This window comes from Camarhynchus parvulus, chromosome 1 (assembly GCF_901933205.1).
Source record: "Camarhynchus parvulus chromosome 1, STF_HiC, whole genome shotgun sequence".
NCBI classification, from domain to species: Eukaryota; Metazoa; Chordata; class Aves; order Passeriformes; family Thraupidae; genus Camarhynchus; species Camarhynchus parvulus.
The window spans coordinates 2,279,599-2,497,551 of record NC_044571.1 but is presented as its reverse complement, the minus strand read 5'-3'; the positions used below and the strand labels follow the sequence as shown (position 1 = coordinate 2,497,551).

Genomic DNA, 217,953 nt, shown 5'->3' with positions numbered 1-217,953 from the left:
TACCCTTTTGTCACTCCTCTAATCCCATTCCAGACATTGAAGTATTGACTTCAATCTTTTTATTTTTTCTGTGTATTTTCCACCCTTTTTTGCTTCCTGAGAGAGCAATTCCATCTGGAATTGCACCTGACACAGCGTGAAGGCCAGGTTTGGGATCATCTGATGGAAGGGTTCATTCAGTGCCCAAATCCCTTCAGGATCAAGGAAAACTCCTGGAAAACGCCCTGAGAAAACACAAATTAAAGGATGCAAACTTTGGGCAAAGACTGGATGAATTTCATTTCTCTGCAGGCCCCGCAGTTATGGGGGGCTGTATGAAAATGAACTTCAATTATCATTTTTTATACAAGAGGAATGGGAATTGTTTGTTCCAGGAGAACTTGCAGGGGTGAAACTCAATTTTGCCTTTTCTGTCTCTGCTGCTTCAGAGACATCCTGGGGACCTTTCCTTCAACTTGGGAGCAAAATCAAACCAGGCAATAGTGGGGTTTTGGGGGCTAAAATATGGATTTTGGGGAGTTGGGGATCCACAGGTCTTGCCTGTGACTGTGATGAGAAGATACACGGCTCTGCAAAGAGGAGAGGAGGTTTTTAATGTAGATTTATTTAAATTTTGCTTCAGGTGTTGAGGAAAAAAAAAAAATCCCCCACATGATTGAACAGCAGTGCCTTTCTTTACAAAACATCCCTGGATATCAGCTGTCCAATCTTCTCAGAGGCTGAGGGGAAACTAAGAAAATAAAAGGCAAAAAACCCCAAATTTACCCTCATTTTCACCCTTCTGCCTTCCTGGTGGCACAACCGGTAGAGTTCAACCCATTGCATTGTCCCTGCTGGGATAAAACCAGGGATGAAAATTGAGTTTTGAACTAAATTTCATTTAAATGCATCTTTTTGGGCTCTCCTGCAGGTTTTATCCTGTTGGGGAGGGATGAGGGAAGGGAAGGGAATTTCAAGGAAAGGAAAGGGAATTTGAAGGAAAGGAAATTTCAAGGAAAGGAAAGGTCACCATGAAATAATGGAGGTGCCTGGGTTCCCATGGAATGGGGCTGTGCCAAAGGAGAGAGTGGAGCTGGGGTTGCCAAGTTTGTGTCTCTCTCTCCTTTCCATCTTGGCAGGAAAGGGAAGGATGATAAAAACACGGACTGTGAGGATGCTCCAAGGGCTGGAGCAGCTCTGCTGGCAGGAAAGGCTGGCACAGCTGGCATTGTTCACCTGCACAGGAGAAGCTTTGGCCTGAGCTCAGGGTGGCCTTGCAGGGCCTGCAGGAGCCCCAGGAAAGCTGGAGAGAGACAATTTCCAGGGGATGCAGGGACAGCACCCAGGGAATGGCTGCCAGTGCCAGAGGGCAGGGCTGGATGGGATCTTGGCAATGAGGAATTGTTCCCTGGCAGGGTGGGCAGGGGCTGGGATGGAATTCCATCCCTGGATCCCTGGCAGTGCCCAAGGCCAGGCTGGACATTGGGGCTGGGAGCAGCCTGGGACAGTGGGAGGTGTCCCTGCCATGGGATGAGATTTAAGGTCCCTCCCAACCCAAACCATTCCATGATTTCCCTTGAGTTAACCAAATCAACTTTTGCTGTTCTCTAAAGCATTGTCCAGAGCATCCCAAAATTATTTCATAATTCCTTATTCCATAAGGAATTCTGTCAGCTCCACTGGATCATCTCAAACCCCCTGTGGTTGGGAAGGGGGAGAACAGGAGCAAGGACAACCCAAGAGGCCCTGATATAAAATAAAAAGCTCTAATATTAATATTAAGTGTTCATCTTGGGACACATCTGTGCTAGGGGTCTATAAACAAAAAGCTCTAATATTAATATTAAATGTTCATCTTGGGACACATCTGTGCTAGGGGGTTTATCAACATTAAAAATGCAACAAGTTTCTCTGAACTTCAGCTTCATTTGTGGGTGGAAATCATAACATGTTTCTGCCTTACAAACAAAATGTTTGGTCTTTTGTAGATATATTTTGTTCACCTCTCTCGTGGGCCTGAGTTGGTGAAATGTTTCATTTTAAGGGTCCTGTTGAATTCCCAGTCAGCTTTCACCCAGCTGGGATGAATGGGGGGTTTTGTATCTCTCCATTCAGGGACTTTTTCCTTTTCTGAGGAGAAAGTTTTGGAAGGATTCAGTTTTCTTCTGCCAGCTCCCTTCCAGAGCGGTTGCCAAAGTCAGTTTTGTTGGGATGCTGTGCTATGGATGGAAAGCAGCTGAGAGATGAAGGCAGTGCAGAATAAATAACATAAAAAAGGAACAAACAACAATACAAATAGGAATAAATAACAATAAATAGGAAATGTTTCAGTGAATTGGCTGGATTTTGTCTCTGCAGCTCAGAAAGCTGCACTTGGTAATGCTGCCTTTGCTCAGTTCTGCTCTGTTGTCATTCTCCCTGTATAAATGCAATTTTGAGGGGAAAAAATTCTATGGTAGTTCTTTTCCTCCTAATCCAAATGAATCCTGCATCATATTTAGAAAAAACACATTTCTGTGGCATGCAAGGATGCTTCCCTTGGATATTTGTATCCTTCAGAGTGTGTCTTAAAAGCTCCTGGAAGCAGCATTCAAGGCTACTGTATGAAAATCAATTTTAATTATCATTTTTCATACAAGAGGAATCTGAAATTGCAGAGGTTTTCTGCAGGCACCCTTGTACCAGGGACCAGCAACAAAAAAATTGCTTTTTGCTGCCAATTATTTTTAGGATTTTTCATACAAGAAGAATCTGAAATTGCAGAGGTTTTGTGGAGGCATCCCTGTAGCAGGGAACAACAAGTTGCTTTTTGCTGCCATCATTTTTTGGGTTTTTAATCTAAGAGGAATCTGAAATTGTAGGGATTTTGTGGAGGCATCTCTCACCAGGGAATTAAAAACTGCTTTCTGCTGCCATCATTTTTAGAATTTTTCATGTAAGAGAAATCTGAAATTGCAGAGGTTTTGTGGAGGCACCAATTATTTTTAGGGCTTTTCAATTAAGAGGAATCTGAAATTGCAGATGTTTTGTTGAGGCACCCCTGTACCAGGACCAGCAACAAAAAGTTGCTTTTTGCTGCCAATTATTTTTAGGATTTTTCATCCAAGAGGAATCTGAAATTGCAGAGGTGTTCTGGAGGCACCCCTGTACCAGGCAATAAATCCCCTGCTTGTTGCTGCCATCATTTTAAGGAATGGAAAATGAAAGCAGCACTGACTGGAAATGTTGCGGCCGTTGAATTCCCAAGGGAAGGATTTTTTGGCCCAGGGATCTGAGCCAAGAATTCCATCTGCTGCCAGCCCTGCCCTTGAAGTGCTGAACTCACCCAAACCCCTTCTGGGGAGGCTTTGTCACCTTGTTCCTGTAAATGATGGATGGCGCTCAGGTCACTGTGCCTCTGCAGGGCGGGATTGCAGATGAGGTAAAAAAGCAGAAATGGGAACTGAAGTAAAAAATCAGAAGTGGGAACTGAAAGTTCCCTGCAGCTGAATGCCAGAGCTGCTGCACCAGTTCACTTTGGGGCTTCTCTTAATTATTAACCTGCTGGGAAGGGACCTCAGTGCCTTTTTGGGTCATCACAGAACACTGAAATCATCCTGGGTGCTCTTCTGTTTGCTTCTGCTACAGACCAAATAACAAGGAAGCTGGAGCATTAGTAAATAAAAATAAATACTTACTATTTTAATATTATTTTAATTTATATATTTTTCATTATTATAAATATTAAAAAATAATATTTTAATACTATTTAAATTAATTTTTATTATTTTAAATATTTTTAAATATTTATAAAGAAATAGTAAATGAAATAATATTAAAATAAAATAAAAATTAAATTAAAATAAAATAAATTAAAATTTAAAAAATAAATAAAAATAATTAAATAAAATTTTAAAATTTTTTTTAAAAAAATTGTTTTAGGATATCTTGTGAAATACCTTAAATTATCTGTGTTTTAGTGCCGTGTGTTTGGAAGTGGAGAAGTGGAAATTAATCTAAAAGCTGAATTTTCCTTTGTCACTCTGGGGTTTCAATTCCAACTCATTGTAGTGACAGAATGTTGTCTTCTGGTGTAAATTTAATTAATCATCCTCTTTTGAGCGTGCAAGTGGAGATGTTACAAAAACCCTTCATTCTAATTGGTTTATTCATGTGGAATCCTAATTTTTCCAGACTTCAAATGTGTGACACTCCTTTGTTTGCCAGCACCTGACTGAGGGAGGAGCTGGAGCACAAACTCCAGCGCTTCTGAAAACTCTCTGACCTCATCTCACAAGCACCAGAGGTGCAGGAAAGGTCCAAAATCTGAAATTCTGCATTTGCTTTGTCTCATGGCAGTTTTGGTTGGAGTTAAGGAACATTAAAATAAAAAATTTAAGCATAGTGAGGGCAAATGTTTAATCCTTGAGGTATTTAGAGGTGCTGGTAGCAGGGCAAGTGCTGAGAAACTCTCTGAGCATGAAAAACATTGTGGGGAAGGTGCCACAAAATGCAAGTTCTAATGTGGTATTAAATTGTGGGGTTTAATCAAGGCTGACCTTTCTTTTTTCTGGCTGGCAAAAGATTACAGGGGTGAAAATCTGATAAGAAGAGAATGGCAGAAGCCCAGAAAATATCAGAAATGTTGGGCAGAACCCCAGAAAATATCACAAATGTCGGGCAGAACCTGTGGCTTGTACTGGAAATGGTGAGGCCAGCTGGGCATTCAGCATCTCCACACTGCTCTCTGTAATCTATCTCACACTTTTGTGCATTCCAGTCTGTCCTGGAGCTTAGGAAACTTTCTCCATGGATGAGGGTCAGAGTCAGTGCTGCCCTGGGGGTCAGGGCACCCCAGAGCAGACACAGAAATATTCCCAGTGCCCTGGGTTTGCACATCGTCTCTATGGCACTTGTCCTCTGTTCAGTGGGCAGTTTTTCCTTATCTCTTCCACAATCACTCCTCCCTTTGGGGGACCTCTGCTGATAACAGACTATTGAATGTCACTGCATGGGTGATAAGAACTGCAGCATCCCACTGGGAGATGGGAGCCCAGAGGGAGGAGCCAAGCATTCCTACCTGGATATAATCTGGAGATTCTGGAACACCAGCACAGCTTCTGCACTGGATTCCCCAGAGGAACAGCAGCTGCCTCTTCCCCTGGATCTCCAGAGGCAGAGACTGCACCTTTCTCCAGGATCCCTCTTGGGTTCTGAGTTGTTGGAATGGCTCCCGAGGTATTAAAGAGTCTTTTTTCCCAGCCCCGTGAGCAAAGAAGTAGAGATTCCTCAGTTCTGCTTTTCAAGGTTGTTTATTTTCTCTTATCTATCACATTCTTTCTCTGACCTGCTGAGGTCAGTCTGGCAGGTCAGTTTGTGGCACAGTCCCTGCCCTTGGGGTGGTGTTATCTTTTTATACTAAAAATTACGTGTACTTTATTTACAATAATTTTCCAATCCCTATCACCTATGTTAGACAGTCTGTCTCTACTCCAAACCAATCAAAAAGTGTTACCATCACAGCAGAAGATGGAGGACAAGAAGAAGGAGAAGGACAGGACACACCCAGATTCCTCCGTCTTGCTCTTGAGTCCCCATTCGAAATCCCCAAAATTCTACTTTTCCACGCTGTGACAAATTAACCGTCATTCTACTCAAACCCTTGTGGCTTGTAACTCTTCACACACAGTTGGTGATTGTTTCCATGGGCTAAAATCAAAGGCACAGGTGTCTGTGACTCCATGCCAGGGTGTCTGAGCCCCCTGCCAGGGTCTGGAGTCACCCAGGGCAGCCAGAGGAACGTCCTGGGTTCTGACATCTCCCTGCTCCAGCAGAACCACCCCTGACACTGCAGGAGGACTGCAGCCACAATTCCAATGGGACTGCTGCCAGCACCCTGACCCACAGGGTGTCAGGCTGGGTTCTGACTCTGGCAGTGTTGTTTTGGTTTACTGCATTGTTTATTTTTATCCTTTTAGTTTTCTTCCCTGTGGTGTGGTATGTTCTGGGTCCCCCATCGGAGGAGGAAATGATGAATCTGACTCCACGTTCTCAGAAGGCTAATTTATTATTTTATAGTATTATATTATATTAAAGAATGCTATACTAAACTATGCTAAAGAACACAGAGAGGATACAGACAGAAGGCTAAAAGATAATAATGAAAACTCGTGACTCTCGCCAGAGTCTCAACACAGCTGGACCATGATTGGTCATTAAGTCAAAACAATTCACATGAAACCAATAAAACAACCACCTGTTGGATAAACAACCTCCAAACCACATTCCAAAGCAGCAATACACAGGAGAAGCAAACGAGATAATTATTGTTTTACTTTTTCTCTGAGGCTTCTCAGCTTCCCAGGAGAAAAATCCTGGCAAAGGAATTTTTCAGAAAATAAGATGGTGACACTTCCCTAATGCAGAACTGTTATTCCTGCTCCCATATCTTTGCCTGAGAGCCCCTTAATTTAAAATTTATAGCAATTTGGAGGGGGGGGTTTACATTTTCCATTTCAGGGGAGGCTCCTGCCTTCCTCAGCAGACACCTGGCTTTCCAAACCAAGACAAGTTCCAAGGTAGGATGGGCTCACACCTTGCAGGCTGTTCCAGGGACAGCAATCCCAGGGAAATGGGGGTTTTGTTTTTAGCAAATCCCACGGGATAGAACATATTTATCCAATTTATCTTTCTGGTGCTGTTTTGCTGAATGTGAATTTACAGAATTCTCAGGATTATTGCAGAATCAGGATTTGCTCTTTATTAAATACTTTCTGTAAATGAACTTCTTGCATGTCCTGGGAGAACTCATCCACATCCTGTCCTAAAAAAAAAGTCCAAGTTCACATTAAACTTTCTTCCCAGAGAAGGAAAAATAATTTTATTTACTGACCACAGATTATTTAATTGAATTGGGCACCTGCAGTCTAAATCTATTCCCTGCCATGTTTAAATAGCTTGTGATATCTGTGAATTGTAAAGAAATCAATAGTGCCCTATTACAATTAAAGAATATGTGCACAGTCTCCACCCCTTTGAACATTTCTGTACCAAAATCAGTACAATTAACAGAACAAAGAACACAGTGAATAATATTAAAAATCCCAAAGTATTTGTTAAATAACAGCACAGGTCCTGAGGAAAAATGGCAAACTTCTTAAGCGTCCTGCAGTGTAATTAAATATCTTGCTAAATTACAGGCTGACCTCCACATATTTAATTTCAGCAGCTCAGTTTTGCTTAGTCCTGATTTAACTTGAGAGTTGAAAGGGAAGTTTGTATGGGAGCACTGATACCTGTGATCCTGCAATCAGATCTGGATGCGAGGAAAATTGATTTATTCCTCTGCCAGCATGGATATTAGTGCAGGACTGGAGCCTAAACTGCTGGAATGTAACACCCCAGAAGGTGCAAGGTTATTCTCAATTACATCTCTTGGTAAAGCCCTGCAAGACCAAATTTATTACAGAATTATTGAAAACAAAACTTTGGTGATGAAGCTGCAATGTCATCAAATATAATTACTTGTAAAAAAAAAAGGTAATATTCCATTATAGGACTAATCAAACAAACCACACAACTTTAATTAGCATTGTTGTGGAAATCATTAATTGAAGTCAGGTTCCTTTTTGCAGTAATTTTAATGTAAGGTGCTTGATTTTGATATTTGGTGAAGAACACAGAATCAGAAAAGTTTTCCAAGAAGTCGGGGAAATTATTCAGATCTCTGACATTACCTGGGAATAACTTTGACACATTCAACTTCTACAGAAAGATGAGCCCTGTGCTAATTGCTTTGTGTTAATTAAAAGAGGGTTTTATCTTTGTGAGAAATGGGTTTTATGCGGTTTTCCCATGAAGGCAATTGTGCGTTTGCAAGAATAAAGGCCAATTAATAAATTAATATCAACATAAATTGGTATATTTGGGGAACTGGACACCTCTACAGCATTTATAGTTCTGAACAATATCTGATATTAAACAAAAAAACCACAGACACTGACAGCAGGCAGAGCTCCTCCCAGAGAAATCCTTGGGAAAGCTTTTAAGGAGCAGAAGGAGAAGGAACCAAAACACAGCAAAGCTTCAAAATATTCCTGTAAAGTCAAAAAGAGGAGCTCAGCTACTCCAAGGTTACTCAGGGGAGCTGGGAGCTTTGAGGGCTGAGGTTACTCCCTGTTTTTTCCAAGGTTTCCTTCCACCCTCCGTAAAGAGGAGCTGACTGACATGGTTACTTTATTTTAGTTTAGAAAACCTATTTTAGTAAATCCCCTGGTGCATGCAAGGCCTTGGTTTAATAATAAAAATAATAACAACAGCAGATTGTTTTCCCAAACTAAAGTTCTGAACTTTTTGGTCAAAGCTTGTGATAAAAATCTGAACCTTTTGGTCAAAGCTTGTCTAAAATTCTAAACTTTTTAGTAAAAGCTTGTCTAAAATTCTGAACTTTTAAATTAAATCTTGTGATAAAATTCTGAACTTTTTAGTAAAATCTTTTCATAAAAATCTGAACCTTTTAGTCAAAGCTTGTAATAAAATTCTGAGCTTTTTGGTCACAGCTTGTGATAAAATTCTGAACTCTTTGGTCAAAGCTTATCATCACTAAGTCCAAGTTACAATATTACAGAAACTAGAAAACCTCCAGCAGCTTCACAGCTTGAAATTAATTCTGTACTAACACGGGCAGGAGCTTGTCTTGACACAAGGACTGGTTTTGCCTGTTCTGCTTTAGATTCCCTTGCTTGGTGGGGCTTTAATTCAGTTTTCTCATTTCCTCATGAACTTTTCCAGGGTAGGGGAACCTCATAAATGGTGAAAAAAGCCTATTTTATGATTGGCTTTTTGCAAATATTAAAATGAATATTATATGTGTTATGTTAGAAAGTTATGCTGTATTCTTTTTCTTAAGTAGTTTGTTGAATATAGTTTTAGGTTATAACAAAATGTTCAAATAGAAACTGTGCTATGTAAGATACGTTTTTTAAAAGAGAGGAATGAGGTACTCCCACCGAGATAGCAGCCACAGGACACCTGAATCTTTCAGAGAAAGAGAATTTATTGCTCCATTATCAGAAGAAACGAACTTCTTCCTGCCTTGCTCAGCCGTTAGGATTCAGAGGAAGAAGCTGACACTGATCAGACAGAATCCTGTGTTTGAATGGAATTTATGCACCATGTATGAGGTGTATGAATGTGCAACAGGTTATTCTTTTAAGGGTTAATCTCCTGTAAACATGGAGATTTCTTTCTCTCTGTGCAGGGCAGGATATGGCAGCAGCACAAGGTTGGTGTTTATGAAGCTTGAGATGAAGAATTATTTAAAATATTTGGCCTCGCATCCGAAAGTGTAATCTCTTTGTGCCATGAGTTGTGGAAATATTATGTCCCATCCATGGAGGAGCTCAAGGCCACAATCACAGAATCCCCAGGGCTGGAAGAGCCCTTTAGGGTGATCCAGTGCCACCAGCATCACCCCAATCCCTGTCCCCAAGGGCCACAGCCAGACTCCTCTGGGACAATTCCAGGGACTCCAAACCTCCCTGGGCAGCTCAAGGCCTGATCATTCTGCCAGGGAAAAAACATTTCATGAATGTGAAAAACAACAATCACTTGGTTTTAGATTTTTTTAAAGTTTCATAATAAGAAAATGATTCTAAAAGTAGTAATATAATGAGAGTAATAATAATTTGGACAATTGGGATTAGGACAATATGAGACAATAAAAACAAAGAGTTAAGGACGGTCTGGGTACCTCTTTCTGGGCAAAATAAACCCAAAAAGGACCCACGATAACAGAGGATTAACCCTTAAAAACAACAGCCTGTTGCATATTCATACATCTCATGCATGATGTATAAATTCCATTCAAACACAGGATTCTGTCTGGTCAGTGTCAGCTTCTTCCTCTGAATCCTGACAGCGCCTTCGACGTGGGAAGAAGTTCATTTCTTCTGATAATGGAGCAATAAATTCTCTTTCTGTGAAAGATTCAGGTGTCCTGTGGCTGCTATCTCGCTGTGAGTCCTTTCTTTTGAAAAAACGTATCTTACACAGCATCGTTTCTATTTTAACATTATGTTATAACCCAAAACTATATTTAACACACTACTTAAGAAAATGAATACAGCATAACTTTCTAACATAACACATCTAATATTCATTTGAATATTTGCGAAAAGCCAATCATAAAATATGAATTTTTCACACTGAACATCACCTGGCACAACTTAAAACCATTTCCTCTCCTCCTTTCACTTGAAATGTGAGAGCAGAGCCAATTTGTTCCTTGTTTATCTAGTGCTAGAGATACGCTTAGGGATACAATTGTTATTTTAAAATACCCGTTGCACTGAATTTCCAAGTGCAGGACAAGACCTTGAGTTCAGAATAATAAAAAAACAAAGGTTGTGGTTTCTTGTGCAACTTGTTCAGGAAACAAGTGTCATGTATCTGTCAATGCAGGTGTTGGCTTCTTTCTCGTGGCCTTGCATTTTGCATCTTTTTTAATCTTCTCTTTTCCCTCACACACCAAGTATCTGCTAGGATCAGACCGATCCACCCCTTCCTTTCCCAGAGCTGTTGTTGTGATTCCTTTCCCTAGAAAATACAGAAAGTATTTGATAACTTTAGTGCATAAATATACTGGAGGAGTTAAGGATAACTTGTTGTCTGTTGTGCGTCCTGGAGGAGCAATTTGTGTTTGCAGCACACAGGGCAGGTGCAAATCCTGCAGTTTGAGTCCCTGCCAGGCTGCTCCCCACTCTGATGTCACTTGGTGAGTCCAATGAATTGGATTTCAACGCACTCCTGGCTGGAATGAAATGCATCCATTTGTGGCTTTGGTGGCTGCAGGAATGGGAACTGGGGACAGGTGGCTTCTCCTGGTCCTGTGTGGGACACAAAAGGGAATACTGTGCCTGTAGGGCACCCGCAATCTGGGAATAAGGCCAGGTAGCAGTGTCATGTCATCTCTGAGGAAGATGAGATCCTTTTGTACGATTGGCTTTTCGCAAATATTGAAATGAATATCATATGTGTTATGTCAGAAAGTGATGCTGTATTAATTTTCTTAAGTAGTGTGTTGAATATAGTTTTAGGTTATAACATAAGGTTGGAGTGGAGACTACGCTGTGTGGGATACTGTTTTTCTAAAGAAAGGACTCACACCGAGATAGCAGCCACAGGACACCTGAATCTTTCAGAGAAAGAAAATTTATTGCCCCATTATCAGAAGAAATGAACTTCTTCCTGCCTCGCTCAGCCATGAAGATGTCGTCAGGATTCAGAGGAAGAAGCTGACACTGCCCAGACAGAATCCTGTGTTTGAATGGAATTTATGCATCATGGATGAGGTGTATGAATATGCAACAGGCTGTTGTTTTTAAGGGTTAATCCTCTGTTAACATGGGTCCTTTTTAGGCTTATTTTGCCCAGAAAAGGTGCCTGGACGTAACTCTTTGTTTTTATTGTCTCATATTGTCCTAATCCCAATTGTCCAAATTATTATTACTCTCATTATATTACTATTTTTATAACCATTTTATTACTATTAAATTTTTAAAATTAAAAAAAACCCAAGTTATTGGCGTTTTTCACACTTTCCTGCTGTCCATCAGGACAGTCTGAGCTATGGAGAAGCAGAAGATTTATCCTGGGCTCCATCACAACTGGTGGGAGCAGAGGTGAGGGGAGAATTCTGTCCCTGTGTCCCCACAGGTGATTTCCCGCTGCAGAGCTGCCCCAGCGCAGGGAGGAGCTGGAGCTGCTGCAGAGAGCCCAGAGGAGGCTCCAGGATGAGCAGAGGGATGGAGCAGCTCTGCTGGCAGGAAAGGCTGGCACAGCTGGCATTGTTCACCTGCACAGGAGAAGCTTTGGCCTGAGCTCAGGGTGGCCTTGCAGGGCCTGCAGGAGCCCCAGGAAAGCTGGAGAGAGACAATTTCCAGGGGATGCAGGGACAGCACCCAGGGAATGGCTTCACGCCGAAAATTTACAAGTTTAGGTGGGATATTAGGAAAAAATACTTCCCTGGCAGGGTGGGCAGGCCCTGGCACAGGTGAAGCTGGGGCTGCCCCTGGATCCCTGGCAGTGCCCAAGGCCAGGTTGGACACTGGGGCTTGGAGCAGCCTAGCACAGTGAAAGGTTTCCCTGCCATGGCAGGGGGTGGAGCTGGATGAGCTTTAAGTCCCTTTTCACCAAAACCATTCTGCCATTCCCAGAAAAGCCGAGTCGTGGCGCCAGCGACGAGAAGACCTCGCCGGCTCCTCCTCCTCTTCCTCCTCCAGAGCACGCCTACAACTAACCCACGCCCCGAGCCGCTTTGAACAATTTTGAGCGCTCTTTATTCCTTTTCACTCCTCCTTCCACCGCAGAACTCCGCGCTCCCCTCCTCAGCGTGAGGAGCAGGCGGCGCCCTCACGGCCGAGCGCTGAGGGGAGGAGGAGGGGAGAGACGCGGCGCTGCCAAAGGGGCGGGGCGCCGCGCCCGCCCTCTCCCGCCAGCCAATCAGCGCCGTGACCGCCACCCGCCCTCCCTGACGCACGGCGCTGCCATTGGCCGGGGCGGGCGGCGGGGGGCGTGGCCGCGCGCCCGCCATGCTGATCACGCTGTGCTACCTGTACCTGTGGGCGCGCTGGGGGCCGCGCTCGGCCGCGCTCGTCCGCAGCACCGTGCGGAGGCTGCACCGCTCCCGCTGCTCCTTCACCTTCTGCGCCCGCCAGCCGCACCCCGACGAGCGCGTCTGCCTCCGCGTCGGCGGCAAGGTGTTCTGCACCGGCGAGGCGCAGGTAGAGCCGCGGCGATGCGCGGGGATGCGCGGCGGTTGCCGCGGTAACGGGGATGCGGCGGGGGGGCGCGGTTGCCGCGGTAACGGGGATGAGCATCCCGGCCCCGCGGGGATGGGGTTGTGTTTGGTTCTGGGCATTGGTGGCAGGCAGGGGTTTGGGATTGGGAAAAGCAACGCGCGGAGGGAATTCCCACGTGGTGTCAGAGCCGGGGGAAGGAGGAGGGGACAGCCGGGTGGTCGCTTTGGTGGGAAATGTTAGTTCAGTTGTGGTTCCCTCTCCTCGCGGCTTGCCGGAGCTTGCTGGAATAGGAAATGGGTTGAGGCGTGCTCTGTGTGCTACGAATATGCATTTGTGTATGTATATATGTATATATATGTAGGTATGTATATGTCTATCTATATATATAGAAAATAGGAAATATATATAGAGGAATGTGTATATATATGTATATATAGGAAATGTTTATATAGAGGAATAGGAAGTGGGCTGAGAGATGCTCTGTGTGCTATAAATGTGTATTTGTATGTGTGTGTGTATATATATATGTGTATATATAGGAAATATATAAATATATATATAGGAAATAGGAAATATATATATAATGTATATATATATATATAGGAAATATATATATATAGGAATAGGAAATGGGCTGAGGGATGCTCTGTGTGCTACAAATGTGTATATGTATGTATATATAATATATATGTATAGGAAATAGGAAATATATATAGGAATGTATATATATATAGGAAATAGGAAATATATCTCTATAGGAAAGTGTATATATAAAGGAAATGTATCTATATAGGAATAGTAAATGGGCTGAGAGATGCTCTGTGTGCTACCACTGTATATTTGTATGTGTGTGTGTATATATATATACATATATATAGGAAATATATATATAGGAATGTATATATATAGATAGTAAATAGGAAATATATAGGAATAGGAAATGGGCTGAGGGATGCTCTGTGTGCTACCAATGTGTATTTGTATGTGTGTATATATATATGTGTGTGTATTTATGTGTATTAAGTGCAGCTTTGCAGGTGCAGCAGTGGTTCTAGGAAAGCTTGGCTGGGAGAGCTTGAAAGAAATTCATAAAACCACAGAATGGTTTGGGTTGGAAGGGACCTTGAAGATCATCCTGTTCCAACCCCCTGCCACGGACTCCATGCCCTGTCCAAGCTGACCTTGGACACTTCCAGCAGCCCCAGCTTGTCCGGGCACCCTGTGCCAGGGCCTCCCCTCCCTCCCAGGGAAGATTTCCCTCCTAAAATCCCATCCAAACCTGCTCACTTTCAGTTTAAGGACATTCCTCCTCGTCCTGTCCCTGGGAAAAACCTCTTTCTATTTTAGCAACATATTTGGAGAACATGTAAGGCTTTAGTCTAAAAATATGTGTTTGTGCCTTCAGGATTCGTGTCAGGGCTTTAAAACACTGCTGGGTCTGCCTTGGAATGTGAACTGGAGAGAGAGCTGGCTGCTTCTCCCCATTCGAAATGTGGTTCTAAGTGAGGAAAATGAGGTGAAAAATGAAATTCAGAAACGAGCAGGGCTGGGGGAGGCTGTGGCAGCCCATGAGAGTGGAAAAACCCTGTGCCTGAACCAGCTCCACTTGGCACTGCTGGGAGCAAAACTGAAAGCGAGCTTGCTTGGCTCTCAGGATTAGGAGTGGAGCTGGCACTGCCCCCAGCTAGTCTGAATTATTTAAAATAAATGGTGGATTTCTCTGAATTTGGCACTAAATGCCAGAATTGGTCTGGGTGAGGCTCTTCTTGGTCTGTGTGTGCTTTTTGCTGCTGTTGATGTGTGAGTGGCTGGGGATTATTTCAGTTGTTGCAGGGATTTGTGGAGTGTGTCAGTGCCTAAGTGCTCTTCAGGAAGCAGAGGAGCTTTCTGTAAGTTCAGCGGGTAAAAAGAACATTTGCAGTGAGGGAAAACAAGATTAGAAATACTGATGGAGTTGGTTCTATTTAAAACAATTTTTTTTGCTATTTAATGAACAGATTATTTCACACGCAAGAGCGATGGTGGCAGTCTCAGAATCTTTCTCAGCCAAGTGAAATAACAAATTCACATTCCAATAAAGCCCTCAAAACCAAAACAAAGCTGTGTTTGGAGGAGTTCTGCCTCACTTGCCCTGGATTATTGTTCTGTGAAGAGGATTTCAGTTGATTTCTGCTCTTTGCTCCACTCCTGCTCATTTCTGAAACAGCTTCTCCTCAGCCCTTGCACTGCCAGCACATTTCTTTCTGTCTGCAGTGCTGTTCATGCAGACTGATTTTATAATCTGCTCAGTTTATTGGTGTTTATTGGGAGCTGGGAAGCCCTCTGGGGAATTGCAGCCTGGCCTGGAGTTTGGCACAGACTCAGGGGTGTTATTCAATATATTTTTGTCTCTTTAAAATACGCGGTGACAGCATTTGAGAATCCCTGGGGCAGGTCCTGTTGTGCTGCAACTCCGTGTGAGAGCTCTGGCTCTGCATCACTGGGGAGCTCTTCACATCATCTCTGAAGAGACAAAAGGTTGAATTCTGAATTTTTTTGGCGTCTGGGCAGCCAGCAAAGCTCCTTTGCTCTCTCGGTAGCTTGGACTGTGACCAGTAGCTTGCTTAAGACGCTGCAAGTCATAAATCATAACCTGTAAAGGGATTTTTTTTTGGTTTGATCTTTAGCCAGATGGGATGTTTAAGGTACTTTAAAGCTTCCTGAGCTCAGTTCACTTCCCTGTGGGAGAAATCAGCGTTTGTTTGTGCAGCTTCTGTGCTCACCAGGGCGGCTGGGACAGTGAGCTGCCCCCTCAGTATTCTGTGCTTTCATTTGGGGTGTGCAGGATGAACACATTTAGTGCTGGAATTCAGAGCCACAGGGAAATTCTTTCTGCTTCCACATGGAATTAGGTGTGTGCTCGTGGTGTGGCAGAAGGGAAATGTGGGAAATAGTGAAGGTAAGAGGATTTTTAGGAAGTTGACAAGACTACTAAAATATGTTCTTTGAGCTTTATTACATCACATTACGTTAAGACAATTAAAAGATAACAGCTCACATCTTACTAACAACAACCAATTTCTTTGTTATAGAACATTTAAAAAACTTTTTAACCATTAACATATTACTAAAACCTACAAATAATTATTCTAGCTAATCACTAAAACCACACCTACTTCAAACAATACTTACTTATATACTTCCTATTAACAATACACAATTATTAAACTTCAGACTTTCTCCTATCTTACTAAACATCTTTTTCTACAGTCTTAAAATCTATCTTAGCCAAACCTAAAACTCAAACTGAGTTGTCTCAATTGTTTCATGTTTCGAGTTCTCTCATCGTTTCATGTCCTTGCTTACTGTACTATTGTAACTTTTCTACTTTCAGACTTTACAGCTAAGTTCTCTGCTCTTTCTGTTTCTAAAGTCTGCTTTCACAACTTTCTAAAAATCTTCTTACCTTTACTATTTCCCACAGCAAAACAGTTGTTTCTAATGTTTGCCATTTTTAAAAATATGGCAGACAAATGAAGTTCAATGCAAAATCGATGTAAAAATTAAAAATGGATGTAATATTTTCCTGAGAAGCTGTGAGGTGTCTCAAATGTGTTTCTTGGTCTGCTCATTCCAGGTTTTGAGCTTTATTTGTTCCTTGCTGAGGGCAAGAGAGGGAATCTTTGGTAATTTAATGAAGAAAACTTTTGTGCAATGATCTGCTGAGTGGTGGATAGAACAACTTATGGAAAAATTGATTCAGAATGAATTATTCTTTATATTCTGTGAGGTTCACAATGAATGAGGAATTTTGATGCAGAGGCATGAGGATGCAGTGTTCAGTGTGGGTGGGAGGGGAGGAAAGGGGAATGAGGGATGCTGCCAGTGGCAAATGTCCCACCAGGGTCACAGTGCCAGGGGTTTTGTGTTCCACCCTCTCTTCCTGTAAAGCTGGAGTTGGAGTTGGCTTAACAAACCTGCCCTGTCACTTTCAGTTTTACTTTTAGTGTGCCTCTGTAACGGTTCAGAACTTTATCCCTTCCTTTGTCTCCTGGGGAAAGTGAAATAATCATCACCCTCCCTGTAAGGCTGGAGGGTCGGATTGGAATTTAAGCTGGGCATAATTTAAAAAGGACTTCTTCAATCAGCTGCTTCCTGTACAGACTTATTCTCCTTTCCCCTTTTCTTTCAGTTCCTTGATGACTTAAACAGGTGGAGTGGGCTTCTGGTTTCTCCCTTCCCTCACCCCGAGAAGCTGCTGCCAGCAGAGCACATTGCTTTTGTGACAGAAAGCATTTCTGCTCACTCAGAGGACTTGCAGGAAGAACCTGACTCTTCCAAGGAGGTCAGAAAATACCTTTGTTTCCTGCATAGAAAAGGGGTTCAGATATTCAATATTCTTGCATAGAAAGGGGGACAGATATTCAATATTCTTGTATAGAAAAGGGTACAGAAATTCAATATTCTTGTATAGAAAGGGGTACAGATATTCAATATTCTTGCATAGAAAGGGGTTCAGTCATTCAATATTCTTGCATAGAAAGGGGTACAGAAATTCAATATTCTTGTATTGAAAAGGGGTACAGAAATTCAATATTCTTGTATAGAAAGGGGTTCAGTTATTCAATATTCTTGCCTAGAAGGGGGTACAGAAATTCAATATTCTTGTACAGAAAGGGAGACAGATATTCAGTATTATTGTATAGAAAAGGGTACAAATATTCAATATTCATGTATAGAGAGGGGGACAGATATTAAATATTGTTGCATAGAAAGGGGTAGAGATATTCAATATTCTCATATAGAAAGGGGTACAGATATTGAATATTCTTGTATAGAAAGGGGTCAGTTATTGCATATTCTTGCTAGGGGGTACAGATATTCAATATTCTTGTATAGAAAGGGATACAAATATTCAGTATTCTTGTATAGAAAGAGGTACAGAAATTCAATATTCTTGCATAGAAAGGGGTACAGAAATTCAATATTCTTGCATAGAAAGAGGTACAGATATTCAATATTCTTGCATAGAAAAGGGGTACAGAAATTCAATATTCTTGCATAGAAAGGGGTTCAGTTATTCAATATTCTTGCATAGAAAGGGGTACAGAAATTCAATATTCTTGTATAGAAAGGGGTACAAATATTCAATATTCTTGTATAGAAAGGGGGACAGATATTCAATATTCTTGTATAGAAAAGGGGTACAAATATTCAATATTCTTGTATAGAAAAGGGTACAGAAATTCAATATTCTTGCATAGAAAGGGGTGCAGAAATTCAATATTCCTGCATAGAAAGGGGTACAGAAATTCAATATTCTTGTATAGAAAGGGGTACAGGTATTCAATATTCTTGTATAGAAAGAGGTACAGAAATTCAATATTCTTGCATAGAAAGGGGTACAAATATTCAATATTCTTGCATAGAAAGAGGTACAAATATTCAATATTCTTGTATAGAAAGGGGTACAGAAATTCAATATTCTTGCATGGAAAGGGGGACAGATATTCAATATTCTTGCATAGAAAGGGGTTCAGTTATTCAATATTCTTGCATCGAAAGGGGTACAGAAATTCAATATTCTTGTACAGAAAGGGGTACAGAAATTCAATATTCTTGCACAGAAAGAGGTACAGAAATTCAATATTCTTGTATAGAAAAGGGGTACAAATATTTAATATTCTTGTATAGAAAGGGGGACAGATATTCAATATTCTTGCATGGAAAGGGGGACAGATATTCAATATTCTTGTATAGATAAGGGGTACAGAAATTCAATATTCTTGTATAGATGAGGGGTACAAATATTCAATATTCTTACATAGAAAAGGGGACAGACATTCAATATTCTTGCATAGAAAGAGGTACAGAAATTCAATATTCTTGCATAGGAAGGGGTGCAGAAATTCAATATTACTGTGTAGAAAGGGGTACAGAAATTCAATATTCTTGCATAGAAAGAGGTACTGAAATTCAATATTCTTGTATAGAAAGGGGTACAGAAATTCAATATTCTTGTATAGAAAGGGGTACAGAAATTCAATATTCTTGTATAGATGAGGGGTACAGAAATTCAATATTCTTGTATAGAAAGGGGTTCAGTTATTCAATATTCTTGTATAGAAAGAGGTACAGAAATTCAATATTCTTGCATAGAAAGGGGTACAAATATTCAATATTCTTGTATAGAAAGGGGGACAGATATTCAATATTACTGTGTAGAAAGGGGTACAGAAATTCAATATTCTTGAATAGAAAGGGGTACAGATATTCAATATTCCTGCATAGAAAGAGAGAGAGATATTAAATATTCTTGTATAGAAAGGGAGACAGATACTCAGTATTATTGTATAGAAAAGGGGGACAGATACTCAATATTCTTACATAGAAAGAGGTACAAATATTCAATATTCTTGTATAGAAAGGGATACAGAAATTCAATATTCTTGCATAGAAAGGGGTACAGAAATTCAATATTCTTGCATAGAAAGGGGTACAGAAATTCAATATTCTTGCATAGAAAGGAGGTACAATTGGTTGTGATGTTATGGAGAATAAAAAGGGAATTGCTTCATTCAGATCGCTCAACAATGAAGCTCCATTTTGTGTTTCAAACAGACCCAGAGATATTTTGTTGAGATTTTCAGGAGCATTTTTCTCTGGCTGTGGGTGGGAATTGCCCCTTTGCTGTGGAGCCAGGCTGGGAGAAGTTGGGGTTGTTCAGCCTGGGGAAGAAAAGGCTCCAGGGAGAGCTCAGAGCCTAAAGGGGCTCCAGGAGAGCAGCTCTGGGCAAGGAATGGAGTGACAGGACACAGGGAATTATTAGATTTGTTTGGTGCCCTGATGAAGGGAGGAATGATGAATCTGACTCCATGTTCTCAGAAGGCTAATTTATTATTTTATGATACTCTATTATATTAAAGAATGCTAAACTATACTAAAGAATACAGAAAGGATACTTACAGAAGGCTAAAAAGATAATAATGAAAACTCGTGACTCTCTCCAGAGTCCTGACACAGCTTGGCCCTGATTGGCCAAAGAGTGAAAACAACTCACAGCAGAATCCAATGGAACAATCACCTGTGGGTAAACAATCTCCAAACACATTGCACATGAGCACAACACAGGAGAAGCAAATCAGATAATTATTGTTTTCCTTTTTCTCAGAGTCTTCTCAGCTTCCCAGGAGAAAAATCCTGGGTGAAGGGATTTTTCAGAAAATGTGAATGTGACAGGGAACGGCTTCCCGCTGGGAAAGGGGAGATTTGGGTGGGATATGGGGAAGGAATTCCTGGCTGGGAGGGGTTGGGATGGAATTCCCAGAGCAGCTGTGGCTGCCCCTGGGTCCCTGGCAGTGCCCAAGGCCAGGCTGGACACTGGGGCTGGAGCAGCCTGGGACAGTGGAAAATCCTTGCTGGAATCCCAGAGCTCTCCATGAACCAGACTGGGATCACGCCTGGAGCCAGGGATAAGTTTGGGAAATGGATTTGCAGAGAATTTTTAAAGCAGCATTAAGAGGGCTTAATTTCATTTGAAACCTTAATTTTAATTTCAACCCTAAAGTCATCATTTCTCCTCTCAAAGTTTACATGCAGAACCTTCTGTCAAACTTCAAGAAATCTCCACAAATCCACTTCCCACCCTGTCCTGGGTGTCCCTGAAGGGCCTCCTGTCACCCTTATATTTCCTGCAGTCAGGAAATTTCAGGCTCCTCCTTGGGGTTCCAGGAGATCACATCTGCAGGTGCTTATGGCCTGGCTGCTTCCCTGGGTGAGGATCTGTGTAAAAGAATGTTTTACTCTTCAAGTTGTTGCTTATTTTTCATCTTATCAGAAGTTCTACACTGGACTTAGCGCACAAAGAGAAGGCAGCAAAAAAAGTCACAAAATGTACACTTTCAAGGTCTTTTGAAGCTTCTTTATCTAATTAACTCTTAAAATGTGCTTTGTTTCTACTTTTCTACCAATAACTAATTATTTGTCTGCCACACAACATCTGTACTACAACTCTCCCTAACTAATCACTCTGTGCCACCAACACAATAGAAAATAAAGCAGATAAAGAAGATGATCAAATAACATCCAAAATCCTCTATTTTCTCTTCTATCCACCTCCATAGTAAAAACCCAAAACTCCAAACTTTTCACCCTGTGATGAACTATACTACCATCTATTTCCTTGGGGAAAACCTGCATGAGCTGCTTTGGGAATGGTTTTATTGCCTTTGGCAGGTGGAATCCATCCAGGTGGGCTCTGCTTCAGGAGATAAATGAGCTGTGCCCTCCCTCCTGTACACCTGGGCCAGCTCAGGTGGAAGATTTTTATTTTATTTTTACTTTTTGTAGCAGGAAGATCCATAAAAACATCTGCATTGAAGCTCTGATTATCTATTCTTTTGGGGTTTATTGGGTTTTTTAAAATACTCTTGGGTTTGCTTTTGTTTTCTTTAGGATGGAAAATTTTGCATCCTTATGTGAACATTAATAATTAATTTGATATGGAATGCTCAGAAGAGATAGTCCAGGCAAAAAATCAAAACTAAAGAGGAAAAGGACTGCTGGTTTATTTTGTTTATTGTTCTTCTGTGTGAACACAGTAAAGTGCTCTGAATTTTGGTACCTCTGGCTGTCACCACATCCAGGGGCTGTGGGAACACATTGCTCTTGGGGGAATTTCTGGCCAAAAAAGCCATTTTTGTGGGACTATCAGTGACCTGTGGCTGGTGAGAACGAGGGGGGACTCAGAAAACAGGAGTTTGAATAATGCCTCATCCCTTGCTAAGAATTCTGACAGACTTTTGATTTGGAATTGCTATCCAAATTTGGGTTTGGATAGCAGGAAAGCTGGAAAATACTCCCCGAGGGTTTTTGCTCTGCTCTGAGCCAATGGATTGTTGCCTGATTTCAGGGTCACAGGTTTTGGCAAGAGCTGCTTCTGTGGGTTCACTTTGTTTGCGCTGTGCCGCAATAATTACATTTTCCATCTGAGATTTCACTTGGAGAAGAAACATCAAGAGCATCAACAGATCTTCCTGACAGCCTGCAGGTGTGGGCGTTACTTGTGCCTGTTCTTTGGGTAAGAAAGGATGTTTAAATGCTCTGTAAATCCTTCACCCTCCAGCACGGGCAGTCCCATTGAAGCTGGGGCACCTCTGGTGTCACAGAGCGGGGGTTTCACCCTGTCGTGGTTTGGAAAGACAGGAGTCTGCTAAGGAAGGCAGGAGCCTCCCCTGAAATGGAGAATGTAAACCCTCCCCACCCCTCCGAATTGCTATAAATTTAAATTAAGGGGCTCTCAGGCAAAAATATGGGAGCAGGAAATAACAGTTCTTTAATAGGGAAGAAAAAAAAGAATAAAATAAACAATGCAGTGCACTAGAACAACACTGACAGAGTCAGAACCCAACCTGACACCCTGTGGGTCAGGGTGTTGGTGGCAGTCCCATTGAAAATGTGGCTGCAGCCCTCTGAAGTATCAGGGATGGTTCTGTTGGAGCAAGGAGGATCTGTAGAGAAGGATGTGTTCTTCTTCTGGAGATCCAGGGGAGGAAGAGGCAGCTGCTGTTCCTCTGGGGAATCCCGTGCAGAAAAGCCGTGCTGGAGTTCCAGAATCTCAGAGTATATCGGGGCAGCAATGCTTGGCTCCTCCCTCTGGGCGGAGCAGCTCCCAATGGGATGTTACAGTTCTTATCAGCCATGCAGGGACATTCAATAGTCTGTTATCAGCAGAGGTCCCCTCCCGAGGGAGGTGTGAATGTGGTCACTCAAAGAGAGAGATAAGGCAAACTGCTCACTTGGCAAGGTAATCTGCCATACAGATGGGAATGGAAAACATCTTGTGTGCAATCTTCACACACCCCCAAGTTCAAGGTGATAAAACCCCACACTCTGCTCCCCTTTTCCTCTTGGAAAGGGAATTTTCCACTAAGGATTAGCAGAAATCATAGATCAGAAGATACCCAGCCAGGTTTCTTGTTAGATATCCAAATGCCAGAAATATAAATATGGATTGGGAGCCCGCCTGCAGAGCTGGGCCCAGCGCAGGGAGGAGCTGGAGCTGCTGCAGAGAGCCCAGAGGAGGCTCCAGGATGAGCAGAGGGATGGAGCAGCTCTGCTGGCAGGAAAGGCTGGCACAGCTGGCATTGTTCACCTGCACAGGAGAAGCTTTGGCCTGAGCTCAGGGTGGCCTTGCAGGGCCTGCAGGAGCCCCAGGAAAGCTGGAGAGAGACAATTTCCAGGGGATGCAGGGACAGCACCCAGGGAATGGCTTCACACTGAAAAATTACAGGTTTAGATCAGATATTACGAACATTTTTCTCCCTGTGAGGGTGGAGAGGTCCTGGAATAGAATTCCCAGAGCAGCTGTGGCTGCCCCTGGATCCCTGGCAGTGCCCAAGGCCAGGCTGGAGCAGCCTGGGACAGTGGAAGGTGTCCCTGCCATGGCTGGGTAGGAATGAGATGATTTTTACGGTTCCTCCAACCCAAACCATTCTGGGATTCTATGGCTGAATGGTCTCATTTGGGTTTGCTGATTGCTAACCAGAAATTGTCTCTGAGAATGACTTAGCCAGGAGACAGAACCATTGAGGTTCTTTGTTCTGTCCTCTTGTTCCCTTGGGAAACACCACAACGTCAGAAGCTGGGGCTGGATTCTCTTGGATGGTGTGTAAACCATTTATTGAATTGCAGTAAATAGAAAGGTAAATTTAGCTGCTGGTCTAACTATGAACAAGTAGAATAACTGACAGCTCACCCTCAGCTTGTGCACCCAAAATAAGTTTTTTCCTTCCTTCAGTCAGTGTTTTACATCTGGTGTGTGGGGGTGAAAAGCTGAACCTCATGGAAGTGTCCGAGTGCTGCAGCTGCTCTGAGGGAGTTGCACTTTGTCTCCCCGTGTTTTGGAACATGGCAAAGGCTGATTTTTTGGTTTTTTTAGGTCATGAAGGCAGGTCTCTAAAAATTCTTTCACGGGAGAAGAAGGGGTTTGTGTATCCAGTTGTGTCTCCTACTTGTGCAATGTTTCTTTCCTGGCAAAAGGAATTTTTGATGTAGATAAACGTCTCGAACCCTCGTGGTTTAGTTAAAGCTTCTAATTTTAATTTTGAATTTTTATAATTTTATAAATAATTTTTATAAATTATTTTTATAAATTTTATTAATTTTATAAATAATTTTTATAAATAATTTTAGAAATAGATATAATTGTATGAATATTTTCAATTAAAATTAGGAGTTTAAGATTTGAGGAGTTTAAGATTTGAGGCCTGTGAGATTTCCCCACATTTGGTTGCCCACCCTGAGCTCTTTGTCCCTCACCATGACCTCTCAAATGGCCGAAGAGTTTTTGAATTTCTTGTAAAAAATGCACCATCCTCACACGTGTTGAAAGCAGGATGCTGAGTGTGGTCATTAATTAACTAGTTAATTTATGATACAATGAATTTTTAAAATATATCTGCCCACTTTCACCGCTGCTGCACGTAAATGTCCCTTCTGCAGAGCTTAACTTTAATTTTTTACCCAATCTACCTGCAGCCTTGATTCCAGATGCACTCAGAACTGACTTGGGGATGAAGAATTCCCTGGGAATGGCACAGGAAGAAATTCATTCCAGCTGCCTGCACCAGCCTGTGGATGCACCTTGTAGTTAAACCCTTGTAGTTTAATTTTGTTCTTTTTATCAGCATTCTTCATGGAGTTGGTGATGAAGGAAACAAATCCAAATATAATTTTTCTTACAGCTCTGCTGCCTTTTTTTTTTTTTCTGCTTGGAACTTTTAGAGCCTTGATCTTTGGGAAGGATTCCTTGGTGTGGATATTTTTCTCTTCCATCAGGGCTCAATCTTTGCTGCCTAAACCAAACCCCCCCCCTCAGTAAATTCTTCAATTCTCCTGCCCTTCCTCTTCCAAACTCACAATATTGTTGCTGCTTGAGCATTCCTCCATCATTTCCCCGACTGAAAGCCATCCGTGTGCTCTGTTCTAGATTGTCAAGTGGTCAGACTTTTGTTCACCCTTGGCCTATAAACCTGGTGAACCTTTGCAGTTAATTGCTGAAGCCAGTGTAGATAATTTCAGTAGCCTGGGAATAGCCTTCCTGGAAGACAGGCTGCACATGGAGAACGGGATGGTGCCACACAGGATTGTTTGTAAGTACCCTCCTGATCATTTCTCATGCCACAACATTCTTGATTTATGCTTGTTTTACGACTTTGTGCATAGTTTTTTTGTATCTATCTAAAAAAATTGCCTTTTTTTTTTTTTTTGGCAGTGTTTTCTTCCTGTTGGGATTCCAGGTTGATCCCTCTGTAGCTCTGCTTTAATTTTGGAGGATTTGGAATGGCTTGGGTTGGAAGAAACCTTAAAAATTATCCATTCCCAGCCCCTGCTGTGGGCTGGGATCCTTCCACTATCCCAGAGTGCTCCAAACCAGAAGTTAGAAAATACTTTCTTTAAATCTTGTCTCTTAGATTAACAAATCTATTAAAAAAAAATCTGAAGCTGAAAGTTTTTAGGCAAATGTTCTTTCTTTTTTTTTTTCATATTTGAAATTAAAGCATATTCAGAGCTGAACATGGATTGGGAACAATTTGGGGTGGGATTTTTTAGGCTTTTTCATGAGGTTTGTTTTTGCTTTGCTGTTTTATTTGATGTAGATCACGGTGCACAGGCAGAAATGAAGGAATGACAAAATCAACAACACTCAGCTGAAGTGCAAGAGGACAGGAATATTCTCCCAAAAGAATCTGATGGGAAATTCTGTCTCTCTTGGTGCTGTTCTGCATAAACATTCCCCCAAGGAAGGGTGGAAGCTGAGAGTGTCCCAGTCAGTCCCTTTTTAAGAGGTTTTCTGCCTCCTTTTGCTTCCAGTGCTGTGTGGAAGCTGCTCCAGAGCAGGCTGGGGGAGCCTCTGGATGGAGTAACAGAGGTTGGGAGCTCTGAAATTCCCTTGGCATATCAAAAAAAAGAAGAAATCTTGCTCAAATCTTGCTTCAAATCTGCTCCAAGGGGGATGTAGTTTCATAATAAGGAAAGGGATTGAGGTTGGATCAACAAAATTTTGTTCATCAGGTTTCTCCCTGGATTTAAAAGCACAATAAATTGGTTTGGTTGTGTGTGAGGGGGGGAGGATTCAGTGAAATGTTTCAGATTTTGCCTTGAAGCCCTCCCTTGTGATGAGTAGTTTTTCTCTCCCTTTTGCTCTGCACATTTCTTGCTGGCAATAATCACCTTTGCTCTTCTCTTCTCACTTGTATTTGCTCTGACTTCTCTTCGCATTCCTGTCATTTTCAGGGGAAAAGGGGAATTTTTAACAGTTCTTCATCTTTTCTTGTTTTCCCTTGGATTCTGAGCTCCCGAATCTTGCTGTGCTGGATCTCTCTGCCTTTCTGCAGGCTGAAATCTGTTCAAATCTCTTTTTACTCCCTTTTCTCATGCCAAGCCTTTATCTGCAGCCTTCAGCAGTGCAAGGGACGTGGTTCAATATCTGTCTTACCCAACACCATCACTTTATTAGCTTATTTCAAAACAGCTTATTTCAAAACAGCAGCACTTTTAAACCCTGCCCTCCTTATTTTTCCAGAGGTATTTTCTTTTCTTCATTTTGTCTTTAGATTTATGGTATGAATGCAAATCTCTGTTGTCCTGGGGGGAAATAGGATTTGTTGTGTCAAATAAGTGAAATTCTTGCTGTTACAGGGAATTTGTGCTGAAATTGAATTCTGCTGTTAATGATATTTATCCTAACCCTTTTAATCTCATTTTTTTAACCCTTTTTTTGGTATCTTTACCTTTTCCAGCTGTCCATTTAGAGGAATCAGCTCTGAAGGAGTTGGCAAAGGAGAGAAAAGAGGAAGAGAAAAGCACGGGCATGGATGCAGTAACTCCTGCTGGGAAATCAGGATTAGCACAAGCTGAGGAGGGCAAATCCAAGCTGGAAGAGGAAAGGGAAAAGGAGGAAACAGGAGGTGGGGAACACCACCACTTGCACCTCTCCAGCTGCCACGAGTGCCTGCAGCTGGAGAGCAGCACCATCGAGTCGGTGAAATTTGCCTCTGCAGAAAACATCGCGAGCTGCCCCAGGACTGCGGCGGCACAGGGCGGGAGAAGGAGCTCCAAAGTCTGCAAAAAGGAATCAAAAGGATGAACCTGGCTGGGAAACCCCCGAATGTCCTGATTTACCTGGGCTCCGAGGCTGCCGAAGGGAGGTTGGAGCAGGTGAAGGCGGTGCTGAGGGAGTGCCTCAGTGCTGAGAGCTACACCCTGTACCCGCTGCGCCAGGAGCAAGTGCTCAGAGAGCCCTGGGTTGAAAACTCCCTGCTGCTGCTCATTGCCACAGAGGAGCCCATCCCCGAGGGCGTCCACAGGCAGTTCATGAGATTCCTCTCCAAAGGGGGCAAGATTCTTGGCCTTTCTTCGTCCTTCACCTTCGGGGGCGTGCAGATAAAGCACAAGAACAAACTGAGGAGGGTGGTGCACGAGCTGGTGGTGTCCAAAAAGGACAGCACGGAGGTGAAGCTCAGCCTGCTGCTCAGTGGCTGTGTTTTTGAGGAGGGGATGAAGGGAGATGGCAGCACAGTGAAGGTGTTGAGCCGACTGAGCAATGCTGCTGAGGATTCAGTGATTGTGCACCTGACCCATGGGAGCCGTGGAGGGGAAGCCATCCTGTCCCAGGTACTGTGAGCATTCGTTCCCTCGTTGCTGCTTGGTGTGCAATCCTAAACAGTTGTTCCCATTGCGTGGTCTTGGGGGTTCCTGTCAAGGGCAGGTGTGGAATCATGGAGTGGTTTGTGTTGGGAGGGGAATGAGAGATCATTTTGTGCCACCCCTCATGGCAGGGACACCTCCCACTGTCCCAGGCTGCTCCAAGCCCCAGTGTCCAACCTGGCCTTGGGCACTGCCAGGGATCCAGGGGCAGCCACAGCTGCTCTGGGCATCCCCACCCTGCCAGGGAAGGATTTTTCCCCAAGATCCCATCCAGCCCTGCCCTCTGGCACTGGGAGCCATCCCCTGGGTCCTGGCACTGCCAAAGGGACAGGGACTGAGGCAAAATCCAGGTCTCCAAGGGATTTTTCCAAGTTCACAGGACAATGCACCAGGCCAGGAATGGGATGGGCCAAAACCACAACAGCCATGGCACGAGGTTTGCCTGCTGTGAGGATTGGGCAAAGGATGGGAAAAGTGCTCAGAGGGGAGAAGGAATCACAGGTTCAAACAGAAAAGCAGCCAGAGAATCCCGGAATCCCAGAATGGTTTGGGTTGGGAGGGGTTTTAGGGATCACCCAGTGCCACCCCTGCCATGGCAGCGACACCTCCCACTGTCCCAGGCTGGTCCAGCCCCAGTGTCCAACCTGGCCTTGGGCACTGCCAGGGATCCAGGGGCTTCACAGCTTCACTGGGAATTCCATCCCAGCCCCTGCCCCCCTCCCAACCAGGAATTCCTTCCCCATATCCCACCCAAATCTCCCCTTTCCCAGTGGGAGCCATTCCCAGGTGTAAATGGATGTCCTGGATGTGCAGGGCGGGTTTCACTTGATGTTAAAGAAGGGGAATGTCACTGCTGGGAAAACATTTTTTTATTTTCACCGTGGATCATGCAAGGTAAAACAAAGTTTTGTGTAGGAAGCAGGAATTTTACTCATTAATATGAGGAAATATCTCCAAGGGGTGTCAGAGGATGGTGCCAGACCTCCCAGGGGAGCCCAGCGGCAGCACAGGCAGCAGTGGCCACCAGCCAAACCCAGAAAGTTCCATCTGCACTCCAGGAGGAATTTCCTTCCATGGAGGGAGCAGAGCCCTGGAACAGCTGCCCAGGGAGGTGATGGAGTCTCCCTTTTTGGGGACATTCCAGACCCACCTGGACCCTTCCCTGTGTCACCTGCTCCAGGTGAGCCTGCCTGAGCAGGGGGTTCAGTGGGTCACCTCCAGAGGTCCCTTCCAGCCCCAATTATTCTGGGATTTTCTCATTTTCCAGAGCAGAGCTTCCCCTTTCTGCCTGCTGGAGGTGCTACAGGAATACAGCTTGAGCAGATTTGGGGAGGTGGGAAATAAATCCCACCAAATCCTTACAAGAATAGGAATTCTGGCAGAGCAAGAAGTGCAGAATAAACTCTGCTGGAAACTTTTTTTTTGTTCCCTGAATCATTATTCAGGCTTTAAAGGTTTAAATGTTTAATATCCTGCAGCTATCAAATAGCTCAGAGAATCTGGGGGGTGGAATTGGGGTAGTCTAGGATGAGCCAAAATCATTAATTTCATTTAAAAATAATATCCCAGGAGGTAGGTGCCTCTCCAATGTCATGGTATTGTGATCTCTGGTCAAAAAACCATCAAAACAGCCCAAAACCCTCAAAGAAACAACAACAACAACAAAACAACAAAACAAACAAACAAAAAACCCCAAAACCAAAAAAAAACCAAAAAAACCCCAAAAAACCCAATAAAAACCAAAAAATCAAACAAAAGAAAAAACCCAACCAAACAACAACAACAGAAAATCATTTAAAAAAAAACCCCAAAAAAACCAAACAAAAGACCAACCAAACCAAAAAAAACCCCAAAAAAACAACAACAACAAAAAAAACACCAAAAAAAACCCCACCCCAAAAAAACCAAACACATAAGGTCAAGTGTTCATAATATTTTTTTTCTTATTTTTTTTCTTCATTTTACCTTCTGGATAATGGGTGAGGAAGCTTCCATGGGAAGGTAAATGTTGGTCACTGATGATGGAAATTATTTAAATATTCCCTGCTAAAGTTTTGGGTGATGGAAAAGCTGATAAGAGGGACCACGAAGTTTAGGGAATAGATCATTGAGAAAAGCAAAGCAAGATTTGTTTCCCAGGATTAAGTTAGGGAATATAAAAGATGAGCCAGCTTTATGGAAGGTTCTATTTTTTATCAATATTTTAGGTAGGGAACTTTCTCAGGAGCCCAGAGCACTGAAATTTAACTGCTCAGGGATCAGGTAGCAAGACTCTTGCAGCAGTCACAGAGCTCAGAAATATTCAGGGGGTTCTTAGAAGTGTTTTTGTCTTTTATCAGCTTAAATCTGCTGGGTTTTTGGGAGCTCTGTGAGACATTGGAGGATATTTGTTGCTTTTTTTGTAGGCAGCTCTGCCACCCAGAAAATGGATTTGATTGTGTCCCTGCAGGTTGTGCTTTGCTGCGCCCTTTCAATTGATCCTCCTGCTGCAGTAAAACTTAAACACTCCAGAGGTTTTCCCCAGGAAAAAGAGAAGAGCATCAGAGCACAGCTTCAAAAATCAGATTAAAAGGATTAGTGGGATATTTTATAATTCTGAATGACTTCCAGCCTGTTTTTGAAAAGCCGTTATTGTTTCCAGGCAGTGACATCAGCCAGGAAATATTCTGGCAGATTTGTTTCTCTTTTTTCTCTACTCCTCTGGTGGGTGGGTGTGTCCTGCCTCCTTTTAAATGTATTTTTTTTTTACAGTCATGGAATGGTTTGGGATGGAAAGGATCTTAAAATTATCTCATCCCACCCCAGCCATGGCAGGGACACCTCCCACTGCCCCAGGCTGCTCCAGCCCCAGTGTCCAGCCTGGCCTTGGGCACTGCCAGGGATGCAGGGGCAGCCACACTCAATGATTTCCCTGAATGTCACTGAAAATATGTAAAACACAAAGGACATAATGAAATTTTGCAAAATGGAAGAAATGAACAAAAATAAGGGCTTTATTTAATAGCAGTAAATGAATCTGCAGAGAGTACAAGTGTGGATTCTTTGGGAATTTTTTGCCAAGGTCGGGATGAAATGTGTGAGAGGGTTATTTCTTGTTGGGACGCAGATGTTTATCAGTTCTTATCTCTGTCACAGTCTCACAAACCCTGAGTTCTGCAGCACTTCACTCCAACAAACTAAAAATGGAGCCCTGTCTCTCTCTACAAGGCCTTTGAAGGATAAACTGTCCAATTAAGAAATGACACCTCAATTATTTTCACTTTTAACCCAATAACCAACCACCTGTGCCTGCAATGGGGACTTTTTTATCCAATGACACAAAACCACCCAAACCCATGGAGAAGAAGGTGAAGAAGAAGGAGCAGCCTCCACCCTAAAACCTCCATCTTGCTTTCTATCCATTCCTGTGTTCTAAACCCTTCAACTCTGAGTTTCCCACCCTGTGATATCACACACTTCTATCCAAACTCCACATCTTTAATCTCAGTTTTATTCTTGAATTTTGGAAGCTTCTCCAGGGCCTCAGGTCAGTGCAGTGTTCTCCTGGGGGTCAGTGCCTGGCAGCACAGAAAGTCTGGAATTCTCAAGTCTCAAATTCAGGGTTCCAGCTTACAATGGCTTTGAAATATCTTGGAAAAGCAGAAAAAAAGAGCCAAAAAGGAGTTTATGAAGGATTTTTTTCCCTCTTGCATTTAATTTCAACTTCTAAGCATCTGCTTCAACCATGAGGAGTGATTTTCTAGCAGGTGAAAAAGTAACTTTTTAGGCAGAAGGATTTCTTTATCTGCACTGATTTCCACTAAATTCATGGGAATTGCTTGAGTTCTCCTTACCTTGTACAACTTCTAAAAAGCTCTTCCAATTTTAATATGATTTTAATGGAATTTCAGTTGTAATGGAGTTTCACTTTTAATGGAATTTCACTTTTAATGGAGTTTCAGTTGTAATGGAATTTCACTTTTAATGGAATTTCACTTTTAATGGAATTTCAGTCATAATGCCATTTTAATTGTGATGGAATTCCGTTCATGTACAAAATATAAAATTACCAACCTTGCTGCTGGTTCTGGCAGACCTGAAAAGCAGAAAGTTAAATTTAAGTTGGTAAATACAAATTTGATCAACTCCTCCAGAAAAAGTTGATTAAGAGGGGAAATTTTGGGTAGGTTTCAGGGGAAATTGTGGTGTATTGATGGCTGTGATCCCTGAATTAGAAACTGATTTTCTTTTTTTATTCATCCTGCCAGGCCCATTTGGAGCTGGACAGCAATTCCATGGATGTGCAGACTGAAGAGGATTTTAATTTGCTCAAAATGAGCAATTCCAAGAGATACGAAGTTCTCAGGGAGATCCTGACCTGCCTGGGGCTGAGCTGTGAATCCAGTGCAATTCCTGAGTTAACCCCCATTTACCTGCTCTCTCCTGATGAGGTAAGCTGGGATTTACCCTGCCGGGGAAATTCAGTGTTCTCTTAAAGCCTGGTGGTTTTGTTTGGAGAGTTTTCAACAGATGTTTCAGGTAAGCAAAAAGTTCCATTTTTAATCCATCAGTTTTGGTTCCTGCCAGAAGGAATTCTGAATTTCACCACAGGGGAATTGTGCAGGGTTAATTTCATTCTATTTCTATATTTCTGTTAAGAACTTTTTAATGCTGTTGCATTTGAAGGCTGTAGAGAGCTACAGAAAGAACTGCTTTAAAAGACAGGATTTATTATTTTTTAAATGTAAAATCAAGATAAAAAATGAATCTCTTGATATTAAATCAAGATAAAAAATTCTGCACAGGCTGGCAACAAAAGAGGAAATGGGAATGGTGAAGAGCGGGGAATGGGAAGGGGCTGATGGCACAGGGAAATCAATCCCTGATTCCTGAGGGTGTTGCAATATTTCCTGGGAATATTTGAAATTGAAATGTCAGCTCTCAGTGCTGCTCTCATCCATGTGAGACACTGCTCGGAGCAGTTGTCAGGAATGTATAAAACAGGGACTTTCACTCGTTTTTCTTTAAAATATAACCTCAAAATCCTGTGTGGACTGGTTCTCCATTTGTGTGGCAATGTGGAAACAACACTAAAACCCATTTAACCCTTTTGGCTTGTATTTAATGTGCTCCAGACACAAGGCTTGTTTATTGAACTCTTCCTATTTTTGTTCTCCTCTTTCACTAATTTTTTTTCATGATTGTTTCTATCCAATGCCTTTGGACTTCTCAAACATGTCATAAATTAAAATTCAGCTAATTTCTATCCAAACTTGCCATCTAGTGGCATATTCCAGGGTTGCAGACCATCAAGTAAAGATATTTTAACTGTACATTCTTCAGTTAAAGTTTATACCACGATTAATTTTTAAAATTTAAATCACAAATTCTACTAATACATTATTTTATTCCTAAACTTTATTAATTTTAATGGGGTTCCATATGATTTTAATTGTTTTATTCACATATTTTAATGGCAGTTTTCCTGTGTGTAGTCATTGTTTTGATGTCTTTCCCTTTAACCTTGATAAAATTCCAGAATCTTGTGTAAAAGGAAATTGCAACTTGTAACAACAACAGTTCCTAATGAAGAGAGAGCCCATTAAAATAAATAATGAATGTGTCAGAGTTTAGCTTTCTCACAAATTATTTATTTTTCCTCATCCATCCATTATTTCTTTTTCTCCATAGGCTTCCTTGCTTTCCCAGAGAGCCAGGAGATACCAAAAATGTGAATTTTTGGAGGAAATCCTTAATTTTATTGCCAGCAGGTGGTTTTGGGATGATTTTCTTAGACCTCCCTGTAATAAAAATACCACAATTAGTCAATTAATGATTAAGCAAGTTCAAGGTCCTGTTATCAAAACCAAAAATAATGAGAAATACTTTTATATTGCTGAGACTTGGCATTTCAGGAATGATTCCTCATCCCCAAACTGGAGTTTCTGTTGTGTTTGAAATCTCCTGGTTCCCCTCACCTGCTCAGATTTTCTAATTAATTTCAGGAACCCCAAGCTCCTTTTGCTTATGATGAAAAAAAAAATAATAATTGGGTTTGCTCTGCATTTTTTACCCCATTAAGAAGAAGTCAAACTGAGGGGTTTTTTGGGTAATTTTAAAATTCTTTCAGTTTTAAGTGCTGGTTTTGGGGGTTTTTCAATTTAGAGCAGAGCTGTAAATTCTGTGGGATTCCCTTGGTGCCTCTTCCATCTTTTATCAGAATTCTCACCAGACCTGTTTCCTGCTACCTTTTGGGCATCAAATAGAATTCTAAACTTTATCCTGTGAACAAATAGCTTCTCCTGACTTTGCTGAGATTCCTGGAAAATCTGGTTTTTTCTGCATCATTGTTGAGATGCTGTTAATAATCCCGTCAAACCTCTGCTGCTGATTGATAGAAATGTGATTATTAAGAATTTAAGATGTTCCTCTCCACTCTGCGGGTCTTTGTGCCTTTTGCAGTGGAATTTGAAGCTGTTCCTGAGGGGTGGATTGGAATTTTTTTTTTACTTTTCCTCCTCAGAATTCACATTTTGAAGCTTTAATTTCCAATTCACGGACCTTAAAACCGCAGTCCTGCTGCATGGATCAAAAAAAAAGCCAACAAAACCCAAACAGAACTGGAATTATTATATTTTAAATCCAAATGAAAGCTCTGCTGTGTGAGTAATGGCTGGTCATGTCCATCTTTAAGGATTTTAGATCTTAGCAGGGAGAATTCTGCTACAACAACAACAATTGAAGAACAATTAAACGAAGAACAATTAAAATGCTGGTGAAAAGCTTGATTAAATCTGCACAATTTGATGCTGAATGTAATTTTAGAGGCCAGTATTGATAGCAAAACCCAGCATCTTTGTTTTTTTCTGCTTTTCTCGCTGGGCTGCAGAGCAAATGGAGAGGGAAATTCAGTGTTCTGTGGGGAGGGGAACTCCAGTGTCTGGCACCCACATGTGCAGGGGCAGCTCCAAGCATAGAGATCTGATTTTTTCTGCAGCTTTGCCCTTAAACTCTCAAATATTTGCTCTTTCAGCCATCTCCAAGGATAATTTTTCAGGCGCAAATGCCAGGATTGTGTTTTATTGCAGGGAGTTTTTCAGAGAAGGTTTCAAACCAAGGATTTACTCCTTGAAGAATGAGATTTGTCCCAGTGGTGAGTGCTCCCATTAGGTGCACCCATACATTTGCTCATCTGAAAACTTGAGTAAAAACTCCTCAGGCTGAATTTTTTTTTTGGTGTATTTGAGTAATTCAGTAGCTGGGGCAGAGTCAGCTCAGAGCAGATTTCCATGTCTTGATTCTGGGGTGGCATAGTCTGCTTTTAGATTCCAGGTCCATTAAGTCAGCCCAGAAAATGTGCAGTTACTTTATCCTGAATAAATCTTCCTTTGAGGATGGGAAATCTGAACTCTCAGCTAACACTCTAATGAACCCTGATTTCAGGGTACATTTGGAGACAATTGTTTCTGAAATATTTCCATGCATATTCATGGCTGTTGCAGGACTTGAGATTCAACCTCAGGTTTTTTTTTTAATTTCCAGTGCTAAAATCAGGGGTTGTTACACTGAAACTCCAGAGTTTTTATTACTGCCCAGGTTTTTGGTTTATAAGTGAACCAAAAATGTATAATCTACCAAATGGGAGATTTGCTTGTTTTCTCTTATCCTCAAAGCCATGAGCATCATCCCTGCCTTACAGACAGTAGAACAAAAACCCAAGAGCTCCTTGGAATTATTTATTCCAGAAAGGAAATTTGCTCTTTTCTGTGGCTCAGAAATTAAATAAGAGCTGAGAAAAATATTAAATGACCAACAGATAGTGAGAGACTTAAATAAATTACTGATAAATCATTTGTGTCCAACATTTTTTACTTTTTTAAATTTGTTATGTGTATTATTTGAAACGAGCAAAAACCTTTGTACTTGAAGGCTTTTCCCAGTTTGTTTCTTGGCTAGATATGAAAATATCTTTCAGGGCAAAGTAGCAAAAAAAAAAAGAGATAAAGCAATGTAAATGCATCTGTACCAATAAAAATGGGTATTTGCTGAAGCACCTTACTGGTTTTGGGAATGGATTTAATATATCTTATTTAAAACTAATATATCTATTTAAAACTTCACCTAAGGACTGATAGCTGTGCTATCAATTAAGAATATTTGGAATTTAACTTCATCATTTTTTCCATCATTTTTTACATAGTTTTTTCCAATAAATCCAGAGGAATTTGTTGGGCTGCAAGGCTTTGAGTTGCCTGTGTGTGGAGGGAGGGTGAGTTTGCATTCGCTGGTTTTGTGTTCTTCCCTCTCCCCTCCTCAAATTCACTTCTGTTTCTTTACAACAAAAACCTGCAAACCCAGAAGGGCCACACGAATCATAAAACAAACTTTTTTCAGCGTTGGCGTTCACGGGAAGTGTCAGTGTCTGGATTCTAATCCTAATTCCTGCTGCTTGCTGGTGTTGGAGTGTGGTTCTGAAGGGAATTGTTCTCCAGGAATACGGTTTTTGACAGTCTGTGACTCATTGTTTTCCTCTTTTTGCTTCATTAGCACTCAGAATAATGAAATTATGCAGGGACTGTGTCCAAATTCAGCAGTTCAGAGCTGCTCTGGTCTGGTTTTTGTATCAGGGATATCTCCTCTTGTACCCAAGTGAACATTTGTAACTCTTGTCACACAGTCCCGTGGTGGAATACATTCTTTGTGTTTTAGCATCTTTTTATTCTTTCTCCCCAGTCTTCTATTACTCTGCACACTTTTATTCATGTGTTTATTAATTTATTTATGATGGAACTGTTGGTCCTTGAGTTAAATTTGTAAACTTTTGGGTTCCACTTATTTGGTAGAGGTAAAAGCTTAAATTAAGCTGAGTTTGTGGAGCAGATTTTGCAGCAGTCCTGATGCCTCAGGTTTTAGATTTGTATTTTCACATTCTGTGCTGCTTTAGTGTGTGGATCTGGGCTTCACATTATGGGATGGTGAGCTCTGTGCACAGAGCAGGGAGACAAAACAATTCCTGCTCCAGCTGGGCACCAAGGACAAATGATCCAAATCTCAGCCCAGGAGCACAAACACCGTGGGCTGCAGAGAGAAAAACAAGCAGGGTGGGACTGCCTGGGCTAAAGCTGGAATGGGACAATGAACTGCAAGGTGCAAATGGAGCAGAACTGATCCCAGGGACAGACCCCGTGCCCGGCCGTGCATTTTGGGGCCATTTTGGTTCATCTTGGGTGCAGCCCTGGCTGGGCTCTGGTGCTGCCCAAGGTGCATCCATGGAGGAGATGCTTTGAATAAATCCCTGCTTTATTCTTTAGCTCTGCCCAGCCTCTGCTCTGGGGCAGCCTGCACAAGGCATCAGTCCAGGGCAGGATGATTTTCACAGGTACTTCTGTGCCAAGGCAGCCCTGGCAGTGAAAAATGAGAGTCACAGCATTCCAGAATTATCAAGGCTGGGAAAACCCTTCAGGATCACCCAGTGCCACCCCAGCCCCAGCAGCACCACCCCAATCCCTGTCCCCAAGGCCACATCCAGACTGCTCTGGGACAATTCCAGGGACTCCAAACCTCCCTGGGCAGCTCAGCCCAAGGCCTGACCACTCTGCCAGGGAAATTTTCTGTGCCAGTCTCCAACCTGAGCCTGCCCTGGTGCCATTTGAGGCCATTTCCTCTCCTCCTTTCCCTGCCCCTCCTGGCAGGAGCTGTGCAGAGCACTGAGGTCCCCCCTGAGCCTCCTTTGCTCCAGGCTGAGCCCCTTTCCCAGCTCCCTCAGGGATTCTCCAGCCCCTTCCCAGCTCCATTGCCTGCCCTGGACACTCTCCAGCCCCTCAAGGCCCTGTTTGAGGTTTTCCTTTTCATGGCTCTCTTCACATGCAAAGAACTTGCTTGGATCACTGAGGGACATTAAATTAACACCTCGCCTTGAAAAATTGTTTTGTTCTCAAACAAAACACAAAAAAAAAAACCAAAAAAACAACCAACCCTTTTGCCTGTGTCCAGAGAGGAGAATGGAGCTGAGAAGGGTTTGGAAAACAAATCCTGTGAGGAGCAGCTCAGGGGGCTCAGCCTGGAGCAAAGGAGGCTCAGGGGGGACCTCAGTGCTCTGCACAGCTCCTGACAGGAGGGGCAGGGAAAGGAGGAGAGGAAATGGCCTCAAATGGCACCAGAGGGAGGTTCAGGTTGGAGATTGGCACAGAAAATTTCCCTGGCAGAGTGGTCAGGCCTTGGGCTGAGCTGCCCAGGGAGGTTTGGAGTCCCTGGGATTGTCCCAGAGCAGTCTGGATGTGGCCTTGGGGACAGGGATTGGGGTGGTGCTGGTGGGGCTGGGGTGGCACTGGGTGATCCTGGGGTCCCTTCCCACCTTGATAATTCCATGATATCAGGAATAGTAACAGTGACTGCAGGTGGAAGGCATGGAGAAGAAGATGATGGAGACTAATGACACAGTCACAGGAAAAATTTTCAAGAAAATTTTCTGGCTCTTTGTTCAGAGGCAACTTTTTGAAGCAACCCTATAGTGCAGCATGGCTGTGAAACTACAAAAAGGCTTTTTACTGATTTATGAGAAAAAATCCAACTGGTCCATTGAGAGATTGTTTATCCTGGTGGGAACAGGATTTTAGTGACAAATGAGCTTTTTTCTTGGTGCCTCCTGTAAAAGTGGCTTTGAGGTGAAGGAGGGCAGGGCTCGGATGGGATCTTGGCAATGAGGAATTGTTCCCTGGCAGGGTGGGCAGGGCTGGGATGGAATTCCATCCCTGGATCCCTGGCAGTGCCCAAGGCCAGGCTGGACACTGGGGGCAGTGGGAGGTGTCCCTGCCATGGCAGGGGTGGCACTGGTTGGGCTTTGAGGTCCCTTCCAACCCAAACCATTCTGGAATTCTCTGATTATTAGAATGCTGGATTACCTCCTAATTTGTTCACTCTCTAAATTTCCTTCAGCCTTTTCCTGGAGCTGTTTTCGAGGGAGCCCTGGGGTGCTGCAGGTGTTCCCAGAGCACTCCCCAGCCCTGAGCAGTGTCCCTGCCCAGCTGAGCCGCATTGGGGTTGTCGCTCTGTTCAAGTCACAGGAATTTCTGCTGCTCCCAAAGCTGGATGCAGCTGAGGCTTTCCCTCCACCTCCTGCAGTCAGGGGAAGGTGTTTGCCAGCAGGGGACACCTCTGAGCTGCATTTCGAGGGGAAAACCAGGGAAGGGATGGAAAGCATTTTATGCGCAGTGTGTTGTAGATGGATTTGCATGAAAATGTCTTTGCATGTTTGCAGCAACTGCCCCGGTATACTATTTCCTCAGTTTGAAAGCAGCCTTTGAAATTCCACAAGGAATCGATGGCGTGTTGTGTCAGGATACAGTAAAACATTTCCAATTAAGAAATCTTGATGGGAGGTGAAGGGAATTCCAAATGTGGAGCCGAGTAATTCCAGGTGGTGGTTAAAGATACCTTTTCCTTTTGTGCTGTTTATCTTCAGGGAATATTTGCCGTGTATTTAGGGGAGAGGGGAAGGGGAATCTGGCAAACATTGCCTTTATTTTACACTTCTCTACTTCAGATTTTGTTTTGCTTCTTGCAGGATGGCAGCGAACATGCTGTTCCTGTTAAACAGGCATGAGGCACATTTGTAGGCACATAATAATGAACAGCATTCTCCCTTTGCATTATGGTTTGTAAACAACTTTTTGTCTATTGATTCAATGAATGTTTTTGAGGATCATTTGGAAAATGCAGGAAGCTTTGAGGAGTGAAAGCGAGTATGCTGTTTATAGCAATCTCCATAAAAAGGGGCTTTATGCTGCTGTGAGAACTACAAGTTAATGCCTTTTGTACCGAGTAGCATTTAATCTTTGTGTGGAGCTAACTCTGATGTGAAGTTATGATGTGCTGGCATCTGACCAAAGTGCCACTCATGGAATTGGACTCTCTCATGTTTCAAGGCTGGCTTCGAGTCAGTGTGCATGATACTTCACAACCACTTTCTTCAGCAGGCATGTTCCTTCTGTACTGGAGAGAATGGAAAATTTCATTATCCCCCCAGAATGGCTTATGTAATATATATTTAAAACATTTGTGATCTCAGGCTGCTGCTGACTTCTCACTCTTGAGATGACAGAGAGCAGCAGCAGGCCTGAGCGTTTCTGGAGTACCAGTTACTCAGCAGAGTGCTGAGGCTGACTTCTCTTAATTTCAGTTTTATCTCCGAGTTTGGGATGGGGATCTCAATTTAAAAAGTCGAATGTGGTGGCAGATGGACCCAAATTCAGGTGTCCCATTCTGCCTTGCTGGGAGGGCTGTGGTTCAAGTGCCTGGGTGTGGATTTTGTTTCAGCACTCCTGAGAAAGCCTTTGGAGTCAGGGCTGCCCTGGAGCAGATGGGGCATTTTGGAGAGCAGCAATCCCTGCCCTGGGACGAGCACCCCGCATTTGGCACCGCTCTGACCTCGCTGCTGAGGATCTGACAAAAGTGGAGGATTTCCAAACATTAAAAAAAAACCCCAAAAAAACCCTCAAGATTCCCTGATGTCCATGGGGCCTGCAGCTAATTTATGGAAGTGAGACTGGGAAAATGAGAGCAGGCTTGGCATCAGCTGGAGCCTGGTGAGATCCTCTCGAGTTACCATTGCTCAGAAGTGACGCCTCCTTCCCACAATGGGAAATTGTTGTGGGGCTTGTCTGACACTTCCATTAGGGCTCCTTTTGTAGCTTCACTTCTGAGCACATTATGGCCAGAATGTATATTTAATTAACGTATAATTTAATTAAAGGGGCAAGTTGGATAAATACAGGGATAAATAAATGTATAGAAGTGTCCTGTTAAATCGCTCTCAAAAATATAAAAACTTCAGCTGCTTTTGGAACACTGCATTTGTAACATTCAGGTCTTCTGCATTTGTATTTTATTCCTTTGAATAAAAACCTGCAACATTCAGGTTTTCTGAATTTGTATTTGATTCCTTTGAAAAAATGCATTGGCAGCATTGAGGTCTTCTGAATTTATATTTTATTCCTTTGAATAAAAACCTGCAATATTCAGGTTTTCTGAATTTGTATTTGATTCCTTTGAAGCATTGCATTGGCAGCATTCAGGTCTTCTGAATTTATATTTTACTCCTTTGAATAAAAACCTGCAACATTCAGGTTTTCTGAATTTGTATTTTATTCCTTTCAAACACAGCACTTGCAATATCCAGGTTTTCTGAATTTGTATTTGATTCCTTTGAAACATTGCATTGGCAGCATTCAGGTCTTCTGAATTTGTATTTTACTCCTTTGAATAAAAACCTGCAACATTCAGGTTTTCTGAATTTGTATTTTATTCCTTTCAAACACTGCATTTGCAGCATTCAGGTCTTCTGAATATATATTTTATTCCTTTGACAATCCAGTTGTCCAGTAATGGGCAGGAAAAAAAACTTGTTATACAACACAGAGTTTATTATTGAAGTTTATCCAGCTGGTTTTATTCTGGAGAATTAAGATGGGAGTTTAGCTGGGGTTATTGATTTAAAAGACACCGTGGTGTTCTCAGAGTTTGTCACTGGGCAGAGACTCCAAAAAATCCATTGTCAGCTGTGACTCGTGCAGCAGTTGGTGGGCAAGGGGCAGCCTCAGAGGTTTTTGGGTTCATCCTCTGACAGTTCATTTCCAGCCATGGTTCCTGACATGTTGAGGAAATCAGGAAATTCCAGGTGCAGGGGCAGTGGAATTTGGCATGTGCCTGTCTGCCTGACACGATGCAGTTCTTGGAGTGAAAAGCTGATTAAAGAGCAGCTGTTAGCTGAAATCACAAAGTTTGCTGTAGTTCCTACTCTTTTTTTTGGGGGGTTGCAGTGGGTGTTCCCAAAAAGCAGAACATGTTTGACTTGCATAAACCACTGAAATCACTTGGACTGGTGACGTGGATGACAAAGGATTTACAGGAAAATCGAGGCAAGGTTTTCTCAGAAGGGAAAAAATAATCAGAATACATCTTGTGCCTGGCTGTTTTCCTGGTACTTGGATTTTTCTTCTCCCAGGAAAAGTTTCCTGTGTAAAGTATCAGGGCAACCTGTATTTTACAGTTAGATCATGCAGAGCTGTTCTTCACAGGATGAGGTGATTTAATTTTGGGAATTTCAGCTGGTCACAGTTTTATCTGTGCCAGCATTTCCTAGAGGATCCACAGCAGGGATGAAGTTTGCTCCTGCACCTGTATGATTCCATAATTCTATATACAGTTTTGTGTATGCGTGTGCCAATACGTGTAAAAATACGTGATTATTGAAATCTCTGTAAGATTTTATTGTATTAGTCACATTGGCCACCTCAAGTTGCAGAAATTACCTCCTTTCTTTACCCATTCCTTACTAAACACACAAGATATAATAAATAATAAAAGTGAGTCAGGTGCCAGAGGCCCGGAGCTGCAGCCCTGAGAAAAGCTGGGATGAGAGTTCTCCGTGGAGTGTGTAAATCAGAGCATGCTCCTTGACTGATGAGGATAAGAACTTTTTTTTTTTTTTTTTTTGGAGAGAAAAAATGCAGGAGGAAGAGCTGGTGGATCTGGTTTGATAGCAGATGAAAAAGCAGAGGCTGTGTGGGAGGAGGAGGAGAGAGGGGAATGGGGCAGCAGCTGAAGAGCAGAGGTAAGGAGTAAGGCTTGAACATGGAGGAAATAACTTTATTGCTGCATTTTCCAGCATTCCCTACAGCTGCTGGTTGTTATGTACATCTCTCATAATTTTAGCTATAAAAACGGTGCTGCTTGGCGCTGATGGTTTCACTAAAATGTGGGACAAGGTTGGATTTTTACAGCTTGTTTTATTGAGAATCACTTTCCTGCTCCAGTGTGGGTTGTTTCTCATTTGTTTCTCAAGCCTGTGCTAAATTGTGCTGCTGAATTTATCTAAGAAGTGTTTCAAGAACTGCTTCAAGAAACATTTCAGAATATACTTCTTGATTTGTAAAAGAAACCGATAAATGTAGAATTAAAATAATAGTAAAAGCCAGGCAACATCAGGATCAGTATTGAGGAGATTTTAACATGGAAAGGAATATTTTCTTCAGTGTGAGAGTATCAATTGTAATAAATTCACGATTTTTGCATGTGGTGAGAACTCAAATTTGGAGTTTAGATCATTTGGAAACTGAAGTCTTTTGAAGTGGGGTCACAGATTGCTGAGTCTCAAAACATTTGCTGGACAAACAGCCCACATGTAAATTTGTAGTCAGCTTTTTTCCCTTGAATACAGATTTACTTACAGAATTCCATGCCTTAACAACTTCAGACAGAGAAATTAAATAAAAATAAAGCTGTTTTCATTTGCTGAGAGAAAAAAAGAGAGATTATGGATATATATGGATATTAATTTGGATTATTGAACCACTCGCTTATGGCTCTTTTTTTTGGGGATTGTTTTTTGATGTTACACTTGGACCAAAGAAATTAATCACAATTTCTTTTGTAATTTAGCATTCAGCTGATGAACAGGCCATAACAGAAGTACAAAAAGTTACATTGGTCTCATTGTTAAAATAATTTCGAGGAAGAGTAGCATTCAGCTGGAGAAAGTGTCTCATGTTAAGAGCTGTGCCTGGATGTTCCCTGCTTGTGGAATAAAGTCAAGTTTTAGGAATTAAAAAAAAAAATCTTAAAATCCTCAGGGGTTTTAAAAGCGTATTTTGTGAGAGCATGTTTCAGCATTTCCATGGAGTCAGAATCGATGCAAATCAATTCCAGGAGGTATTTTTGAAATTCTTCTGCAAGAGAAGGAACAATAATTCTGTTTTGATGCACGATTGTCAAGATCTAAATAAAAAATTGCATCTGGCATGTTTTGATTTTAGGACTTATTACATGAAGTGAGCAATTACCCCTGCATTTTTCTGGTCTGGAAGATATTTCTTCTTTCCAAGATGGAATTGTTGGGTTTAGGACTAGTGAGTGTACCACAGCTCCCTGTCAGGAGCTTTTATCTGGTTATTTTCCATTTTTTAAACTGTGTTTTAGGTGTTGGCATCTCACTACAATTATTTGCTGATGGAAAAGAAAATACAATAGCTGAAAACAAATGGTAATTCTTAATTTTTTTGCTTCCTTGGAGAGAGGGGGCACTTTCCCAAAGTTACCATGAGCAGTATGAGCTGCAAATTAAAATCAATATTTGAATTTCCAAGGTTTTTGTTAGAAATACCTGGAAACATTTTTAACTGTCCTTCTGTCTTTAGAATATTTCTGTCATTATTTTAAATGAATGTACTTGAGAGCTTTTTGCAATTATGGGAGGTTTTTCCTTATTTTCCTTTTTTTTCCTTGTTTTAGCCTCTTTTTATCTTCCTGTTTTAGCATGTTTTCCTTTTTCTTCCTGTTTTAGCCATATTGCTATTAATAGCACATACTGATATTAACAGATATTGATAATAAATCGTTTTGCTATTAAAACACGTGTGAGAGGGTGTTGGATTTGGTGTTTCGGTCCAGTGGTATTTCTGAATATCCAGAAAAGATAAGGGTTTGGTTTTCGTATCTCTGCAGCGCTTCTGGAGGTGGAAATGGACTTTTCTCCAAATATTTCCAAGCTTTTTTCTATCCTGCACAATCCACTCTGTTTAATTAGCGGCCCAGGATTAGCAGATTGGGCATTTTTAAACTGCATTAAACTTTATTATAATTATTGCTGCCCTTATTGCTGCATAGATAAAAAATTCTCCATCTGTTCAAGGACATTTTTCCTCTTAGAAACATTTGATGATTTGCTCATATTTGATCATTTTGCTGGTGGAATTTAACTTTCACAGCCACTCTCCCAATCCTCTTTTTTTTCCCCCCACTGGTTTGGCAAACTGAAAGCACATATCAAACTTGAAACTCAACATTAAATAATCATTGTTTTGTTCCCAGTCTCCTCTTTCCCCAGCAATTACATTCAAAAACTTCCTTATTTAACCAAGGATAAATTAATTAATCACTAAATTAATTAATCATGTATTGATAGAGATTTTGTCTGGTTTGAGTGCATTAGTTTGTGTGCTGCTATGCTGGAAGTGCATTTTAAACTCCTTTTTTTGCATTTTAGTGCTGATTTAAGTAATCCCTGAAACTTTTTCCTTTAAGGACATTTTTAGAAGTTACCCTTTCAGTTTGGGACTATTTATTATAATATAATGATTTTCTACAAAGTTGGTTTGTATTTACTCAGTTAAAAGTTTATTTTTGGAGTGGATTTGTGGTAGAATTAAAAATTTTGGATCCTTTGTGACACTAAAAAGAAAAACAGCCAAGGTCAGGACAGGCCTACAAAAGCAAGGACTGAAACCAAAACCCTTCTGAAGTGGAGAACCTGGACAGAATGAAGTGAAGCAAATCCTTGGATTAATACAAAATTTTAGTGTGAAAAATCATCTTTTTCAGGTGGCAATTCAGACAAATCGTAAAAACCAGAAGTGAGAGGTGTTTGCAGGTGCTGTGGTTTGATTTTAGTCAGTTTTGAGTTCTCTTTGGGCTGGGTTGCACTTTGGATTAAAACTCCTGCTCACAGTGTGGAGCACAAATATCTGCAGGGGCAGGGACAGGTGGTTCTGCTCAGAAAAAACCACCCAGGAAAATCCCAAATCCTGCAGGATAAAGAATGTGCCATGGTCAGAAATGCTCCTCCCTGCCTGTGTTTGGGTCTGCAGGACAATTCTCATGCCCTGCCTCAGCTTGGGTCTGTCTTTGTCTCATTCTTTGAGGGAATTTCCCCAAAATCCTGAATTTCGGTGCTGAGATTTCCCTTGGGACCTGGAGATCCAAATGTGCCCTTGTGGAGTAGGAGCTCGTGGTGTGTTGGACTTGAGGCAAACCCTGGGTTTGTTCCATAAAATTGGACCTCATTTTGTAAGATTTAAATGAGTTTTAGGTCCAGCTTTAAAGGAGAAATTAAATTTGAGTTGTTTCTTTCCCCATTTCTCCCTTTCAGCTCCCTATGGAGGTTTTGGAGCTCGTTCCTGGATCCTTAAATCCAAGGTGCAGCCCAGGGTTGGATTCCATCTCCCTGGGTTTCCTCTGGGGGAAAAATATTATTCCTTTTACTCTGAACAAGGTTCAATCCCAGCAGGAAAAGTGTTACATCTGAAAAAGGAGACAATAATTAAAACTGGGAGAGCTGTAAATGGAATTTTTATCATCCATTCTCACAACTGAGCATTGTGTGAATACTGTGTTTAAATATTGTATTTTCAGCCATGTTTTTTAAGAAAAAATTACTAATTTCTGATAAACTGGACATTAGTGAGGCTTCCTTCAAGGTTCAGTAGTTGCTATCCAAGTTTTACATTGCTGTGTATGTATAAAATGTATTTTTGAAGCAAGAAGCTTCAATGATACTCTGCTAAATAAAAAGTAGATTTACTTTCTAAATATTTTTTTACTTTCTTTTTTCTTAAAAAAAAATAATCCCATGCTCTCATGTTAATTTTTTAAAATATATTTAATTAGCGAAGAAATCTTGAATGAAAATGAGTTAGTGGTAGCTTAATACTGGGTTTTGGAGCAGGACAACAGACCAAGCATATTCTTGCCATTTTGGTGTAATATTCCCAAGAAATTCTTCCTTTCCAAGGTGTTCCTTTTGGAATTTGGAGACCACTCTGCCAACCTGACTGTGTTTTGGAAAGGAATATAAAATCCATGGTCCATGCTGAACATCAGCCCTGCAGTTTTGGGGCTGTGCTGGAATCCCCGAGCCGTGGTACTTTCAAAATTTTTTTTTACTTTCTTATTTTTCTTTACTTAAAAAAAAACCAATGCTGTCATGTTATTTTTTTTTTCTTTTTAACATATTTGATTAGCAAAGAAATCTGAAATGAAAATTAGTGAGTGGTAGCTTAATACTGGGTTTTGGACCAGGAAAACAGACCAAGCGTATTCTTGACATTAAAGTGTAAAATTCCCAAGAAACTCTTCCTTTCCAAGATGTTTTTTGGAAACCACTCTGCCAACCTGACTGTGTTTTAGAAAGGAATATAAAATAGTTTTAGAAAGGAATATAAAATCCATAGTCCATGTTAAACATCAGCTGTGGGGCTGTGCTGGAATCTCCGAGTCATGGTACTTTATGAATTTTTTTTACTTTCTTTTATTTTCTACTTTAAAGAAATAATCCCATGCTGTCATGTCCATTTTTTAAAATATCTTTGATTAGCAAAGAGATCTTAAATGAAAATTAGTGGTAGCTTAATACTGGGTTTTGTCTTTGGAGCAGGATAACAAACCAAGCGTATTCTTGTATTGTAGGATAAAATTCCCAAGAAATTCTTCCTTTCCAAGATGTTTTTGGGAAACCACTCTGCCAACCTGACTGTGTTTTAGTGGTGAGAACTTAAATTTGGAGTTTAGATCATTTAGAAACCAAAGTCTTTTGCAGTGGGGTCACAGATTGCCGAGTCTCAAAACATTTTCCATGCAGTTTTGGGGCTGTGCTGGAATCCCTGAGTTGGGGTACTTCTTCAACATTTTTTATTTTCTACTTTCTTCTACTTTGATCAAAAATAATCCCATGCTGTCATGTTCATTTTTTTTTTAGAATATCTTTGATTAGCAAAGAGATCTTAAATGAAAATTAGTTAATGGTAGCTTAATACTGGGTTTTGTCTTTATAGCAGGAAAACACACCAAGCGTATTCTTGCCATTAAAGTGTATAATTCCCAAGAAATTCTTCCTTTCCACGATGTTTTTGGGAAACCACTCTGCCAACCTTGACTGTGTTTTAGAAAGCAATATAAAATCCATGGTCCATTTCTGCACATGGGGAGAACTTAAATTTGGAGTTTAGATCATTTAGAAACCGAAGTCTTTTGCAGTGGGGCCACAGATTGCTGAGTCTCAAAACATTTTCCATGCAGTTTTGGGGCCGTGCTGGAATCCCTGAATTGTGGTACTTTTTAAGCATTTTTCTTTTTACTTTCTTCTGCTTAAAAAAAAAAAATCCCATGCTGTCATGTTCATTTTTTAGAAATATCTTTGATTAGTGAAGAGATCTTATATGAAAATTCGTGATAGCATAATACTGGGTTTTGTCTTTGGAGCTTGATAACAAACCAAGCATATTCTTGCCGTTACAGCGTATCATTCCCAAGGAATTCTTCCTTTCCAAGATGTTTTTGGGAGGCCACACTGCCAACCTGACTGTGTTTTAGAAAAGAATATAAAATCAGTCCATGCTGAATATCAGCCCTGCCTTTTTGGGGCTGTGCTGGAATCCCTGAGTCGTCATAGATTTATTAATTTTTTTTAACTTTCTTTATTTTCTACTTCAAAAAAATAATCCCATGCTGTCATGTTCATTTTTTTAACAGTATCTTTGATTAGTAAAGAGATCTTAAACGAAAATTAGTTAATGGTAGCTTAATACTGGGTTTTGTCTTTGGAGCAGGATAACAGACCAAGTGTATTCTTGCCATTGTAGCGTAAAACTCCCAAGAAATTCTTTCTTTCCAAGAAGTTCCTTTTGGAATTTGGAGACCACTCTGCCAACCTGACTGTGTTTTAGAAAGCAATATAAAATCCATGGTCCATTTTTGCACGTGGTGAGAACTTAAATTTGGAGTTTAGATCATTTAGAAACCGAAGTCTTTTGCAGTGGGGCCACAGATTGCTGAGTCTCAAAACATTTTCCATGCAGTTTTGGGGCCGTGCTGGAATCCCTGAATTGTGGTACTTTTTAAGCATTTTTCTTTTTACTTTCTTCTACTTAAAAAAATTAAAAAAAATCCCATGCTGTCATGTTCATTTTTTAGAAATATCTTTGATTAGTGAAGAGATCTTATATGAAAATTCGTGATAGCATAATACTGGGTTTTGTCTTTGGAGCTTGATAACAAACCAAGCATATTCTTGCCGTTACGCTATCATTCCCAAGGAATTCTTCCTTTCCAAGATGTTTTCTGCCAACTGACGTGTTTGAAAAGAATATAAAATCAGTCATGCTGATAACTGGAACCGTACTTATAATGATTTTTTTTTTGAAAAAATAAGTTAAAATAGTGTATAATACAATTTGAACAAAACCAAGTGTATTTTTGAAAGAAATTCTCCTTCCAAGTGTTTTTTGGAATTTGGAGACCACCTGCCAACCTGACTGTGTTTTAGAAAAGAATATAAAATACAGTCCATGCTGAACATCAGCTGTGCCGTTTTTGGGGTCGTGCTGGATCTCCGAGTCGTGGTATTTTATTATGTTTTTTAACTTCCTTTTTTTCTTTAAAAATAATCCCCTTCATGCCCATTTTTAAAAAATAAACAATAAATGAAAATTAGTGGTAGTCTGGGTTTTTTGGGAAAAAACCAAGAGTGTCGCACATAGCGTAAAACCCAAAATTCTTCCCAAGATGTTTTTGGGAAACCACTCTGCCAACCTGACTGTTTTAGAAAGGAATACAAAATCCACAGTCCGTGCTGAACATCAGGCCTGCAGTTTTGGGGCTGTGCTGGAATCCCCGAGTCATGGTGTTTTTAAAACTTTTTTTTTTTTTAAAAAACCAAACCCTCTAAAAAATATTTTGATTAGTGAAACTAAAAAAATACGTTAGTGTAGCAACGTTTTGGAGCAGGATAACAAAAGTATTTGCATACCCAAATCTTCCTCAAGTTCCTTTTGGAATTTGGAAACCTCTCTGGCAGCCTGACTGTGTTTTAGGAAGGAATATAAAATATCCACAGTCCATGTTGAACATCAGCTGTTCAGGATTGGGGCTGTGCTGGAATCCCTGAGTCGTCTTACTTTTATTAATGTTTTTTTACTTTCTTTTTTTTTTCTGCTTTAAAAAAATAAATCCCATGCTGTCATGTTAATTTTTTAAAAATATCTTTGATTAGTGAAGAGGTCTTAAATGAAAATTAGTGGTAGCTTAATACAAGGTTTTGTCTTTGGAGCCGGACAACAGACCAAGTGTATTCTTGCCATTGTAGCGTATCAATCCCAAGAAATTCTTCCTTTCCAAGGTGTTCCTTTTGGAATTTGAAGACCACTCTGCCAACCTGACTGTGTTTTAGGAAGGAATATAAAATCCTGGTCCATGTTTAGCATCAGCTGTGCTGGAATCCCTGAGCCTGGTCCATGTGGAAATGCGTTGTGGTTTCACCTTAACATTTCCCAGACATTTCTGCAGCTCCCAAACCCCTCCAGTGTGAGACAGTGGGGAGGGTTTTTTTTTCCCTCAAAAAAGGCAAAAATGAGGTCCAGCTGAAAGCTTGTGGGAGTTTAAAGTGTGTTTATAGTGCTAAGAGGAGAATCTTTGGCTCCTGTGCTGCTATTTCATATTCATGAACACTAAATTCATTCACATTTGATGTGTGTAACCCCGCTGAAAGGCAAAATAAACCTGCTGGAAAACCCTCAGCTAAGAATTGGGTATTATCAGGGAGAAGAAAAAATATTTGCTTAGGTTTTATTTACTTTAATCATTCTGCTGCTAATTCCAAGATTTTCAACAAACAATTTTGTTGTTAAAAAAAAAAAAAAAGGTTTGGTACCAAATAAAAATAGTATTATGTGATAGCTGTTGAAGAGAGCCAGTTTTAGCTGCTGAATATATTGCATCTAATTTATTGCCCTATTAGCTGAGAACAAAATTCTTCTGTATTTTTTTTTTCCTTAGTCCATACAGAATACTTTTGAGAGTAATTTAATATATATGTGTACAGCATTTGGGGTTTAGATTTATATCTTAATTTATGCTTCCAAACATGACTTGGATTATATAATTTAAAAAAAGAAAAATCAACCCGCTTTAATATGCATCATGCTCAGATTTTTATGCAAAAGTGGAATGTCTTTTCCTTTCTGCCTAGGCTTATTTTTAGCCCAGTTGCACATAGGTTTAATTTACTGTAGACGTTTCCTTCAGAAAAATAAGAATTTTATTACAAACTAGGTGTCACGAAGAATTAAACGCCCGCCCCGTAATTTCTCACACCTTTTTTTCTGGTAGGATAAATCACCACCTGGCAGAAATCTGATTTATCAGCCTTTGGGTGAAGTGTTTGCTGGTGATGTTGTGTCAAAGGTGGACCTTGTTCCTCTGGGTCCTTTCCCCTCAAAAGCAGATTTATGGGCTGGGGCAGCAAGCGTGTCCCAATTACTGGTGTGGGACCGGTTCCCCTCTCAGAGCTGCTCGTGCACTCTTGAATTTCTGAGATTCAAAGCTGCTTGTAAATGACATTTTGCCCCGTGATTTTTAGTATCCTGTGCTTTAAAATAAAATTTGATCATTTACTGATACTGGGCCTGAACTTGGATTTTTGTGTAATATGTCAGCGGTGTGTTTGTGATAAATTAGAGACGTGCTTCTTTTATTGTTGTGCATGTGGAGCTGACTTAGCACTGATAAAACATTTTAAATATTTGAACACAACTCTGTTTTGCTCTTTCTCACCATGAGGAGACACAGCCTGAGCTGTAAATTCTGCCTTTAGCAGAAACCTCGAGCAGGCCTCAAAATCAGCCACGAGAAACGAGCTCAGTGTCCTAAAACTCCATCAAATGAAGGAATTTTTGTTTCAGTGGACTGTTGGCCTTTCAGATGGAATATGGTTCCCTTCCCAATGTCATGGACTTTTTTTTCCACATGCATGGACGGCCCCAGGATTTTTTTTTTTAGGTTTTTTTTTGTTTTTTTTTTCCAGCTACGCTTTCAGCTCTGGATGACGTTTAGCCTTTGACCCAGGCACTTTCTTACAATAAACAGTTTGTTGATGAGAGCAGCTGCTGGGAAGATTGTTTCCAGACTGTTCTGCTGCAGCTGAGGAGGGAGAGGAAGCAAAATCTGGGATGCACCTTACAGGCTCCTCCTTGTTTCTCCCCTCAGAGCAGGTTTGTGCTCAGCAAACCTCCAGCACCTCTGCCCATCCCTCTCCTGGCACCCCAATTCCCAGGTGGAATGCTCTGCTGAAAGCAGGGGAGATGCAGATAAATCAAAATTGCTGTGAAGACCGTAATTAATTTCTTTCTGTATTTTTTAACCCATTTACCTCTTCCTATCCTTCTCCTGGCATCCCAGTTCCCATGTAAAGCACTCTGCTGAAGCCAGGGGAGATGCATACAAAACCAGCTTGCTGTGAAGACCATAATTAATTTCTTTTTGTATTATTTTTAACCTATTTACCTATTCCCATCCATCTGGCATCCCAATTCCCAATTAAAGCACTCTGCTAAAGCCAGGTGAGGTGTACATAAAACAAAATTGCTGTGAAGACCACAATTAATTTCTTTATGTATTTTTTTTAACCCATTTACCTCTTCCCATCCTTCTCCTGGCATCCCAATTCCCAAGTAGAGCACTCTGATGAAGCCAGGGGAGATGCAGGTAAAACAAACTTGCTGTGAAGACCATAATTAATTTCTTTATGTATTTTTTAACCTCTTTGCCTATTCCTATCCTTCTGGCACCCCAGTTCCCAAGTGGAACTCTCTACTGAAGCCAGGGGAGATGCATACAAAACAAACTTGCTGTGAAGACCATAATTAATTTCTTTATGTACTATTTTCCTATTTATATTTCTATCCTTCCGGCACCCCAGTTCCCAATTGGAACTCTCTGCTGAAGCCAGGGGAGATGCAGACAAAACAAACTTGCTGTGAAGACCATAAAGACCATAAATAATTTCTTTATGTATTATTTTTAACCATTTACCTATTCCCATCCTTCCTTATGTATTATTTTTAACCTATTGTATATATTACTTTTAACCTTATGTATTGTTTTTTATGTATTATTTTTATGTATTATTTATGTATTATTTTAACCCATTTTGCTCTTCCCATCCTTCTCCTGGCACCCCAGTTCCCAAGTAAAGCACTCTGCTGAAGCCAGGGGAGATGCAGACAAAACAAACTTCGCTGGGAAGACCATAAATAATTTCTTTTTGTATTATTTTTAACCTATTTGCCTATTCCCTCTTTCTTCTGGCATCCCAATCCCCAAGTGAAATGCTCTGCTGAAAGCAGGGGAGATGCAGATACATCAAACTTGCTGTGAAGACCATAAATAGTTTTGTTATTATTTTTAACCTATTTACCTATTCCCGTCCTTCTTCTGGCATCCCAGTTCCCAAGTGGAGCACTCTGATAAAGCCAGGGGAGATGCAGACAAAACAAACTTGCTGTAAAAACCATAATTAATTTCTTTATGTGTTATTTTTAACCCATTTGCCTCTTCCCATCCTTCTTCTGGCATCCCAATTCCCAAGTGGAGCTCTCTCCTAAAGCCAGGAGAGATGCAGTTAAAGACCATAAATAGTTTTGTTATTATTTTTAACCTATTTACCTATTCCTATCCTTCTCCTGGCATCCTAATTCCCAAGTAGAGCACTCTGCTGAAGGCAGGGGAGATGCAGACAAAACAAACTTGCTGTGAAGACCATAATTAATTTCTTTATGTGTTATTTTTAACCTATTTGCCTCTTCCCTCTTTCTTCCTGGCATCCCAATCCCCAAGTAAAGCACTCTGTTGAAGCCAGGGGAGATGCAGACAAATCAAACTTGCTGTAAAGTCCGTAATTAATTTCTTTATGTATTAATTTTAACCTGTTTACCTATTCCCATCCTTCTGGCATCCCAGTTCCCAAGTGGAGCACTCTGCTAAAGCCAGGAGAGGTGCACATAAAACAAAATTGCTGTGAAGACCATAATTAATTTCTTTATCTATTATTTTTAACCTATTTACCTATTGCTATCCTTCTCCTGGCATCCCAGTTCCCAAGTGGAGCACTCTGCTGAAGGCAGGGGAGATGCAGATGAAACAAACTTGCTGTAAAGACCATAATTAATTTCTTTATGTATTACTTTTAACCTATTTACTCTCATTTTTCATTATTTTTCTCTACAAAAAGTAACATCCTGACCCATTTTTCACCAGCCACTGAGTCCTGCCCTGGGCCCTGCTGCCTGTTCCCCAGGATGGGCTGCTGCCCATTGGATAAATGAATTTTCTGCCTACACACGGTGCTTTTTAAAGCTAAATTTAATTTTGGATTGAGATTTGGGCAGGGATTTATGAGCAGTTGCTGGATGTGGAGTCCAGGAACGGGTTGAAATCTAAGATGCTTCGTGTTCAAAGGGATGGGGTTGCAATAAAGAGGAGAAGGATACCTTGCAGCGCTTTGTTAAAAATCTTTCCCTTTTTTGGATGAAGTATTCCACATATCAGTCGGGAAAATGGACCCACTGTGTTTATGTAATGCAATACTTGTTTTTAAAAACCCTCTGAAGAGTGGAGACGAAAATGAGGCACTTGACTGAGTGTCTGGAACGATCTTTCAGAAATGATGAGCTTTTTCTGCCTCTCTTCAGCTAAATATCCCCCCAAACCCAAAGCAACCTCTGGAGGCTCCTAAAAAATCAGGGTGGTTGGGAATTCCACAAGTGGCCAACCCTGCCATCTTTCTGAATGTTCTTCTGTGCTTTGTGCAGTCCAAATCTGCCGCTTTTGCACCGTGTGTCTCGCTTTAGGAAATATAAAAATATTATTAAGAAAGTGAAACAGATTTCCAGGCCGTGCAGAATCCTGGGAATGCGCAGCAAGTACCGGCCAAGGAACTGCAGCTCATGAGAACATGAAATGAAAATGTGCCTCACTTGTAGGACAATAAAATCTTTATGAAGTTCTTCAGGCTGTGGGGGAAGGAGGGAGTGCAGAAATGGGGATTTAAAAGGTTTTTACTCAGTGAACAAAAACACCACCGGTGTTTTTGTATAAAAATAATGGCCTGAAATGAATTGTAAACAGTTAATATTAAAGGAGTTTTCTAAAAACCTCCTAAAAACTGGATTAATTCGAGTGCTTTGTGTATTTCCAGATTCTGAATGTGTTTTTGTGTTTAAAAGTTCTGTTTGTTCCCTTTGTTCCAGTCCTTAGAAAATCCATCTCCAAGCTGGCACTTCCTGAAGCCTGGGAGTGAATGTGCAGTTTGGCAATGGTATTCAATATTAATGACATCAGCATCAATATTATTCTTATTCTTATTCTTATTCTTATTCTTATTCTTATTCTTATTCTTATTCTTATTCTTATTCTTATTATACTTTATTTTATTTTCAGTTTTAATTTATTTTTATTTTAATGTTTCTTTTTATTTACATTATTTTAATTGTTCTTTATTATTATTATCCAATGATATCTAATACCCATTCTTCATCCTTTTCCACTTTCCCTGTGATCACCAAGAGATGATTTTCCTCATTTCTCTGTATCAAATTTTTGCATCTTTTTTTTTTTTCCCCTCTCATTTCTTCAAGCTTTTCCTACAGCAAAAGTCGTTGTACTTTGCTTTTGAGAGAAAACAATGCATTTTAAAGAAAGATTGAGGTAGTAAACTTAATATATGGCATTTTACAAAACCTCATTGAAAGGTGGGGTTTGAAATGAATAATAAGGACAGTAGATAACATCATTTTCCCTGCATATTGGGTGTATTTGCAGCAAGTAAATATATTTATATGGTGATATATTAATATATATAAAATATATAAATATATAAAAATATATTTATATATATATGTTGAGATATATATATATATATATATATATATATATATATATATTGAAATATTTATATATTTTTGGTCATGTTAAATAGTGTTTCTATTGGATGCAAGAGATGCTGTGGGAGCTCTCCAGTGATTAATTAATTAATAAATTAATTAGAATTTAGCACCTTCAAGGCTGCTGAGCAAAGCTGTGTAAGACAAGGAGCACAAGGAGATATTTTTTGTCTGTGTGTGTGTGAATTTTTATATTTCAAGTTGAACTCAAAGGACGACCCTCCATTAAAATATTTCCTTTCCTATCAGTGCTACCAGAGAATTTATAGGGATGAAATACAGACATTTGAGATCCTGTTTGAATTGTATAATGCTCCTTTGGGAGCAGGCAATTCTAGGGGAAAAAAAAAGCAGATTTTAGTCCTACTGGAGGTGTGATGTCTGGTTTTGCTTCTGACAGGCTCCTCTAAAAATTGGGTGCTTTGTGCCTGTGTAATCCTCGCTTGCTTGTGGTTAATAAAAGCATAAATATAAGTATGTAAAATATATTAAATGTATAAATGTTAAATTATAAATAAATAAATAAATAAATATGGTTTGTGTGTGTGTATATATATATATACACATATATATACATATATATATATATATATATATATAAAAGAGGTTTAATCACTCCATCAGCTGATAAAACATGAATCAGTGCATCAACTGGAAACTTCTCAAAATTAAAGATAGTTAATTGAAAATCGTAAGATTTTATACAAATGAAGGCAAAAAAAAAAAGGTTTTAAATCATGTTCTGTCTTCAGAAAGTGAATATTTGGCCTCGCTTCGCAAGCACAGCTAAAGTACAATATTTTAATCTTAATATTGAGTGTACAGGTACAGTGTTTTATTCCCAATATTGAGTGTACAGGTACAATATTTTAATCCCAATATTGAGTGTTCAATTACAGTATTTTAATCCCAATACTGAGTGTTCAGGTACAATATTTTATAACCAATATTGAGTGTTCAGGTACAATATTTTAATCCCCATATTGAATGTTCAATTACAATATTTTAATCCAAATATTGAGTGTACAATATTTTAATCCCAATATGAATGTACAGGTACAATATTTTATCCTCAATATTGAGTGTTCAGGTACAATATTTTAATCCCAACATTGAGTGTTCAGTTACAATATTTTAATCCCAGTATTAAGTGTACAATATTTTAATCCCAATATTGAGTGTACAGGTACAATATTTTAATCCAAATATTGAGTGTACAATTACAATATTTTAATCCCAGTATTGAGGGTACAGGTACAATATTTTATCCTCGATATTGAGTGTTCAGGTACAATATTTTAATCCCAATATTGAGTGTTCAATTACAACATTTTAATCCCAATAGTGAGTGTACAGGTACAGTATTTTTATCCCAATATTGAGTGTTCAGGTACAATATTTTAATCCCAATATGGAGTGTTCAATTACAATATTTTAATCCCAGCATTGAGTGTATAGGTACAATATTTTAATCCAAATATTGAGTGTACAATATTTTAATCCCAATATGAACGTACAGGTACAATATTTTATCCTCAATATTGAGTGTTCAGGTACAATATTTTAATCCCCATATTGAGTGTTCAGTTACAATATTTTAATCCCAGTATTAAGTGTACAATATTTTAATCCCAATATTGAGTGTACAATATTTTAATCCCAATATTGAGTGTACAGTTACAAGATTTTAATCCAATATTGAGTGTACAAGTACAATATTTTAATCCAAATATTGAGTGTACAATTACAATATTTTAATCCCAGTATTGAGTGTACAGGTACAATATTTTATCCTCGATATTGAGTGTTCAGGTACAATATTTTAATCCCAATATTGAGTGTTCAGGTGCAGTATTTTAATCCCAATATTGAGTGTTCAGGTGCAGTATTTTTGTTCAAATATTGTGTTCAGGTACTTTTTTTAATCCCAATATGGGTGTATATATTTAATCAGTATTGAGTGTATATGTTTTTTATGTTTTAGTGTCTATATTTTAACCCCAATATTATTGTACAGACAATATTTTAACCAATATTGTGTATTTAATATACAATATGAATGTTATTTTAGGTGTTGGGTCAATTTTTTTAACCCCATGAGTGTTGGTCTATTTAAGCCCAGGATGGTAAAATATACCCAAATTGAGTGTACAAATTAATCTTTGTGTGAACAGGTGCAAGATTAAAAATAAATGTACAATCATCCCAGTATTAGGTATAGAACAATAAATAAGTCGAGTTTTTTTATCCCATATTGGGTGTGTCAGGTGCAGATTTTAGTTGAAGAGTGCAGTTACAATATTTACCCCATATGAGTGTACAGGTAATTTTTTTTATTAATATAGAACCATATTGGGGTACAGGTCATTTTTCCCATATTCCAGGAATTTTTATCCCAATATGAGTACTGGGGAAAGATTTTAATCAGATATTGAGTGTACAATTAAATATTTTAAACAGGAACAGGTACAATATTTATCCTCGTATTAGTGTTCAGGTCATTCAATATTAGTGTTAGTACAAAATTTAAATTCAGGAAGGTCATTGATGTGAAATTAAAGTGTTAAAGGTGCAGTATTTTTCCCATATTGAGTGTTAGGTGGAGATATGGTTCAAAGTTCGTTTTTCAGAGAGGAGGGAGCTGATGGAAAATGTTTGTTTTTGTGTTTTTAGCTTTCCTTTCGTTTCACCTCCATGCTTTTAATAGGAACCAAATCCGAATGGAATTTAATAGGAACCAAATGAATTTAGGCTATGGGTGAATTTTTTCTCAACAAAGAATTCCATTGATGGGGAGCTTCATGCCCATGATAGGGAAAAGCAGCTCCCAAATCTGCCCAGCTAAATTGCATTTATCTGTGTACACGAACATGCAGATAAAAATAAAAAAACCCCACATCCAAATCCCATCTATATAAACAGATTGTAAGAATAAAGTCTTGGATTTGGGTTTCTTTTTAACCATTGTAACTGGGTAGTTTGTGTTCAGTGCGGTGCACTCATTGTTTGACAGAGCCCAGGTGCCAATAAAATCTTCTCCATCAGGAGCTGTAATTTTGTGTTATTTTATACTACAGCAGAGAAGGCTCCAGATGCAGCTGGTTTTTGTCTCCTTTTTCCCTCCTTGTTGTTCAGTCTCTAAGTGAGCACTGGGGAAAAGTGAAACTTAATGATTATGAAATTAAAAAGAATTTCAAACAGCAAAAGCAAACTTCTGTTACGGAGCATTTCTGCACACACCTGACCAGAATCTTAAAATCACAGGAAGCAGATGTGAAAATAAATAAAATGCAGCTTTTGCTCTTCCTTCTTTGTGTTACAATGAGCACAGTTTGTGCTGATGAGTGGAGGGGCTGAGGGTCTGGAGGGTGCAGCAGCTGAACTTTGTATTTCTGGGAATTTTGGGAATTGCTGTCCTCTGCATCTCCCTTCTTGCTCAGAGCTCTTCATTCAGTGCCACTCTGGGTGTGACAAATCAGAATTCTCCTGCTGTGTCCCTGGGGAATTCCCAGTTTTTCCTTGCTTCTCTTTAAAAGATTTCAATTGAGCGTTGGAGTGTGAGGAATTTATTAATGAGAGGTGTTGGGTAGTTTGTGTTGGTGCAGTGTTTTTCTGCCTTTGGTGACTTTTCTTTTAGAATGCATTAAAACATTAAATTTACATTAAATTACATTAAAATTACACTATAATTTTTTTACCATTTAAAATATAGGTAGAAACATTTTCTTCCTATAAATATTAAACTTGTAGATGAGCTTAATATTTATATTAATAAATAATTATTAACAAAATAATGTTACAATGAGCACAATTTGTGTTGATGAGTGGAGGGGCTGAGGGTCTGGAGGGTGCAGCAGCTGAACTTTGTATTTCTGGGAATTTTGGGAATTGCTGTCCTCTGCATCTCCCTTCTTGCTCAGAGCTCTTCATTCAGTGCCACTCTCGGTGTGACAAATCAGAATTCTCCTGCTGTGTCCCTGGGTACAGGATCAGTGCTTGGAAATTCCCAATCTCTCCTTGGTTCTCTTTAGAAGATTTCAATTGAGCTTTGGAGTGTGAGGAATTTATTGATGAGAGGTGTTGGGTAGTTTGTGTTGGTGCAGTGTTTTTCTGCTTTTGGTGACTTTTCTTTTAGAATACATTAAAAATCCATTTTTTTACCAGCTCCTCTCGTGGCAGTGGCCACCAGAGGCTGCTGCAGAACGGCAGATGCTGCTGGACCAGGAGAACTTGGGAATTCCAGCTGGATCCTGGGCTGAGATCCCACAGTTCTGACAGGATTGTGTTCCTGATCAGTGGACTGGGAGCAGAAATTAACCCTGACTTCACATATAAGTTCATTTCATTATACAGTAATGTCATTTTTTCTGTGCCAGCTGTGGGATGTTCAGCATCCCTGTTCCTGGAACGTTGTGTGAAGGAAGTTCTTACAGGAAAAATTAATTTTTCCACTGTGACCAGTACTTGAAACTTTGTTAAACACCTAAACCCATATTTTCTTAGAATTTGTTGGGAATTTTCTTAGGAATTTGTTTCCGTATTTTCTTAGGAATTTGTTTCCATATTTTCTTAGGAATTTGTAAAAAAACCCCTCCTTGATGATGTGTTTGTATTTTTGATCAGCTCACTAAGCACATGGACATTATGGGGGAAATTAGCTTGAGACTTATACACATTTCACAATTCTTAAATGCTTCAGGATGTGGTGGAAGCAGGGAAAACAAGGAGTTTGCCTAAAAATCTGTGAGGAAAAACCGCTTGAAATAATTCACTCAGGAGAGTAAATGGTTGGAATTGTGGGGCATATTTGTAATAATGGAACAGCACACAGAAATAGGTGCTGTTTTGTTCTTTCCAGAAAATATTCTGTGGCAAAAACACATCAGAATTTCTGACACAGCCTCAAGCACTTTCATTATTTATTTACAGTGTCATCACACTTTAATCACCTTTATTTTGTAGCTTAATTTCTGTCAGACTGTAAACCCAGCCTTAGAGGAGTTAATTCTTGGTGAGTTAAACCCAGTTTTAACTTTGGGCGAGTTAAAATCCTGTTTCTGTAAAATTCTGTAATTTTTAGAGAAATTAAATCAATTTTTAGGAGATTAAATGACTTAATTTCTGTCAGACTGTAAACCCAGCCTTAGAGGAGTTAATTCTTGGTGAGTTAACTCCAGTTTTTACTTTGGGTGAGTTAAAATTCTGTTTCTGTCTGTAGGACTTTCACATCCAGTGCTGCTGAGTGAATTTCTGTGTTTGGAAAGCAATAGGGAAACACTCTCTGATTAAGCACAGTTTTTCCATGTTCTCCCTGACAGAAATGAAAGCTGCAATTTTTCTAAATATCACTTACAGCCAATCAGTTACTGTGGGTATGTAAAACAAGTGGGATAATGTGTAAGGAATTTATTTATTCTGTCAAAGCTCTGAGTGAAGGTGCAAGTCAAAGAAATGCTGACAAAACCTTTAATCATCATCACATCATCATTTATGATGCAGAGCAAAAAAAAAACCAAAAAGGGGGTGGGGGAAAGGAAATATTTAAAGATATTTTATCCAAGAGTTTGGACAGAAAATATTCAGAGGGAGCTTTAGGAAAGCAAGATATGAGGAGTAATTTCCCTGTAATTAAAATTTAGCTGCTGAGTCTCTCTTAGTCTTGGGGCTTGACAGAATTTGGGAAAAAATATTCTTTTCTTTGTGTCCTGCTGTGGTGCTGCAGGGCTGGCAGCACAGGCTGTGAAATTTGAGAGCAGGTCATTTCTGGGGTCGGAAATCCGGGGGAAGGTGTTGGGAGCAGGAGCACTTCTCTCATTCCTGCTCCAGGTAGAGCAGTGGGATGTGGAAAGGAGGAGTCATTCTTGCATAGATAACTGTTTATGGGGAGTTTGCTCTCAGTTGGTGGTTTGTGGGTTTCGAGGAGTTGGGCTGGAGCTCAGGCACATCTTCGAGGGCAGGAGAGTTCAGTCCTGCCTTCAGCACCCACACAGGAAATGTATTCCAGTTCCCAGATAGAGCAGTGGTGGGAATGAGGGGTGTGGGTTTGGTTTGGACCTTTTTGTTTAAAAATCAGATCTCTTCCTCTTGGAAATTTGAGGGCAAGTATCACTAGTGCCTTATTTCCAGTCCAATCGAAGCCACACTTTTTTGTGGTTTAATTTATCGCATAGAAGACAACTTCAACTGTCTGAAATTTAAGCTGCACACTGAGCAGAAAGTCCCAGAATCTGTGTTTGTGGCTGTTCCTAAAGTTGTGGCAAACATGTCATAACAAACCTCTCAAAGCAGAGTTTATCTCCAGAAAGGGTGAATGTGGAGCAGTTGGTGCAGGGTGTCACCACAGGGGTACTCGCAGTAGTAAATCATCCCTCGGCTGAAGGTGTGACCTGCTTTAGCAGATCCTCCACTGAGAAATCAGCAAATGGTTTTTTGAACTGCTGGTTTAGCCTTCAAACTGAGTCTTAGTTGTGGGAAATGGATTTGTGGGGAATTTTTAAAGCTTGACAGAAGGCTCACACAGTGTGTGCATCTGTGTACAGACCTTGAGACAAGAAATGTTGAACTAGAAATGCCCTGGGATAGGACGGGCATTGCTGAGAGAGAAATGGAGCTGGAAACAAGTTTCAAAGGATGGTTTTGTAAATAAGACTGGATACTTTGGAGAAATAGAACTGTGAAAGATGAATTGTGGGACCCATGAAGGGTAATTTTAGATAATTGGCTTTAAGGCATTTCCAGCATGGTGTGGCTAAAGCTGATAGGCCAAGAAATACTTAGAGAGTATTGTAATTAGGAAACAATTGGCTTCTGATTGTGATGGAGTGAATTATAACATCTGTATTGTCTCACCCTTCTCATGAGACTGAAAATGGAATAAAAGTTTTTCAAACACTTCTCAGCTGCCCCATCTCTGGGTCAGAAAAAGGTTTAATCCAACACTTAGTGCTGGACTAAAGGGTTTCCTTCCTCCAGCAGAGGATCTCAGCACAGTGAGAAGCCTGCAAGATGCAGATGAATGTGTGCACTCCATGCTTCAGTGTGTAGGAAGAGCACTGCGCACCCTGCTACAGAGAAAAATTAAACTTAATTAATCCTCAAAGGAGCGTGGTCTCAACTCTAGAACAGCGTCAAGTGCAAGCAGCAGAACTTTGTTTTTGAAGAGGAAAAAATTTCCCTGTTTTGAAGTAGAAGATTGCTTGAATGAAAACACATTGGGAGGAATGTTGGTGTGTCCTCACATGGGGTGATCTGTCTTTCTCTTGTTGTTGCCCTCGCCCACAGGAAATCCATCTTGCTTTCCTGAAATGGCTGGAGGGGAACGTGGATGCTGAGGGGCTGCGGGCATCCAGCAAGGTGTCCCTGAAGTTTGTTTCATCCTGTGAGTCCAAGGTGGAGGTGACTCCATCCCTGGTGCCCGTGATCACGGAGATGGGGAGCTTCTCCTCAGAGCATTTCAGCCTCCAGACCTACCAGCAGCATCTCCACACCAAGAAGCTGGGGAAGATCCTTCTCTTCACTGAGGTGACCACGACAACCATGAATCTTCTGGACGGGTAAGATGGGGACCCAGGGCATCCTGAGTTAATTTTCTGATTGGGAATTGTTAATTGTGGTGACACACAGTGTTCAGAGAGAGACTGGACGCGAAGTAAAGAACTTTGGAATTTGTAATTGTGGTAACACGCAATGCTCAGAGAGAAGCTGGACATGAAGTGGAGAGCTTTATGTTCATGGAGTATTGATTGATAATACATAAAATACTGAGCCATAAAGGGTGGGGAAAGCTGGAAACTGGACATGAAACGGAGAACTTTGTGTTCACAGGATATTAATTGATAATATATAAAATACTGAGCCATAAAGGGTGGGGAAAGCTGGAAACTGAATATGAAATGGAGAACTTTGTGTTCACAGGATATTAATTATAAAATATAAAAAAATGAAGCCATAAAGGGTGGGGAAAGCTGGAAACTGAATATGAAATGGAGAACTTTGTGTTCACAGGATATTAATTGATGATATATAAAATACTGAGCCATAAAGGGTGGGGAAAGCTGGAAACTGAATATGAAATGGAGAACTTTGTGTTCACAGGATATTAATTGATGATATATAAAATACTGAGCCATAAAGGGTGGGGAAAGCTGGAAACTGGATATTAAGTGGAGAACTTTGTGTTCACAGGCTATGAATTGATAATATATAAAATACTGAGCCATAAAGGGTGGAGAAAGTTGAGTGGGACAACTTATTGCTTGGTAGTGGAGTTTAATCTTTATTCCTCTGAACATCACCGTAAGAAAATTTGATTTAATAAATATTCATATTTAGGAGATTAAATACATTCTGTAGTGCAAATTATTATCTCAGCCTTTAACTTGAGAGGGCTGACACCAAGCAGGTTGTGCCCCTAATTTTAACCTTCCTGTTTTCTCTCATTTCTTTTGCTGAATGTTTCCCTAAAATGCTCTTTAGTGCTTGGTTTGTGTTTTTAAAACATGGATTAGGGCTCTGCTAGAGGTTCTTCCATCATCACACAGATGACCCTTGTGAATGAGCTGTGGGATACCTTAGAGAAGGTTCTTCATTAGAGTTTAAATGGGATTAAGTGATAGGAAAATCACAGTTACTAAATCTCAGCCTGCACTCTGTGTACAAAGGCTGTACTGTCGTGTTTAGTGGAAATTTGGTGGAAAAAATCCGTCCTGGGGAAGTTGTTGCTCTTCGGGACAGAAACTCCAAGCCTGCAGCTGTAAATTCTTGTGGCAGCTAGTTTTGAATATCAGGGTTCATTTACCTGAAGAAATTGCAGATGAATTTTACAGGTGAAAAACAACCTCAGGAATTTTGTTTGGGATTTTTTTCTTTAATCTAATTTAAATTGTCTTGAGTGTTGTTGTCACTGAAGAGTTAACCAACAATAATGGCTTCAGTCCTCAGCCTGAGAGCCTAAATTGCAATTTATGGACAAATACAAATTTCAATTCCAAACCATTCCTTGTGTGTTCAAACATCCACACATTAAACAAAAAGTTGCTGTCTAACTTTGCCAATCCTCTCCTCCAGATTGAATCCTGCAGCTGATTTTGCAGAGATAGAGACTTGCCAGTTTGATAAGAGGCCATGGAGAGTTATCTTATAGAAATTCAGTTATTTGTAGCATTTACTGCTTCATTTTTAGAGCTCACAGCATGTTCAGCCCACAGGGTTGGAAGGAGGACTGTGAAGAAATGGGTGATAATTGAATAAATCAAGAGGTTTCTTGCCTCCGTTTGTTTTGGTTCGCAGTAACTTTGTTCCAACATCTCAGTAAAATGAAGTGTTTAATTCAGAGTTTTGGGATTTGATTTGGATCAAGCTAAATAGAATTTGTGAATGATTAATTATCAAGGCAAGGGAGATGAGAGAAGTGGTCTTGATTTTTCAGGTATGTTTAAAAGTTGCTATTTTATATTAAGTAATCCAGATACAATGAAGTGCTCACAGATGTAGGTCTTCAAGATTTCCCCCATCATGATGAGGCTTAAATAGTTAATTTTCAGGTAAGTTGTGAACTACAAATACTGACTCTACATATCTGAGGCTTAAATAGTTAATTTTCAGGTAAGTTGTAAACTACGAGTTACATATCTACATATCTTATGCTAGGAAGATGGTCCTAGGCAGATCATAATTTGCATTATTAATTTATTAATAATCAATCTTAAATTTCTCTTACAAAAATACTTCTATTAAGTTAAAATAATTGTCTTAAGTACTATGGTTGATGTTGTAGATACTCTGTGGTCATGGATAGTGGAATAATGTAATCCTTGTGATTTGCAGTTCAGTGAAGAACCCTGAGATTTAAATGATAATATTTCATAAATCCCTAGAAATTGGTGCAAAAATCAGGTAATTTTTATTGAGGGAAAAAGTTTTCAGGTTTTTAAGGTGCTTCCAAAGGAACCACCTTAAGGTGTTTGTGTCTAATTGCCAGTTCTGAATGAAAGGAAAATACATCTCGGGAAAAATAATTCTCTTTGCTTGAAGAAAAATTAGTTACTTATTGATCCTTCAGGATTCCCAGAAAAATATTGCAACACTTTATCTAATCAGGCATTGCATGCTCTGGTAGGGTCTCCCAAATTTGTCTCAAATTTTACCAAGTTTTGATGGTTATAAATAAACATGCACCTCAAGAACTTAATGAATAGCATTTGTTATAAATTGTTTAATTAGTAAATTATCAAAAAATTTCAGCATTTAACTTCTGTCTCTTTGGATTTTCTCATACCTCTCCCACCAACTGGATGCCAAACTTTCATCTCCCTTTTCCAAATTAGGGTCTCCCAAATTTATCTCAAATTTTACCAAGTTTTGTTGGTTAAAAATATACAGACACCTCAAGACCTTAATGAATTGGATTTGTTGTAGTAGATTATCCAAAAAAGTCAGCATTTAACTTCTGCCGCTTCGCATTTTCTCATACCTCTCCCACCAACTGGATGCCAAATTTTTATTTTCCTTTGCCAAATTAGGGTCTCTCAAATTTTACCAAGTTTTGATAGTTAAAAATAAACATGCACCTCAAGAACTTAATGAATAGCATTTGTTATAAATTGTTGAATTAGTAAATTATCCAAAAAAGTCAGCATTTAACTTCTGCCGCTTCGCATTTTCTCATACCTCTCCCACCAATTGGATGCCAAACTTTTATTTCCCTTTGCCAAATTAGGGTCTCTCAAATTTTACCAAGTTTTGTTGGGTTAAAAATATAAAGACACCTCAAGAACTTAATGAATAGGATTTGTTGTAAATTGTTTAATTAGTAGAGTATCCAAAAAGTTCAGCATTTAACTTCTGCTGCTTTGGATTTTCTCATACTGGATGCCAAACTTTTATTTCCCTTTTCCAAATTAGGGTCTCCCAAATTTATCTCAAATTTTACCAAGTTTTGTTGGTTAAAAATATACAGATATCGTAACAACTTAATGAATTGGATTTGTTGTAGTAGATTATCCAAAAAATTCAGCATTTAACTTCTGCCGCTTTGCATTTTCTCATACCTCTCCCACCAACTGGATGCCAAACTTTTATTTCCCTTTTCCAGATTTGTCTCAAACGTTACCAAGTTTTTATGGGTAAAAATATACAGACACCCCAAGAACTTAATGAATAGGATTTGTTGTAAATTGTTTAATTAGTAGAGTATCCAAAAAATTCAGCATTTAACTTCTGCTGCTTCTAATTTTCTCATACTGGATGCCAAACTTCTATTTCCCGTTTCCAAATTAGGGTCTCTCAAATTTTACCAAGTTTTGTTTGATTAAAAATATACAGACACCTGAAGAACTTAATAAATGGGATTTGTTGTAGTAGATTATCCAAAAAAGTGAGCATTTAACTTCTGTCACTTCGCATTTTCTCATACCTCTCCCACCAACTGGATGCCAAACTTCTATTTTCCCTTCGCCAAATTAGGGTCTCTCAAATTTTACCAAGTTTTGTTTGATTAAAAATGTACAGATACCTCAAGAACGTAATGAATGGGATTTGTTGTAAATTGTTGAATTAGTAAATTATCCAAAAAATTGAGCATTTAACTTCTGTCGCCCGCATTTTCACATACCTCTCCCACCAACTGGATGCCAAACTTCCATCTCCCTTTTCTGCCTCCCCAAATTTCCATAACCCCCAAAAAATGAAGAGATGGAAAGGGGGAAAGGGGGCTGGAATTAATTTAATGGCTGAGCAAGCTCACAGTGGAGAAACAGCCGGAGCCTAATAGGGGCCTTTGTCTGCATTTCCACCCTGGCTGGGAACGTGCCAGTCAAAAGTCAGGCAGGAGGAACAGGTGGGAACTATTAGACCTGTCATAAAGTTTGAAAAATTGATTCTGGAGGCTGAGGGAATAGATTGGACTTGACAGTGTTGTCCTAAAGATTCTAAGGGAAAGTTGTGTTGTTTAATTTGGGATCCCTTGATTGTTCATTAGCTCTCCAGATGGTGGCTGGGGAGTTTGGTGCTCACTGTACTGTCCCTGGCCTGTATTTGTGTGTCCTGAGGTCACAGCAAAGTGGGAATTCACCTGTAGGTGCCCAAAGTTTAATGGCGTTGGCCTAGTTGTCAAATAAAAATTCCTAAAAACGTCATATGTTGTTCTAAATGATCAATATTCATTCTGTGATTTCATGTTGAAAGTCCTTTCAGGCTATTTTTTAAAGCACTGCAACTTTTATTTCTCAAACTGAAATTTCAAATCCTCCCCAAACATTGTTTTTTTCTCTAGTCGGAAATTCTTTCTGTGAGTTTCAGAAACCTTTTCTTCCCAGATGTTTTTCCTAATGCCACCTGAGCAGGTTAGCCCTGCCAGAAACAGTTCCACCTTCCGTGGCTCCTCAGAGCATCCCTGGGAGTGCAGGTTTTAAAATGAAACCACTGTTTTTGAGGCTGCATCTGGTGTAGTGATACAAGTGTTACATTATAGACTTAAAATGTATATATATATATATATATATATAGTGTATATATACATTATACACTTACTACACTCATAAGGGTTGAGATTAACAAAGAAATATTTCTATTTCTGATATTTCTACGCACTCTAATTGGCTGGAATGGTTTCACGAGTATTTCACTAAAATTAAATTAATGAGATAGAAATTTCAGTTTTGTTCTTTGTCTTAGATCCTGTTTCAGTGTTTTAGTTGGCAGAAAATATGATTTACACGTGACTAAGCCAGCATGGGATATATTCTGTAAGACATGCCATCGTGGATCCCTTTTCCTCAATATTTAAGAAGCACAAAGTGCCATTGTTAGGGAAAGTTTGACACAAAAGTGGTGAATTTTAGTGGAAGTGAAATGTGGGCTGAGGTTCCTTTCATAACTGCTGAATAGGATATTTAAATAAAATGTCAGTTGAGAATAAACAATTTCCAAACAGCTACAAGCTTTGCAGAAGAAAGTCCTTTCTGTCATTGGTGTCCTTTTACTTTTCTGGATTCATACTGCTGAATTTTGAAAAGCTGAACTGCAGCTCTAATTTTGGGAAGTGGGCATGAAGACTTATTTTATTTGAAAACTCTTGGTTTGTTTGGATTGAAATGTGGATGATGAAGATGCAGGTCTGAGTTAAGGAAAACCAGTGTGTAATTGAAGGAGATGGGAATGGCACTTCAGGGGCAAACAAGCTGAGATTGACAAACTGTGTTAGGGACTGGGGGATTTTTAATTTGATTTTCAAGTCCTTGTGATGTTTTACTCTGTGTTTAGTTATTCCTTGCACCTTGATGATGCCCCTTACTCTCCATTCAAACTGTATTTTTAAAAAACTGAGTGACTGTTACGAGCTTTAAGACCTCTTCCCACCCAAACCATTCCATGGTTCCATGATAATCTTTGTGTTTTAGCATGGTGAGACTCTCCCAGTACATTTTTAGCCTGCTAAAAATGAGTGTTTTGTCACAAACATTAACAGTTTTATAAATTAACCTCCTCCACCCTCATCCCTCAGGAATTTTGGCTGGGGAGTTGGAGAATACCATGGTGTGCAGGAAGGATTCTTCCTTGCAGGAAAGGTGCCTTTCTCTCAGGAAATTGGAAATTTAAATAGGAAATTATAAAACCATGTGCTGTTCAGTAGATTAGATGCATTTTAACACTGTGTATCTCCTATACTCAATCTTTTCTGCAGCTACACAACCCAAAAATATTTTGTCAGTTTGGATATCGAGGTCACAATAGTTCATATTGCCTTTAAAAACTCAGATCCCTTGATTTTGTGAAACTGTAGGATGGGATAGGAATGCTTTACTTGATTAATGTCTTACTTATAATCCAAAGTTTGGTACTAAGGGCATTAGATCTGCTCTTTATATTCCTAGATATAGGAGTATATATACATGTATGTATATCATATTGCTTCATTATTTACATCACTTTTATTACTAACTTTTAAGCTTCCATTTCTTAATTTATTGAAATGGTTGAAGGATTTTTTTATCCTCAAAACAAAAAACGTTGATGCATTAAATAGCTGCTGCTGTGCTTTTCTTCCTTAAGGGTGTTTTTTTATAGGCAGTATTTTGTGCCTTCCTTTGGTGCTAAAGGCCAGCTCAAATAGCAGAGTAAAGTTTGTTTCTCTTAAATCAAATCAAATTAAGTTCAATTCAGTAGGGTTTTTTTGCTAATTTAGTTTTAAATGTATAATATTTCATACTTTATTGTGCCATTCATTTACGGGCAGCGCTTTGCACCAGCCGGTGCTGGAGGAAGCTCAGCCTGATAACCAAAGATCACGCAGGAATTTTGGAATTTTTGTGACACAGCCACGAGTCTGTTCCTTCCCTGGAAGAACTGGGAAGTTTTTGGCACTGATTTGGTCCTGTGCCATTCCCAGACTCTTCCCTGCCGTACCATTTTCCACGACACGCTTGCTGAAGGATTTCTCTATTGGGATTTGGCGTCTCCTTTGCGTCACTTTCCCCTGATTTTCTCTCCACCTGTCGTGCACCATTCCTGAGGGCACCGAACAATCAGGTCCCTATTTTCCTGTCACGCACCTTGTGTGCCCGATTTTCCATGGAACTGAAGGCAAAATGTGCCCTTCTTTCTTTTTTTTTTTTTTTTTTGTTGTGTAAGATCAGTGGATTTTCTTCCTGTTAAAGGAGTGGGCCCCCTGCTTGCAGTGCAGAGGGAGGTTTGGCATTCCCAGAGGGAATTGAGTCATAAAATAAAGATTCCCGTTTGGCAGAGCAATTAACCCGTGCTGAACTCCGATGGGAGATTGGGTTTCCCTGCTGCTGGAAGTTCCTGAACAATGCCCATTATCACAGGGACACCAACACAGCCCCAGCAGCCTGCAATCTGAGGGGAAAATGTTCTTTAAATCTGGGGGAATTGTTCCTTAAATCTGGGGGAATTGCTCTTGAAATCTGGGGGGAAATGTTCTTTGAATCTGAGGGGAAATGTTCCTTAAATCTGAGGGGAATTGTTCCTTAAATCTGAGGGAAAATCTTCTTTAAATCTGGGGGAATTGTTCCTTAAATCTGAGGGGAAATGTTCTTTAAATCTGGGGGTGAATGTTCTTTAAATCTGAGGAGAATAATTCCTTAAACCTGAGGGGAATTGTTCTTTCAATCTGGGGGGAAATGTTCCTTAAATCTGGGGGAATTGTTCCTTAAATCTGGGGGGAAATGTTCTTTAAATCTCAGGGGAGTCATTCCTTAAATCTGAGTGGAATTCCTCCTTAAATCTGAAGGGAATCGTTCTTTAAATCTGAGGGGAATTGCTCTTTAAATCTGGGGGGAAATATTCTTTAAATCTGGAGGGAATTGTTCTTCAAATCTGAGGGGAATCATTCCTTAAATTTAAGGGGAATCATTCCTTGGAATCTGAGGGGAATTGTTCCTTAAATTTAAGGGGAATCTTTCTTTAAATCTGAGGGGAATAATTCCTTAAATCTGGGGGGAATGGTTTTTTAAATCTGTGCGGAATTGTTCTTTAAATCTGAGGTGAATCGTTCCTTAAATCTGAGCGGAATTGTTCTTTAAATCTGAGGGGGATAATTTCTTAAATTTGAGGGGAATCATTCTTTAAATCTGAGAGAAACAGTAATTAAATTTAAGGAGAATTACTCCTTAAATATGAGGTGAATCTTTCTTTAAATCTGACGGGGAATGATTTCTTTAATTTGAGGGGAATCATTCTTTAAATCAGAGGGAAATAATTGCTTAAATCTGAGTGGAATGATTCTTTAAATCTGGGGGAATTGTTCCTTAAATCTGAGGGGAATTGTTTTTTAAATCTGGGGGGAGTCTTTCCTTAAATCTGAGGGGAATCCTTCCTAAATTTGAGGTGAGTTGTTCTTTAAATTCGAGGGGAATCATTCCTTGAATCTTGAGGGGAATCCTTCTTTAAATCTGAGGGGAATCATTCCTTTAATCTGAGCAGAATAATTCCTTAAATCTGAGGGGAATTGTTCTTTAAATCTGAGGGGAACAATTTATTAAATCTGAGAGGAATAATTCCTTAAATCTTGGGGGAATCGTTCCTTAAATCTGAGGGAAACCCTGGCAGGCTGCACAGCTAAAACAAGAGTGAAGGAATGGTCATGGCAGGGTTTCAGTCACATTTTGCTGGTTTGTTTTACACGGTGCTGTTTTCATGCCTGCATTTGAAACCAGGAATTTGGTAATAAAGTGAAAAAAATGAATGCTGAAGTTTCAAATCATGGCAGCTTTTTGAAGAGGAGGATTAGCTTGAAGCATATGATCCACGTAGCTGAATACAATATGCCATAATACATATGATATCTTGTTATAAGTAATATTAAATGCAACATATTATGTGTATATTATTGCTGTTGGTTTGCAAATTCCATGGCTGTCAATTTTGCTCTTGAATTGTAACTTTTATTTTGGAAAAGGAAATGCTGCCTAAGCTTAAACTGCCCAGAAGTACTCAGGGATTAATATTTGTACTTCATTGAGAAAGATATCATTCTCTCCTTCAAATAGCCAACTTTGCCTTTTCACATGAACTCAGATCAGAATATAGTCTTAAATGAAGTCATGTGCTTCTAAAAATAACTTTAAAACCTCAAACCCAGTCATAAATCAGTCTAGGACAGTGTATGGACTTAAAAAGGGGAGGGTATGGCATAGAAAAACTAGGTATGTTATTAATCATGGAGTCATGGGTGGTTTACGTTGGAAAGGGACCCTAAAGCCCATCCAGTGCCACCCCTGCCATGGCCTTGGGCACTGCCCGGGATCCAGGGGCAGCCCCAGCTGCTCTGGGCACCCTGTGCCAGGGCCTGCCCGCTAATAATAGGATCAGAGGAATCAACTTCCTCACTCCCTGAGTAACCTCATGGAGTAGCCTGAACCTTGGAAAAATCCTGGATTTGTTTTTCCCCCCAAACTTCTCCATTAGAGTTGTTCTAATCATCAGACTAATGAAGGAATGTATTGCCAGTGTTGGATTCAGATAAAACAGAATAACACTTAGGCATCCAAGTGATTTGATAATGGGTTTGATTAATAGATTGCTGCCCATATGGTGGACTGGGACATTTCACAAGGGGTGGAGGGACAGGACAAGGGAGAATGGCCTTCAACTGAAGGAGGGCAGGGTTAGGTGGGATATTGGGAGTTAGGAATTGTTCCCTGGCAGGGTGGGCAGGGCTGGGATGGAATTCCATCCCTGGATCCCTGGCAGTGCCCAAGGCCAGGCTGGACACTGGGGCTGGAGCAGCCTGGGACAGTGGGAGGTGTCCCTGCCATGGCAGGGGTGGCACTGAGTGGGATTTGAGGTCCCTTCTACCCCAAACCATTCTGGGATTCCATGAAAGATCCAAAGGCTGAACTACAACCACAAAGGCAGAATGATTCTCTGGAGATTTCAGTGAAAAGAGCAGGAGTAAATTTATTAGGAGCTCAAAGTTTGATCACAGTTTTCCATTTTGCACATCTCCATCTCCTTCCTTTTGTAAGGGAAAAAAAAAAAGAAAAATTAAGAAAAAGAAGGTGGATTACCTATGGAAACAAAGTAGGAGCTGGGAAGCAAAGCATGGCTGCTTGGGGAAGTTCACACAGCACCTGTTCTGGTGTGGTTAAGAATAAATACACTGATTTTTGTTTATTCTTATGCTGCCAGTCAGAAGAGAGTGATTTGATTTTAGAATTAATTTCAAGTGCTTGTTTTACAAAGCCAAAAGCTTTGAAATCTTGTGTAATTTCCAACTTAAGCAGTAGACATAGAAAATCCCACAGAATCTGAATTCTTGCCCTAAATCCCGCTGGCCTAATTTATTTTCACTTATAGTCCTAGTTAAAATATTTTAAGAATCTGTTTGTATTCAAACGAGGTCCTGCATTTATCACACCTCATATCATTGAGCCTGAAATGTCACAGCCTGGAGAATGGTGTGTAAAAAAAAAAGTGAGGTTCCCCCACTGCAGCTTTGTGATCCCCAGGATTGCTATAAAATCCTGTACCTCATGTTGCTCTGCAGAAATTTACTGGCATTGTTCTTTTTGCTGAACTCTTAAACGTAGATGAACGTCCAGAGTTTTTTTGTAAACTTGAACTGACACTATTTTTGCACTTTTTTTTTACTGATGATATTATCTTACATCAAAAAAAAAAGAAAAAAACCCTTAAGTGTTTTACAGGATTTTTTGCAAACACAAAGCTCTCGTGGCTCGTTGCATTAAGGAGTTGTGGGATGCAGCTATGAAGTGTCCCATGGACATTTTAAATTGGATTTTTATTCAAATGGATCATCAGGCTGAAGAAGATGAAGAGGGAAAAGCAGATAAGGAAGTAAAGGAGGGAGATGGAGCTGACACAGGAAGAAGGAAATAAAAATTCAAGGGAAACAGATTTTTACTGGTTATTCTTAAGCAAATACTCCAAGCTTAATGGAAAATAAATGGGATGTAGGGAGATTGCAGCATTAATTGGAGGACAATCATTGTCAAAGCACTTATCAAACAATTAATGATCACAAGCCCGAGACTCCCTTGATCCATTGGCAGATTGTCAACTGAAATCTAATCAGCTCAGTGCTGAGGTTGGGTTTTTCTGGTTTTTCTGAAGTTAAAGACTGGTAAGAATTCCAGTTAAGCACATGGTGTTTTGTTGGAATTGGGGAGTGAGAGGGAAGAGGAGCACCTTTATTTTGTTTTCACTAAATAATAACTTTGCTTGAGGTCATAACTGAATCTGCAAATGCTGATGCCCTGCTCTGCTGGTTTATTTTTAATCATCCTTTCAGTCTTTCCTTCAGTTATAATAACATTTAAATACCTAATCTGATTCCCACACATTACTTATATTTCCTGCTTTTAAAAATGCAGTTTACAACACATTACCTTGCACTTTTTGGATTTAAAAATACTCACTATATTGCATCTGTTAAGTGTCAATAGAAAAACTTCAGAGTTCAGATGATCTTGAAGGCCCTTCCAACCCAAACCATTCCACGATTCTATGATTTTATGATTTATTAGCAGCAGATAATGTGTAAACTCTGCATGGAGAGTGGTGCCAGATGTGGGAGATGAAAGGAATTGCTGGTGACCACCTGCTTTAATGCTCAATTCAGCTCTGCTGTGGTGGTTGATGGCATGAAGGGTTCGTGGGCTGCATTCAGAGTCAGCAGAGCGTGGCAGGTTAGCAAGGAGTGATGCTTGTGGAATGCTGGAGAATCCATCTCTTGGAAAAACAGAACCATCACCTCCTGCCAAGGTCTTGAGGAGCAGCTGTGAGGGGATATTTGGGTTTTTCTTGTGGGTGGGAAGCGCCAGAGACCTTTGAGTGTGGAGGTGTTGGAAATTCAGGGCAGTGCTGGGACTGCTGCTGGTTTGCCTGGCTTGTTCTGATCTTAATATTTCTGTCTTTATATCAGCATTGTGCTACCACTAAGTTTAGACTTGGAATCATAGAAAGACAGAATTATTAAATTACAGAATGGTTTGGGTTGGAAGGGACCTTAAAACCCACCCAGTGCCACCCCTGCCATGGCAGGGACACCTCCCACTGTCCCAGGCTGCTCCAGTCTGGCCTTGAACACTTCCAGGGATGGGACAAATCTGGTTTTTAATTTCTATTCTATACAAAGCTTGCAAATTGAAGTTTGGAAAGTTTGCAAATTCGCTTTCTGGGGGCAATAAAAAAGAAGTTTTATGTTCATAATATATATATTTCTATTCCCAGTATTTTCCTCACATATTTCCATTTTTTCCTGCAATAAGTAATTTTTATTTCATTTCTTCTTGTTGTTCTTTTTTGTTATTTGGGGGTTTTATTTGTTTGATTTCATGTTTGAGATGGATAAAGTATAACTTCCTCTTGCTGCAGCTTACATAATTAGTACGAATTATTAAAACTAGAAATTGCAGAACTCAAATCTTTCCACAAAAACCCAGATATTTTCTTGTTGAAATAATCCTGATAGTGGCTTTCTGATAGGTAGAAACCAATAAATTAGAAGAAATCAATCTTATTTCTATTAGAAACTCAAATCTTGGCTTTCTTTACACTAGAAAAAAACCTTTTTCTCAGCTATGGGTTGCAGAAATAGCAATTTATGGGGTTTTTTCCCCTTGTGTTTTATACAGAAATAGGAGTAGCCAAGAAGAGGTACAGAAATGCCTTTTTGGGGTGTCTTCAAGAAGAGCTGTAAAACATTGCACACTTAGTGCTGATTGACTCACCAGAAACCAGAGAGTAAAAGGAGCAGAGAAGCCATTGACTCTGAAGAGTTTTAGACCAATTTTGGGGAGAAGGATGGAAGGAAAAGGGAAGAATATGGGAGAAAAATCGGCATTTTCTTATTTTACAGAGTCCAGGTCGGTCACTAATGTTGGAATCTGAAATGCAGGGAACTCTCAGAGCTTTGGGCCTGGAAGCCAAAGCTTAGAGTTAAACCCAGGATTTGATCTGAGACCCTGGGAAAGGCTCCCAAACTGAGGTGCTGGAAAGGAAAATGTGGATTTGTAGTTTAAAGCAGAGACACGTTAAGCTAAGGAAAGGGAAGTTTAGAGTTTTAGAGTTTAAGATAAAGAAAAAATAAAGTAGTTCCAGAGGTTGATGCCTTGTGAACCTGCCCCAGAGCAGAGGCTGGGCAGAGCTAAAGAATAAAGCAGGGATTTATTCAAAGCATCTCCTCCATGGATGCACCTTGGGCAGCACCAGAGCCCAGCCAGGGCTGCACCCAAGATGAACCAAAATGGCCCCAAAATGCACGGCCGGGCACGGGGTCTGTCCCTGGGATCAGTTCTGCTCCATTTGCACCTTGCAGTTCATTGTCCCATTCCAGCTTTAGCCCAGGCAGTCCCACCCTGCTTGTTTTTCTCTCTGCAGCCCACGGTGTTTGTGCTCCTGGGCTGAGATTTGGATCATTTGTCCTTGGTGCCCAGCTGGAGCAGGAATTGTTTTGTCTCCCTGCTCTGTGCACAGAGCTCACCATCCCATAATATGAAGCTCAGACCCACACACTAAAGCAGCACAGAATGTAAAAAATAGAAAAGCTCAAACCTGAGCCATCAAGGTAAACAAGGAGTTCAGGATGCAGCACTGCAGGTTTGTGTGTCAGAACATGGTTGGCTGAGAAAGCTCACACTGTAACATGGGTCCATGAAACAAAATATTAAAGAATTGGGTCAAAAACATAAATATCCTTGTTGGCAGTGTTTTATTGCTTAATAAATCCTTAAAAGATCTTATAACTAAGGGTCTTGGGACCTTCTGAACGATGCAGTGAAGATGTGAGCTGAACTCACCCTTCCTGCCTATGTAGAAGATAAGAAAAAGAAACCACATCATCAAAAATAAATCAGAAGTCCCATCTCCAGTTCCTTCCAAAACTCCCCACAATGAATTATCACACACTAAGCAGATCCTGTTCCACTCAGGATGCCTGCAGGTTCTTCCTCAGACTCCTCTGGTTTTTATTCCAACATGGCATGGACAGGGAATGTTCAGTAGGAGAGTTTGGGAGTGCAGGTAATTGAAATATTAAGATCCTACCAAATATCCTGTTATTTGTCTAATGCACTGTTGGGGAGTTCAGCACTCAGTGGTCATCAGAACAGATAAAATTATTCATTGATTAATTATATTTCATTAGGAATTGGGGAATAACTGGATAGAAACTGGATCCCTTTCCCTGGGAGGAAAAAGGGAATATTCTCCAGTTGGCTGGGGCTGTAGCAGGGGGTGTTGATGACAACAGAATTATATTGGTTTGGAGGGAAAATGGGAATTTGCTGTGAGTCCTGAGCTTAATAAACTGGTGTGTGCCAACAGCAGAGGTTAAGAGGGGTGAAAAAGTTCTGTTTTGATGCTTTGCCAAGCTAAGCAGTGAAATACTGTGAGCATGAACCAAGTGAGATGGAATGTGTGGGATTTGGAACCAAAATCCCAGAGAGTGACAATTCCTAAGGGCTGGAGTGTAGATGGGTTTGGAGTGTAGATTCCTTCCTTCCTTCCTTCCTTCCTTCCTTCCTTCCTTCCTTCCTTCCTTCCTTCCTTCCTTCCTTCCTTCCTTCCTTCCTTCCTTCCTTCCTTCCTTCCTTCCTTCCTTCCTTCCTTCCTTCCTTCCTTCCTTCCTTCCTTCCTTCCTTCCTTCCTTCCTTCCTTCCTTCCTTCCTTCCTTCCTTCCTTCCTTCCTTCCTTCCTTCCTTCCTTCCTTCCTTCCTTCCTTCCTTCCTTCCTTCCTTCCTTCCTTCCTTCCTCCCTCTCTTTCCCCGTTTTATCTCACATCTCTAAAGACAGATGTGCCGCATGCAGTTTAGCCATGGCTCATAAACTGTAATAACCCAAGATTTCCCAACATTTTAATGTAAATTTTCCATTTATTTTATTTATTTCTTCTATTTTATTTCCTTTATATGTTCTCTAACTCATGTCAGGAAGGCTTTCTACAAAGAGTGCTTATAGCTTTTTTTATATTTAAATCTTAATTCTTCCATCATTCTTCCAGTGTTTAAGCACACACTTCATCCAGTTCTTTACAAAAATACCTGCAAATTGTGTTAAAAAAAGAAATGTGAACTTGGGGGTTGCATTCAGTGGATCCAGAACCTAGATCTCTTCGTTACTTGGCTACATCTGCATTTCTCTAATATCCAGCAAAACCTTCTTGGAAATAGGGATTATTTTTTTACAGGGATGGTTGCTATACAAGGAAAGCCTAAGCTAAATTTAGATTACAAAGGATTAGATCAGAGTTGAGTAAAATATATATAAAAAATAACACCAAGAGTCCAGCTGTGCTCTAATTTCTTCTGCATTTTTCTTGTGCTGTGAGATGATTCAGATGAGTTTTTTATTCCCGTGTTTATCTGATGGATGCTGGCACGGGAGACTTTGGTTGGAGACAAAATGGGGGTGTTTTTGTGTCCCACAGTGCCCCAGGCTCCCTGCTGGGGGCTGGCAGAGGAGATTCCAGGCAGTTTTGTGGAGCAGCCTGCTGGGAATGCTCATCCATCCTGGCTGTCACCTCCAGCACAGGGCTGGGGACACAGCTGAGCTGCTCTCCGAAAAACCAAGGTGTTTCCTTCCTCTATTTAATAAAATTAATCACCAAATTAAAAAAATAAATCAAGTTTTGGCTTGATTGATCTGTACGAGCTACAACCACATAGTTATTAAAAAGCTTCATTAAGGTTGTGTATTATGGAATATCCCCCTTTTTTTAATCACAGACAAATTGTTTTGTTTTCAATCTGTCCTGTTCTCCAGTTTTTCTGAAGGTCTTTTTTAGCTCTGGGATATTAAGGTCACCCGGGGAAGGTGCTGTGAGGCTGAAGGTTTTGTCTTTTCTGTGTTTGCAGTTTTATGTGTCCTGGTAAAGCTGAGGTGCCTCGTTCTGCCTTTCAGGTTTCAAAAAACACATTCACTATCTCCATCTCCATCCAGTGGCTCATCCCCACCTCATTCCAAGAGGAATCTGATCCCTGGATGTGGTTTTCCCTCAGTGGGGTGTGTGCATGTCAGGGTTTGAAAAGCCAGGTGTCTGCTAAGGAAGGCAGGAGCCTCCCTTGAAATGGAAAATGCAAACCCCCTCCTTCCAAATTATTATCATTTTGAAATTAAGGGGCTCTAAGGAAAAGATATGGGAGTAGGAATAACAGTTCTTTATTAGGGAAAAATAAAATAAAAATGCAGTAATACAAAACAACACTGACAGAGTGAGAATAGGACCTGACACGCTGTGGGTCAGGGTGTTGGTAGCAGAGCTTCAAGGTTGAAGATAGAAAGAACTTCCTACAAGTTTTACACTTTCATCTCTGTTATACTGAATTTATTTTTAATAATTTCAACTGGGAATCACTACTGAAAGTAGAAGGTGCTGTTTAGTGTTTATTTCCTAAGATGTGTTTTCTTTAAAAAAATTTTCTTTCAATCCATCGATTCCATGGGGGCTCAGCCCTCCTGCAGTGCCAGCTGTGCTGCTGCTGCAGCAGGGATCCTGCACAAGGGGGGAGTTTTCCTCTGCAGCTCCAGGGCTGCTGCAGATGGGCCTGGGCTCCCTCTGGCAATGCAGGGCAGCAGAAAGCTGCTCCTCTGGCAATGCAGGGGGCAAAGGCTGCTGTGCTGTGCCAGGCTCAGATTGGATCCAGGTAGGAATGCTTGGCTCCTCCCCTGGGCGCAGCATCTCCCCATGGGATGCTGGAATTGGATCAGCCCTGCAGGGACACTCAGTGGCCATGGACAGCAGAGATCTCCTGGAGGGAGGGTTGGCTGTGGCAGAGATAAAGAAAAAACTGCCCCATGGACAGCAGAGAGCTGCCCCAGCTCTGACAGATGGGGACAGAACACACAGCCCCAGTTACATCTTGTAACCCAGCTCGCCTCACTGGGGTTTGGGGCTGCCTGGCTCTAACCCTGTTCAAGTGCTGCTCCCTGAGGGAGCTTCCTTGGCTGGGTTTGGCAGGTGTGAGATACCAGCTTCACTCTTTGAAACTTTTAAATATTTGCTAAAAAGAGCTAAAAGGGATGATAGACAGCGCTGGGTGTGTAGCATTAGTTACAGGCACGCAAATATAACAATTTTTAAATATACTTTTTTATTGTATTGTTCAGATACATATTTATAAAGATTATGCATATTCAGACATTCTTTTTGTATTTATTTACATGTTTCAGGAATTCTTTAGCTTGGTTCGATTCTTGACTCACGTAGAAATTGGGGAAATTTTTTTTGAGGGTTGTGTGTCATCTCTTTTCAACAGTTTTTTTGGTTTTGTGGTTTCACTAGTTGATGGTTATTGATCACACCTTTTAATCATACAGATTGCATTAGTTATTTTATAAATACATTAGAGTTGTTTTTATTGTCAGTTAGTTGCAAAAACAAAAGCATTCGTTATTATTTGACAGTTGCAGCTACTTCTGCAAAAGTTAAATGTACAAAACATATTTTAATATTAGCCAGAACTATAATAGATTTATCACATTGTCTATAAATTAAAATATCATCTATAAATGATTTTCTGAGAATATTAGACAGCGCCCAGAGCACTGGCTACAAAAGTGGGCAAACTGTACTGTATGAACAGCTGTTAAAAGTGATTATAAACTGTACTATATAAAATAGTTGTGATAAATAATTTGTAAAAGTTAATTTATGATAATGAAAGCCCATCAATTAGTTATTTATAACAGTAGGAATGCAACATTTCCTTCCTAGGCTCTGCTGCTCCTGGCAGATAATTCAAAGGTTGTTGTGTGGCAGCTCTTGTTTATTTAATATGACTTGAACAGTGTCCTTTCTTAGGAATCAATGTCACATGTCAGGACCACCATTTTGAAGCACTTTCCATAATAAAAAAAATTAAAAAAATGTCCAAGGGAATCACCAGTGTGATTCTCTGAAAAAAGGCAGTTAACTGAGCAGAAAATCTTCTTGATGTCAGGCACAGCCAGTGTGCCTTTTTGTGGGCAAACACACAGAACTGATGGTGCTGAGTTCTGTCTGAGCAAATTCTGCGAATTTCAGCTTGCCCTGCCGTAGGAGAAGGTCAGACATTTCAAATTAAAACTGTTTTTATCCTCATGGATGAAATGTATTGCTCGGGAAAAGCTGGTTTCTGTTTGGAAGATGCTGCAGATTCTTCCTCAGCGGAGATTCCTGGGCTGTATTTTCACCTCAGTTGTTTGAGCAGTCACAGGTAGGATGTGATGACCCTGGAGAGGTTTTTTTCCAGCCCTAAGGACCCCGAGATTCTGTCTTTGCAGGAGATTCTGAACCTGGGTGCCTGCCTGGAGGCGCCTGATGGTTCAGAGAATTTCAGTGCTTTGATTTCAGGCAGCATCAGCAAGAGTGAAACTTTCAGCTGAGGTGAGCTCAGTTTTCTTGTTCTCACATGGGTTTGTCCAGGGAAATTTGAACTTAATTGGAACACAAATGAAGCTGAGAGTGAAGGACTCTGTGCCCTACAGGGACAGGAGAATGAGGGGGAAAGAGCCTGATCTTCCTTTTTCCTTTTCTTCCATCATCCTCAAATGTCTGTGATTTTTCAGGCATTGCAGTTTTAGCTGCTGTTTGTCTCTCCCATGTGTGTGAGGTGGTGCAGAGGTTTGAGGACAAGAGGACACAGCCTCCAGCTGCACCAAGGGAAATACAGGTTGGAGAGCAGGGAAAAGGTTTTTCCAGCAAGGGTGAGAAAGTTCTGGAATGGCTGCCCGGGGAGGTGGTGCAGTCCCCATCCCTGGGTGTGTTTAACAAAGCCTGGATGTGGCACTGGGGGCCAGGGCTCAGTTGAGCTGTTGGGGCTGGGCTGGACTCGATGGGCTTGAAGGTCTCTTCCAACCCAGTGATTCTGGGAATTCTGTGAATTCTGTGATCCTGTGAATGGGGATTTTGCTGTTCCACACTGCTGACCTGACTCAGATCTCCACGTTTTACATCTCCATGGGATCCTTGCTAAATCCCAAGCAACCTAACAGAGGTCTGCTCGTGGGGCAGCATCCCCTGGCTCCTGATGGTTTCCTGAGGCGTGTTTAACCTCCAGGGTGGGAAAGAGAAATAAAATTTGATGTGGTCTCTTTGAAAACTTCCCAAGGCCTTAGACAGGACAAGGGGGAATGGCTTCAAGCTGACAGAAAGTAGGGTTAGATGGGATATCAGGGAGAAATCCTTCCAAGGGATGGAATTCCCAGAGCAGCTGGGGCTGCCCCTGGATCCCTGGCAGTGCCCAAGGCCAGGTTGGACACTGGGACTGGAGCAGCCTGGGACAGTGGGAGGTGTCCCTGCCATGGCAGGGGTGGCACTGGATGGTCTCTAAGTCTTTTCCAAGCCAAACCATCCTGTGCTTGTAAGTCCCAGTAGGAATTTGCCTTACTTGCATTAGTTCCAGATAACTCCTCGTTGTGAAGTTTTATTCAAGAAGCTGCCACTCTTACAACCATGTAATTACCAGAGGAGCAGAGCTGTCCAGATGATTTCTTTGACTTGGACTGGAGCCATGCTGTTTTCAAATGGTAAAAATAATAAAAGTCAGTAACGTTTTCACTCCACGCCTCAGTAAGCTGCATGAAACCTGGTGCCTGTGTGGGTGACAGCCCTGGACAGCTTCATTGAAAAATTCAGGCATTTATTTCAAGAATTTGAGGCAGAGCAAATCTGTGTTACGGCTTTATGATGAACCCTCTGATTTAAAATTTCTTGATTTAGTTCCTATTAGATGTGTGCTGATGCAAATGGTGCCTTGCTGAGAGGAGAGAAGGGGGGAAAACATCCACGTGTAGAACAGCGAGAGAAGAGCAAATAAAAAGATTCCTCATCAAAAATGCCAACATGAGGAAATCATTTATCTGCCTGGTCAGTTCTGCCAAGGATATATTTCTGTCTCATCTTTAAGCATAGTTTTCCTCAAGTGGAACCTAACAGTACATTAATTATAACACTGAATGTCCAATCACCCTTCCTCAGAACTGGGGGGTGAATGTGTGTGGAGATGGAGAGGGGGAAATAATCCCTCAGTTTCACTGGGTTAGGCCCTGGTTTAACTTTGTAAATCCCACTTAGGAATGCAGTTCCCAGCTGCAGAAGATAAGAGTGGAGTAGCAGAGCCCAAAAGATGGGAGGTTTGAGCTGTGCAGAGTGGTGGCGTGTCCTCTGTGGTGTTTATACAACACTTGTGAAAACAAGAGGTTACACAAATATTTGAGTTTTCAAAGATCTGCTGCAGCCTGTGTTAGAACTCAGTGTTTTCTGATCCAAACTGGTGTGTGATATCTTGTTTCGGGAGTGGTGCAGAGTATGGAAATGGCAGAAATGTGGATTTGTCACATCAGTAGTCATGGCTCTCTCTTGTTTCTTCCTTGGTAAACCCGGCCTTGCCAGATGATTCCTTGGGCTGTGCAAATGGTTCCAAAACAAACCCTCTCTGTAGTTACATTATCCTTCAGTGCAAGGAACATGCTTGGCTTCCTTATTGCTGACATCTGCCAAGTATTTCTTCACCAAGTGCTTAGTGTAATTTGCAGTGAGCTGGTGAATACTTAATGGTCTTTGTAGAACTTCATCTTTTATGTCCTCCTAGGCTGAAGCAAATCCTTTCATCATCAGAGTTACCTTTGTGCTGTATTTTTGTTATTTTTCTGGGGAGATCCTTGCATTTCCCACACCCAGTTTCTCTGGGATTTCTGGGATTTGATTTGGAAGTAAATGCTTTTTTTTTTTTTTTTAATTTTTTTTTTTTATTAACTGGTACTGACTAATATCCAAGGAATACAAGTGGTGTAAGGAAGGGACACGTTTTTCATTTAACTCCTAATAAAATGTAAGGACTTTTCCTCCTCTGGCATCCTGATTTAAGCTGCATAAGTGAAGTGGAATCAGGATTTAAATGGGGAATTTTAAAAGCTGGTGGAAGTGGTAATGATAGTTTTACTTCCCTCCTAAGTCCTTATGTGTAGGTGCTCCTGGTTCTGTTTTCATGATGAAATATTACTCCTTTCCCTCTCTTCTTACTTTTTCAGGCAAGAAAAATACCCAGATCAGTGCAGTAAAAGCAGGTTTGACCAACAAAATCAGTTTTGTGCCATAAAGGGTCTGAATTCTGAGGGGAAGGTTGGAGATGGGGTAATTTATGTCACCAATCTTTTCTCTTTCTGGTTCTGAATGGACCTGGAGTCTGGAATTGCCACAATGGTGGCAATTCTAGGTTTTTAAAAGCAAAGAGTAATGTTGATTCTACTACCTGTTCAATCTCAATTAATGATGTTCTGCTCAGCTAAGCTTAACTTGACAATAAAACCCACATAAATCAGGAAGTTTCGTTTACAGATTATCCATGATAATCTCCAGACTCCTCAGCCGTACAAAATGAAGCCACCAACCTCCTTCACAAGAAATAAAGAAATCCACAGTCCGGTCAGACTCTTGCAGTTGCTGGCTGAAGGAGAAATGGCTTGGAAAGAAAATGTCATAAAGCCATTGAAAATATCCTTTTTAGTGAGAGGGAAGATGGAGAGGGTGGTGAGTTTTTAAAGCAGGCAATATTGGGCCAAGCTGGGTGAGGCCAGCTCTTTATTGATGGGATGTTTTCTGCAAGCTCTGGTGTTTGATTTCAGATTTTGCTGTTGTTTGGCCAAGGAGGACTCCTATTCCTCATTCAGATCTGCGTGAACACAGCTTCAAGGTCACACATAGAAAGAACTTCTCACAACTTCTACACTTTCATCTCTGTTACACCAAGTTTATTTTTAATAATTTCACCTGGGAATCATTACTGATAGTAGAAGGTGTTTAGTGCTGTTCAGTGTTTATTTCCTAAGATCTGTTTTCTTTAAAATGTGCAGCAAATTGCTTAAAGTAGAATTTTTCCACATTTGGTGCGAGCCACAATATTCTGAAGCTGTAGAATCATTCATTTCCTTGTAGTGAATTTCTAACAGGTAGTAATAGATTCATAAATTAGTAGTTCTTAAATTGCTCATAAATATGTTTTTCCACAATCATTAATTTTGATTTTTAATAGATCAGCATTTGCCATCACATTTATGGACTTTATCGTAGAGATGAAGGCTGGGATTTTAATCCTGTGATTTTCTCCACATCAGAGCATTTTTCCTTCAGCTTTTCATAAGTATGTTCTGTATGTTGGAATCGCTCAGGCTTGTGTTACAAAGAGTTTTTTCCATGTATAACTGACACAGTTCCAGGTGGGACACAGGTTCCTGGCAGTGCAAAGGAAGCGGTTCAGGAATGTCTTGAGCTGCAGGTTGCTCACAGTTGGGCCCTTGCACAGAGGGGCAGATCTGGTTTGATGCAGAGTCACAAAATCAGGGAATGCTTTGGGCTGGAAGGGACCTCAGAGGATTCATCAGCATCATTAAATAAATCCCAGAGTGGTTTGGGTTGGAAGGAACTTCAAGATCATCCCATTCCAACCCTGACACCTCCCACTGTCCCAGGGTGCTCCAGGCCCTGTCCAGCCTGGCCTTGGGCACTTTTCAGGGTGGATTCTCCATCCACCCTCCTTTATTCAAGTTGTAGCTCAAGACAGCAGCTCCACTGCATCACTTCCTGAAGAAGCAGTGCTGAAAACTCCAGCTCAGGTTGGTATTCCTGGTTTTTGGAATGCTGATTAAAATCTGCAGCAGAAGCTTGGCAGGTCCTGAGAGCTCTTGCTGGGTCCAGCATCAGGGGATCTTCCCTGGAGCAGTTCCTCAGAAATTTGTTCCTGGGTGGTTCCAGTTTGAGGAAGGCTGATGGAGAGTGATTTAAACTGCCAGAGGGCAGGGCTGGATGGGATCTTGGCAATGAGGAATTGTTCCCTGGCAGGGTGGGCAGGGGCTGGGATGGAATTCCATCCCTGGATCCCTGGCAGTGCCCAAGGCCAGGTTGGACACTGGGGCTGGACCAGCCTGGGACAGTGGGAGGTGTCCCTGCCATGGCAGGGGTGGCACTGGGTGATCCCTAAAACCCCTCCCAACCCAAACCATTCTGGGATTCCGGGATTCTCTGGCTGCTTTTCTGTTTGAAGCTGTGATTCCTTCTCCCCTCTGAGCACTTTTCCCATCCTTTGCCCAATCCTCACAGCAGGCAAACCTCGTGCCATGGCTGTTGTGGTTTTGGCCCATCCCATTCCTGGCCTGGTGCATTGTCCTGTGAACTTGGAAAAATCCCTTGGAGACCTGGATTTTGCCTCAGTCCCTGTCCCTTTGGCAGTGCCAGGACCCAGGGGATGGCTCCCAGTGCCAGAGGGCAGGGCTGGATGGGATATTGGGGAAAAATCCTTCCCTGGCAGGGTGGGGATGCCCAGAGCAGCTGTGGCTGCCCCTGGATCCCTGGCAGTGCCCAAGGCCAGGTTGGACACTGGGGACAGTGGGAGGTGTCCCTGCCATGGCAGGGGTGGCACTGGGTGAGTTTCAGGATATTCCTCTGCTGGCAGGAAAGGCTGGCACAGCTGGCATTGTTCACCTGCACAGGAGAAGCTTTGGCCTGAGCTCAGGGTGGCCTTGCAGGGCCTGCAGGAGCCCCAGGAAAGCTGGAGAGAGACAATTTCCAGGGGATGCAGGGACAGCGCACAGGGAATGGCTTCAGACTGAAAAATTACAGGTTTAGATTGGATATTAGGAAAAATTTCCTCCCTGTGAGGGTGGGCAGGCCCTGGAATAGAATTCCCAGAGCAGCTGGGGCTGCCCCTGGATCCCTGGCAGTGCCCAAGGCCAGGCTGGAGCAGCCTGGGACAGTGGAAGGTGTCCCTGCCATGGCACTGGATGGGCTTTGAGGTCCCTTCCAGCCCAAAGCATTCCATGATTTCCAGTGTTGCAGCCCTGCTGAACATCTGTGTTTTGTTCTGACACTTGAAAGAATAATTTTCCTCTCATAACCGTGCGTTGTAATCAAAACTCATTTTTCTTTGGTTCAACAACTGAAGATTTCCTATCAAGATCCATAATTGGTGTTTAAAAGTAAAATCAATCATTTCTGTGTAATTGCCCAATTTCTAACCCTTCCTTTACCTCACAGAACCGTGGCAGTGTGCTGTAGGTAGAGAGGAAAAAGAGGAAGGAAAATGGGTTATTTGGTGAAGCACAAGGCCTGCGATTGTTGTTTGTTGTTGTATGAAATCACAATCAAAATTGACACAAGTTGCTATTAAACTCTATTTCCTGTGTTAAAAAAAGTCAGTATTAGCTAAAAAGAAACCTGCAGCAGTAGATTTGCACATAGACCTTAATGAGCCCAATTGACCTTCTGTGCTGTATTTACAATTGCCTTCAAATTGTAAGCAGATGTTTGAAAAACTTTTGTTAATAGGTCCCTAACATCTGTTCCACCAGGGATATTGCCCACCAAAGCAGCTGTAATTAGTAGAGCACCTCGTGCAGGCATCTTTTTTCTTACTGGTGCAGATGATCAGGTTTCTCCCGGGGGTATTAAAGCAAAATCTTATTGGCACTTTTGTTTTCATAAATTCTACAACATCTCTTTTGTGAGGGGGAAAGTTTTTCCACCGAAGGTAAGAGGTTTTCTTTCCCTGTGAAGTCTTAAAAACAAATAAAAAGCTTTGCAGAACTGATACATCACCAAATAATATGAAATACTGAGTGCAGCTGAAGCTTTTGATGGGGTTTGTCCATTTGTGCTGCTCAGGTTCATGATAAAATGTGCGTTCCGAGTGGAAAAAAAGGCAGAAAGGAGGAAAATCTCAAACCCTGCTGCTGCTGCAAAAAAAAAAAAAAAAAGAAAATCCAGTGTCATTTGCCCATTAAAGTTCTTTTATAGGACATAGTTTCCATTTGTTGGGAACACAAAAACCTGTCTGCTTGCTGAGTTTACACAGCCCTGCTTGGAGGGGATTGTTCTGACAGGGGCTCAGGAGGGCTGCCAGCCTCCGGAGCTGTTCCTTTCAAACAAACTGTTGTGCACTTTGGGAGCTCTTCTCTGCCTCCTGCTTTCCAAAATGGAATTGTGGAAAATGCAGCTGGAGCGGGGAGGCTTGGGCAGAGCCTCCAGTGAAGTTTCCACTGGGTTTCCAAGCGGATTTCTCTGGAGATGAGTGAGTGACAGAGGAGCAGCCCCTTTTCCAGAGGGAGGAATCCTCTCTGAAATGTTCTGCCTGATCCCAGAGCTCTCCAAAGCCCAGCAGCTTTCCACCATAATCCATTTTATGTCCTTTCAAAGCTGGGCAGAGGAGCAGCCCCCTTTCCAGAGGGAGGAATCCTTTTGGGAATGTTCTGCCTGATCCCAGAGCTCTCCAAAGCCCAGCAGCTTTCCACAGTCACCCCTTTTGTGTCCCTTCAAACTGGGAGGTGACCACTGTGTCAGAGTTTGTGTAAATAAATGGATTTTAGCTCCATCCTTTGGGCAGTGCCATAGGAATTGCTTCCAAGAGGGAGGAATTTTGGGAGAAAGGGGGTCCTGCTGGTGCTGCAGTTAAACTGTGGAATAAATCTCTGTTATTGAGACATTTGCCACCTGAAATGTTAAATTTCTGCTTGGATTGATGTTATCAAACTCTGCAGAGCACGGGTCTGACTCACATTTCAGGGAATCAGGGAATGCTTGGGGTTGGAGGGGATCTTAAAAATCATCTCATCCACCCCTGCCATGGCAGGGACACCGCCCACTGTCCCAGGCTGCTCCAGCCCCAGTGTCCAGCCTGGCCTTGGGCACTGCCAGGGATCCAGGGGCAACCCCAGCTGCTCTGGGAATTCAATCCCAGGTTAGAAAAGTCTGGGATTGCCTTTTCCACCCAAGGGCCACCAATTATCAGTCCTTCACTTCGCCACTTGGGTTTCTGGGTTGAAAAAAGGGAATTAAAGGAACTTTTTGCATCCTCCCTTCCCTGAAGTCTTTGTCCCTGTAGCAAATTAGGATGAGAATTGAAAAATTTGTTATTTATTGTCAGGAATGTTCTGCTGTGTGTTGTTTTTTACAGACGTTCATTTTTCACAGAAACATTTTCCAAGGTCAGTTGCTGTAATGATGTAATCTGTTGTGCAGATGAACCACTGCTTCTATAAAAAACCTGAATAATCTCTCAAGTCCCCTTTTCCTTCCAAGCCCAAAACACAAACCAGCTTATTTCCTATTCTTTATGAAATCACGTGGGTAGAAATGAAAAAGGTTTTCTCTAAAGATGCCAAAAAGAAATAGATTTGATTTATTGCAAGGGAGGCATTTTTTCATTACTTCTATAGACAAATGTAAAAAATACAGAATATCATTGTGGAAAGCAGCTGATACAGGGGCTCTTTTTTTACTTCTTTAAGTCATTTCCAGTGTCTCTCCTTCCTAATTAAAATATCTTTTCAGAGGAGACAGGTTAGTACTCTCTAGGAAAATATGTGCAGTTCGGCTTTTAAACCAATTTTTTTTTTCATTGTTTCATTGGAAAAAGCCACATTGTTTTTTACTTGCTGGGTTTTTCAGCCTTCTGGTTTGTACTGGGCAAATCTAAATTTAATCCAAATTGTCAAGTAAATCATGCTTATACCTCAAATAAGACTGGAAATATTTCTGTTGTGAAATGTCCAAGGATTTTTTTAAAAGTCTGAGTTCAGTGTGGTTTTGCAAAGTGCTGCTTCACTTTTAGTTGGAGCTTTTTCTGGGGGACAAATCAGGAAATTCAGATTCACTCCCAGGAATTATTGGGTTGATATTTTGAATTTTAAGCGAATTTGACACCTGTGAATTCGTGATGAAATTCGTTTGAAGTGTCAGTTTTCTGTGAAGATCATCAGATTTTAAAGCAGGGGACAGCACACAGAAATATCCTTTGGAATTGCACAAAGATTTATCCAATGTTTCCTTGCTGGGTGTGCACAAAGCCATCGAGAGATGGAAACTTGGGCTGTGCTAATGCCAAAGGGAAACATTTACAGAGTAAATTCCTCTTTTCTTTGGGGTTTTTTTTCCTATTTTTTCCTTTTTAAGGGAATTTATTTCTGATTATTGAACTCCTTTGATAAACACCATCAACAAATGATCACACTCTGAGGATGAGCCAAATTCTAATTCAGCAATTTCACTTTTTTTTTAAATATAAAACATCATAAATCTCCTTTAGATCAAATAATTATCCACTCACCTTCTCCTCCATTAATCCTGAAAGAGAATAAAATTTTTTTATATTTGAGAAATTTTTTTTTGATTACTCATAAATAATTTAGAATTATTGATGCTCTCAGGCACCTGTTTGTACAGATAAGCAACAGTGAGAACATCACTGTGAACATCATGTAGGTCACTAAAGGTCCTGCCAGGGCCATCATATTTTGTATATTTATATTTTATATTTATATACATATCTCTTTGTAAAATACATTTTAACTGTACAACATGTTCTCTATATTTTATTTATTGTTAAATATATAAATATAGCAAATTATTTATATATTAATGTGTTTATTATTTATTTATAAAACTAATATATATCTTATATTTTAATATTATATTTTATATATTTATCTAGATTGTTTTATACAAAATGCATATATTTGTATATTTTAATTTATATATATATTTATTTATTTTTTTAAATGTACATATTCAAATATACTTTTTTTCTTCACCTCTGGCTTATCTGAGCACTGAAGAGGAATTTTACCTGCTTCATACTTTAAGGAAAAAAAATTATTGGATGCAGGTTTGAGAGTTCTAAAATTTTTTTAGGGTGCAAGAATTATTCTAATGTTCAAAAATAAGGTTGTTGGCAGAAAAATTCTTGAAACTGGAACCTGCTAAATTTGAAATAATGTGACAAACACAGATTTTTAAATTTTTTTAGATGAGATTGTTTACAGGTTTCCTTTACAGTAACAGTGTTATTGATAATTCATCTTTCCAATATCAAGGAGTAATGCTCAGCTCCCTGTGGCACAGAAAAATCACAAAAATCTTGAATTATACACATAAAACTCTTTAATTATACCCATAAAAAACTTTTACTTGGGGATTTTGGCAACAAGGAACAGCCAAATAAAGGTTAGGCCACATTTAAAGTTATTCCTGTTCCTGTTTGTCGGATATGAAAGATGCTGATTATGAACAATGTTGATAATGACATTGATTTATTGAATTCCCATCGAAACCAAGTTGCCTTTATGGATTTACAAATGCATCACATCAGCTGACATCAGCCAATAACATGAACTTTCTTCTCCTCCAGAGTCAAACACGAGCTTAAATATTATTTTTAAAAGCTGGGAGATGGTGAAGTACATCAAAAAGAGATATATTTATATTATGGCTTCAGACAGATTTGCTTTTTTAGGAGGTAATTAACTTTTTTTTTTTTAATTCATATGCTGCTTTTTTAAGGGGAAAAAAAAAGAGAAAATGCTGTAGAGGGAATAAGCAGCAATTTTGAGTGTAGAGAGCAGAAAGTCTCCCTGACTGTCTAGAATTTCATGGTTTCATGGGTGGAAAACAGTAGCATTCATTATATACCTCGACAAAATGCCCTGATTGCAGCCGACTTGCAAATTTCCCTAAAATTACACTTGTGTGGGAAAACAGCTCTGGCAATGTGTAAAAATCCCCATCCTTTCTGCAGCTCTGACCTCTGCTGATCTCCTCATTCTCGGCTGTTCTCACATGGCTTGGCCTGGCTGGGGGGAAACGTGGGACATAAAAGTATTTTTTTGGGGGGAGATTTTGTGGCAGAGCAAGAGTCAAGGTAAAAGATTCAATCCCAGTTTTTTTGCGGAAATCTTGGAGGGAGTTTTAAAATTTTCAAGTTTCCAGCTCCTTGGATTGCACTAAAAATTGAACGTCCCATAAAGATTTTCTGCCCATCTTTAAAAATTAAATTTGTGGTTTTTTAAAGCCAAAAATTAAATTAGTTTTTTTTTTAAAGCCAAAAATTGGTTAAATGTTTCAAAAGTTGCTTGGAAGAATAATCCACTTTCCAAAACCAGACAGGGTTGACTCTGTGGCTTCCCTGAGTGCAGGTGGCTGCTGGAATATCGCAAAATTTTGGAAAACTTCAGCTGTGAATGGAATTAGAGCTGAATATTGTATTTATTTATGTCAGTTCCTATTAAGCTTTGCTGTTCAAACAGGTTTGTTTTCATGAGAAGAATGGCAAAGGATCATTTTTCCATTTATTCCTGATTTTGAGGATCTCAAATGTCATGACAGGGGTTTTTTTAACTGGATTTTCAGGGTGTGGGATCTGTTGTGTTCCAGGGCCTGTCAGTTCCATTATTTGGGGGTTTGTACAAATGATTGCATAGAAAAATCAAAATTTTCTCCCAAAACAAAAGAATTTAAATATTTCTGCATTTCTGTGTGAAGTACACTGAGATATTTTAATTTTCCTTACATTAGTGCCATTCTTTTAACTGCCTTCATTAAGATCATGATTTCATTATTTTTGAAGTGAAACCATATCAGCTTTCATCAGAAAACTTAAAATTGCAGGTAAAAATCAAAATTTGCATCCTTTTAACTTAGCACAATTTTGTTACCTACGCCTAGAAAAAAAGAAAGTTAAATTATTCTTCATTAAATCTCCTTTTTTAAAAAAAAACTAAATACAATATTTCACTCCCTGTTCTCTCCATGCTCCAATTATCGTTAATTAGCAGCACTCACTGGCAGTTTCAGGTCTCACCTTCAACACCAAGGTTTGAGCTGAAGTTTTGCCCTATTTAAAGCTGTCAGTCAGGGCTAGGATTTATTTTTTTTAACCAATGGAGTTGTCTTGATACAATTCCTAGAATAAACAGACTTAAATAGGTGTGAGGATATATTTCCAGCAATTTTTCCTATTTCCCTTTCCTGTCTAGCAGTGCAGCTTGGATGGACAAGCTCTTAGGGGAAAAAAAAACCACCCCAAAAATCAAAATCTTAAGAGGTTGTTGCCCTGTTCTGTGTTTTTTATTTCCCTCGGTGTCAGGCCCATTTCTGTGGCATCCAGAGAATTTTTTTGGGGTTTTTTTGGCGTTGAGAACTTTTATTTATTTAAAAATAAATGTTTATTGTGAAACTTGTGAAGTTTTGGTCTCCCTGGGACAGCACAATTTGGAATGAGAGAATTTTCCATTGATATGACAGCTCTGAAATTTGTTTTTTGCTAAAAGCAGGATTTTCACCTCCTTCTATTTGTAGATGATGGAATACTTTAGTAAACAGGATTTACTCAATTAATCAAATTTCCAGATTAGCTTATTGATCACAACTATTTCGTGCTGGGGATCAATGCTAATGGACTTCAAATCTGTGATTGTTAATCCATTTCTGAATTAACATTGATGCTTGTTGCTATAATCCCTGCTCATTTGATTTTTGCTTTTTTTGTGGAGTGCTGAAAAATATTTTCTTATCCATTAATGCATTTAAGGGAAGAAAAGGACAAACCCAAACAATTCATTTTCTGGGTATAATTGAGGGTGGTCTTAGCTAAGGAATGTTTGACGTCATAGTTTTTAAATTTAGATTAAGGTGTCTTGTGTCACATTTAAGAGATATAAAAGATCTGGGAAAAGTACTAAAATATTTCTTATTTAGGGCTGAATTTATTCTTATTTGAATCAAGGAGATCGTCTTGTCCTGATCACTGTAAGCCATTGCTGCAGTTCTAGAATGGGAATTATTCTCTCTTTTTGGATTTATTAAATGTACAAAATGAATCATTTTTGCAAAATTAATGGCAGAAGCACAGGAAAGGTGAGTTAGAAGCACTTTTGAGCTGCCTTGTCCACATAAACCAGAAATAGATGGTGCAGGAGCTTTGGGTATCTGACAACTCAAGACACAATCTCACAATCCCAACAATTTTTCTGAGGGTAGGAAAATGAAATTTGGGGGGATCAAAACTTAGCCCAACAACATCGCAAAACCCCAACGCTGTAAGATCTATTTAAATTTCTATTTTTTTTCTAATAAACTCTCTGAGCCATCATTTACATACAGACTTTTCAAACTGGAACCCTAAAAGGGGATTATTCAGATGGCAAAGTCAAGCCCTTGGGTTAATAGATCCCACATATGCCATTTATTGCATAGTTGTGTTTATTGCTTAAGGCACTAATTCCCTTAAGTGAAACACAGGATTTTTTAGAATTAAATCAAATAAATTATTTCTTTACCCACTTTTAATGTGTTAAGCAGAAAATCTCTGGAGCAGATGAACATTCAAGACGCAGCAAACGTTGCCATTGGTGTTGTTACGGCTAAAAGCTGGGCCATGATTTAACTAACAGAGAGCAAACAGCAGAGGAAAGGCAATTTCTGCTGCATTTTCACAGGATTTCAGCTTGGAAATGTGTCTTGGTTTGGAAAGACAGGAGTCTGCTAAGGAAGGCAGGAGCCTCCCCTGAAATGGAGAATGTAAACCCTCCCCACCCCTCCGAATTGCTATAAATTTAAATTAAGGGGCTCTCAGGCAAAGATATGGGAGCAGGAATAACAGTTCTTTAATAGGGAAGAAATAAAAAGAATAAAATAAACAATGCAGCCCACTAGAACAACACTGACAGAGTCAGAACCCAACCTGACACCCTGTGGGTCAGGGTGTTGGTGGCAGTCCCATTGAAAATGTGGCTGCAGCCCTCTGAAGTATCAGGTGTGGTTCTATTGGAGCAAGGAGGATCTGCAGAGAAGGATGTGTTCTTCCTCTGGAGATCCAGGGGAGGAAGAGGCAGCTGCTGTTCCTCTGGGGAATCCTGTGCAGAAAAGCCGTGCTGGAGTTCCAGAATCTCAGAGTATATCGGGGCAGCAATGCTTGGCTCCTCCCTCTGGGCGGAGCATCTCCCAATGGGATGTTACAGTTCTTATCAGCCATGCAGTGACATTCAATAGTCTGTTATCAGCAGAGGTCCCCTCCCGAGGGAGGTGTGAATGTGGTCACTCAAAGAGAGAGATAAGGCAAACTGCTCACTTGGCAAGGTAATCTGCCATACAGATGGGAATGGAAAACATCTTGCATGCAATCTTCCACAAAATGGAATTTCTGCGGGATCAGGGAAACAAACAGCATCTGATGTGGAGCTGGGGGTTCAGCCTGGAGGAGAGAGGGGTCCAGGGGGAGCTCAGAGCCCTTCCAGGGCCTCAAGGGGCTCCAGGAGAGCTGGAGAGGGAATTTCCCATGGAAATGGAGGGACAGTGATGCCTTGAGAGGGGACCTGGAACAGAGTCTTGTTGTGGTGTTTGTAGGGGTTTTAGGATGAGGGGAGAGATGAGAATCTTGATTCTGTGTTTCAGAAGGCTGATTTGTTATTTTATTATATATATTTTAATAAAAGATAATGATACACTAAAACTATACTAAAGGAATAGAAGAAAGGATTTCATCGGAAAGCTTAAAAAAATAAAAAAGAATTACAATAAAATCTTGTAACTAACTAGAGAGTTTAAACAGTTAAGCTATAATTAACCATTAATTAAAAACAACTACATGAAACTAATCAAAAATGCACTTGTTGCATTCCACAGCACCAGATAATTATTGTTTACATGTTGTTTTTGAAACTTTACAGTTCCTCAAGAGAAAAATCTTAATAAAAATATTTTTCAAAAAATGTGTCCGTGACAGAGGCTGGGCAGAGTTAAAGGAATAAAGCAGGGATTTGTCAAAGGGCCTTTAAAGGACCCACCTTGGGCAGCACAAGAGCCCAGCTGGGGCTGCACCCAAGGTGGACCCAAGATGGGCCTGGGGTCATGAGTTTTCTCACATTTATAGGTTTTGGTCCATTTCCATATTGGGGTTAATTGTCCAATTCCAGCTCCAGGTTATGCAGTCCCATCCTCTCAGGTTGCTCTCCTCAGTTTGCTGCTGTTTGTACTTTATGGGGCTGGAAAAGATTGTTTTGTGTGACTGAACTGTGAGGAGAACTTGCTAACAGTTCATATGAAGTTCAGACTTATACACTAATGCAGCACAGAATTTGAGAAATATGAAAGCTGAAAATTCAAGAATCAGCAGGATGAGGGGGAATGGCCTTAAGCAGAAGGAGGGCAGGGATGGGATTTTGGGAATGAGGAATTGTTCCCTGGCAGGGTGGGCAGGGGCTGGGATGGAATTCCATCCCTGGATCCCTGGCAGTGCCCAAGACCAGGCTGGACACTGGGGCTGGAGGAGCCACTCACGACTAAAATAATGCTCGTGCTTGGGTATTTCGGGGCACAGGAACAGCTCCAACATGGTTTATTGTTATATAACCAAGTGAATATCATAATTCTTTCTGTCTGGTGTTCTTCAGCTCAAATCTAATGTCAAAGTATTACATCTAAATTCTCCTTTTAAGGGCCACAGCAAACACAGCGTGGGTGGACCTGCTCAGACTTTTATTCCAAGTAATTCCAAGACAGATGTTCAACAAGATCCAGAAAACGCTGCTTGATGGATTGAAAAGCATTTCTCTAAGTGGATTAAAAGACTACAAGAGTCAAGATGTTTCTATTTGTGCTTCACACAATTATTCTCTTTAGAGAGACTGTGTTAAAACTGTTACCATGGTGTCTGCATTCTAAGGTTACATGTTGACAAGTATGTCATTAAAAACCAGCAGACACCAGTGAGAATCTGCTCCTGATCACCCCAGTTAAGCTGGTTTGGAGGGATTGTTCTGCCCATGTGTTCAGCACATTCAATTCCTTATCTGCTTTAAACAACACTCATAAAAGGCTTTTTCCATGCAGCAGCATAAACCGTATCAAAATGGTATCAGGTTTTTACTGCTCGGCCATGTTGCTGTTTAATAAAACAAAAAATAAAACGAGCAGCTTTATCTGGCAACATTTATCCAATTCATCAAGAGGCTGACACTTCACTGAATTAAATCCATCCTACAACTCCAGCTTTTTCAGCACAGCAAAACCCTGTTTGGTTCAGCAGCCAGTCCTTCAAAACAGCAAAATCTTCAGTGGGATGATAAAGAGTTTATAGGATGGGGGTTGTACCTGCCTGGGCAGGTTTGGGGCAGCAGAGGAGATCATCCCTCTGTGTGGCAGCTGTGGGTTGGGGGATGTTCTGTGCAGATCCTGTGTGTCTGCTCAGTATCAAAATCCCACAGCCACGGGGGGATCCTTGGGAAGGTGCATTCCATTGGCAGGGATTGGTTTTAGTTCCCTTTGGAGGGTGGTTTGGTTTCTGTGGGAACAGGCTCTCGTGTGCAGCTGGGAAAGGCAGCAGAGGTTTGAGAAGTGGCCCAGGAGAACCTCATGGAGTTCCACAATTCCCAGTGCCAGGGGCTGCTCCTGGGTCAGGGCAATGCCAGACAGGGAGGAGAATTCACTGGGAGCAGAAATGAGGGGAAGGGCTTGGGGATCTTGTGGGTGAAAAGCTGGACAGGAGACACCAGTGAATGCTGGGAGCCCTGAAATCCATCAGAATGCTGGGCTGCATCCAGGGAGGAGAGAGCAGCAGGAAAGGGATTGGGATTGGGATTTGGGATTGGGGTTGGGGTTGGGATTGTGTCCCTGTGCCTTGCTCAGGTGATTTCCCAGCTGCAGAGCTGCCCCAGCCCTGGACCCAGCGCAGGGAGAAGCTGGAGCTGCTGCAGAGAGCCCAGAGGAGGCTCCAGGATGAGCAGAGGGATGGAGCAGCTCTGCTGGCAGGAAAGGCTGGCACAGCTGGCATTGTTCACCTGCACAGGAGAAGCTTTGGCCTGAGCTCAGAGCCCCTTCCAGAGTCCAAAGGAGGTTTAAAAAAGGAGGAAGAGGGATTTTTTATATGGACAAAGAGTGACAGGACAAGGGGGAATGGTTTAAACTGCCAGAGGGCAGGGCTGGATGGGATCTTGGCAATGAGGAATTGTTCCCTGGCAGGGTGGGCAGGGCTGGGATGGAATTCCATCCCTGGATCCCTGGCAGTGCCCAAGGCCAGGTTGGACACTGGGGCTTGGAGCAGCCTGGGACAGTGGGAGGTGTCCCTGCCATGGCAGGGGTGGCACTGGGTGGGCTTTAAAGCCTTTTCCAACCCAAGCCATTCTGGGATCCTGTGAAATCAGGGACATTTTTGCCAGGCATGGCATAAGCCCCGTGACAGCTGCTGTAATTGGGACCTTGCTTTTACCAAATGCAGCTCAATAACCCCCCCTGGCACGGGCTGACCCCCTCCTCCCCAGTAACTGTGGCACTTTATTTCCTCTAAGTGGCTTATCTTCATAACCTGATAATAATTGATATTCCAGGATGTGAAAGTAAGTGCAAAATGACAGGCAATGCCAAAAGATGAGTCTTGAAAATTATCAGCCCATTATCATCTAGAGACTTTTTAAAATACAGACTTGGATATCCCTGAAATGGCAGAAGGGTGAAAAAATAAAATGATGTTGGCTTTCTATATCTATGTGTATATACATTTTTGTTTGTTTGCGTGTAACACTGCCTGAAAATCTCTTTCCACAACAGATCAGAGTCTTTTTTATATCTGTGATTTTTCTGGGGTGGGTTATTGAGGGCAGTACCTCCTGGATCTGCTTTATCTTCTCAGTCAGTGTAGTTTTTACTTCCTCAGCAGCAGCACAACCTTTTCATTCCTAATTCCATCCAGCCCTGAGAGTTAGCACTTAAAAATACATTGTCAGTTTAGCACTGCCACGTTCCTGCAGCAGGAAAATTCCCTTCAAATCTGATTTTTCAGTCCAGTTGTACAAAACCACTGATTTTTCTGCAGCACAACCTTATTCTGTAAATCCAGGAAAAATTTCACATTTTGTGTGTGCCTTTTGGGCTATGAGAGAAAAAGGCACTTTCTGTGAGCTCCCTTTTATCTCTAGTGCACGATGTAATTTCCATCTTATTAATACAAATTATTCAAAATATTGTTCCTCTTTCTGCTTCTTTGCCTTGCCCTTAAAAAACCAAGTTCAGAATAAATAGTATTTTATTACAAGACATAATTACTATTATTCTTTCTTTCTTTCTCTTTCTTTCTCTTTCTCTTTACTTTCTCTTTTCTTCAAATTTTTTATTTCTCTTTACTTCAGACTTTAGACTGAAAGGCTCCTAATTTTCAGTTATTATTTCTCACCTAATCTTTATTTTGTTTTAGGAGTTCTGTTGTGCAGCTTCAGCGCTGCCTGAAGAAAGCTTTTCCATATTTTCTTCTCTCAGATTTTTTCAGCTTTTCTCACTGTACTCTTTCCCAATCACATCTCATAAAAGTTTTAGTTTCCAGCTCGGTATCTTTTATGGAAAAAAATTGATGTCAAAGATTTTTGCAGGGCCAAATTCTTACCAACTTCCTTTTTTTTTTAGGGGTATTTTAAGGAAAGCTGATTTACAAATTAATTACATTTATTGTTCTGTCTACTTTTGATCAATAAAACCTTTTCAGAATTCTTCTGACAAAATATTAGGGATAGGATCTGGAAATTCTGGAAGCTGAGACACTGAGTTTTTGCATAAATATGAATAAATCTGTAAGAGCATAAACACTGCCACAAAAACACCTACAGCACAAGGAGTGACGAGTTGAAGCGACAGGATTTTGGTTTATTTATTTATTATTTGTTTTATTGCCTTCACTGAGAATTCTTAAAGGTTCTGTAATAAAATTGTTTAGAACTAGCAGAATTTTTACTTTTATAACTTTTTAAAGTTATAAAATACATCAATAATGAATATATTAATAATCTGAGAAAGCCATTAATTCGTTTTCTGGGTGGAAGGGAGTGTTAAGAGCTATTCTGCTGCAGGATCTTCAGAAAGCCAATCCTTAGTCTTTAATTGCAACACTGAATCTCAAATCAACTATTTTTAAAATTTTCACTTTTTATTTAGGTTTTTTTATTTTCTTAATGTTCTTTCTTTTTTTATTTGGTAGGTGTCTCTCATGATTCAGTTATTTCAGTGAGCAGAGACTTTATCCCATTAAACTCAGGCCAGCTTGGGCCAGTCCATTGCATTGTGGAAACTGCGCTTGCTTCATTTCCTGGGATTTCAGAGCAGGAGAAATTTTACTGTCAACATTGCCATCTTCTTCTAGCTCCCTTTTTGAAAGGACTAAATGGCCATCACTTTTGTTGAGGGGGGAAAAAATGCATTAAACCACTTTTTTTTTTTTTTTTTTTTCTTTCATCCCTAAGTAGGTCAGTTTGTGGCGGAAAGTAGAAAATAGCGGAAAGTATTAGTTTGGATTTTCCATCTTCTCCTAAAGTATCTCCAGGATGGTGCTTGTGTGCTGATTGCCGGATTATATCACAAAAGCAGACCTGAGTGCAAGTGAGTTGTGTGAGGGCTCAGCAAAACGTGGTGCCACAAATCCCTCCCTGCCTCCAGAGGGAATCGCCCGCCCGCAACCGCTCCCGGAATTTGTTTGCGCGGAGATGCCAAGGAGGCATTTTAATGAGCAGCGTTCCCAAAAAAACCAGCGAGGTGAGGGATGATCTCAGTCATAAAATCTGTTTTGCCAGAGTTTTTTGGCCTCAGGAGGTGAATTCCGTTCCCTTCCGGAGTTTGGGGTGGTGGAGCTCCAGTGAAATCCCGGCGGGTCGGAATCGCTGCGCGCGAGGCACCGGGCGCGGGCGGTGAGGAGTTTGTGGGGATGGAACTCAGCTCACCTGGTTTTCCTCAGTTTATCCCATGCCAGATCCTGGATTGGCACTCAGCTCACCTGGTTTTGCTCAATTTATTCCATGCCAGATCCTGGATTGGCACTCAGCTCACCTGGTTTTGCTCAATTTATTCCCTGCCAGATCCTGGATTGGCACTCAGCTCACCTGCTTTTCCTCAATTTATCCCATGCCACATCCTATATTGGCACTCAGCTCACCTGGTTTCCTCAATTTATCCCATGCCAGATCTTGGAATGACTCTCAGCTCACCTGGTTTTCATCCATTTATCCTATGCCAGATCTTGGATTGGCATTCAGCTCACCTGGCTTTCCTCAGTTTATCCCTTGCCACATCTTGGAATGACTCTCAGCTCACTTGGTTTTCCTCAATTTATCCCATGCCAGATCCTGGAATGACCCTCAGCTCACCTGGTTTTCCTGAATTTATCCCATGCCAGATCTTGGAATGACTCTCAGCTCACCTGCTTTTCATCCATTCATCCCATGCCAGATCTTGGATTGGCACTCAGCTCACCTGGTTTTCCTCAATTTATCCCCTGCGAGATCTTGGATTGGCACTCAGCTTACCTGGCTTTCCTGAATTTATCCCTGCCACATCCTCAAATGACTCAGCTCAACTGGTTTTCCTCAGTTTGTCCCCTGACACATATTGGAATGGCATTCAGCTCACCTGCTTTTCCTCGATTTATCCCCTGCCAGATCTTGGATTGGCACTCCAATCCAACTCAACTGGTTTTCCTCAGTTTATTCCCTGCCAGATCTTGCCAGGGTACAAATGCAACAGGAACCTTTCGTCCCGTAAGATTCACTCCAGGATCTGATAATCCAGGAATATTCTGCTTTTAGCGATGAGTTTTGTGATGTGGATTCTTTAATGAGGAGTGAGGGGCATGGATTTCACTTGCCAAACTTTGAGGAGTAGAAAAAAATGACAGAAAATAAGTTTTTAATGCAGGGCCCTGAAGTGTTTTGTGCTTTTTCTGTCACGATTCCTGCTGAATCCTTGTGTTTTGGTGACACCACTGCACACTTTTTAACCTGCTTCTCTTGTGTTCTACAAGCTGAAAACAGCAAAAGATTCTCAACCTACAGCAAATTCTCAACTGCACACTTTTTAACTTGCTTCTGTCATATTTTAGAAGCCGAAAACAACAAAAAATTCTCAACCTATAGAAGGTGAAGGGTTTGCTTTTAGTTCTCCCAATCAGATTTCTACTTCAATGACAGTAAAAAAGTTTGATTTTGGTGTCCTTTTCATTTTGAAATTGATTATTTTGTTTCATAAAGCTTAACACCATCTATTTTCAGATATTGTGGTGCCACTGCCTTCTCATAATTACTGAGAGAATTTGTGTGGAATGGACAATTTCTGTCTTCTCTTGGTCCCCATTTTCTTTTATTCTCTGTCTTCACTGATGAATCAAGCCTCTGCTTTTGACCTTTGAGACTTTTGATGTTGCTGCCTGCAGAACAGAAGATACCCAGATGATATTTTGCCTCTTCAGAGGTTTCTTTTTGCTTAATTTTTGCTGATTTAGATACAAGATTCAATTAGAAACTCTGAAAATTGAATGTCTGGATGATGGCACAGAGATTGAACGTGCATTTGACATCACTGGAGTTTGTAAAACTCAGCGTGGGTGTATGAGCAGTGCCACGTTCCCAGGTGGTAAATTGATCATTAATTTCTTTTTGGGAGCACAAGCGAACAAAATTGAATTTTGCATCACTGTAACAGGTCCTGAGCAAGTTTTGTGTATAAATATTTGCTCAAAGGAGGCTCCACTGTCCTCCTTTTGCAACGTCATGGAAACGGATGATTTCTGTTTACATTCATGCAAGTTTAATTTTATTTTTTTGGGATTTTTAAGAGCTTGAAAGAGGTGAAGCTGCGTGCAGGTGCCTCCAAAAAGATGTGCTGTCTTCCCTGAGCCCCTTGCACTTTTAATGAACCATCTCATTGTCAGCCCTCAGCATCTCCCCGTGCGCCTTTTGGTGACGTGGCTGAGAATTTTAATGCAGCCGGGTTCTCATTCGGCACGGCCCCCGCGCCCCTCACGGGAGGGCCTTTAGAAATGGGATTAACTTCCATAGGAATGCATTAGCCATGGCCCAGGAGTGGGCAAAGCTCTAACCAGCCTGATAGATTGCTCCACGCTCCAAATCCTCCTAAGCACCCCCTCCCTCCCTCGCGTATTGACGGCTCCCCATTGAGCGCCGGGCGGCTTTGGCGTGTTCGGGAGCGGCGCTGTTTTGTAGCAGCCCTGGGCTGATCTCAGATTCGCTTTCTGAAATTAATTCGACGCTGCTTTACATGTTAATCCTCGGGGGATTGATTTGGGGAAGGTCAGAGCGGTGCAGCCGCAGAAAAATGGGAGAAAAGCTCCACTTAAAGCAGCTCATTTCAGTTCCCAGCCGTGGGCAGAGCTGCCTTTTCTTTGTGGCGCTGGGCCAGCTCTGACAGAATACATCAAATGCTGGCGTTTGATGGGATCTGCAAGGAAGTTGAGCTAATTAAATTTACCTTCATTAACCAATGGCAGCTTGCAAATGGCACAGCTCTGCTTTGGGAACCTGCAGGGTGGCAAAAAAAAAAGAGGAAAAAATAAAATCCCTGCCTCTCTTTATAGCACCGACAGAGGAGTGAGAGCAGTCAGGAACACGGAGTAATTTGATTTATTTTTTTCTTCTTTTCTTACTTGTGGAGTTTTCAGCGTTGCTAAAACAAAATAAATACCCATGGAAAAAACCTGCCAGCGTGGGATGTGCTGGTGTTGGACCATTATGGATAAATCATATGTTTTATTTGGATCTCCACAAAAGGGCAGGAGACTTCAGTGTTATAGCGAGAGCAGGATAAGGACATCTAATAAAAAAAAAAAGTATTGCAGATATTGAGAAAGTGTCGCTGAGTTGCAGCTGCACCTTGCTGAAATGATTCTTTTAATTTGAAAACAAACCTCTGATGGTTTGGTAATAGCTTTTGGTATTTAACAGCACAGTGTGTTTGCAGGATTTCAAAAAGTCAAGCACAAAAATGGAATTTTTTTAGTGTGTGGACTAACTTAAAATATATACTGTGTGCTTCATATTAAAATGCAAAAGAAATTTTAATTATAATCCACTTTTTACTTGTAGATTCATTAAACCAGCACAATTAAAGATATCAGGAAATTAAACATTTTACAGCTATTTGCCTTTCCTGCTTTTACTTTCATGAGTACAATATGCATATAACCATTTTACAACAATAAAAAATTTGGATTCACATTTGGATTGCGAGAGTTCAAACTCGTTCAGGTAGAATTTGTCCCCCAAAGCCTATAAATGTCTAAATTTGACTGCACTGCTCCCTGAAAGAGTAGTGAAGTTTTTTATGGAGTTCAGATGTGCTCTAATTTTGGAGGTTTTCCTTTCAGGAAGCTTGCCTTATGTAGATAGAACCTTATGAATCCAACTGTATATGTCTATAATTTGAATATTTAATTTAAATGTAGGTGTTGGAGCTGTCAGGAATGAATGTAATGTCCATATTCACCTGCTAATATTCGGTCTGAATCTAATAATGGATTTATATAAAGACAAAAAATGAAATTCACATCTAAAATTATTTCAGTTCGTGATCTTTTGTGGCTCTGCTCCCAGGGCACAGGGACAGGAGCAGAGGGAACGGCCTCAGGCTGGGCCAGGGCAGGCTCAGCTGGGACAGCAGCAGCAATTTGCCCATGGAAAGGGAGCTCAGGCCTTGGCAGGGGCTGCCCAGGGAGCTTTGCAGTGCCCATCCCTGCAGGTGTGCCCTGGAGGTGGCACTGAGTGCTCTGGGCTGGGGACAAGGTGCCCATGGGGCACAGCTGGCACTGCATGGGCTGGCAGGGCTTTGCCAGCCTTGATGATTTTGTGGCTGAGCCTTAAGAAAATGAAAATGTCTTGAAGAGAAATTAAGAATAGTTTAGAGAAGTAATTTATAGTATTGTGGCAGTTCAGAGCTGTCATGGTCCGTGTGTTTAAGTCAGTTACAGCAGACAAGAAAAGGCAGAATCTCTGGTTAGACCATCAATTCTTGAACTTCTCAGCCCCCTGAACTTCTTCTTGATCCTGTTTCCCTTCCTGTGTCTGGGTCATGGCTCCTGGCCCTCTGCAGTTTTAGGGTTCTAAATGTTCTTTTGCGTTGGCTGTTGAGCAGCTTTTTCTCACTTCTCGATTTGTTGTCTTCACCCTTTTTGTTTTACAACTTAAAGTCACTTTAGGTGTCTGTATAATTGAATAAAACAATTATATTTTTTATCATAATGGTGAGTTACCATCAGAAAAAGTGCTTTTATTTGGATAGTGGAAAGTGTCCCTGCCCATGGCACTGGATGAGCTTTAATGTCCCTTCCAACCCAACCCATTTTGGAATATTGGTGACAAAACCAACCCCTTGATTCGCTGTCTTCACCTCTTTTTGTTTTACAAGTTAAAGACACTTTAGGTGTGTGCATAACTGAAAAAAAACAATTACTTTTTATAATAATGTCAAGTTACCATCAGAAAAGTGCATTTATTTGGATAGTGGAAAGTGTCCCTGCCCATGGAACGGGATGAGCTTTAATGTCCCTTCCAAACCAACTCATTCTGGGATTTTGATGACAAAACCAACCCCTCGATTCATTGTCTTCACCTCTTTTTGTTTTACAACTGAAAGTCTCTTTAGGTGTCTATATAATTGAATAAAACAATTATAATTTTTATAATAATGGCAAGTTACCATCAGAAAAAGTGCTTTTATTTGGAGCAGCCTGGGGTAGTGGAAAGTGTCCCTGCCCATGGAAGTGGATGAGCTTTAATGTCCCTTCCAACCCAACCCATTTTGGGATTTTGGTGACAAAACCAACCCCTCAGTTCATTGTCTTCACCTCTTTTTGTTTTACAACTTAAAAGTAATTTTAGACGTGTACATAATTGAAAAAAACAATTACACTTTTTATAATAATGGCAAGTTCTCATCAGAAAAAGTGCTTTTATTTGGAGAGTGGAAAGTGTCCCTGCCCATGGAACTGGATGAGCTTTAATGTCCCTTCCAACCCAACCCATTTTGGGATTTTGGGGCTGTCAGTGTGAGAGGAACCAGCTTCAGAGGAGACGTGAGGGATTTCTAATGAGCATTGTGTGCATATAAAGTTTACCTTTTCCGATGACAGAGTATATAAAGACATAAAATTGCTCCTTAAACGCAATAAAATCACAGCACAGATGAGTTCATGGGAAAGAAATCCATCGAGGGTTGTTAGATGGAAAGACACTGCCTTTGATGTAGGGAGGAATTAAAATTTCTGCCTTCAGAAGAAGTGAACTTTTCACCAGTCAGAGCAGAACCTTTTAACCATGGCCTTGCCACTGGGCAGCAAGATTTAGTAGCGAAGTTTTGCCTCATAATTTTAATTTTTTTGTGTTTTTTCACAGTAGATTATTGAAGAAAAACAATCTCCCTGAATTTTAGAGAGAGAATTTTGACACCCAGGGATCCACGCTGAGTTTGCTCACTGGCTTTGCATTGGTTTTGTCACCATCCATTCTGGTAGAAATTACTTGATGAACTGAGTCTGTAATTATTATTTAAGTGGCATTCTGACTGTGAAAAATGGTGTATGAGCCAAGTGCAGCAGGATGCTCCAACACAGGCCATGATATGGAGCACCCCAGTTTCACCTGGAACCCTTCTTTTGGAATAAAAAAAGCTCTTTTCAATCCTCTCTGCGAGCTCCACGCTGTATTCTTGATGTGCGCTGTATTTTTGATGTCTGCCACTCTAGCCAGGTTCTGAATTTTTCCTTTCTCAACTCCCTGCCTCTTATGTTTGTGCAGAAATCTTGTTTTAAAGTCTGTTCTTTCTTTTAACACTTCCAGGTTGTGGAATATCCCTTTTTTCAGCCTGGACCCAGCTGTTTCCCATTGGAGTGGGAATGACTGCTTGTGCGGGGAGACTGGAATCTCCTCCTTCCCAAAACCAACAGATGGCTTAAAGATACCTTTAACTGAGCCTTTGAGCACTCAGCAGTTGGTGATTTTGGAAAAAAAAAGGGTGTGTTTGAGGAAATTTGAAGCCTACTGTGCCACATAATTATGCTCCAAACTGAAGTCTTGGGATTCAGGGTGCAGCTTTTCCTTCCGCCTTTTCTCCCATCCAGAATAGGTGGAGGAGTCGTAACAAATACAATTTCCTAAAACTGGTGGAAAATGGAAAGGGTTTGAATGGAAGTTCCTTGTTAAAAGGTGATTTATGTGCAATCTTCAACTGCAGTTATTCAGGGTTCAGGTATAATTTCTTTATAAGTTGAGGAGGTTTATGGATAAATCAAGGTGAAAATATTCCATGCTGTGAGGTCTTGTTTGGGATAGGAATGGGAGAGAGAGCAGCTTCTTAATCCAGAGGAAAACCTGGTATGAAAGGTGAATATTGTGATTAATTTGGGTGCCCTCTAAATGTGCTGACCCCTGAGGGAGGCATCCTTAATCTTAGTTCAGGTTGAATGCTGGGTTACTTTCCTGAAGTAAAAATCATCTTGGAATGAAAAAATTAACTAATAATGAAGCAAGGATGCATATTATGAACTTCTCAGTCCCATAAAACAGCTGCAGTTTACATTTCTTGTCCACATGCCCAAGCATTTGTTTCTGGTGGTTTTTACCATGTAGTGAAGCACGTGTAAAGATGTCCTTCATTGGGCACTTCATGAAAAATTTCTTTTATGTTCTGATTTTCACTTCTTTTGAAAGCAAGCAAATACCTTTTGCCCTCTCTCAGATTTTTCTAACAGAGCTACCTTGAAGTTAAGGCTTCACACAAGATGTAACCAAAGGCAGAAGGTGGGAGGGGGGAGAAATACAAGGACTGAATTGTTTTAAAAATGCATTTTTTAACGGAGGGAAATGATTGTTTCCATTCATCACAGCCTTTTCACATTTTTTTGTCATACCTGATTGATAGTGTCTAGAACAGAAGGGTGCACTCGAGCACTTTGCATAGGTAATTATTTCTGTATGTGGTTATTTCTGCTTGCTGCTTAATTAGAAATGGAGGAGCGGGGAAGTGATTATCAGGAGCAGGGCAGGGATTGTCCCTCTGTGCTGAGGCCCCTCCAGGGCTGGGTCCAGTTCTGCTCCTGCAGGAGAGCCCTGGAGGGGCTGGAGCGTGTCCAGGGCAGGGAACGGAGCTGGGAAGGGGCTGGAGAATCCCTGAGGGAGCTGGGAAGGGGCTGAGGCTGGAGCAAAGGAGGGGCTGAGGGGCCCTGGGAAGGGGTGGCGCTGCACAAGGCTCGGGGCCCTGTGGCTCTGCACAAGTCCCTGCCAGGAGGGCACAGCCGGGGGGGTCGGGCTCTGCTCCCAGGGCACAGGGACAGGAGCAGAGGGAACGGCCTCAGGCTGGGCCAGGGCAGGCTCAGCTGGGACAGCAGCAGGAATTTGCCCATGGAAAGGGAGCTCAGGCCTTGGCAGGGGCTGCCCAGGGAGCTTTGCAGTGCCCATCCCTGCAGGTGTGCCCTGGAGGTGGCACTGAGTGCTCTGGGCTGGGGACAAGGTGCCCATGGGGCACAGCTGGCACTCCGTGATCTTGATGAAACCCTTTCCAACCTAACCTGCCATAAGAGCCAGCATGGAGATGAATATTTTAAAATATTGGTAATTATGTTTTGTGATCTCCCTGTGCTCCAGCTTTTAACAACCAAGTTAAGGCAGGTGCTGCCATTGCTCTTCCCGTGTGCTTCATGCCAGGTCCTCAGGGAGCCCCTCTCCAGGTGGACAGCTATGGTCACCTGCAGGGGTGGCAGCAGAGGTGACAGGAATTTGTCACCAGTGCTGGACACTGACACTGAGGGGGAGTGGGTTGTGTTTTATTTGTGTTTTATAGGGTAAGCAGGGCTGTTTGTGCACGTGGAATGTTCCTTCTGAATATTGCAAAGCTGCACTGCTGAACACATCCTGAAGATTCAGAAACAAAATATCAAATCAGTTCTAATAACCTGCTTTGTTTTTTCTTTTTTTTTTTTTTCTCAAAAAACCTCCTCCAACTTCAGCTTTTGTTGTGAAATTTTCTTCCAGGAGCCTGATAGCTGAATAATATTTATTGATTTTCGAAAGCCCTGAGAACAGAATTATATTTCAGCCCGCCTAATAAGATAATTCTTACCAAATTACTCCCTAATAATTTTGATTCTCAGTCCTCCCCCGCGATCCTCAGCCCTGCTCACAGAGTCCCCAGCTGTGTTATCTCCCCCCAGCGCAGAAAATTAAGTCAATGTAAGAGTATACTCTGGTTTTTAAGGAGAGGTCACGAATCGCCTCCCTCCCCTCGGTAGCCGCCAGCGCTCTCATTACGCTTCATTTGTGCGCTGGGGGGACCCAGCTGGGCCCCCCGGCTGCTCTCATCAAGAGTTAATTTCTGCAGGAGGTGCTGCTGGCATGAACAAGTGCAGGAGGTTCTCTGGTGGTCCTGCCAAACAACGAGAGCTCTTAATTAGCAGCGATGTTCAATCAGGCTCCTTAACGCGCCGCGGCGCCGAGCGGGTCATGTTCCTTCAAAGGAGCCCCAGCACCCCGCCCAAATATTGGGTTTTCTCTTTTTTTTTTTCAAACACAGCCTTGCTTTTCTAGAGGCGAGGCAAGGTGTGAGCTGTGCTGGAGAGCTGTCAGCAGTGACAAGGGTGAAAATCTGATTTTTCAGGAAGGATGTGGGGGTTTCTGCTTGGTGGGTTCAGAAGGGAAGCTGTTTTTTGTCGTGGCGCTGAATATGGAAATTTGTCGACTTTGTATGGGTTGTCCTGGCCTCCATTTATTTTGTGGAATAATTTTTTGGCTGGAAAACCAAAAGCAGAGGTTTTGCAGTGCATCCTTTGCTCTCCTTGGTTGTTAATGGTGTACCAGGCACAATTCTGGGTTTTGGAGCTGTCGTGGAGGCCTCGAGTTGTAACAGAGCTCAGGATGTCAAGTGCAAGCTGAGGAATCCCTTTAAAAGTTACTAATTATTATCTATAAATTACATATTAACTACTGTACATAGTTACCCACACAAATATTGGTTTTTGGTTTTTTTTCAAACACAGCCTTGCTTTTCTAGAGGCGAGGCAAGGTGTGAGCTGTGCTGGAGAGCTGTCAGCAGTGACAGGGGTGACAATCTGATTTTTCAGGAAGGATGTGGGGGTTTCTGCTCGGTGGGTTTAGAAGGGAATTTTCGTCGCGGTGCTGAATATGGAAATTTGTCGACTTTGTATGGGTTGTCGTGGCCTCCATTTATTTTGTGGAATAATTTTTTGGCTGGAAAACCAAAAGCAGAGGTTTTGCAGTGCATCCTTTGCTCTCCTTGGTTGTTAATGGTGTACCAGGCACAATTCTGGGTTTTGGAGCTGTCGTGGAGGCCTCAAGTTGTAACAGAGCTCAGGATGTCAAGTGCAAGCTGAGGAATCCCTTTAAAAGTTACTAATTATTATCTATAAATTACATATTAACTACTGTACATAGTTACCCACACAAATATTGGTTTTTGGTTTTTTTTCAAACACAGCCTTGCTTTTCTAGAGGCGAGGCAAGGTGTGAGCTGTGCTGGAGAGCTGTCAGCAGTGACAGGGGTGAAAATCTGATTTTTCAGGAAGGATGTGGGGGTTTCTGCTCGGTGGGTTCGGAAGGGAAGCTGTTTTTTGTCGCTGCTCTGCATATGGAAATTTGTCGACTTTGTATGGGTTGTCGTGGCCTCCATTTATTTTGTGGAATAATTTTTTGGCTGGAAAACCAAAAGCAGAGTCTTTGCAGTGCATCCTTTGCTCTCCTTGGTTGTTAATGGCGTACCAGGCACAATTCTGGGTCTTTGGAGGGAATTTTTGGAGCTGCCATGGAGGCCTCGAGTTGTAACAGAGCTCAGGGTGTCAAGTGCAAGCTGAGGCATCCCTTTAAAAGTTACTAATTATTATCTATAAATTACATATGAATTACTGTATGTATAATTACAGGTGCTAGAAGTATTTTGCAGGTTGAGGATAAACGGCAGGTGCACAAAAACCCCAAAACAAACAGTTTAGTGCTGCGTGTGCAACTCTCAGAGGGCCATTAAATAGGCCCAAGTTTTGAAAACAAGGCATAGCAAATGTCAGAATATCAGAAATGACAATTTCAAGCAAAATTGACCATTTGATCCAGTGAAATTGCTTATTTGCCCTTCTCAGTGGCAATCGGGAGTTGAAATAAGAATAAATAAAACAAGAGGACAAAGTTAGGCCTGAGCCAAGTCCCAAACATTCCCAATTTTTTTATGTTCATTATTTACATTTGTATTGATTATTCCAGTTGATGGTCCTTCCTCTGTAAGGATTATGATTCATTACTGGGGGTGGAATTTTCATTTTTTTTTTTAATTCATTCATTTATTTTCCATCTTAGTGTTTAAAAACTGAAAACTGGCACATGATTGATGAATGCTCATTACCAATAAAAAAGGAAAAAAAAAAAGCTGAGGCCACATCTTAAGGTGCCCGTTTTGCATTGAAAAGTACCTCATTTCTACCATCTAAAAATTTCGTTTTTATTTGAAATATATTGGGAATTTTGAATATGGGAAGAAAGTTTTGATGGGTTTTTTGTCTTTCTGGGAAGTCTCTTTGAGAAGATTCTTTGATTTGAAGTGTTTACTGTTTACTGTAGATTTTGTTTTAGGTTTTGTTTTATTTTTTATCTTAAAGCCTCGAGGGTTTAGGACAACCTGTCTAAATTAATGATCGTCCAACTATAAGTAGTTTAAATGAAAAGAATTAATTTTTCATGTATCTCCAGGTAGTTGCATATGGACAATCTAAATCTTCACTGGATCAGAAATAACTATTTTAAAAATAGGTTCGATCAAAATGAAGTGAAATTTTAATATGAACAGAAAAGTTGTAGGAAGAAAAGAGTTGGTTGCCACAAGCCCATTGTACAAGATCTTTTTCCTTGGTGGGAAAAACCTGGCCCAAAGTGGTTTCTTCTACTGGAGATGAGTAGATGAAGAAGAGTTTATTTTATATACCATTTTTACTGTTTTTTTTTAATGTAATTACTTCTGTTTAAAACGGGACCTTTAATTAATCACTAAAAGCAAGAATGAGTTCTATAAATAAATTATTATTTGAACATTAAAAACATGACTTTTGATTTTTAATTTTGTAGGTAGGATTGAATCTACAGCATTTGTCTATTTATTTCATCATAAGATTTAAGAAAATCACAGCATTTTTCTTTTCACTTTTTTATTATTTGTGTGAATAAGATTTAAAGCAGACTTGTTATTAAGGATTTCATCTTCAGCAAAATTTGTAGATCCTTGTGCCCTTAAAATTGTCATCTTGTCTAATAATACATCTTGATAAATTCAGATTCTGAAAGACAAGGATTGGGAGGTGTAGGTGGAACTGCAAATAAATAATTCCACTGCTGAACTTAAAATCTTTGTAAATCTTTAAATTTAAGTCCTACGTGTTCATTTTGTTCACTCAATTTTCCTAATTGTCACTGTAGGCCAGGACATGAGGGACAATTAGAATAGGACAATAATTCCTTGTAAAATACAGAATTTCAGATGCCAAGCCTAAAAACTGGAATCAGATTTAGTGAGAGGTGGCAGGAAGAAGATGGTAAATGTTGTATTGGTTAATTTTTTACCAAAAAAAGGGAAGGAGAAGAAAAAGAATCGTCTGTAAGGTGCTTTTATATCTTATGATATAAGATAAATAATATATTAAATTTGCATGTAATATTTTCTGTCTGGACCTGTGTTGAGGTTTTTGACCACTTTTGGTCTCAAGGTCTTGGAAAATCTTTGGAGTCTTTCAGAAAAAGTTGCTCCTTGTTGGATTAACCTTTAAAAACTCAGGTGCACATTTCTTGATTTATTCTCTGAAACAAAGTGAGATTCTGCATTTTTTTAAATGAATGAGAATATTCCCTAAATGAAAGTGTGTCCAGGCAAAAGTTGACGATGGATCGTGCCCATTGCCATCGCTAAATACGACCCCATTGCAATTTTAGAGAGGCAGAAGGGAACTGCACATTGGCATTTAGCCAGGAACGTGGCACACTGTCCTGCAATACCAGCCACCAATTATTTCATCCAATAAAAATAGAATAATCCGTGTATTGCAATGCTCTTACCAGGCTTCAAAGGAAATTTGCACTGGCTCATGCTCATGAGTCAAAAATAATTAAAACTTCAAGGCCTAAATGGATCTTAGAGCTCTGCACAGAGATAAATTCTCTGTTAAATTCTCACTGTAATTTCCCAGACTGGAGGGAGATTTGAGCTTTTTTTTTTGCAGTGGCTGCACATGTTTTTTTCATCAGCACTTTGGGGCTGGGTTGTGTGTCTTGGAATGCACTTGAAATTTCTTGGGTGGCTGCAGATGGCCTCGGTCTCATTTGCGTCACTACGAGCAGAAAAATCAAAATAATTCTTTGAAACTTGATTTGATGAGCGTTGCACTTTAAAAAAGAGGAAGTGCCCTGGAAGTTCCCGGCTTGAATTTTTTCAGCTTGAAAATTCTTCAGTATTTAATTACCAGCTCCCATTGAAGGGTGAGAAGGCACAACAAAGCCAGTCATTTATTTTGTGCCTCTATATCATTAAATGTATATTTTAGCTTAAGCTGTTTTGCTGGAATCAGTCTTAGATCTGAGGTCTGGATGTTGTGTGGGGATCACCTCAGAACCTTCAGAAATTTCCTGTGTCCATTCCCTTGGATTCTGGGGAGAACAAATGCTGCCATTTTATGCCAGTGTTGCCTGAGCAGTGGAATATGAGATGGCCTTGGGTGAAAAATGAAATTCTGGGTGACAGAGGCCTAGATGTTGTAATTTCTGATTTTATTCCAGCAGCACTTTCCATGTGGAGCAGGAGATGAGTTTGTGGATAGGCACTTGATGCCTGTGGTTGGGGGAGAATGAGAGGTTTGCCGTAAAACCTCTTCCTATAATAAATGTGCAGTCATCGGCACAGCCACTGCTCCGTTTGTTCCTCTGGCACCCCTGGGTGTGGGATAAGCAATTCAGTCTCAGATCCTCCTGCTGTTTTCCCTGATTTTTGGAAATATTTGTTGCTGATCCTGATGCCCCAGGTTTGACCTTTCTATTTTTCAGGTTCTGTGCTGCTTTAGTGTGTGGGTCTGAGCTTCACATGATGGGATGGTGAGCTCTGTGCACAGAGCAGGGAGACAAAACAATTCCTGCTCCAGCTGGGCACCAAGGACAAATGACCCAAATCTCAGCCCAGGAGCACAAACACCGTGGGCTGCAGAGAGAAAAACAAGCAGGGTGGGACTGCCTGGGCTAAAGCTGGAATGGGACAATGAACTGCAAGGTGCAAATGGAGCAGAACTGATCCCAGGGACAGACCCCGTGCCCGGCCGTGCATTTTGGGGCCATTTTGGTTCATCTGGGGTGCAGCCCTGGCTGGGCTCTGGTGCTGCCCAAGGTGCATCCATGGAGGAGATGCTTTGAATAAATCCCTGCTTTATTCTTTAGCTCTGCCCAGCCTCTGCTCTGGGGCAGCCTGCACAAGGCATCAATCCGTGTCATTTGTGGGATTAGAAATAATAATTATAATAATTCCAGGACCTAAAGGGGCTCCAAGAAACCTGGAGAGAGAGATTTTAAAAGGATTGGAGTGACAGAACACAGGCAATGGCTTTGAACAGATGGAGGGCAGGGCTGGATGGGATTTTGGCAATGAGGAATTGTTCCCTGGCAGGGTGGGCAGGGCTGGGATGGAATTCCATCCCTGGATCCCTGGCAGTGCCCAAGGCCAGGTTGGACACTGGGCTTGGAGCAGCCTGGGACAGTGGGAGGTGTCCCTGCCATGGCAGGGGTGGCACTGGGTGGGCTTTGAGGTCCCTTCCAACCCAAACCATTCAATAAATCCATTATTTTTTTCTACTTTTATGGCATTGTCCCTGTGTGGATTTTGAAGTGCTTTGCCAACAGTTATCATTGAGCTTTCCAAGATCCCTTAGGAACACTGTAGATAAATAGTGATGAAAAGTTTCTTCACACTCACAGGGGTGAAGAAAACCTCCAAAATGATGATTTTTGCTTTGGATCCTCCAAAGGCACCCGAGAAAAATGATGTATGGGAAGATCTCATTCAGTCAAAGGGCTGAACAGCAAAAAGTGGCTTTTTAAATCAAATAAATTTTGTCTTAGAGGAGTAGATTGGAACCAGAGGTTGAACCATTCCTTTCATGGAGGCTTGAATCATGGAATCCCAGAATGGTTTGGGTTGGAAGGGACCCTAAAGCCCACCCAGTGCCACCCCTGCCATGGCAGGGACACCTCCCACTGTCCCAGGCTGCTCCCAGCCCCAGTGTCCAACCTGGCCTTGGGCACTGCCAGGGATCCAGGGGCAGATCCAAAACTATCAAAAGAGTGGGGCTGGGATCCAAATTTTTTGTGTTATTCTCCTCTACTTTGAGTGACATTTTTCTTATCAAGTGCAAACTCATACTGATATCCTATTCAGCTTTCTGGTATTTTTTTTCCCCTGTGATTAAAATAATAACTATATATATATTAAATCATAGCAATATATCAGATATAAAACAATAATAACAGTAGTAACAATATATAAGAACAAAAATTCTATATTACAATTATATATAACATGTTAATAACAATATATAATGACAATAAAGGATAACATTATTTTTATACATTATTCATTAATAATAAATATATCCATATTTATTTTTAATATATTTAATAACAAATATAATAAATAATAAATATTTAATATATTGATACATATTTATTTATATTATAATTAAATATGTAGAATCATATTAAATATTTATACATATTTATGGATAAATATTACAAATACATATTATAAATTTATTTATTTATCTACTTATTTATTTATACTTTTCTCTGCTTCTGTAAGTGATGTCTAGCTCTGCCATGCCCGTGCCATCCTGATGGGATGATCCCATCCCCAGCCCCATTCCTGGGATTCAGGAATGCTCTGCCAGGACTGCAGAGCTTGTGCAGCCCCAGAAACTTAATCCCAGTTTTTCTGGGAAAGGGGCAGCCCTGGAACAGCTGCACTCCACGAGGCCTCGTGGCAAAGAGCCTTCAGAGAATGTTTTCACCGAGCTGCAGGACACCAAATCATTCAAATCAAGTCCAGGGATGATGGTCAGCCATGCAGGAACTTCATAATTTTATAATATTGTAATAATGTAACTTCTTTCAAGTCCTGCAGTTTGCAGTGTTAAACTGAATAATCAATTTTTTTTTTCACTAGAAAAGGCCTGTGGGATTTTATTGATGTGAGAGTGGCTTCGTTTTGACTACTTTTAATTTTGCAAATATTTATTTGTGGCCAGAGTGAGTTAATTTTTGTGTGTTCAATATTACAAGCACCACTTGGACTTGGATACTCTTCGCAATGTCTGTTCTGCCTGGAAAGAAAATATATTTGCTTAATGAGCAGGGAAATAAAGCATTTTTCTGCTGTCACATCTTATATTTTATGATCTCATTTCTCAAACTCAGTCATGTTTTCTTTCTGGAAGTATCCTAAAAGCTAATGAATACAAGGAAATTCAATTAGAGGAACTCTTCAATAACAAAAATTAATGTTCATGTCCCAGGGAGAGATAGAATGTGATAAATAATCCAAGATGTATTTTATGTTAGCTTTCAGGAAATTTTTTTGACAGTAGAGTTTAAAAATAGCATCTGAAATTGAGAACTTGACAGTGCATTTCATGATCTTGGAAGCCACCTTGCCTTATGTGATACTGGAATCTAATAACATAAATTGGAGTATTACATATAAGTTGGAACAATAATAAATTGAAATAATAATATAATTGGAATATTATATTGGAATCCAAGTTTTACCCCTTGTAATATGGAATTTGAGGGAAGATTTTTTAATTTTTTTTTTACTACCAAAAAGATTCTATAGCAGCTTTTAAAAATGGACAGTCAAATACATAATTTATTTAAAAATAGAAATACTCTTACAATAAGCAAATGTAAGTTGGCAATACCCAAATAAGCAAATGTAAGCAATAAGCAAATGTAAGTTGGCAATACCCAACCATTCCGTTGCTGCATTAAATGTGAAGGTTTGGTTGATTAAAATAAATTGAAAAATTCTAAAATGTGAAGGTTTTGGTTTATTAAAAAAATTAATTTAAAAACGTGAAGGTTTTGGTTACTTAAAAAAAAACATTAAAAAGATGAAGATTTTGGTTGATTAAAAAAATAAAAAATTAAAAAATGTGAAGGTTTTGGTAGATTATAAAGTTAAATTTGGTTGATTAAAAAATTAGATTTTTTGTCTTTTGCTGTTGCTAAAGCACTGAGGATCTCCAGGTAGGAGTTACACGAGCAGCCTGTAAATGTGTGGATTTCCAGGGTGAGATTTCCACTCCTTCTGTTGCACTTGGCTTGTGCCCCTTGGTGTCTCAGCTTTCAGCACCTGCAGAAGGAAAAGCCACTGTGTTGTATTTGGGTTTCCCCCAGGTGAAGGGAGGAATGATGAATCTGACTCCATGCTCTCAGAAGGATAATTTATTATTTTATGATGCTATATTATATTAAAGAATGCTATACTAAACTGTACTAAATAATTCAGAAGGGATACTGACAGAAGGCTAAAAAGATAATAATGAAAACTCGTGATTCTCTCCAGAGTCCTGACACAGCTTGGCCCTGATTGGCCAAAGAGTGAAAACAACTCACAGCAGAATCCAATGAAACAATCACCTGTGGGTAAACAATCTCCAAACACATTCCACATGAGCACAACACAGAAGAAGCAAATCAGATAACTATTGTTTTCCTTTCCTCTGAGGCATCTCAGCTTCCCTGGAGAAAAATTTATCTCTGGCCAGGGTCAATGTACAAATCCCAAACAGGACAGGACTGCTGAGGAACGTGCCTTGAGCTGTTTTATTTTCCAGCATCAGTCTCATTCCGTGGTTATGACAATGGGGAGATGCCATCTCAGGCAGCAGACCAAGAACTTAATGTTACTTTATAAGTAAAAAGCTTACTTCGTAAGTGTTTTGCCCAATCACACAAAGCAAAAGCACATTGACAGTAGTTCTATCCAACCACTATAAGCACATGAACCTTTGGTTAAAAAATGCTTGCTTATTTCCAATACAATATCTGCTTGTAATCCTTAAAACACAGCGCACAAAGTTCCATTATTAAGCTTAGAACTTCCATATATCTCACTAGATAAACTTTTCTGTAGCTTAGGGAGTTATTCCAGACAAGTGTTAATACACAGACCGTTGTTCTATTTGTCCTTGCTTTTCTACTTTTTAAATAATTTTTCTGATGACCAATCTCGTGTCTGCTGCTTGGCTCTAATCACAGTTCTGCTGTCTCTGAGGTCTTTTGCAGCTTTCCCAAAACTCTCTGATTTTATGGATTCCCACAAAATCCTGGGTGAAGGGATTTTCCCAGAAAATGCGAATGCATTTTCACACCACTGGAGAGCAAGGTTCCCACACTGGCAGGGATTTCATTGCTCCTGGCTGTGTTTGCTTTGGGGCTGGATGTGCCAATTCTGCTGCCTGGGAGGAGCTGGTGTGGGGAGAACTCGGGGTTGTGTCTCCCTTGTGTGATCTGAACTTGTTCTTGACAATAACCCATGGGTTGGGTGGTGGTAAATTCATTTATTGAATGAATTTATTAAATTCATTTATTGAACTGAAAAGTCAGTTCTTGGTGTCTGTTCTGTGTGCAGAGAGGGGGAACGGAGCTGGAAAACAAATCCTGGGAGGAGCAGCTGAGGGAGCTGGGAAAGGGCTCAGCCTGGAGAAAAGGGGATCAGGGGGGAGTTGTGTCTCCCTTGTGTGATGTGAACTTGTTCTTGACAATAACCCATGGGTTGAGTGGTGGTAAATTCATTTATTGGTCTGAAAAGTCAGTTCTTGGTGTCTGTTCTGTGTGCAGAGAGGGGAACAGAGCTGGGAAGGGGCTGGAAAACAAATCCTGGGAGGAGCAGCTGAGGGAGCTGGGAAGGGGCTGGAGCCCCAGGAGGGGCTGAGGGAGCTGGGAAGGGGCTGAGGCTGGAGAAAAGGGGATCAGGGGCCCTTGTGGCTCTGCACAAGTCCCTGCCAGGAGGGCACAGCCGGGGGGGTCGGGCTCTGCTGTCAGGGTGTCACCCTGATTTTTGAAGTTTTTCTAAGCCTTCTGATGTTTACATCCTTGTAAGGAACTTTCTCACACACTTTCTGTAAATAACTTATTGTTTTGGATTCTTTTCTGGAGAAGGAGGAATTTGATGGGCTGTCGGTTTGTCCAGTGTCATTGGAGAGGTGGCACTGTCACCCCCCAGTCCACTGTCACTTTTGGAAATCCGTAAATGTTGGAGTCAGAAATGAAAAGTGCTTTTTTTACATTGAAAAGAGCAGCGTGTTATTTCGTGTCCTGTAGTGACAGCCAAGGAACAGGGACAGAGGTGACACAGGATGGGGACAGGAGCACGCAGGATGGCGGGGACACACGGACAGGGTCCCCACATGGACACGTGCACAGGTGGGGACATGGTCCCACATGAGGAGGAGCGGCTTAGGGACTCATGGATGGGGACAGAGCCCCACAGGCGGTGACAGGGGACACAGGGACAGGACAGATGGATGCCAGCCAGGCAGGGCATGGGTGGCAGACGGTGCTGTGAGCCCCTGTGGCAGTTGGGGCAGCCTGAGGGGACACAGAGGCCATGGTGCCACCCCAGAGCAGGAGCCTGCACCCACAACACGGAGCCTTTGTCACCAACTGGTGTCACCTGCGCATGGCAGAGCCCCAGGACTCCAGAGGGGCCCTTGAGGGGACACTCTGGGGGTCATTATGGGGCTGTGGGACACTCAAATTGCACCAGAGGAGGCTCAGGCTGGAGATTAAGAACAATTTTTTTCCCTGGCAGAGTGGCCAGGCCTTGGGCTGAGCTGCCCAGGGAGGTTTGGAGTCCCTGGAATTGTCCCAGAGCAGTCTGGATGTGGCCTTGGTGACAGGGATTGGGGTGATGCTGGTGGGGCTGGGGTGGCACTGGGTGATCCTAGAGGGTTTTCCCAGCCTTGATTCTGGGATTCTGAGAAGATCCAGCCTTCAGGGCAGGTTGGATCAGTCACAGCTCTCTGATGCTCAGCCTGGAGCAAAGGAGGCTCAGGGGGGACCTCAGTGCTCTGCACAGCTCCTGACAGGAGGGGCAGGGAAAGGAGGAGAGGAAATGGCCTCAAATGGCACCAGGGCAGGCTCAGGGTTTTTAAAACACTTCCTGTGGAACTGAACAAAAATCGTCACCCAAATTCCTTTGGTGGATCTTTTCCTGGCTGTCCCCTGGATCTCTGTGAGATGGGAACATCTGAGAGTCTCTGTTCAGGTTTCTGTAGAGCTCTGGGACATTTTTGTCCCTGGCAGAGTGGTCAGGCCTTGGGCTGAGCTGCCCAGGGAGGTTTGGAGTCCCTGGAATTGTCCCAGAGCAGTCTGGATGTGGCCTTGGGGACAGGGATTGGGGTGGTGGCACTGGGTGATCCTGGTGGGCTCTTCCAGCCTTGCTGATTCTGGGATTCTGCCCACGTTGCTGGGAATTTTGTGTGAGGAGAGAACAGTTTTCCCCTGATGGGTGGAGTGCGGAGATAAAGGACCTGCTGTGGGATTGTTGGATTTCACCTCTCCTCGGCCTTTGGATTCCTTTTGTTGAATCGTTTGAGCCACCCCAGTGATGCCACCAGGAGTGACACAGACACAAAATGAAGGTCCCTGACCCAGAGTTTACAAGTTGTGAATGAGGAAAAGACCTCCAGGGGCAGGATGGCTCTGGATGTTGGACTGAATGATAAAAAGGGAACACGAGGAGTTTTTATTTGCTGCAGTGGAGAGGTTATCCCATAAAACAAGGGTGATAGGAAAATGGATTTTACAGGTTTATTCTGGATAAATAGGAGTGCAGAGTTCTGTTAGCTTAGTCTGATGTTCCTGGTTGAAAAGTCGAAATTATTTATGGAGTATTTATAGAAAAAGACATAAAAAAAAATATGTGAAGGGAAAAGTATTTCCTCCCCTTTTTCCTTCTCAGTTATATTCGATGTTAAATATATTGTGCAAGGTGGAGGAGACAGACAGCTGCAAACAGTTGACATTTACAACTGCAACTTTATTAATTCTGTGAAGAGTTGCTTGTTAAAATTCTCTTAGTGGAGAAAAGGAAAGATGATCATTTTTTCCTCCAGTGATCTTTCCCCTTTTAGATGCTTAACTCCTCCGTGTCACAGCTGAAGGGTTTAAATGACATTCTTAAATCTAAAACCTTAAATCCAAGATCTCTTCCTAGGCTAGACCGCTGAGGCTTCAGAACTGCCACAGCTTCAGTCATTTCCATGAATAATTTGGGTGATAGAATCGAAATTTTCCTTATCAAAAACTCCTCTTTGCTGGGAGAATCCATAAGGTTGTACAAAGGCGAATTTAAAACTCAAAGCTTGAGAACTCAAAGTGTGGCCTCAAATAATCAGATGCAAATCATGAAATGGAGAGAGAGTGGTTGAATATCAATTTTCGTGAGAGCTTCTTTAAGTCTGAGTGAGCAATTCAATGTGAGTTAAAAATAAATTCCTGTTGTAACAAAGGAGGTGAGGACTGGCACTGAAATTCATACAAAAGTGCTTAAAAATGTGCTGAAAATGTCAGGGTAATCCTTGCAGTTCCACTCAACACTGCGAGGGTTTAACTGGAGTTACTGGCCCAGTTTTCAGCACCAGGCTTCAAAAAGTGTGGATTTGCTGGGCATGGTGCAAAGCAGGGAAAAAAGGGAATTGTTCAGGGTGTAGGAAACATGAGCCCTTAGGTGGGGAGAGTGGGAGAGCAAAGAATTGTGTTTCTTTCCTCAAAAGTACACAAGAACAGTGTAAAGAAACTTTACTTGAGTGCCTGGTACAGGAAAAAAATGAATGAGAATCTCCCCATTTTCAGTGGGTATGGGGCAACAAATGCAGGAGTTTTGCCAGTAAAAATTGCTAAAAAATGGAATTTTGCTTAAGTGAGCTGTTGTTTCTCCATCACTGTGAGCTTTTGTGAGTAGGGCTGAGAGTGGGATAGCAAATTATTGTCTTTCTTTCCTCAAATGAAGAAGAACAATGTGAAGAAACTTTCACTCGTGTGCCTGGTACGGCAAAAAAATGAATGAGCATTTCCCCATTTTCAGTGGGTATGGGACAACATTTCAAATGCAGATGCAAGGATTTTACCTCTAAAAATTACTTAAAAATGGAATTTTAAGTGAGCTGTTGTTTCTCCATAGTTGTGAGATTTTGTGAGTAGGGCTGAGAGTGGGAAAGCAAAGAATTGTGTTTCTTTCCTCAAAAGAAGAAGAGCAGTGTAAAGAAACTTTTATTTGAGTGCCTGGTAAAGGAAGAAAATGAATGAGCATTTCCCCATTTTCAGTGGGTATGGGACATTTCAGCCTGGAAACACAGATGAAGGAATTTTGCCTTTAAAAATTACTAAAAAGAGGAATTTTGCTTAGGTGAGCTGTTGTTTCTCCATAGTTGTGAGATTTTGTGAGTAGAGCTGAGAGTGGGAGAGCAAAGAATTTTGTTTCTTTCCTCAAAAGAACTCAAGAACAGTGTAAAGAAACTTTCATTTAAGCGCCTGGTGCAGGAAAAAATTAATGAGCATTTCCCCATTTTCACTGGGTATGGGACAACATTTCAAATGCAGATGTAAGAATTTTGACATTAAAAATTGCTAAAAAAAGGGATTTTGCTTAAGCGAGCTGTGGTTTCTCCATGATTGTGAGCATTTTTGAGTAGGGCAGAGGATCCTTGCAACACTCCGGGGCTGTGCTGTGAATTTGGGTCAGATTTTGCTGTCCCTGTCAGAGCCAGTTTGATTTTGGAGTGGGATTTCCAGCTGGGGCTCATTTTGACATGGATTTTTTACTTCACACAAATGTGACTAACTACTGATTTTTCTTTTATTCCGCATATTTATTCCTTGTATTAATTTATTTCCAAGCAGTTTTGCATATCTGTGTCTGTAACTTCCCATTTAAGCCATTCCTCCACATTTTTCTCCGTCTCCAGCCAAAGGAATTCTTTGCTACATAATGCCCTAACCCTTGATAAAACCTCACTTTTTCATTTTAAATAAAATGCCACTTCACAACACCTGGCTTTTTTTAGAAATGGGTTAGGAAAGCTGAATGAGAAAGTTTCTTGTATTTTCCTTTACAGCTGAGTAATGCACAAAAAATTGGTGAAGGAGGACCCAAAGATCTGCCACAGGTGGTTCAGAAATTTATTTCTGATTTCCATTATTATTGATTCCCCCTTTTCCTGCCCCTCCATCCCTTGGAAATTGTCTCTCTCCCTGTTTCTTGTTGGATCCTTCAGGCCCTGGTGGCCCCACTGAGCTCACCCCAAAGATTCTCCTCTCCAGGTGAACAATGCCAATTTTTTCAGCCTTTCCTAAACCTAAAAATGGTTTATAGTGATACAGAATTAGAGTTTTATATGCTTTTAGTCAGTATTTGGAAGGAATTCCTGGGTTTGGTGAGGTAATGCAAGAATTAAAGATATTTTTTTCTTTTCTGCTCTTTGGGATATCCAGATTTCATCCTCTACTACATGCAGATGTCAAGGTGCCAAAATTCAAGATAAATTTACTTTCCAACCCAAACCCTGATTCTGTGGTGACCCATCCACCACCTCTCAGGATGGTTTGTACATATTTTATTTGTAAAATATTTTATTCTTTCTGGGCATATTTTAACCTCTCAGATGTAGGAACTTCCAGCTTTTCAATGTGAAGAATTTGAATTAACATTACCTGGGGATTTTTGGGATTTTTTTTGCGCACCTTGACAAAGGAAATTCCTTTTCTGGGGCTTTGAGTCGCTACACTTTTTTCTTTTCTGCTCTTTGGGATATCCAGATTGCATCCTCTATTACGTGCAGATGAAAAGATGCCAAAATTCAAAATAAATTTACTTTCCAACTCAAACCTCCTGTGATTCTATGGTGACCCATCCACCACCTCTCAGGATAAGAATTATTTGTACATATTTTATTTGTACAACATTTTATTCTTTCTGGGCATATTTGAACCTCTCAGAAGTAGGAACTTCCACCTTTCCAGTGTGAAGAATTTGAATTAACGACTTTTGGGATTTTTTTTGCCCACCTTGACAAAGGAAATCCCTTTTTGGGGGCTTTGAGTAGCAGCTGTATTTGTGTGAGCCTGTGGTTAAAATCCACATTATTTTGATGGCTTTTGATGATGCTGTGGCCAGCAGAAAGCAACTCCCTTATTTTGAAATCCATTTATAATCAGCCATGAAATGAATTACTGGGAGTCTGCCTTGGAGCTGGCACAGCCCAAAAACGAGAGGGTTTCAAAATATTCACCAACTTATTTAGAAACAGAACTTTGCTGTCCTTGATTCAGCTGCTTTGGAGAGTTAGAAAAGCACTTTGGGCTTTAATTCTGAATTTGAAAATCTTGTGGTTTCTCTGGGCACTGGCAGGGATGGAGCTCTGCTAATTGGAATATGATCCCTGGGGCTGCAGGTTCGATCAGCCGCACGTTGGGCGCCAAACATTGGAATGTTATCCCAATATTACCGGGTGGAACGTGCCTGGGCTCGTCTGGCCCTTGCTGCTTGACCAGAGGCGGCAGCTGTGGTGTTTCACCTCAGAGACACCCCAGGCTGGCTGGATGTTGCAGTGAGGCTCTTGGATTGAGTCCAGGCAGGCAGGAACTCAGGCTTTACCTCTGATGGAAAGGCTTTAGGTGAGGCGAAGAGGAAAAGGATTCTGCCGGAGGGGTTAATCCAGAGTTTTATTCCAGGGTCACAGATCTCTGAATCTTGGTAACAGCTCCAACAGAATCCCGGCCGCATGGTCTCAGTGTCCTTTTGAGCTCGGGGGGAGGAAAGGGGCAGGTGTGGCACCAACCAGGTGGGAGGCGTCTCAGGGGACAATGACACCTCGACAGGCCAGTGACCCAGGGCTGAGAAGCATCTTTTGAACTTCACCAACCAGACGACGCCCTTGGTGGAATGTTAAGATTGACGGACAGCACTTAGCAAGGGGGCAAGGGCGAGGGGAAAGGAGAGGTTGGCACACCTGAGGGACTGGGGTAGGTGAAACGGGATATTGCTTCACACCACAACACTCTGCTGCTTGATGAGAGCATTTTTTTATGTTTTAATGATAATTTCTATGGGTGCAGAGCCAGCTGAGCTCAGCTATTGTGTTGAATGCACCATGAGAAAAGCAATGTATTTTTCTGGAATTCACCATGAGAAAAGCAATGTATTTTTCTGGAATTCAGCATGAGAAAAGCAATGTATTTTTCTGTAATTCACCTTGAGAAAAACAATGTATTTTTCTGGAATTCACCTTGAGAAAAACAATGTATTTTTTCTGGAATTCACCTTGAGAAAAGCAATGTATTTTTTCTGGATTGTTGTCTCTTCATATGATCTGGATCTTGAAATCAGGAAAAAAAAAATCTGTTCTTTCTTCAGAATGAAATTCTGTGTAGGGATGGTGGAGATAATGTTCATTTGTGTGTTTTAAAGGAAAAATGGCATTGGTAAAATTATTTCCTCTTTGGGAAATTATTTCCTCCTCTTAGAGAACAGCAGCTTTTCTGGATCTGTCTTTCCTTTGAAAAATTATGTATATGGTAAACATCCCATCAGGTCTAATAACATTAAAAAGAAAAATTAAAAATTATAATGAATAAAAATTAATTGTGATATTTCTATTATTTTATAAATTAATTTATAAATAAATATAATTTCTAAATAGCATTATAAATAATGAATAATTATATTATTTATAATCTATAAATTAATTTTTAAATTCACTTAATTTTTATAAATTATAATATTTATAATATTTTTATTTTTATAATTAATTTTATTTACTATATTAAAATTAAATTTTTATTTATTTATTGAAAATATGATTAAAATAATATTCTAAACTTTACTTGGCAAACAATCTATTTCAAATTTTAGCTGCAACTTTAGAGCTCAACTGCCATTTCTTAATGATTTTATTTTAAAATCAGCTCTCACTGAAACACTTTGAGGCAAAAAAAAATACCTTTTTCTCCTCAAAGTTTGCATTAAACTTCTCCTTAATCTCTTACATTATAATTTATATTACGCTATTTATATATTATGTTTATTAATGTGCTCTATAGTTAGGTTTATTTCTATATTTTATATTATATTTATATATTAAATTTCTCAGTGTTCCACCTCTATTTTTATTAGAGGAGGATTAAAATCCTGGTATTTTGTCAGTGGGAGTTTTTGGATTAAATTCTGGGTTTATTGACATGGAAGGAATGGGGTGTTTTGATTGCTTTTACACAGCAAAACGTTAATAATCCTTTTTTTCCCCCCAAAGATTTCATGCATCACCATTCTTAATGGAAAAAAAGCCATGCAAGTGAAATTATTGTGCTTTACCTGCCAATTTATGAAGCCACAATTGGGAAAAATTGAGGAAGATTTGATTGAATGCCAAGTAATGTGTCCAGTAAGCACCTCAGGGATGATGTTTGTACCATACACGGCCCAAAAATCAGAATATTCACCAGCATTTAGAACTTTTAAGACCTTCTGTGTGTATTTTTCAATTAAATTTTCAATTTTTCAATTAATTATTTTTCATAAAATTAATTAAATTTTTCCATTAAATGGCGAGAGATGAGAATTTGGAGATTGAAGTTCACGTGCTTTTGACCAAGGAAAACTGAGGTAATGGAGAAATTTGCCTGAAATTTTAGTTAATTATCTTTAAATAGATTTTTTTTCAGAAAGAGGGTTGAATTGACAGGACCACAGGCAATGGCAGTGTGAAATGGTGCTGCCTTTTGTTTTAGTGCAGGAAAACTGTGGTTTTTGCCTTCAGAAAGAGGAGCATAATTCAAATTATTTTTCAGTTAGCACTGGATGAAGAAAACTGGGAATTTGCTGCATCCAGAACCTAAATTTTGAGCACAATGGATGTTGCAGGTGGAAAATAAAAGAAATTAAAGCAAATCATGGGGAAAAAAAATCAAAGGTTTTAGAGGGTTCTCCTAAGTATAAATTACTCCTGTGATTTAAAGTATTGATGAAACTTTTAATAATAATAAGATACAGGAAAAACTATTAATTTAAATAAGGAAAATAATTGTTATTACTGATTTTTTAGGTCTTTCACAGTTCCTTCTGTGATTTTAAGTATTGATGAAACTTTTAATAATAAAAAGATAAAGGAAAAAAATAAATATAAATAAGGAAAATAATTGTTATTACTGATTTTTTAGGTCTTTCACAGTTCCTTCTGTGACTAAGTATTGATGAAACTTTTAATAATAAGAGAAAGGAAAAATTGATTTAAATGAGGAAAATAATTATTACTAATTTTTTAGGTCTTTCACAGTTCCTTCTCTGATTTTAAGTATTGATGAAACTTTAATATTAATAAGATAAAGGAAAAGAATTAATTTAAATGAGGAAAATATTTTTTACTAATTTTTTAGGTCTTTCACAGTTAGTTCTGTGACTTTAACTATTAATGAAGCTTTTAAAAATAATAATAAGATAAAGAAAAAAATAATTTAAATGAGGAAAATAATCATTATTTCTAATTTTTTAGGTCTTTCACAGTTCATTATGTGACTTTAAGTATTGATGAAATTTTAAATAATAATAAGATAAAGGAAAAACGATTAATTTAAATAAGTGAAAAAATTATTACTAATTTTTAGGTCTTTCCCAGTTCCTTCTGTGACTAAGTATCGATGAAACTTTTAATAATAAGAAGAAGATAAAGGAAAAGAAATAAATAAGTGAAATAATTATTACTAATTTTTGAGATATTTCACAGTTCCTTCTGTGATTTAAAGTATTGATGACACTTTTCATAAGATAAAGGAAAAATATTAATTTCAGTTAGGAAATAATTGTTGTTACTAATTTTTTAGATTTCACAGTTCCTTCTGCAATTTAATAATATAAAGGAAAAATTAATATAAATAAGGAAAATAATTATTACTAATTTTTTAAGTCTTTCACAATTCTTTAACAAGGAATGGAATTTTTTTGTTGATGAAATACTTTAATTTTCCCCACTTTTTGGGGCTCTGGGAAGGATCCTGGGAGAGCACCTCACACGATTTTAATAATAAGATAAAGGAAAAGAATTAATTTAAATAAGTAAAATAATTGTTACTAATTTTTTAAGTCTTTCACGGTTCCTTAACAAGGAATGGAATTTTTTTTTGTTGTTGAAATACTTTAATTTTCCCCACTTTTCGGGGCTCTGGGGAGGATCCTGGGAGCGCACCTCACACAATTCTTATTAGTGCTCATTTGAATTTCCGTGATGAATCCAGTGTCTCTTGTGGTACGTTCTGGAGTGGCCGTTTGGGAATAACTTCAGCACCTCTCTGCTCAAACATGGCAACTCTTTCACACCCTCAGTGGTTGAAGCCAGGAAATGAAGTGATGTCTTCAGAAACTGCAGAGAAATTTTCATAAGGAAATGCAATCACCCAGACTAGAAACTGGCCAGAAAATCACATTAAAATCGCTGTGTGAGCAAAAAGTTCTCACCTGGCTTTTTTTCACCCGAGAGGGAGCTAAGGAATAAGGGATAATGAGGAATGCTGGATAAATTCACTTTCACAATGGGTTACTTTTGAGATCTTCGTGTTTGTGATGCCTCACTGTGAATTAGCGAATCCAATGCTGATTTCAAATGGATTTGTTATTTTGCTGAAGTGTTTCTTGCTCTGCTGCATTGGGCTTGTGTTGAGATTCTCCTCTGAAAGTGACCAAATTTGAGCATTTTTAAAGCATCTTTCAATCATGGAATGGGTTGGGCTGGGAGGGAGCATTGAAAGTCACCCAGTGCCACCCCTGCCATTGATGCCTCAGGTTTGACTTTTATTATTTTCACATTCTGTGCTGCTTTAGTGTGTGGGTCTGAGCTTCATATGATGGGATGCTGAGCTCTGTGCACAGAGCAGGGAGACAAAACAATTCCTGCTCCAGCTGGGCACCAAGGACAAATGATCCAAATCCCAGCCCAGGAGCACAAACACCGTGGGCTGCAGAGGAAAAAACAAGCAGGGTGGGACTGCCTGGGCTAAAGCTGGAATGGGACAATGAACTGCAAGGTGCAAATGGAGCAGAACTGATCCCAGGGACAGACCCCGTGCCCGGCCGTGCATTTTGGGGCCATTTTGGTTCATCTTGGGTGCAGCCCTGGCTGGGCTCTTGTGCTGCCCAAGGTGCATCCATGGAGGAGATGCTTTGAATAAATCCCTGCTTTATTCTTTAGCTCTGCCCAGCCTCTGCTCTCTGCCTTACCATGGCAGGGACACCTCCCACTGTCCCAGGCTGCTCCAGCCCCAGTGTCCAACCTGGCCTTGGGCACTGCCAGGGATCCAGGGGCAGCCCCAGCTGCTCTGGGAATTCCATCCCAGCCCCTGCCCACCCTGCCAGGGAGGAAATTGTTCCTAATATCTGATCTGAACCTGTAATTTTCCAGTCTGAAGCCATTCCCTGTGTGCTGTCCCTGCATCCCCTGGAAATTGTCTCTCTTCAGCTTTCCTGGGGCTCCTGCAGGCCCTGCAAGGCCACCCTGAGCTCAGGCCAAAGCTTCTCCTGTGCAGGTGAACAATGCCAGCTGTGCCAGCCTTTCCTGCCAGCAGAGCTGCTCCATCCCTCTGCTCATCCTGGAGCCTCCTCTGGGCTCTCTGCAGCAGCTCCAGCTCCTCCCTGGGCTGGGCCAGGGCTGGGGCAGCTCTGCAGCTGGGAAATCACCTGTGGGGCACAGGGACACAATCCCCCCCTCACTGTGGGGTTCTGTGCTGGGGCAGGTCCAGATATCACCCCCAGATCTTCTCCCAGGGCTCTCCCCTGCGATTGAAGGCACTGGAGATCCCAGGTGTTGCTCCCATGTTCAGACCTCACTGGTGTTTATTATTTCTTGTCAGTAAAACAGTCTCACTGCTGTGAGTTGGGCAGCTTTTCATTAGAAGGCACAAAATGGCCAACAATCTCTGTTCCAAGGTCTTTTAAGACTGAACTATCCAGAACTGACACCTGGATTATTTTCCCTTTTAACCCAATAACTGATCCCACAGAGCTGCAATGGGGACTTTTCTGCCCAATTACAAAATGCCACCCAAACCCATGGAGAAGGAGGAAGAAGAAGCATGAAGAAGAAACCCACGACAACACCCTGTGCCCTCCGACTTGCTTCCATCCACAACACACTAAAAACCCCAAAACCTCCATTTCTCACCCAGTGATACACCTACACTGCTCTCTATAATCTATTTCACACTTTTGTGGATTCCAGTCTATCTTGAAGTCTGGGAAAATTTCTCCATGGATGAGGGTCAGAGTCAGTGCTGCCCTGGGGGTCAGGGCACCCCAGAGCAGACACAGAAATATTTTCCACAGGGCATTCTCTTCTGTGCTGGGTTTGTCCTCAGACAAGAAGGGCTTGCTCTGGCTTTGATCAAGGTGTTTATAAATTTTATTTTAGCCTGAAGATTCTACTCTTATCATGTTATGATAAATATATTTCACTGCATCCCGGTAAATCTTCTGTTTCTTAAATCTTGGCACTGGGGTTGTATTTCCTGACAAAATCTGTTTCATTCCCATTTGTCCCATGTTCACTTTTGGCTTCAGGTAGCTTTTTCAAGAAAGGTTATGGATTGAAAAGATTACTTACTAGATGGGAAAAAAAATGAAATAAGTTGTTCAAAACAGGACAAGTTTTTGCTTTTCAAATTAAAAATTGAAAGAAACTCCTAAACTCTTCTCACATCTCCCCTGGAAACGCCTTCCTTTGCTGTAACTTTGTGGTCTTGATGATATTCACAGAGAAACTGATTTAGTGAATAAAGAAGTTCTTTAAGTTTTCAGTTTTGGAACATGACCAGTGTGTCTGAACCCGGGTTTCAAATTTTACTGGCATTTTGTTGGCAAACTTAATTTTTTGGAGTCCTTTCTTATTTGGGTATGTTTCCTGACACCTCTCCCTGTATGGTGCTGTGTTTTAAAATTCTCTTTTTCTTTCTCTTTTTCAAGAGGAAAAGCCTATAAACATAGACAAAGGACTAATTATAAAATAGCAGGTATAAAAATAGACAAAAAAATTACCAGCTGAAAATGCAGTGAGCAGAGGAAAAAAAAAAAGAGGATTTCATGGTAGAATTCTGTGCAGCAGGCCCTGATTCTCAAAGCAATTCCACCAGCAAAGCATGAACCATTCCCAACTCATAATACCATAATTTCAATCAAGCAGAGCACATGGGTGGTAAAAAAGAGGCAATTTAGGTGATTTAGGCTTCCCTTCTCTCCCCTGGCATCTCTTGCTGTTGCTTCCCCTTTGCCAACAGCAGCTTTCATTTCTGGAGAGCTGAAAAACATCTCAGGTGGCTTTGCCCAGCTCCCAGCCCTCCTCCATCCTGCATTTTCCCTGGAACTGAATTGTTGTTTCTGCCCTGCTGAAGGATTTACCCGGCCAGCCAAAGGCTCTGGGAGCTCCTCACCCACGTCATCCATTCAGGAGAATATTCCTTGCTGGAAATGCCCTGTCTAGTTCAGGACAATCTTCTTTTTGTAGCGTTTCTTGAGGGAACAAGGAACCAGCTGTGCAAGGTTGTGGTGCTTTTTTAGCTTTCCCCATGGCTGGGATATTGTAATCCCTTTAATGCTTTTCCTCACTGGTGCAGGACTTTGGTGTATCCAAGGAGTTCAAGGAGAATTTGACATTAAATGGCCCTTTCTGTGCTAACTTTGCTGTGGGGGAGCCCACTAGAAAGTGAAAGGAGCAGTGAATTTTTTGCATTAGAACAGAAGAGTGCATTCATGGCAAGGGGCATTCTGGTAAATGGTTTTTTTCTTGCTGGATTTGGGCACAGTTTTAAGTGAGATTTCTGCCATTTAAATCAGCCTGAGCTGGATTAACAGCTGAGGTGTTCTCCTTGTCTCAGCTGGGGGAGTCCATCTTCTGGGAGCACCTGGCCGTGTGTAAAATGCCTCGTGGAAAGTGGAGGATGGAGAAATGTAAATATTTGGGCTTGTAAGAGAGTGTGCAAATGGCTTTAGGATCCTGCCTGGGAGGTGGGATTCCAGTGACCACCACTGGGACTAAATCGCTGATTTAACAGGTACAATGGCTAATTTCTCTTAAATCACTGATTTAACAGGCACAATGGCTAATTTCTCTTAAATCACTGATTTAACAGTTACAATGGCTAATTTCTGTTAAATCGCTGATTTAACAGATACAATGGCAAATTTCTGTTAAATCAGTGATTTAACAGGTACAATGGCTAATTTCTCTTAAATCGCTGATTTAACAGTTACAATGGCTAATTTCTCTTAAATCGCTGATTTAACAGGTGCAATGGCTAATTTCTGTTAAATCACTGATTTAACAGTTACAGTGGCTAATTTCTGTTAAATCACTGAATTTAACAGTTACAATGGCTAATTTCTGACTGATTTCAGCCAAACCTAAATGTCTGCTGGAAACACCAGGGATGCCAAGTTCCTTTGCACTTTCTGGTGTCAAGAATCCCTGAAGATCTCTGGTCCAAACTCTTTCTTTTAAGCAGAGTCAACAATGAATTCTGACCAGCTTGATAAAGGCTTTTTCCAGTCAGGTCTGGAAAAACTCCACATCCCATTCCAGAGTTTAGTTATCCCCACAGCTTGGTGTTACTCACTGGCTGGGTGTGTGTGCCATTTCCTCCTGAATTCCCTCCTTTCCTTCACCTCTTATTAAACTTCTGAAGACATGAAATAGGACAAGTCTTGGAGAACCCCCTGAGGGTCTGCAGTTGTATCCAGCCCACAGCTGGAGTACAAACCAGGATTTTCAATCCAGACCCTTTCTGCTCAAGGCTTGCCTTGGCTACAGGGATGTTTGAAAGAACAGCTTGGAGATGTTTTCCCTCTCAATCTGGCACCACCCTGATGTCCTTGGCCATGAGGATGGCAGAGCTGGATGCGCCCTCAGCACTCTCAGATCCATCCCCTCTGCTCTCACCGACCTGACTGAGCCAGGATTTCCCAAGGGATTTATGGGATTAATTCTTTTCTACTGCTGTTGTTTCCTCTTCTCCCTGAATTCTGTGTGAAGTCCTGGAAGAGTTTGTTGGTGAAGACCTGGGCAAAGAATTCCTTGAGCAGCTCAGCCTGAGATGTATCCACTGTGTTTTAGCCTCAGTCACCTGAGACCCCCACATTTTCCTTTTTTTTTTTTTTTAATCACATTCCACTACAAGTTCTTGTTGCCTTTTTTTTCCTCCCCAATCTCTAATATAATTGAGCTTTCCATTCTCTGGACCATATTTCTGCATTTCTCCTTTGTAGTATTCCTCCTTGCTTCCATCTTTTTCTGGACATTTTTTACTCTCTTGGATTCCCTTTTTTAGCCAAAGCAGCCTCTGTTCACATCCTTATTTTCCTCAGGATTGTGACAGGGATATTTTGTGAGGGGGGAATTTGTAAGGACCAGATCTTTTGAACTCCTTTGCCCCTCAGAGATGTCACCCATAAGATCCCAGCTACCAGGTGCCCAAAGAAACTGAATGCAGGGTTTGTTCATCCTCAGAACTTCCCACATTTCCTGATTTGGTGGCTTTTAGCAGATCCCCAGCGTGGTGTCACTCACAGAAACTGCTGCTTTGGGGTCAATAACAACATTTATTTTATATTTGATAGAGTCAGTGAATGGTTTGGGTTGGAAGAGACATCAAAGATTGTCCAATTACACCCATGGCATGGGTAGGGACACCTTCCACTCTCCCAGGCTGCTCCAACCTGGCCTTGGGCACTCCAGGGGCTGCCACAGCTGCTCTAGGAATTCTTTCCATGGCCTCCCCATCTTCCCAGAGAAATATTTTTTCCAATTATCTAATCCAAACCTACTCTCATTCATGATGTCTTCTCCTCTAACTGTGGCCCACCAACTTAAATAATCCTGGAAGTCACTGGTTTGACTAAAATTGAAAGGATTTGGGTTTTTGGGGTTTAGTTGTTGTTGTTGTTTGGTTGGTTTTTGGGTTTTTTTGGTTGGTTTTGGTTTTTATTTTGTTTTGTTTGTTTTTTTTTTTTTGTTTGGTTTGGTTTGGTTTGGTTTGGTTTGGTTTGGTTTGGTTTTTGTGTCGGTTTTACAATACTCCCTAAACAACCTCTTTGAGAGTGAGATTTTTCAGGCAAGGAACCCGAAGGGAAGGGCCAAATCTGCCCATAACTCTTGTGCCCAGGTATTTGAACATCTGGAATGCTCCGCTGGCTGTGGTAATGCCTCTGCAATACTGTAACACAGCAGGATGCTTTAATGAGAGTTTCAACCTGAAACCCACAACATCAATGAAATTTATAGCTGTTAACGTTAGTCAAACGTGGTTTTGGGGGTTTCAGTTCCCATTTTATGTTCATGTAGGGTGAAAAGTCATGGTGTTGGCAGGAGAGTCCTCCTTACACTTGGAATTTCTGTAAAATAATTAAATATTGTTTATTACTCTTGTCAGCACTCATAACATGCACTACAGGGTGGGGAAGAGGGTATTTGTATAAAAAACTGTGCTAGAACCTCTCACTGTTTCAGCTGAATGCCAAAAGGGCCTTGCTCACATTTTGGAAAATACCACAAAAATGTTCAAAAAAAGAGAAAAGTTTACATAAAATTCCAGTATCATCTTCTATGATCATATAGATGTCATCTGATATTCTTCCTGATGGGTAAATTTGTTTTCACGTTGCTATAATCTTATATCTCATTCTGGTTTGTGGAATTAATACCCAGAGCATGATGGTCAAAGAGCACAAAAAAAGAAAAAAAAAAAAGATAATTTCTTGAAGGAAAATATTTCATGGAGGGGGGGAATGTGGTGAGCACTGTGATTAAGCCACTCTGCAGAAAAATGAAATTGTTAAGTCTGCAACTGATTAAGTTGAAAGAGAAGAAGGGAAGTCAATATGTAAAAAAGTGCACGTACAGTTAATCTTTCTGGTAAGGAAAATCCAAGTTGTTTCTCGCAGAGAAGAAAAAAAACCGCACCAAACCAACAAGCACACACCATGCTCAGAGCAGTGAAGCTGGGGGAAGCTGTGTGCAGAATTTTATCATCATTGGCTTCATGTTAATTCCAGCACAATCTCAGGAAGTAGTAAAAAATCAATCTGTGTGTCTCTTGGTGCATCAGTCTGGGAATTAACAACTTCCCCATGTTGTGTCCTTTAAAGAATTTCTTTGTGACCCTTGAGAGTCCAGCCTCAGCCTCTCCATGTAATAAGTTGTTACCTGCTGCCAAGTCTCCCAGAGCTGCATCATCTGTTCTCCTAATTGTATCTCTTTGGTGCAGAAGCCTGTGTTTTGCATTCCTAATTAGCTTTTTTCCTGCTCTGTTTATTTTCCTCCCCTCATGACAGCACATGATTTTTATTTTTTTTTTTCATTATTTAAAACCAGATACATGAATGGAGGAGCAGCAGAAATGCGTGTGTTTCGACAAAGCCTTTAATTTCCTCCTAACTGCGTGTCCAAGTTTAAATTGGATTTTTATGTTGCAAAAGCATGGACTTGGTGTTGTAATCAGGCTGCTCCCAGAAGACAGGGATGAAACCTCCTGAGCTTTGGGGGATTTTCCCCCCGAGGGGCTGGAGTGCGTCCAGAGGAGAGAAGGATCTGGAAAACAAATCCTGGGAGGAGCAGCTGAGGGAGCTGGAGAGGCTGAGCCTGGAGAAAAGGGGCTCAGGGGGAGCTCATTGCAGGAGGGGCAGCGAGGGAGGGTTGGTGGAAGTGAAAGGAGGAGAGGAAATGGCCTCAAATGGCACCAGGGCAGGCTCAGGTTGGAGACTGGCACAGAAAATTTCCCTGGCAGAGTGGTCAGGCCTTGGGCTGAGCTGCCCAGGGAGGTTTGGAGTCCCTGGAATTGTCCCAGAGCAGTCTGGATGTGGCCTTGGGGACAGGGATTGGGGTGATGGCACTGGGTGATCCTGGTGGGCTCTTCCAGCCTTGATGATTCTGGGATTTAGTGTCAAGAGGTAAAATTTACTGCTAAAGGTGGTAGATAGGTGGGCCTGGTCTCAGCATGTGATCCACAGTGTCCAGAGGAGACAATTCCCAAGGTGTGTTCCATGGAAGGTGACTGGCAAGGAGATTTTCTGGCTGTTGGCCTTTGATGGCATCTCCATGACTCGGGAATAATGGGGAAAACATTGTGGGGCCTGGTCCAGCTCCTGCTGGTTTGTGTGTCCCTACCCATAGCAGGGGATGGAACTGGAGGATCTTTAAGGTCCCTTCCAACCCAAACCGTTCCAGGAATCTGTGATTTGTTATTTGCAAAGGGATTTGTGATCCAGACTTTGCTTGGGCAGTCCAATAACCTCATCACCATGAAAGTAGAATCAAAGAATTTCAGAATCCCTGGGTTGGAAGAGACCTTCCAAGCCCATGGAGTCCAGCCCAGCCCCAGCAGCTCAACTGAGCCCTGGCCCCCAGTGCCACATCCAGGCTTTGTTAAACACACCCAGGGATGGGGACTGCACCACCTCCCCGGGCAGCCATTCCAGAACTTTCTCACCCTTGCTGCAAAAACCTTTTCCCTGCTATCCAACCTGTATTTCCCTTGGTGCAGCTGGAGGCTGTGTGCTCTGGTTGTGTCAGTGCTGCTGGAGAAGGAGCCCAGCCCCAGGTGAGCACAGGCACCTTTCAGGAGCTGTGCAGAGTGATGGGGGCAGCCCTGAGTCTCCTTTTCTCCAGGCTGAGCAGCCCCAGCTCCCTCAGGGGTTCCTCACAGGGTTTGTGTTCCCAGCCCCTCTCCAGCCTCGTTGTCCCCTCTGGATGTGCGCAGTGTCCCAAGGTCCTTCCTAAATTTGAGGCCATTTCCTCTCCTCCTTTCCCTTGGACACAGCAGCAGAGCTCAACCCACCTCAGTGCCCCTCCTGTCAGGGAGTTGTGCAGAGCAATTCACAGAATTCACAGAATCCCAGAATCACTGGGTTGGAAGAGACCTCCAAGCCCATCGAGTCCAGCCCAGCCCCAACAGCTCAACTGAGCCCTGGCCCCCAGTGCCACATCCAGGCTTTGTTAAACACACCCAGGGATGGGGACTGCACCACCTCCCCGGGCAGCCATTCCAGAACTTTCTCACCCTTTCAGTGGAAAACTTTTTCCTAATATCTAACCTAAACTGAGTCAGGCATTTGAAAGATGCTCTGAAATCTCTGGGTTTCTTGCATTTTGGTGCTGCCACAGCCCCAGGACTTGCTGATGTCCCGTTTATCAGAGTGTGGAGCAGGAGCAATGGATGGTTCCTCATCTCAGCGCAAAGAATTGTGTCTCTGTGGGGCACTCACAGCTCCTCCTTGCTGCTCCTGCACCTCCTCAACTGCAGAGCTTGAAAACAGCTCCCAAACCCATCTGAAATTCAGGGGAAATTGTTGCTTTTCTCAGCTGTTGCAGAGATGAGGCAACTGAGAGGTGTTTTAGAAGATTTTATTCTGAGTCTTGAATAGTGACATACAAGAGATGGAAAACTCAATGCCATTCCATCAGAAGCCAACCTGTTTCTTAAATTACAATACTTTATAAATGTTTTTATTTAAACTTATTAACTATTTTTAATTTAAACTTATTAACTATTATTTATTTAACGTACTAACTTTTACCACACAATACTTCTATTACTTCTAACACCAATTATCTGTATTTTTTCCTTACATAGCCTTACTACAATACATCTTTCACAGTTCTAATTCTCTAAAATATATAATTATTTTCCAAAACCATATTTTGAAACTTGTTTACACCTTATCTCAGTATTTACATACAAATAGGTATTTACATACACTCTATAAACTTCCTATCAAATTTTAGAAATCCATTTCTCACAGGAAATCATTGCAAATGGTGCTTTTTTTTTTTCTCTGATTTGGGCTGCCCTTACCCCTGAGACAAGATTGCTTTTATAGGAATGAACAGCACCGTGTTTGTGCCTGTGGGAGAAGCAGATTTGTGGGCTAGACATCCCTTTTTGGGCTTAACTCACAGGCAACATCTTGAATATGTTTTATCTCTGAAATAACCCTGAAAACGTGAAATGGAGGAGGATCATGGTACAGTTCAGATCTGTTTAAAAGTGGCTTGAACAAATTTCTCACAGTAGGGTTTTTTCTTCTTTTTTTTTTTTTTTTTTTTTTTTTTTTTTTTATTTTAAGTGTAGCATTGACTCATTTGGTGGTGTTAAAGTGCACTTTCTACTTATCCCCAGAGGAAAGTTAGTATTCTTTTAAGTGAAACTATTTTAAAAGCAGAACACAAGCCTAAAATAAGCCAGTGTTCTCTAGAGCTCTCAGAAGGTGTAGATTTATTTACTGTAGTTAAATCATAATTAGTTCTCAGGGGATAGTGTATCTTTTAAACTGCTTTATTGCCACCATATTGGTTTTCTGAATAATCAGAAACTGCTGCTCTTATATTTTGTAGTATGAACAAAAATTCGCTGTAAGTAGAAACAAATGTTTGGAATTGCTGGTTGTCACTTGCTGAAGATAGGGACACCCAAAAAATGAGCACTTGAGGAAGAAGTGGAGAAATACAAAACCTGGGTTATCAGAACTCAAATGAACTATAGCTCTGACTTATTTCAGATAAAATAATATTTTACATTATCGTTTTGCAGCCAATCGTTTTTTAATATTCTAATGGGTTTGGATCAGGACTAAATGTTAACTGAAAAAAATGGTGGTGCAACGTTAACATAAAATATTACCTGATATTTAAGCCTTGATTTTCATGAATGTAGCTTAGTGTTGCAGCTGATAAGCATGTGGGGTTTTTGGTTTTTTCCCTAATTGGCAGGTTAATGTTCGAGTTGCCTGAGGAGATGGGTTTAATAGCAGTGGCTGTTCGACAAACACAAGGGAAAGGTGAGTAAATCTCCTTATTTTACTCATAAATGTGTATTAAATACACAAAATAGAACATTTTAAGCTGCATTATGAGCATTTTTGATAATATAATCCATAGAATGAGCCTGTCCTCCTCCCGCTCAAACTGTGGATTCGAACTGAAAACCCAAAAGTTAATAAGAGACCAAAGTAAACATTTTCAGGATGTTTGGTGGCTTTTGCAGAAGTGATTTAATGGTCTCCTGGTTCCTGCCAAAAAAAGTTTTGCCAGTCACAAAAGCTGCCATCACTACACTCAGTGTAACACAAGTCGGAGCTCCAGATGAAAACTGAAACTGGGTTAACTGGAGCAGCACTGGGGCTTGACTTGCTCTGAGATTGAGTCTGAAGGACCTGCCTGAGCAGATAAATGTAAGCAAGTCGTGTTTCCTGCCCAGAAAAATGCTGGCACTTCTTTAAAAGCCACATTTATTCTGCTGGAAGAGCAGAGTGTGTGGCCCAAGAAGCTTTTCCGAGCACTTTTCCATGAGGAGGTGATTCCCTGGTTTCAGTGCGGGGTGGTTCAGAGTTTGGGTGCATTTCTAGGTGCACACAGAGCATTTTCAGAAATGCTTTTCCACTTGAACAAAGATCTTTAAAATGTGTCTGTCAGCAGAGACCAGGAAAATCCTGGAAGCAGGGGATTTAGGACATGCTGGGAAATTGAACAGCAGCTTGTCCTTCAGAAGCTCAGAACTGAATTCTAGAATGGCCTGAGTTGGAAGGGACCTTCAAGAATTACAGAGTTATAGAATTACAGAATTATAGAATGGCCTGAGTTGGAAGGGACCTTAAAGATCATCTTGTTCCACCCCCTGCCACACCTTCCACCAAACCAGGTTCTCAGAGCCCCATCCAACCTGGCCTTGAACACTTACAAGGATGGGAATGTTTTAAAAATTCCAGTATTTTTTGAAGAAAAAGCTTTGCACTTTAACCCTTTTTCTTTCAAAATTAGTTTGGAAAACTCCATTAAAGGAACTTTTGCTACATTCTTGGTTGGATACCTTTGAATCTTTCTCTTTAGTTATCTACATCTTTAGTTATCTTTTGTTATCTACCTTCACAAAGTGATCTTTTTCATAAATGTTCTTGTCTTGAGTTGAAGTTCCCCTTTTTCCTGTCCCTGCCCAGGTCGTGGTGGGAACGCTTGGCTCAGTCCCATGGGCTGTGCCCTGTCCACTCTGCACCTCTCCATCCCTCTACATTCCAACCTGGGCCAGAGAATTCCTTTTATCCAGCACCTGGTGTCCTTGGCAGTGGTAGAGGCAGTCAGATCCATCCCAGGATATGAGGTATGTCCCTCTAACTCACCTCAAAATCCCTGCTTCCATCTCCATAAAATTCAGATTTTAGCTGTGTCTTTTCTGCGTGTAATGGCTGAATGCATAATTCAGTTCTTTAAAAGAACCTGAACTTAACCTTCCTAATGTTTGATTATTGATATCTTTGGAGAAATCCAATGTCCAGGGGATGAATATTCTTTTACTGAGCGGATCAAATGCACTGCATTCATTTCACTCATAATCTTATGAAACTTAAGCCTCAATCCTCAGCAGTAAAGAAAAAGTCAATTTTGTTTGCCCAACAATGGAGCTGATTTGTTTTGATTTTGAAGGAGAATAAGGAGGAGGGAAAAATGAATAAAACTGACAAATCCTTTTCTGCTTTTTTTGTTGGTGCTGTTTCAGTGGTCACTTTATCCTTTTTAAAGGATTTTTCCAACCCTTGTTTAAGGTTGAAAACTGATTTCTAAAGCAAGAACTGAGGAGAATTGCTCTCGAGAGGGAATCAAGTGTCCTGTCATCAGTATTAAAATGAAGAACCAGTCTTCTTTATCACCTCATATATCTCCTTTTTAATGTTACCATTTCCTAATATTTGCTAACTATAAAACTTTGGTATTTTACAGAAGTAGTTAACTAAAGCATATGTTTCCTATATTACAGAAAATCAATGACTTATACACATTTACACATGAACTTTATTATAGTGGCACCCAGTAGCTTTGCTGGAGTTTAGGGTCTGTCAGCCTTTCTATTAAAACCTTCTAAATTCATAACCTGACTGGAAAAACAAAATGCTTCAGGCTAAAATTTGCAATATAAAATACTTGGCTGGAGTGGATAATTTGACCACTTAAAAACGAAGGGACAAGAGTTAGTTTTTATAAAATAATGGGGATGACTGGGGAAGGAGCTGATTTATGAATGGAGGTGGTTTTGCTCCCGTGTGCCTGCCCTGATGCACTGTGGCATTTTTTAATTTTATTCCATTCAAGAGGAAAAAGGTGACTGAAGATCCGAATAGTGATGTAGAAAATGTGGATCAATAATATGTGGGCTCTACTGAGCATTTGGAGAGTAAAGAGTGACCAGGGCAGATCTGCTGATTTTTCTGTGACCAGGACAGATCTGCTGAACCTGAGGGGACATCAGCCCTTGGCAGGGGGGCAAAACAGAGTTAAAGGTTTAGAATCAATTATGTTATACAGCAAGAATATTTTTAAAATTATCAAAAACTCAGTGCTTGAATTTCCCCTTTAGACTCAACTCCTGCAAGGCTTTTCTGTATGTCCTTATCATACCAACTGCAGCAGCCATTGCAGCCACAAACAATGGGATGATCTACAGAGTGATGGAATCATGGAATGGGTTGGCTTGGAAGGGATCTGAAAGATCATCCCACCCCTGCCATGCCAGGGACACCTTCCACTGTCCCAGGCTGCTCCAGCCCCAGTGTCCAACCTGGCCTTGGGCACTGCCAGGGATCCAGGGGCAGCCCCAGCTGCTCTGGGAATTCCATCCCAGGGTCTCCCCCCCCTTGCCAGGGAACAATTTCTTCCTAATATCTGATCTGAACCTGCAGAATGCTCAGTTCAAGGCCATTCCCTGTGTGCTGTCCCTGCATCCCCTGGAAATTGTCTCTCTCCAGCTTTCCTGGGGCTCCTGCAGGCCCTGCAAGGCCACCCTGAGCTCAGGCCAAAGCTTCTCCTGTGCAGGTGAACAATGCCAGCTGTGCCAGCCTTTCCTGCCAGCAGAGCTGCTCCATCCCTCTGCTCATCCTGGTGCCAGGAGGTCCATGGCTCAGTTTACCAGCAGTCATGGCTTTTAGGATGGCCACAGTCACTGACTCTGCTGAACCAGCAGTAACCAAGGCCTGTGGTGTGGGTCCTCCCAGAGCAGATCTGAGGGCTCAGTTGGAAGTTCCCTTATCAGATGTTAATGCTGAGGATGCAAATGGGCTTTAAATCAAGAGGATGCTTTGCTCTCCCATTCGGAGAACAGCAGAGTCTCTCTCTAGTGAGGGAAGATAAAAATTGCTCCATTTCCAGTGTATTTTGTGACATTTTGTGTGGTACTTGGTGAACCCATGCTGTGGCAAAGTCGTGTGTGGCATTCACGTTCTGTGAAAAATCCCTTCACCCAGAATTTGTCTCCTGGGAAGCTGAGATGCCTCAGAGTAAAAGGAAAACAATAATTATCTGATTTGCTTCTCCTGTGTTGTGCTCCTTAGGAATGTGTTTGGAGATTGTTTACCCACAGGTGATTGTTCCATTGCATTCTGCTGTGAGTTGTTTTCACTCTTTGGCCAATCAGGACCAAGCTGTGTCAGGACTCTGGAGAGAGTCACGAGTTTTCATTATTAGCTTTTTAGCCTTCTGCAAGTATCCTTTCTGTATTCTTTAGTACAGTTTAGTATAGCATTCTATAATATAATATAGCATCATAAAATAATAAATTAGCCTTCTGAGAACATGGAGTCAGATTCATCGTTCCTGCAAATACAAATACACAAATACAACAGTCATGAGAACACCCAGCTGCCTCAGCTGTTCTTGCTGCTTGTTGTCACTTCAGTCACGGAGCTACTGTCTGCTGTCCTACAGGTGTGTGTTTCCCCCTTTTATCACTGAGAGCACCATTTCACTGTGTCGTTCCTCCCACGTCTCCAGAGTCCCCTAAAATCCTTCCCCCAGTGCAGGGAGCCGAGTTCTTTTCCATAACGAATAGGAGCTGGTGATACTTTCTCTCAGAATGCTTTGATAGCAAAATCAGGTAGTATTTCCTGTCAGTGGATGTGTCATGGACTCCTCCCTGGCCTTTAAATCTGTCAGGAAAGTAGACACGGACCCAGGTGCAGCTTTCACACATCCTGTAAAGGGATTTCACCCCTACAATGGGAGGCAATGCGACTCCTGTAGGCCTGGAGCACCTCCCCTAATTTGCCCCCGGGGATGCAGCAGCCTTGGGCAGAGTTTCAAGCTGCAGGAAGCACATTGCTTTCTTTTTGTGTTTAAGTAGCCAGTGCAAAGTTCAGCTCGGCCCTGTGGTTTCAACAAAAGCTGCTCTGTGGGGCCGGGACGTTGTCACTGCTCAGTTTGTGTTTCCAGCAGGGACAGCTTTGGGACATTTCTGAACCATTTCGGTGGTTGGGAACTGGGATTTCTCCTGTCTGCTGAATTTCCTTTCAGAAATTCAGGATGTCACTGTTGCCTTGTGCAGGCTGCCCCAGAGCAGAGGCTGGGCAGAGCTAAAGAATAAAGCAGGGATTTATTCAAAGCATCTCCTCCATGGATGCACCTTGGGCAGCACCAGAGCCCAGCCAGGGCTGCACCCAAGATGAACCAAAATGGCCCCAAAATGCACGGCCGGGCACGGGGTCTGTCCCTGGGATCAGTTCTGCTCCATTTGCACCTTGCAGTTCATTGTCCCATTCCAGCTTTAGCCCAGGCAGTCCCACCCTGCTTGTTTTTCTCTCTCCAGCCCACGGTGTTTGTGCTCCTGGGCTGAGATTTGGATCATTTGTCCTTGGTGCCCAGCTGGAGCAGGGATTGTTTTGTCTCCCTGCTCTGTGCACAGAGCTCACCATCCCATAATATGAAGCTCAGACCCACACACTAAAGCAGCACAGAACCTGAAAAATAGAAACGCTCCAACCTGAGATATCAGTTCCTGCAAGGTTCCTCAGGCACGATTCCATTTTCTGCAGCATTTGTGGAGCACTTCAGTGGATTGTCATTAAGAGGAGCAGTTTGCAGCCGCACTTTGGGTGTGGCAAAAAGGCAGAGAAAATTCTCCTCGTCTGCCCTGCTCAGGTGATTTCCCAGCTGCAGAGCTGCCCCAGCCCAGGGAGGAGCTGGAGCTGCTGCAGAGAGCCCAGAGGAGGCTCCAGGATGAGCAGAGGGATGGAGCAGCTCTGCTGGCAGGAAAGGCTGGCACAGCTGGCATTGTTCACCTGCACAGGAGAAGCTTTGGCCTGAGCTCAGGGTGGCCTTGCAGGGCCTGCAGGAGCCCCAGGAAAGCTGGAGAGAGACAATTTCCAGGGGATGCAGGGACAGCACCCAGGGAATGGCTTCCAAACTGAAAAATTACAGGTTTAGGTGGGATGTTGGGACAGAATCCTTCCCTGGCAGGGTGGGCAGGGGCTGGGATGGAATTCCATCCCTGGATCCCTGGCAGTGCCCAAGGCCAGGTTGGACACTGGGGCTGGAGCAGCCTGGGACAGTGGAAGGTGTCCCTGGCATGGCAGGGGTGGGATGATCTTTCAGATCCCTTCCAAGCCAACCCATTCCATGATTCCATCACTCTGTAGATCATCCCGCTGTTCGTGGCTGCTGCAATTGGTATGACGTGGACATAAGGAAAAGCCTTGCAGGAGTTGAGTCTAAAGGGAAAATTCAAGCACTGAGTTTTTGATAATTTTTAAAATTTTCTTGCTGTAACATAATTGATTCCAAACCTTTAACTCTGTTTTGCCCCCCTGCCAAGGGCTGATGTCCCCTCAGGTTCAGCAGATCTGCCCTGGTCAGCCTGGGGCAGTGGGAGGTGTCCCTGCCATGGCAGGGGTGGCACTGGATGGGCTTTAAGGTCCCTTCCAACCCAACCCATTCCATGATTCTCTGCAGATTATGGAGTGGTGAATGAGCCATAAATGTCTCTAAATGCCCGGTTTTGTTTCTTCAGGACATCGAGCTGCGAGTGAAGTGGCCAAATGATATTTACTACAGTGACCTGATGAAGATTGGTGGAGTCCTGGTAAACTCAACGCTCATTGAAACAACATTTCATATTCTCATTGGTAAATGTCTGTTTTGAAGCTTTTTTTGCTGCTTTTTTTTGTTTATTTCTGGAGGATTTTGTTATCAGTGTCTGTATCAGTAAAAATGGCAACGATGAGAACAAATAATGACAGCAGGCATAAGGAAATAAAGCACAACATTCAATCCAGAGGAAGCACAAAAAGTAAATGTTTTCATTCTTCTTAATAATTCCATATGCTTGACAAGTAAAACATAAATGCAAGCATCTGGATTGGTGTAGTAGAGTTCAAAGGAAGAGCATTACATGGGAGAGGGAAATTGTCCTCCTTGATTTATTGCAAAACCAGTGGAATATGCTGAAAACTCCATCCTTTTTTTCCCAATTTATGGATTTTTTGGAACATGACAAATCGTTAAATGAAGAACATGCCTTTGAAATCAGAAGAAGAGCTACATACACAGAGTAATGTTTTTTCATTTTTTAATTATTGAGATGTTTTTTGTCATCTCTAGTCTGATAATCATCCTGCTCTTTGATAAGGAAGTTTTTCCCCTAAGCATTTCAGATCTGCTCAGAAAGTTTCCAGATTCTGGTTCCAAAAGTAATTGTCTCTGCTGTGCCTAGAAAATTGAAAGAAAATTCCTTAGCAAGTCTAAAAAGGGTAAAGAAAAAGATGATATTTGCTATTTGAACGTAGCACAAGTAAAGTATCCTGCAGAGATGGAGTGGCCATGGTGTTGTTTCTGTCAAAGTTCTGTGATTTTAGATGTGCAAGGTAGAAAAGAGTTGAAGAAATCACCTCTTTCTTGAAACATGCCCAGACATGACATTTTCTGTTCGATTTTGTGCCTTCATTTTGTGAATAATCGACTTGAACAGAATGGAAATTGCACAGAAACTTTAGAAATCTCTCTGTGCCCCTTCAGCCATTTACAACTTCCACGTTTTCCTACAGTCTGGTTAACACAAGGAAAGCAGGAATACATCCAAAAATAGTTCATTATATCAAGTATCTCTTTAAGCACTTCACATATTTGGTTTGGACCTTTCCATTCTTACCCTAAGCATCAAAATATTCCAATTCAAACGGAGACTTTCTGTATCCACTCTCTCTGATATTCCTCTGGAAGGTCTGAGGTATAGATAAAGGTCCGTTCTCATTAGTCTATTTTCACCTAAGCTTTTCAAATTGAAACTTCCTTGCTCCATATGAATCCAAGGATGTTTTCCATCATTCCAGTGCTGTGTTTCGCTGGAGTCCTAGAGGGGCCTCACGACATTGCAGGTTTTGGGTTGGTAGGAGTGATGGGATTCAGCTTCCCCAGCAGGGAAGGTGTGTCAGATCCATCACCCCTTTTCCACAGGATCCTTTCCTAGGCACAATCCCAGGATCCCTGAGGCTGGAAAAGCCCTCCCAGCCCAAGGAGTCCCAGCTGTGCCCACCTTGTCCCCAGCCCAGAGCACTCGGTGCCACCTCCAGGCGCTGAACTCGCTCTTTCCATGGCATTCCCGAGAATCTCCCATAAATGAGGATAATGGTGGAAACCAAGGATCATCTCTGTGGCTTCACTGCTCCAAGGAGGAACTCAGGAGAATAAGATCAGAGACAAACCTGCATTTCCACTGCTCAAGCCCTGCAGGTGACAACGCTTCACACTGAGACTTTCAAACACAGTTTGGAGAAAAAAAAAAAAAAAAAAAAAAAACCCTTTTTTTTTTCCAATTTGGAATTTAAAATGGAAGAACTTTACGGTGTTGGGACTTCTGGAGGAGGAGTTCTGAGGAGAACATTCACCATTAATGTGAGGGCCAGACTCGGAGCCAAGCGCCAGTGGAATGCAGGGGGCAGCCAAGCGAGCAAACCCTGCTCTGCCTCTGCTCAGGCACGTCCAGCTCCTCATGGATCCACCACTGGAACATCCATCAGCGCTGCAGGGCCACTGCTGAATGCTCCTTGCTCCCGTGGACACTGCGGAGGTGCCCCCAGAGCCCCGAGCACCTCGTGGCTTTTCAGTTTCCTGGCTGCCTGTTCCCCCTTGGCCGTGCTCGTTCCCAGGTGCTGGGGCTTCAGCTGAGCTCCTCGTCCCAGGGTGGCTGCTGTGTCCCACATTCTGGATTTCTGAGCAGCGATGCTGACGGACCCCGAGGCCCTGTGACCCCTCAGTGGTGTCTCTGTCCCCTCACACTGGGGTGCAGACGGCTGAGTTGGGATTTGCTGGCACAGCTCGTTGCATTTGCCAGTTCATTTTCCTTTATCTCTTTCCAGCAGCCCATTTCCACAGGACTGGTCCGTTGGGATCACTGTGCCTTTTTTGTGTTCATTCCCTGTTAAAAATCCAAAACTCTTTTTCACTGGAGGGATCCGTCTCAAAGTTAACACAAATGATGAATTATTAACAGCAAATATACAAATCAAGACATCTGCACCTCCTTGCAGACGGAGCTGCATCACGTCCAAAGCTGATTGACAGACAGGGAGTTTTATCCCAAATGTCTGAGGGAAGGAAAAAAAACCCAAATTATTAGGAGAAAAAAATAAACAGGTAATACAATATAGTTCTTTACTATATCCCTGGAAGGCTGTTTCAGCAGGCTGCAGAAAAGGCCCCAAGAGCCACATTTAAGCAAGGGAGGCATTCTGCCAACTCAGAATTTGGGAATTCCAGCTGGAGAAATCTCAGCGAGAGCCTTGAGGCTTCTAAAGGATGTGCTGTGGTGAGATAGATTAGGCAAACTGGAGTCTCACAAAGTTAAAATCAAATCTTCTGGGCTTTCCTGAGCAAGCCAAACGAGGCTTATCAGCTGAGTGCAAAGTCTGGGGTTTTTGGAAAAGGCACTCAGCCCTCTGCAGGAAGCAGAAAGGTCTCTGAGCTGGGTTTTAGAATAAAACTCCATCTTAGGGTGGGATCAGTTGTTCTCTGAGTGGGCTGAGCACCTTCCAGGGAGCGCAGGAGTGTCTCACATGGATGGCTCAGGAACCAAGGTGCAGTTTTTCCTCTCCCAGCCCTCGCTGGTGGGATGGGATAGGGTTGGAAGGCTGTGCTGGATTTGCCTCTGTGATTCTGAGGAGGAATTTTGGGGACAAAGAGCAAAATCTGAGCTGAGAATTGTAGTTACAGGAGAAAGAGGATCCAAAGGTGTAAGAGGCTGAATGAAGCCAGCTCTGGGAGCAATCCTGAGGGATGATTTTGGGAGCAGGTGAATTAAGTGCTGGCTGTGGTGGTAACAAGGAGTTTGTCTCTTTGATTGTGTCCTTCTCTTTGTCTTCTGCAGGCTTTGGGTTTAATGTGAGTAACAGCAACCCCACCATCTGCATCAATGACCTCATTGCAAAGTTTAACAGGGAAGAGGGGACGGAGCTGAAGCCTCTGAGTGCAGATTGCCTCATTGCAAGGACTGTGACTGTGCTGGAGAGGCTCATTGAGGTGTTCCAGGAGAAGGGGCCCAATGGAGTTCTTCCCCAGTACTACAAGTATTGGGTACACAGGTAAGAACTCTCAAACTCTCTTTTCGTAACATTGGTGGAAGAACTCCACGGGTATTTTGTCTTTTTCCACAAAATTCCCTTTAATATGAGTGAATAGTTTAAAATACACTCCCAAGCAGGATGCACATTTTCAAGGGAGGATTAAAGCAGCACATAATAAATCAGTAACTAGCTTGAGTTAAAGAATGCTTTCAGGTATTTTACATGTATCATCCCCAAACAAAGGCAATTTGGAATGATTTGGTTTGAGATGGATGAAGCTGCTGTACTTTGAGGAGGAAAAAACAATAGATTGTCTGGATTAACTCCCAACTCTGTCCATTCCACAAAAGGAAATCAAAGCAGGTAGAAAATGCTGCTGAAAGTCATTCTGTGTAAAGAACCAGTGAGGTGGGAAATGAAATATTCTGTTAGAGGGTGAAACCTTTCCTGTGAGGGTGCTGCAGCCCTGAGAAACCCTGGCTGCATCCCTGGAGTGCCCAAGGCCAGGATGGACACTGGGGCTGGAGCAGCCTGGGACAGTGGGAGGTGTCATGGTTGGAGAGAGATCAGGATGATCTTTAAGGTCCTTTCCAACCCAAACCATTCCACGATCCTTTTACTGATTCTGATGAGTCCTCTGAGGCAATTTTGATGCCCTGGAGTGGCTCCCTAGAACAGAGGCTAGACAAGATTAAGAGAATAGGAGCAGGTATTTATTAAAGGCTCCACAGATACACCTGGGGCACTCAGAAGCTCCCAGAGGCCTCACCCAAGCTGGACAATGGTCACCAGAGTTTCACACAATTATCAGTTTGGTCATTTACATATCAGGGATTAATTCTCCAGTTACAGCTTCAGGTAATGAAGTCATTCACCCCCCGTTTGCTCCCTCCCAATTCACTTTGGTTTGTATTTTCAGGGCCTGAGGCTGTGGGGTGTCCTTGGGTCTCAGGCCTAGGGGGATTGTTTTGTCTGACCAAAATGTGGAGACAGTAACTAACACTTTATAAGGAGTTCAGAATCATGCACGAAGGCAGTACAGGATTGGAAAAATAGAAAAGATAAAATCTTAAGGCATCAGTTTTAATTGCTCAGTGTGCATGAGTTTCTGCCTTGGTTTGGAGAGCCAGGTGTGTGCTAAGGCAGGCAGAAGCCTCCCCTGAAATGGAAAATGTAAACCCCCTCCCTCTGAATTGTTATTAATTTGAAATTAAGGCGCTCTCAGGCAAAGATATGGGAATAGGAACAACAGTTCTTTATTAGGGAAAAAAATTAAAATAAAATAAGAATGCAGTAACGCAAACCAACCCTGCCAGAGTCAGACCATGCCCTGCCCCCTGTGTGTCAGGGGGTGGCACAGCCCCATCCCATGGGGGCTCAGCCCTCCTGCAGTGCCAGCTGTGCTGCTGCTGCAGCAGGGATCCTGCACAAGGGGGGAGTTTTCCTCTGCAGCTCCAGGGCTGCTGCAGATGGGCCTGGGCTCCCTCTGGGAAGACCAGGTGTGAACTGTGGTGTTCACAGGGGTCCCAGGACGAGGGAAGAGATGAGAATGTTGACTCCATGTTTCAGAAGGCTGATTTATTACTTTATGATATATATTATATTTTTAAAAATTATATATATTATATAAATATATATATTATATTAAATTATATATATTCTATTAAAATTTTATATATTATATTAATTTTACTATATATATTGTATTAAAAGAAAATTATATATTGTATTAAAAGAAAATTATACTGAAGAATAGAAGAAAGGATTTCATCAGAAGGCTAGCAAGGAAAGGAATGGAATGATAATAAAATCTTGTGGCTGACCAGAGAGTCCGAGCCAGCTGGGCTGTGATTGGCCATTAATTAAAAACAACCACATGAGACCAATCACAGATGCACCTGCTGCATTCCACAGCAGCAGATAATCGTTGTTTACATTTCGTTCCTGAGGAGAAAAATCCTAGCAAAAGGATTTTTCATAAAACGCGTCTGTGACATAAAATATGTCTGAGATTCCCACAGCAGAACCCCCCCCAGCCCCACCCTGCCCGCCCAGCCAGGCAGGAGCTGACAGCCTCTCTGTTCCAGTGGGAAACAGGTGAGGCTCCGCAGCGTGGACGGCCCCATGGCCTGGATCGTTGGCATCGATGACTACGGATTCCTCCAGGTGCACCAGGAGGGCCGGGGCGTGGAGTCGGTGCACCCTGACGGCAACTCCTTTGACATGCTGAGCAACCTCATCGTCCCCAAGCACTGACAGGAGCTCTTTGGGACTGGCACTGTCGCCTCAGCCTGTGGAGGGGGACTCCAAGTTTTGATTTTCCCTTCTGATTTTCTGCTTTGCGTTTGCCGTGGGTAACGTCAGCGGCTGGGCAGAGGTGGTGATCTCACAGCTGAAGGCCTTTATTCTTTTCATTAACTTTAAAACACACCTCTGCTGCCATTCTTTGTAAGGATCTGTTCTTTGCAAGGAATATTTGTGGTGAGCAGAACGTTCTCCTCATTTACACCCTGTACTGGAGAGACTGAAATGGTTCAACATTTCCTTTGTTTTTTGGTTTCTGTGTGATTTAGCACAGTGCAGGACAATATTTACTTTTTTACTTTTTTGTTTTTGTTTCTGTTTTTTAAACTAAATTCTGTTTTTTTGTGTTGTCTGCACTAAAACCGGCTGGAACATCACATATTCCTGAATTGCTGGGATCACCACTGTGCTTAATTCCAGGTCTGAGTGAAGATCCTGATTTACAATAATTTACCAACCTGCGCTTCGATCTCAGGTCTGCAACTCTTAATGGCTGCCTAGAGTTTTTGGGAGAGTTTTCCATCAGCACTCCGGAGCTGTGCTGGGTTATCCGAGGGATTTGCACTCTGCTCTCCTCAGTCACCTGGATCTGAGTCAATCATCTCACCTGTCCTTTACATCATGGTTTTCCCAGGGGTTTCAGGAAGAAAACCCCACTGGAACAGTGTCACACCCAGGCTTTTGTAGAATCCCATCCCAGGGGATGGAACCCGTAATTAATTTAGAATTTAGTGGTAATTTTATCATTATCTCAGTGAAGCTAAGTGAATAAATAAAGGGAATAAATCAAATTCCCTGCTGCAAACAACTATTCCAGTGAGAAACAGAAATCACACCATTCCCCCATGCCCAAATTCTCTTCCACAGCCCTTTTGTCACCCCCTTTCCCAATCCAGTGTCTGGTTTTGCTACTAAGCACTGAAACCAAGAGCTTTAACCCCTGCTGACCTGGAAGCAGCTGATTTCCAGGTGGGGCGAGCAGCCTGGGAATTCTCCTGGAGCAGCCACTGGGAGCTTGGTGGGGTTTTCTCCCAAGGAGGTTTGGCCACCACAGCTCCCCAGACAATTCTGTGCCAGCCAGGATGGCCCCAGGTGTGATGTGGCCACCTGAATTTCTTTTTTTTTTTTTTCCATGGTGGATCAGCCAGATTGGAAATTCCAGAAAGGAAACTACTGTCTTCTAGCCAGAAATGGGGTTTTCAGGTTAAAGTTCACCTCATAAACAATCCAAACATTTTAGATTGTTTCAGCTCCAAAGCCAAGAAGTCTTAAAACAAGGAAACTTGTCTGTAATGGTAGTTTTGACCAATCCTCACATATTAGGGTTTAAGTGGTTTGGCAGCAAGAGTCGAAATTAAATTGTCCCTGTTAAATTTAGGATTTCATGCTCCATCTCACAGAATATTTGTCCTGATTGTCCAAACCCTGCTGGGGTTTTTTTCCCCCCCATGATCCAAATCACACGAGGCTGCACACCAGCATCTCCTAGAACTGCACACACACAGCTGTTAATTGCCATAATTAAAATGATGCACCAAGTTTGGCTTTTCCCCACCAGATGCTTCCAAAACTGCTTTGGGCTGAGAAGGTTTGGCAGCTGCCTTTGATATCAGAATTCAATATTAATGCCTATTGTAATCAACTGAAACTCAAGTCTGGCTTAATAAAGCTTCAATAAAAAGAAAAAACCATATTTATATATAGATTTGTAAAAAATGGGTGTGCACATGCACACTCACATCTTCCTGCTGCATCCTCATTTATTTTCTGCCTTCTCCTTCCCGAGCAAACTGCAGCAAAGCAGAGCTCTGGTGCTGCTTTTCCAACCACAGGGTTTTACAAACCTTCACCTTAACTCAGAATTTGTAGCTAAAACTGTCTCAGCTTTAGGATTTGCCTGTAGGGGTTGCCTTTAGGATTTGCCTTTTGGGTTTTGTTCATGTTCCACACAGACTGGGAAGTGCCTGGAGGGATCGAACAACCAGGTGGTGCCTCAGGCTGGGGCTTGAGTGGCTTCCTTAAAGAACTTCCTTTTCCCTTCACCAGGGACAAAAAAAGATGGGGAAAAGGATAAAACGTGGCAATTTTGGAAGGGCAGAATGAGTTTGTAAAGCTTCAGTGGCTGAGCAGCAGCAGAGGGGTTTTTTAGCATTTTTTAAATGCTGCAACATTTCCTGGTTGCTGTCGGTCCTTTTGTAGCTGCCTTAGTGATGAGCTGGTTCTGTTCTCACTGGGAATTGTCAGGTTATTCCCAAAATTTTTGCATTGGGAAGAAATTTGGAGTGGAATTTCCTTGCCACAAGGGCGAGCTGCCCAAACCTGGATGTGCCAGAGCACTGTGGGAGCCACTTTGCCTTTTCAGTGGCCTCTTCTGGTGTCTCCTGGATTTGGGTGAAGGATTTGTTGCTTTCTTTTGGGAAGAACCAAAAACATGGAGAATTCCCATGGGACAGAGAGCAGCTGGATGAAGTCCTTGTGGATGAATCCCCGGAGAAATCCCTGACCCTTTCTGGTAGAGTCTGACTCTTCCTCTGCCCAACGTGGCACGCCCAGAAAGCCCCAACAGTTTTGCAGGAAAATCCTGGTTTTCCTTGTTCTCCGTCTGTGACAGACAAATGTGGTGTGGGGTGTCCCTGGATGTGGGGCTGGGGAGATCCAGCCAGCTCCAGGCCCAGGAATAATGCCCTGAAAATGTTTCATTGCATTCAGCTGCCTGGATTAGTAAAACACCTCTTCCATTGTGAGGCTGAGGTCATATCTTAAACTATTTTCTTGATGAAGTGCTTTCAAAAAACTCATTTATTACCATGTCCCTACGCCCTTTTTTTTTTTTTTTAATTTTTTTTTTTTCCCTGCTGGGCTCTGGTAGAACATTTCTCATGGTGAAAACATTTGTGGGGGTTGTTTATTGATAGGAAAACGTCTGGGTGTGTTGGCACGTGTGTGAGTCCAGGGTGGGTCGTGCCCAGTCAGCAACAAAGCTGCTTCCAAAGGTTTGAAAAAGCAATAATGTACTTCACATTTCAGAGTCCAGGCAGCACATCCTGCTTCTAGTAAAGCTTTTATAAGACTTCAGAGCTTTTTTTTTTTTTTTTTTTTTAATATATCCAACAAATCAAGGGCTATTACCTGGAAATAATATTAAAGCGTTTAATTCTTTATGCTGCTGCTTCACCGTGCAAAAATTCGTTTCTTTGCTTTCTCCGATTCAGCTGCATCAGCAGCCTGAAAAAAAATTACTTTTTGCAACTACAGTCAAAATATCTGTCATGGGAAAGGTTTGTGCTGGTTCCTGGGGGTAACTGGTTTGATAAAAAACCATTTGCATGGCTGAGTGGTGGTGGGGATGCACTGCCTTGATCAGACACCAAAGAAATTAAATCTGGGCCCAGCGAAGGGCAGAGGTCAGAAAATGATGGAGAAAAAAGAGCTGCAGGGAGGAATTGTCAAGTGTTGAGTTTCTCATTAGTGATTCTGTGTTATTTGCATTTTCCAAGTGTCTTCATTTAAAATGCGACGTGGCAAAAATACAATAAATTTTTAAAACTCTCTGTGTGTTTTATAGTACATTAATTGTCAATATAAAACGTGTCACACTTTACATAAATTTTCAAATATGCACCATTGTCCTTTGTGAAATACTTTTTTTGTATTTTTAAAAAAAGAGAAATTCAACTTGGTTTTCCTTTGGCTACAGGATTTTATTAACATTTTAACAGTTTTGTTTTACATAATAAATAAGCAAAAATGCTTTACATTTTTAGGGAATACATATATAATTCTGAGCTTGAATAGGTTGGTTGGGTTGCGTGCTTCTTCACCTACACTTGCCAAATAGCTTTTATCTGCATCATATTAAAAAAAAAGCAAAATCTAACCTTCAGGAAAGAACTGGAATAACAACATTTCCTCTGTGGCATTTTTGAAGTGTGACTGAAATGCTGGAAAAAGAAGAATTTATGTCCTGTCTTGAGATTTCTGGAGAAATTCTGGCACTTTCAGTGATGAATTCCCCAATTTTGCACCTGTTGTGCTGAATTTCCTTAAATTACCTTTTTCAAATCCCAGGGCGCAGAGGGCTGGGGACAGGTCTGGGTCTTTATCACCTTGTTTTATTTCCATTGCACTGCTTCCAAAACTTGGAGACCTTTCACTGCGGGGTTCACTTTTCCAGCTTTACCTGGGTCTGGTGGGAGATTCCCTGACTGGCAAGGGGCTGGAATGAGATCTTGAAAGTCCCTCCCAACCCAAATCTTCTATGATTTTGGTAAAATATTCCCTCTTTCACTCTTTTTCTCCCATTTTCCATGATTTTCTTGCCAGTTCTGAACTTCCCCCAAGAGTTAAAATCTTGTGAAGTCTCACAACAAAGTTGTGGCTCAAATACTAAAGAGAAATGAGGTTATTTTTTATAATATATTTCAATTCACATTCCCCTTCAGTGCCATCTTTTTTTTTCATTATTAAAAACATTTTTCATTATTAAAACCACTTTTCATTATTCAAACACTGCCACTATGATGGCAGTGCCCTGTTCTGCACCGCAATTTTGCTGAGAACATCTGTAATTTAACTGACCAAAAAATCCTATTTTTCTCCCAATGTAATTTCCCCCCAGACAGGAACATGGAATTGCTGTTTAAATCTTGGGGAGTGGCAGGGGAAAAAAAAAATCCTTCCCACATTTGCTTTTGCCATCTTTTCTGCCACTTCCCCTGCATTATCAGCTGGGAGTTGTTAATTGGTTCGTTATTGCCTCGCAGGGAAATTTCCTGTGCCTGGGCATCACCTCCCCTGAAACACCTGGGGCAGAATGATGGAACACCTCCTCTGCTCGGGCTGCTGGAATAAAGCCTGGAAGTGGGAATAACAAGGTGGAAAAATATCGAGCTGAAAAAGATCAGCGGTGTTTTTCTCAAGCAAAAGCCCAATTTTTGTGTTTTTATAGCGAGCAGGACTTGCGGGAACACCCAAATGCAGCAGTGCCACTAATGAGGGAGAAAGTGCAGCAGGAGTGGTTGGGCATCAGGTTTCTTTTTAATGATGCCAACCGTGCCAGTGGCTCCTTTGTGGGGACGTGGCTTTAATTTAATTGAACAAAATGAACCCATAATTATCTTTTCATGGTTGGGGTCGTTTATGGGGAGCAGGGGCTGGGAGGGCTCTGAACCAACTGGGAAAGCAACTGGTGTCTCCTGCCTTTGATTTATGGGGTCAGCATGATCATAATCCACATTTACAGCTTTTCTGGAGACCTGCCAGCTTCTCCAAACTTAAGAGGTTACACAGGGAGTGACTGTGCTGGTTTGGTTCTGTTTGGGTTTTTTTTTGTAATCACTGATTTGGCTTTTTTTGTTCTGTTTAGCACAAAATGTATTTTTCATGCAATTGAAAACAACAACTGAGAGTGTTCAGCTCAAACATTCATTTTCAAGTGAATGTTAATTTGATAATAAAGGTTTCTCTGTTAACCTTTAATGGGAAGCAATGAAAAAAAATACTGAAAATTGTTGTCAAGCCTTTGCTTTTAAAGTATTTTTGTGTACTCAGAGCAATAAATATTCATACACAGAAGAAAATAACTTTATTTCTGTATTCTAATGGCAAATTCCCTGCCCATTTCAGGGGCTTGGAACTGCTGGATGAGCGTTAAGGTCTCTCCCAACCCAGACCATTCTGGGATGAATTATTGCTGCATAGAAAACATGGAGAACGTGGAATTTTAGGACTGAGTATTGCATTATGGTTTTTCTGACAAGGTGCAATCCATGAGCAAGGGTTTTTGTTTCCATAATCCACAAACCAGGAAAGAATTTTCTTCAAAGAATTATGGAATGGTTTGGGTTGGAAGGAAGCTTAAAGCTCATCCAGGGAACCTTCCACCATCCCAGGGTGCTCAGGGTTTTTCAGTGAAGTTCTCTTTAGAGTCTGATGAGAGAAAGTTTGAAAAATTCTGAATTAAGCTTGAATTGGGGTAAGAAATGGAGCTGAGTGAGATCTAGAGCCACATTTATTGTTTAGGGAGCCTTTTGTTGTTTTATCCACTCACAATGTTTGGGGAAATGGCTGAAAACCACCGTGGGCTGAGTGCTGTCAGTTAAATTCACACAGATCCATCCTCTGCAAAGAATTAAAAATAAAGGGGTGAAAATCTCTTCCTGGCTGGCTGGGCCAAATGTGAGTGCTTCAAATGTGCTGTTTGGGATTTGTGAAGTGCTCCAAGCGGGGAATTCCAGCCCTACCTTTGTGCTGACAACAGGATTTATGCTGGAGGAAGTTCAGCGTGTTAAGGGCTGGAATTTTCAAAGCTCACAATTCTGCCGGTAAGTTCAAAATAAGGCAGAAATGTTCATTATTCTCTTGACTATAAAGAAAACATTTCTGGTGCTGTTATTAAGATGTATTTGTGACTGGATGGGTTGAAAATCTGCACAAGCTTCCCCCAGGATACTCAGGGAAACACAGGATTTAGGAGTTTCCTTTTCTTGTTTGTGGGGAATTGGTTCCTGCTCCATAATTTGTCCCAATTTGCCATGACAAGACCTGTAACCCTGTAATACCTGTCTTTGTACCTATTAATTTGTCATATTGTCCCTTGTCAAGATAAATGGTGGTGGCAACAATCTCAGAACACTGAAATCTCTGTTAAATAAATCAAATGCACGGTTGATTTATTTAGTTTTAAAAATTTTTGGTAATTAATAAATAAGCTTTTTTCCCTGTTTGGGTAGGACAGCTGTGTTGTGGTTGTTCAAAATCACCACTCTCTCAACAAAGTCCATGTGTCAGGGGATTGGATGGAGAGTTGATGCGAGGTTTCACACAATTTGTCAAAAAAACCCTAAACTAGAATGCATATTTTATGATAATGATTTAAAAAAAAAATCTCGAGTTTATTTTAAGGAGGGGTCAAGGAAAAAAAAAAAAAGTTCTTCATATAAACCTCTGCATATAACACCTCTCATTTCCTTCTGCTGCACACTATAACATAACAAAAATAAGATCTGGAACTTGGCTTCTCCCTGGCACCAGAGCTGTGTCTGGGACACCGAAGCACGGCAGGGGATGGAGGGGACCTTCCTGGCCACCGGGACTCCTGGAACTCACTGCTTTTTGTCCCTCACTGCCCTCCAGCTTTGCTCAGTAAATGTCACTGTGTTTCCTCATGCTTTTCTTTTTTTTTCCTTTTTTTTAGCAAATCGTTACAGTTTGGCTTCTTCATTACACTCAGAACCCCCCTGTGCTACCGTCACCTGCCGTTGGCAATGATGACAGAAGTCCCAATGTAGTGGGGTAGTGCAGATTCCTTGTGGGTTTCTGGAGAGGAAGCCGAGGAGGGGCTTTGGTTTTTGTAAAGAAACGCGTTGACTTCCTCAGCGTTGTAGGAATAATTTTCCCCCACGTGTCCCGTGGCCGTGCAGGGGGAGGTTTGGAAGGCTCCGTGCTTGGCCAGCACGTGGTGGTAGTTGAGGAGCACGAAGGGGACCTGGCCTGAGGGCCTCACCTCCATCAGCCGCTCTCCGTCGGCCTCGTGGTCCAGCTTCACGCTCATCCTCTCGTCCAGCTCCTCCAGGCTGCCTGGGTGGTGGCTGATGTGCCCAAATTTGGGCTCTTTGACACAAATCCTCCTGCTCTGCTCGTAGACCGAGGGCACGGGCAGCAGGTGGCTCAGCTGTCCCACGGCCTTGGCCTGGCAGCACTCGGATTTGGGCAGCAGCGGGTTGGAGAAGGAGCCCTCGTTGATGGGCATTTTCTCTGGCAGGTCTCTGGTAAAAGCCAGCTTGTTCTCCTCTTTGATGAGGTGGGCGTGGGGCGGGATCCTGGGCTCTGTTTTGTTGTGTTTCATGAGGGAAGAGTCGTAGAGCTCCTCTTTGTAGCGGCCCGGCACGGGCGCCGTGCAGCTGGGGAAGGCCTCGGGCAGAGCGTCCTGGTTGTACCTCCTGTTGGACAGGGGCACTGGCAGGGGAAGGAAAACGTGTTAATTACTGACAACGAGCCTTTGCAGTAATTACAACTCACTGGCACGAACTTATCCTAGCTCAATTCAACCAAAGAAATGTTAGGAACTACAACGTGAAACCAAAAACTTTCCCCTGAAGTAAGCTCTTCTCAGAGATTTATCTAAAAGGTGGATTACATTGGTACCTATCAATCATTTCATTATTAAAATAGTGGAATTGTTTTAATAATGGAATAATAACCAGAAATAAACTGAATTTATTCTTCTTGTCTTTGTCCTTGCAAGCAGAACATCCAGCTCAGGGCTTGGACTCAATGGTCTCAAAGGTCTTTTCATTCTGCAGAATTCTGTTCATTCTGTAAATCATGGTATTTATTTGGGATACATTTAATATCTAGATAAGATATTAGAAGTAGAAGTAATTATCTATTAGAAGTAGATGTAATTATCTAATTAATAACATCTCTTTTTGATGCCCAGAGTGGGTCACGTTAAAGGCTTTGCTTTTTCTCTGAAAAGCTGACATCAGATCTTAAAAACATCTCTTGAAAAACAACACAAACACCTCTTCAGCAATGCTGGATCTCTGCTTTTGAGATATTCCCGTGTAATAAAGGTAGATAATGATAAAAATGCGGGTTATAACATTTTTCAACAGTGTGAGCCTAGGATGTCTATTCCAGCTTTTCCTCTTAAATATATTGAGCAGTCTCTTTTCTCCTCAGTTTCTGCGTGGCAACTGAACTCTTGAAGCAATTGGAGTTATTTTTACCATTTTCTGCTTGCCTTATGAAGCTTTTCCTTTCTGTACACCCCTGTCTACGAGCAGTGAGAGAAAAGGCCCCTGGTTTTCTCCTGTACCACATGAGTAATAATTTTTTTGCACTCTCCTATGAACAGTTTGTGAGTTAAACAGCTCCTCCAAGGCACATTTGGAAGTTTTATGTTAAAGGAAAAATGACACACTGAGCAAATTTCTCATGTTAGACCCAAACTCTTGTTTTGTGTGAGGTTCACTGGAAGCCCTGGACACTTAAGTGCCTTTTTTAAAATGGATTTTTTTGTTTTTCTAACAATTTTATTCAACATCTTAAAACTTTTGGAGTTCCCCTCTATTGGTTGCTGATGTAACCATGCCCATTAATAATTAAATATTCCCTGTGCTGTAATAGACTGGCAAAGCCTTCATGGATAACAGAAGAAGCAGAAATAGCTCAATTGTACCTTTTTTTAATATATATATATGCAGAGCTCCATTAATTTCAGAGGGAGTTGCACTACGTAATTAACACCAGAATTTAAACAGGAATCTGGTTCCAATTTCTTCTTCACCCTCCTAGAAACAATAACCTTTCAAGTTATTCTTTCCCTTTTCTATCTATACATTTTGTCACAAGAAGGAGAAGCCGAAGGAAGCTGAGTTCTCACCAGCTGGTGAAAAATGACCCTTTCAGATCACAAATCCAACCAGGGTTCAGCCACGTGCAGTGCTCAGATTTTAACTCCACATTTGGTGGGTTTTTTCCAGATTTTAACTCCACTTTTGGTGTTTTTATCGCAAAATAAATATAGATGCTGAGAGCTACTGACATATAAACAATAAATAATAAATAATCATCACCTTATCATGATCAGATATTCTGGGTTTAAGGTGTCCACAAGAGGGATGGATTTGTCCTCGTACACTTTGGAATATTTTCACTTTATGGCTCTTCTTTAATCCCTGAACAAAATGTTGTCCTTCTCTATTTCTAGAGCCCAAGAGAACTTGGAAGAAGCTGAGGCATCACAGCCACCAGCTGGCCTCTGCCTTGTCACCTTGAATTTTGTAATCTCCAATCCTGCTGGGGCAATTTAAAACCATTTTCCCTTGTCCTGTCACTTCCTACCCCTATAAAAAGTCCTTCTCCCTCGTTTTTATCAAACAAGGCAGAGACAGAACAGGTCTTAATACACCCCTACCCATGAAAAATATTTTTAGATTATCTCAGTCTGTGCTTGTCCTGGTCTGAACCCTAATTTCAAATCACCCAGAGCATGGGCTGATTGTTCTCCATTATTCTCCCTCAAAAAAACCAAAGGTGAGACAAAATGTCTCTTTGTCTCACGGGGAATTCCCTTTGCAAAATGTCATTTCTTTCTTCCACTGGGCACTGGCTAAACCTGGGGAGGTTTTTTCCACAGATTTTCTATTTTCTTCCTCACTTCCTGAGTTTTGGCCTGGCTGGTGGCTTCACACGGGTGGCTCAGGAGGCCCAACAGCACCACTGAGTGACCAGCAGCTCCTGTGGCGCCCACAGCAGCAATTTCAAGGGTAAAAAGGAAACTTCTGACTAAAAACACAGTTGCCTTCACTGAAATGATTTTTTTTTTTTTTTATGGTGACTGGGCCAGCTGGGAAAAAAGTGGAAGAAGCTTCAAAACCAGATCCTGAAGCAGAAACATCTGATTTGCAGGCAGTCGTATCTGCTACGTGCTTCTTCAGAGCTTTGATGGCTTGGCACCATCGTCCTCCAATCTCTGATCTCTCCAAAAGGAGCTATTTTCCATGGAGAAAAATGTCTTTGGCCCACGGGGTTTTTGGCAGCTGCTGCCCTGGATGTGATGTGGAATGGCCCTCGCCTCCAAGCCGGCTGCCAGATGTCAGATTTGGCTTTGCCTTTGGATCGAAGATGATGATGCTAAGCAGATCCTCCCTGCTTTGAAGCTCCCTGGCTGTCAGTTCTCCAGTGAGCCACTGGAAAAAAGCAGCACTTGGCAACCTAAGGGAGATCAGATGCAAAAATCCAAAAAAAACCAAAAAAAAAACCCCAAAAAAAACCCCCCCCAAAAAAGTGGCTTCTAAAGGTTCAGAATTCAGCAAAAGTGCAACAGCGCTGTTGAAACAAGGCTGAAAAAATTGGGTGGAAATCCTGTCTGTAGGGGAAGCTCTGTTTTCTTTGCCCCTTTTGCCCAGGCCTGAGTTTGACCATATTTTTTCCTCAACACAAAGGAAATATGTCTATATTTCCTTTAAAAAGAAAAAGTATATTTTTTTTATACAACTTAAAGCGCTTTTGCAGAGAATTAATTGTAGCAAGCCAATTTTCATCCAATCCCCAATAAATATCCATAATAAATATCCATCAAAATGTATCAAAATGCTCAAAAAAGAAACCCAAGTCTCCCAACTCCAGCAGCAAAACCTTCAGTGGAAGCAGGACCAGAAATAAGAACTGCTGGAATTGCAGCTCCGTTTTCCTCCTGGTGGAGAAATGGTGATGTGGGATGAGATTGAAAAGTAGCAGCAGTTCCTTGCAGGTTTTTTATTGGGATTTGGGGTTTTTTTTTACCCTATTCCTGCAGATTTACTGGGGATAGGCAGGATTTACTTAAGTCTTTATCCTCATCCTCAAAATATGTAGGTCTTTCGAGGGGAGTTTTGGGGATTTTTTTTGTTTGTTTGTTTGGGGGGTTTTTGTCCTTTTTTGGTTTTTTGGGGGGTTTTTGGTGCGTTTTTTGTTTTGTTTTTGTGTGTGTTTTTGAGGGGGTTTGGGTTTTTTTGGGGTTTTTTTGAGGCTGGGGTTTTTGGTGGTGATGGTGGGGTTTTGGGGTTTTTTGGGTTTTTTTGAGGGTGGGGTTTTTGGTGGTGGTGGTAGGGTTTGGGGGTTTTTTGGGGTTTTTTTGAGGGTGGTGGTGGTGGGGGGGGGTTTGTGTTTATTTTGGTTTTAGTTTTTTCCTTTTTTTTTCCCCCACAGCATCTTCAGAAAGGACAAAACCATTTCCTATTTTTGGTCTAAAACTCCTCCTTTTCCCCCACAGTCCACAGGAGCAACCAAAGGAAACAGCAAATTAGCGGAGCACGAACTAAGGAAAAGGATTTAACCTGCTCTGGGCTGTGAGAGGAGCTTCCCTCTTGCTCATTTTCAGCCTAACCACAGAAAAGTGAAATAAAATGCTGCTGGCAGTGAGGTGAGGTCCATCATGGGTGAGGTCAAACCATCCTGTGAAGGACAAAACCCCAGACAGAAATTACTTGTTCCTCTGTGGGAAGCACATTTGAGGTCTGATTCCATCTTCTGTCTGATGCAGCAAGCTCAGCTTTGAACGTATTTATATTTAAATATATTTATATTTTAATATTCCCTTTGGATCTTGGATATCTACACCCATAAGTGAATAAATTCTTGATTCTGGTACCCAAGAGCCTACCTAAAATGGTACCCTGGAGAATAACTATTTTTTAAATTTAAATTTATTTAAAATAATTTAGTTTTAATTTTTTTTAATTTTAAATTTCCACTACTGCTTCCTCCATTCAAAGAAATGAGGGTTTCCATCTGAGTGCACAGCAGTACCTCAGTCCTCATCAGTGATTTTTAATTAATGAAAATTATGAATGCAGAGGGATGTGGATGGGATCCAAGCATTGGCTCTGGATTGGAAAGTGATGAAGTGGAATTCTGCTTGAAGGGGTTTAATGAAGGATTTCCTGGGAGTTCTGCATCAGCTGAGCTGAATTCTGCACTTGTTGATGTTCTCTGACACTTTCAGATACACCTTAAATCACAAAAGAACTCCTATATTTAATAAGATTGAATAAACTCAGATGTGGTGGGGTTTTATTTATTTAATTTTTTTTTTTTTTTTTTTTGGGCATGTTTTTGTGACAGGTTTTTGTATAATTCTCACAGTTACTTCCAAGGCTCATTCATGAAAGCAGTTAAACTCAGAGTCATGTTTGGCTTGAAGGGGAAGCTGGGTCAGGGGAGTAATTAATGCTATTAATTGAGTTAAAGATACTTGACACCATCCCAAAATAGCCTGAATTGCCAGAGTCTGGTTTGTCCAAATATTTTTGTTGCTTTAGCTGATTAACATTGTTTCTTGCCCGTCACGACTTGATTCAGTCTCATTTTGGAGTTGGGGCAGCTGTGAGATCAGGAGTGTTTGAAATGAGAGAGAAATCTCTGCCAAAACCACTGCAAGAAACCCTGTTCTGGTTGAACACACTGGAAATAAACAAGTTGGACAAGATGATCCCAAGAAGTCCCTTCCAACCCTAATTATTCCCTGGTTCTGTGATTAGAGGGTATTTTGAGCAGCTTTACATTTGGTTGTGTTAGAATTTTTCAAGGTTATTTCTTATAGAGAAGTCAATGCCTTTCCTCAAAGAATTTCTATCCCTGACCATCTGTACAATAAAAAAATGCAGGTGGTGGGAGACACTTTCAAATTCAGAATTATTATCAAGAAAAGCAGAATTATCCCTCTGTAGGGTAAAGGCATTCAGGGTAGCTTTGTGCTGAGAAAGGACAAGCTTCAATTTTTATGGGAATAGATGGTGTTTATTTTAATTTCTGTGTTAAAATTATCAAAAATTACTGTGGAGGTCAAGTTTCAATCTGGCTTCAGCCGTGACTTACCTGAGAAATTCCACTTAAATAACTCTGAGAGTGCAAAACAAGAGGATAAATTGTGTCAGTACTGAAGGAGAAGGTATCACTGTGCTGCTCTGAAAGTGATTTTTGTGAGAGCATTTTGTCAGCTGAAGCTTTGATAATATTCCCAGTCCAGTGCTGACGGAAATGGGAAGAAGGAACATGGGAATACCATAAATGTAATGATTGTTACACTTCACTGCCTCTGATTTTCTGTGTTTCCTAAACTGATGCATCAGGATTTCAGCTTTTCTTGTTTTCCAATCCTGTACTGCCTTAGTGCATGATTCTGAACTCCTTATAAAGTGTTAGTTACTGTCTCCACATTTTGGTCAGACAAAACAATCCCCCTAGGCCTGAGACCCAAGGACACCCCACAGCCTCAGGCCCTGAAAATACAAACCAAGGTGAATTGGGAGGGAGCAAACGGGGGGTGAATGACTTCATTACCTGAAGCTGTAACTGGAGAATTAACCCCTGATATGTAAATGACCAAACTGATAATTGTGTGAAACTCTGGTGACCATTGTCCAGCTTGGGTGAGGCCTCTGGGAGCTTCTGAGTGCCCGAGGTGTATCTGTGGAGCCTTTAATAAATACCTGCTCCTATTCTCTTAATCTTGTCTAGCCTCTGTTCTAGGGAGCCACTCACAGAATTCCCAGAATGACCAGGTTGGAAGAGATCTTCAAGCCCATCGAGTCCAGCCCAGCCCCAGCAGCTCAACTGAGCCCTGGCCCCCAGTGCCACATCCAGGCTTTGTTAAACACACCCAGGGATGGGGACTGCACCACCTCCCCGGGCAGCCATTCCAGAACTTTCTCACCCTTGCTGCAAAAACCTTTTCCCTGCTGTCCAACCTGTATTTCCCTTGGTGCAGCTGGAGGCTGTGTGCTCTGGCTGTGTCAGTGCTGCTGGAGAAAGAGCCCAGCCCCAGGTGAGCACAGGCACCTTTCAGGAGCTGTGCAGAGTGATGGGGGCAGCCCTGAGTCTCCTTTTCTCCAGGCTGAGCAGCCCCAGCTCCCTCAGGGGTTCCTCTCAGGGTTTGTGTTCCCAGCCCCTCTCCAGCCTCGTTGCCCCCTCTGGATGTGTTCCAGCATCCCAATGTCCTTCCCAAACTGAGGGAGGCATCCAAGGCACCAAAACCATTTTTCAAACCGCGGACACAAATCCTCCCCATCCACCGCGCGGCCCAGCTTTTTCTCCTGGCTCAGAGCGACACCCACCTTCATAACTCTGGGCAAGGTTGTGCCTGATGATGTTCACTGGCTGCTCAGGAAGGCTTTTGGAGGGTGACTGGCTGCTGGGAACCAGGGAGTTGGCGTAGTGCCACTGGCACTCGCCGTTGGTCTGCAGCGCGCCCAGGAAGAACCGCGCCACCTCGCAGGGCGCCCCTTGGGCCTGCCCGAATTTTGCCGGCAGCATTTGCTTCTTGCCACTGAAGACGTGGGAATCCACAGGGAAGTGTCCATAGTGGTAGGAGAAGGGCAGGCTGTAGGGAGGGGCGTACAGGAGCTCGCTGCTCTCTGAATGGAAGTTCTGTTCCTGAAGGGCGGCGGCGCTGGCGGCGGGGCTGGAGCGCCAGCTCCCCACCTGGCTGCATTCCAGTTTGTCTGCTTGGAACGAGCTGTATTGCTGGGGGAAAGAGGGGGAAAGGAGCAGGGAAGAGAGTTAAAGGAGGAACTTTTGTAGGAAAGTACAGGACATGTCAGACAGGCACCCAGAGCTGGGCCTCGCTGGCTCAAGGGACGGACTGAGCGATGCGTTTGAATTTCCTTTCTTCGCGACTTTGCCTTCACATGGGAACAAAAAGCCTGCTTTGATTTGATTTTGGCAGTTCAGTTTTACAGAATCACAGGATTAAGGCTGGAAAAGCCCTCCCAGCCCACGGAGTGCCAGCTGTGCCCAATGCCCTCCTTGTCCCCAGCTCTGAGTGCCACCTCCAGGTGACACCAGCAGGGATGGGCACTGCAAAGCTCCCTGGGCAGCCCCTGCCAAGGCCTGAGCTCCCTTTCCATGCAGAAATTCCTCCTGACATCAAGAACTCCACACACCAACAGTAAATGACAGATTCTACACCAGCAGAGATTTTCACAGCACAATTCCAAGTACAGGATTTTCTTCTTTTTGCCAAGAAAGGACATCGTGGTTGAAGTGCTTCACACACTCCATATCCCAAAGGTTTTGCATCACTTGCCAGAGATGCTTTGTGCTACCTCTACTTTCCACCCCAAGGAAAAGGATCTAATTTTATCCTGCTTTATGAGGGATTTCCTGGGGTGGACAATCCTATAGTTTGTTTTATAGTAAATTCAGTCCTGGATTATCCCAAGCACTCTGTGAGAACAACTGGTAATTAAATATTGCTGGAAAATTTACCTGTGGTGGGTAAGGTGTTGTTCTGAGTTTTGCCTTCATTTTATTACTTTTGGGTTTTACTATTTTCCTTGTTTCCTGCGAGGTAGGTACTGAGTTTCTGCATGAAAACTGTGACTTGGAAATGGTAACCTGGTCCAGTGACAACTGAAGTTCCTTGTACTCAATATCTCTGCAAAAGAACAGCCCAGTAAATTAAAAACAGAGGAAAACCCAAACTAACTCCTGTAAAAATACATGTTAGTGTTCACAAGGCTTGAATTTTCACTCTTCCAAGATTTTCACTGAGTCTGGGGATGTTAGGAAGCAGAGAATCTCATGGGGTGACCTCATTCCCATGCAATACTATTAAAAAATTCCACTGGGAATCACATAAACACCTTTGGATGAAGCGTCCCCTCTCTCTGAGCCTGAGCTGTATCATCTTCCCTCAGCCATCCCTGCCTCCCTATGGTTTGGAATCATGGAAAGACAGAGTTCAATTAATCTGTCTCCTGCTCAGCCAGGAATTGGTCTCTGCCCTGAGGAAAGGAAAAGGAGCAACGTTCCTCCCCTGTCAGCAGTGTGTGCTTGTACCTAAACCACACAAGCTGCAAGGTTGGTTTTGATCAAAAACTCACAGAATACTCAACTTTGGAAGAGATCTTCAAGCTCATTCAGTCCCACCATGACCCAGCAGCACCAGCATCACCCCAAGGGCCCCATCCAGACTCCTCCTGAATAATTCCAGAGAGAGTGACCCCACCTCTTCTCCTAGGCAGATCATCCCAAAGCCTGACCACTCTCTCAAAGGAAAAAACCCTTCTAATCTCCAAGCTGAACCTGTCCTGACAAAATTAAGGCCATTTCCTCTCCTCCTTTCCCTTGGGACACGGCAGCAGAGCCCGACCCCCCTCCCTGCCCCTCCTGTCAGGAGCTGTGCAGAGCACTGAGGTCCCCCCTGAGCCTCCTTTGCTCCAGGCTGAGCCCCCCAGCTCCTTCATGAGATGTTTCCCAGCCCCTCCACCATCTCCATTGCCCTTTCCTGGACAAGATGAAGATCTAGATAATAATGATAATAACTAACACAACAACGTTTTCACTCAGCTAAAGAGATGAGATCACACAAACACAGAAAGCCGCAAGACGCAAGCACAGAACAACACCGGAAGACACAAGCCAAGAAACCCTGGCAGATTTAATCATTAATGAGTCAATTAGTGAGAACAGGTAATGGTACAAAGTATTTGGACTTACGTAAGGACATAATTGACACTCACTATGCAGTGAGGCCGTGACGAACGGCTGTTGTGCACGATGGTGGCGTAGCTCTGCACCCACACCCAGCCTCCCTGCTTGGACAGCAGCCGGTAGTACTTGGTGGTCACTTGGCCTTTCACCAGCACTGGGAACACAAGCAAAAGAAATTTTTTTTAAAATTCACTTTTTTGGACTCATAACCTCTTCCTGGAGAGGTTTATTTGCAAGGCAAGTGCTTTTCTCCCTCACGAAATCACAGAATTAATGATGTTGGAAAAAAACCTTTCAGATTTCTGAGTCCAACCTATGTTCTAACACTCTCCTTCCTCTTCCTTCCAATTAACTTTAAATAATGCCCCACAAAATTACCTATCCTGCCCCTTTCTATAGATTCATAACACCAGATTATTATTTATATAAAATTTGGAGAGCCCTAAGTTTGTCCAGCCTATGTCCTAACACCCTCCTTCCTCTTCCTATGTCCAGCCTATGTCCTAACGCCCTCCTTCCTCTTCCTCCCAATTAACTTTAAATAGCCCCCTACAAAATTACCTATCCTGCCCCTTTCTGTAGATTCATAACACCACATGATTATTTATATAAAATTTGAAGAGTCCTAAGTTTTGTCTTCCTTCTTCTCTGGGCCACCTACGGTCGCATTCTTCACAAACCCTGCTTTAAAATTTCTAACTGCAGAAGAAAAGTTCGAGGCGGCAAAAGTATTTTGAAATGGACACAATTCTTTTGAAAGAACGAGAGGAAATGGCCTCAAATGGCACCAGGGGAGGTTCAGGGATTGGGGTGGGAACTGCATGATCCTGAAGGTCTCTTCCAACCCTGAGGTTTCTGTGATTTTGAGATTTTTTTTCCAAATTATTTGGAAGCACTTCTCTCATAGCTTGACAGATTATCATCTATTTTATTCTGTGGTGGTTTTTTTCCTCTGTAATCATGAAGGTTGATTTTAAAGGGTAAAATTAAAAAAACTCTTTGATTGTGAAGTACCCAAACAAAGACAATTTATTTACAGACAAGTACAGAGAGGGGAATCAGATATTTGATAAATTCACAAGCCATGTAATCCTCCCTGAGCTATTCTGGATCCTCTGTGAACAAGGATATTTTGGCAGGAGGCTGTGCTGTAACAGGAGTTGTGCAGCATCTCTAAATATTTAATCCAACCACAAATATTTCTGGTTCAGTGCCAGGCCTTTATCTCAGGATTCACTAGAAGACAATGCCCAGCCTTTGAAGCTGGTTCTTCTCTTGTGTGGCCTTGGATCATTTCTCTGGAAACTCCATCTTCTGACTCTCCTATACAGTTATTTATTGTAAATCAGGGAATCATGGACTGAGCTCGCTGCACAGATTGTGTTCAAAAAAAAGTGGGCAAAGGCAGAAATTCCTTTATATAAATATGATTAAGAAATGGAATCTGAACCTGCTCTCTGTCACTTTAAAACCATTCCCATTGTCCTGTCCCTTTTTTCTGTCACTGACACAGCCAGAGCACACAGCCTTGAGCTGCACCAAGGGAAATACAGGTTGGATAGCAGGGAAAAGGTTTTTGCAGCAAGGGTGAGAAAGTTCTGGAATGGCTGCCCGGGGAGGTGGTGCAGTCCCCATCCCTGGGTGTGTTTAACAAAGCCTGGATGTGGCACTGGGGACCAGGGCTCAGTTGAGCTGCTGGGGCTGGGCTGGACTCCATGGGCTTGAAGGTCTCTTCCAACCTGGGCATTCTGGGAATTCTGTGAATTTTGCCCATATAAAAAGTCCCTCTCCTTCATTTTCATCCATGTCCTCACTGGAAGACTCAGTGAGGTCTCCCACAGTCTGGAGCACATGGGCCACCTCTCTGGGCTGCCTCCTCTCCTACCCATTGCACATCCCAATATATCTAAACTTTCCTTCAATTCCAGTTTATCTCCCAAAGAAAATCAGGCTCTTACAAAATTGACAGGTCTTTCTGGAAGTGTCAATTCTTCCATTTTAGGATGAGGTACCTCTGTGTTCAGAAGGCAACAAAATGAACATCTAAAACTGTCTGCAGCTCCGATCTTTGCTTTCTGGGACAGAGACGGCACTCAGGGAGGGGCTGGGGCTGGGCCTGGAGGGATTTAGGTTGGATTTTAGGGAAAGGTTCTTGCCCAGAGGGTGCTGGCACTGCCCAGGCTGCCCAGGGAATGGGCACGGCCCCGAGGCTGCCACAGCTCCAGGAGCCTTTGGCCAGCGCTGCCAGGGATGCCCAGGCTGGGCTTGGGCAGGGCAGGGCTGGCACTGGGGGATCCCTGTGGGTCTATTCCCACTCAGGAATTCCATCATTCCATGATCCTGCAAGACATTCAAAAACCCACTCTCCATGGTGGTCACCAAGCCACCACTCTTTGGGGTTTCAAATCTCTCTTAGGTATCAGCTTTTTGCCTCATTCTTGTTGGTGTTTGTTCCACTCCTACATTTCTACATGAAATTCTTTATGGGAGGAGGGTGTGCATGATTAAAAAAAATCACGATGAGTGTGTGTGTAAGTGTGTAAACACACCTAGAAAATATAAAGACATTTGTATTTTTTAAGTGCAATTTTTCACTGCAAGTTGAAAGTTGTGGAGTGGCTACTCAAAGCTTCTGTTCTAACAATATTAATAATTGTCTCTATGCCACAGTTTTACTATTTCTGAGTGTTCTGTAATTGTGGATGGTGCTCTGTAGCTGTGCTGCCCCATGACTGGAAGTGTCCAAGGCCAGGTTGGGCAGGGCTTGGAGCAAACTGGGACAGTGGAAGGTGTCCCTGCCATGGCAGGGGGTTGGAACGAGATGATCTCCAAGATCCCTTCCAACCCAAACCATTCTGTGGTTTTATGATTTGGTGATTCATTCTAAAATCCAAATGGTCCCGTTCCAGGAAATGATCTTTACATTTCAGCACAGGCCATGTAACAGGTAATGCTTGGAATGTGGTCTGGGCTTTCAGAACTAGGTCTTTGTGCTGGTTTAATGAGCACATTTTCCTTGAGTTCAAATTGCTTTGCTGCACTCAGTCTTCCTAAAGAGAAATTAATGCTGTCATGGATCACTAACTATAACAAAGTTCTTCCGTGTGCTTTGGGACTACTTTTGGCTTTCCTCCTCTCTCGCTGATTTTTTTTTAAATCCCTCTTTTAGCTCTGCAGTTAAGACAGTGTTTGAAAAGATGTGAAAACCACTGAGGGCTACAGCGTTCAGCTTTCCTTCCTAATTATGTGGATTAACCAGTATTTCTCTGGGGATGGGGGAGGATTTTGTGTCTCCTGATTTTTTAGCAATCTGGGGAAAGTCTGACCTTGGCTGAGGGACAGTAAGTGAGACAGTGAGTGAGCTCAGCTTCCATCTGGCTCTGTGCTCAGCTGCCCTGTTTGATGCTGAAAAGGAAACCTCAGGAATGGGAGTGAGGCAAATCCACCAGGCAGACAATCTGTGCAGGCTCAGACTTCTTGGTGGCCTCTGCTGCAGCCCAAGGGGGAGGATCCTGTGGCTTTCTCCTCTGGATGTGCCCTCTGTGACTGGGTGTTCCAGGGCTCTGCCTCGCTCCTGGTCTCACAGGGGAGCTGGGAAAGGCTCTGGGCTCTCAGACAGGACTATTTTGAAAGGCTCCACCAGGCTCCCAGGCGTGTGGCTGGGAGTTCCCAGGCTGCACTGAAGGATAGCGCTGCAAGAAATGGATTTCTTGGTTCCACACTGGCAGCAGATCCCGGTTTAGCTGCCCTGGCATGTCATGGGCACGGCCCCTGGGCAAGGCACAGTGCCCAGCAAACTCATACTTTCTTCTCAGACCTCTGAAAACCTGGTGCTGCTCTGCCAGGAGGTTTGAGTGCTGGCAAAGCAGAGGCAGACCCAACACCAGAGGTGGTGGAACTGAGCTTTTCTGTGAAATAACCCTACAAATACATAGGGTGACTTCCAGGGAGCAGCAGAAGGGTTTGGTGGGGACACCAGCTGGGCTGGGCCAAGGCACCGAGGAGACCTGAACCCTGTTCAAGTTCCTGTGGGGAAAGCAGGGATGTTGCAACACATGGGATGCCCAAAATCCCCCTTAAAATGGTACAAACAAAAGGATTTCTCTGAGGGCACAAAGATATTTTGTCTGTACTGGAACTCTGACCTGTGTTTTAGAGTGCAGGATCCTCGGGCAGGGCCTCCTTATTTGTGTGGCCACATTTCAGGGCAAACACTGTGAGTATGAAAGGGGCTCTGGAAATAAATAACACAGCTTCAAACAGCAGAAGTGTTTTGCTGGAGCTGGAAGCCAATCAAATGTTTCAAACAGGAAATTCTCTTTGCTGCCAGCGCACCTTAGGCAAATATTCACATCTACATTTCCCTCCTAGCTTGATGTTCTTGTCCTATCCCTCCTAACTTGTTCCCCTCACTCTTTCTTTTGTTTTATTCCCTGTGCTGCCTCACTCTGAGTTCAGCTGCTTCAGGGCTTCAGTTTGGGATTTTTTTCCTCTTAAAAAAAGCAAATGGTTATCCTAGTTCAGGGTTGCTTATATATTTTTTCCCCCTTAATACCCTTATTAGGTGTAAGATGTTTCTCTTTGGATTTCTGCATCAGGTGACACTTCATCATCAGATTGCTTTATAGAATGGTACAACAAACCTGCCAGCCTTTCACTGCTCATGTTCCTGAGACATTTGCTGATGGATGCTGGGGGAGCTCTCACAGTGCTCCCCAGAGGGACTTTGTGCACTTTACATCTGGTTTAATAATTCCCATTACTTGGTATTCCAGCCATGACCCTGCACTGTTCCCCCTGCTGCCCAAGCATTACTCATTATTTTCTGCTTCTTGGGATTTATCTGCTTTCATAAATTCCTATGCATGGCTCCCATTTTTCTTCTGTTTTTAAAGTTTACAGTAATTTATCTTTAATCTGCAGAGCTGCTCTTAGAATCCTATTTGGCTGAGGGATTTTTTCTTTTCCTTGTGGAAGGATGCGGTGGGTAATTCAGCGAACATGATTTGTCTCTTCATTTAAAACTCCAGTCGTACATGGATCAAAGTGGCAGCCACAGAATTATCCACCCTGCTACTCTAAAGTGGAAAACTGTTTTCCAGAGGTGATTGTGGCTGTGGTGGCATCATCTCCCTGCTGGTTGATGAAGGTGTTTCAAACAGTCTGGTGGAAATACTGAGTTTATTCTGAACAGGTCAGCAGTCACATCCACATGCAGATGTCACCACTACAGGGAGAGTGTCCCCGACAGGATTTTCCATGCGCCCTGGTCATTCTTTTTTCCAGTTCTCAGCAGCCCAGAGTGTTCAATAATGTTTTGGTAAATCTGAACTCGCTGTTAAAGATCAGGTTTTGCTTTCCCAGGTGCAGCACACCCTGCCCCTGGCGGAATTCAGCGCTTGCAATTTCAGCTTGGACTTGCCAAACACAGCTACAACCTCCTTGGGATTCCAGATCCTCACCAGTAGCACACACTAAGAGAAGAAGGAAGCCTAAAAGAAGGATTTGACTCTGGCTGCTTCCAGCCTACAGGAGCAATCTGGAAAAAAAATTCCCTGACGTTGGTTTTTGGATGTCATCTTTGCCTCTTATGGGTTGCAGCAAATGGAGCCAAATCCAGAGTTCAGCCATTCCCTCAATTTGCTTTTCAAATTAATGTGCTACTGAATGAACTCCTTCCCAGATCCAGATGTTTGAAGATATGATTAGTGACTCTGTTGGAAGATGGGAAATTCTTAAATGTGTCATTTTTTTCCTGACAATCCATTCTCCGAACCTCATCCACATGCTCCTAATGAATGTCCCTCCAAGGAGTTTTTGGGATTGCATTCCCTTCAAACACAGGATGATTATTACTAACATATTTCAGAGGAATGCAGAGCTGCTGCAGAGTTTTTGTTGTAACAGCAGAGGCTAGTGAAGTTCAGAATTTCCCCTCTCATTTACTTGCTCTTTAGGTTTTCTTTTCCTTCAAGCAATCACCATCCAGAATTAATTCCAAATATTCAAAATAGCCTGGATCCCCTAAGTACAAAAAAATTGGCCAGATAAGTTGGTTTGGGTGTTGTTTTTTTTTTCTTTTCAGAAGCCCAGTATATCGAGCTGTATTTACACAATTAATGGTTTCCTTAAGTGATAGCCAAGAACTTTTGAAAATCTGCCTCCAGTCAAGATTTGGAAAGGATTTGTTTCTGCTTTCCAGCATGCTGCTTGTTTTCTGCAAGACTTCTCACTGTACTCAACGTTTTCCATAGAATCTCAGGATGGTTTGGGTTGGAACGGACCTTAAAGATGATCCCAGTGCCACCCCTGCCATGGCAGGGACACCTCCCACTCTGCCAGGCTGCTCCAACCCCAGTGTCCAACCTGGCCTTACACGCTTCCAGGGATGTGGAATCCACAACTTCCCTCTGCTTTTGGCCCCTGTTCATTATCCCTCATCCCAAAGCCTGGATTATTATTTTGGTGAGGAGAGTTTGATGCCCGATAACTTGAAGTGTTCAGGGCTGATAAATTACATCAGCCAGGCTTGGACCTGGATAACTCATGGAATCATGGAATCACTGAGAGGTTTGGGTTGGAAGGACCCTAAAGATCATCTCATCCCACCCCTGCCATGGCAGGGACACCTCCCACTGTCCCAGGCTGCTCCCAGCCCCAGTGTCCAGCCTGGCCTTGGGCACTGCCAGGGATCCAGGGGCACCCTGTGCCAGGGCCTGCCCACCCTGCCAGGGAGGAAATTGTTCCTAATATCTGATCTGAACCTGTAATTTTTCAGTTTGGAGCCATTCCCTGTGTGCTGTCCTTGCATCCCCTGGCAATTGTCTCTCTCCAGCTTTCCTGGGGCTCCTGCAGGCCCTGCAAGGCCACCCTGAGCTCAGGCCAAAGCTTCTCCTGTGCAGGTGAACAATGCCAGCTGTGCCAGCCTTTCCTGCCAGCAGAGCTGCTCCATCCTCTGCCCATCCTGGTGCTCTCCAGCAGCTCCAGGTCCCTCCTGTGCCCCAGCCCAGGTACTTACAGAGGTGGTGAGCATATCGCAGGTGGAAAACGTCGCAGCCGTGCACGTGGTGGTAGAGCGTTTTCTCTATCAGATCCTGGGGTTCATATCCAGTTAATTCCGTGACCCTGGAAAAGGAAAAATCTGCAATAAACAAAATCTCGAGGAATATTCCGTTTCATTGACCCAGCATTTGATTGTGCCAACAAATCAGTGCCTGAAAGCTGCGGGATGAAATGTGAGTTTTGGAAACAGAAACCTCACCTTTACAAGAAAAGAAACCCTTTCAGGTCAGCCAAAGCAAGGTGCAGCTTTTCCCTGGTACACCCAGGCAGGAAAAAGAGCTCTTTTACTGATTTCCACCTTGGGCTTTTGCCACTGCCATGCAGGATCCTTTGCACAAAGTTCCACTCGAGGAGCTGCTCATGAAACAATAAAACCTCTCTTGTGGGCTGCTGACACATTTTCATTTGCTTTTGCAAAGCTACAAGTGCAGAAGGTGTGTTGGGCCACATGTGATCAGGGCCTGTGAATAAATCCAGGCTGGTGCCTAACAGGAGAAAAAAGCAGGAGCTTATTGCAGCTGAGAATGGGGAAAGACAAGGAGGTGCGAAGACCACAGGGTGAGGAAAGGAAAGCTGAGGCAAGACTTCCAAAAAAAAAATCCCAGAAGTAGAAGAATGGAACGAATTCAAAACAGCAGCATCTCTGCAGATGTTAAAGAATCAAATTCAGACGTCAGGCTTACACTGGGTCAGACATGAAGAGTTAAACTTCATGTTTTAAGTGGACTTTTTAAATTTAGTTGAGGAAAAAATAGTCCTTAAAGTACAATGTGCCACTCAGCCAAACTGTGGCTTGTTCACCCAGGGTTTTGAGGGAGTTTGGGATGCCCTGGGCTTTCTTTGCCTGAAAAAGGCAGAACAGTAAGGAATGTCCACATTAACAAGTGACACAGTCCCTTAGCAGATGACACTAAAATTGTCCCTGCTGAGGATCTTCTCCTGCAGCAGCAGAGGCATCTGCACATTTTAATTGCAGGAGGTTTACCTGGGACCTGCTCTAGCCTAGGCCTGTGGACTGAAATATTTATTAAAGCTGGAGTGTCCCAGGGTGTTCTTGGAGGTTGACCTCCAGTTCAGATCAAAGGAAATCCAGTTTAAATTCCCCAAGCTTCTTCATGCCACGAACTGAGCAGGGATGGGCAGGACATGGACTTCCAAAGGATGTTCCTGGTCTGAACTTTACACTGGTGAGGATGCACAGCACAGGGATAGCACAGGAGTGTCCACAGAAATGAGCAGGGGATCCCAACCAATTCCTGTCATTGTAGGATTGATGATAATGCACATTTTGATTCATTTTTAAAAAGTTTTGTGACTATCGTGCATCTTCCTGACTCTAACCAGCCCACTGGGCCCCACAGAGACTGAGGAGGTTCTGCTTGAGAGAGTTGAGGGCTTGGATTCTTCTGAAGGACCACAACATCAAAAATGCCTTTGAACAGATTCTTGTGTTCCTCCTCTGCAGCGTGTGCTCACCCCAAACCCTCACTGAAGCCAGTCAGGGGCACGAAATTATGATTGATCAGATCCTGCTCAGGTTTCAATTCTCCTTCTGACTTCAGTGCACTTAAAAGCAGGGTGGCAGCTCCGTCCTGCCCCTTGGTGGGTACAGACACAGCTCATCCAAACACAAGCCAGGGGTTCATTTTCCCAAAGGTCCAGTCTCACTTTGAAGCTGATGACACAAAAGCCATCACTGACAGTTCCTAGGACACCCAAATTTTGGAAAAGGTTGAATCTGGAAATAAACTCAGCTGTTTTACTTCCTTAACATCAAATCAATCCCTCAGGCAGCCTGGGTTCTCCGGGTTGTGCTGTGCAGCTGACAGGACACACAGAGCTCACCCCGCTGATCAGTTCTGGTCTCCTGAGTTCTTCAAAGTCTTTTTAAACCCCCTGGCAATGAATGCACCACAAAAATCAGAGTGAGCAGCTCACTTTGGAGGGAAGTGACTGTCTCCTCCTTCCAGTGCCCTCAGTGGACAAACTCCTGTGTGGTTTATGTTGTGTCAGGTGGCCAGAAAGGGATTTTGAGCTGCTCCCTCCCATGGTTTCATGCTGTCTGCTGTGACTGTTACATCTCAAGATCCATCCCCTTGTATGGAAACCAGAACCAAGCCTGAAACCAGTTTTTTCTAACTCCTAACATGCCCCTGTTTCCAGCAAATACAGTTTGGTTTGCTCAGCTGGGAGAGCAAAAAGGGAAGCTCAATTCCCCTGCTTGTCCCGTGTGTGGATGACACCCATCTGCTCCTTGGTAAACACAGCTCTGCAACAGCTCTGGGTCTGTCCCTGCTCCTGTCAACACCCCTGCTTGTTCTGTGGCCTTTGAAGACACTTCTGTCTCCAGGCAGTTCCTCCCAGGCACATCATTTCCTTTCCCCCACATGCAAGGACGTGTTGCTGAACCCCTCGTGCTCCTTTGTAGCCGCGGCACGAAGCGACGCGTGCCAAAAAACGAGGAAGGGTTCCAGAAACAAGGAGTTCTTTGTGTCCCAGCAGCTGATGGAGCCACTGTCTCCTGGGCTGAGCACGCAAAAAAGCCTCTCCTTGCGTGGTTGACCTCCACCCTCTTGGGTGCAGAGGTTTTCTCCCACATTCACTGCACAAATGTGTTCCCTGCAAATCCAGCCCGCCAGGGAAATGGGGAATGTGGGACCCACAGGGAAGGATTTTTGAGGAATGAGCATCTTGTCAATACTTTGTGTATTTGGGATTTTCCCTTCAAGGTCTCCCAGACAGCACTGGACAAAGTATTGTGTCCTACAAGGTACATGCTCCAAAATCAGAGAAATGAGTTTCAGTTCTTGTTCTGTGCTTATCTGAGCTCCAGCAGCTGAAGTGGAGGCAGGGCTCTCCTTCCTGAGCTGTTTTTCCCCAAATTTTGTTTAAGAAGGTCCTGTTTTCATGTGTAGTAGCCAATGGAATTAATTCCCATTCTAGCAACCCCATTACTAGTGTTGGTTTCGTGGTTAAAGTATTACACTAAAACACAGAACTCTCTTTCCTTACTGTTCTCTCAAAAATCATCTCATTCTGGATGATGCCAGCCAGTTGTTTGATCTCAGCATTCCACTTTGGGGTTGTTTTTTTGGGGTTTTTTTGGTACATCCTCATTCCTTTTGCTGGCTTTGCATGATAAAATTTTTATCCTTCCAGGTAAAAAAAAGTTTCACTGCTCCTGTGACCAATCCTCACATAAAGAAACTTCTAGCTGACCCTAAAACTCCAGGTTAAATTGGACAGGCTCTAATTTCTTGGCATTCCAGACAAAGTTTGGTCTATCCAGCTGCCTGAAAGGCTTTGAAGGCCCTGAGTTCCAGATCTACCTTGGACTGCTGGATTTTTTTCCACGGATGTTTTGACCAGTTTGGAAACCGCAGCGCGTAAACACATGAAAGCTGGGTGCTGGAGATGAAAGAGCTGCTTACCTGGAATCGAGGAAAATCAGCTTTAAATCCAAGCTGGCTCTGAACATAAACATGTTGCTGTGGAGCTTGATCTCAGTGATTGCACTGGGAGGCAAAGATTGCCCCACGGCCACCAGCCCCACGATTTGGTAACAGGAGTCATACAGGGACATATCCAGCATGTACTGGCGGATCTTCAAGTAGCCACTGCAGTGGATCACCTGGAAAAAAGGGGAAAACACCCTCAGGATCTGATGGAAAAGGCCCAAGTCTGCTGCCCACCCAGTGTCATTAAGGTTATAAAGACACATTTTGTGGTTTTATCTTCTGTTCTGCCTGGGTCAGGGTCGGGATTGAAAGCACTCAAGATGGTATTTTGTGTTCAGACTCGGATGTTTCTTGGTTCTTATCACTATTACAGATTTACAAGCCATGAGTTCTACAGCATTTCACCAAAAAGCTACAAAATGGCCCTGTCTCTCTCTCTACAAGGTCTTTTAAGGATAAACTGTCCAATTAAGAAATGACACCTCAATTATTTTCACTTTTAACCCAATAACCAACCACCCGTGCCCGCAATGGGGACTTTTTTATCTAATGACACAAAACCACCCAAACCCATGGAGAAGAAGGAGCAGCCTCTACCCAAAAACCTCCATCTTGCTTTCTATCCATTCCTGTGTTCTAAACCCTTAAACTCTGAGTTTCCCACCCTGTGATATCACACACTTCTATTCAAACTCCACACCTTTAATCTCAGTTTTATTATTGAATTTTGGAAGCTTCTCCAGGGCCTCAGGTCAATGCAGTGTTCTCTTGGGGGTCAGTGCCTGGCAGCACAGAAAGCCCAAAACTCTCAGTATCCAGGGTTCCAACAGACACACTCCCCCATAACATTACATTCTGGGTCGTCTGTTGATTGCAGTTAATTTGTAAATAGAGATTAAGCCTCAGTAAATGCAGTTTTGTGTTTGCTGACAGCATGATTAATCCAGTACTGAAGCACCTCCTCTCTGGGGACTGCCTAATTACTTTCTAATTAATACTTTAATCTCTTTGATACAGATTTCCTGTAGATACAGCCAGAATTCTTGTTCATTGATAAAAATAAATCTGGAAGTTGTTTATTTTAAATGTCAATCTCTCTCATGCACACTCAAAGATGAATAAAAATATTTACATTTTAACGAGTTATTATTCTGATGTAAGTAAAGGCCATCAAAAGGGCACTTTAAAAACCCAGTGGGTATTGATGCATCACAACAGCAATAAAAATTAACTGTTGTTTATGCAAATGCACAAGAAATGAGTTTTAAGTTCTCTGCTCAAGTTCAGAGGGGTTGTTTTTCTTGACACTTGACCAAGCCCAAGGTCCTGAGCTCAGATTTCGGGATCCCTGTGTACAATTGCTGTTCACAGAGGTGATAATGACAGTGTTAGACTGTAAAAATTCAGTGTCAGCTACAGGGGAGGGGGAAATGCAACCTGGGGACTATTCCAGGCCAGAAGATTTATTTAGTGTGGTGCTGGTGTTCAGAAATCAGCAGTGCCCCTGCCAACTTTCTGGCCCAAGCAACAGGAAGATCGCATCCCTTTGCTGAATTTCTCTGTTTGTTTGGCTTTTAGCTGTGTCCTGTGGACAGGAATTAATTTTCGGTGTATTTAGTGCTCTAAACAACTACCAAACATCACCTGGAAATTGGTTCCTCCTGCTTAACCTTCCTTCTCTCCAGTGATTTAAATGTTCAGCAAAAGCACAGTCAGAGGATCTCCCAGCAGATCTCAATTCCCCCATCACTTGGTCCATGAGTTTTTCCTGTGCTTCAGCTAATGAGGTGATTTCTTAAAAATTAAGTCCTGACTTTAAGCACAGTCAAATGGAATTAATTTAGGCCAACATCTCTCCAGATGAGAGAATCCTTTGATTTTCACTGTGCAAACTTTTAATAGTGAGGCGAAGAAAGTGACGCCTCTGATTAACAGTGATAATTGGGAATTAAAAAACTCAAAAAACCCCCAAAGCCACGTGGAGATGTCACAATTGAAGCTCTACTCTTTTACCTGATTTCAGATTCAGCTTTGGGACAGAAGCATTTTTGTGGGGAGCAGCTGAGCAAACAGGGCTCAGTGTAATGAGGAATTATCAGTGCAGCCAGGTAGGGAAGAGTGCAAACAGACAGATCCACGTCTGCAGCTTGAGCACATTCCTGCAGAAAGCTCTGCTCCTCTTCCAGGCTTTGCTTTTTGGGTCTTGAACCACCCAAAACGAATCCCCAGCAGAATGAATGGGAACGACCCTCCCTGATGGAGCAGAGTGAACCTGCAGCTCAAAGGGTAGCAAATGCACAGCTGAAAATAAAAACTGCTGCACGTCTGAAAATAAAAACCTGCCTGTAAAGGTGACAATAAAAAGTATTGCAAATCTGAAAATAAAGACTACCTGCACATCTGAAAATAAAACCTGCCTGTAAAGGTGACAATAAAAAGTATTGCAAATCTGAAAGTAAAGACTACCTGCACATCTGAAATTAAAAACTACTGCACATCTGAAAATAAAACCTGCCTGTAAAGGTGACAATAAAAAGTATTGCAAATCTGAAAATAAAGACTACCTGCGCATCTGAAAATAAAATCTGCCTGCGTATCTGAAAATAAAAACTGTCTGTAAGGCTGAAAATCAAGACCACGTGCAAGTCTGAACATCAAAACTACTGCACATCTGAAAATAAAAACTGCCTGTAAAGATGAAAATAAAAAGTAAATTTGAAAAGAGAAATATTGCACATCTGAAATAAAAACTGCCTGTAAAGATGAAAATAAAAAGTAAATTTGAAAAGAAAAACTATTGCACAACTGAAAATAAAAACTGCCCGCATATCTGAAAATAAAAAGTACTGCAAATCTGAAAATAAAAACTACCTGAACATCTGAAATTAAAAACTGCCTGTAAAGCTGAAAAGAAAAACTACTGCACATCTGAAAATAAAATCTGCCTGCATATCTGAAAATAAAAACTGTCTATAAGGCTGAAAATAAAAACTACCTGCAAGTCTGAACATCAAAACTGCTGCAAATCTGAAAATAAAAACTGCCTGTGAAGATGACAATAGAAAGTATTGCAAATCTGAAAATAAAGACTACCTGCACATCAGAAATGAAAAACTACTGCACATCTGAAAATAAAAACTGCCTATAAAGATGAAAATAAAAACTATTGCACATATGAAAGTAAAAACTACTGCACATCTGAAAATAAAAGCTGTCTCTAAGGCTGAAAATAAAATCTACCTGCAAGTCTGAACATCAAAACTACTTCAAATCTGAAAAATAAAAACTACCTGTAAGGATGAAAATAAAAAGTACTGCAAATCTGAAAATAAAATCTGCCTGCACCTATGAAAATAAAAACGACTCAAATGACAGCTGTAATTCTACAACTTCAATGTTTGCTGTGGCTTCGGATTTCGTGTCATAAACAAGAAACATCACACAAGCTGTAAGATTTATAAACAGACTTGGTGGTTGAGTACAATTCCACCCTGAGGTGATGGCAGTGGTTGAGTTTTTTTAGTGTTGAGGCCAAGGAGGTGCTTTGTGCAACTGGGAGGGATGTGGAAAATGTCCAAATTCCTGTGTCTGGGTTCCTGCCTGACCTGCCTCCCATTCCTTGGGGAATAAAACCAAACTGTGCTCTCCTGGCAGCTCCAGAGCTGGACTCCAGAGAATTCCCAGGGACCAAGGGGAGGCAGTGTGCCACCAAGTTTAAGTTTGAATTACTGAGGACATTTTGGGGATCTTTTCTGATTCTTCTTATCACAAACTAAGTTTGAATTACTGAGGACATTTTGGGGATCTTTTCTGATTCTTCTTATCACAAACTTTGCTCTCAGCTACACATAAGTAAAAATAAAACCCCCCAAAACCACCTAGAAAAATAAACTTGTCAATTGTGGGACATTTCAGGGGTGGAGAAGTAATTTACAGACATTACCTTGTAGCCACTACAGGTCAGGCCTGCATTCCTCTTGGCCAGGACACACTTCATCCTCAGGAAAAAGGATCTCTCGATTTCATACTCTGAAAGCACAAAGCACATTTGGCTGCTGATTTATTCCTGAAGATCCCAAACCTGCCCAGAACATCGCCCTTCCCTTGTTGATGTTTCAGCTTTAGGCAGAAGCAGAAATCAGCTGGTGCCTCAGGTTGGAGCTTTTCTGTATTTCACATTCTGTGCTGCTTTAGTGTGTGGGTCTGGGCTTCATATTATGGGATGGTGAGCTCTGTGCACAGAGCAGGGAGACAAAACAATTCCTGCTCCAGCTGGGGACTGCGGTATTTTCTGGGTCCCCCATCGTTGGGAGGAATGCTGAATCTGACTCCATGTTCTCAGAAGGCTAATTTATTATTTTATAATACTATATTATATTAAATAATGGTATACTGAACTATACTAAAGAATAGAGAAAGGATACAGACAGAAGGCTAAAAGATGCTAATGAAAAACTCGTGAATCCTTCCAGAGTCCGACACAGCTTGGCCCTCATTGGCCAATAAGTAAAAACAATTCACATGTTGGATAAACAATCTCCAACCACATTCCAAGGCAGCAAAACACAGGAGAAGCAAATCAGATAATTATTGTTTTCCTTTTTCTCTGAGGCTTCTCAGCTTCCCAGGAGAGAAATCCTGGGCAAAGAGGATTTTTCAGAAAATGTGACAGTGACAGGTGACCAAGGACAAATGATCCAAATCTCAGCCCAAGAGCACAAACACCGTGGGCTGCAGAGAGAAAAACAAGCAGGGTGGGACTGCCTGGGCTACAGCTGGAATGGGACAATGAACTGCAAGGTGCAAATGGAGCAGAACTGATCCCAGGGACAGACCCCGTGCCCGGCCGTGCATTTTGGGGCCATTTTGGTTCATCTTGGGTGCAGCCCTGGCTGGGCTCTGGTGCTGCCCAAGGTGCATCCATGGGGAGATGCTTTGAATAAATCCCTGCTTTATTCTTTAGCTCTGCCCAGCCTCTGCTCTGGGGCAGCCTGCACAAGGCATCAGCCATTCTCCTTTCCCACTCCATCCCTGCCCTCAGGATTTATTTCACCTTCCTGTCAGGAGTCCCTGTGAAATTTGGCCAACTCAGCGCAATTGGGTCTCCAAATTTCTGGTTTACCACCACTGATGTTCAGTTTTTTTTTTTTTTTTTAGTGTTGGGATTCAATGTGTGAGACGGTATTTTTTGTTTGGATTTAGATGTTTGTTATTGTGATATTTTATGAAAAATCCCTTTGCCAGGATTTTTCTCCTGAGAAGCCTCAGAAATGAAATGTAAACAACAACTATCTGATTGCTTAAAATGTAGTTTGGAGGTTGTTTACTAATAGATGCATCTTTGATTGGTTCCATGTGAATTCTTTGTACTTAATGGCCAATCCCAATCCAGCTCAGGACTCTGAGTCTGTCCCAGGTTTTTATTATCATTCTTGTCTAACCTTCTGATCTCTCCTTTCTCTTTATTTAGCATATTTTTAGTATAATATTATTTTAATATAATAAATATCATAATATAATAAATCAACCTTCTAAAAACTTAGAGTCAATAATCATCTCTCACCTTGTCCTGGGACCTACACACAAGAATTAGTAACCACAGATGTTTATTCGTATTTATGTATATTATACTTTTATAAGTTGTGAGTTTTATAGAACTTTATTAATAAACTAAAAAAGAGAGCTGTATTTTTTAATAAGGTCTTTTAAGGTTAAAATGTTTCATTAAGAAATTATATTTAAATTATTTTTATTTTTAATTTAATAGCTAATTTGCCAGTGTATCCTCCCCAGTACCCCCAAAAGTAGGAGAAATGAGCAGCAAAACAAAAAATAACTGAATTAAATTTGCAATTGTAAAGCTGATTGAAAGGAAAATAAAGTCCTGGGATCCTGCTGGATGCTGCCACATCCATCAGAATAAAGCAAAACTCAAAATATCACAGCTGGGTGGTTCTTGTAGGTCACTTCCAGCTATTCTATTCTATTCTATTCTATTCTATTCTATTCTACTCTATTCTATTCTATTCTATTCTATTCTATTCTATTCTATTCTATTCTATTCTATCCATTTATTTTATCTATTTATTATTCCAAAGTTTTTGTGTTCCAATTATTTCTCTTTTAATCATTATTTCCCTATTGCCTGCTCAGCCTACAGATCTCTCTGCCTGGAGAGGTGGAGCTGAGTAGGTTCAGTAAAAGCTATAAATGAGGCAGAAATTAAATTATTTAATTCAAATCCCAGCCCAGATCTGTCCAAACACCTTCCCAGAGCTGAAACACAGTGACCTGGGGATAAGAACACAGAAAATCCGTGGTGTGGACATGGAGAAGTTGTGTTTCTTTCCCAGAGCACCATTTCTACAAAGGGTCTCCTCTCCATTAATCCCTTTTCCTTTATTAGCATATCCTGCGACACAGTTTGACTTTAAGGCAAGAATAAAGCAGCTTTTTTCTGTTTCACAGATTTGTATTTTCATATTGTCATAAACAAAATAAATGCCATGGTAAAGAAAAGGAGTCTTGATATTTTGGATAAAGAATTTGTGCATTTCTCCACTCCTATTGCACGACTGCCAAGCAGGATTCTCCAAGCATTTCTGTGAAATTATGGTTTTGTTTATGGAAGCCAGGATTGTCCATCCCTAGAGGAGCAACTCTGAAATCCATCTTTGCTTTCCAATCCATCTTTAATCTCTCTTGACAGAAAACAGTCACAGAATCCTGTGGTTGCTCAGTGGAGTGAGGAAAGAAAGATCACCATGAACTTTTTCCCTCACAGCTTCACCTCTCATGCCTTTGTTTTATTCTGAGGTAAAATCTGCTCTTTCATCTCCCTTTTCCAGATTTTGACATTACCAAAACATGACACTACTATGTTGCAGAACCACTTTGTAAAAGAATATTCCTAAAACTGCCCATGTGTTGCTTTAGGAATGGGGCACCTCCTCTGTCACTGCCCACCAAAATCTGGAAAGAAGCATTCAAATGGGGACCTCTTGTCCAGCCAGTGATTTGTGTCTGCTCCACAGAGCAGCTGGGGTGCAAACCCAAATTCCAGCTCTGGTGGAGGAGATGGAAAACGGAAAAGAAAATACTTTTTAGAGCACCTAAAAACGGCCACCTGATCCCACCTTCCCTCCTGTCCACCCTGTGCCTGCCTGGAGCTCCTGCATCCCACAGGTCCCCAGTTCCCTGCTGGAAACACAGATAACAGAAATCCCCTTCACTGCCCATCCCCCAGACACTCTGCAGCGTTTTGGCCCTTTCAGCTGTTCATTTTTTTGGATCTGCTCTGTTCTGTGGAGCCTCACGTGCTCTGCTGTTACTCTGGTGGGATCTGCAGAGCATCTGGGGCCTACACAGGCCCGGGCCTGCTGAGAGAGCTGGGGAGGATCTCAGCTCGGCTCTGCTGAGCACAAGGTCATGGATTTGTGAGGGACAGAAAGGTTTGGCTTGGAAAGACCTTAAAAATCACCCAGTGCCACCCCTGGCACGGCAGGGACACCTTCCACTGTCCCAGGCTGCTCCAGCCTGGCCTTGGGCACTGCCAGGGATCCAGGGGCAGCCCCAGCTGCTCTGGGAATTCCATCCAGGCCCTCCCCACCCTCACAGGGAAGGAATTTTTCCCAACATCTCACCTAAACTTGTAATTTTTTAGTTGGAAGCCATTCCCTGCGTGCTGTCCCTGCATGCCCTGGAAATTGTCTCTCTCCAGCTTTCCTGGGGCTCCTGCAGGCCCTGCAAGGCCACCCTGAGCTCAGGCCAAAGCTTCTCCTGTGCAGGTGAACAATGCCAGCTGTGCCAGCCTTTCCTGCCAGCAGAGGAATATCCTGAAACTCATCCAGTGCCACCCCTGCCATGGCAGGGACACCTCCCACTGTCCCCAGTGTCCAGCCTGGCCTTGGGCACTGCCAGGGATCCAGGGGCAGCCACAGGTGCTCTGGGAATTTTATCCCAGTCCCTCCCTGTCATCCCAGGGAGCAGTTCCTAATTCCCAATATCCCATCTAACCCTGCCCTTTGTCAGTTTAAAACCATTTTCCTTTGCCCTCATGAGAAGTTCCTCTCCAGCTCTCCTGGAGCCCCTCAGGCCCTGGAAAGGGCTCTGATGTCTCCTGGAGCCTGCTCCTCTCCAGGCTGAACAGAATACAGGACACCACATCTTCCATCCCTTAATTCTGAATAAAGGTGACACCAAATTGCAAACAAAAAAAGAAGTGCAGGGCTCTTACAGAAGAGATGTCTGCAAAAAAAACCCACCCAGTTTCAGGATAATCCTAGAAGGTTGAAAATCCAGGATTGGCAAAAGGGGCTTGCAAACATTTTGATTTTCCCTGGTAATGATTTGTTGGGGGAGAAAAGCAAAACCAGTTCTGTTGTCAGTCCATCCTGGAGTTCCAAACTTGCACAAAGTGTCCAAACTTCCCTCCCATTTGTGCAGTTTGTTCTGTTTCCTGCCCGTGTTCAGAATCCTGGCACTGCTGCAGAGGGGAAATTCTCCATTATCATTCCTCTCATATCCAAACTCAGCCATTCACTGACATTTGCCTAAATTCTCCTTTCCTCCTCCAAGTGAAGTTTCCAAAGTTTTCTCAGGGAAGGAACTCAGCAGGAAAGGAAAAGAACAGATTTTTACACTCTGCTTTGGTGGATTTTACTGTTAATTACCAATGAAAAGAGATGCCTTAATGAGTTGTCAGCAATTTGCCCTCTTTTTCCACTTTTGTACATCAAAATTTATAATTTGTAAGTTATAATTTATAAAATGATAATTTCTATGTTTCTCAGATTTAAAGTAACCCTAACAAACAGTGGCAACGGGATCATATTAAGTCATCACCTCTCAGTAATGCTTCTCCTGTAAACTATTTTTAAATTAATGAAAATTAAAATAGCTTTCCATGTTGGTATTTTGCCCATGTACTACGAGAAAAATTCTTTATAAGTTCATGCAAAAAACATCTTGCCAGATGCAAAATTTTTCTATTCCCTTCTTTAAATATGAAGTTTCTGCATGTAGGGAAGGTGGAGGAAAATCCTGCCCAGGGATTTGCTGCTTGGCTGAGGGAAACAGAGCCCTTAAAGCATCAAGTGGAGTGGAGAAAGGCTGACATAATGTATTCCACATTCTTCTGCAGCTTCCATCAGGTTGTAACTCATCATTTCTGAATTATCCAGTTAGCACAAAACTGGGAGTACTGCAGGAACTTCCACATTTCTTCCCCTGCTCTGGGGAATGTTCATAAACTGCTGTTAGCACACCACGCCTTGCCCTGTGAGTCAGCAAAATCTGGGAAGCTCAGGATGTGTTTTAAAGCTTTCAAATCCCAGGAAAATCATCTGAAAGCAATAAGAGACACACAATGTCTGCCTGCAAACACACATGGAAAGGCAGCTTTGATTAATTCCTTCTCCTGGTTAACCTGCAGTGCAAATATTTTTTATTTTCTTGCTGTCTTGCTTGCGGCAGCTGCCAGGACAAGAGATGGATGGGTTGGGAAGAGTTGCTGTCCTGCTGCAAGCCTTAAACTCAGTGTTGAGAACTGGCAAACAAAGATTTCAGCATAAATAGGGAGACAGAGCAGCACCCCAGGTGTTTTGGTTGTAACATTTGAGGCCTTAAGGTCCTGGTTGCTCATGCTCATCCCAGCCTGTGTTGGCATTCCATAGTTTTCCCTCCAAAGATCCTGCTGGGTGTGATCGATAATCCTGGAGCAGCCCTCAGCACCCAGTCCCTGAAATCCAGCCCCAATTCCCAATTTCAGCCTCCTCCAAAGTGCCCATCACCCCTGGAGAGGGTACTTGGTGGCATCCCATTGATACCTCAGGTTTGAGCTTTTCTATTTTTCAGGTTCTGTGCTGCTTTAGTGTGTGGGTCTGGGCTTCATATTATGGGATGGTGAGCTCTGTGCACAGAGCAGGGAGACAAAACAATTCCTGCTCCAGCTGGGCACCAAGGACAAATGATCCAAATCCCAGCCCAGGAGCACAAACACCATGGGCTGCAGAGAGAAAAACAAGCAGGGTGGGACTGCCTGGGCTAAAGCTGGAATGGGACAATGAACTGCAAGGTGCAAATGGAGCAGAACTGATCCCAGGGACAGACCCCGTGCCCGGCCGTGCATTTTGGGGCCATTTTGGTTCATCTTGGGTGCAGCCCTGGCTGGGCTCTGGTGCTGCCCAAGGTGCATCCATGGAGGAGATGCTTTGAATCAATCCCTGCTTTATTCTTTAGCTCTGCCCAGCCTCTGCTTCTGGCGCTGCCTGCACAAGGCATCAGGGTCACAAACCTCTGCCAGCCTTGTCCCCCTCACCATGCCAGAGCCAAAACTCTTTGCTGCTGAGCTCTGGCAGCTTGGGCTGGCCTGGCAATTTGGATTTTCTCTCTGTGTGAGCAGAGAAAAGGTTCAAACCCCTCAAGGCCTGCAGGGACTTCTGGAGCTGCTGTTTATCAACCTCACCCCAAGTGCTGGGGGTGTTCTGGGTGCCACCAGAGAAGGAAGATCTAAAAATTCTCAGAGAGCGCCCAAAGGAGGGACGTGAGGATGGTGAAGGGTCTGGAAGGGCCACACCAGGAGAGGACACTTGGAATGTCCAGGTGGAGCAGAGGAAGCTGAGGGGAAACTCCTCAGGGGCTGCAGCTCCTCCCGAGGGGCAGCTCTGATCTGTGACCTGACAGGACCCAGGCGCAGCTGGGGCTGGGCCAGGGCAGGTTTACGTTGGATTTTAGGACAAGGTTCTTCCCCCAGAGGGTGCTGGGCACTGCCCAGGTGCAGACAGGCTCAGCAGCTGCTCTGCAGAGCAAACAACTCAATCAGCAGGAAAAGAAATTAGTAAGATACGAGTTTATCCATGGCAAAGAAAAAAAACCAAGGCAGTTAACACAGGCACTGATAAAATAAATATATAAGGGATACTGGCAGTACCTTACTGAGCAACATCCATACCTTAATAGTTTGCTTTAAACTCTTACCAATTAATTATTAACATTAATTACTTTATACCAGGAAAATACAATAAGCCATTACTTTGTTCAATAAATAAAATGACCTGTTTTAATATAACTAATTACTTTAGAAGGCTCTTTGTTAAGGGCATAAAACTTGAAAACACCTTATAATAAAGATGTAATAAAGTAAGTGAGTTATTTTGGTTTTTTCCTAGGGTCAGGGTTGGGATTAAATGTGTGAGATGGCATTTTTTGTTTGGATTTAGATGTTTATTAGTTTTTATCTATATTACAGTTTTATAAATTGTGACTTTTACAATGCTTCACACTAACAACCTACAAAATGGAGACTTTTCTTTTTTCTATAAGGTTTTTTTAAGGATATATTGTTTCATTAAGAAATGAAACTGAAATTCTTTTTATTATTGACTTAATAATCAACTACTTGTGGTCAGCAATGGAAAGTTTTTTATCCACTTACACCCAAACCCATGGAGAAGGTAAAGGAGGAGAAGGTGAAGGAGAGGAAGGAGAAGAAGTAGAAGAAGAAGAACTTAAAAACATTAAAATATAATAATTTAAGAATTTTTATGCTTTATAAACAATATGGGGTTTTTATTTTTAATACCAGGGTGATTTATCTGAAGAAAAACAATGTGACAGTGAGGATTTTGTAAAGAAATCCGCACACTGTCTGATTTTATGCAAAGCAATAATTTGCATTTCCCTGAGAAATAAATAGAGGGGGCACCCAAATTTACAAAAACTCTAAAACCAGAGGTAAAAAATAACCTGTGCTCTGGGTTCTTTAATCCCAACAACACAATATCACAAAGCACAGATGTCGTTGATATTTGGATTTTATCCCTCTCAAAACAGATCTCTGCAACTGCTGGACTAAAAATGGATATAAATATCTGAGCTTTAGCTGAGGAAAACATCTTGAGCAAGACAATTTCCATGAGCCAAGCTGGAAATTTGGGCTATAAAAGTCTGTGTCTGCAGTGCAATATTGATTTCATGCCTAAGCAATGCCCCAGATTGCAGAAATCTATAAGACAATAAAGCTATAAAAGGAAAATTTTTATTCCACCCAGTGACTTGATGATTCAGGTGTGTTTTAAAAGATTAAAAGAGAGAAAATCAAACTGAAAAGACAAAAAATGCCATTAAAATAGTCTGGTTTCCTCTTGGTTTTTTTAAATCAAGCCACTTTCACTTCACTGCCCTTTAAATTATTTGTAGAAATCCATGTTTTACTTAAATATTGAAAATATCTACTCAGACACAGACAGAGATTGCTTCATTCCTGTCATTTATTCAATAATTTTTAAATCTTCACTGGATTAAATAAAAAATTTGCTTTGGTTATTGCAGGTAGTTTCAGGTTATATCTCGCTTTTTAATGGATAAAGCACTGCAGGAAAGGGAATTACTGGCACAGGGAAGGCAACAGTAAATAAATATTTGTTCATTCTGTTCATTTTAGAAAGATTTAGCTGTACATTCTGGATATTTTTATACACCCACTCCAGAGCTGAGATAGAATAGAATAGAATAAAATAAAATAAAATAAAATAAAATAAAATAAAATAAAATAAAATAAAATAAAATAAAATAAAATAAAATAAAATAAACCCTCAACAAACCAGAATTCCTTTCTTTATCTCCCCCAAGTTTGGGAATCCAAAGGAGATGTTGTTGTTTTTAGGTTTTTATCAATTAATTTCCTCTGCCACACAAAATTGGATACAAAACACACATAAACTGACCAAAATTGAAAATAATTTTCCTTATTCTGACCCTAAATTTCCTTATCAATGTAGGATGAGGCAAAGAAAGCTGCAGAGAATGAGGAATTAATCTGGGAAGAACAGAAGAATTGTGGGATTATTTGCTTTGGACACAGAAATTAATCCCAGTTGATTGCTCCTGGCTTTAAATTAATAAAAATCTCCAAAAAAAGTTGAAAAATATTGAAATTTTAAGCCAAACAGGAGGCTGCTGCCATTGCCAAGCCAGTAGGTATAAAATATCTCTTTACTATTTGTGGATATCAGCAAACCTGCATGAAAACTCCTGGATTTCACAGAATTATTGAGGCTGGAAGAGACTTTAAAGATTATCCAGTCCCACCATGAAAATCACCCTTAAATCATTTCCATCACAGGTGTCTCCTCTGTTTATCAGGAAATTGGACAAAGGGAGAAAAATTTTTTAAAATATCAATATGGTTTTTAAAAAATATCAATTTTTTTTTAAATTCTGACAGAGGAATGAACAAAGTATGAAATAATCATATAGAGGAGTTTGAAAAAATAAGAATTTGCTTTCCAAGACACCAAGGGAGGGTTTTTTAAAAAAAAAAAAACTGTTTGGGGAGGAAGAAAAGAGAAGGAGGCTGAGATAATTCTTGCATTTCCAGCATTTGGAGCAGTCCAGGTGCTCCCAGGCACATCAACATTCCCTGAATTCAGAATTTACACTTCTGCCCTGATGGAATCACAGAGGGACACCAAAACTGAAAAAACCCCAAAAAATCCTGGATAAAATTGTAACAAGAACCCAAAATTGCTCATGGTTTTAGGAGCTGTGCTTGGAAAAGACTGACAAAAACTGAAATCAATAAATCCAAATAAATCAATTGTGAAACACAAGTGGGAGCTCCTTTGTGCTGGAGCCAGACTGGTTCTGATCTTTGGGAGTTCAAAGGATTGCCCCCGAGGAAGCACAAACTAAAAAAATGAGAATATTTTTGTTTCTGACACAGAAATTGCGGCACTGAGGTGACAACTTCACACACAAGGGGCGGGCTCAGTATTTCTGTGGGCGACAGCAGAACAGGACGAGATTTTCCACAAAAAGTCACTTTTTAAATGAGATTTTTCCTTTGCCAAACCCACTTCTGCTCTGCCTACAGTGGAGAATGTTAAGTCTGGTTTTGTTGTCCAAGCTTTGAATTTAACAGTTGTCTTAAAATATTCAAAATATCCTTTTATTTCCCAATTAGCTGATGTTTTGTCGGTCCTTTTCCCACTGAGACCTCGCAGCTGAGCTGTGCACAGCCAGGCCACCACAAGATTTCTGCAGCCACAGCAGTGATGACAAAATAAAAGAGATGAAACAACCCCTGGGCTGAGATAAAAACCTCTTTACAGCTCCATGGCATAAAAGGCATTGTTTAATTTAAGGTACTTTATTCCCTGTAAGAACATTAAATCCTGGATCACAGTTTTGAGTTCCTGCTGCTCCCCCATTTGAGCTTTGAACAGGATAAATAAAAATAAAAATGAAAATAAAATAAAAATACAAATAAAAATAAAAATTAAATTAAATTAAAATTAAATAAAAATAAAAAGCTCCATGGCATAAAAGGCATTTTTTAATTTAGGGTGCCTAATGTAAGAACATTAAATCCTGGATCAGAGTTTTGAGTTTCTGCTGCTCCTCCATTTGAGGTTCGACCAGTAAAATAAAAGTAAGAATAAAAAATAAGAATAAAAAAAAAAATAAAAATAAAATTAAGAATAAAAATAAAAATAAAGATAAAAATTAAAAATAAATTAAATAAAAAGGCATTATTTAATTTAAGGTACCTTATTCCCTGTAAGAACATTAAATCCTGGATCAGAGTTTTGAGTTTCTGCTGCTCCCCCATTTGAGGTTCAACCAGTAAAAATAAAAATAAGAATAAAAATAAGAATAAAAATAAAGATTAAAAAATTAAAATAAATGAAATAAAAATAAAAATATCCATGGCACAAAAGGCATTATTTAATTGAGAGTACCTTATTCCCTGTAAGAACATTAAATCCTGGATCACAGCTTTGAGTTTCTGCAGCTCCCCCATTTGAGCTTTGAATAGGATAAATAAAAATGAAAATAAAAAAAGAAAATAAAAATAAAAATAAAAATAATAAAAATAAGTAAAGATAACCATAACCATAAACAAAACCAACCATAAAATAAAAATAAAATATAACTATCACTGTAACTATAATAAAAATAAAAATAAATCCGTAAATAAATGTAAATGTAAATGTAAGTGTAAATGTAAATGTAAATGTAAATGTATATGTAAATGTAAATGTAAATGTAAATGTAAATATAAATGAACTTATGGATTCATGGAATGCTTTGGGTTGCAATTTGTTACATTTCAGCCTGGAATTGTTTTTTTTTGTTTTTACTTTTCCCCTATGTTTTGATGGCAAATCTCAGAAATACCTTGCAGGAGGTGGGGATGCAGAGGCTGGTGGGCAGTGAGGACAGCAGTCATCTCATCATGGTCTGAGGGGTGGATGTACTCATAAATGCTGTTTCCAGTGAGCTCCACCTGGAAAAAACCATGGAATAAAAGCAGCTGGATCATTTTCTGCCCTCAAACACTCCAGTGTTAAAACATGAGCTGGGTGTATCAAAAGCATCTTCCAAATCACGGCCATTAATCCCAATTAATTCTTTCCTCAGCAGTGATTGATGCCAGAGAGGTTTTTGTGGGAACTTCTGGTGTTGCGTCAGGGACAGAGGAGCTCCTGTTAGAGCTGGGAATGAAGTGATAAATTAGAGCAGCTGTAGAAAAGTTAAATTGCCACAAACGGGAGGAAAACCCGGAGCTGTAGAAATGCCTCTCAGGAAGGCAAATATTAAAATAAAAATGATGTTCCTGCAGGTTCCCAGAAACTCTCACCTGCTCTCACACAACCCCTTTGTGTTTTCCCACCACCAGCAGGGCCAAAATGACTTTTTCTGAAGATATTCGAGGAACAGGGGTTTGGAAAGGGTTTTTATGGGTTTATATCCTCGTTTTCTCTACCTCTTGAGCTCTATTTTCTCTCATAGCCACTAATCCTAATATCACTGTTATAAACACATGGTGAGTCTTTGCTTCTTTTTTCTTCCAGGGTCAGGATGAAATGTGTGAGAGGGTATTTGTTGTTGGGACTCAGATGTTTATCAGTTCTTATCTCTGTCACAGTCTCACAAACCCTGAGTTCTGCAGCACTTCACTCCAACCAACTAAAAACGGAGCTCTGTCTCTCTCTACAAGGCCTTTGAAGGATAAACTGTCCAATTAAGAAATGACACCTCAATTATTTTCACTTTTAACCCAATACCCAACCACCCATGCCTGCAATGGGGACTTTTTTATCCAATGGCACAAAACCACCCAAACCCATGGAGAAGAAGGTGAAGGAGGAAGAGGAGGAGAAGGAGAAGGAGAAGGAGAAGGAGAAGGAGAAGGAGAAGGAGAAGAAGAAGAAGAAGAAGAAGAAGAAGAAGAAGAAGGAGAAGGAGAAGGAGAAGGAGGAGGAGGAGGAGAGGAGGAGGAGGAGGAGGAGGAGGAGGAGGAGGAGGAGGAGGAGGAGGAGGAGGAAAAGAAGAATGTGAAGAAGAAAAAGAATGTAAAGAGGAAGGAGAAGAAGAAGATGAAGAAGGAGGAGAAGGAGGAGGAAAAAGGAAAAGAAGAAGCAGGAGAAGAAGGGGAAGAAGAAGGAGAAGAAGGAGGAAAAGGAGAACAACGAGAAGGAGAAGAAGAAGAAGGAGGAGAAGAAGGTGGAGAAGAAGGAGCAGCCTCCACCCTAAAACCTCCATCTTGCTTTATCTATTCCTGTATTCTAAACCCTTCAACTCTGAGTTTCCCACCCTGTGATATCACACACTTCTATTCAAACTCCACACCTTTAATCTCAGTTTTATTATTGAATTTTGGAAGCTTCTGCAGGGCCTCAGGTCAATGCAGTGTTCTCCTGGGGGTCAGTGCCTGGCAGCACAGAAAGTTTATAATTCTCAGCACCCAGGGTTCCAACAAACACAAACACACATCCAAAGAGCTCCATTTTTTTTTTCAATTAAAAATATGGATTACTACAAAAAATGAAGGTACACTAATGGCCTCTGAGAAAACCCAAAAATCAGATTTCCATGGATTTTCTCTGCTCTGAACAAACACTCACAGTGAAGATCATTTTCCTTATTCTGGCCCTGAATTTCCTTGTCTATGCAGGATGAGGCAAAGCAAGCAGCAGAGAATGAGGAATAGATCTGGAAACAGAGCTGAATTCCTTTATTTATCTTCTCTAATTCTGGGAATCCAAAGGAGATGCTGTCGCTTTGAGGTTTTTATCGATTAATTTCCCCAAAATTTGATATAAAATGCACATAAATGGATCAAAACTGAAAATAATTTTCCTTATTCTGGCCCTGAATTTCCTTGTCTATACAGGATGAGGCAAAGCAAGCAGCAGAGAATGAGGAATTGGTCTGGAAACAGAGCTGAATTCCTTTATTTATCTCCTCCAAGTCTGGGAATCCAAAGGAGATGCTGTCGCTTTGAGGTTTTTATTGATTAATTTCCCCAAAATTTGATACAAAATGCACATAAATGGATCAAAACTGAAAATAATTTTCCTTATTCTGGCCCTGAATTTCCTTGTCTATGCAGGATGAGGCAAAGAAAGTTGCAGAGAATGAGGGATTGATGTGGGAAGAACAGGAAGAATTGTGGGATTATTTGTTTTTGACACAGAAATGAATCCCAGTTGATTGCACCTGGCTTTAAATTTGTAAAAATCTCCAAAAAACGAATTTAAAAAGATTGAAATTTTAAGGAAACCAGGAGGCTGCTGCCAGTGCTGGGTTTGAAGTGAGTCTCAGTTGCTCGGAGCTGCCCCGTGTGCCTCGGGCCCCCAGGTCAGAGAGGGGCAGTAACTGGAGCCATTCTCCTGAGCCAATCCTGCTCCTCTCTCAGATCCTGGCAGTTGCCTTTTCTTTGGAATAAATGAAGGTGTCTGCCCACACAAAGCAATCTTTTTTTTTTTTCCCTGAAAATGTTCCTCATCCATTTTCTGCATTATTCATGGAATGTCCCTTCCCAGGGCTGTGCAAACTCGCTTTTTTTTCCCCCCCCCCGTAAACATCTTCTCCTCCGCTGCTCCTTTCCAACAGCAAACACAAAAACATCAACAGGGAGCTGATCTTCTGAACAGACTGGAAATGCACTGAGTCAGGGAAAGAAGTGAAAAAAGAGGAAAAAATAAGGAAAGGGGAGATGGAGAAGAGAAAGGGAAAGGGAAAGGGAAAGGGAAAGGGAAAGGGAAAAGGGAAAGGGAAAGGGAAAGAGAAAGAGAAAGAGAAAGAGAAAGAGAAAGAGAAAGAGAAAGAGAAAGAGAAAGAGAAAGAGAAAGAGAAAGAGAAAGAGAAAGAGAAAGAGAAAGAGAAAGAGAAAGAGGGGAAAAGGAAGAAAAGGAAGGAAGTGGTGGAAGGAAGGAAGTGGCTGAAGGAAGTGGCGGAAGGAAAAGAAAGAAAGAAAGAAAGAAAGAAAGAAAGAAAGAAAGAAAGAAAGAAAGAAAGAAAGAAAGAAAAGAAAGAAAGAAAGAAAGAAAGAAAGAAAGAAAGAAAGAAAGAAAGAAAGAAAGAAAAGAAAGAAAGAAAGAAAGAAAGAAAGAAAGAAAGAAAGAAAGAAAGAAAGAAAAGAAAGAAAGAAAGAAAGAAAGAAAGAAAGAAAGAAAGAAAGAAAGAAAGAAAGAAAGAAAGAAAGAAAGAAAGAAAGAAAGAAAGAAAGAAAGAAAGAAAGAAAGAAAGAAAGAAAGAAAGAAATGGAATGGGGAAGAGGATTGTCTGCATTGCTTCATGTTTGTAATTTTCTCTAAAAGTTGCCCCTAAAAAGCCCTGGCTGCTCCTTTTCAGCCCCAAACAGGTGGGGGCTTGCTGCAGGAACACCCCACGTCCAATTTCTGGTCAGAGAGGAAGGAAAACACAAAATCTCCCTGTGAGTCATGCCTGGAAATTCTTCTGCTTATTTCTAATCACAAGGGGACAAACATCCTGCCAATGTCCAGAGGTGTCCTCATAAATATCCTGATCACCTGCATTAAAAAAAAAAAATACCTAAAATTTCTTCTGGTGATGGACATTTCATTTTCAGAACAGGACAAAATTGCCAAGGAGCATCACTCACAAACCTCTCCTTGTTATTTTATATTTGGTTAAGAGTGATTTTTTTCCCTGTCAATGTTTTGCCCTTGGAATGAAAGAGCCATTTTTAGCAGAGAATTTCCCTTCCAAAAGAAAAAGAAAAAAAAAGATAATTCATGGGTGGCTGTGTATAAATTCCCTATAAATAAATAAATTAAAAATATATATATATGTATATATATGTAGATGTATATATGTAAATCCCTATAAATATTCCTTCAATTTAGGGACTTTCTGACATAAAAAACCCCAATCAAGCTGACCAACGTCATCAATTGTAATTGATGTTTTCTCTTAAAAACTCTAACTCATGGATGGCTCTTGCTTCTCCCAAACTCATCACCGATTTTAAAATGATTCCTCGTGGAAATGCACATTTTTCCACAGGATTCAAAGGGTCAAAGGTCACAGTTTTATCCAAAATCTTATTTTTTCGTCTAAAAATATGTCTAAAATGTTTTATGTCTAAAATTTTATGTCTAAAATTTTATGTCTAAAATGCAAGCCTAAAATTCTCTGTGCAGTAATGACTGGTTTTCCTTGCTATAAACACTGAAGAGATTTTTATTCTGATGGGTTTATTTGCAAGCCCAGGAAAATCAGCAGGAGGCAAAGGTGCAACCCTGACCGTGGGGATTTTGGATGAATTTTGAATGAGTTAGGGATGGGAACTCTGAGTTTTTTAGGTGATGTGATTTATTTTTCTTGTCTTCTATATAGGCAGGAAGGGTGAGTTCAGCTCACACCTTCACTGCATGGTTCAGAATGCCACAAACCCCTTAATTACAAGATTTTTTAAGGGTTTATTGACCAATAAAACAAAGGATATTTATGTTTTTGTCGTTAAATATTTCATCTCATGGACCCATGTTACAGTGTGAGCTTTCTTAGCCAACCATGTTCTGACACACAAACCTACAGTGCTGCATCCTGAACTCCTTGTTTACCTCTGGAACTACTTTTATTTTTATTTCTTAAACTCTAAAACTTCAAACTTCCCTTTCCTTAGCTTAACCTGTCTCTGCTTTAAACCACAAATCCACATTTTCCCTTCCAGCACCTCAGTTTGGGAGCCTTTCCCAAGGTCTCAGATCAAATCCTGGGTTAAATTCTAAGCTCTGGCTTACACCCCCAAAGTTCTGAGAGTTCCCTGCATTTCACATTCCAACACCTGACCCCAAAACTGACTTTCAAAATTGGCTTTAAAATAATAAAACCACCAGCAAAGAGATGGGGGCTAAGGCAGAGTCAAATAACCAAAATATGGATCCATAATTTGGAGTCTCACCCCCTGCCAGGCACATTCAGCTCTCTCAGAGGCCACAATGAAACCCTGAAAACTTTAAAAATACAGAAATTCTGCAGCTCAATTCATAAAGCTAAAGCCCCATGCCTCGGGTTATTAAAGCACCTTCCTTGATGCAGTTTTTAATAGCTGTAAATAGCAAATCTCAGCATTTCCTACTAACAGGGGGTTTGTGAGCAACTCAGATTTATTTTTTCTTTTTCCAGCCAAGGAATGATTCATAATAAACACACAGGGCTAAGTGGGTGGATTCTAGAGCAAATAATTGCATATTTTACCTCTCATAGACTCATTGGATAAAAGCAAAATAAACTCCTGGAAAAATTCATTTGTGGTGAAATATTTTTCAAGATTTATCAAAAGTCAAAGATTATCCTGGCTCCCTCATGGATCCAGAAAACTGCTGGAATAAGCTCCAGACCTTCAAATTGAATTAAAATTTGTCTTTCCACATCGTTGCCCGAGAGGATTTTCCTCTCTTTTTTGTGCCTTTGGATTCTGAGGGGAAAAAAATATTTTGGGAATTAAAGCTATTTGTTATCCATGGGGAAAAAAAGGCAAAAAAAGAAATTTTCTGTGCCAGGCAGTCCAAGGCAGCTCATCCCTGGGCTGGGATGGGCTGGAGGAAGGGTCCTCCAGCAAAATTCCCAATTTTCCTGCTCCAGCTGGGCGCAAACCAAACTCCAAAGCCACAAATGAAGTGGCAGGGCCACAAATGAAGATGTAGATTTTTCAGAAACTCAGTTTCTGAGGCAAAGCCGTGCTCCAAAACAATCCCTAACGCTGGCTTGAAATTTATGACTGGTTTAGGCAGCCTGGCTTTTGCTCAAGCTTTAATTTCTTCCTGCTGAAGTCAAATTCAAGCAGAAGAGAAAGGCCGCTGTAGCAGGCCTCCAAAAATAGGCTGCAAAAATCTTTTTTTAAATGGCTTTTTTATTTAGTTGAACGATATATTTTCAAACAAATGGCACTCGAGCAGGAAATTGATGTGTGGGCTAGTTAATTGTCGAATTATTTAATAAAAAGGCCTCTCTGTGCCCACTCTAAAGGATTTTTTTTCCAATCACCACCGCTCTGCTCTCAGCTTGCTTTGGCTCTGTGAGGGCACTCGTTGGAGATTTAATGTGGGATTTATTTTTTATTCTATTATGGGGGAATTTCCTTCTCCTGCCCAAGCCCATTCTGGTTGATGGCAGGGGCAGAAATGCCAGGATTTCCAGAGGAGTGGGAACAAGAACTCCTTTGGAGGCCCTGGGAGCTGGCAGGAACGTCCCAGGATCAATGGATTTGTGTTTTGAGGAGTGGAAACAGCCCAACATCAGTGCAAAATGATCCCTTCAAAAAGAGAATATTGAGGCAGAGCAAGAACAGGTTGGTGGTAAGTCAGGATGAAATTTTATAAACAAATTAAAAATTAATGTAAAGGTTTGATTTATAAATAAATTTTAAAAATAAAGCCCCTTGCACTGTGAATTTTTGTGTTTTGAGAATCCCTTATATTTCAAATCCCACAGCTTTCAAGCTCGGTTGTTCCAAACCTCTGCTGAAATGAAAAGTTTGGGATTTTGCTGATTAAACTTAAAATTCAAAAAAAACACCAACCTGGCCAAACCTCCTGATTTTCCTCAGCACTTCTTGCACTTAGAATTTATAGATATGTGCATGCACGTGGAATTCAGTGAGTGCAGATGACCAGGAGGGATAAATTGGATTAAAACTTGTGTGACACTGCCAGTCCCCTCTTCCTACATGTGCCAAAGTCTGTCTAGTGCCCCATTGATCCCATAATTCTTTAATTGCCCCAAATAACTGGGTTAATAATAAAAATAAATTAAAAATAATTAAATATAAAATATAAAATAATAATAATAAAAATAATCATAATCATAATAATAATAATCATAATCATAATAATACCACCAAGAGCCACATGATCTGGTGGCTTGATATTCCTCCAGAAGAACAATTTCTGGGCAAAAATTGGAAAGTTTTGGGAGCAAAAAATAATACAGGGCAGGGAATTTCTGCTCCATCCAGGATGGATGGGGATGCTCAGTGCTTTGGGATAATGGCACTGATGAAATGGATGGATTTGAGCAGGTCAAATCCTGAATCCTTCAGGATTAAAAATTCGGGGTGAGAGAAACCCAGGCTGAAAAATGAGCAGAAAATTGGGCCCTTGTGAAGGGAAGCTGATTTTCAAGCAAAGCAAGATTTAAAGGAATTTGAACATGAATTAAATGGTGTGAAACAACCAAAACTGTCCCAGAACAGAGTGAACAACCAGCACTAAGAATGTTTCCTGCTCATATTTTTAAAATTAACAGGTAAAAAAGTATTTATTGGTGGCTGTTTATCCCCAAAATTACTTTTTCTAAGAGGAACAGGGGTTTGGAAGTAGTTTTTATGGGTTTATGTCCTTGTTTTCTCTACCTCTTGAGTTCTATTTTCTCTCATAGCCACTGATTTTAATATCACTGGTATAAACACACATCTAAAAAACTCCACTTTTTTTTTTTTTCTATTAAGAATATTGATTACTACAAAAAAAATTAAGGTACAGAGATAATCCCCACCATTAAAACCCCCCTCTCTCTGTTTTTGGAAACAGCCACAGGATAAATCAACCAGAATATTTCAGAATATTCTCCTCTCTCACCTTCATCTCCTCTGCTGTTTTAGCTTTATTTCAATTCATTTATTTATTGATAAATGTTTGATACACAAGTGAACCCTTCAGCTCCTTGCAAGTCTCATCCAGGGCCTGCTGAAATTTATGAGGAACTTTTTTTAATGGGACTTTGGCAAACTTTAGGTCAGGTGCTACCAATGAATTTCAGTCGCAAACAAAGGCATGGAAAGTCATTTTCTACTTTAATTTCAATTTCTACAATAAATTCAGGCTCTTTGCCCCTGTGCCTATCCCAAGAAGGCAAAAATAAAATTAGAAATGTCCATCTAAGAGCAAAAAAAAAAAAAACCATAAAACCCCCTCATAGCTCTGGAGCAGAACAGTAGTAAACTGAGTTTTATGAGTTCTATCACAACCATATAAAATGCTTTACTGAAAAGAGCACTGAGCTGGAAAAACTCAGGAAAAACTGCCCTGAATTCCATGTGAACACTCATAAATCTGCCCCCCTTCTCCTGCTTTATTTATTTTTATTTTTATTTTTATTTTTATTTTTTTCCTCCTCCTCCAGCACATTTACCATAAACCCCTGTTCAGATTTCCCTCCCTTTCACGGGCAGCCTCACTATCTGACACAATCTAAGGCTGCCAGAGTCAAATTCTGAGGTTTATTTCAGTTAATTATCAAATTATTTAATATAAAGGCCTTTCTGTGCCCACTCTAAAGGATTTTTTCCTTTTTATTTTATTTTTTTCTCCTCCTCCAGCACATTTGCCATAAACCCTGTGTTCCACATCAGATTTTTCTCCCTTTCACGGGCAGCCTCAATATCTGACACAATCTGAGGCTCCCAGAGTCAAATTCTGAGATTTATTTTTATTGTCAAATCATTTAATAAAAAGGTCTTTCTGTGCCCACTCTAAAGGATTTTTTCCTCTTTTTAAAAATATTTTTATTTTTATTTTTTTCTCCTACTCCAGCACATTTACCATAAACCCCCATTCAGATTTCCCTCCCTTTCACAGGCAATCTCAATATCTGACACAATCTTTTTTTTTTATTATTTATTTTTATTTTTATTTTTTTCTCCTCCTCCAGTGCATTTACCATAAACCCCCTGCTCCACATCAGATTTCTCTGCCTTTCTTGGGCAGCCTCACTATCTGACACAATCTGAGGCTCCCAGAGTCAAATTCTGAGGTTTTAGTTCAGCCCTATTGCCTGCCCACACTTGGATTTCAGGCCCTGCCTCCATCTGCAATTTGCAATATCAAATTATTTATGGCCCTTCTGAAAGGTAATGAGGAGTAAAATACAATGAACAAGAACAGATATAAATCCAGGCTGATGTGGTGGCAAGGAAAGGAAATTTGAGTCTTTTACCAAAGCCCTTTTCAGGGAGAAAAAAGCTTCAAACAGCCCTGAAAAAAAAAATTACTTTATATAAAAGCAAGGCAGCAGTGTGAGAGTCCAAATTTGTATTTAGCAGTTTTATTTTATTTATATTTTAGGTGTCAGAGCACGTACCTGGGACAGGCCAAGGTGCACAGATGCTGTTTCAGAAATGTACATTATTTTGCCATCGGATGCCACGACGAAAACAAAGCCATCCAAAGTCTGAAATGGAGAGAAATGCACAGGGTAAGAAGCAAGAAATCTGTTTAAAGCATTTACAGTGGGAAAAAAAAGGGATTTTGAAGGATGATTTCTGACTTCGACAGCAGCAAACAGCAAAATTTAAGGAATAGAATAAAAATAAAAATAAAAAATAAAAAATAAAAATAAGAATAAGAATAAGAATAAAAATAAAATAAAAATAAAAATAAAAATAAAAATAAACATAAAAATAAAAATAAAAACAAAAATATAAATAAATAAATAAATAATAAAATAATAATAATAATAATAATAATAATAATAATAATAGCAAGACCCACAAGATCTGGTGGATGGATATCCCTCCAAAAGAACAATTTCTGGGCAAAAATTGGAAAATTTTGGGAGAAAAAAATAATACAGGGCAGGGAATTTCTGCTCCATCCAGGATGGATGGGGATGCTCAGTGCTTTGGGATAATGGCACTGATGAAATGGATGGATTTGAGCAGGTCAAATCCTGAATCCTTCAGGATTAAAAATTCGGAGTGAGAGAAACCCAGGCTGAAAAATGAGCAGAAAATTGGGCCCTTGTGAAGGGAAGCTGATTTTCAAGCAAAGCAAGATTTAAAGGAATTTGAACATGAATTAAATGGTTTGGAACAACTAAAACTGTCCCAGAACAGAGTGAACAACCAGCACTAAGAATGTTTCCTGCTCATATTTTTAAAATTAACAGGTTAAAAGAACTATTTATGGTGGCTGTTTATCCCCAAAATGACTTTTTCTAAGAGGAACAGGGGTTCAGAAGTGGTTTTTATGGGTTTATATCCTTTTATCTGGTTTTGTTCCCTTAAGCTCAGGGTCACTGTGAAATCCACCTCGTCCCCTGCAGATGCAGCTTTGCTGCTGCAATTCCAGGGAATATTTTGCTGCTATTCAGCTTTTTTTTAGTGCTTAGCCCAAATCCTGAGCTCTGTGCTGCTCAAGGGGAAGTCAGGCCCTACCTGAGCTGTTTTTTATGGTGGAATTGGCAGAACCAGCTATTTGCAATTTATTTCATGGCACCACCAGCAACGCTGAAATTTGGCTGCATTTTCCAGGATGTGTTTCTGAACAGAGAGCTCTCTGCTCTGCAACAATGTGAGCTTCCAAAAGGAAAGCAGAAAAAGTCAAATTAATAAGCACAAATATCTCTCTTTGAGTCTCAAAGGGAATTTACCTTCCAAAACAAAAATAAAGAATTCATTTGTGGCTGTGTATAAATGATCCCTCCCTTCAATTTAGAAACTTTCTGCCATAAAAAACCCTGACCATCCTCATCCTCTGCCAGCATCCAAAATGAATAAACACAAATATCCCTCTCTGAGTGTGATAAAGTTTTATCCTTGCTGTCTGCACACCTCAACCAAAGCAAACTTGGGACCCAATCCTACAAATTCTCCTTGACAGGAAATTGACTGGGAGGCAAATATTGCCTGGGCGAGTAAAAACTGAAGTTTGGTTTGGTCAGATATTATTTATAGGAGAAATAAATAAATCATGTGGTGAAGCTCAGCCAAAACTGGCCATGATTTGGGTACAAAACCTCTCAGTTTGGGGGGGTCTGGATTTTTCAGTGCCCAATTTCAGGCATTTTTTCCAAAGCAGCTGATAGCAAAAAATCTGCATTATCCCTAGCCAGCACAGAAAGCTTTGATCAACACATGATATTTGAATATCCAACACAAACTATTTAATAGATGAATCAGTTTTGAGGAGGCCAATTCGATATTCCCACATGTGAATATCACTGGAAAATATATTTGGAAGAGAAAAATAATTTTTACAGTGCCTAAGTGAAACAACCACCTGTTTGAATCCATTTAAAGTCACTGAGCTGGAAGAGAAGCAATAAAATCCTGTCTACTTCATGCACCTCTAGTGCCACCCCAATAAGAAAATATTCCAAATTATTCTCTGGCCTACTAATGACTCTACAGCATATAATTGAAACCAGATTACTCTTTGCCATTTTTTTTTAAGCATAAATTAAATTTTGTAGCAATATTATAATGGGAAATAGTTTATTGCAGTTTTAGCCACAATTTTGCTTTGAACACTGTTGTCTTGCAATTGCTTTACCCTTAATTATTGATTGTTTATTAATTTATCATTAATAAGCTTGGCTCAATGCTGCTGTTACTGCAGCACATCCCAAAATTTCATGTACAGGGAAGCTCATTGAAGCTGAAAATTCACATGGAAAATTTCTGTCTAAGGATCTTTAAGAAAAAAAATGTTTGCAGTAAATGTGGGTTTATGAAAACCTTCAGCATTCGTCATTCAGAAATAACTGAATGTAAAATGAGAGTTGCAGGTGGTCAGCATTTAATTTGTTATAAATTCAATTAATGCCAGACAAAACAGGGACCAGCCAGGAGGAGGAGCAACAGCAATGATTTCTACAATTGGGTCTGTATTTTAATACATAAATTAAATTATCATACAGATTATTATACACAGCTAGATCAGCATTTCCAGGTGGACTCGTGACTGAAACAGCCAAGAGGGCAGCAGCTACTTGAAATAAAATAAAATAAAATGGAATAAAATAAAATGGAATAAAATGGAATAAAATAAAATGGAATAAAATAAATTGAATAAAATAAAATAAAATAAAATAAAATAAAATAAAATAAAATAAAATAAAATAAAATAAAATAAAATAAAATAAAATAAATTCCAGGCTGGAAATGCCTCCCGAGGAGATGACTTTGAGCTCTGCCATCGCCTGGATGTTCTCAGTGCTTCCCAAAAATCTCATTGTTCCCCGCAGGGCAGCGGCCGATGCTCTGTGATCCCAAATAAAGAGCGGCGCTCGTCCTTCCAAAGGCCGGAGCGGCGGCACCGCGGCCGGGGCAGGGATTTTCTGTCGGGTTTTTATCCCCGGCCGAGCTGAAAACAGCCCCAGCTCCGTGAGCAGGAATTCACCTCCCGCAAAAAACCCGCCCAGTAAACCATTCCGGTTTAGTGGCTCTTTAAAATCGGGGGAGAAAACCCGCGCTGCGTCTGGTTCACGTACTGATAAATAAATAAATAGATAAATAAAATATATATGTAAATAAAATATATAAGAATATATGTAAATAAAATATACATAAATATATAAATATATAAATATATAAATATATAAATATATAAATATATAAATATATAAATATATAAATATATAAATATAAAATCAAAATCAAAATTAAAACTTAAAAATAGAAATAAATAAATATATATTATATATTATATATTATATATATTATATTATATTATATTATATTATATTATATTATATTATATTATATTATATTATATTATATTATATTATATATTATATATTATATATGTGATATATAATATATAGTATATAGTATATAGTATATAGTATATACTATATACTATATACTATATACTATATACTATATACTATATACTATATTACATATTATATACAGTATATAGTATATATAAATAAAAATAAAATTAAATTAAAGCTAAAACTTATATATATAAAAAATATATATTATATATATATATATAAATTGAGTTAAACGCATTTTTAAAATTTTTTTTTATTCCTACTGCTGGCAGCCTCGCCCCGGCTGCTACGACTTCCTAAATTCAGAATTCAGAGGAATTCCAGAGCAGATCACCGGGATTGTGAACAGCGGGATTTTCAGGTGCTAAAATCCCGAGAGATCCAATCCAGGTGTTGTCCCCTCCCAGGTGTCACCACCGGGGAACACCGGTCCCCTCCCCCGGGGGCTCCCTGGGGACATCCCCGGCACTTTTGGGGCGGCTGCTGGAAGCTTTCAGGGCTGGGAGAGCTGGGCGTGCACAGAGGGGACGGGCGCCTCTTGTTTCTGCCGATATCAAAGGCGAAAAACAATGGAATAATTGGAATTTAAGTGGTTGGTGCCTCTGGTTTTCTGCTCTCCCAGCCCGATGAGATGAAGGCTTCAGCCGGGCTACTGTGGTGGTGCGAGAGGAGGAGGAGGAGGGGGAGGAGGAGGAGGAAAAGGAGGCGGAGGAAAAGGAGGCGGAGGAAAAGGAGGAGGAAGAGGAGGAAAAGGAGGAAAAGGAGGAAAAGGAGGAAAAGGAGAAGGAGGAGGAGAGGCAGCCCCTCAGTCCCGAGTTTCCCATGCGCCCTACCTGAAGCAAGTGGGATCCGAGCTCCATGGCCACGTTATCCAAAGGGCCGATCCTGCTCGGCTGTCCCCAGGCGTCGCCCAGACCTACAAAAACCCCCAAGGATTTGGTCAGAGCAGGCAGCGCAGCCCGAGCTGTCCCCCTGCCCCTGCTCCCCCTCCTCCCGCGGTGGCAAAGGCTAAGTCCCTTCTCCACACAGTTTTTGGGGGTGAATTGTTCTTTTTCTGGAGCGGAGCATCCCCGCGGATGCGCTTTCCCCGAATTCCTCGGAGGGAATTCCTCCAGGGACGCGGCCGCAGCCGCTCCCATCGCCCGCCGGGTCCGTCCCGTCCTTGCATCGGCCCTGTCCCTGTCCCTGTGTCCTTATCCCTGTCCCTGTCCCTGTCCCTGTCCCTGCCCTTGTCCCTGTGAGCGGCCACCCCCGAGGTGGCCAAGGAGGATGAGGAGGATGAGGAGGTTAAAGAGGGCCGGAGCTCGATTGGAGATAAACTGCTCCGATTTCACCTGAGCACGGACGGGACCGACAGAGTTTCGTCCTCCGGCCCCTTCGAGCCCCAACCCCATAGCCCGAGCCCAAACCTGACCCCACAGCCTGAGTCTAAACCTGAGCCTAAACCCGAGCTCACAGCCCGAGCCCAAACCCGAGCCCACAGCCTGAGTCTAAACCTAAGCCGAAACCCGAGCCCACAGTCCGAGCCCAAACCCGAGCCCAAACCGAACCCAAACCTGAGCCCACAGCCCGAGCCCAAACCGAGCCCAAACCGAACCCAAACCTGAGCCCACAGCCCGAGCCCAAACCGAGCCCAAACCGAGCCCAAACCCGACCCCACAGCTTGAGTCTAAACCTGATCCGAAACCCGAGCCCACAGCCCGACCTCAAACCCGAGCCCACAGCCCGATCCCACAGCCTGACCTCACAGCCCAACCCCACACACGAGCCCAAATCCGACCCCAAACCTGACTCCAAACCCGACTCCACAGCCGAGCCCAAACCCGAGCCCAAACCCGAGCCCAAACCAGAGCCTAAACCCGAGCCCACAGCCGAGCCCAAACCCGAGCCCACAGCCGAGCCTAAACCCGAGCCCACAGCCGAGCCTAAACCCGAGCCCACAGCCGAGCCCGGGGCAGTGGACGGTTCCTGACGGAGCTGCCTTGGGGCGAGGAGGGGCGGCGGGGCTGGGGCTGGTGCGCTGGTTGGGTTGGTTGGTTGGGTGGTTGATTTTCGCTGCCAGGGTAAAAAGGAGCCTTTCAGGAGCTCCCCAAGGAAACTTTCAGGAGCTCCCCGAGGAAACTTTCAGGAGCTCCCCGAGGAGCCGAGGCCACCACCCGGTGACAGAGGGGTCACTGTCCCCAAGGGATGGAGGGGAAGGGAAGGACGCGCCCGCATCCGTTTGGTGCCTCGTTTTTGGAGAGAAACAACAACCTTCGGCTTCGGGGAGGCCTCAAAACCCAAAAAAGGATTTTTTTGGCCCGTAGCCCCGGATGATTCGGTGCTGCCAGCCTGGAATTCCGGCCCGTTTCGCGGATGCCCCGCTACGAAACGGAGCCCCGCGTTTTCCCCCGGTGCCCTCTGGCCTCCCAGGTGTTTCCAAAGAAATCTGCCTTCTCCCGGCTGTGCCTCCGGAACGGGAGGGAAAACTGGCAGAAATTCCTGCCCTGAGCTCCAGCTCCGTGATTCCGGATCCGTTTGTGCTCTGGGCACTTAAACCCGGCCTGGGAATGATGGGGGGATTTCTCTCCACCCTTGGGGCATCCCTTGGGATGGGCAGGATCTCCCGCGGGGCTTCCCCCGAGTTTCGGTTCCCTTCCCGCTGCCTGGCTCCGTGTCCCGCTCCCGCCGGGAAAGCGCTGAGGAGCTTCCCAAGCCAGGCAGGGGACACCGGGGACCTCGCCCGGCCCTGACCCCTCCTTTTCGCCGTCCCGAGGCAGCAGCAGCACCCAAAAAGAGGGGTTTGCATCCCCACCAAGTGTCGGTCTCTCCAAATCCCGGGAATTGACCGCGTTTTCCCGTGGGGAACGGAAGAACACCTTCCCTGCTCTGAAAGAAGCGCTGGGAAATTTGTTCGGGAGAGTCAAACGAAAATTCGCGCTTTTCTCCGCCTTTTCCCAATTCTCCTTTCAGAAAAGGTTCCTAAACTTCCAGAGACACGGTAAAAATGTTCTTTTTGCTGAAAGGCTTTTTTGTTTCTCGGGACAAAAAAGTTTGGGAATGGCGGAATTATCCTGCAGTTTCTTTCCCGAAACGGCAACAAATGCAAACTCCAGAGTCTGTCCCTGTGCCGCGGGGTTTGCCCTTATTTCGATTTACTAATTACAAATTTCGAAATATAAGACTGCAAACCTACAAAGAGAGGCGTAAAAACTGCCCTGAGCTCTCCCATTCCCAAAGATGGAGCAGATTTATTCCTTGAGCTCTCACGAAACCCTTCAAGAACGAGCCGCGTCTCTGCCCCACCCGTGCGAGACAATTCGCTCCGTCCTGTCCTTTCTCAGCACCCCAAAATCTGCAAGGGGTCTGGGGTTTTTTCCTAGCCCGGAATAAAAAATGTCACTTGCTCAGATTTGCTCCCTTAGGAATTTTAAATTGGAGTCGGAATCGCGAACGCGCATCAGGCGTAAACGCGTTCGGTGGATCAGCCTGGCATTCGTCTGAGCTTATTTTAAAGCCGGCGATTTTATCATTTAATCCGCCAGCAGATCGCTTTAAAGGTGAAAACGAAACGAATAAAACCTTACATTCGAATAAAGGACTAACGCCCATTAACTTCTCCTCCGAGACATTTGCGGACGCGCGTTCCTGTAAATGTATGGATGCCATAGGCTGGGCCTGGCTGCTCCTGCCCGGCCGGGAAATAACTCCCAAATTCGCTCCCTGGCCTGGAGCGAGGCCAAAATCCCTGCGAATCCACAGCGAGCCTTTCTGCAGCGCTCCTTGGCTGGGATGGGAGGCGATCCCTGCCTGGGGATGCTGCCGGGTGTCCCCCACGGGGTAGTTTGGGAAGGGACATTTCCAGATGTCCCCTCGCAGCAGGAATTATCCCGAGAGAGAATTCCCAGCCAGCGGGCGGCTGGAGCATCCTGCCCGCAAACGCTGGGAACACCCGTGGGGGTGAGCACCCTTTGCCGTGCCAGAGGCTCCGGGATCACCCAGATCCAGCGATCCGAGGGAATTCCGGCAGCGGGGAGCGCGGAGAGCCGGGGCTGGGCTCAGCCGCAGAGCCCAGGGCCCTGCGGGACTGTGTCTGGCCAGCCCCAGGCTCAACCTCCGCTTTTCTGGCGCCCCGCCGCAGCAGACATGGGCGAGATGAGCCTCTCTCCTGCTTTTCCCGGTGTTCGGACCGGTGTCTGTCCCCCCGGGTCCGGGGAGGGCGGGTAGGGCAGGAGCGGGGTGCCGGGCAGGGCGAACCCCGGCCCCGAGCGCGGCTGTGCCCGCCGGAACCCTCCGGGCACCGGGAGGCAGCTCCGGCTCCGACAGCTCCAGCTCGGAATCAGACGGGGTTTTAAACAAACACCTCAAAATTCCTGCTTCTTTTGCCGCTGAAAAACTGGGGGATTTTCGTACAAACGCTCCCTGTGGCAAACACGGACAAAATCGCCCTCCGTCCCTTTTGACATCTCTGGCTGTTTTCAAAGTACCTCGGCACTCACTTTGTACCGTTTGGACATTTCCCGGTTTCCAGGGAGCCAGCGGGGTGAGTGGAACTGTAATAAGATCTAGAAATATTTGGGAACAACTCCCACCTTTGCTCTCGGCATACAGAAGTCCTTCCGCACACACATTTGAAAGCCCGGTAGCTTTTCAGCTTGGGATTCTGCTAAAAGAATTACCCAGCCATGTATTACGTTCAGTATCGGGTTGCCCTGTAACTTGGACTGTTTCCTTTGTGTCTGCTGGGCTGCTCCGCGGAGCGCAAGGTCCCGCAGCCTTCACAAGGAACAAGGACAAACCCTGGGGGCTCGCAGCCAATTCTGCTTTTTGGGGTTTCCCCAGCGCGGTTGTGCCTCCCTCGGCCGGGAAAGCCTCGGGGACATTCCCGAGGGGCAGCCCCGGTACTCCACCGAGCTTTGTGCCCCTGGTTTTGTTCCACCAAGATTTGTGCCCCTGTTTTTTCTCCACCGAGCTTTGTGCCCTTGGTTGAGCTCCGAGGCTCTGCTGTCACCCCGTGGGGAGGGGGCGAGGGCAGCGCTGACACCGAGCCCCGTCTGCAGCGGGGGCCGGGGGAATCTCAGCCCCGACGGCACCGCTGGGTCCGGAGCAAGCGGGGAACACCCGGGCCCGGCCAGGGGAACCTCTGAGAGGGGGAAACCCCCAGGTCAGGCAGGTCTGGGAAGGAGCAGGGCCGGGCAGAGACGTGCGGGGCCGCCCGCTCCTCTCTGCGGGCTCAGCGCCGGGAAGGCGGCCGAGGGCTGGGCGGTGGGAAGGACGGGCGGAAAGATTTTTATTTTATAAAAAATAAAATTTAAAACATTTAAAAGGGTGAACTCCCAGAAAAAAAAATGAAAAGAAGAAAAGCGAGGAAAAAATACTCTAACAAATCTGCCCCCCAGGACACCCGCACAAACCCGGCGCTCCCCGCCGAGCCCAACCCACCAGGTCGTGCTAAGAGGCCCCAGAGCGGCCGTCCTACAGACAGGGAGGTCACGGGCAGACCCACGGCTGTGACCCCCGCCCTTCCTCTCCCTCCTTCCCTCCCTCCTTCCCTCCCCTCCGGCCGGGAGAGACCGGAGCGACCCCGCCGCTCGTCCCCGCCCCGACCCCGCCGCCCGTCCCCGCACCAGGCTCCCGCCGCCTGGGAACGGCCCCAGGAAAAGCCGAAAAAAAGCACTTTTGTTTTAGTAAGACCTTTAATGTCACTATTAGTGGTTAGTACAATAAGGCCTGGCTTTCCAAAAAGGGATTACCCACGCCTCGCGCTTTATTTATTTGTTTAATTCATTAACGAACCTTTTCCGAGCGCGTGCGACCATCAGATGAAATGGCTGCGATTCGCTTTGATTTTCTTAAAATATACATTCGTGGCCAGGTTTAAATGGGGGCTGTGAATATTCCTAGTAATTTCTATTGTCTGCCTCTCGGAATAAGGAAGGTCTGAGATCTACCGCTCCGTCACTTTATTCGGATTATTTTGTATTGCGCACATTGTATTTTGGGTCACATATTAATTAGCTGGCTCCCATCCGGTTGAAACAACCATAAATGTCCAATTTCATAATCGGTTTTGGACACTGCGTCGGGGACGGGGGAGGGAGAGGGTGACGATTTCACCAGTCTGCCGTAACCGGGGGGCAGAGAATCGCAGTTTTTAAACGCGGTTCATTCTCGCCTCTCTTTCCTTCATTAACTCCTTTTCAAAGTAAAAATAAAAAATTAATAAAAAAAATACTGACAGCGGAGGCAGAGGACGACTCGTGGTGTATTTTTGTTCTACAGCAAGAAAACCGTGGCAATAACAACAACAACAAAAACCCCGAAAACACGAGAGAAGACGGTGTTAGGGAGCGGGAGGCTGGAGGCTGATGTGTCCTGACTTTAACTCCTGAATCTCAAGGTCGCGGCGGTACCGCAGGACACAATCTGGAATTTCGCAGCCCGAACTTGTCCCTTGCAGGGCTTGGGCTGCGAGGGCGAAAGGAGCCGGGGTTTAAATCCCCTTTGGCTCTCTGGAGTCTGAGCGGGTTGGGTCCATCTCCGGGAAAAGCCCGGCCGGGCTGAGCAGGAATCCTGTCCCAGGCCCTGTCGGGATCAGCCACCTCGCTGAGGGGCTCAAACTTTTCCTAAACTACGTGTGGAAATCAGGAGGTGAGCCCTCCACCGAGGGGTTTAAAAACACAACTCTCTTTCTCTCTTTCCCTGCAGTCTAGACGGAGCTGGAAGCCAGCTCTGCAGCCGAGCGGCGTTTCTGCCCGTGCTGGCCGCAGTTAGTCCGGGCCTAGCACGCGTCTGGTGGCGTCTCAGACCTGTCCCCCCCACCCTGGCACCCCTTTGAGCCTCAGAGGTGACGGGCTGGGCAGCCCAGGTGCTGCTCCGTGCCCGCCTTCATTTCACAGCCCGGGACACACCGCGTCCAGCCCTCGCCATGGGGTTCGGGCTGGCCCGGGATTTAGGCTGGGACTCCTTTCCGGGCTCTTTCCACTCCCAGCAAAGCCAACTGGAAACCAGTAGCCGAGCGTGAGGAGGGGGGAGGGAGGACGGACAGAAGGACGGACGGACGGGGACCCCCCTTCCTCTCTTTCCACGGGCAAATCCCGAGGGAGAGGGAAGTTCGGGCGATGCGGGACTGTGTGGAAGAAACCCCCCCTTAAAAAATCCTTCTGCAGCCGCGTCTGCCCGGCTCCCCCCTCTCCCCTGCACCCTGCCAGGCACTAAACGCAGGGCTCGGGGACCGGAGGAGGCAATTCCCTCCCGGCCTGTCATCCCTGGATGCAAAGCTTTGGTTTAAAATGTATTTCCAGCCGTACTTAAGACGATGAAAGATCAGGAATTCGCTGTATGCATTTAAACGTTGCCCTTAATAAGCAGAGTGTGCGGAAGCGCACGCCCGGCCTGTTTAGGGAAGACAGACACATAAAACACGCCCGAGCTGTGGGTATAAACCTGCTCTCGGGGTCGGCTCCTTGCTCTTGAGGATCAGCAGGGCTGGAAAAGCCCGGGACGCATCCAGCAGCATCTCGAAACGTGCCGCTTTCTCTCCCTCCTAAATCAAAGGCGTTCGGGGGCACGTTCGCCAGGCACGGCCGGCCAGTGACCCCCCCACCCCAACCACCGCCCCCCTCGAAATTACGACGCTTTATTTCTCAGGGGGAAATTTCCCGGTGGGGAATAATGGCTGGAAAATGCGGCGGAGCAGCGCCTCGCTCCCCTCGCTCCGCTGGCTCGGGAGCCCTGGCTTCCCGTAATAGCACGGCTGCTCCGTGCTCCCGAAAATTCTGAATGAAATGGCCACGACGGTAAGCTTTTACTCGGGATGGGAGTTTTTTGGTTGTTTTTTTTTTTTTTCCTCCGCCCTCCCCCTATTTTATTTTTTGGTCGTGTTTTTCTTTTCTTTTTAGCCTTTTAATAAAGCTCCTTAGAAACCGCGCCGGAGAGCAGACCTTCCCCTGCGGAATTCGCTAATTCCTTCACCCTGCTCCCAGTGCGGAGAGGCACAAACAAATGACAAAGCGGGGCTGCTGGGCTTTATTTAGCCACCCGCAGGCACTGCCCAGCGCTTCATTCCGCCGCTCGCATCAGCTCCGCGGCCGCACCGACAGCCCCCGGCCCGCAGCCTCCCTCGGGGGCGCTCGGGGGAAGGCAGGAGCCTCCCGAGGGGATGATTTCCCCCAAATCCAGCGGGATTGATGCCGGGCCTGGCTGCTGGGAGGCCCCGAGAAGAGCCACGGGAGCCGCAGCCCCTGTCCGGCCCGGGCAGGATCCTCCTTCCCCGCTCTCCCCTCTCTCTCCCCGGGAGAAGCCGCAGGGCCTCGCTGCGGAGCGGCCGCGCCTTCATTACCAGCCTGCTTCCCTGGCTCCAGAGAACTCCAACCAAAACAAAACAATAATAACAACCACACAGTTTGTTTTCTTTTTTCCCCCCCGAGGCCGTGCCCGGACGGGAAGCGCCGTGCTCAGGGGCCATCCCCGGGAGCCGGGGCCGAACACACGAACCGAGCCCGCTCTCATCGGGACGGCATCCCCGAGCCACCGGAGCTGAAGCGGCAGCCGAGGAGGAGGAGGAAGGGGAGAAATGGGGGATGAAGCGGACGGCTGTGCCTCCCACCGCAGCCGGGATCATTCCCAGCCCGCTTCTCCCTCAATCCCTTCTCGCTCGCTCACCCCGTTCCGAGACCCCTGCGGGCATCCCCTCCCTCCTGCCCGGGCGCTGGTGGGGCCGTGCCCACCGCAGCACCCCCTGCCCGCTCTGTCCCCGTCCCTCCCGTGCGGGCTCCCGGAGCCCCCGGGGCCGCTTTTACCTTCGGGGAAGACGGCTCGCATTTTCAGGTAGCTGGTGGTGAGGCGGATGATGGACGCCTTGTCCAGCTGCGAGGTGATGGCTGAGGGCAGGGGCAGGAGTTTGGCCAGTTCGTAGAATTCTCCATTTTCTTTTTCCCGTCTAGTCTTTGCCGCGTTCTTGGATTTTTCCTTCATCGCGACTGCTGCAAGGCGGGGATGTCACTGGCATATTAGACCCGGTTCTTCCGAATGGCAGGGGGCATGGATTTCCAATGCAGAGTTAGTGTTTTCGTTGCAGGAAGGCAATTTACCCAAATCAAATAATTAATAATAATAATAATAAACGAAAGGGGAAAAAAAAAAAGACAAAAAGGGGAGGGAAAAATAAAGCTAAACCGACCAAACAAAACCAACACGAACAGAAATGGTGCGAGGAGGGGGGAGGCGATCTCTGAGCTACAAGCAGGGCAGGAAAGCCGCTCGGAGAAGGCAGTTCTGCTCTTAACCTGCAGCAGCGAGGGCTCCGACAGCCAGGCTGAAAGACCCACGGCAGCCCCCGTCCTCTGCGGGCAGCTGCGAATCGGATCTTGATCTTCTCCTTAACGGGGAGCAAACCGCCGGGTTCCCTTCACCGAACGATTTCTTCTACTCAATCCTGCCCCATCCAAAAATAATAATTAAAAAAAAAAAAAAAAAGAAAGAAAGAAAAATAGAGCGTCCGTGCAAGAAATCACTGGGCTAAGCAGGCTGAACCATTTTTGGACATTTTGTCTCTCGAGAGAAGAAGGAAAAAAAAAAAAGGGAGAAAACGAAAGACGTAGAACGAAGTGCAAAACGAGCTGGTCCCGGAGATGCCGAGGACACGACGAGCTCCCCGTTGAAGCGAAGTCCAAGCCCGTGGCTGCGGCGGCAGCTGGTGGCTGGAGCGCTCCGGGATCAGCGGCTCTCCTTCCCCTCCGCCTCCCGCGGCCCAAGGGCGCTGCTGCTGCTCCGCCCGTGCCCGGGGGGCTCCGGCAGCGCCGGGGCTGCCGCGGGGGCTGCGGGGGCTGCGGGGGCTGCGGGGCTGCTCCCGCCGCTGCGGCCGCTGCGCCCGGCTCCAAGCGCGCTTCTCATGCGGAGTCAAATTAAAGGATCCGTTTTCCTCGGGACCAGTGCCACTTCAGCGTTGTCTCTTTCCAAACAAGTCCGAGCGCTGGCAGAGGCGCGGCATTGATTTTGTTGCTTTTATTTATTGGTTTGGTGTTTTTTGTTTTTTTTTTTTTTTTGTTGGAGTTTTTTTTTCTCCCCTTTTAAAGAAAAATAATTTGAAAGATAGGAATCTTTCCTCTCTCTAATTTTTGTTTGTTTCTTGTTTATTTGTCACGTATTTCAAGAGCGAAGCGGTAGCTCTTTGGCTGAGACATGCCTTTCAAAGGCAAGGGGAGGGTTTGCTATATTCACCTCCCGCAATTCGGCAAGGATCGAAGGTAAAATTCCTCTCCTCTCGGAAATCACAGCCGCCACGCTCCTCGTCTGAAAGCACCGATATCTCCGCTCTTTTTTTTCTTCTTTTCTCTTTTTCCTTTTCTTTCCTCGCCTTTTTTATTTATTTTTTTTCCCCAGTGGCAGAAGGAGCTCTGAAGCGGACCTCTCGGTTAATTCTTTAGCAAAGGCTGCAGAAAGCCAGGAGAGCCTCAAGAGGGGAGGGGATAATGGATCCGTGACGTGTCCTCCCGCGCAGCGCCCTCCGAGGGACCCAAATCCAGCGCGGAGCCGCAATCCGCGCTGCCGGGGGGACGGGAGGCCGGCCCGGGGGGAGCCGGGGGCGGGGGGACAGCCCCGGCTCGCTCCCGGCCGAGCCCCTTGGCCCTCGCTGCCCTTCTCGGTGACCCCGAGGGGGCCTCGTCGCCCCAGCCGCGGCTCAGCTGCCCGCGGGAGGGGACACGGGGGACGTGGGGCCGTGACACGCGTGGGGCCCTTCCGCAGCGCCGGGAAATCACCCGAGAGCTTTATTCTGGATTTGGGTAAAGCGTACCTGGACACACGCGCAGGTACGCGTGGCTCGGATAGACCCCGGCGCTCATTCATACCGTGTGTGTAATGGCCATTTTACACGTTCGTACACAAATATATTCGCACATTCCCCTCGCACACGCCGAGGAGGGGGCCGAGCTCCGGCGGCAGCCGCTGCTCATCAGCCCCCGCCAGGCTCCGCTGAGCGGGGCTTAACCCCGGAGCTGCCGGAGCAGCGCTCGGGGAGAGATGGAGCAAATGAAGAAGATGCGGGACCCCCGGGCCCCTTCCCCCGGAGAGCCCAGAGCCACCTCTGCGGAGCTTGTCACTAAATCCATGCCTGCGTCCCTGGTCATGTCCCGAGTGAGGGAATTAAGCCCAGCCCGGGCCGGGTTTAACCCGACGGGAGCCCTTGAGAAGCCTTTGGGGACACCAAGCCGGGCGTGTGTCCCTGTCCCACCCGCACGGGGACACAGCCCCAGTCCCCAGAGCCAGCCCGGCCACGCGTGGGGATTAAAGCAGCGAGGAGAGGAGAGGAGAGCAAGGAGGGACAAGGAGGGACAAGGGTGAACAAGGGGGGAACAAGGAGGGACAAGGGGGAACAAGGAGGGACAAGGAGGGACAAGGAGGGACAAGGAGGGACAAGGAGGGACGCGGCTCCGCATCCCGAGGGGGATGGGGGACACAATGCCCCGCTCCTTCACGTTAATCCCCGCGGGAGGCTTGGCCGGCGGGCGAGCGCGTTTGCTGCAGCTCACCCGGGCCTCTAAAAAAATTAATTATCCCATGAGAGCAGCGTGAGCCCGGCCCGGCCATGCCGAGGGAAAGGCCGAGCTCTTCAACCTGCCCGGGGCTCTGTAATTAATGATCCCATGAGAGCAGCGAGAGCCCGGCCCGTTCACTCCGAGGGAGAGGCCGAGCTCTGCAACCTGCCCGGCCCCCGGGATGGCGAGCGGGGACCCTGCGGCACCTCCGGCCGGAGATGTGGGGCGAGCAGCGGGCGAGAGGAGCCCTGAAGGGTTCCAGGGCTGCCCCAAATGGCCCCAAATCCATCAGGTCAGGTATTCTCCTAATACATCCTCCTAATCCATCCTGCTGGTTAGGTACCGGCCCTTGGCTGACGCTCCCGGGGACAGCGGCTGCTGCAGGGAATGGGTGGGATTTAATTTGGATTTAGGCTCGCAGGTCAAGGAAAGCTGAGCGAAAGGCGAAATGTGCCGTGTGCCCCGTTTATCCCCCCCGCGCTGCCCTTTTTACCCGCAGGATAGGGGGAAACAGCAGCCCCGTGCCCCTCTCTATGGGGACACCTCTGCTGGGCACCTTGGAGATGCCAGATTTAACCCACAGCTGTATTTTTATTTTCATTTTAACTGGAGCGCGTTCCGGCTGGGACTTTTTGCAGAGCAAAACAAACGAAAATTAATTTAGGGAGAAAAACAGCCTAAAAACAAACAAACAAACAAAAAAACAAAAAAAAACAAAAAAAGCAAAAAACCAAAAACCAACAACAACAAAAAACCAAAACCGAAAAACCAAAACCAGCCGTCGAAAAGAAACTTCAGCTTTTCGGGGAAATTCTCAAAATTCAATGCAACCTCCGCTCGCCGCCGAAACTGGACATATGAGCAAAGGTAAAAAAACCAACAAACCCATATATATCGGGGGAAAATATTTTATTTATATATAGATTTTTTTTTTTTCGGAAAATTAGCTGTAAATCAAGGCAGGTCCTAACGGGTCCGATTCAACAAGCTCCGTGATCGCTAACCTTGAAAAGAAATTTATGTGGGACATTTCTGTGTCCTGTGATCAAAATACAGAGATAAACTACAGGGTGGCAAAGGAAAGCGTGAGGGGAGCGTGTTGTACTTCCAAAAATAAAATTGCGGTGATTTGGAGAAAGGGCAGATTTGCGGATGTTTCCAACAGAAAAAGAGAAAATCACGGTGCTGCAAGGGTGGCCCAAATGTATCGAGGTGGATTCGCTGTGTGCAGCACCGTGAGCCCGAGGTGGCTGCAGGGACTCCCCCGCCACCCTTTTCCTAAAAAACTCCTCGTCGGGACGAAAATAAATCAGGAGAATAAATAAA

At 42.2% G+C, this 217,953-nt stretch overlaps 2 protein-coding genes across 2 annotated transcripts; one reads left to right on the top strand and one right to left on the bottom strand.

Annotated features, from left to right (window-relative positions):
* Positions 1–12,531: 12,531 nt before the first annotated feature.
* Positions 12,532–154,466, top strand: HLCS (holocarboxylase synthetase). The gene is given in 12 exon segments (XM_030970645.1): positions 12,532–12,740; positions 16,930–17,082; positions 24,727–24,889; positions 26,540–26,806; positions 26,809–27,413; positions 31,694–31,876; positions 62,252–62,523; positions 137,887–137,954; positions 139,110–139,270; positions 143,942–144,056; positions 147,293–147,506; positions 149,576–154,466. Coding segments are annotated over 12 exon segments (2,562 nt in total). The 5' UTR covers positions 12,532–12,548; the 3' UTR covers positions 149,745–154,466.
* Positions 153,473–215,590, bottom strand: SIM2 (SIM bHLH transcription factor 2). Its single transcript, XM_030970742.1, has 11 exons — positions 213,892–215,590; positions 205,945–206,027; positions 201,692–201,781; positions 192,476–192,584; positions 181,239–181,324; positions 177,269–177,468; positions 173,794–173,900; positions 166,782–166,929; positions 165,549–165,717; positions 164,396–164,804; positions 153,473–157,748 (listed from the first exon to the last, which is right to left on the bottom strand). The coding sequence occupies exons 1-11, from the start codon at positions 214,064–214,066 to the stop codon at positions 157,042–157,044; spliced, it is 2,283 nt and encodes a 760-aa protein (XP_030826602.1). The 5' UTR covers positions 214,067–215,590; the 3' UTR covers positions 153,473–157,041.
* Positions 215,591–217,953: the final 2,363 nt, after the last annotated feature.

What these genes read in the sequence shown, in the direction of transcription:
- SIM2 (XM_030970742.1), bottom strand. Translation starts at nt 214,066, where the DNA reads ATGAAGGAAAAATCCAAGAACGCGGCAAAGACTAGACGGGAAAAAGAA. An exon ending in AGTGTCAATTATGTCCTTAC is followed by an intron (nt 165,718 to 166,781) that starts GTAAGTCCAAAT and finishes GTTCTTTTGCAG; the next exon opens with AGATATTGAGTACAAGGAAC. An exon ending in CCTTGCCCAGAGTTATGAAG is followed by an intron (nt 157,749 to 164,395) that starts GTGGGTGTCGCT and finishes TTCCCCTGCCAG; the next exon opens with TGCCCCTGTCCAACAGGAGG.